The 288358-nt window shown below is 38.6% G+C and overlaps 1 protein-coding gene across 2 annotated transcripts; it reads left to right on the top strand.

Annotated features, from left to right (window-relative positions):
- The first annotated feature begins 75704 nt into the window (after positions 1–75704).
- Positions 75705–264025, top strand: GADL1 (glutamate decarboxylase like 1). 2 transcript variants are annotated; one of them, XM_053598934.1, is made up of 16 exons: positions 75705–75977; positions 116805–116977; positions 121533–121659; positions 124329–124419; positions 127915–128021; positions 128749–128864; positions 134597–134676; positions 134798–134852; positions 139830–139946; positions 146388–146452; positions 146764–146845; positions 181758–181957; positions 194147–194198; positions 203452–203541; positions 247765–247851; positions 262202–264025. In XM_053598934.1, exons 1-16 carry the CDS (start codon positions 75935–75937, stop codon positions 262373–262375), a joined length of 1659 nt encoding a protein of 552 aa, XP_053454909.1. In that variant the 5' UTR covers positions 75705–75934; the 3' UTR covers positions 262376–264025. The 2 variants fall into 2 exon arrangements, with proteins under 2 accessions (XP_053454909.1, XP_053454910.1); XM_053598935.1 differs by lacking the exon at positions 247765–247851.
- The last annotated feature ends 24333 nt before the right edge of the window (positions 264026–288358 follow it).

Raw genomic sequence — 288358 nt, 5'->3', positions numbered from 1 at the left:
CCAGCACAGGGCAATTATATAATTTATCATTCCAAACAGAACACTTTGGTAATCAAAAAGGAACCTCTTAGTAATTATGCTATGACAACATTCATAAACCAGGACTGTCCTGGAGAAATCAGACATATATTCAGTATAAAGTGGGTGAATTAGATTTTTATGTCAGTGACCTTCCATCATCTATTTGAAAAAGAAACAGTGTACGCGAACAGTGGGATTCGATTTGTTCTCAAATAAAGTAAGTCCAACTCACAACGAAGATGCTAAAATACATGTTCCTAGGCCCTGGCACCAAAGATTCAGATTCAACATGTCTGGGATAGAACCTAAAAATATACATTTTAATGAACTCCCCATGTGGTTCTAATGTGATGGTTTAAGGTTCCTAGTTTGAGAAACAGTGCACCTTGGGTTTAGGGCTGGGTGTGGATCTGAGCCCTTTCTTAACTGGCTGGGTAACCTTGGGAACGTGACCTTTCTCATTCTTAACCTCTTCAACTATAAAGTGGGCTTAATAATATCCACTTCATCAAGTACTTTATGGGTTAGAATAAATATTCACAAAGTACTTAACACTAAGACTGGTGAATTATAAGCACTAACAAAATTATGGATGTATTATACTGAAATACATAAAATTGCCATTTCTGTCATTAAAAATGAGTAGCAGTGATTTCATATGGTTCAACCTAATATGAGGAAATATTCTGAAGACTACTTGAAATTTGCTTCATAGGGTGTTAATCCTTGAGTATTCAAATAGATTATGCACATGACAGGTTCTTTGATGGAAGCGAAGAGAATTATAAACTGCAAAGAAGAATGATGCTTTTTGTTAAAGACCTCAGGCTGCTCCCCTGATCTATGGCAGCATTTTGCAAACTTTAATGCACACACAAATTACCTAAAGCCTTTGTTAAAATGCAGATTAAGACTCGGTGCATCTCAGCGAAACTTCTGCAGCTCTAACAGGCTCCCTGATGGTGTTGACACTGGTATTGCTGGTCCATGAACACCCATTTTGAGAAGTAAAGATCTAGGGAGATTATGGGAGATCAATTTATAAGGCTGTCCCCAGAGGTCTTGACTCTCCTGTGAATAAAAATGAAGTGCTAATCTTTCTAAAATGGATGGCATGGATGAATGTCTCTGGGGCATCATGATGCCCTTAAGTTAATTGCTTTTTCAAAAAAGTATTTTTTTTTAGCAAAATTAATGTTCATTTATTTTAACACAAATCCAGGAATTTGTATATATCTATATTCTGATGGATGATGAATCTTCCTATTTCTGTTTTTTTCTTTTTGCTGTGGTGAGAAGCATGAAGTTTTAGAGCTTAAGTGCATTTATTCATTCATTAGACATTTATTTAACATCAACCACCACATGCCCTGCATTCTGCTAGGTTACATGATTAAAAGAGAAAGGTAGAAAGGCACCTGAGAGAAGGTTCTTCAGCCTGTTAGGATGGAGCTGAGGCCAGATCACAGGATTCTGGACCCAACGTGTTTCTTCCCTCACACCAGGTCAGAGGTGGAAAAGTGTAATAGCAATCATTCTAGATGGTAGGGTTTGGAAAATAAAATTCTGCAAGTCTAAATTCTACTCCTTCCATTCTTTTTCAATGGATACATTGGAGAAATTCTCTATTCAGAATGAAATGACCAGAAATGATGTCATTTTACTCACAACATCAGTTCTCCCATATCTAAGATTAGAAATTGATTTAGGTAATTGCTAAGACCACTCCCAAATGCAAAATTCTACAATTCAAAGCATAGATGAGCATTTTTGTCTCAATCTACATTTCCTCTTTCAACCTTTGGGCCACGGTTTCAAGCTGGGACTTAACTCAACTTTTTTTGCTTTCCAGAATAACAGCACCATCCTCTCTCCAGGAAATTGAACACAAAGGCATAAAGAATAGCAAATTGTGGTCCTTCTGCTATGTTTCTCCAGAGAGGTTTTTAAGCTAAAGCCATGAATTCAGACTCCCCACGTGCCTAACTGTATCTAAATAGGGATTTCAATTCATGTATCTGCTCCTAGATTGACTTTTTTGTAACTGAGAGGTCCAGCACAGTGGCCACTCCATAGAGTATGGGGAAGGACCAGAGTCTAATTGCTTGCAGTGGACAGCCCAAGCCTGAGGACTGAGCATGACATGTCTCTTTGGGTGCAATATGAGGCTGCTGGCTTATTTGTCAAAGTGTGTTATTCCAGCTTTCTGGAAGATAAGTTTTATCAATTCCACCCATCTTTTTACCCCAAATACTTAATTTCCTCATTGGCCTGCTGCAAAATCTAGCCAGTGACCTTGTTCTTTTGATGGTCCAAGATAAGTTCTCCTTTTTTGATTCAGATTTGTATTTTCCCGTCACCAATTTTATCTCAACCTCTTGTCTCTGTGTTACCTTGTCTCAAGATATATAACTTTCCTGGAATTCTGAGTAGATTGACAAAAGAGAGAGAGATGAATGTAATTCAATTGGATTTTGCATTTATGTGCCGACCCTGGTTTGAACAATACCTTTACCAGGACTACAGCATACTCTGGCTCCGTGGTGCTGAGTTGTTCATCAGTCCTGGATTCTAACTATGAAATGAATCTTTTCAAAACTATATAGTGAGCTGATCTATAAGCCATGGAGCTGTGATTCCCTGCACATGCTTCATTCCACCCTGAAGGTGGCTTACAGGAGATTTTGCCAATTAGTTCTCAGAGGGCAGAAAGCATCTATTCTGTCAAGACTCACCTAATATTTAGAGAAACACCAGTAACCCCTTTGATTCAGAAATGCCTGGAGATTGACAATCATTTACTACATGACTCCTGGCACGGTGAGAATGGTCCCAGCTTTAGGACAGGGCTCCCCATCCATCCTACCCCACCTCCTCCACATCCTCCTCTCTCTGCCGTGTTCCAGGCCAAGCTGGCCTCCTCCAGCAGCACATTCTCCCCCTCTAGCACTCCCAGCACCCCAGCCGGCACAGGGAACGTGCTCTCATCACTGGGGGATGTGTTTTCCTGCACAGGTCCCCTCTGCATCCTTCACCTGCTCCTCTAAACCTTTAGCTCCAGATCTACTTTAGCTTTACTTATTTGATCCTCCCCGATGTCAAACTCTTGCTCAAACTGTCAACTTGAATGTCCATTTTTACATTCAGTAAAATGTTCTGCTACAGTCAGTAAACCTACCATCCCCACTCCTGTTGGGTTCCATGCTCTTTAAAAGTTTTTAAAAATTATAAAATTTTAACTTTGCCTAGTCTTCTTGCCATTCTGGTTCTCCTGAAGACTTCCTGCTGCAGCCCCAAGGTCAGTACCCATAGAAGATTAGTCCTGAATGCAGTCCTCAGGAGGGATCAGATACCTCAGTACATCAGCCCCTAGAAATGTTCTGTTTAGTAATTCAGCAGCAGAAAATCCACTCCACCTTAACAGAATTCAACATCTTTAAAACATTTTTCTTTATTGAACCCAATCTGTCCCCATTTTTCTTCTTTGCATAACCCGACCTAGCTTTACCTTTTCTGTCCACAAAGAAAAATTCTGGTCCCCTGCACCCTCCACCCCAAATATTCTTTGGCACATGCAGCAGAGTGTATTTTACAAAAATGGCTGCAATAACATTTCTGGTCCCATAAACTTTCTCGGAATCTTTTCCCACTGCTATCAAGAGGAGGAATCTTGTTCCTTCCCCTTGAAATGGGGTAGGCCTTTGTGACTTGAAAAAGAGAATACAAAAGCCACAGAATGTGAATCCTGCATTCTTTTTGAGCTACAGCTATAAGTGGATTCCATCTCTCACTTAGAACACATGCCTTTCAGCCATGAACCCATATATAATTTCTGGATCATTAAATCCAACAGCTTTTGAGATTATTCTAATGATGGGGTTCTGGTCATGCTAGTCCAAAATATGACATTTTGGCATTTGAGAAAATAGCAGAAGTAGGAAAATCACTCTCACTTTCTCCTCGCCCTTCTCTCCTGAAGGGGTTCATAAAATCCTCATTCAAAAGGTGGTCTTGGGGTGGAGACTGTGGCTCAAGGGGGTAGGGCGCTGGCCCCATATGCTGGAGGTGGTGGGTTCAAGCCCAGCCCCTGCCAAAAACTGAAAAAAAAAAAAAAAAAAAAAAGGTAGTCTCTCTGTACATGGAGGAAAGGGATGGCCTTACCTCTGAAGGCACAGAGAAGAATCTGAACAAACAGGCCTTGCTAAATCCCTCCCTCCCAACATATTGCAAAATACACACGTTTGCTTGTTTCTTTGGATCTTCATTTCCTTATGAAGGCTCCTAGGCTGTGAAAACCTTATATTAAATAAATTGGTATTCTTTTCTCTTGTTAATCTGTCTTTTGTTATATGGGCCCCAGCCAGAAACTACTGATGGGTGAGGAGAAGATGCTTGTTTCATCCCACACTACTTCCCATCACCATCTGACTGAACAACCTTGACAGACTAATGGAGAATCATCCAGCTAAGTCCAATTATCTCTTAGAACCATGAAAGATTACAAAAATAAATCACTGTTATTTTATTTTCCTTTTTTTTGAAGTACTTAAGCTTGCATTGAGGGTTGATTTTTTATGTACCAATAGATAACTAAAACAGCAGATACCATGAAACTCTTTTTTCAAGCGAAAGTCAGTCTTTTAGCAAATGTTTACTAAGCACCTGCTATGCCAGACTAAGTGGCTCATCTGTCATTCCACGAATGGGATCTCATATGATGTGCTTGTACTTTCACTGGCCAGACCAATGATACTGCCTTCCAGGTACAGGCTAAGTTTCTCTGAAGCTCTCTTTAAGCATGGAGACCAAAACTAAGCACTACACTTGGCATTTTGGGGGGCTAGCCCAGACAGTGTGAGAGTGAGCCTTGCTTTCCTAAGCTGCAGCAGTACCTAGAATGTTTCAGTCAAATCTCAGCTCTGGTGTGGCTTCAGCCAAGTCATTGAATTACTCTGGACTCCAGTTTCCTGATATAGGAAATGGAAAGGATTATGTGGCTGTTAAATGAGACAATGTGTATAAAATACTTGGCATACTGCCTCACCATAGTAAATGCTTAGTGAATAGTAGATACAATCATTGTTTTCATTCCCTCTTCTCTTCTGGAAAAGTAATTGTTTTAATGTACCTTAAAATCAAATTAGCATATCAAATTAGCTTCAGCAGCCAGTTACATTCTTGATTCACAAGGAATTTACTGTGTGAGAAAGTGTTTTAAGTTACAGCTTCCCAAATAGTAAAGGATGATGGCAAAATTAAATCAGGATACCAGTTATCTGTAGTTTACCAGGGCCCCAAGGCACTTGGTCTACAGATAAGTCTTCCGCTAACACGCTTGCTTTTCCTCATTTTGACTTTTCTGGCAGTTTGATAATAAACTCTATTAAATTATAACCTACTCACATTGGTTCTTAGTTGTAAAAGGTTGATATATCTTTAGATGATAATTCTCTCATCAAAGATATTCTGAGGTTGTCCTTTAGAACTTATGTCCCTTGTCAATTTCGCCAAAACATCTTGTGTATATTCATCTGTCATTGATCAAAAACTACAACATGTAGGACGGGAGTTCTTCAGTCATTCACTAAAAGGCTGCCTCTAGCCTGATGTTGGCTCCTAATCTGTCCCTCTTGGGGATGAATGTTCAACCAGTAATAAATCCACCTTGCCATGCTGTCATCTGAGCCACAATTTTCACCTTCTTTATAAAGATCATAAGAGACTTTGAAAAATGCTCTGCTGAATCTAGGGGTCTTAAATCTGTGCACTCTCTCGAACATGCCTGTCAAGGAGCCATAATAAAAAAGGAAGAGTCTTGAGCAACGTGTCCTGTAAAGAACCCAGGGATCTCAGCTTTCTTTATTTTTTTTTTTATCCCTTTCTTCTTTTTTTAAAATGTAACTTCCACCAGTTCAATAGTATGTCCTAGAATGAAAAATTGTCCCTGTATCGAAATTGGAATCACAAGTTATTTTCTGAACCTACCTTTTCTTTTGCTGAGAACTTGAATGAGAGACTGCCCTTTCTGAACATTTCTGTGTATATACAGAGTTGCCAAGAGAATGTGTACATGTTTTAAGAATAAAAAACTCTATTAAAATTATAATACTCAGTATATACCAAGAACACTTATAATCTTGTATGATATATTTATCTCTCGTAATTGCAGAAGTCAAACACAACTTGAATACTAAAATTTTAATATAGTATTTTCCTTTCTTAAAATGTGTATACATTTTGTATATCTCTTATTCTGTACGTATGTATCTCTTATTCCTTTCTCTCTCCTTATCTCTCCTTCCCTAATTCCTTTCTCTCCCCTCTTCCCTTCTTTCTTTGTATACATTTATTTTCAACCTTGAATTTGGAAAATCTTGAACACACAAAAAAGAAAAAAAAAAGCAGTATAACAACCACACACTCTTACCACCCAGAAGCTAATAAAAATAATTATTAGTGAATAGCTAATAATAATAATATTAGCTTCTGGCCAGCCTGTTTTATATCTGCCCTTGTCCACCCCTAACCCCAGATACCACTGAATGGTATCAGATCATTTCATTGTAAATAGTTCAGTATGTATCTCCAAAAAGAGGATTGTCATCAAAAATATAACAACCATACCATTTTATAATTAAGAATGATAACTTCTTAATCTACAAATATCTAGTTAGCAGTAAAACCCTCTAGAATTTTTTTTATAGTTTATTCTGATTTTTAAAAGTATCTTCTCTTTTGAAAACCTGAATGATGTTTTCTTTGTGTGTATATTTATGTTTCCATTTCTATTAATAATCTCTTATAGTTACATCTCTGACTTCTGACCACGCTTTAAGGCTTTACTTTCGGGTTGTATGTGTGGAATTTCCATCAGGACTTGTGATCTTATCTGAAGAATCCAGCTAAGTGCTCTAGATCCTTCCTACTCAAAGTGTGGTCCAGGGACCAGCAGCACTGTCATCTCCTAGGAATTTGATAGACCCCCAGACTCGATAGCCTCACTCATAACTTTGTAATCAAATTCTATGTTGTAATGAGATCCCTACATGATTCATAGACTTGCTGAGGTTTAGGAAACTCTGTACTAGAATGCCAGGCCCTTCCATATACATGTTTAAAAAGAGAGTTGAGTCCTTGAGGCTTCAGGAAACCTTGGTAGATTTTAGGGACGTGAGTGGGACCTATGTTCTATTGCAACATATCTCGATCATCTATGGAATGGAAAAGCTTATTACTTGTCTCATTTATTTTTCTTTACTCCTCCTTACTACTCTTCTTATTTAGTTTATTTTTATAAATTTCAAAGTATCATAGGGGTACAAATGTTTTGGTTACATGGATTGCTTTTGTACTATGTGAGTCCAAATGGTAAGTGTCCCCTCCTCATCACCCAGATCATGTACATTGTACCTGTTATGTATAATTTCACCTGTCCTCTCCTCCCCACTCCCACATGCTTGATTTCTAACAAAGTTTTTACTTCCATTTGTACACATGAGAGCTGTTCAGTTAGTTCTAATCTAATAGTGAGTACATGTGTTTTTTTTTTCATTCTTGTGATACTTCACTTAGGAGAATGGTCTCCACTTACACCCAGATGGTTCCAAAGGTTTTAATTAATTTTTTTTATGGCTGAGTAGTACTCCACGGTGTTTATGTGTGTGTGTGTATCTGTATCTGTATCTATATCACATTTTATTAATCTACTCATGAATCGGTGGGCACTTGGGTTGATTCTACATCTTTGCAATTGTGAATTGTGCTGCAATAAATATTCTACTGCAGGTGTCTTTTTGATAAAATGACTTTTTCCCTTTGGGCAAATACCTGGTGGTAGGACTGATGGATCAAATGGTAGGTCTGTTTTTAGTTCTTTGAGGAGTCTTCCTATTTCTTTCCATAAAGGCTATATTTGTTTGCAGTTCCAAACAGTGTTTAAGTGAGTCTTCTCTCTGCATCCACGCCAGCACCGATTGTTTTGAGGCTTTTCGATAAAAGCCATTCTCCTTGGGGTTAGGTGATATCTTACTGTGGTTTTGATTTGCATTTCTCTGATGATGTAAGATTTTGTATTAATGCTCTGCCACTCCTTCTTGAGTTTGAAATTCTCAATCCTTTTATCATAAGGACACTTGCACTAGACTGTTTATTGCAGCTCAATTTACAATCGCCAAAATGTGGAAACAGCCTAAATGCCCACCAACCCAGGAATGGATTAACAAGCTGTGGTATATGTATACCATGGAATACTATTCAGCCATTAAAAAAAATGGAGACTTTACATCCTTCGTATTAACCTGGATGGAAGTGGAAGACATTATTCTTAGTAAAGCATCACAGGAATGGAGAAGCATGAATCCTATGTACTCAATTTTGATATGAGGACAATTAATGATAATTAAGGTTATGGGGGGGGAAGCAGAAAGAGGGATGGACGGAGGGGGGTGGGGCCTTTGTGAGTGTCACACTTTATGGGGGCAAGACATGATTGCAAGAGGGACTTTACCTAACAATTGCAATCAGTGTAACCTGGCTTATTGTACCCTCAATGAATCCCCAACAATAAAAAAAAAAAAAAGAAAATTCTCAATCCAAGAGGTCTCAAAATTCTGAAACCCTATGAAAATAAAGATGCGCTTGGAAAAACTGTGCATGTTTTCAGTGCAGTATAGAGGAAATGGCACCTGTGTCAGGGGATGTAGATTCTAGTCCAGACTCTGCCTTTAAGGGTATGATGTTGAGAAAGTCAGGTCAGTTTCTTGAGTTTAGTTGGCCTCATCTATAGAAAGAAGGGATTGATGTAGGTAATATTTGAGGCACCTCTATGTTAATGGTAATGAGAGAAGCAACATGAAGAGATGTCAGAACATAGGCTTAAGAGCCACCACCAGCTGTGTGTATTCGGGTAAATTCTATAATACTTTATGCCTTAGCACTTCATGGGGAAAATGCGCATAAAGTTCACGCCTACTCTATATGGCTCTTAAAAGAATTAAATAGATTGTTTGTTAAGTGATCCGAGCACATAGAAAGTGCTACAATAACAAGTATATAGTATACGTATTTTATGTATAATGTACTTTAAATGGTACATATTATAAACAAATATGATATATAAAATTTAATATATACCTTAAAGGAAACATATAATTTATATAGATATGGGCTTTTAAAATTAACAAAATATATGTATGTAACATATATATTTGCCAATTTTTTTAAAAGCTAATTTTTTTTATGATCATTTGAGAATATTTCCTAGGAAGACAGCCCCAGGATTCCTGTCTGCTCAGCAGCAGATGCACAAAAGCGAGTCACAAGTATGTGAGTTGTCAAACCCTGGATTTACTCAGCAAATACTCGCTGAGGTCCTCCTGTGTGCCAGGTCCTGGTGAGCAAGCCGGACACGGTGTCTGTTCTCCTGAGCAAAACACCAGCACAGGAGGCAAGCGCTCCTCGTCTTCCACCTTTGCCCATTTTCCACCTGTGATACCCACATATCCTCTGGAATATTCACTGGTATCTGGTGTTTAGATGCCATGTATACGCCTCACATTTTGCATTTAGGCACTGTCTGTCTTACAGAGAGTTGTGAGCTCTCTCTTGAAGTGGCTCTAATTTCTGCTCCAGGGACACAGCCCTTGAGCCCCTAATAACTCAATTGGCACACAGCCAGGATGTCTCCACGCTCAGTTTTGGTTATCAAAACTTCCTCCCAATGACAGAATTGATTCTGAGATGGTATACTAGATAGCTATCATGCATTAAAAAAATCGCACACAAAAAATTTAGGGGCTTAGACAAGAGTCATCTGTTTACTTCCTGATTCTGTGGGTCAACGATTTAGGTGGGGCTCACCTGGGCAGTTCTAGTCTTGGCTGTGCTCCTTCATGTACCTGGGATTAGCTGCAGGCCAGGAAGACAGGCTAGCTGATGTTGACTAGGCATTTTATTTCTCTGCCTTTACCAGAGACAACTGAGTTAACTTGATCTGTTCTACATGGTCCTCCAACAAATTTGCTTGGGCTTGTTCACATGGCAGAGGCTGGGGCCAAGGAAATTAGTGGGGAGTATATGGCTTCTTGCAGCCCAAATTCACAGCCAGCAGAATAGCACTTCTGCTATATTCTATTGATTGAAGCAAGAACCTAAGACCCAAAGAGGCTGGCGCAATGACTCATCTCTGTAATCCTAGCCCTTTGCAAGACTGAGGCAGAAGGCAGGAGTCTGAGATGATCCTGGGAAGCACAGATCTCATCTCTATAAAAGGAAAAAAAAAAAACGACCTCAAAAGGAGATGAAATAAACTTTATCTCTGTTTTTTTTTTTTTTTTGACACATCTTATTTTATTCAGATAACAGTTTGATCACACATGGTCCACTCAAAGAATAAGTCAAATGTAATCAGATGTTAAAGTTTGGCCTTCAAACATTATAGCCAATGATGCCATGCTTGCCTGTGATCTCACTGATATAAAAGCACATCCACACCTCAGTGGCCACAAAACCATTCAGCACAGCTTCCTTAACTGTGAGCTGTTTGAAGCTACCAGTTTGAATACTATTGACTATTTTTTTTCAGGCTATCCAAAGCTCTAGGGATCTCAGCAGGAGTTGGAGAAACCAGCTCAACCTTGGCGTAGTACCAAGATGTAGCCAATCAAGGCTTCGAATAAGTCACAGCAGTGTTCACCAGTGCCGGTGCCTTCTTTGTGAGGTTACAGACAAATTGGGCCACGGTGCTAGGAAGGAAAGTCCATCGCCCCGAATAAACTTTGTCTCTTGATGGAAGAAGGTGCAAAACCCAAATACAAAGCCTGCGTACAGACAGGGATAAAGAATTGTGGTTATTTTTGCAAGCAATGTACCATGAATGGTTTTGGATAGTCCTATCTGAGGACAAGGCTGGAAGCCTGTGGTGTCCTGCTACCTTCTGCTGACCTCTAGGTAAATGACCTGGCAACAAATGACTGTCACTGAGAATAGGTCACTTGAGACTGGACCATTCTGAAATTTAGCACGTGCAGATCCAAGGAGAAGAGTTTCCCGCGATGAGGACTCAAAGCTGCAAATTCTCGCCAAGAGAATCCAGACAAGGTTTAGGGGAGAGATGCTGGACACGTTTCTTTGCATTGATCTTTGAATAATCTCAAGCAAGTCACAAAATCTTCAATATGCTCAGTCGCTAGGCGGCCCACATCCCTTTTTGTGTTATTTCCTTCTAACATAACATGCTTGTCAAAGCAGTGAGGTATTACAAAGAAATGAGCTGTGGAAATACATGTAAAATAGCATTTTATATTTTGATGCACTGGGAGTTAAAGTGAACATCATACAAACCATTTAATTTTCAAAGCAACTCTTGTGAAGCTCATTTCAGCTCAGTTCAAAATTCAATTGCCCTCTCTTTGAAACTGCCTTCTCCACCTGATGTTTTCCCCTCTTAGTATATCGGGGACTTGTGAGGTGGATGTTGTGCATTATGACCTGAGAGAAAAATATCTCCAGGGTTTTGGGGGATTGATTCTGCCCAGGAGCCTTATTATTATAATATTTACTACATGATAGTCTATCTGATGCCTCCCAGTTGAGTTCAATGGCCATTTTGTCATTTCAATTCAATGGAAAATTGTGCAAATTGTGCTATTAGCTGGTTCTACTTTTTGTGTTTCTGCATCCTTCCACCACCACCCAAATAAGCAGCCAGGTTTCATCACAAGGGTGACTTTCATTTTGTATTTATAAGGACATCTCATCATATGCTAACACATTTGGGTCTTGTAGATTTTTAAATACCTTTTGTTGATGAAGGTTTTAGGTCTCTCTCTTTAGAATCCACTCTGCTATCTTGTGTGCATTTCTGCGCATGAAAAAACACATCATTTCCTTACAGAAGCATTAGGGTGGGGTGGGGTGGTTATAAGTTTGGCTCATGGGTGTAACAGCCTGAGTTGGTATCCCCGTACTGCTATGTAGAAGCAGTGTGACCTTGGATCTCACTGACCTTGCATCTTTAAGCTTCAAACTCCGTGTATGGAAACAGGGACAGTATCCACTCTTTGGGCGATTATGGTGATTAATGAAATAGTGCACAGAAATGATTAGCATGGGGCCTGATACATAAGGAAAGTTCAATAACTGTTGACGGTGTTGATGTTATTTCTATTGTGGTGGTGACAATCAATGATAGTGAAGTTATTTTTTCTGTCTTTGAATGAGATCACTAGCTGGAACACAGGGGTCACCTGAAGCAGTTTTTCTGGAGATATTCTAAATTTCAGATAACAATCTAATTAATTCAGTTGATAATATATAATAAAATGGTCAAAGAGAGACAGAGAATATACTTCCCTTCCCCAGTACTTCATTCTTCCTAGCCTCTTTTCTTTCTTTTTCCCTTCCTTTCTCTCTCCCCAAATATTTATTAAGAAGCTTGCATGCAGCAGAGTGCTAGGCCCTGGATACGCAGACTAAAATAACACAATCCCTGCACTTTAGATGCTCACCGTTCCTAACATTCTAAGAACCAGCCACGGCTGTCCAGTTTTACACAGGGAAGACAGGGGGTTCATCTCCTTGAGTTCTCCTAATGTTCTACTTCAGCATCGGAATGTCAGGATGAGCTAATGCTAAAGTAGAACATGAAAAGTGAATAGCATTTAGTCAGGTATCTGGGGTAAAGGATGGGCCTTACAGGGAAAAGGAGGAGACACAAGAAAGGGAGACAAGATAGGTATTCTGGGAAGATATAACCAACATGGCTTAAAAGGCTATAGGAAGAGGCCAGCAGAGTTGCCTCTTGTAAGAGTTATGTCCTGCTTGTGGCTCATTGTAGATCAGAGCTGCCCCCAAATCTGAGTTCCTTCTTTGAGAAAGCCCCTGCCCACTCCCACCCGCTGCCTGGCTGCTGAAGCAGGCTCGGCAGGAGTGGTGATGGGTTACAGGACAGAATGTACGGAACCAGAAGTGGATCTGGAGATTGGCTGAAGAAGCTAAGATGGAACAGGGGAAAAGCTGAAGGTCAGAGGAGGGAAAAGCAGCCCCCGGAAGGAGCAGTATCCAAGGGGATAGGCTAAGATTGAGTCCTAAGATTCAGGGATCTAAAAGGAGAAGAAAAAGTAGGTAAATCAAATAGAGAGTGTTGGCAAGGCATGCAAGCAGGAGGGGACCCACCACAACTTTGGAGTTGTGCCAATCCTGGCACAGGCTTGTGAGGGAAGGTAAAGCTCCTTAAAGGGGTAAAAGTTCAATATGTGATCAAGGTCCAGTGGTTGAGAAAAGTGCTTTTAAAATAAAAACTCCTTGAAGGCAAGGGCTGTTTTTTTTCTTTTTCTTTTTCCTAGAATGAAACATAGCAGATACCTAACTAATGTTGGAGAATCGGTAAAGGTACTAATTTATCTAATGAAGAAAGATCTCAGTGGATTTTTACAAAACATTTATTTACTTGTTTATTTATTTATATTTCCATGGTCTCACTATGCTGCCCAAGCTGGAGTGCAGTGGCTACTCACAGTTGTGGTTGTAGCTCACTGCTGCCTTAAACTTCCAGCTCCAAGTGATTCTCCTGCCTCAGTCTCCTAACTAGCTGGAAATACAGCATGGACCATGGCTTCCACCCTGAAAGGTTTATTTTATGTCTACATCAGATATCATGGAAGACAAGAAGGAAGGTTTAGTTTAGATCCATACATGTGGGCTTGAATCTTAGCTATCCCACATACCAGCAGCGTGACTGCAGGTCAACTGTTCCACATCTCTGAGCCTCTGTTTCCTTATCTCTTCAACAGGAATGATGATGGTGGTCTTGCAGAGCTCTTCTGAGAATTAAATCCAATGTTTGTCTACAAGGTGCCAAGTACCAGGTAGATACTCCAAGAGTGACAGCATTGATTTTTTTTTTTTAATGTTTACCACATAAAAAGAACTGTCACTCTTAGAGTTGGCGACTTCTTTTGCCTGAAATTGAAAACCATTTAAAGAGTGCAAGAACAACTTTAGAAAAAGATATATGAAAGGCTTAGCCTATTTAAGTATCTTTTAAAAATAAACCTCTTCAAAGAACTCATGCATTAAGAAAACTGGCAATTTTTAAAATTTAGGTATTTTGCATTGCTTTGTCACTGTATTATACAGGGTCTTATTAGAAGAAAGAACAAGGAAAGTCTAATATAAAAGAAAAGTATTAACAGAGGAGTGGAGTAACAGGGAATTGGCTAAGAGGAAGGAATAAACAACTCTTCAGGATACCCTAGGTCTGAGGCTGGATACCCCAGGAAGGAACACGTTAGGGAGGGGAGCATCCTTCCTACCACTGTATTACCACCTTTTTGGCCAGGGTGTGGTTGAAATCCAATGAATGGCAGAGAAATTTGCTCTGTTCTGGCTGTTTGCAGTCACTGGAATAAGACTGAAGCTGGTAGGCAGAGAATCAATCACCTGCTGGGATGCCAAAAAAATTCACCAAGAAGCTGCCAAGGAGTGAAGAAGGTAGGAGCCATTACCATCTTAGAAAGCCACCTGGGGACCAGGTGAAATTTCTAAAAAGATTTCTGAAACCTGGCGGAGATACTGCTGATTCATTGGGAAGAGGCCATTATCAGATAATTACCAAGATAGAAGCCAAGTGCCCTTGAAAGTGCACTAAACTCCAGCATGAGCAGGTGATTTTGCTACTGGCCATGGGTCTGCAGTAACATAGCTATAGCCACAGAGAAACACACCAGACTAGAAAGATAAATCCCTTGCTTTTTTGGTGTCCCTCCAGTGCCCTCTACTTACAAGGCTAAAATGCTGACTATCAAAGGGAAATATCCCTTATCACAGAGCAAGAAAGGGGGTAACTTCGGAGCTGAGAGGATATATTGATAACTGGCACAGTTATATGGTGGGGGTAGATATATTAGAGAATTCAAAACCATTTGCTTTTTCTTCTTTGGAAAAGAAAGGATGGGTTTATAGAAAGATAATATGTCTTTATTTTCCTATGTCTCCAAAGATCTATCTCAGAAATTGTTTACCAAATTTCTATAACTTTAGTGCATAATTCTTGTGAAATGATGAAATTGAGAATGCTAGCACAGAGCACAACTCCAAATTGCTTGGACAATATTGAATTAAAATTCCTTACTTCATTTTAGCTATGGTTTATAGATGAATGTTAGAAAAGCTATGCATTTCGGCAAATGATTGCAATTGGATTTCTTAGACTTTGTGAACTGTAGCAAAATAGTACTTTCCAGAAATAACATTCTATTTTTTTAGAGAGGTCATTAAAAAAAACCCTCAAAAGTTGTTAATGAAGCAACCCAACTTGAAAGGCTTGTTCTTGAAAGGTTTTGTTCAGTTCACTTCCTTCAGCCCCACACATATTTATTACCTAATTGTCTCAAAATTGATCCCCTAGAAGTGTGCAGGTGATTTATTAAAGAAGTGGTCTCAGTGAAGACCAATAATGGAGGGGCAAGCAGGACAGGATAGGGTAGAAGACAAGCTGAGGGATGGTCTAAGGCAAAGTCCCACAGAGGGGAGCTTTAAGCTATTCCACAGGGAGCTTTGAATTACCAGCCATACCTCCTCCAACTGGTTACTTCCTGAGGCAAGGAGGGAGGAGGCATTCTCTTTTTACATCTTCAGCTCCCTAATTAGGTAAAGTGGGCTCCAGCAAGTTGAGGGAAGTCTTCAGAAACAAAACAGTTGAAAGTAAAATTACATCAACATCCCAGGGGTGTGTGTGTAGATGTGTATGCACATAAAAATAAATACATAAATGCCAAACAGCAGAGATTTGAGGAGATCTGGGCTGAATGATGACACTTCCTCTCCATCATTTTATTTTTGTTCTTTATTTCTTCTTAACTAGCCGTAGCATAAAATGGTCTATCTTGGGAAGCTGAGGGACTTGATAAGATTTTTTAATTCAATTCAATACAGGGAAATACATATAAATAAGGTAATAAAATTGGGTGAATCAATGAGAAATCAGGGAAGTCAATAAGATATGAACTGGAAATTATCTATTGTGTATAGGAGGTGAGCAGTAATGATCAACTTAGAGAAAACGTTTTCCATTGAGTGGTAGAAACCAGATAACAGTGATAGAGAAACTGAAACTAGTTATGTAGACTCCTACAGTAGAGATGAGTGTTTTTCTATCCAATATCCATTTTTCTTCTTTATAAGACAACCCTGGTATTGCTAAATAAAAATCCCAGATTTTAAAACCAAAAGCTTTTCAGTTTCTCTTGAATTTAGTTTTGGTGTAAGTTCTGCCCAATAAGGTACAAGAATTTGTGGGATGGTACTCTTAGGAAAGCTCCTTGACGAAAGGGCTGTCTCAGCTGGCATGGACATCTTGCCCCTTGCCAATCCATCCTCATCTTCTTTCCTCAAATCTGGAGGTGATACTAGAGCAGGTTCTGCCATTTTGGTACCGGGAGGTACCGGGATAGGCAAAGGACAGCTGATGAATGGTGGAGCTGCCTTATCAATCCAGGAATTCATAATTCCAAATTTATCTTGCTATAAGAAAAATAAAACCCTTAAGCTGTTTAAGAGCTCTATTCACTAGTTACAAAGTGCAATGACTTCGTATGATTATTAATTAGGAACCTTAACATGAAGAAGAGGAATGAAAGGGTGTGTGGGAAGTAGATGTGGACAGAGGGTTAAAGAAGCTTGTCTTGGTTTGGATCTTCCCAGAAGCTGACTTGGAGACATGGATTCAAGGGCAAGTAGCTTATTTTGGAGAAAATCCCAGCAAGTACTTCCAGAGAAGTAGTAAAGTAAGACAGGAAAAAGAAGCATTAAAAAAAAAAAAAAAAAAGAATTTATTTTGAAGTAAGTTACTATTTTGGGCAAATGGAGTTTAATTTCATTAGGAAACTCTTAGTGACAAATACAGAATATGTCCTTCTCACCTACTGGGTGAGAAAGCTGAGGTATTGACACACCAATTACCATTACCACCAGTGGAAGGCTATTCCTGAGGTAGGGGGACAGTTGACTAATCCCACAAAATTTCTCAGCTTGCAGAACGAAAGCAGAATGGGCTTTGGTGGACAGAGGAACCCTAGGGCAAAATGATGCAGATATCAGTAGTTTGAAGTCATGCCACTGTGCCCTGGAATGGAATAAGGATATGTGGGTGGCATCCTCACAGGATCTGTTACACAGAGGTGTATTCTGTCTTGGTTTTGAGGGTGAGAAGCTTGTACATGATTTTAAGTTGAAGGGAAAGGATTATTAGAGATGGAGTGTTGTAATCTCTAGGAAAGACAGGAATTGGTGCCTGTGGCAGGGACTCAGAAGAGAAGTGATATCTTGAGTTTGCATGGGAGGAGGGAACAGCTTTGGGATAGATGGCCCATGTTACGAGAGGAGGGGGAAAGAGAAAAGGAAGAAGGTAGACAGGCCTTTAGGTTGACAACTGGGGGGTTGAGGTCTACCTCATGCTATGATTTCAAATGATTAATACATGATTGAGTTAATGTTTTTAATGGTTGAGGAAATTGGTTACTTTGTTTAGGTAAATTGAGACTAGTTTTGAAGGTTTGGAATTACCAATGAGGGGGATGAGAAGGGATCCTGGCTGAAAGTACAGCTACACTGTACAAATCCAGGGGCACCATTTGTACAATGATGGGACAGTCTGCTAACCAATGATGCTTAAACAGTTTAAAAAGCAACACAGGCCACTTGAAACTGAAAATCAAGTTCTTACCGGCACTAAGATTTACAGTTACTCCAGCAGGGCTCAGACTTAAAAGTATGACTAGGAAATTTTCAAATAGAATGCAGTAAAAAGGATCAAGGAATGAAAAGAGTAATTGAAATAGTAATGGATCATGGAGTAAAGTCAGCTGGTAAGAAAGTGTCAAGGAATTGGGAGTGTTCCTGAGATTAAATAACAAGTCTGTGGGAGCAAGAACTGAAAAATATAGAAAAGGAGATTATAGACAAAGGTAGGAAAAAGGGGAATTTAGACACAGTTCAATTCTGAAAAATATGATCCAGGAAATGACCATGATATTGACATAATTGGGTAAAAATGAAGATAATGGTCAAAATGGAGAACAAGGACCCTGGGACATGCAGGACTGGGAAACGCCCAGCATATATATTAACATGCTCTCTCCTTGTACACAGCAGACATTACTAACCCACCCGCAGTGGCGCTGATGGCTTCAGGATCATTCTCAAACAGCATTTCACTTAGCCACCACTAATGGGTGTCTAGTTATCCCAGAGGCTGGGCATTTCATGCAGAAGGTGATAAACACTGACTTTTACTCTACATTGTGGTTTTGTACAAAATGTAATGTAAAAGAAAGTGCCTGGACTGAGTATTTGGAGCATTAAGTTCTTTCCGAGTCTTTTACTCGTGTTGTGACCTTGAGCAGGTGACTTAACCGATCAGCACACTTGTAAATTAGGGGTAATAACAGTGACTCTCCAGCTTCACTGGGAACTTATTAAGACTGCTTAATAAGAGAAAGTTGAAGATTCTATACAAATGATTATCATTAATACTACTAACCATGTAGAAACTATAAGAAGTGGTAGCATAATTGAAGAAATCCTCATAGACTCAAAATATAAGGTTAGATTTGTTTTTGTTTTTAATTGCCTCTTCCTGAGTATTTTTTAGTAGAAACTATAGCATTCATTCCAAGTGACTGCAATAGATATTAAAGGAAAAAAGAAAAACTCAGTTATTTAAAGAACTGTTTAAAAGAAGGTTTAAGGTTTGAGGGATTATAAAACTTTGCTCCACCATGCATAACTGGATTGCTAATGATTTTTCTTGCTTCTTATTTTGCCCGTAAGTTTCCTCTTTGCCAGAGACCCAGAAAGTCCTGTCCCATTGCTTCTGTGCTCATGGTCAAGTGTGAATTCGACCTGTTGAATTTTATGGTTTGGCCATTCCTATGTCAACCTGACATCTTGCTGTTATATTTTTCAAAGGAGAAAATAAATTGTTATTATTCATGTGGCTTCTGCCAGAACTCAGAAATAAGCAGAACTTCTCTATTAGATGCTGTGAAAGGATTCTAACACCATGCTGATGTTTCCCCCTGTGGTCAAAACAGAAACTTGTTTGTTTTCTCTCAAATGTATTTGGAAAGCATGTTGTTACAGTGATGCTGTTTGAATTATTATAGCTAACCTTTTCCTGTGTAGATGTCCAGAGGCATAATTGGATTCTCAAAATGATCTCTGTCAACAAGGGCTGCAGAAAGATTCTTCGGCTTGTTTATCCTTAAAATTAATGCTGGTTTCATTCTCTCTCTCTTCCTCTTACAAACATGTACTAAGTAAGCAGGAAATGGTACATCTGTTAGTTATTTACAAAAAAAAAAAAAAGAAACCCAAGGACTAGAAATATAAAACGATAACTGACCATAGCACCTACCCGTCTTTCCTTTTCCACTTTTGCATGCTTTTACGTGAATATGTTTAATCAGGCAAAAGAGGCCCCACACTTCTCGCTGCACTAGTGATCATTTAGAACCTCCCAGATAACATTTAGTGGTATCAAGGTCAAGGACCCACTTCTGCTCTTGGAGGGTCATTATTTTTACAAATTGTGCATCATTATGCTTGTATGAGAGGGCTGTTACATGTTGTAAATAGTACAAGCCCAGCATCTGTGGCCCCGCAGACCACAGTGAGGGCATAGCAGGCTAAGTGGACAAGAGAGTCAAGAGGAAACCAGCTCCTCGCCCTGACATATGTGCACACACCTGGCTGCCCAGGGCTGGTGCCTGTCACTTTGGGAGGCTGAGTATTTGGGTGAAAAAAAGACTATTTTGGAAGCCAAGCAGGTGTAGTTTGGATCCCAGCTCTGCCACTGGTGAGTGTGAGCACATGTAATTGAACTTTTTGAGCTCTAGAAGAGATAAAATTCTTTTTTTTTTGCAGTTTTTGGCTGGGGCTGGGTTTGAACCTGCCGCCTCCAGCATATGGGGCCGGCGCCCTACTCCTTTGAGCCACAGGGACCCCCTAGAAGAGATAAAATTCTAAAAGTCTTTAGAAGGGATAAAATTATTTCCTTACAGGTAATGTGAAGTGTTACAGCTATTTTGGAAGCCAAACCGACAGCATCCATTAAAAACAGAGATATTTGTATGGTTCAAACCAGAAACCCCATTTGGAATCCGTCCTGTGGAAATAAAAGTAGTGTTGCATGAGGGCATGTGCACAAGGGTGTTTATGCAGCACTATTTCTAGTGCTCACAGAACTATCAGAGGAACCGATGAATGACTGGCACGTCTACTCCATGGAATATCGTGCAGCCCTCAGAACAAATGAGTTAGCATTCTTCACGGAGATATTTTCAAGAGGCATGGTTGAATAAAAATTAAATAAAATGCAGAAAAGGGTGAATAGCACATGTTATTTTTGTACATGTTTAAAGCCCTTCTATATATGTATGTATGCATGGGTACAAATTTGTGTTTGTTTGTTTAAGATCATATGAATATGTAAAAGTAACCTAGAAATATGCATGCTAGAAATTACTCTGGGGAAGGGGAGACCTATGTGAGTATGTGGTAATGAAAAACAGAGTAAGCAGTTAAGAGAAAAAGGAGAAAGAAAGAAAAGGCCACACTAAAAAGCATTTGAAGTTTATGAGCCGACTTATATCCCTCCCAATTCAAGTGTTGAAATCCTGACCCCAGGTACCTCAAAATGTCACTGTACTTGGAGAGAAGGCCTTTAAATAGGTAATATGGTTGTGAGTGTGAGACCTATTCTAAAAGGGTGTCTTTTTAAGAAGAGGAATTAGGACACAGATATACATGGAGTGTAGACCATGCCAAGACATCACTGGAAGATGACCATCTACCAGCTAAGGAGAGAAGACTCACAAGCAATCAACCCTGGTGACATACTGAGCCTGGGCTTGTAGGCTCCAGAAGTGTGAGGAAATACTTGCTGTTGTTTAAACCACCCAGTGAGTGGTACTTTGTTCTGGTAGCCTTAGGAAACTAACACATGATCACACTCATACATTTATGTCTAATATTGTTTACATATAGGTATGTACATCACTAAATTAAGTACATGCAAAAATTGTTGTCCCACATATATGGAGTAAAAAATACTCAGTAAGTACCAACCATTATTACTATTAATGTCACGATTACTATCATTTTTATCACCTTCACTTACCACTGCCCAGTTAGTATTTTAATTATCATTATGTTACTTAAAATTTCTTAATTTTGAGGCTGGGCATGGTGGCTCATGCCTGTAATCCTAGCACTCTGGGAGGCCAAAGCGGGGATTGCCTGAGCTCACGAGTTTGAGACTAGCCTGAGCCAGAGTGAGACCCTGTCTGTAAAAATTGCTGGGTGTTGTGGCAGGTGCCTGTTGTCCCAACTACATGGGAGACTGTGGTAAGAGAATCGCTTGAGCCCAAGAGTTTGAGGTTGCTGTGAGGTATGACGCCATGGCATTCTACCAAGGGTGACACAGTGAGACTCTTGTCTCAAAAAAAAAAAATTAATAATAATGATTTCTTAATTTTGATTTGTATCATAATAATTTATTTTTATAGAGATTTTTCATTTTCAAGTCAGCTTTCTGTTTTTCTTATTGTTATTATTTATTTCTATCTTTATTGCAATGTGATCAGAGAATGCTTGGGTTCTATTTTTTTCTCCTTTATTGTGGTTTATTTGTAAATGAGCATCAGTTTTTTCATATGTGCTTATGAAGATGAATTTGCAATGATTGAGGTATAAAGCTTAATAAATATTCATATTATTTACATTAATATTCTGTTTTCTTACATCATCCTGACTTATGTTTTGTTCACTCAATGTAGTGTGCTATATATTTTGTGGACATTTACCCTTTGGTTATTGGTTTTTGCTTTTAAATTTGGGAGGGTATTTATAAAAACACATTTTGTTGTAGTATTTACCTATATATTAATATCTCTTATGATGCTCTTATTTTCCTTTTTTCTTACTTAAGAAGAAAGTTCTCTTGTTTGATTTGTTGTCTGTAATGATACCCTTTCATCTGCAGTCCCCAACCTTTTGTCATCAGGGACCAGTTTCACGGAAAACAACTTTTCTGTGGATGGGGGGAGATGGTTTGGGGATGATTCAAGCTCATTACATCTCGCCTTCAGGTCATCACGCACTGGATTCCCGTAAGGAGAGAGCAACCTAGATCCCTCACACGCGTGGTTTACAGTAGGGTTTTCTTCATTCAAAGGGAATCTATTGCCACCCAAGAGATGGAGCTCAGGTGGTGATGTGAGGGCTGGGGATGGGGATCAGCTGTAAATACAGATGAGGCTTCACTGATTTGCACCACTCATGTCCTACTGTGAGGCCTGGTTTCTAACAGGCCACGGATAGGGTACCATGGCCAGAGGTTGGCGACGGCAGCTTTATATGACAACCAATGGGCTTATTCCACTTTCTCTTCTTCTCTCCCTCCTCCTATTTTTTCAGTTTTACCGTTTCAACTTTATCAAAACATATAGCATTTACAAACTATTATTCCATTGTATACATATATTCAAGTTTTTGACATTTTTCCTATCATCTCTCGATTATCTTCTAGCAGATTTTTCAAGAACATACAAATACAGTATTTCTTCAGTTCTTAACATGTTTTAAATTGTTATTCAATAGCTTTTATTATAGAAGTTTGGGTGGATTTATAAAAAAAAATTCTTGGTTGGTTCTTGCTTTGAGTTTCAAGAAAATGTTGCTCCAATTTTTAAGAATTTGCATATTGCTATTGAGAAATCTGACGCAAACCTGATTTCCTACCTTTTGCAGATGACTTGGCCATTTTACTGGGAGGCCCAAGGTATTTCTCTTTTAAAGTCTAATGATTTTTCTAGCTTATAGCTTGAAGTTGAAAATTCCAGGCTCATGGTAAACCTTTTCAATATTTAAATTTCATAATTATTTTTCCTTTGGAGTGTTTTCTTGGGTTCTATTTTAAAATATTATTAATGGGTACATGCCTTTATTTCATGTTTCCATTTCATAGATTCTAATTATACTTATTCCAGTAATACTTATTCTTGGATACTTTATCTCATTTTCTTTCTCTTAACTGTTTTTACTAATCTCCACAATGTCCCTTAATTTATTTTTAATAAAGTTGATTTCCCCTTGGGGACTTTGAAATTAGATTAGGCATAGTTTTTTAAAATTTAAATGATTTTTTGAGTTTGACAATCTGTTTCACATATTTGTATTTTCTGCCCATTCTATTTTATATTTGTTATTTGAGGTGTTCTCTCATATTTGCAAATATTTATTAATGGCATATAATTCATGTTGTAATGTCGTGTTATAATTTTATTCTGTTTTTACTCTTTAAAGAGTATTTTCATCAGATAAAAACAATTGATTCCCATTTTTTGTTGTTGTTCTTGTTATAATATCTTTGGATGGATGTTGCCTGTGTCCTGTTTTTTGATGCCTGGGATTTAACCAGATTATCAACAAGACTTTTAGCAGGCAAAGGGTGTGGTTACTCACAGGTTTCTTAGTTTAGGAGTGCCCTCTTCTGTCAGGGTAGCGAGGAACATTTTTTTTAGTGCATGGCATCATTTTGGGAGGAGGGCTGATGTGCATTCTGATTCTGTTGCACTCTTCTGTTCTTGAAGTCTCTTAATTTTTGGCGCTTGTGTTCCTTCTTTCTTCTGAGACGCTTTTCTGTTCCAAATTGCCTTCCTTTTCCCCAAAAGGATACTTTATCAAGAGTGCCACCTCTAGTATCACTTCTATACTTCACCTTTTGATTTTCCATAGCTCATTACACCAGGTCAGAGATGTCCCGAGAGTGAGTTCACTTGTTATCTGCCAACATTAAAACCTGCAGCACTCTCCAGATTAGGAAGCACTAATGTCTCTATAATATTGATTGTTCTTAGAGGAAACAGGCAAATGACTGTGTGGCCACATATTGTTACCAAATCTTTTTCATACATACAGGATGATTTCTAGGCTCAAGAGGACTATGCGTGAGGGAATTTGGTTGTTCTGGTGATGGCTGAGCTTGTCACATTAGGAACAGTTGAGGAATGCAGTCTGTGACTAATCCTGGCCTGGTTCTGAGTAGTGTCTGGATGTGGGTTAAAAATTATTCCCATGTATTAGAACCTTGTCGGTGGGAGATGTGGCTTAAAGGGATTAATTATTCGTATTTGCTCTCTGGTTCCAGAGCAGAACATAAGTTCTTTATGGGCTCCTATTGGAGCAGGGATAACCTTCCCAGGGAAGGGCTTCTGATGTAGTAGATCCAACTCAGCTCAACCTCTCTCAATGCACATCCCCACCTCAACTCTAGCTTCTGGCAGTATATCATCTTGTCGAGTTGTCTTTTTCTGGTGACTAAGCCTCTTTGGCGGGTGTTTCAGCAAGACAACTCAAGCTTGGCTATGTTCACTGGCATTCCCTTCACTGTCACGTAACATTATTTGCTTCTAAGTAGTGAAAGGACAGTTTGCTAGTTGCTAACCTCCTCTCAGGTTTGTCATCTTTTTCTCCAACTATCTTTTTCAAATAGAAAACAAGGAAGGCAAAGAAATATCACCAAGTTTGCTACATAAGCAGAAATTAATTCTTGGAAGAAGCTATTGATTGTCCCTGCCTATGGCTGACTTTACTTTCTAATGGCGTATTGTTAGTTTATTGTCTACTTATTTGCCTCTCTAGTCCAAAGTTTCCTTCTTGGTTTAGATGAGCTTGGTACTGTGTGATCCTACCTACTAATTTTTAGAGGAATTTGCAAAATGTACAACTTGATTAAAAAAACAATTCTAAGTATCAAGCACCTTCTAGATGTCACAATAATTAGATAGGTTGGTTAAGCATTGATTAAATTACTCAGCTTGTTCTTGGCCATAATTTTTAGAAAGATTTTCCACCCTCCCTTTAGGTCTCTATCTTTCTCATCTTAGCATATTATTTGCACTTGTCTCCCCCGCATTTCTGCCTCTTCATTTAATACTGTGACTGTTCTTGTACTTCCTTGATTAGATGAATTTACAGGGTGCAAGCTACTGCTGACTTTTATAAAGCAGAATCATTTTTTTCATCAAATCAGACACTTCATTATTTGAAAATGTTAAGATGAGCACATAGCTCCTTTTATCTAAAGACTCTTGTAAAACAGCACCACAGATCATGAAATGTTAGGGGTAGAAGAGACATTAAGCCAGATGGATAAGCTTCCTGACAATTGATTATGTGGATTAAGCTTAAGTACTTTTAAGAAGTAATCCCAGAAAGCTTGCAAATTCCCACAGGGAACACTCAGGTGAGGATTATTGGGTGGGAGAGGTTTGTCCTTACATTAGTAATGGAAGTAATCAGTAGTCTGTAGGGATACTAAATAAATGACAATTGACTTAGCTTTCTGAAAAAGCTATGAGAAGTTGGTCTCTTTCTCCATTCAAATCCTTGCCTGACCCTCTCCTTCCCCCACACCTGCATGTGCATTCACACACTATTGGTACTGGAGACCATCGCTACACGAGGAAGACTGGACAGAAGGCTGGCTGCACTTGTCAGGGAAGGGTACAGTGGAAGGGTACAGGGAAGGGTACAGTGGAGCTGAGAAAGCTGAGTGGCTTAATCATTTTTCTGGAGGAATACTCCTACAGTGAGTGTTTCCTTACTATCTAAAATGTAACACTTTCATTTTTGAAAATCTGAGGCTGGTTTACCAAATTTAATCATAAGGTGACTTAATTCATTCAGGCTGCTTTATTTATATATAGCTAGGAGTTCCCAAACACAGGTGGTAGGAAATTCAGTGTCTGGTGAAGGCTCCTTCTCTGCTTCAAAGATGGTGCCTTCTTGCTATGTCCTCACACAGAGAAAAGGTAGAAGGGATCCTTCGTATCTCTTTTATATGGACACTAAACCCATTCCTGAGGGTAGAACTCACATGATCTAATCATCTTCCAAGGCCCTACCTCTTAATACTATCACCTTGGGGGCTACGTTTCACATAAATTTAAGGGAGATACAAACATTCAGGCCATATCAGAGGGGTAGGTAATACTTATTTCTAAGAGCAGGAACTTAATCTATTCCATGTACCTAGACTGAACTTTATCATTTTTTGCTATATGTATTATATTCACCTACATCTCATTTTTTTGAACTATTTTAAAGCAAAGTAAATCCCACTGTCATATAATTTCACATATATATATATTAATGTATTACTAGAAGATAAGAACTATTTTAAAAAGTAACTAAAAAACTGTTATTATACCTAAAAAGTGATAATATTTATATTTTGTTGGCATTATATGATGCCCAATCTATATTTAATTTTTCAAAGTTGTCTCAAACATTTTCCCCAAAATTGGTTTTAACATGGCTCTCATGTTTCATTTAGTTGACATGACAAAAATTGTAACCAAAATGTAGAAATTTTGTCTCAAGGTTTAGCCTATTATTTAGAATATGGCAGGTTTCTTTGAACTTGCATTTCATTTTCCAATGTATTACCTATAGCTTGCATGACCTAAATATTTGTAATCATGTGTCTGCATCCAAGTTATTGGTTAAAAAGAAAATGAAAAGTAAAGGATCAAATATGAATAATAAAAAGTTCTGTCTAGGCTGATTCTAATACATAAATTTTCTAATCATAATGTATCTACCTAATTATATATTAAGTAGCCTTCATTTTGGCCAGTAGGATATGGTAAGAGTCCTTGTTAAATTTATTACCAATTGCAAGTAGCTATTTTTTCACATATTTCTAATTTCTATACCTATAATTTTAGCAGAAGGAGTATGAACATCTTAAAGACCATAATGGGTTCTAGGAAGTATCACTTTTTTCCCTAGGTATCTGTTTAACCACCCATTCACATATGAACACACAATCAATGTAACACATTGAAAACCTAGAAATAAACCTAAATTGGAAATTATCATTTAATAGAGTTCCCTTTGCCCTTGGAATAAAAGTAAAAATAACAAATAATGCTTTCATTGCATATCCTTACTGTCTTTAAATAAAATATGCATTTGTTTTGTCTCCCACAGTTCCCTCATCATCCCTGATGTCTAGCTACATTGAACCATCTGAGTGCTTTCTCTGTATTCTAAATCTTTTTTACATACTGCTTTCTCCATATACGCTATAATTCTATTTCTTCTACCCTCTGACCCACCTTCTACCACCTTGCCAAATCTCCCTCATCCTTTAAGATGTTACATCCTCCCTTTAACATTTTTTGTTATTCTTTAACATTCCATTATACTGTGGAATATAGTGGGCTGTTTATATTTCTGTTTCTCAACTAAACAGAAATCTCCCTGGATAGGCATTCATTGTTTTATCCACTGCTTAATGCAGAATGAATGCTCAATAAATAAGTATTGATTAAAATAAAATGAATAAGAATCACTGAGGGACCAACTCCTTCCTAAAATTAAGGAAGGATTCATATCAAACTTGATAATATAAAATTTCTGAAATTGAAGTCATCATAGACACATACCCATACTTTTGTATATTATAAATAGTTAATGGCATTTGGGAAAGTTCTTATTCCATATATTTCCCCCCACATATATTTTCAAATAAAAATTCTACAATCATATCTGTAATTTCTGTCACATCCTTGCCTAGTTCTCTGAAAACTGAATTATCTCTTCATCAAATAGGAGTTTGTTTTTTAATTAATCATATTTGCTCCAACCTTTCCAGCTTAAAGCTCTTTCTTTTTAATGGAGTCAATGAAAGCACAAAAGGAAGGGAGTAGTTCTCCTGCCCTGCTGGCATAACACTATATGCCCCAAGCTTTGGCCTATCACTTCTCTTTCCTTGCTCAGAACATAAATGAAGAATAACAAAACAATACAAAAACTTTATATGATGACAAACAACACTGTTTATTGTCTTGATGGATTTTTCAAACCTCAATTTATTCTTTAACTTTCTGAACCTTACTCTCAAAGCCATGTCCCATTACTTCATCAATTCTTACTAATGATCTTCTACAATTTTTACCCATCTTTTAAAATTTGAACTTGTCATATGGTTGCCTGTTGGAAAACATTAGTTTTCTTATGTAATTAGAGTCTTTATAATGATTTGAAATTATTTAGGTTAGCATAATCAAGCTTTATTTTTTATTTTAGGATCTCTTATCTCTCTAAAGAATATCCTTCTTTAGTATTTTGGATGGTTTGAATATACATGTTATGACAGATCATTGCTTTGATCTCCAATTTGTTCTTGCTTCCCTATGTAGTCACATCTCAAGATGGGTCATGCCTCACATGTGTGCTTGGCCATGTGACTTCTTTTGGCCAATGAAACAATAGCAAATGTGACTCAAGCACACACTTGAAAGATGTTTGCATACTGGAGACTCTCTTTCTATAATTCTAAGACCACTATAACAACAAGCCCAGACTTCTTGATGAAGGTCAACAGACTATGTGAAGAGTAGCTACAATCATTCTAATCACCTAAGCTGAGACCATCACAAACCCCAGTGTCCCCTGACAGCTTTAGCTAACCCACCAGATGATTGATTGACATGTAAGTGAGACCAACTGAGACCAGCAAAAGAACTGCTTAGCTAAGCCCAAACTAAATCACCAGTTCACAGAACCATGAGCTAAATAATTATTTATTGCTTTAAGTCACAAAAATTTGGGTGGTTTTTTTACACAACAAGATAACCAATATCTCTATATCTCTAACAAAATGTGAAAGACTCTGTCTTTAAAACTCAGATACATTTAACTCAGCCCAATGTTGCCAAGATTTTCTGTTCTACACACAAATTACAAGGCAATATACTCTCCCAAGAGGATCTTTATTCTTTTTTTCCTTTATTAAATCATAACTGGGTACACTAATGCATTTATGGGGTACAATGTGCTGATTTGATATACAATGTGGAATGCTTACATCTAACTGATTAACATCTGTTATGGTAAGACATTTATACCATATTCTTAATAGTTTTGAAATGTACCATTTCATTAGGCACATTAGGTGAGGTCCTACCAAATACTCTCCCTCCTCCTGGCCTCTCCCCACCTCTCCCCTCTTCCTCCTTCTTTCTGGACTATAGTTATAAATTATCATTCATATGAATGTGTAGTGATTATATACTGATTTCATATTAGTATTGAGTATATTGGATACTCCCCCCCCCCCATTCTTGGGATACTTTACTAAGAAGAATATGTTCCAGCTCCATCCAGGTAAACATAAAAGATGTGAGGTCTTAATATATATAAGAAAAGAACAAATAACACCATTTCTATGTGGGCAGGAGAGTCAAACAGAAGCATCTTTGAAGAAAATAGGCGCATAGCCTACAAACACATGAAAAAATGCTCATCATCTTTTATCATCAGAGAAATGCAAATCAGAGAAAACCACTTTGAGATGTCATCTAACTCCAGTAAGATCAGCCCACATCACAAAATCCCCAAACCACAGATTTTGGCTTGGATGCCGAGAGAAGGGAACACTTCTACACTGCTGGTGGGAATGCAAGCTAATAATGGCCTTTTTGGAAAGAAGTTTGGAGAATCCTCAAGGAACTAAAAGTGGACCTACTGTTTGAATCTGCAATTTCTCTATCAGGTATAAACTCAGATGATCAAAAATCATTTTACAACAAAGACATTTGCACCAAAATATTTATTGCAGCCCAATTCGTAATTGCCAAGTCATGGAAGCAGCCCATCGACCCATGAACAGATTAACAAGTTATGGTTTATGTATATCATAGAATACTATGCAACCATAAAAGAGGACCTTTGGTACTGATTAGAACTTCTGGAACAAAGAATAAACACATTTTTATCTTCAGATGAAGTTTGGGAAACAACAGCAAGTGTTTAATGAATTAAAGAATAATTAAAATATAACTCCCCCTCTTTTGGACTATATTTATTACATGATTTTCTAAAAGTCAGATGTCATGATGAATTTTACATAGGGTTTTTTGACTCACACCCACAATTCCAGGACTCTGGGTGGCTGGACTGTGTGGGCCCATAAAGGTCAGGTGCTTCTTACCAACCAGGGGAATATCAAGATCCCACTTCTGCCAAATATAGAAAAAAATGAGCAGTATGTCATGGTAAGGACCTACCAATACTGTCTTTCTAAAGGCCAAAGCTAGAAGGACACCCTAGACCATGAACTGAAGGCTTCCTTGAGCCATACCAATGCCATGAGCCCAAGCCCCAGAGTGAGGTTCTGTCCCATAAATAAAAAACAAAATGGAATAGAATAAAGTAGATAAGTAAAAAGAAAAGAAATAATAAAAATATTCAAAGAAAATTTAAAATAAAATTATATGAGATGGAGAAAAGGGGATATCTTTGTTATTGTATGAGAAATTTATGTGGGATAGATGAGAAACATAGAAAAATCTCTACCAAAAGAGAAAAATAGAAAAGAAATAAAAAAGAAAGAGAATAAAAGGGGTTGAGAAACCATAGCAGAAATGTAGGAACGCTTTCTACCCAAGAAAGAAAAAATTAAAAAATAAAAATACAGCCAAATGAAGAAAACAAAATAGAAAACAACAATAACAACAAAAAACTAAGAAAAAAATTATTAAAAGAAGAAAAAAAGGAAAAAGTACATATTGCAATATATTGTCTGGACACCAGGTGTGACACACACACACACACATACACACACACACACACACACACACACACACACTTGTTTGTTTTAGCCCTAAGATGAGGGCTAGAAGCCACTATTTAGTTGCTGAGGGAACCTGGTCCCATCTTTTTGATTTATTGGCCTTCAATCAGGGCTTGGTCATTTTGTTAGCATTGAGTCTCTGTGGGATTGGGATCCTGAAGCTCTCACCAGATTTCTTAGAAGGCATGTCTTGACCTTCCAAATAGTACCCCCTGGCAACAAAGTGGCTTTTGTGGGGGCGCAGGAACCATTGAATTCACTACAAGGATGGCTGCCTGAGCTCAGCAGGCATGCCAGAGCCAGCCAGCACTGGAACCCTGCAGAATGTTCCTCCCAGGTGGTGCTCCCACCACGGCAGCACCCCCCCCACCCCAGTAGCCAAGCCAATGGGAGTGCCACTCCATTATTGGTTCCTTGAAAAGATAAATAAAATGGATAAACCTTTGGTCAGATTAACTAGAATCAGAAAGGTAAAATCTCTAATAACCTCAAGCAGAAATGAAAAAGGAGAAATAACAATGGATACCACAGAGATACAGGAGATTATCTTTGACTACTACAAGAAATCCTACTCCTAGAAATTTGACAATGTGAAGGAAATGGACCAATACCTGGAATCACACCATCTCCCTAGATTTACTCAGGAAGATATAGATCTCTTGAACAGACCAATATCAAGCAATATCAATTGCAGTAACAAAAAAGGTTCTGACAAAAAAAAAAAAAAAAAAGCCCAGGACCAGACAGCTTCACACCAAAATTCCATCAAACCTTCAAAGATGAGTTTGAATCTAATATTGCAGAAAGTATTCCAAAACATTGAGAAGGAAAGAACCTGCCCGAACATGTTCTAGGAAGCAAATATAACCCTGATGCCAAAACCAAGAAAGGGCCAAACTACAAAGGAGAACTATAGACCAATTGCACTAATGAATATTGATGTAAAAATACTTAATAAAATCTTAGTTAATAGATTACAGCTACACATTATAAAATATATACATCACAATCAAGTAGACTTCATCCCAGGAATACAAGGCTGGTTTAACACATGCAAATCCATACATGTAATTTACCATATCAATAGAAGCAAAAAAAAAAAAGCCATATTATCCTCTCAATAGATACAAAAAAAGTATTTGACAAAATTCAGCATTCTTTTCTAATAAGAAAACTCACAAAAAATAGGCATAGGTAGTACATTTCTTAAACTGACTGAAGCAATCTATGACAAACTCTAAGCTAATATCATACTTAATGGAGTAAAACTTAGAACTGAAACCAGACAAGGATGTCCTCTCTCACCACTACTATTCAAAATAGTGCTGGAAGTTCTAACCAAAGCAATCAAGCAAGGATATAAAGATCCAAATGGGAGCAGAGGGGGTCAAACTATTACTCTTTGCTGATGATATGATCTTATACTTAGAAAACCCCAGAAAGTCAACCACTAGACTCCTGGAAGTGATCGAGAAATCCAGTAGCATCTCAGGGTATAAAATCAATGTCCGCAAATCAGTAGCCTTTTGTATATGCCGATAACAGCCAAATTGAGAAGCTAATCAAGGACATAATTCCCTTCACAGTAGCTTCAAAGGAAATAAAATACCTAGGACTATACCTAACAAAAGAGGTGAAGGATATCTATGAAGAGAATGATGAAACCCTAAGAAAAGAAATAGCAGAAGACATTGACAAATGGAAGAACATATCATGCTCTTGGGTAGGAAGAATCAGCATTGTCAAAATGTCTATACTACCCAAAGCAATCTACAGATTCAATGCAGTGCCCATTAAAATACCAACATCATACTTTGAAGAACTGGAAACAATAGTACTTCATTTCATATGAAACCAGAAAAAACCCATATAGCCAAGGAAATTCTTAGTAATAAGAACAAAACCAGAGACATCACTCTACTAGACTTCAGTTTATATTACAAGTCCACAGTGATCAAAATAGCAAGCTATTGGCACAAAAATAGAGACATAGACATATGGAACCAAACATAAAACCAAGAGATGAAACCAGTTTCTTAGAGCCATGTGATCTTTGATAAACCAAAAAAAGCATACACTGTGGAAAAGTATCCCTATTCGATAAATGTTGCTGTGAGACTGGATAACCACATGTAAAAGATTGAAACTGGACCTGCACCTTTCACCACTTACAAAAATTGACTCAAGATGAATAAAAGATTTAAATGTAAGCCATGAAACAATAAAAAGTGGCTCAAAGGGGTAGGGCGCCAGCCCTATATGCTGGAGAACATTCTTCTTAGTAAAACCCAGAAGACCTAGCCCTGGCTAAAAACTGCAAAAAATAAAATAAAATAATAAAAAAACAAGTTTATATTAAAAATCCTAGAAGAAAGTGTGGAAAACACTCTTGAGGATGTCAGCCTAGGGGAAAGATTTTATGAAGAAGACTTCAGTGGCAATCAAAACAACAAAAATAAACCACCAGGATTTAATTAAACTGAAAAGTTCATGCACAACTAAGGACTCAACAATTAAAGAAAATAGACAACCTTCAGAATGGGAAAAGATATTTGCATATTATGAATCTACACTTAATCTTAGCCAAAAGGCCAAGAAGCAATGCATATTATGAATCTAACAAAGCATTGATAACTAGATTCTACAGAGCACTCAATGAATAAAAAAAGAGCTAACAATCCCATCTATCACTGGGTAAGTTACATGAACAGAACCTTCTCTGAGGCAGACAGACGAATGGCTAACAAATATATGAAAAAGTTGTCACTGTCCCTGATCATCAGAGAAATGCATATCAAAACCAACCTGAGACATCACCTAACCTCAGTGAGAATAGCCCACATCACAAAGTCCCAAAGTTGCAGATCCTGGCACGGATGTGGAAAGAAGGGAACACTTTTTACACTGTTGGTGGGACTGCAAACTAATACAGACTTTTTGGAAAGAAGTATGGGGAATCCTCATAGAACTCAAATTAACTTCCCATTTGATCCTGAAATCTCATTACTAGGAATCTACCCAGAATGAAAGAAATCATTTTATCATAAAGTCATTTGCACTAGATGGTTTATCGCAGCCAATTTATAATCACCAAGATGTCAAAACAACTAAATGCACATCAATCCAGGAATGGATTAACAAACTTTGGTATATGTAGCATGGAATACTATTCAGCCATAAAAAGATGAAGACTTTATATATCTTTTGTATCAACCTGGATGGAGTTGAAAACATTCTTCTTAGTAAAAGTATCACAAGAATGGAAAATCAAGTATCAAATGTACTCAACACTAATATGAAGCCAGTAGATGATCTAACACATGCCTACAAAGATAAAAACTCAATTCAATTCAAGTTGGGGGAAGGGGGAACGAGGGAGGAGGTATATGGCAATGTAAAGGTATATGGCATACTTAATGGGCAAAATATAAGGTTATATGGCACACCCTTTGGATACAGGAAACAATTACAAGAAAGACTCTGCCTAGCAAATAAAAACATTGTAGCCCAGTTTTTGTATCCTTACATTAACCTGAAATTAAAAAAAAAAGAATGATACATATATCATTCATGAATTACCCATAATTTAATAGAAAATAAACTTTTTCTACCTTGAGTTATCTGAAGAACAAGGGTCCATGGATATCTGACTCCTGGCTTGAGTCTCAACCCTCAAATATGGCAAATACATCTATATAGATGGTATGAAATGTCTTCACTTGAGAATAGATTATCTCGGGTGGCGCCTGTGGCTCAAGGAGTAGGGCGCCAGTCCCATATGCCGGAGGTGGTGGGTTCAAACCCAGCCCTGGCCAAAAACAAAAAAAAAAAAAAAAAAAAGAGAGAAAATAGATTATCTCAAGTCATAAAGACCATTAATGCCAATGAAGTAATCAGCGTGTTTAACTGTGTAGGTTCTGAAATCAGGTGAATCAAGTTTGGAATCTGGGCTCTATGGTTACTTATATGTGGATCTTGAGCAAATTTCTTACCTTTGCCAAGTCTTAATGACCTCACAAAGAAAAAAAAATTATTACATTATGGGGTTGTTTGAGGATTATATGAACTAGCACATTGAAGTATTTTGAATGCCAAGTAGAATACAGAAAAGCTCAGTAAATGAAACACATAAGGTTTCACTGGGTATTTGCTATCTATTACACTTGTAACATTCCTCTATATGTAAATTCTATAAAGTCTACCAAGGCATTGGTCCTAAGGATATGTGATAATCACATTTCAAAAAACCTGTGGCAATCAAAAAACCTATAAACCATGATTTTTTTCAATAAAAGTTAACTTTTTTTTTATTGTTAAATCATAGCTGTGTACATTAGTGCAATCAAGAGGTACAATGTGCTGGTTTCATATACAATCTGAAATAGTCTCATCAAACTGTTCAACGTAGCCTTCATGGCATTTCTTAGTTATTGTATATAGATATTTGTATTCTGCATGTAGTAGATTTCACCTGTACCCATTCTAAGATGCACCGTAGGTGTGGCCCCACCCATTACTCTCCCTCCACCCTAACCTACCCCCTTCTTTCCCCTTCCTTGGCCCTTTCCCCATGTTCTTGTGCTATAGTTGGGTTATAGCCTTCATGTGAAAGCTATAAATTGGCTTCATAGTAGAGCTGAGTACATTGGATACTTTTTCTTCCATTCTTGAGATACTTTGCTAAGAAGAATATGTTTCAGCTCCATCTATGTAAACATGAAAAAGGTAAAGTCTCCATCTTTCTTTAAGGCTGCATAATATTCCATGGTATACATGTACCACAATTTGCTAGTCCATTCATGGGATGATGGGCACTTGGGCTTCTTCCATGACTTAGCAATTATGAATTGGGCTGCAATAAAAATTCTGGTACAGATGTCTTTGTTATATTGTGATTTTTGGTCATCTGGGTATATACCTAGTAAAGGAATTATAGGATCGAATTGCAGGTCTCAGAAACAAAAACAAAGCAGGAGGAATCATGCCACCAGACTTGAGACTGTACTATAAATCGATAGTGATCAAAACACCATGGTACTGGCACAAAAACAGAGAAGTAGATGTCTGGAACAGAATAGAGAACCAAGAGATGAATCCAGCTACTTACCATTATTTGATCTTTGACAAACCAATTAAAAACTTTCAGTGGGGAAAAGATTCCCTATTTAACAAATGGTGCTGGGTGAACTGGCTGGCGATCTGTAAAAGACTGAAACTGGACCCACACCTTTCACCATTAACTAAGATAGACTCTCACTGGATAAAAGATTTAAACTTAAGACATGAAACTATAAAAATACTTGAAGAAAGTGCAGGGAAAACTCTTGAAGGAATTGGCCTGGGTGAATATTTTATGAGGACTCCCCAGGCAATTGAAGCAGTATCAAAAATACACTACTGGGACCTGATCAAACTAAAAAGCTTTTGCAGAGCCAAGAACATAGTAAGTAAAGCAAGCAGACAGCCCTCAGAATGGGAGAAAATATTTGCAGATTATACCTTCAATAAAGGTTTAATAACCAGAATCCACAGAGAACTCAAACTATTAGCAAGAAAAGAACAAGTGATCCCATCTCAGGGTGGGCAAAGGACTTGAAGAGAAACTTCTCTAAAGAAGACAGATGCATGATCTACAGACACGTGAAAAGAAGCTCATCATCCTTAATCATCAGAGAAATGCAAATCAAAACTACTTTGAGATATCATCTAACCCCAGTAAGAGTAGCCCACATAAGATAATCCCAAAACCAGAGATGCTGGCATGGATGTGGAAAAATGGGCACACTTCTACACTGCTGGTTGGAATGCACACTAATATATTCCTTTTGGAAGGATGTTTGGAGAATACTTAGAGATCTAAAAATAGACCTGCCATTTGAACCATGATTTTGACAAAAATTATAGTGAGTTATCAGATCAAATGTTTTTGCTTATGTGTTCAAGACGTCATATGGCCTGGTGTTTCAGAAAAATAAAGTAACAGAAATACTACATCCTTGAACATCTGAAAGAAGCCCTCTTGGGTGGCTAGAACCTTCTGGTTTGTCTCCATGGCTTATCTCTGGTGGAAATCTACTCAGGCCAACCATTACTCTAAGAATCCTGGTGGATGCATCAAATGAGCCCAAAGTCAGTTCTGAATGCCAGTTGTCTCATGATTCCTTGGCTTCCCACTACCTTTACTACCAAAGAGATCAAGCACTGAATATTTAATCTCTCTTTAGGACTAATATGTCTTATTGTCTTGTTTGATTCTTCAGTACAGATACTCGTTGACTTAAAATGGGGTGATAGCCTGATAAACCCATCACAAATTGAAAATATAGTTAAGTCAAAATCACCTGAAATACACTTAACCCACTAAATATCATAGCTTAGCCTAGCCTATCTCAAACATGCTCAGAACACTTTCATTAACCTACAGTGGGGCAAAATCATCTGGCAACCATAATCTTGGAGTGTCAGTTGTTTACTGGGTGATTGCATGGCTGACTGAGAGCCGCCCAGCATTTCAGGAGAGTATCCCACCATCTTTCACTGAATGCACATCACTTTCACATCATTGTAAAATTGAAAAATTGTAACTTGAACTATCATAAGTTGGGAAACCAAACTTTAAAATGAACTCAAAATATAAAAGATGTAAATTAGAATAACTTCTTACCCAGAGAAAATGTCAGGCCTACTACAGTGTGTAAAGTCTACTTCTTATGTAAAAGAACCCGAGGTTACCCTGTGAACCCCAAAGCTACAGGATGGGCATCTGAAAGTAAGAGCAAAACCAAGCTCAAAGAGGGGAGTGCTTGATTTATTTGTGCATTGTCTGAGCTGATGAATAGTAGGTGTGGACAAAAAGAGAGGTCTGGATTAATGAAAATATGGGGGAGAGGTAAGAGAGTCCAGATTATGAATAAGGCAGATGTGCTCAGTATTTTTTTTACTTTATGCATACCAAAGTGACTTAGGTTTAAGACAGCCTTAATATGACTTTATATCTAAAAGACTCTGTTACCTTTTGTGTAAAATGAGAATACTTATAGTTTCTACCTTGGTATTGTTAGTATTAGAAATACTGTATATGGGGCGGTGCCTGTGGCTCAGTGAGTACGGTGCCGGCCCCTGGAGGGTTCAAACCCAGCCCCGGCCAAACTGCAACAAAAAAAATAGCCGATGTTGTGGTGGGCGCCTGTAGTCCCAGCTGCTCCGGAGACTGAGGCAAGAGAATCGCGTAAGCCCAAGAGTTAGAGGTTGCTGTGAGCCGTGTGACGCCACGGCACTCTACCTGAGGGCGGTATAGTGAGACTCTGTCTCTACAAAAAAAAAAAAAAAGAAATACTGTATATGAAACACCAAGGCAGTGCCTGGTTTGAGTAGGTACTCAAGAAATATTGGTTATCTTGTCCCTAGAGAAAGGCTATTTTTTTTTTTTCAGGGGTAATGGGTAACTAGTACGAATTCCAAATGGACAGGTCAGAATCTGAGAGATGAGCAGAGGCAGTTAATGAAAACACATATCAGATCAGACTCTGAAGGAGCCTGAGGAGAGAAAATAAAGAGACACTGACTAGGATCTTTAGACAAGTTGAGCAAAGACTCACCTAGGGTACGTGGCTATAGAGACCAGATCCCAAGCACAGAGAAGCTTCTTGGACAGTCATTTCTAATACTGCATGGAGGTATTGTGCAGGCGGTATATATAATAAAGACCTCATCTTGCCATTTCTGAAGATACAGGAATGATACAGGTCTTCATTTTAGACCCAGTATTCTCCTATCCCTTCTCCACGTCAACCTGAGCTGGAGGATGTTATGTATTGTCAAACCCCACCCTCACTCTATCAGGTCAGAAAGGGTTTTGCTGAATCTTAGTGGCATAAACAATAGGGGATTGCCCAAAGAGTGGTTTTAAATTTTATGAAATGGCTCTGAAATGCTATTTAGGAGATTTTGTATGTGTATGCGGGTGTGTGTGTGTTTTACCCTTGACTCTTGAGACCAAATAAGGTTTTATAATTTTTTTTTCTTTTGGTCACCTTGTACTCACAAGATAGCTATTGCATCTCTGAGGTCCCAGTGTCCATGGAGACAACCAACAGGAACACATTTTTCTACTATAATGCCATCTGTCTTTATATTCAAAAAAAGAGAATTCCCCCAGCAGATGTCCTCTTACTTTTATTGGAACCCCTAGGATCTAGAACCTAGATATTGGAACCCCTAGAATCTAGAACCTAGATCAATCATTACCAACAATGATTAAGATCACCAAGAATTGTTCAGACCAGCTGTGATTCATCCCTGGGACTGCGGTCTGCTCTCCTTAGATGATGGTAATCTCCATTTGCAATCTGTAGTAATTGAGGTGAAAGAAAGCTTACAAGATCCAAAAGAAGAAAGATTCCAATATAGTCAGCCACCTTGAGAGTCAGCAGTGACTATCAAGGGACAGAGCCACCGTCAGATGACCTCAAGAAGAGAACATGGAGAATAAGAGTCCTCCTCCCTGCTTCCATGCTCCTGCCTGGGCTGATAAAACACAACAGAAAGAAAGATGGCTTGGAGACTGTTGATGTGATCTAAACAGGGCAGCCTCTGGGGGCAGAGCATGGTGAAGAGTGAAGAGGGGACCACAGGAGAAAGCAGAGGAAACAAAGCACACCTCTTCAACACAGCACACCTCTTGAACACAGATTCTGTTTGCAGGGGGAGAGGGAGTGTATGCACTTGGCTGATAAATTCTGCTGGATCAGGTACACCTCCCCCAGGTCTCCTGTTGGAAGGAAAATTAAATAAGTCTTGTTAGCTATTCTCAGTAATGCGACAAGAAACATTAGGGGTCCTTTACTACCCATATTTCCTCAATGCAAAGATACCATCAAATGTAAAATATGCTATCAATTTAATAACAGTCTCTTAGGGAAAGGAAGGAAGGAAGAAAAGGAGGGTTGGAGGGAGAGAAAGAGGGAGGGAGAGAGAGATAGAGGAAGGGGGAAAGGGAAAAGGGAAGGAGGGAAGATAGCAGGATGGGAGGTGTGGCAGGCAGCACATTACATTAACTGCAGCCATCAGTGGTACTTGAATGTCTCCATTACTGAGACATTAAAATGTGAAAAAGAAATGTCATGTGGATAATGAAGATTTGAGGGGAGCAGGGAAACTATACTGTATGATACTATAATGAGGAATACTTAACATTATACATTGTCAAAACCCATAGAATGTACAGTAAAAAAAGTAGATTCTAGGGCAGTGCCTGTGGCTCAAAGGTGTAGGGCGCCAGCCCCATATGCCGGAGGTAATGGGTTCAAACCCAGCCCCGGCCATAAACTATAAAAAAATTAAAAATAAAAAAAAAAAGTAGATCCTAATGTAAACCATGGCCTTTAGGTAATAATAATAACATACCAGTTTTGTCTCATTAATCATAACAAACATACTTGACCAATGCAAGATAATAATTAGGGATAAAGAGGGGGTTGTATGGTGAGAAAGTATATAGACACTCTCTGTTCAAAGTACTTTTTGCTTTTCTATAGACCTGAAACGACTCTATATAACTCAATTAATTGGAAAATTGTTCCTTTAAAGCAAATTGCATTAAACTTAAAATGCTATCCACACAGTCAGTGTTGGTGGATGTGATGAGAATAATACTAACCCAGGCAAACAGGAATTTACCTAGAACATAGGTGTCCCCATATTATTGCTCTGAAAAACATGGATTTCATTGCATTTTTATAGCTTCATTACTGCTGTCACAAAGTATATCATCTCCTGCTTACATAAAAACAGAGGCAGATATTTCTTTTTCTCCTTTAAGTCCTTAAATTCACTTTACAAATTACAATAGTAGTAGAAGAAACAATAAAGATTGGCCATACTGTTGAATATCTAGTTTTGCTGAATGTTAATCAGAGCCCCAGCAGGACCGTAATTAGCTATAGTGATGGCAAACACAAGGGCATCTGTGGGTCAGGGTCCTTCAGCCTGGAAAATTTCTGATGCAGTTTATTCTTTCGTTGGCAGCTCCCTGTGTCTTTCTGTGAATGGAATTCCATGAATAGAATGGATAAAATAATTTGACTACAAGATATAGCAATTCAACATCCTGTTAAGAAGCCAGGATTACACAGAGAGGGAAGAGGCACTCTTTAATTTACCTGCTTTAGTGGCGGCTAGTTTTCAAAGATGGACCCTAATGAACCAGGCCTTCCCTATCATGCCCTGGTGTCATCACCTCCCAGTGAGTCTAGCCTGGCCCTGTGATTCATTTTTGACTGCAGAATGTTGTGCAAGGTCAAAACTCTTGGGGCTTCCACCTGGAACTCTTGAAATGCTCACTCTGGACCCAGCCACCATCTAAGGCAGGGGTCCTCAAACTGTGGCCCGTGGGCCACATGAGTTGGTGTGATTGTATTTGTTCCCATTTTGTTTTTTTACTTCAAAATAAGATATGTGCAGAGTGCATAGGAATTTGTTCATAGTTTTGTTTTTTTTTTTAAACTATAGTCTGGCCCTCCAATGGTCTGAGGGACAGTGAATTGGCCCCTGTTTAAAAAGTTTGAGGACCCCTGAAAGGGGTTCAGCTACCCTGACACCTGCCTCAAGTGCTCCTTGCAGACAGACTTCAGAGTAGGAAGGCAAAATGTTGGATGGAGAGAACTGTTTTTGTTACATTACAGTTAGATATTGGTGGATGGTTCACTTCAAAACTTAGTGGTTTTAAACCATTTATTTTTCTTTATTGGGTCAATTTGCTGACTAGCCTCAGCTGGGCAGTTCTGGCTTAGAAGACCTCACAGTCAAATGCAAGCTCAGGCTGGAATCATATGAAGGTTCTACGGCATAAGATATCCTGATGGCATTCTCACTCACATGACTGGCACATCAGCCAGGATGGCCAGAAGAAGCATGGTCTGCTCACCACCTCTCCCCACCGTATTTCATGCCACCATTTTTGCTCTTTATTATGCTTTTGGTCAGTGGTTCTCAAACCTGGCTGCACATTACAATCCCTTGGGGAGCTTTTAAAAATCTTGATACTCAGACCAATGAAACCAGGCTCTCCGGGGTAGAATCAAGGCATCTGTATTGTATTATTTTGCCCAGTTCCAGGGGAATTTAATGTGAAGCTAAGAGGTTACCCATTGCTCTTGTCATCAAGAAAAAATTATTTTTCACCAAGAACACCAGGCTGTTTGATACTGCTATCCTTAGCTTTGTCACCCTTTTTGCTCAGCAAAGTTCACCTCATCTTTCAAAACTCAGAATAATATCCCCTATAAAAAGCCACTTTAACTTCATGCTGCCCTTCTTCCAGGACAGACCACACCTCCCACTGCACATATACCTCCATCGAAACAGCATTCCAAACACAGTATTTCTCTGGCTTACTTTCCTGGTCCCTTTTCCCTGTCAGTCACCATCACCAGGAATCATAGCCCCCTGAGCTCAGGGAACATATTTTACTCAATTCTTAGCACAGTGCCCAGCACATAGTATAATCTTAATAAATGTTTATTGACTGGTAAATGAAGGACTAAAGGAATGAATAAATGGGTTGAAGAATGAATAAACGAATGGATTTTAAAAGTTTCCCCTTGCAGTGCTGTGTTCTAGGACTGGGATTAGGAGCATACTTTTGTTCTTTGAGATTGTATGAAAAACGTCCAAACTGCTCTTTTGTGTATATTAGACACTGTTTCCTGACTTCAAAGATAAAAAAGAATCCTGGTTAAATCCCTCACTCCGCCTTGGAAAATTGTAAAGGCTGAATAATGGTAGGCTGAATAATGACCCCCACAGGTATTCATGAGCTAATCACTGGAACTTGTGAAATGTTTCTTTATGTGGAGAATGGAACTTTACTGATGTGACTGTGTTATAGATCCTGAGATGGGGAAATTGTCCTGCGTCATCTGGATGTATCTTCAATGTAATCACAGGGTCCTTGTGAGAGGACTAAGGGAGATTTGACTGCAGAGACAGAAGAAGGCGATCTGAGAACTGAGCCAGATACTGTGCTGCAAGCTTTGAAAATGGGGGAAGGAATGTGAGCCAAGGAATGAAACTAACACAGGATCAGAAACTGGAAAAGGCATGAAATGCGCTCTCCTCTGGACCCTCCACAGGGAGCATAGCTCTGCTAACAACTTGATTTTGGCCCAGTAAAACTGCATTTAAATGTCTGTCCTCCAGAACAGTGAGAGAAAAATGTGTGCTGCTTTAAGTCACTAAGTTTGCAATGATTTTGTAGTGGCTATGGGAAGCTAACACAGAAGACTGCTTTAAGTCACAAAGTTTGCAATGATTTTATAGTGGCTATGGGAAGCTAACACAGAAAGTTTGTGAGCATACAGTCCCGGGAAACCTCCTCAAAGTCTCTGGCAGGACAAATTTTTCTAGTTCCAGGCACTGTCCCAGAATGCGGGAAAGAGAGCAATTTTTAGGCGGCTATTCACCTGTTTCAGTATTTCCTGAAGAGAAGCCTTACCATAAAATAAGCATTGCTCGAGTAATGAGGTGGAAGTTCCAGCTTAAGTTCTAGGGGAGTGTTTCAGGAAGAATATTCAGTGGAATGTTCCAGAAAGATATTTCATAGATTCATTTAGGTGCAAAAGATGAGACTCAAGATATGGCTTGAAAGATGGAACAGAACAAAGAGATAATCAAAGTGCTGTATATAAAAAATGGAAATGAGAAGAGGGTTCAAGGAATGGGGAAAGAGGTAGCTTCTCCAGAAAGATGGCCAGGGAGAACTCCCCCAATGCCTTCATGTGAAAGAAATTGCTCTGCTACCCGTTTGACTTTCACTAAAGTCTGCTACATTTAAGTCCATTGCATGAGTGGCTGGGAGAAAAATAAAGAATAAGGAGATACTGACCACTCCTAGGTCCCTGCCAAAGCCAAGAAGAAGAGTTAGAGAGAGAAAGAGAGAGAGAGGGAATGAAAGTGACTAGAGAGAGACACATTCCCTGTCCTTTCCCTATCTTTCCAACCCCGGAGATTACACACAGGATGTCCATAAAGTTGGTGTGCAAACTATTTTAAATTTCACTTGAACTTTATGGACACCCTGTATTTGGGTTTTAAAACACAGCTGAAAATTTCTACAGAATTTAAAGTGAAGGAAAAGGATGGGTGGCCTTGGCTGACATCTAGGCTACATATACAGCATCACTTTTCCACTAGGGACACTTTACAAAAGATAAGTAAATAGGGGGTGTGCCATGCAGTGTGGCTCAAAGAAGACAGTTCAAGCCCTGTGCCTGGCCCTGGCTCTACCTCTTCATTTGCTCTTAATCAATAAATCCCTTGGATGGCAAATGAGGGAGAGGGTACAAAACAGTTCTAATTTACTATTATTTTTCTAAACTTCTGTTACTAACATATTGTATCAAACCCAATACATGCAAAAGATCCTAATCTCAATAAGAAAATCAATATTTACAGTGTTATTAGTGAGCTATTTTGCTGTTCTCTCCGTGGTAACTTTGAAATCCCACATACATTTTGCACTTCCAGCCACATGTCAATTGCTCAAGGGCTGTAGGGCCCGTGGCTGTGTAGTAGACAATGAACTCTATTCTTTCACTAACACTTTAGATCTCTCCTTCTGTATGGACTTTTCCTTTGCCTTAAATCCTGTAGAAATTTTCACTTACATGTGAAAACCCAAATACCTAAGCTCCAGGGGGCAACGGGGAAGGACAGGGAGTGTGCTCTTGGCCCAAGGCAGTGTGGAAGCATATGAACTGAGACAGGGCTTTTCTTAATACTTTGAGGTAATAGTAGACAGAGGTTCATGTCGATTAATGTTATTACTTTTTAAATTTTCACCATTCAACATCATTGAATATTTGATTCACTCATTACTTAATCTACTAGCACAACTCATTAAGCATTGAGCATATAATGATCGGCACAAAGCCAGTCACTTACCAATAAAGACATAGCTCAGGAAGTTTTGAATGCCCTGTAGTTCAACACAAGCAGGATGTCAGTGGGCATGGATGTTTTTTTTTTTTAAAGTAGAAGAGTTTATCAGTCGGGATCCTGGCAGGAAACCCATGGCATCTTGAAAATGAAACAGTTGAGAGTTTAATAAAGAGATTGCTGTCTGCCACATGGCTTTAGGGAAATCACTGAAGGGTGATTTGGTCTCCTGGGCTGGTGATGGTGGGATCCTTTGTCACCCCTTAACTCACCTGAAAAGCAAAGGGAGAAGAGCAGTTAGTGGCATTCAGAGAAGGAAGCTGCCTGGCAGGAGTCCTAAGAGATCTGTAGGGAGAAACAGACGAGCCGCAGCAGCTGCACAACCTCATCTTGTCACCCTGGTGTTATCTCCCACCAATACCCTTCACTCGTTGAATTTAACTGGACATAAGACATCTGGGAAGGCTGATAAGCTAGCCCACAGAGGCCAACCTCCAGGGGCCCAGAGCAGGTGGGGAAAGGTAGATCTGGGAAGACCCAGTGCAGTATGATGGGGCAGTCCTTGGGGACAAATGGAATTGTCTGGGTCTGTCACACAACTGATTCCTCATGACTATTCTTACTAGCAGTTTTTCAGGAGAGCAATCTTATCTTGAACTTTGTATTAACTTTCTTTTAAATACATACAAAATTGAGGATTTCTAAGGGCTTTTACCACTTGTAACCACAAGAGAAGAGGCAGGGAAATAAAAATAAATAAATAAATAAATAAAAGGAAAAGTTCCAAAGCTTCCAACTTACACTACACAGTGTAACAGAGAAAGTGTTCTGAAGTTTATAATGCATTCCAGACTTAGCCTTCCTCCCTTTCTTTCCTCAGTGGATTACTTCCCTTCTCAGGTTTTAAATTCCCTGGTGTGGGCTGTTGGGGCAGGAAGGAGCTACCTTTTAACTTTTTCTACTTTCCTGAAACACTTTCTTTTTTTTTTTTTTGACATTTGAACCAGAATGTTTATTTTTATTTTTTTATTGTTAAATCATAGCTGTGTACATTAGTGCAATCAAGGGGTACAATGTGCTGGTTTATATACAATCAGAAATAGCTCATCAAACTGTTCAACATAGCCGTCATGGCATTATCTTAGTTATTGTATGTAGACATTTGTATTACGCCTTTAGTAAGTTTCACCTGTACCCATTCTAAGATGCACCATAGGCGTGGCCCCACCCATTACCCTCCCTCCACCCTAACCTCCCTCCTTCCTTCCTTGGCCCTTTCCTCATAGTCTTGTGTTATAGTTGGGTTATAGCTTTCATGTGAAAGCTATAATTTAGCTTCATAGTAGGGCTGAGTACATTGGATACTTTTTCTTCCATTCTTGAGATACTTTGCTAAGAAGAATATGTTCTAGCTCCATCCATGTAAACATGAAAGAGGTAAAATCTCCATCTTTCTTTAAGGCTGCATAATATTCCATGGTATACATGCACCACAATTTGCTAGTACATTTGTGGGTCAATGGGCACTTGGGCTTCTTTCATGACTTAGCAATTATGAATTGGGCTGCAATAAACATTCTGGTATAGATGTCTTTATTATATTGTGATTTTTGGTCTTCTGGGTATAAACCTAGTAAAGGAATTATAGGATCAAATGGCAGGTCTGTTCTTAGGTCTCTAAGTATTCTCCAAACATCCTTCCAGAAGGAACATATTAGTGTGTGTTCCCACCAGCAGTGTAGAAGTGTGCCTTTTTCTCCACATCCCCGCCAACATCTCTGGTTTTGGGATTATCTTATGTGGGCTACTCTTACTGGGGTTAGATGATATCTCAAAGTAGTTTTGATTTGCATTTATCTGATGATTAAGGATGATGAGCTTTTTTTCATATGTTTGTAGATTGTGCATCTGCTTCTTTAGAGAAGTTTCTCTTCAAGTCCCTTGCCCACCCTGAGATGGGATCACTTGTTCTTTTCTTCCTAATACATTTGAGTTCTCTGTGGACTCTGGTTATTAGACCTTTATCGGAGGTATAATCTGCAAATATTTTCTCCCATTCTGAGGGATGTCTGCTTGCTTTACTTATGATGTTCTTGGCTGTGCAGAAGATTTTTAGTTTGATCAGGTCCCAGTAGTGTATTTTTGATACTGCTTCAATTGCCTGGGGAGTCCCCCTCATAAAATATTCACCCAGGCCAATTCCTTCAAGAGTTTTCCCTGCACTTTCTTCAAGTATTTTTATAGTTTCATGTCTTAAGTTTAAATCTTTTATCCAGTGAGAGTCTATCTTAGTTAATGGTGAAAGGTGTGGTCCAGTTTCAGTCTTCTACAGGTTGCCAGCCAGTTCACCCAGCACCATTTGTTAAATAGGGAATCTTTTCCCCACTGAATGTCTTTTTTATTTTTTTTATTGTTGGGGATTCATTGACGGTACAATAAGACAGGTTACAGTTACACTGATTGCAATTGTTAGGTAAAGTCTCTCTTGCAATCATGTCTTGTCCCCATAAAGTGTGACACACACCAAGGCCCCACCCCCTTCCCTCCGTCCCTCTTTCTGCTTCCCCCCCATAACCTTAATTGTCATTAATTGTCCTCATATCAAAATTGAGTACATAGGATTCAAGCTTCTCCATTCTTGTGATGCTTTACTAAGAATAATGTCTTCCACTTCCATCCAGGTTAATACAAAGGATGTAAAGTCTCCATTTTTTTAAATAGCTGAATAGTATTCCATGGTATACATATACCACAGCTTGTTAATCCATTCCTGGGTCTGTGGGCATTTAGGCTGTTTCCACATTTTGGCGATTGTAAATTGAGCTGCAATAAACAGTCTAGTACAAGTGTCCTTATGATAAAAGGATTTTTTTCCTTCTGGGTAGATGCCCACTAATGGGATTGCAGGATCAAATGGGAGGTTTAGCTTGAGTGCTTTGAGCTTTCTCCATACTTCCTTCCAGAAAGGTTGTACTAGTTTGCAGTCCCACCAGCCGTGTAAAAGTGTTCCCTTCTCTCCACATCCACGCCAGCATCTGCAGTTTTGAGATTTTGTGATGTGGGCCATTCTCACTGGGGTTAGATGATATATCAGGGTTGTTTTGATTTGCATTTCTCTAATATATAGAGATGATGAACATTTTTTCATGTGTTTGTTAGCCATTCATCTGTCATCTTTAGAGAAGGTTCTATTCATGTCTCTTGCCCATTGATATATGGGATTGTTGGCTTTTTTCATGTGGATTAATTTGAGTTCTCTATAGATCCTGGTTATCAAGCTTTTGTCTGATTGAAAATATGCAAATATCCTTTCCCATTGTGTAGGTTGTCTCTTTGCTTTGGTTATTGTCTCCTTAGCTGTACAGAAGCTTTTCAGTTTAATGAAGTCCCATTTGTTTATTTTTGTTGTTGTTGCAATTGCCATGGCAGTCTTCTTCATGAAGTCTTTCCCCAGGCCAATATCTTCCACTGTTTTTCCTATGCTTTCTTTGAGGATTTTTATTGTTTCATGCCTTAAATTTAAGTCCTTTATCCATCTTGCATCAATTTTTTGTGAGTGGGGAAAGGTGTGGGTCTAGTTTCAGTCTTTTACATGTAGACATCCAGTTCTCCCAACACCATTTATTGAATAGGGAGTCTTTCCCCCAAGGTATGTTCTTGTTTGGTTTATCGAAGATTAGGTGGTTGTAAGATGTTAGTTTCATTTCTTGGTTCTCAATTCAATTCCAAGTGTCTATGTCTCTGTTTTTGTGCCAGTACCGTGCTGTCTTGACCACTATGGCTTTGTAGTACAGAATAAAATCTGGTATGCTGATGCCCCCAGCTTTATTTTTGTTACTAAGAACTGCCTTAGCTATACGGGGTTTTTTCTGGTTCCATACAAAACGCAGGATCATTTTTTCCAAATCTTAAAAGTACGATGTTGGTATTTTGATAGGAATGGCATTGAATAGGTAGATTGCTTTGGGAAGTATAGACATTTTAACAATGTTGATTCTTCCCATCCATGAACATGGTATGTTCTTCCATTTGTTAATATCCTCTGCTATTTCCTTTCTGAGGATTTCATAGTTTTCTTTATAGAGGTCCTTCACCTCCTTCGTTAGGTATATTCCTAGGTATTTCATTTTCTTTGAGACTATGGTGAAGGGAGTTGTGTCCTTAATTAGCTTCTCATCTTGACTGTTATTGGTGTATACAAAGGCTACTGACTTGTGGACATTGATTTTATATCCTGAAACATTACTGTATTTTTTTATGAGTTCTAGGAGTCTTGTGGTTGAGTCTTTGGGGTTCTTTAAGTATAAGATCATGTCGTCAGCAAAGAGGGAGAGTTTGACCTCCTCTGCTCCCATTTGGATTCCCTTTATTTCCTTGTCTCGCCTAACCACTGAATGTTTTTAATTGGTTTGTCAAAGATCAAATAACGGTAAGTAGCTGGATTCATCACTTGGTTCTCTATTCTGTTCCAGACATCTACTTCTCTGTTTTTGTGCCAAAACCATGCTGTTTTGAGCACTATTGTGAGTGAGGGAAGGTGTGGGGAAAGGTTTTATAGTACAGTCTCAGGTCTGGTAGCATGATTCCTCCTGCTGTATTTTTATTGCTGAGTAATGTTTTGGCTATGTGATTTTTTTTCTGATTCCATATAAAATGAAGTATTATTTTTTTAAGATCTTTAAAATGTGACAATGGAGCTTTAATAGGAATTGCATTAAAATTATATATTGCTTTGGGTAGTATGGACATTTTAACAATGTTGATTCTTCCCAGCCATGAGCATGGTATGTTTTTCCATTTGTTAACATCTTCAGCTATTTCTTTTCTTAAAGTTTCATAGTTCTCTTTGTAGAGATCTTTCATGTCCTTTTTAGGTATGCTCCCAAATATTTCATCTTCTTTGGCACTACTGTGAAAGGAATAGAGTCCTTGACTGTTTTTTGGCTTGGTTATTCTTGGTATGTATACAGGCTACAGATTTATGGGTGTTGATTTTGTAGCCTGAGACATTGCTGTATTTCTTGATCACTTCTAAAAGTTTTGTAGTAGAATCCCTAGTGCTTTCAGATATACAAGCATATCATCTGCAAAGACTGAAAATTTGATCTCTTTTGACCCTATGTGGATACCCTTGATCGCCTTTTCTTCCCTAATTGCAATGGCTAAAACTTCCATTACAATGTTAAAGAGCAATGGAGACAATGGGCAACCTTGCCTGGTTCCTTATTTAAGTGGAAATGATTTCAATTTAACTCCATTCAATATGATATTGGCTGTGGGTTTGCTGTAGATGGCCTCTATTAGTTTAAAAAATGTCCCTTCTATACCAATTTTCTTAAGTGTTCTGATAATGAAGGGATGCTGGATATTATCAAAAGCTTTTTCTGCATCAGTTGAAAGAATCACATGGCCCTTATTTTTTAGTTTGTTCATGTGCTGAATTACATTTATAGATTTATGTATATTTAACCAGCCTTGAGACCCTGGGATAAATCCCACTTTGTCGTGGTGTATAATTTTTTGGATGTGTTGTTGGATTCTGTTTGTTAGGATCTTATTGAGTATTTTACCATCAATATTCATTAGTGATATTGGTCTACAATTTTCTTTTCTTGTTGGGTCTTTCCCTGGTTTGGGGATCAAGGTGATGTTTGCTTAGTAGAATGTGTTGGGTAATATTCCTTCTTCTTCTACATTTTGGAAGAGGTTTAGTAATATAGGTACTAGTTCTTCTTTAAAGGTTTGGTAGAATTCTGACGTAAAGCCATTTGGTCCTGGGCTTTTCTTTTTAGGGAGATTTTGTATGGTTGATGATATTTCAGAACTTGATATAGGCCTGTTCAAAATTTCCACTTCATTCTGGCTAAGTCTTGGTAGGTGGCGTACTTCCAGGTATTGGTCGATTTCTTTCAGATTTTCATATTTCTGAGAGTAGAGTTTCTTGTAGTATTTGTTAAGGATGTTTTGAACTTCTGAGGGGTCTGTTGTTATTTCATGGTTACCATTTCTGATTGATGAAATTAGAGATTTTACTCTTTTTTTCCTGGTTAGGTTGGCCAAAGTTTTATCTATTTTATTGATCTTTTCAAAAAACCAACTTTTGGATTTATTGATCTGTTGTATAATTCTTTTGTTTTCAATTTCATTTAATTCTGCTCTGATTTTGGTTATTTCTTTTCTTCTGCTGGGTTTGGGGTTGGAATGTTCCTCCTTCTCCAGTTGCTTGAGATGTCCCATTAAGTTATTAACTTCCTCTCTTTCCGTTTTCTTGAGGAAGGCTTGCAGTGCTATAAATTTCCCTGTTGGGACATCCTTTGCAGTATCCCAGAGGTTCTGGTAATTCGTGTCTTGATTGTTGTTTTTTTCCAAAAATGTGGTGATTTCCTTCTAAATCTCGTTTATAACCCATGTATCCTTCAGCATAAGGTTGTTTTGTATGGGTATGCAGATTCCTGCTGTCATTGAGTTCAACTTTTATTCCACGATGGTCTGAGAAGATGTAAGGAGTAATTTCTATTTTTTTTTAATTTGCCGAGTTTAGATTTGTGGCCTAGTATGTGGTCGATTTTGGAGTATGTTCCATGGGCTGATGAGAAGAATGTGTATTCAGTTTTGTTGGGATGAAATGTTCTGTAGATGTCTGTTAAATCCAGATGTTGAATGGTTAGGTTTAAATCTAAAATTTCTTTGCTTAGCTTCTTTTTGGAGGATCTATCCAGCACTGCTAAAGGGGTGTTAAAATCTCCAACTAATATGCAACTGTAGGAAATTGAGTTGCTCATGTCTGTTAGAGTTTCTCTTATAAATGAGGTGTGTTCCTGTTGGGTGCATAAATATTAATAATTTAAATCTCATCATATTGAGTATTACCTTTACCAAATATGAAGTGTCCATCCTTATCCTTCCTTATTTCGGTTGGTTTGCGAATAGGATTGCAACGCTTACTTTTTTCTGCTTTCCATTTGCCTGGAGTATAGATGACCATCCCTTCATCTTGAGTCTAAAATTGTCTTTTAATTTAAGATGCATTTCTTCTATGCAGCAGGTATCTGGCTTGAGTTTTTGCATCCAGTCAGCCAACCTGTGCCTCATTAGAGGACAATTTAAACCATTCACCTTAATTGAGAATATTGATAAGCCTTTTGAGAGTCCAGTGGACATTTTTAATCCTTTTGCGACTGTGGAAGTTGGAATTTGATCAAAATTTTCTGGGTGGGTTTACTTTTGTGGTGGAGGATTGCGCTGGTCTTTATGGAGGATAGGTCTGAGAATATCCTGGAGAGCTGGTTTAGTTATGGCAAATTTCTTCAACATGTGAATGTCATTGAAGTATTTAATTTCTCCGTCATAAATGAAACTCAGTTTAGCTGGGTACAGGATCCTGGGTTGAAAGATATTTTGTTTTAAGAGATTAAAAGTCCATGACCATCCTCTTCTAGCTTGAAAGGTTTCAGCAGAGAGATCTGCAGTTATTCTAATATTCTTCCCCTTGTAGGTGATGGTTTTCTTTTGTCTGGCTGCTTTCAGAATTTTCTCCTTCATAGTAACTTTAGTGAAATTGATTATGATGTTTCTGGGAGACGTCTTATTTGGGTTGAGTCGTGCTGGAGTTCTGAAACTGTCTGCTATCTAGATTTCAGAATCTCTTGGCATGTCTGGAAAATTCTCCTTCATAATCTCATGGAGAAGTGACTCTGTGCCTTGTGAAGCCACTTGGTCACTTTCGGGGATCCCTATAAGATGAATATTGGTTTTCTTCGAATTATCCCAGAGCTCTCTGAGAGAGTGATCTGTTTTTGCCCTCCATTTTTCTTCCTCTTTGAGAGTTTGGAAGCGTTCGAAAGCTTTGTCTTCGATGAAAGAAGTCCTTTCTTCTGCTTGCTCCATTCTATTACTGAGGGATTCTAGTGTGTTCCTCAGATCTTTGAGGGATGCAACTTCTTGTCTCAATGTGTCAAAATCTTTTGTCATTTGGTCTTTGAATTCATTGAATTCTTGAGATATCGTTTGGGTTACTGTTGGAATTCTAATTTGATCTTATTTGCTATCTGAACTCAATTTCTGACATCTCAGCTATTTGTTTGTGTATGGGATCTTGTGCTGTGTCTGCCCCATTGATCCTTGGGAGAGTTTATCTGCCCTGATTATTCATATTGACAGAGTTTTTCCATTGATTTCGCCTCATTATTGTTTTTCACCATTGCCTCTGGCCATCCTCAGAGTTGGGGAGGTGTCGCTGCAAGATTAGACCCCAGTGGGATCACTCTATTGTTGCTGGATCTTTGTAGGGAGTGACCCTGTGTAGTTCCTATGGGGCTGCCCCAGCCAGGGAATTCTGTTTATGGAAGCACCTCTGGAGTGTGACACACCTGGATCCAGCAACAGGGCGGGAGGTGGCGTGCACGGTTCTGGGCAATGCCTTGCGCCCAGTGACTTTGGCACCGAGAGCCCACAGCTCCAGTATTCTCTGGCCAGGTGAAGGGCTCTGCGCAGAGGCAGGGAGGGCTCCAGAGGGCATGCAGCTACCAGAGTCCCTGGGCAGATGAGCGGGCTGGTATGGAGGCAGGGAGGGTTGAGGAGGGATGACACAGGGTTGCGCAGCTTCTGCAGTTCCTGGTCAGGGCATGTGGAGGGCCGGCAGGCATGTGTCGCGTGTCAGGGGTCACGTGCAGCTCTTATGGAGGTCTGGGTGGTGCCAAGCCCAGGAGTTTGAGGTTGTTATGAGCTGTGATGCTATGGCACTCTACCCAAGGCAACAGCCCAAGGCTCCAGTGTGCCAAAATCAGTCTCGCTCTGCCCCTGAGGGTTGAGACTGTAAGGCAGCTCAGTCCCTGCCTTTAGGCTTCTCAGTCACTAGGTTACTAGCTCCCGCCTGATCCTTGCTCTGCGACCCTGTGAGCAGAGCTGGCCAGGGCAGTTCTCTCACAATGGCTCCCTGTGGCCCACAGCCAAACACTGTTAGCTCTGTCTGGCTCATTGGCTCAGTCTGGGGCCCCAGACAGTGCCCAAAGTTCCCTGCACTCCTGCTCAAGCTCTCCCCAAGGCAGTTCAACTGAGTGCCAAGTCCAAAAACACCGAAACAGTTCACAGGTAAGGCCTTTCCGGTTTGCATTCTCACTGCTGCTTGTACTTAATGGCTGCCAGTGGGATTAGGTTGATCGAACACACACAACCACTTGCCAGTTTTCCACTGTTTTTGTCCTCCTTTTGGGGTCCAGAAGTCCCTTGCTGACTCCCTGTATCCTCAAAGGGATGATTATAGGCAGATCCCACCAGCCAGAGATGACTGGAGTCTTATCTCCCCAGGCTCACCGTGCCCAGTTGCAGGGAAGCTGTTACTCAGCTGCCATCTTGGATTCGAACCTTTCCCAAAACATTTGTATCTACTCTCTTTTGTGTGGCATATAGCAAGTTTCGCAAAAATAAGTGCATGCAAGCTACGGGCCTAACAAGAATTTAAGCAAATTTGGCTGGGTGGAAGCTATGTCACTTATTAAATGCCAGGCACCAAGTGATTCACATACATCAGCTTCTTTGCTTACCACAGTGAATCTGTGAGAAAGGCATACTTACTATTTCAGAAGAGGAAACTGAGGGACAGAGATGTAAATGCAGAGAATACACTTCCTCTACCAAGGGAACAGCAGCTACTTGGCTCCAATTCATTATGATCATGCAGGAATATAGTTCATGACACTGCATTTTTTTGTGTGTGTGTGTTGCCATTGGCTTTATTTTGTGCATACACCATAGTGAATGGACAAATAACCTATAAAGTGTTTTTCAAATACCACTAAAATCACTGGAATATTGATTTGAAGAGTCTAGGATTTCTTCAGATCTCTTTCCCGCAAAGTAACTTTTTTTTTTAAACATAACATGGGAAGTAAGCATACTCACACAAAAAAAACCAAAAACAAACAAAAAGCAAATGACATCAACCTGTGCATTTATAATGTTTTCTAATACTAACTGAAAATGTTAAAGACGTGCAACATGAATTTCTAGTGAACCTGTTAGATAAAGTAGCTGCCAGTGCCTGAGGAATCTTGTACCAGTAACCCCTAGTATGCAGCACAAAGGAGGTCTCAAGGACCATGTGGACCTTAGCTCATGCCACAAGTACAAGTGCTTCATATAGCCGGAGACATTAAATTGTTTGCATTTCATTGTGAAAGAATTTTTGACTATCATCTTGAAATATTGTTTGTTTAAAAATTAGATTTGAAAACAATAGAAATTCTGTCCAATAAGGTGGTATCCTTCAACTTCTGAGACACTGTCAGAAATATGTTTTTGTAATCATTCCAACAAGGCACCCAGTAGAGTAACTCCTTACATATGAAACACAAGAGCACAGCGTATCATGAAGTATCTTTTTCACTTTGCCTACTTAATTTAAAGCACCTCCACCTTGTATTAGGTCATCTACTCCCTTCATATGAGAATTGAGTACATTGGATTCTTGCTTCCCCATTCTTGTGAGGCTTTACTAAGAAGAATGTGTTCCAACTCAATCCAGGTTAATACAAAAGATTAATACAAAAATTAATAAATAAAAAATAATACTATGGCTGCATAATATTGCATTTTTTAAAGAATATTGCATTTTTTAAAGAATTTAAAATCTGAATTTAATGTGAACTCTCCCAATTAAGGAAGGAAAAACTTTGGCAACTATTTAGAAATTAAAAAAAAAAAAAACACTGTATAAGCCAAAAAATGTATCTCTGTGGGCCAGGTGTGATGTGAACCATATTTGCAACCTCAGGTCAATGGTTCTAGAAGCATTTTAAACAGCAAAGATTAGATATCTTTAACAAAAAATAAATACAAATAAATTTAGTAAATTAATATGAATATGCTCTGGGTTGGAGGAAAACAAAAGCTGACTCCCTTGGCCATTGCTTTTCCTCAGAAGAAGGCCCCAGGAGAATGTCACAGTCCCCTGAGCAGGACCCCACTGCAACTGAAAGACAGCGCTCAGGGAGTAAACTAACACTGGGCCAGAAAAAGAACCCAACGAGAGAGATTCACTTTCATTGCACTCAGGAGGCAGACACTGCATTCTCCTTTCTGATTACCCTTCTTTACATAGAGTTTCCAAGAGGAATCTTATTTCATCTCCAGTCATTTTCTTTGTATTAGTTTATTTATGTAAACAACCATCTCTTGCACTGAATACTCAAGTTAAAAATGTGGAACCACTACCTAACTAGAAAAAAATAAATAAATAAAACAACTTTTGCTTTGCTGAGCCCATTCACATTTTAAGTTTTATTATTCTGGGTTATGGTGGTGTCAGGTTTGAAACCATAATGGTTCTGCTATCCATACATCACAAAAATTATTGCACTTGTCTCAGAAAGTTAGTTTCGACATACACACGCATCTCTTTTCAAATTGCCTTTCCCTCAAATAAAGCACCAGTAGAAATTAAGGATGACAAATGACTGATTTGGGTGAAAGTACGTTCAGAGTCAAGAGTTTTGCAAAGCAAAAGTTGTTTTGAAAAATTTTTCACAATTATGATAAAATGATTTTTTTTCCTTCTAGATGCCTAGTAATGTGATTGCAGGATCAAATGGATGTTTAATTTGAATTAAAAATTAGCTCAGATTGGAGGTCCTTTCTTTTCTCACTGCACACTCTCTGGATGGCTTCAAATGACCTTAGGGCCATCTTGACCCTCCCATAGAGGGTCAAGACCCTCCCATAGACACGGCTGGGAACAAGGGGACAGCCAGCCTGGTGGATGTGAGCCTACAGAACGATGACTCTGGAAGTGAGGGACTGTGCCCACTTGCACAAAAATTAACTGGGAAAAGGATGGGCTTGCTTAAAATGCAAATTTTTGAGCATACTTCAGAACAACTCCATCAGAATCTCTGGAGTTTCAGCTGTGGAATTTGGCATTTTAAGTAAGCTTCCCATGCAATTTGTGTGCATACTATAAATGTACAACCATTAGGACAGAAGGTGTGGAATAAAAACAATGTGTTCACATTTCTTGTGCATTTACTATATGTCAGGCATTATTGTAAGGACTTTCCATGTCCTAACCCAGTTACTCCTCACCAATACCTCTTGAGGTAGGAGCTTTCATGCTCATTTTTCAGAGGAGGGAACTGAGGGATGGAGAGATTTTCTACATTCCCCAAAATCATAGATTTGGTTAGTGGCAGAAAGGAGAGTTGAACCCAGGCAACTTGGCTTCAGAGCCACTCTGAGAGCCAGAGATTCTGATTGTGTGGGAGCCCAACAAGTCTGCTGGGGTTAGTGAGTATCCACAGCTGTCAGTGCCCTCGTGTCCCCGTGGCCAAACCTTGAGAAAAACTCGGCTTTTCCAGAGACATTCCCTCAAGTCAGTTTCCCTCCCATCCCTCCTAAGAACAAGTTTGTGGTCTTTCCCCTCAGTCCCAGACAATGAATGGCCTAAGTAAGAACATGGCCTAGACCCTTCTATCTGCTGACTTTTTGGCTTTCTCTTTTCATTGGGCCCTTCTCTCTCACTACAAATATACTCAGGACATCTCTAGTTTAAAAATAAGGCGTCTGTGGCTCAGTGAGCAGGGCGCCAGCCCCATATGCCAAGGGTGGTGGGTTCAAACCCAGCCCCGGCCAAACTGAAACAAAAAAATAGCCGGGTGTTGTGGCGGGTAGGCCTGTAGTACCAGCTGCTTGGGAGGCTGAGGCAAGAGAATCACGTAAGCCCAAGAGTTAGAGGTTGCTGTGAGCCGTGTGACGTCATGGCACTCTACAGAGGGCGGTACAGTGAGACACTGTCTCTACAAAAAAAATAATAATAATAAATAAATAAATAAATAAAATAAGACAAAGCTAAAACATCACAATTGTAGCCTATTTTCAAGCTTCTAACCAAACTCTCGTCTTAGCTTTAAATCAGACTTTTAAAATTAATGGGTTGCCTCTGCACCTCTGCTTCCACAAGTCTGAATTCACTCCTCAGCCCACTTCATTCTGGCTTCTGACCACATACCTCCCTCCCCACACTTACTGTGGCTCTAACTATGGTCTCTACTGCCTCCTAATTGCAGAATCCACTGCATAGTTTCCTGCACATCCCCTGCAGGGCACATCGAGATTGACTGCATCTTGAAACTCTCCTCTCCATTGGCTTCTGTGGCTCTAATTTTCAAATTCTTGCTTCTCTGAATGTCCTGTCTTTCTCCCTGCTCTGGAGCCTCTCCTGTGTGTGTCCCTGAAATTCAGGGCTTTGCTAAGGTTGAGTCCTGGATCTTCCTTTTCTCTTTCTGGCAGTTTCAGCCTTTCATGGGGCTTCTTTAGTCATCTATGAAATCTCTGTCCTAATATCTCTTTCTCATTCACTTTTTCTTTGAAATTCTAAGTACCCTATTTTTAAGTATTTCTTTATAAGTCTATTTGAAGGTCCACAGAGGCTTCAAACTAGTCCCAAACAACTCAATATTTACCCATCTCCTCAAACTTGGCTTTTGCTTCTCAGTTTTTTTGTTTCTGGTGATAGTTTCAACATCCATCCAGTCTCCCCAAGTCAGAAATCTGAGTCATCCATCCTCAACTCTGGCTTCTCTCCTGCCCTTATGTTTCATGTGAGTCTGTAACTTTCTAGAGAATGCCTTCCTAATGTCTTTGCCTTAGTTCAAGTTTGAAACAGCATCAAAACTGGCCTGTCTGGCTTTAGTTCTTCTTGCCAAATGTCTCTTTAACACACTACTAGACTTCACCTTCAAAGAAATAAAATTGATAATATCACATCCTTGTCAAATGTACTTATAACCTAGAAGCTGAAGTAAAGGTCACTTGAGGATACAACCTGATACCCAAGACACCTAACCCTTTCTTTCTTTCTTTCTTTTTTTTTATTGAATCATAGCTGTGTACATTGATATGATCATGGGGCATCATTCACTAGCTTCACAGACGGTTTACCAAGTTTCACTTATACCCTTGTAAGATGCACCGCTGGTGTAATCCCACCAATCCCCTTCCCTCTGCCCACCTCCCCTCTCCCTCCCCTCCCTTTCCCCCTTACCCCTATTCTTAGGTTGTAACTGGGTTATAGCTTTCATGTGAAAACCCTAAATTAGTCTCATAGTAGGGCTGAGTACATTGGGTACGTTCTCTTCCATTCTTGAGATACTTTACTTAGACGAATATGTTCCAGCTCCATCCATGTAAACATGAAAGAGGTAAAGTCTCCATCTTTCTTTAAGGCTGCATAATATTCCATGGTGTACATATACCACAGTTTATTAATCCATTCATGGATCGATGGGCACCTGGGCTTCTTCCATGACTTAGCAATTATGAATTGGGCTGCAATAAACATTCTGGTACAAATATCTTTGTTATGATGTGATTTTTGGTCTTCTGGGTATATGCCCAGCAAAGGAATTACAGGATTGAATGGCAGATCTATTTTTAGATCTCTAAGTGTTCTCCATTTCTCTTTCCAAAAGGAATGTATTAATTTGCATTCCCACCAGCAGTGCAAAAGTGTTCCCTTTTCTCCACATCCGCGCCAACATCTCTGGTCTTGGGATTTTGTGATATAATCTAGTCTCACTGGAGTTAGATGGTATCTCAAAGTAGTTTTGATTTGCATTTCTCTGATGATTAAAGATGATGAGCATTTTTTCATATGTCTGAAGGCCGTGCGCCTGTCTTCTTCAGAGAAGTTTCTCTTCAAATCCCTTGCCCAGCCTGTGATAGGATCCCTTGTTCTATTCTTGCTAATGCATTTGAGTTCTCTGTGAATTCTGGTTATTAAACCTTTGTCGGAGACATAACCTGCAAATAACTTCTCCCATTCTGAGGGCTGTTTGCTTGCTTTACTTACTGTGTTCTTGGCTGTGCAGAAGATTTTTAGTTTGATCAAGTCCCAGTAGTGTATTTTTGAAGCTGCTTCAATTGCCCGGGGGGTCCTCCTCATAAAATACTCGCCCATCCCAATTTCTTCAAGGGTTTTGCTGCACTCTCCTCTAGTATTTTTATAGTTTCATGTCTTGAGTTTAAATCTTTGATCCAGTGAGAGTCTATCTTAGTTAATGGTGAAAGGTGTGGGTCTACTTTCAGTCTTTTACAGGTTGCCAGCCAGTTCACCCAGCACCATTTGTTAAATAGGGAATCTTTTCCCCACTGAATGTTTTTAATTGGCTTGTCAAAGATTAAATAACGGTAAGTAGCTGGGTTCATCTCTTGGTTTTCTATTCTATTCCAGACATCTACCTTTCTGTTTTTGTGCCAATACCATGCTGTTTTGATCACTATTTATTTGTAGTATAGTCTGAGGTCTGGTAGCATAATTCCTCCTGCTTTGTTTTTATTTCTGAGTAATGTCTTGGCTATTTGAGGTTTTTTCTGATTCCATATAAAACGAAGTATTGTTTTTTCCAGATCTTTAAAGTATGACAGTGGAGCTTTAATAGGGATTGTGTTGAAATTATATATTGCTTTGGGTAGTATAGACATTTTAACTATGTTGATTCTTCCCAGCCATGAGCATGGTATGTTTTTCCATTTGTTAATATTTTCAGCTATTTCTTTTCTTAGAGTTTCATAGTTCTCTTTATAAAGATCTTTCACGTCCTTTGTTAGATAAATTCCCAAATATTTCATCTTCTTTGGCATTACTGTGAATGGGATAGAGTCCTTAACTGTTTTTTCAACTTGACTGTTGTTGGTATATATAAAGGTTACCGATTTATGAATGTTGATTTTGTAACCTGAGACGCTGCTGTATTCCTTGATCACTTCTAAGAGTTTTGTAGCAGAGTCCCTAGTGTTTTCCAGGTATACTATCATATCATCTGTGAAGAGTGAAAGTTTGATCTCTTCTGACCCTATATGGATACCCTTGATCGCCTTTTCTTTCCTAATTGCGGTGGCTAAAACTTCCATTACAATGTTAAAAAGCTATGGAGACAATAGGCAGCCTTGTCTGGTTCCTGATCTGAGTGGAAATGATTCCAATTTAACTCCCTTCAATATGATATTGGCTGTGGGTTTGCTGTAGATGGTCTCTATCAGTTTAAGAAATGTCCCTTCTATACCGATTTCCTTAAGTGTTCTGATCATGAAGGGATGCTGGATATTATCAAAAGCTTTTTCTACATCGATTGAGAGAATCATATGGTCTTTGTTTTTTAATTTGTTTATGTGCTGGATTACATTTATAGATTTACGTATATTGAACCAGCCTTGGGATCGTGGGATAAAACTGACTTGGTCATGATGTATAATTTGTTTGATGTGTTGCTGGATTCTGTTTGTTAGGATCTTGTTGAATATTTTTGCATCTATATTCATTAGTGATATTGGTCTATAATTTTCTTTTCTTGTTGGGTCTTTTCCTGGTTTGGGGATCAGGGTGATGTTTGCTTCATAGAACGTGTTGGGTAGTCTTCCTTCTTTTTCTACCTTTTGGAACAGGTTAAGTCATATAGGTACTAATTCCTCTTTAAAGGTTTGGTAGAATTCAGACGTGAAACCATCTGGTCCCGGGCTTTTCTTTTTAGCGAGGTTTTGTATGGTTGATTCTATTTCCGAACTTGATATGGGCCTGGTCAACATTTCCACTTGATTCTGGCTAAGTCTTGGAAGGTGACGTGCTTCCAAGTATTGGTCAATTTCCTTCAGATTTTCATATTTCTGAGAATAAAGTTTCTTGTAATATTCATTAAGGATTTTTTGGATTTCTGAGGAGTCTGTTGTTATTTAGTCTTTGTTGTTTCTGATTGATGAGATTAGAGATTTTACTCTCTTTTTCCTGATTAGGTTGGCCAAAGGTTTATCTATTTTATTGACCTTTTCGAAAAACCAGCTTTTTGATTTATTGATCTGTTGTATAATTCTTTTGTTTTCAATTTCATTTAATTCTGCTCTAATTTTGGTTATTTCTTTTCTTCTGCTGGGTTTGGGGTTGGAATATTCTTCCTTTTCCAGTTGCTTGAGATGTCCCATTACGTTGTTAACTTCCTCTCTTTCCGTTCTCTTGAGGAAGGCTTGCAGCGCTATAAATTTCTCTCTTAGAACTGCCTTTGCAGTGTCCCAGAGGTTCTGATAGTTTGTGTCTTCATTGTTGTTTTGTTCCAAAAAATTGGCGATTTCTTTCTTAATCTCATCTCTGACGCAGCTATCATTCAGCATAAGGTTATTTAACTTCCATGTTTTTGTATGAGTATGCAGATTCCTGTTGTTACTCAGCTCAAGTTTTATTCCATGGTGGTCCGAGAAGATGCATGGAATAATTTCTATTCCTTTAAATTTACTGAGGTTAGACTTGTGACCTAAGATGTGATCAATTTTGGAGTAAGTTCCGTGGGCTGATGAGAAGTATGTGTATTCAGTTTTGTTGGGATGAAATGTTCTATAGATGTCTGCTAAATCCAAATGTTGGATGGTTAGGTTTAAATCTAAGATTTCTTTGCTCAGCTTCTTGTTGGAGGATCGATCCAACACTGCCAAAGGAATGTTGAAATCTCCAACAATTATGGAGCTGGAGGAAATCAAGTTGCTCATGTCTGTTAGAGTTTCTCTTATAAATTCAGGTGCATTCTGGTTGGGTGCATAGATATTAATAATTGAGATCTCATCATATTGAGTATTACCCTTAACAAATATGAAGTGACCGTTCTTGTCCTTCCTTACTTTTGTTGGTTTAAAGCCTATTGTATCTGCAAATAAAATTGCAACACCTGCTTTTTTCTGATTACCATTTGCCTGAAATATGGACGACAATCCTTTCACCCTGAATCTGTATTTGTCTTTTAGGCTAAGATGTGACTCTTGTATGCAACAGATATCTGGCCTGAGTTTTTGTATCCAGTCAGCTAACCTATGCCTCTTTAGAGGACAGTTTAAGCCGTTCGCATTAATGGAGAATATTGATAAGTCTGGTGAAGTTTTGGGTATCGAGTTTTTCAAAAGTCCATTGGCCATTTTTAATCCTTTCACCAGTGTGGAAATTGGAGTTTGATCCGAAGTTTCTGAGTGAGTTTACTTTTGTGGTATAGGATTGGGTTGGTCATTATGGAGGATAGGTCTGAGAATATCCTGAAGTGCTGGTTTGGTTATGGCAAATTTCTTCAACATATGAATGTCATTAAAGTATTTAATGTCTCCATCATAAATGAAACTCAGTTTAGCTGGATACAAGATCCGGGGTTGAAAGTTATTTTGCTTGAGGAGATTAAAAGTCGGTGACCACCCTCTTCTGGCTTGAAAAGTTTCAGCAGAGAGATCTGCAGTCATTCTAATACTCTTGCTTTTGAAGGTAATGCTTTTCTTTCTCCTGGCAGCTTTGAGGATTTTCTCCTTCATATTAACTTTAGTGAAGTTAATTATGATATGCCTTGGGGATGTCTTATTGGGTTGAGTCGTGCTAGGGTTCTGAAGCTGTCCACTATGTGAATTTCATAATCTCTAGGCATGTCTGGAAAATTCTCTTTCATAATTTCATGCAGAAGGGCCTCTGTGCCCAGCAAGGCCACTTCATCTGTTTCTGGAACTCCTATGATTCGGATATTCGCCTTCTTCGAATTATCCCAGAGCTCTCTGAGTGAGTGATCCGTTTTTGCTCTCCATTTCTCTTCCTCTTTGAGAGTTTGGGAGCGTTCAAAGGCTTTATCTTCGATGTCAGAAATCCTTTCTTCTGCTAGCTCCATTCTGTTACTGAGGGATTCTACTGTATTTTTCATATCTTTGAGGGCTGCAAATTCTTGCTTCAGTGTGTCTAAGTCTTTGGTGTTTTTGTCTTTAAATTAGTTAAATTCTTGAGACAACTTTTGAATTTCTCCTTGAATTCCTAATTCCACTTTGTTAATGTTGTCTGCAATCCAAATTTTGAATTCGATTTCTGACATCTCAGCCAGTTGTTTATGAATGGGGTCTTCAATTGCATCTGCCATATCTTTCCTTGGGGGGGGGTTGATCTATTCTGGTTATTCATGTTACCAGAGTTTTTCCGCTGATTCCGTCCCATGGTTGTTTTACTCCCTCTGATTTTTTCCCCTGGGGCTTTGTCGAGAGCCCGTACAGTGTTGTGGCCTGAGAAACTGGGACCCTGTCTGGTGTGGTGGGGCTAAATGGTTCTGTCTTGTTTTCAGCTGGTTTCTGTTCCACCCTAGTGAAACAGATATTTTGGATTGAAGTCTCAGCTGTGGAGAAATATCAGCAATTAAGTCACCCCACCCACCACTGGCAAACAATTGGAAAAGAAAAATCAAACCTTCCTACCACTGTGCACCTAGGGTACCACCTGATTTCTCCTCAGGTGATTGGTTCAGTTCAAAAATGTCCAAATCAATTGTCTCAGTCTGCACCTGTCTCGGGTGAGAGAGTTTAAGAGATCTCTGGGAACTGGATCACAGGCGTCTGGTGACTACTCTGGTGTGGCTTGCTCCAGTGTTGCGTGGAGTCAGGAGAAGCCACCCAGCCTATAAATCAGTCTGGGAAGGTTGATACCTCCTTCCCACCTCGCACCACTTCACACCCAGTCACTAATAGCCCTGCAGTTGGCTGACCCAGTTGCCTGTAGTGAATCGGTACTCCAGGAGTTTGTACCTGCCTGAATCACAAGGAAGTCTACCAGGCCGCTGTGCTCTGCCTCTCTCCAGCAGGAGGAGGTGAGGCCTGACAACCTCGGGTGCTAGATGAAGCTTGAGGGGTTTTCACTCAGGTCCAGTCTCACCCCTGATTAATGTTACTGACAGAACAGAACAGAACAAGTCTGCGTTTCCCCTGCAGAAGAGAAGCTGAATTGAGTTCCAAATCAGCTTGTCTTTGCTGTTGTATTGTCTATAGGCTGACGATCCCCTGAGGGTCAGGTGCGTCTTAGGTTTAGTAAAGCAGACCTCTGGGTCAGCCCCGCCCTGGGAGTTTCCCTGATTTGCAAGTTTATGTTGCCTCAGGCAAACTCAGAGTCTCTGGTTGCCCATGGAGACAGGGGGTGTGGCTTCAGAATATTCTGTAGTGAGCCGTATTGCTAGCAAAAGAGGGCTGCTGCCTTATGGCTCAGGCAACCGTTGCTCCGGTGTAGCTCCCCTCCTGCCAATCGTCCTCTCTCCGCTCTGTACCCCAGAGTCTGCACCGACAGGCTGAAGCCCAGCACTGTCTACACCCTTCGAGCAATCGCCCAAGAGTCTGGACCCCTGGGGGACAGGCCTCCAGACCTTGGAGTGAGAGCAGAGGGGAGCAGGGGGAGCACTGGAAGCCTGGGGTTGCAGGCAGAGAACACACACAGCTTTACACAGTTTTATGCCTGGCCGTATTATCACCAAAAGACAGCTGTTGCACTGTGCCTCAGGGAACTGCCACTCTGGTGCAGTGCCCTCTCCGCCAACCAACCGGGACTGGCCTCCAGACACCAGCGTGAGTGAAGGAGAGCGCTGGGAGCTCAGAATTCCAGGTAGAGACCATATACAGTTTATACAGTTTTATGCCTGGCAGGAGGACTCCATGGCACCCCAGTAGGGGCGGTAGGTCCAGTTTTTAGAGGGTCTCTCCCGTGGAGTGTAGTGGGAGGAACTTTGAACTCTGCCCGGTTGTTTGTGGGGCACTCTGAGCCGTTCTCATGGGGGAGGGGACTCCCGTCCGCTTGGTGATGGATTTTGTACCTTCCTTGTGGTCGCAGCTTGCCTCAGCGGGGTTGATGTGAGTTCTACAACCTTCTCTCTTAGTGCAGCTCAAATCCACCAGGTTACTTGCTGAATTTTTGTCCTTTAACTCTCCGTCTGAACGGGAGCCTCTGTGGAAAGCTGGCTTCAGTCAGCCATCTTGTCTCCTCCCCCCTAACCCTTTCTCAGGTCCCTCCTACTCTGCTCACTCAGCTCTACTCTTGGCACATTGAACTGCTGCTCATTCCATTGAGGCTCCAGCCTTCTGTATTTGCACAAGCTGATTTATTTGGCTACAGTGCCTTTTTTTCTCCTTTTTTTTTCATCTAGTAAATGCCATCTAATCTTCTAAGTCCAGCTGATATGTCACTTCTTCCAAGAATCCTCCATTTCTCTAAGCAGAAACTATTTCACTTGTGTTGGTTACCCCAGAGTTTGGTTCACTCTCTGAAATACCTTTTGCCCAGTGGGTCCTAATTACCCTTTTCACGTGGCTGTGTCCATCCCTCAGCTCAAAGCATCACAGGGCAAGGAGCACTGATTTGCTTGATCTGTGTTTAGAGCCTCAAAACCTGCACACAGTGGCTATTCTTTTAGTGGCTTTCTAACAGAAGGCAATTGCTCCCTGGCACTCAGGGTGCAATGAATGCCACAGTTACTTATTTTCCTAAGGTCCTTTAAATTTGGTTTGAATGCTCACTTGATAGCTTGGTTAGGTGTTCTCCAGTAGTGGAAACTGGGAGCCTCCTCAAGTCTTGCAAGATCAAGTAATTGGAGATGAGAGAGGACCCTGCATGCTAGTTAGTAAAGGTCGTCACTGCCCAAATAGACTAGTCTAATGGCTCAACTTCCAATGAAACAGTCAAGAAGAGCAAGCTGTCAACCTGCACCTGTCTCTAGAGATACCCATATTGCCAGTCCACCTGAATTCAACCTACCTCCAGGGCCCAGGATCCAAAGTGGAAAATGAGATAAAAAGACATACACACTGCAAGCCCCTATTTTATTTTTAGATGATTAGATTCAACAGACATACAATTACTCTATCAAATTGCTATAAAGTGGTGGTTCTCACCTGGGGCAGTTTGTCTTGTGGAAACATTTGACAATGTTTGGGGATGTATTTGGTTTGTCAAAACTGGTAGGACAGTGATACTAGTGCTGGTGGGTAGATGTCAGCCATAGTGCTAAACATCCTACAGCACAGGTGGCCCCCAAACATCAGGTCCAAGATGTCAGTAGCACAAAGCATATTTCTAAATGCTTACTATAAATTTTTGTTCTTACCTTTGATGAGCCAGTTATGAGTGCTTTCCAGATGAGCACTGGTCTGCAGACCACACTCCAAGAAAAAACAGCATCAAAAGTTTTTGCTACTGCTTTTCTGTCAGCCCAGAGGCCTGATTCTAAGAATGGAGACTTTCAAAAGAACTTTTGTATTATTCAAGGGTAGTACTATCAAATGAAGCCATGTGGCTTATAATATACACTTTTTAAAAATGACACAACTAACCATACACTATTTCCTACAGTACAAAACTATGAATGCCCAGAACACCTCTAAATAGCACCGAAGAAAGAATGGATCTCGGATGCAGCTTTGTACCTCACTGACACACCCAATACCTTTGTCCTTTCTGACTAATAATATTTTAATCAATTTAGCATGTTTTACCAAATTAATCTTAGTTTCTTACCCTTGATCAACAGTTCTTTTTTAAAAGTAAAGATTTCAAGGTCCCTTCCAAGACACAGGGATTGAGGTGAGGGGGCTCCCAAGGAATCTGTATTTTTAGTAAGTGCCCTGGGCTACTTTAATAAGAAGTCTGGACAACACCCAAAGAAGGGGTACCCTATTAGACATTCCCCTACCATTTCTAAAACATGAGTCCCATTGATGCCTTCACTGAGGAACCTTTATGCACTGCCTAACACTGATCTGGATTTGGGGCCTTCAGTGGTGGGAAAGGCAGCAGGAGGCCCCTGTCCACCCGCAGCTCTGACATGCTTCCTGTGTACTATTTCCTGTCTGTCCCATCTCGGGTTTTACTTCCCTACCTTGTGGGGAGCACTTACCACCTCTCACTTGGATTATCACAAAGACTGGTCTCCTCTTCCACTTTCACCCTGTCCCCGCCTGTGCCCTGGCCATTTGCCATAATGATACTACCTCTATCCATCTGTCTCCAGATTAAAACTCTCACTGGGTTTCCATTGTGTATAGGAGAAAGCCCAAGCTTCTAAACAAGGTCTACAAGTCCTTCAGGACCGGGGCCCTGTTTACTTCCCCATTCTCAACTCTAGACACTCACATCTCCCCACTTTGGCCCTTCCAAGAAATGCTGATCCAATTAATTGATGTTGCACCAGAAACCAGATGTCAACACTGCCTGTGCTGGTCCTTCTGCCTGGAAAACTGGCATTCTACCTTATTTTCTGAGTGGCATTAACATGGAAAACTTGCATTCATTTTTTTAAAATTCAGCCCAAATATTAACCTCTTTATGTTAATAATTGTTAATATTTGAGTGCTTAGTAAATGAAAATACTACACGTATGTACTGTAGGCACTCTGCGAAGCGTTTCATTTATTCTCTGCAGTAACTCAATGAAGAAGGTACTATTTTCATGTCTCATGTACTATTGCGATAACAGAGGCTTGGCTAATTTTGGTAACTTTCTAGGGGTAAGGCAATAAGTAGTAGAACAGCTGGATTTAAACCTTCCATCTAACCGCTTCACATTTCTCCCCTCTGGGGAAGCCTTTCTTGTTGCACCCCCTCCCAGATGGTTAGTGTGGTGGACACATTCTTGTTTACAAACTCAGTGCTGACTATATGCCTGTTTACAAATACTCACTGCCTTTCCCACGGGAGAAATTACTGTTCCCCTTTACTGGTGGTGTCAGCTTTGGCCATGTGACTTGCTTTGCTCAATGAAGTATAAGAAGAAGTAATGGGTGTTTTTCCTAGACAGACAGCATGTGATCCAGGGCATGGTTTACCGTGCACTTTATCTCTCCTACATGAGCTTGTTCATGTTCCAGAAAGAAGTTGCTCCACATCCTGAGTTTTGGTTAAGCAATGCGGTGCAGAAGACAAGTAATGAACATTTAGTAGGAGTGAGAAATAAATTTTATTTGATTTGAGGGTTTATTTGTTGCTGAGAATAACCCAAACCATAATGACACTGTTAGTAGCTATCTGTACAGCCCTACTTTTGTATGCTCTTGTCTTTCTTTCTTTTTTTTTTTTGAAGATAAGATCTCTCTGTGGGTTAGGGTTCAGTGGTATCATCAGAGCTCGCTACATCCTTAAACTCCTGGGCACAAGCAATTCTTCTACCTTAGCCTCCTGTTAAACTTGGGACTACAGGTGTACACCATCACACTGGCTAACTTTAAAAAATATTTTTATAGAGACAAGGTCTTGCTAGTTGTTCAAGTCGGTCTCAAACTCTTGGCTTCAAGCAATTCTCCTATTTTGTCCTTTCAAAATGTTGGAATTACTGGTGTGAGCCATGCCTATGCCCTCCCATTCTTCTGTGTATCTAAATTGTTGTATAACATAACACCTTGTGATTTAACTATTCACACATTTATCTACCCTTCCAAGCAATGTTCTTTCCTGAATTATTCATGTCCCACATTTAGCTCAGTCGTTATCACATCAAAGCTTGATAAGAGTTATTTGAACGAATGCTTGATACTGGACAAATAACTATCAAGGGTCCACATTGTCTGCTAGCTATAAGAACCATGTTCAATGTCAAATGGCTTTGAATATCTCAATGTCATCCCCCAAATCTCTTAATCCTAGACTCAGCAAGGCAGATATTTTCTTATAATATAAAATACAGGTAAAATAAAATAGGGAAATTATATCACATCTTGCAAAAAATAAGAGCTCTTGCAATCCATGATCCTATGTGTTCTTAGAAAAATGGCTATTTTAAAATTTATAAAATGATAGTAATGTAAGTTGCTTCTCATGCTGCGTGCTTAACATAGCATGGCTCATTAGGATATTTTGGTTGATTTTGTAATATTTTTCAGCTGCCCTGCATCCAATTCTTCTTCTCATGTGTGTGTGGGCCCCCTGTTTGAGTATAGTACTTCTGGGGACACTATACTACCTGAGGAAGCCAAAGGTAGGAGATTCATCCTATCTCTACCCTCGGATTTAGGCCTGGCTAATGAGGCTTACACAGCTGATTGATATATTGAATGGTGAAAAGGTAAGAAATAGATGCTTTCTGGGCACTTGAGTAGTATCTGACGGTAGCAAGGGGGTTTTCTTGCAGCAGCGGGAGGGAGAGGAGCATCCTTGGCCAGACTTACCCTATTAGAAAAGTCCTTGTTACACTTCCTACTTTTTTAACTTCTAAAGCTGGCTTGGTTCTTGCTTGACTTCCAAGTCTGGTTTTCCAGTCTTTATGGTCTTGATATTCTCCTAATAAATTGCTGGTCAAAACATTTCTTAAGATAGCTAGATGTGATTTTAGCTGTGTGCAAGCAAGAAATGTTAGATTCCTTTTTATTTTTTTCTCCCCATTTTTGTTTCTATGAATTGCTGTAGTATTTTTCCCTTCTGATCTAGAGTTATTCCATGAAGTATCTAAATTGTGTTCCTATTCAGGATTATAATCTAAATGATGTTTCCTGGTAGCTTTGAGCTCAGCTTGAAATTAATAAAATGAATGAAAGTTCTGTTTTTTTTCCACAAAAAATATTTACCTGACTTGAACTCTTCTTCACACTCTTGCTCAACTTGAACAATAACAGACACAACACACACCCACCAGTCATATTATCATTTGTTTGCTGGAGATCTCTTTGATTCTCTAACACAACTACTTCTTTTTTTTTCTTTTGAGTACTTACTCTGTGCCAGGCACTGTGTCAAGGAGGTTTCTAACCATGGCAGGGATTTCTGGCTGCCTACCCAATCTACCCAAAATCCATTCTCTAATTATTTGCTAGCAGAACCCTTGAAGTGTCAACATTAAGTCTCTCTCTCTCTCTCTCACACACACACACACACACACACACACACACACACACTCTCTCTCTCTCTCTCTCTCCTTCACATCCCCACTGACTCCCCCCACCCACACCCCCACACACACTTCTAAGCATCTCTTGCAGAAGAAAGGTCTACTGAATTTTAAATGGATGCTGTTGGGCAAGGCTTCCAGAAAAGTTATTTGAAGGGCTCCAACTCAGCTGCCAGGTGCTGCTTTTGCCATTTCCCCCTTCCTTCTTTTTTCTGCTTAGGAGGCTGACAGGAGGCAGTTGGAGTCCTGGCGGTCATTTAATGGCCATGAGGGGCTTCTGAGGCTAGAAGCCTGCATTAAAGGAGCTGAAGAAGAAAACTAGAAGGTCCCTGATGAAAACATGGAACTGCAAAACCAATCCCAGACTGAATCTCAAAGCTTCATGTTAAATGGGGTGGGAGTGAGATTTACTTAAATCATCGCTAATTTAGATCTACCACTAGCAAGTGAAAACACTTCGTTAGATATCACACAAAATGTATAGATAATCACACAAAAATCCCATGAGATTTGTACTGTTAATCTCATTTTACAAGTGTGTAGTCTTTTTTTTTTTTTTTTTTTGTACAGACAGAGTCTCACTGTACCGCCCTCGGTAGAGTGCCGTGGCGTCACACGGCTCACAGCAACCTCTAACTCTTGGGCTTACGCAATTCTCTTGCCTCAGCCTCCCGAGCAGCTGGGACTACAGGCACCCGCCAAAACGCCCGGCTATTTTTTTGTTGCTGCAGTTTGGCAGGGGCTGGGTTTGAACCCGCCACCCTCGGCATATGGGGCCGGCGCCCTACTCACTGAGCCACAGGAGTCTTAAACTAGTTGTATAACTTGCCCAACCTCCTCATTCATTGGGTAGTATTGAATTGACCCAGTACTGAGTCATCTTTGACCAGATGGGCCCACATTTGAATGTAGTGTTGTCTGGCGGTGAAGACTGGATTCTTAATAACTGCATTTTGCTGCCTCTTCATTGAGTATTTTGCCGTCTCTCCTCTAGATTTCCATAACCACACAATTTGTGGGTATTCTTGGGTAAGTGTTACTGGTGGAGATTTTCTCATTGGAATAGAATATCAGCATATTCCTTCTTCTCTTTTACTTCCTATCTAGCAAAAGGCACATTTTTCAGTTTCAAGCAAATTGGTCCAGTAGTCGTCCCTGCATGGAGTTACCATTCCCTTTTCTTTCTCTGCATGTAAATTCCTAATTCCTTGGAGCATTTCCAGGGAAATCTGTTCTTGGGGTGAAACTGGCTTTTATAAATAGTATGTGTCATAGAGTACATGACCAACAATGGTGAACAAATTTGTGAATTACAGAGTACTGTTCTCCCAGTAGTTCCACCTTGTTATGAAAAGTAGAAGGTCCTCTGGGAAGAAACTGCGTAGGTGCTGTCATAGTTCCTCCAACACAAAGTGGTCCATCTTTGCACTTTCAGATGACTCATTTTCTGAAAGGTTTAGATGAAAAGCTTTTACACTACAAAGATTGTAGAAAGTATCTTCGCCAATCAGTGCCGTTCAAGGTAGCGATAGAAAACAGGCTTTGTAATTACAGAGAGATGCATTCCAACCCTAATTCTGAAACTTCTCACCACTGGGTTCTCAAGCAAGTTGCTTAATCTGAGCCTCACTTTTACCATCTGTAAGATGGAGGCAATTATCCTGTTCTTATAGGGATTATAAGAGGGAACATCTGAAAAGCCTTTGGCAGAGTGTCTAAATCATAGTTTAGAATAGCCACCATCATTAGTAAAATTTTCTGAGTATTTCAAAGCGGTTACTTCTCTTGGAAGCATTTCTGAATCCCCCAAGCAGAATTAGCCCTCCCCTCAGCTTGACTACATAACGCCCTCTATCTTCTAGAATATAGAACACCTAAGAATATAGAACATCTTAGACGGTTTTAAGCCTGTCTTTCCCAATTACACAAAACTACTCTGTGAGCAGGATTTGTTTTCTTAATACTTACTGTCTGGCCCAGGGGAATTGTCTAGTAATTAAAGAGTAAAAGCAAGAAAGCCTGTAATATAATGCCTTTGTTACAGGAATAAATGTGATAGTTGAGATAAGCCAGTAAGAGGTGAGTTACAGGGCAGTTTCTGTGGTTTTTGGCCGGGGCTGGGTTTGAACCTGCCACTTCCAGCGTATGGGACCGGCGCCCTACTCCTTGAGCCACAGGCGCTGCCCTACAGGGCAGTTTCAATCTAAGAAATTTTAAATGACATATTCTCAGCTTGGGGGGTCTTTGTCCAGGTCTGTAAATTGACATTTCTATAATCCACTGCAGCCCCCAAAGACCCCGGTTTGTCTCACACAGTCAGTTATGCAATTTAGCAGCAGTTGACAATAGTCACTGTTCTGGGCTGAAGTGGATAGGGTTTATTATTTTAGTATTATAATTTATTATAATTGTAAATTAGAATAAAAAATGAAAAAGTGAAAGTATATATAGTAATATGTTACTTAATGACATTTCAGTCAACTATGGACCACATACGTGACAGTGGTCCTATAAGATTATAATGGGGCTGAAGAATTCCTGTTGCCTAGTGATGCTGTAGTTGTGGTAATGTTGTGGTGTAACACATTGCTCATATGTTTGTGGTGATGCTGGTGTAAGCAAACCTACGGTGCTGCCATTTGTACAAAAGTATAGCACATACAAGTATGTACAGACATAATACTTTGTAATGATATTAAACAATTTATTGGTTTATGCATTTTACTATACTATACTTTTCATTGTTATTTTAGTTTACTCCATATGTATATGGAGTTCAACTTTAACATATAAAGTTAATAATAATAGAGTCTCAGGCAGGTCCTGCAGCAAGAATTCCAAAAGAAGTCACTATTATAGAAAGTGACAGCTCAACGGGTGTGATCACCCCTAAAGACTTTCTAGTGGGACAAGACATGAAGGTGGGAGACAGTGATACTGATGATCCTCACCCTATATAGCCTGAGGCTAATGTGTGTTTTTGTGTCTTAGTTTTTAACAAAATAGTTTGAAAGTTAAAAAATTTTAAATCAAAGAAAGCTTTTAGAATAAGGACATAAAGAAAGAAAATATTTTTGTATAGCTGTACATTGTGTTTCTGTTTTTTTTTTTTGGCTAAGTGTCATTTACAAAAGAGTCAAGAAGTTCAAAAAAGTTAAAAAGCTCATAAAGAAAAAGTTACAATAAGCTAAGATTTGTTTACTGTGGCAGAAAGGAAAAATTATAAATGTAATGTAGTCTAAGCGTACAGTGTTTACGAAACCTCCAGTACCATGCAGAATGTCTGAGGCCTTCACATTCACTCACCTACTCACCAGAACAACTTCTAGTCCTACAGGCTTCATTTATAGTAAGCGCTCTATATAGGTATACCACATTTTTCCCTCTTTATCTTTTATGCCATATTTTTTACAGTACCTTTTCTATGTTTAGGTACACAAATACTATTGTGTTACAATTGCCTCTAGTATTCAGTAAAGTAACATGCTGTACAGGTTTGTAGCCTAGCAGCAAGAGGGTATATCATATGTAGCCTGTGTGTGTGCAATATGCCATGTCATCTAGGTTTGTGTAAGTACGCTGTATGATGTTTGCACAACAAAATTTTCTAATAATGCTGTTATTAATTGACACATGACTGTACTTTTTTTTTTGTAGAGACAAGATCTTGCTCTTATGCCTACATTGGAGTACAGTGGTGTGGTCATAGCCGAGTGTAGCCTCAAACTTCTGGGCTCCACTGATCCTCCTGCACCTGAGGAGCACCTGAGACCATAGGTACATACCACCATGCCCAGCTAATTATTACTATTATTTTAGATGGAAAGTCTCACTGTGTTGCCAAGCTGGTCTTAAACTCCTAGTCTCAAGTGACCTACCCACCTTGGCTTCTCAAAGTGCTGGGAATACTGGCCTGAGCCATCACTCCTGGCCCTTTCAGTGTATTTTTTTACTAGTTACCAAAAGTTAAGTCCTGAAGTTCTTAATTATACTTTTATCATTAGATCTCAATTTATCCAGTAAGACTGGATACAAAAGAGTAGTTGAGTGTGGTCTCAGAAACTTATACAGTCTTTATGAATTTTGTCTTCAAGATCTTGACTTTAACATTTCTGATAACTCTGGTTGTAGGGGGTGTAGGCATATTCGAAATAATCTATTATTATTATTTTTTTTAAACAGATTCTTACTCTGTTGCCTGGGCGGGAGTGCCATGGCCTCAGCTCAGCTCACAGCAACTTCAAACTCCTGGGCTCAAGCAATCCTCCTGTCTTAGCCTCCCAAGTAGCTGGGACTACAGCATCCACCACAAAGTCCAGCTCAGTTCTCTGTTTCAGTGGAGATGATGTCCGGCTGTTGCTCAGGCTGGTCTCCAACTCCTGAGCTCAAACAATACTCAGGCCTGGGTCTCCCAGATTACAGGCATAAGCCACTGTGCTTGGCCAATATAATCCATTCTTACTTGGAAGAAAGGTCTGCACTCTCTTCACTGGCAAACGTAAGCTTGCCAGAGAACATAATTCACCTGCTAAGAAAAGACAGTAGACCCTGAGCAAAAGTAAAACAGGATTATTTTTAGCTCGTTGAAGAATCACGATTACAAATAGAGTTCCATAATGTAGTTGTCATAAATGTGCTTTGAAATGGTATTAACTGATTGTTTCTATCACATCAACAGCCTCAGTTAAAAGCTCCTAAGGGAATTTAAACATAAAGCCTGTTGGAGGAATGACAAAAAAGCAGCGCTCACTGATTACATTTAAACTTACACTAGGAACACGGTTGCAAGGACACTTACAGGGGCTTGCTGGAGCAAATACAACATGGAGAAAATTTTAGTCTGAAGACCCAGTCTCGAGCCTGGTACCGAGTCACCTCCTTTAGCTCGTTACCACCCTGTAACAACATGCTCACCCCATTTCCTTCTCCAAACTTAGAATTCTGCAGAGGCAAAAGGCTGAAATCAGATCTGGGGAACAGTGATCAGCTTGTAAAACTCTTAAATGTCAGGGCAGTGCTGAATGAATGGGTATCGGATCCTGTTCACCACCACGGCCCTAAAATAGGTTCCCTAAGCTGACTGCCTGGAGCGGGCGTCACATTTAACTTGGGCCTCTTCTGGCCAGATCAGACCCTGAGACGGGGTTGGTTACTTCAAAGAGCTGGACACTGGCACGGTTACTAGGCCAAGAGCCACTCACCTGCCTTGCTCTGCCTCTACCACAAGGAGAGTTAGTAGGCATGCGAGAGTCTTTTCCTCCCCAGACAAGTCACCCACTCTCCCACACGATGCTTTCAACCCTTTCCCCTCCAGGGCGGAGGGAGCCTGTCCCTGGGTCAACTGTGGTCATGCAGCCAACCGCGCTAGCTCCAAATATGAATAGAGAGCGGCGGGCTGCGGAGGTTGGCACTGGCGCCGGGATGGCGAAGTGAAAGCAGCTCGCGGCGCGCGTCCCAGTCTGTCCCTCCGCGTTGGCGAACGCCTGAGAGGCTGCCGGGTGCACCTGCGGGTCCCCCGGGGGGCGCTGCCGCGGCAACCACCGCCGCCGCCCAGACTGCGGGAGCCGCGCCCTGGGCAGCCCGGAGTGGGGGAGCGGAGATGAGCCGCGACTCGGACCACCAGCGCCCCGCGGACGCCGACGGTAACCACTCGCCTCGGCGCGGCTGTTTTAGTCCTTAACCATCCCCAATTGGGGTTTTAATCTCAGTGTCGATTTGGGGGACTAGGGGGCTGGTTATTTTCTCTTAAAGCTTCTGGGATGGGTAGAAAGTCCCCGTTTTCGTGGATTTTTGCACAATTTTCTGCACCTGTTGAGGTTATTTGTTAGAGTTAAACGAGTTCACTTTTATAAAACACAGGGAACCGCGCCTGACACGTCACAGGGTTTTCTTAAATACAGCACACAGGAAGTTTCAGCGCTTGGTTGAAGATGAATTTTACTTCTACTTTGGGGCAAGGACAGCATCATCTGGTACTCCATAATCAGGAGTTAAAAGAGGCTTCTTGGATCTGTGAGCGATGCCCTAATATTTTTTGGACTGAAGCCGGGGGTCGGGGAAGCAGGATCTTAGTTATTTAAAGAAGACGTGGCAGCGGAATTCTCCTAACTTCACTATAACTCGGTGTGATTTAGTTCTATTTCTGTAAAATAATGGTTATCAACTTCTGCCAGGGAAGGATCTCGGATTGCTTTGGACATATGATGAAACCTATTCCCATGAAAATTCACCTACGGGTACATGTTTGGAATTCTGTAGGCGGTTTAGAGCGAGACCTCTTAACTCCGTGCAGTCACAGGTTAAGAATCTCTTCTTTGAAAGGTTATTCATATTGCAATTGAGCGATTCTCACTCCCTAGTTACTTCTTGACCTTTTAAGAGACACATTCCTCCAGGAATAACTCCTCTTTGTATCAGTAACCTTTTCTGAATGGTCCTAAACAGCTTAATGAAGCCTTGTTGAAGCTGAAACTCTCTGAGGCTTCTGCTCTACAGGTAGGTCTTGGTAACTCAGCTGGGTTCCCTGTGGAAATAATTTTCAGGGCTGGGAATTTTGCACAGTAGTTGCCAAGGCAAGAACCTTTGTGCTGAAAGACTCCTTCATTCATTTATTGTCCCAAAAAGAATTTCCAGCATAATTGCCCCAGATGCTCTTTTAAAAAATAATTTTTAAAAGTAAAGATATTATTTTCTTTATGTGGCATAAAAACTGGCACTTTGAAGTAGAGAGTAGAATAGTGCTTGCCAGAGGCTGGGGAGGACAGGGGTTGTGGAGAGGTTGGTCAATGGATACAAAGTTCCAGTTACATCAGCAAATTTCTGGTGTTATATTGGACAGTAGGGTACTATAGTTAACACTAATATATTTCCAAATAGTTAGTAGAGAGGGTAGGAATGTTCTCATCCCAAAGAAATGACAAGTGTTTAAGGTGAGTGATGTGCCGAGTACCTTGATTTGATCATTATACAATGTATACATGTATCAAAACATGAACCCCATAATATGTACAATTATCATGTCAGTTAAAAACAAAAATTAAACTTAAAAAAAAATGAAAGAAACCTGGCACTTTAACCTATTGGAGCTTTTTCTTAGACTTTTGTGTTTCTAGGGTCAGCACCTACTGTGTCTCGTAATTTAAGACATCTGGCTATTTGAGAACTGATGGAGAAGTATAAATTAGATTGTTGATTTAAAAAAAAAAGAATCTTTCTAATTGTGTGAAGCAAGATAGGCAGAATAATTGTAGCTGACCTCCTTAGCCCTGTGTTTTGTTTTCAACCTTTTAAACTTCATTACTATTTTAAAGCTTTTTAGGCTTTTAGCCTTTTAAACTTAATTCCTGTTTTAAAGCCACACAGTCTTTAGAAATCAGATAGACATGTTAAAAAAAAAAAAAGTATCCACTCTTCCTAAATTAAGCATGCGTCCTTCTCCCCAGGCATGTCTGTAGCTTGTAGTGACTTCAGTAGCTGAAATATGTGATATCAGAATAGCGAATTTCAACATTTAGCCTTAAATCTGAACTTCTAAGAACACCAGAAGGTTTAGCTTATTGTCTGTTTATCCTTGAGCGGGTGACCTAATTGTCCCAAATGCTTGTTGTGACAGCTTAAAAGAGTGCAGGCTATACACCAGTCAGGCTTAGAAATTTCTGAGCACTTATGATGAGACCCTGTACGATGATATTGGATGAGTATGTTAAATGGTAAGTTTGTCTAATATCTTCATAGTTGAATATCTTTTAAAGATCTACACATTATGGAGGAACTTCATAGAGAATCTTGTGGCAGATAAAGAATTCTTATTCTACTCTTTTATGGTCTTGTCCCAGTACGTTCAAGAGACGTTTAGGCAATCCATTAATTGCACCATATTCAAATTTTCATTACATTAAGCATACACGATTCTTTGAACTCAGATAATATTTTCCCCTGTCATTTGAAATAACAGCACAATCTTCTTCCTGAATAGCTTTGATTCTTGTCGACAACACTTCAGAAGTAGAAGTAGAATTCCAGTGTTCATGGGGAGGGAGAACAGAAAATTTTTTTGACTTTCATAGGCTGTTATAAGACCAGTATGCTTTTATTGAAATTATGACATTCAGGAAGAAAATCTATGTGTTTTTATTTTTTTGTCTCTAATGTTTTCTTTTTCTGAATTACTTTTTCTCGTAATACTCCATATCATCATTCAAATGAAACAAACCACCACAGGAAAAATTTATCACCTAGTATATGATCTCTGCTATTGCTATGCTGAATTATAAATGCTCTTATCTAACTCTCATTAATAAATCAGTGGGAGGGGGGTACTGTATTTTTTGTTTGTTTTAGAAAATTGAAGCTTGGGGAGGATAAATATCAGCTCTGAGTGTTCTACCCAGGGCTCTAATGCCAGAGTCCCCAATGCTGACACCTAATCCCTGGCCCTGGCCCATGTTGCCTCCTATTGGGCCACAGTTTTGACTATGGGGAAGTGACCTGGAGTAGCATCCTTTGCCTGCTTCTGCAGGCACTGCGGGAAGAATGCTGGAGAAGAGTCTGGGGTGCGCCTTTCAGCTCACTGAAATGACAGCAGCATTCTTTCCTCGTTCTTTCCAGTGGGAAGGATGGGAGAAAGGCTCTTGGTGTTCAAAGGTCTGCACTAAAGGCAGGGCTGGACTTGGCAATCCTGTGGAGGCAGCTCACTTCCCTTCCCATCAGGGCAGGGATGTGTGTTCTGCCCCCAGGGTGAACCTTCTGGTTGCTAAGAATCAAAGCAATTTGGCTCTGAGGCAAGAGGGCAGCATCCCATGGGACCTACTCTCTAATGTTCCTTCTCTCAGGGCTGGTTTATGGAGCTTCTCTCTCTCAGACCAGGACAGATGTGTCCATTTCACAAGGCAGTGCCCTGGGAGCAGGCAAACTCACCAGGGACCAAAGCTGTTCTCTTGGAAGTAACTACAGGAATGGAGAAAGGAGAAGAACGCAAAGTAAATACACTGGCCTATAGCCTGGTCAGACTGTGTCTATCTGGGTATGTGGTTTAACTTCTGTGAACCTCAGGGTCTTAATCTGGAAGGTAGGGTAAAAACATTCACTGTTTGAAATTATTGTGAAGATTAGGAAAAATGTGCAGAGTGCATGTAAGGTTGTCCATTCTACATAAATAGAATGTTCAGAAAATTGTATGTAGAGGTTAATGAGGTAGTTAAAAAGTGTTTGTATCATGCAGTTTTATAGAAAAATAGCCCATGGTGACATTCACTTAACTCCCCAAGGCTGCTGAGCACATTTTAATGCTTATGTATTGATGCAAAGTGTCCATCAGCTGTGGATTGCCCCACATTCTATGTTTGGGCTCCTTCTGGGTCTTTGTAATTTGAGCTTTCAGTTGAAAGACAGGAGAAGTTAATTTACACATTAAGAGAGTAGACTGAATTAAAAGTCCAGGTGATTCCGGAGAAAGTAATTTTCAGGAGCAATTTGGTCAATGGTATAATTAAGTTACTGCCACAAATGGCTTCAAAGATTTTTATCTCTGCCCATTGTTTTCTCTAGTGTAGGTAATTTGATAAGGCCAGTATTGTCCATATCATAACTCTTTTCAAAATATCTGTAACTGTTAATATTTTGGGTTCTTGCCTAAAGTCTATCAGAGCATGAACGCCATCTGGCTATTAGCAACAGCCCAGCACCTAGCAAAGTGCCTGGCGCAGAGTAGGAACATACGTTCATGACTTTTATGCAACAAATTCATGCATGAATGCATAAGAGAGTTATGGAAGCATTTTGGCAATAACACATAATGCTGGGAAATCCTAGAGTCCTTTTCATCTTTGTATTTAAATTGTGAATTCATATCCCTTCATTCCTTCTTAGAGCTGTTTATAGTAATGAAAATCTGTAAGTATTATACATCAAACAAAAGGGCATTATTTAGACTACCTAAATATCTAACAGCTGGATGGATTAAATAAATTATGGTAGAGGATGAAATGCTGTATGAATGCACTCTATTTTTGGAAAATGGGTATCTATTGCAAGAGAATCTAGGTGCATAGATAGCACAGGATTAATAGGGGTTGTCTCTGGATGGGTGTATTGTGGGTATTCCTTAAATTCTTTTGCTTGTCTTTCTTTTTCTTAATCTTATGTAATGAATTTGTTTTGCCTTTGTAAGGAAGAAACTCAGTCAAGAAATAGTATATACTGTACATTATAAATCACTTATCACTGTCATTAGGCATTCAGGTTGTCTTCTCAGCTAATTTTCTAAATTTGCTTTTCTAACTCATTTTGAACATTTAACTCATTTTCTACTTCTCAGCGTTACAAAATAGCATAATTGATTTAAAAGAAAGCAGCAATTGAAAAAGAAACTCAAAGAACAAAAACGCTAACTCAAAGCCAGTACTAAGGATATTAATTTTTCAACATGGTGCCTGTTAAATCCATTGATCTGCTGTAAGTTATAGTTATGCCGACGTTTGGTCTCCCCTCTGCCCTTGGCTTTCCCCCCTTTATTATGAAAAATTTTATGAAGGTTCTTTCATACCTCATTTAGAAGTGTTCCCTAATTGTTCTGCACCTACGCTTGGTGTTTTCAAGGTGACCTCGTGGAGTATTTCCCTTTGTCTGCAAGGCTGGCTCCAAAACCCAGAAACTTTGTAAAGTCATGTGGCTGCTGCTTCTCTTTTTATTTAGAAATCAGCATTCTTTAGGAGTAGAAGTACGAATGAGTAACTTTTAATATTCCCTATTGATGTATTTTTTGGTGGAAATGATACTGTTACTGCTGCATAGTCCCTGGTGGCATCACGGTATTTTCTTTTAATGTCTTGTGGCTTCATCTGCTCTCTGATGGAGAAGTGGAATGAAGGCTCCACTTTTTCAGGATCCACAGCAGCCATGTTTTTTTCTGCCCTGTGGAGAACTCTTCAGTTTTAAAGGAAAAGCCCTACCTCATTTTTTTTTTTTTTTTATCTCCCCTCACAGGTCCTATCCTAAGTTCCCTGAGTGCCTTCGAGCCCTCATCCAGCCCTAGAGTACTCCTCTCTGTAAGTCCTAAGTTTGATTTAAGGGCAATATCCCTATTCCATGAGTGTGGAAAGGGAAAAATACCTGAAGGAAATATCTCAAAAATGGGATCCCTCCCCATAAAATCTGCTCTGAACTCTCCTGTATTCTGGCACAGCTCTCCCCTCTCCCTTTCCCATTTCCTCTTCGCCATGAGCTTCTGAGGATTCCTGAGAGACTGAGGACTCCTTGATGGTGGCTTCTGTTTTCTGTTCATTAAACTTTTTGTGGATTATGAGGATGCACAAGCATAACACTGAAATATCATTTTATACACTTGTAATCACCACCCAGATGAAGAAATACAATTTTGTCATCGTCTCAGAAGCTCCTTTTATGTGCCCTATTTTAATCATAGTGACCTTCCTTGTAAGTGACCATTGCCCTGATTTTGATCATGTAGTCTACCCTTGAATCCACAGGTTTCACACCCACAGAGTCATCAACTGCACATAGAAAAATAATAAAGTATAAATAAATAAATTAAAAAGTAATGCAACAATAAAAGCAATTCAAATAAAAACTACACAGTACAATAAATATTTACATAGCATTTACATTTTATTAGGTATTATGAATAAACCAAAGATGATTTAAAGTATGTTGGACAATGTGCCTAGATTACATGCAAATACTAAGCCATTTTATATAAGGAACTTGAACATTCTTAGATTTTGATATCCATGGGGGACCTGGAACCAATTCGCCATACATACCAAGGGATAGCCCTAATTACTTTCTTGCATTTTTTAATAGTTGTCCCATCCTTGGTGTGTATTTCTAGACATAACAATTTAGTTGTATCCATTTTTAAAACTATGATGTTTCTTTTTAATTTATAGATTTCCTCTCCTATCCTTCTCTATTTTTAAAATTTACCTGTTGAAAAATCTGGGCCATTTGGCCTGTGGAACTCCTCATAACCTGGGTTTCACTGCCTGTGTGCTTCTGGTTCAACATTTTTCTTGAAGATCGCCATCTGTCTTAGTCCATTTTCTGTTGCTTATAACAAAGCACCTGAAACTGGGTGATATATAAAGAAAAGGAATTTATTTCTTACAGTTATGGAGGCTGGAAAGTCCATGGTCAATCAAGTGTGTTTAGGGAGATCTTCCTTCTAGTAGGGATTGTTTTCAGCACCCGAAGGCAGGGTAGGGCATTACATGGGGAAGGGGCTGAGTGTGTAACTTGCAAGCTTAGGTCTCTCTTCCTCTTCTTTTAAAGCCACCAATACCCTCCCTGTGATAACTCATTAATCCATTGAACTATTAATCTATGAACAGATTAATCCACTCATGACAGCAGAGCCCTCATGGCCTAGTCACCTTTTAGAGGGCCCATCCCTGATACCAGCCACCTTGGGGATTAAGTGTCAACATGAATTTTGGAAATTATATTCAAGCCACAGCATCATATTTCGAGCTACAATTTATACTATCCAGGGGTGGGGAACCTGAGGTGCAGCCCTTCAACTAAATCTAAACTTCATGGAACAAATTCCTTTATTAAAAGGATTTGTTCTGCAAAATTTAGATTCAGTCAAAAGGCGACACTCAAAGATCCAGAAGGCCACATGTGGCCCAAAGGCTGCAGGTTTCTCCACCATGTTGGAGCCCAAGCTCCACCAGTTACTGTTACTAAACTGTATCCTAAACTGTATTTGCTGCCCAAATTCTGTGCTCCAGCTTCCTTGTTTGTAACTAATAACAGAACCTGCCTTTCAGAGTAATGGTGAGGATTAAATGAGATGATGCCTGTGAACACTCAGCACTGGTTCCTTCATGTTAAGTGGTCTCTCTAGATTAACAACTGTTGCTATGATTATCATTAGTAGGTGGAAAGGAGTGGTGGATAACATTCCTCACTGAAGCTCCAACGTCCCATATCAACTCTCTTGTCCCTATTTTTGTTCCCTGTCTGCCTTATTTCACCTGCCAGGGGCTCTAGGCTATATAGATTGAGACCCAGAAGCTCCATTCAGGCTGGATGCCCCAAAGGTATCAGAATCACCTAGTCGTCTTTATGTAACATGGCTGTGATGTGCACAGGTGTTGCAACATAAATTACTGGCATGAAGGTAACCCCCATGGTGAGAAGTTTATATATGTTCTACTTCACCAGGCAGCTCTCACAGCTTTCTTTGGGACATAAAGGCTCCCTCCTTAAAGGAAGCCCCTTCTCAGGCATCCTTAATCCACCCTGCTCCCATCCTCTGCCCTTGCTCGCTCCCCTTTTCTCCAGCCCCTTTGCTCTCATTCCGCCCACATTTTGCTCTTCATAATGCAAAACTGCAAAGTTACTCTCAGGGGAGAGTCTCATCTAGGTCTGCAGAACCTTTTGGATACTGTCCTTAGTGAGGAGAAATTAGTCCCTTATCTTTTAGTTTACAGACATATCCCTTTATTGCTACTCCCTGTGGACATATCTAGTCCTCTTGACTAAGTTACATTCCTTGATAAAATCCTTAAATTTTAGAAACAAGCATGTGATCCTATTTTCTATGGAGCGTCTCATTCTTAGGCAATCCAGCCTTTTCTTGAGCTTCTCATATGCAGTTCCTCAATTCTTACAGTAAATTCATAAAGCATTATAATGAGTTGGTTAACATTAATGTTCTCATTTACTAATTAGTTTTGCAAACTTTTATATGTTAACCCTTTTGTTGATCTGTATTCAGAATTTTTCACATTTTCTTCTATTTTATTTTTGATAACTTTATTAATTTTCTTTTCTTTTTTTTTTTTTGGTTGGGACTGAGATTGGAGCCTGCCACCTCTGGCATATGGGGCCGGCACCCTACTCCTTTGAGCCACAGGCGCTGCCTAACTTTATTAATTTTCAAGCAATTATTTCTTCTATCCACCATCAATAACAGTAAAATGTTGTAGTGCAGGGTATATTTAGAAATAGCTCTTGGCTTAAAAAAATGTAAATGCAGAGTTATTTAAATTATAGTAGATTAAAAAATAGTGTTTGTAGAAAAAGTTCATTTTGTTAAAAGTCAATAATCTGTTTAGACATATGAAACTGGAACTGAAATAATATATACCAAGGGATTGAAAATAGTTATGCATGATTGGGTGGATAATGGAATTTTTCTTAGGTTCATCCACTCATCTGTATTTTCTGTAGTAAGTCTGCATTGCTTCTGTCAAGAAGAAAAAAATATTAATTTGGGAGGAAATAGGCTTGAGGGTGTCGTGTTTGTTTTGCTTAAATGCTTTCCTCATTCACTTGAGGTCAGACTTTGTAGCTTTACTGTCTGGTTTGTTTTGCTGCTTTGTACACAGACATGAATGTCATTTCTATTGTTCAGAAACTCCTTACAATGGAATCTAAATTGTCTTTTAACTAATCTCCTGTTGCTGAAGATTTAGGTTGTTTTTAACTATTTTAAAATCACAAACAAGACAGAGGAAAAACTAATTGACTACTAATTAGCTAAAAATACAGAAACAAAAAAGAAGGACACTACAATTCTAGAAAAAAGGTTCAGACTGTTTTAAGAGGTAGTACAACATATAAAGTTGAACATTTTGTCCAGGAGTGCATCAGAATTTTTAACTTTGGAAAACCAGTGGTTGGAAATTATTTTTTGATAAATGCCCATCTTGACCAATTTGTACTGAGTCAAATAGATATGGACAAACAATGGGTTGCTGTCAGGGCAGCGATGGGGAAGGACAAGGTTTGAGACTTGCTGTCCTGTAGACTGAGCTTCAGTTTCTGAGTCTAATGGCAGTCAGGCTCCTTTCTGAGCATCGGTTTACTTCTTAGTACAGTGGAGGTCATAAGAGATAATAGTATTTACCTTTTGAGGGTTGATGGAGAACATATGTAAAGTGCCTGGCACATTAAAGAAAAGTATTTTCTACCTTCCCAATATATATTTATCATGTTGAATTTTATGTATAAACAGGCATGGAGCTTCTTAAGGAATATGTTTTTAAATAAGGTTTAGTTTAAATATATCTTCCAAACCAAATAACAATTTCACTATACAATAAGGAAGGAATATCTTTGACTTTTATCATTCTTAATAGAGTAATTGAAAAAGGGCAATGTTTTTTAGATTCTTTTTACTTGGAACTGAAATGGCACAGAGGAAGAATACAATAGAAAAACATGATAGGGGAAATAGAATCGGGTTTTTTGCTATTGATTAAATTATGATGGTTGAAGTAGACATCTCCCTGTACTTGTGCTCAGATTCTATTCCTGGTGGATTTAGGCAACTGAATGAACCCGGCCATGCTTCTGTTGCCACCACTGTTTAAAGGACTGTCTCTTTGACAGGTGTTGCAGACTTGCAAGGGAAATGAATCATAGAGAACTCTGATATGGGTTATTGTATGATGCTCATTTTATGAACAGTATATCACAAATTCCCGTACGATGGCATTATCTTAGGGGCAAGCATTCCTCTGCCACATCTGGCTTCATCCCAGATCCCAGGTGTGGTTTCAACATTTTACTTAAAGTTGTCTAATCTGTCACTACTGTGGCTATGGCCCCTCAAAATGGGTCCCAGCAAGTGTGGTCCTCAGATCTGCCCCCACGACCCAAACACCTCCCACCAATCCCCCCTTCTAATATTGAGGGTCATATTTCAATATGCGACTTGGTGGGTCAAACAGGCCACTTCCAAATCATAGCTGTGAGAAAATAGGATATTTAGAGCTGAAGGATTTAGACCACTGCGAAACCAGCTGTCTGTTCCAAAGCTGACAGTTTCACTTCTAATCTCTTTAAAGCCAAACGCTTAAAAATTTTATTGACAAAACTTAAAGATTCACAATAGCATCAAAAAGAATAGTTAGCAATAAATCTAACCTCAGGGATTAAAGACTTGTATAGTGAAAACTACAAAATATTGCTAAAAGAAATTGAAGGATAAATAAATGGAAAGATACCCTAAATTCATAAATTGAAGGACAATATTGTTAAGATGTCCATACTACCAAAGCAATCGACAGATTTATCACAATCTTTATCAAAATCAAATCCAAATGGCTTTTCTTTCAGAAATATAAAAATTTATCCTAAAATTCAAATAGTATCTCAAGGGACCCTGAACAGCAAAGACAAAGTTGAAAAAGAATAACAAAGTTGGAGGACTCTCATTTTCTGATTTCAAAATATATTACTAAACTACAGTAATCAAGGTAGTGTGTACTGGCATAAAGACAGATATATAAATAAATGGAATAGAGAACCCAGAAATATATAGTCAAATGATCTTTGATAATGGTGACAAGACCACTCCACGGGGAAAGGACAGTTGTTTCAACAAATGTTGGGAAAACTGATTATCCACATGCAAAAGAGTAAAAGCTGGACATTTATCTTACACCAGAGTCAGAAATTAACTCAAAATTGATTAAAGACTTAAAAGCAAGATCTCAAATTGCAAAATTTCTGGAAGAAAAATACAAAGAGAAATCTTTATGACATTGGATTTGGCAATGATTTCCTGAAAATGACACCAAAGCATAGGCAAAAAATCAAATGAGACTACATCAAACATAAAACCTTTTGTGCATGAAAAGACGCAATCAACCAAATGAAAGGCAACCTACAGAATAGGAGAAAATATTTGGAAATCATATTCATGATAATATTCAGAATATGTAAAGGACTTCTACAACTCAACAACAAAGAAATCAGGCATGGTGTAGCCAATTTAAAAATGGGTAACTGAGTTGAATGGACATTTCTCCAAAGATGATGACCAAGAAGTATAGGCAAAGATTCTCAACATCACAAACCATCAGAAAAATGCAAGTCAAAACCACAGTGAGATAACACTTCATATCTGTTAAGGTGGGTACTACATTTAAAAAAATGAAAAACATTAGAAAATAACAAGTGTTGATGAGGATGTGGGCAAATTGAAACTCTTGTGGACTGTTGTAAAATAGTGCAGTGTCTATGGAAAACATTAATAAAAATGGAAAAATGCAAAAATTGGAAACAGAACTACCATGTGATCCAGGAATTTTACACAAAAGAATTGAAAACAGAGTGTCAAATTGATACTTGCACATCCTTGTTCATAGCAGAACTATTTACAAGAGCCATGAGGTAAAAGCAACCCAATGTCGTCAATGGGTGTGTGGACAAATAAAATGTAATATATATTTATAATGGAATATTATTCAATCTTTAAAAAGAAAGGAGATTATGTCCCATGCTACAATGAATAAACCTTGATGATATTATGCTTCGTGGAATAAGCCAGTTACAAAAAGACAAATACTATATTACTGAAATTATAAGAAGGATCTAAAGTAATAAAATTCAGAGAAACAAAAAGTAGAATGGTGGTTTCCATTGGCTTAGGGTAGGGGACTTGTTTAATGGGCATAGAGTTTCAGGTTTATGGAATGAAAATGTTCTGGAGAGCTGTTTCACAACCATGTGAAACATTGTTATGTGCATGCAAATAAACAGTGTGAATATACTTAACACTTCTGAGCTGTATACTTAAAAATAGTTAAGTTGGTAAATTTTATGTTATTCATATTTACCACAACAAAAAATAATACCCAATTCAAAAGCAACCAACCAAATAAACAAACTTTTAAGGATAGAAAAGTTTGTGAACTGGGCGGCGCCTGTGGCTCAGTGAGTAGGGCGCCGGCCCCATATGCCGAGGGTGGCGGGTTCAAACCCAGCCCCGGCCAAACTGCAACAAAAAAATAGCCGGGCATTGTGGCGGGCGCCTGTAGTCCCAGCTGCTCGGGAGGCTGAGGCAAGAGAATCGCGTAAGCCCAAGAGTTAGAGGATGCTGTGAGCCGTGTGATGCCACGGCACTCTACCCGAGGGCGGTACAGTGAGACTCTGTCTCTACAAAAAAAAAAAAAAGAAAAGTTTGTGAACTAATTTAGAAACTTGCTTTTCTCTCTATCTTAGTTTGTTTTGTGGTTCTGTAAGAAAACACCATGGAAGGAGTAACTGAAAACAAACTGAAATTCATTGGCTTACAGTTCTGGAGGCTGAGAAGTCCAAGGTCAAGTGCCTGGCATCTGAAGAGGGCCTTCTTTCTGTATCATCCTGTGGAGGACAGCAAGAGGGCAAGGAGGGCAACAGGGGCCAAACTCAGCCGCCATTGACTTAGTCACTTTCTAACGGTCCTTTTTAATAAGATTAAAATGTCAGTTAAATTTCAATGAGTGCTTTGGAGGGGACAATCCAAGTTTAACCGTTTTTTGTGTACCTTGCCACTGCTGTTGTGAGCATTGACCGTATTGTATTACAGTAAGTTGACCACCCAAGGGACTGTAACAAACAGGTCAACTTACCCAGGTGGTCACTGTAAGGAACTAGGCCTGCTGTACTGATACATGCAATGTCTGCCTTATAACAATTAGGTCTCGCTGTCTGGAAATGACTGAGAAATTTTCACCTATAGTATCTTCAACTCGAGTGTCCATGCTTTGGGGAGTCTCTTCTTCTCCTTCAGGGATACCTACAATTCATATTGTTGTACACTTTGCATAGTCCCGTATCTCTCTAAGAGATTGCTTTTGCTGTCTTCTTCCACTTTAAATGATTGGGTAGCTTAGCTCGAAAGGTCTTGTCTTTGAATTCTGAGATTCTTTCTCCTTCATGGTTCACTCTACTGTTGAAACTCTCTGTGGTGTTTTGAAACTCCATGAATGCCTCTTCAATTCTTTAAGCTCCATTATATCCTTCCTAATTATATCCAAATCCTTGATAACTTTGTCTTTAATTTTGTTGGTTTCTTGAGACCATTTTTGGGCTTCTTTTTACTGGTTTCCACTCTATCTTTAATTTCCTTCATCTTATTTTTCATACATACTCTGAATTCCATTTCTGTAACCTCAACAATGGTTGAAATTTTCTGCAGTAGCTCCATTGTGATCCCTTGGTGGATTTGATCTGTTCTGGTTTTTTATGTTGTCAGAGTCGTTTTTGTTGGTTCCTCTTCATGTGTGCTTTCTTTCTACTTTTCTATTTCCCTTCCTACTCTATCTTTTCTCACCTGAACGCAAGGCTATTGGGTTGAGGGATAAAAAGGGATAGTAGAGAAAAAAGAAGACAAAGAGAAGAAAGAGAAAAAATAATTTCAACTGTTATTGCTAAACTTCTCTTTCTTGCTTTTGAAAATAAATAGAAAGAAAAAGAAAGGAAAGAAGAAAAGAAAAGAAAAATATTTAACTGTAATTATTAAAATAAATAGAATGAAAAAGAAAAGGAAAGAAGAAAAGAAAAGAAAAATATTTGACTGTAATTATTAAAACTTTTGCCTTGGAAAAACAAAAAATAGGAAAAGAAAAAAGCGAGCTGTAATTATGAAAATATTTGTTGCCTTGGAAAAAGAGGAAAAAAATCTAAAAAATAAAATAACTTGGACTGTAATTATTAAAATCCACTTTATTGCCTTGGAAAAGAAATAGGTAGAAAAAAAGGAAAAAATGATCAGTTAGTGGTGCTCTCAGATTACAAATAACAGCAGCTGTTGGATGCTGTGATCTGCTGAGTTCTGTTCTCTAGTGTTTTCAACAGCCTGTCAAAATGATGTTTGCAGCAGTTTCCTGCTCTGCTATAAAAGGGGAGATTCTGGGATGGGTCCATGGGCCAATGACAGAAGTGAAGATCCAGCGGGTGGTGGATACAACCTTTCTGGAAGGAAGTATAGAGAATGTTCAAAGAACTCAAATTAGTCATCCCATTTTATCCTGCAATTCCATTACTAGGCATCTATTCAGAAGACAAAATATCATTTTATCATAAGGACATTTGCACTAGATGGTTCACTGCAGCTCAATTTACTATCTCCAAAACATGGAAGCAACCTAAATGCCCATCAACCCAGAAATGGATTAAGAAGCTGTGGTATATGTATACCATGGACTACTATTCAGCCTTAAAAAGATGGAGACTTTACATTTTTTGTATTAACCTGAATGAAGATGGAACAGATTCTTCTTAGTAAAGCACCATGAGAATGGAGAAGCAAGAATCCAATGTACTGGGTGGTGCCTGTGGCTCAGTGAGTAAGGCGCTGGTCCCATATACTGAGGGTGGTGGGTTCGAACCCAGCCTTAGCCAAACTGCAACAAAAAAATAGCCGGTTGTTGTGGCAGGCACCTGTAGTCCCAGCTACTCAGGAGGTTGAGGCACGAGAATTGCCTAAGCCCAGGAGCTGGAGGTTGTTGTGGGCTGTGATGCCACAGCACTCTACCGAGGGTGACAAAGTGAAACTCTGTCTCTTAAAAAAAAAAAAAATCCGATGTACTCAATTCTAATTTGAAGGCAGTGGATCATCTAACACAAGGACACAAGGGGTGGGGTGGGGAATGAGAGATCAGGAGAGGGGAGGAGGGAGGGAGATGGGAGGTCACAGTGTGTGGCACACCTCTTGGGGGTGGGACACAATTACAAGAGGGACTTTACCTAACAACTGCATCAGTATAACCTAAATCTTTGTTCCCTCAATGAATTGCAAACAGTAAAAACAAAAACAAACAAAAAAACCCAGTGCAGTGCACTTGATAGCCGGAGTGGGGTGGTGCTTGCTGCTGTTGCTCATTCCTCTCTGTGGTCACCCTCTGATGGGGCTCATCTGCTCAGGGATTCCGTCTGTCCTGGACCGCCGTGGCAGGGCTGGGGGATGTAGGGGATGTTGCTGGGCTCCCAGCAGCCAACACCACACAGCGATCCCATGTAGAGACTCTGCTTTTATGTCTCTCACCTCCCCTTCACCTGTTTTCCCCGATGACCTCCCTTCCTGTCTCATCTCTTCTCCTGGTGTCCAGTCCTGTGCAATTGTTCCCTGCCTTCACAGTGCTGTCTTTAGGTGGGTCAGTCTGAACAGCGGTGCCTGCACACATTTCTCCCCACTTCTGTTGAAAAAGGCTGCATAGGTGCTGCCACTAGACAGCCTCTTGGCTCCCTCTGTGTGTGCTTTAAAAATGTTCAGTTTGCAGTTGGTTACAGTCACAAATACAGAACCCCAAAATGTGAAGGGCTGCGCACAATATTAAAAAAATTCTGTGCTTTCTTCTGCTGCCATCTGAGTACTTGTTCCTCTAAACACCTGGGAGAGGTGATGATCTCTGTAGGAAGAATGGAAAGGGAAAGGTTACCGTTTAGATCCTAACAGCCAAAATAGGAGTTTCAAAGCACAATAATTGTTTTATAAGCCAGGCTATTGCCTTGAAGTAGAGATGTCTAAGTTCTTTTATTTTCCTTGTAACATGACTTGCTAGGCCTACATGACAAAATTGTGGGCTTTTGTTTGTAGCACAGAGAAGATACTCTTGTGCATTTTTCAGTTATCCATGAGGCTAAGGTCAAGAAAAATGAATATTTAATGTATGAAAAATTAACAGGTGTGAGGTGATACTGGGAGAGAAAGAAAGATTGAAGCAAGAAATGCCAACACTGAGATGTATGTTCTTTATTTCCTATTACTTGAGGTCAAAGCCAGAATGGAAGGACAAGGGCTAGTTAATATGGTGGTTTATGAAAACATGGCAGGCAACAGCAGAGATCTTTACCACCTCCTTGCAGACTTGTCAAAGCCAAAGCGATGGCTCACTGAAGGTGAATGGAGAGGGAGAGCCTGCATTGAGCTCTTCAAGGGGCAGTAATTCAGGAAGACCCTCTTGTCCTCAGAAGAAGGTAGAGGAATTAAGGACCCCTTGTCCTCCAAAGGAATTTTCTCTGATGATAAAGACAGAAACCATGTAATAGACTTATATTACTGGGGGGCTAAATGTTTCATAACTATCACCAAGAGCCACAATGAGGCCCCCTATCTAAGGAGCACCCCCATCGCTGACTGAGATGAGAAAGAAGGGGCTGTTAGTGTGCCCTGTAACTGCCAGAAGGGAAAGGAGAGAAGATATAGATAAATGAGATTGCTGGGGATCAAAATGCCCGTGCACATGGCACTGATCAAAGGACTTCACCACTGTTCCTCCACCTTGAAGTTGAGTGAGACATGCATTTCTCCCCATGCACCTAGAAGCCAGCAAGTGGAGTATTAGAGCTGGGAACAGTGGCTCATACCTATAATCCTAACACTGGGAGGCTGAGGTCAGAGGCTCACTTAATTAAGCTCAGGAGTTTGAGACCATCCTGAGCAAGACACCATATCTACTAAAAATAGAAAAATTAGCCAGGCATTGTGGTGGGTGCCTGTCGTCCTAGCTACTCAAGAGGCTGAGGCAGGAGGATCGCTCGAGCCCAGAAGTTTGAGGTTGATGTGAACTAGGCTGACACCACCAGCATTGTAGCCTGGGTAATAGAGTGAGACTCTGTCTCAAAAACAAACAAATAAATAAAAAATTCAAAAAAGAGAGGAAGAAGAAGAGTATTAGGAGAGAAAGGACTGAAAATCCGAGATATGAAATATAGCATTACCTAAAAAGACTATTTAATTATATCTGATCACATTTTAACCATATTGGATTAAATAAAATAAATTCTGTTACTTCTTTTTAGTAATGGGGGCTCATGAGGAAGACAGATTAATTAGAGACTAAAATAAAGATACTATATGTTCTCTGTATACTTGAGTTTCCTAAAAGTAATGGCACCACACATAGCCTTTAAAAAAAAACAATGGAATCGGCTGCTTTAGCCAGGGCCATTTTCAATGGCCTTTTCTTTGGAGAGTGCACCTGCCAAAGGTAAGTACATGCAAAGCTGGGCCTCAGGTCTGTGGATGAAGTGTCCCATGGTAAATAAGGCTTAGTAAGTAAGTTCTCCATTTTTTAAAAAGGGAAAAGAACAGAGTATCAAATGTCTGTCAGTCACACTGTAATTTTTGGCAGATGTAATTTATGCATTAATTTCCACCTACAGACACCTTGTTTAAGCAAAATAATGAGATGCTTGATATAAAATAGCATTTCTATGCCTAAAATAGGCTCAAGGGGCCTAAAGACCACCCAGTAACCTTCTCTGTCACTTCTTTCCCTGAGCCATCTCTGTGAAGGTCCTAAAATATTTTAGAAACTCAGGATTGTGCAGAGCGTTGATGAGGAGCACTTTTAGAAAGGGTAAGATGTGGTTTTGTTAATTATGTGAATAATAAGTTTATTGAAAAAAAAGGGCTTTAGCCATAGAATCGTTGTTTAAGTGACAAGGTATTTCATAGAGTATCATTTAACTAAGAGCATCATTTAACCAGAGATGGTAAATTATTTGCAGTGACAGAGCCACTTCGAACCAGAGTCAGGGATGGACTATTCCAAAAAGAGTGTATGGGGGGAGGGAGATTGTGCATATTGCCAGAGCAGGTAATGAGAAGTTAGAAACCAACTGTGCAAATACTGATCAGATCAGAGCTGGAATTTATATTTCTTTCCAGTAGCATCTGAGATTTCTTTGCAGTGTGAAGCATTTCAGCATTTGCACCTTTTAAATCCCAAATATTGCAGATAAACTATCTAAATTACTTGATGTCAGTAAGCCACTGTTAAATATTGAATTCTATTTTGGTGATTTTAGCCCCAGCACTAACACATTTTAAATTTTCAGACTTCAAGTTTTGCCTATTAAACCTAGGCAAAAGTCAAAGTCAATGTCTTCCCTTTGTTTGAGGTTTTAAGCTGATAAGAACTCTTCCTAATTCAGCATTCTGAATGTTGTGTTTGATCTCCTAATACTTTGTACTGACTTACTACATCAATCAAGACTTGGTTGTTGTTTTATACCATATCTGTTTTTTGGAGATGCTATGTGGGCTAAAAAATATACGCAAGTAGTGTATTTTCTTCATAAGTATTCTGGTATATTCTGTCATGACATCCACTCAATTTTATTTCAGCACCTAATTCATATGAAACCATAATAGAGTAGAAAGAAAACCTATGAAAAATTGAATTTCCTAATATTAGTCAGTGGGCTTATTTTTCAAGTTGATGGCACAACAAAAGAGAATTTTAGAAAGCAATTGTGGAACATAAGTATGATGACAGTTTTGCCCAGAAGTGTTCATTACAATACGTCATCTTAGCACTTAATTGTTCTTTTATTGTTTCATGTGTGTAAGTCCAATCTCCCTGGTGAGAGCTGCTGCATAGTTCAGTGAAAAGAGAAGAGACGTTGCAATCGATTGCAGTTTGAAGATTACCTGTTATTGATCATTCCAGCTAAGTGACCTCTGTAGAGTTTATTAACTTCTCTGATCCTCATTTCCATATTGCAGAATTGGGTGCACAGGGTGCACCTTGCCTCATAGGGTGTTATCAAGATTGGTGCCAAAACATGGAACCTAAGTGCCTAGTACAGGGTCTGTCTGGTCCACTGGCATACATAGTGGTAGCTGCTTGGTAGGTTTTCCAGAAAGAGACTCTGAATCAAGGATTAGATTGCAAGGAGTTAGCTTGTAAGGTGATCTTGGGGAGACAGCTAATAGAATATGCATTTTAAAGTACGTTGTTACTGTGGGTAACTAAAGCCCTCTGGGTGATGCTGAGGACAACCTCAGTGTTGCCCCATATGAAGAATATGAAAGCTGGGTAGTATTTATACATTACTTTCTTATCATTTATAAGTTGAGGAATGCGGAGCTATAGGTATTTGTTTTTCTAGATTTATACTTGCCGTGTCAGTGGGCAGAGCAGGTTCTGACCAAAATAGAAAGGCTGCAGGCAAAGATATGGAGATGTTAACACATGGAAATTTGGTAGACAGCTGACACATGGATGAGACACCTGAAGAAACACACTACCCATTTTTGTTAACTATTTGTATATTTTCTTATTGGTGAGCTTTTGTTTTCTTAGCTTCTCACGCAGAGATGTGTTGAAACCACCCTCATGTATTGGTTTGTGAGAATATTAAATATTTAGAAATATCGTAAACCAGTTTTAAAATTGTTGGTACGATGAAATTAGCCAAGATGAGTGTCTTTAGACCACAGAAACAGGCAAATGCTATCAGAGTCTTTCTTCTTTAGAAATCAGTTTATTGGATGGCGCCTGGGACAAATTGCAACAAAAAATAGCTGGGCGTTGTGGTGGGCACCTGTGGTCCCAAGTACTTGGGAGGCCGAGGCAAGAGAATCGCCTAAGCCCAAGAGCTGGAGGTTGCTGTGAGCTGTGATGCCACAACACTCTACCAAGGGCGACAAAGTGAGACTCTGTCTCTAAAATAAAAAAAAAGAAATCAGGGGTGGTGCCTGTGGCTCAACGGAGTAGGGTGCTGGTCCCATATGCCGGAGGTGGTGGGTTCAAACCCAGCCCTGGCCAAAAACTGCAAAAAAAAAAAAAAAAAGAAATCAGTTTATCAGTATATCATAGTATCCTGTTTCTTTCCATAAATGGAAAATGGAAGTTACAAGATAGGCTGGAGTATCAGACCTAAGTTTAAATTTGAACTCTGAAACCTATTCGCTGTGTAGCATGGGGCAAGTTACCTGACATCTCTGAGTTTGAGTTTGAGTGCCCTCATCTGTAAAATGGAGATGTTAGTATGCAACTAGTACAGCTGTCATGAAAATTCGATACAGTCACATATCGTATGTGAAGGGCATTATGGAGTAAGACATTTATCCTAGAAATTAGATCTTACATGATTGTTGGAAAAACTGCGGAAGAAAAATCCATAAGAGAGAATTGGAAATCAGAGAAAAGTCACTAACCAGCCATTCTAAGATGACAAGAATGATCAACTTGGAGCTCATAGGAAAATCCGGGGATCTTGGCATGTCTAGTTGTCAAAATATGACTGGAAAAGGCTGGAGAAAGATCCTGTTTCCTCTGTGTAGCTGACATCTCTGGGATCAATAATCAAGCTTCTAGACGAGAGGAAAAGAGAGTGAGGACAGCTACTCATCATGTCATTTGCCCTCACAGAGTGGCTGGGCCTGGCCTCACTTCTGCCAGAATGGAGAACCACAGAGAACAGAGAACTGTGAAGCCACTCCAGAGGGCGGACTTAGAGCTTGTTCAATTTAAGCAATAGGTGTGTCCTGCTGGATTTCTGAACTTCTGAACCACTGATTGCCCTGTGCCTCCTGGGAGTGTCTGTGGAAGTTATCCTACCCTGTATCAGGACAGGATGCTGCAGGTGGCACTTGATAACTTGTGTTTTTAGTTGATGGGTCTCTGGACCAAAAGCAGCTGTTTATGTCTGTAGATCTAATACCAATCATGAGATCCTGGACTTCAAGCCTAAGTCTATAATGGTATAAGATTTTAGGAGGTCCTGGGATGAGAATGAGCATATTTTGTGGATGGAGAGAATATGAATAATTTATGGTCGGAAGTTGGACTATGATAAGTTGTAAAATGGTTTCCAATTCCTTCCTTCCTGGTGTGCACAACACTTTGCAATGTTAGGACGCTGTTGCTGTCATCAAGAGGTGAGATTTCTTTTCTATATGCTTGAATCTGACTGTCCTTGTGACTTGCTTTGACCAATAGATGTGATGGTATGTGACATCTAATCTGAGACTTCAAGAGTCTCTATACCTTTTGCCTTTGCTGTCTTCAAACCTGCCATAACTTTGTGAGGAAGATCAGTCTAATCTCTTTGGTAATGAAAGCCCATATAGAGAGAGATCCAGCTACCTCAGTCTTCCCAGCTAAGTTTAGCTCTCAGACAATGAACAAGTTGGATGCAATTGTGTGAGTGAGCCCAGGCAAGAACAGCAGAATTATCCATCCAAGCCAAGCAATTATGACAAAGAATCATTGTTCTTTTTAGTTCCTAAATTTTGGCTTATTTTTTTTTTACAACTATGGATAACTGATATACCCTCCCAGTAAATTATTTTTCTGCTTAACATATATATATATATATATTGAGACAGAGTCCCACTCTGTCACCCTGGGTAAAATGCTGTGGCATCATAGCTCATAGCAACCTCAAACTCCTGGGTTTAAGTGATCCTCTTTTCTTAGTCTCTCTAGTAGCTGAGACTACAGGTGCCCACCAGAACATCTGTTTTTAGTAGAGACAGGTCTCACTCTTGCTCAGGCTGATCTTGAACTCCTGAATTCAAGCAATCCACCCTCCTCAGCCTCCTAGAGTGCTGAGATTATAGGTGTGAGCCATATGCCCAGCCTTTTCTGCTTAACTTAACTAGGGTGAATTTAATTGTTTATATCTTCAGAGGGTTGTTGCGTTGCACAAATGTGGTACTGCTTACGAAGAACTTTCCAAATATCTGGCATATAGCAAGTGATAAATAAATGCTAGTTATGATTATATGACATAGATTCTAGGTGCTCATGGAGGTGGACTGTGCACAACCCTTAGCAGATCTGACAAGCCCATAGAAAGGCTTACACAAGTATTCACCAAACATTTGTATAACATTAAGCCTCATTTATCTCAAATTCAAAATGAGGACATTTGCTAAATGATCTATAAGTGCTTATAAATCTCTAATATACCATAATCTTATACATAATTGGCCCCAAACATCTTTGGCATATAATCTAGATGATTCTAAACCCATATCTCCATCCCAGGGTTTTTATGATCTGGTATGCAGTGTTCTGTGAGTATTTCATTTCTCATCGTGAGAGTAAACTTGGTGCAGTGGCTCACAGCTGGAATCCCAGAATGCTGGGGTGCCTGGGCAGGTGAATCACCTAAGCCCAGGAGTTGAAGAACAGCCTGAGCAAGAGCGAGACTCACGTCTCTAGTAAAAATAGAAAAACCAGCCAGGCGTTGTGGTGGGTACCTGTAGTCTCAGCTACTTCGGAGGCTGAGACAACAGGATATCTTTCAGCCCAAGGGTTTGAGGTTGCTGTGAGTTATGTCACCAGGGCACTCTCCTCAAGGTGACATATTGAGACTTTGTCTCAAAACAAAACAACAAAACAAACAAAACCCCTGTGAGGCTAGCACTGAGATGTGTGGGCATCCCCCAGGGCTCCTGCATATGACAGTTCAGGGGTACCATCTATATGTAATTTATGTGACTATTGTGACTCCCAGGAAGATTAAAAGTTTTAGAATATTTGCTCCAGTAGTATACAGACGAGAAGTTGATTCTGGATAGTATAAAGGATGAGAAGGAAGATGCTGGTGGCAGCCTCACTCCCTTCTCTATTTCAGTAAACCATTCAGCTCTGCACCCAAATTTGCATACCCTACTCAGCCATGCATTTTCTATGCAGGTTAACGAAGCCCTCCTTAGAAGGCAGTTTAGGCCATTGGTTTTTGTTTCAGTATGGACCCTGGCCAGATCTTATTGCCATACCAAGCAGATTCTCAGTATATTTTTTTCCAGTCACATTTAGTAACTCCATAAAGGAATTTTGGTAAGTACAACTTTCTGCATCTGAGGGTGGACACATGTGAATGTCACAACATGTGTATTGAGGTACGAGAAAGCAGAGAATAATTGCTCTCTACTCACCTAGAAGATAATTTGTCAAAGCCTTAGTCAGGAAGCAGAACCCTGGATACAGATAAGCCCCATATCAAAGTTAATCAACAGATCATGCAAATGAGGCACCCATTTATAGCATTTATTTAAATTTTCATTTAAATTGCTGGTTAAATGGAATACATTCAAAATCCTAAAGTCAACACTTGAGCAAATTGGTTTTAAACTATATATTAAATTGCAGCACATTGCAAGTTAATATGTATTCCAAGATAATTGCTTATTGCTTTAGGAGTACAAAATACATGTCCAAATAGTTTAGTGTGGTTGATGAGACACAGAAAGCAGTATTTCCTTGCTTGCACTTTTTTTTGTGGGTGGAGGAGAATGTGGTAATTGTTTTCTTTTTCTTTCTTTTTTTTTTTGATGTGGAGTTTCATTTTGTTGCCCTCGGTAGAGTGCCGAGGTGTCACCGCTCACAGCAACCTCAGACTCTTGGACTTAAGCGATTCTCTTGCCTCAGCCTCCCAAGCAGCTGGGACTACAGGTGCCTGTCACAATGCCTGGCTATTTTTTGAATGGGGTCTTGCTCTGGCTTATGCTGGTCTTGAACTTGTGAGCTCAGACAATCTACCTGCATTGGCCTCCCAGAGTGCTGGGATTACAGGTGTGAGCCACTGCACCTGGCTGAGAACATGGTAATTGTTAACCTGGTGTCTGAACTCAGGCTGCCTGGCTTTGATAGCTGGCTCTAACACTTACTAGCTGTATGACTTGGGCAATTCTCTCCATTACTCTGGTTTCAGTTTCTCTATCTGTAAAATGGAGTGCATGAAGATACCTTCATCATAAACTTGTTAACCTTTGTTGTGAAGATTAAATGAAATAACCCATATAAAGTATGTATGAAGTATGCTCAGTACATGGTCCATTGTACGTATCCATTAAATGTCAATTATTATTATTATTATTATCATTACACCTTAAGTGCAGTTACATTTTGGCTTCTTTTATGTCACATTACAATTAGAAAAGCTACTAGAAAAGATAAGGTTATGCAGCTGGCTTGCAGTCTGTGGATTGTGTTATATTTCCTTTCAGCAATAGTGTCCTGGATTCCTTTTGCTAATACCCATTGACCTCAAGCATCCAAAATTGTACATAGGCAAAATGTTAAGAGAATAAAACACTATATTTATTTTCTAATGGTAACTGAGTAACCTCCAAGTTTTGGAGAACAATATAGACTCTGATAATTTAATAAGGTATATTGGCTAGGTGTGGTGTTTCATACCTGTAATCCTAGCATTCTGGGAGGCTGAGGCAGGAGGATCACTTGAGGTCAGGAATTTGAGACCAACCTGAGCAAGAGTGAGATCCCATCTCTACTAAAATTACAAAATGTTAGCTGGACATTATAGCAGGCACTTGTAGTCTCAGCTACTTAGGAGACTGAGGCAGGAGGATCACCTGAACCCAGGAGTTTGAGGTTGCTGTGAGTTGGCCTGGGCAACACAGTGCCAGACTCTCTCTAAACAAAACAAACAAACAAACAAAAAAACCCCAAAAAAACACCAAGGCATGCCTCTTTGGTTTTAACTTTCCTTAATGATTACAGAACACAAGTTACTCAGAATTCATGCTGGTTCTGTAGTTTGACAGAACATAAAATGACTCTTGTTCATTAAAAGGAGTAGTTTATTGGGAACATCTTAGGAAGTTCACAGAGTTGGAGAGAAATGTAAATAATTAGGTCTTGACAATACAGGAAGAAAAGCCACTCTGGAGATCTGAAATACTTAGGACTTGAAGGTACTCACAGAAGGGGTCTTAACTTAGAGTCGTATGAAGACTGTGTTCTAGGGGAAGTGGGTTAGGCCGAAAATGCCTCTGACTAAACAAGCAAATTAAAAAGAGCATTCTTTGTCTCTATTCAGCCTTAAATCCCAGAAAACACAGGAGTTACTGATAAAGCAATGAGTCAAACCTGGTGTTTCACAAATTAGATGATCATAGACAAGAAGTAAGATGAAGAAGAAGAAAGGACAAACAGCCAAGAGGTCAGAGGCAGAAAGGGCCCACAGGCACTGTGACTGCCAGGGTGGCAGTGACTGATGAAGTGGAGAGGGAAGATGCAGGGAGAACAGCAGGATCCCTGGGGATCCTGCTGCATCACTGTAGGCGCCAGTAGTAGCGTCTGGATGATCAGCAATGTTCTCCAGCCTGAGGCTGAAGGACAGGGCTAGGATGTACTGAATGGGAATGCCAAGTCCAGGTTGCCCACAATGCCCATTTGTAGGGGACAGTAAAATAAATGCAAACTTACCATCCTGTCTACTATTTAGTTCCACATCCACCCTCTCCCTGCCTGAGATGATTGCCATCCTATCTCCTACCATTAATTCTTGATTTCCCATCTGAGGTCTCCACCAGTACCGACTTCATCTTTCTAAAGACTCTTCTTACCCAGAGAAATTCCCAGTGGCTTCATGTGGCCTACTCAATAACGTCTAAACCTCTCAGTTCCTATTTAAGTCTCTGCAAGATCAATGTTCTTGCCTCCGTCTCAATAGCATCTTCCCCCATTTACAGACCCTGCCCTTTGGAAAAATAGAAGTTCTTGAGTTTTCTGGAAACACACACAGGTTTTCCTGCCTTAGTTCATATTGCGCTTTCCGTCATGAACATCATTGACATGACTTTTGTTTCTACCCTGTTATGAGGAATTCCTATGAATCGGCAAAGAATCGTAATTTTCCCATGCCACGAACACACACTTTCTGCCTTGCCTTTTCCCAGCATTCTTCTATCATTTATCTATCACCATTCCCCAGACCTCCTGACGTAGACCCCAAACCTAAGACTTACTTTTCAGAGGTGTCCAAACTTTTGGATTCTCTGGGCCACATCGGAAGATAAAGAGTTATCTTGGGCCACAGGTTAAATACACAAACACCTACAAAAGCTGATTGAGCAAAAAGAAAAAAGAAAAAAGAAAGGCTGTGCATAATTTTCATGATATACATTATTGCCACCACAGATAAGCAAAAAAGGCTTCATAAAATAATTTTGCAGGGGCCTGTACAGACAATCTTTTTAAATCGTCAGGTAGGACCCAAGTTTGTGATCACTAATATAAAAAATAAAAAATGTAGACATCTAAGTAATAAAACATCTTTGGGCTTTTTTTGATATTTTTTATTATGAAAGTAAAAGTAGGCACAATAATACAAGCTAGATATTTAACATTTTATTTGAGAAACCGATGCATCAGTATCAGGGTCCATGAAAATAGTTGCCATTCTCAGTGAGTTCTTGAGGTGCTTGGTAGGTATTTTGGTTCTAATTTTACTCTTAATGTGCTTCATTTTTGAAAATATTTGCTTACAAATGTGCATGCAGCCAAAAAGTGATAACACGAATAAGGCATGATTGTGAAGCGAGGGATATTTGTCTGTGGGAAGACATGACTTATGAAAGTCCAGTAAAGAGACATGATCAAATGTTAAGTTGAATGCCAGGTTACAGCTCTATTCATTCCATTTGAAAACTGGCAGGTAACATATTTATGTTGACTGAAAATAGAGTTACAAATACACAAAAATAATTGATTATTTCCTAGAAATCTTGAAATAAGTTTTCAAATTCTTGTATCAAATCAAAAATCAAGGCTGCGAATTTTTTGCTGTTCACAGGACTGTTAATTGTTTGCCTTAATTTGAGCTGGTCACTATTTCAGTTTCATTCGGAATGTTTTGGTTTGAAACATTGCATTGATAAGTTGTTTTTCACCTTGAAGACACATGTTTAACTCATTTAATGAGCAATAGTTAAATCTACCCAAAATGCTTAATATGTAAGGCTGTTTTCATCATCAAGTTATGGCACAAATTTGGTTTTGGATACTGTGAACAACTTGATAATATGTTGCAAATCATAAAACCTTTTCAACATTTGGCTTTGATTTAGCCATATTATTTCTGAAAAGTAAATAATGTCACCATAGTCACCATTACTAGTGCTTTTAAGGAATTCCTGGAATTCCTTGGCCCGTATGAAAATCATAGTCTTGATAATTTGCATGACCTTATCCATTTTTAAAGTTTTTGTACATAAATTTTCTTCATGTACTATGCAATATACTTCATCAAATGGGAGTTTGATGTGGCAATGCATTGTCTTTTATAAGTTTTTCAAGTCCCTCTCTTTTACCTACCATCACTGGGGGCCCATCAATAATGATACTAAATATGTTGATAACAGACAAAGTCATTTTAGCACATTGTTTATTGCTTTGTATAAATTTTTTGATTTTGTTGTGTCTTTTAATGGCACTACGAAGCCACTTTTTCAGTGACATTATATTTGTCATCAATACCTCTAATAAAAACAGCAAATTATCCGCATTTGTAGTATCATTACTGTCATCCATCGCCAAAGCATCAAATTTAAAATTATCAGCTTTATTCACCTAGCTTCTTTTGATAGATTTTCCAATTTTTTTCAATTTGCCTGGCTATAGTGTGGTGAGACAACCTGATTTTAGAAACATTTCCCTTTCTTAGGGCAAATTATCTCTGCTATGCTTTCCACATATTGCTTAATAAACTCACCTGTTTTATTATTATTATTATTTTTTTGCTGTTAAATAGGCTACCATATAACTAGCTTTTACAATGGAATCTGTATGAGTTGTAACTTAAAATTTTTTATTTCAAATTAATATGAGGGTACAAATTTTTAGGTTACATTGTTCTCACTTCCAAGGTAAAATTCAAGTTGTAGAAGAGCCTTTCACCCAGGACAAGAGACTTGATCAGAAACGTCTCTGAAGATGACAGAGGAATGGTCAAGAAACACATGAAAAAAATTTTTGTTGAGAAGACAGATTTTTTTTCAGTTCTGCTATTTTGTCCTGAGGGCACGATCCTTCATACATGCATTGAATTTGGCAGCATGTTTTTGCATATAATGCCTTCTCAAATTTTAGCCTTTGAAAACTTCCACAAATTCCTTAGTAATGAAGCAGAGTGCCTTACTATTTGCCTCAACAAAAATGTAGTCATCTCTCTACTTGTCATTGAATAATCTTCCTTTTCCTGTAATTTTTCTTCTTGGGGACTCTGTTTTTTTTTTCTGGGATTAAAAATAATAGATAAGGGGGCGGCGCCTGTGGCTCAGTCGGTAAGGCGCTGGCCCCATATACCAAGGGTGGCGGGTTCAAACCCGACCCCGGCCAAACTGCAACCAAAAAATAGCCAGGCATTGTGGCGGGCGCCTGTAGTCCCAGCTACTCGGGAGGCTGAGGCAAGAGAATCGCTTAAGCCCAGGAGTTGGAGGTTGCTGTGAGCTGTGTAAGGCCACGGCACTCTACCGAAGGCCATAAAGTGAGACTCTGTCTCTACAAAAAATAAATAAATAAATAATAGATAAGGGACTATATATTTACTTTTATGATGAAAATTAGCTGACAGGAAAATAGAAAGCAAGGTTTGAGCCCTTCCAGCTTATGGTGCAGAGAGAGATGGACAGCTGATGAAAAGCATAGCAGACGAGGTGCAGGGTGCTACCAAGGTGTGTTAAGAAAACTTAATATCAAATGCTCACTGATTTTAAATAACATTTAATGCATAATGTTGCAATGGTAGATTGAAATATTATTGATAATCGCTGCCTTGCTAAGTCACCACAAGCACATAATGTCTGATGGTATCAATTCAAATGCCTGCGCTTGGAAGATTGCACACTAGAAGCTGTGCACCAGTGTAAAACTGAAGCCATGCATGGATACAAATAGCGAGAGCATACCGATATTCATTTTATGTGATGCTGTGACACAATATTGTTGTCTATAAAGGTCACACTTGAGAACTGTCCAATTGAATTCCACCAAAATAAAAGCAAAACTGCATGGGAATATTTTAAACAAGTTTACAGTTTCGCGTTGAGCCACATTCATAGCTTTCCTGGGCTGCATGAGGCCCTCAGGTTATAGGTTGGACACCCTGGCTTAGATCCTTTTGCTGTCTTGAACCCTATATCTAATTTATCAGCAAGTTCTTTCAGCTTTACCATCAAAATATCCCTCATGTTGCACTGCTCACTTCATCACCACTGTCACCTTTCAGACCAAATTTCCCATTGCCTGTTGCCTGGACTTCTGTATTGGTAGCAGAGGCAATCCTCTATCTGTACCCCTGTCCTTTTGCAGTCCTTTCTCTACATATTTAGAACAATCATTTATAATGTGAACCAGATCGAGTCACTTCTCTGTTTAAACACCTTAAGTGGCTTCCTATTGCCTTTAGAGTAAAACACAACCTCACTTGATCTGCTCCCAACCTATGTTTCTAAACCTCATTTTGTTCCTTTCTTGCCCTTGCCCTCATGCTTAGGCCAAGCTGATCTCATTCTGTTTCTTAATGAGACAAATTTATTGATGATTTATTGATGATTTGCATATTCTGTACTTCTTCTTTCTACTTCTTTTCCTGTCTGGGTCCTTCTCCTTTACATCTCAATTCAAATATCTCCCCTCCAGAAATGCTTCCTTCTTACTTAATCTAAAAGAGCTCATAGTCATTATTCTATCAAGTCATTCAGGTAATTTCCTTTATAGAGTTTATCAGAGTTTGCAATTATCTTAATTATTTAACTGTTTGTCTCTTGTATCTACCCCAAATGAAAATTACCTGTCTGCTTGTTCATTACTCAAATTCAAATGTCTGACACAGTGTTTTTGTTGTGCACAAGGGGCACTAAACAAGTCATTGCTGAGTGGCTGAATGAAGGTTCATTTCAAAGGCCATCATCCAAAAGTACTGAAATTAAGTCTTTTTAATACAGGCATTTGTTCTGTGAAGTTTGAATTTGGTGGAGGGGCTGCATTTGGGAGTTGGAGGGCCACATGTAGCCTTGAAGCCTCAGATCACCCCACCCCTCCAGTATTCCAATGTCTTGCAAGTAGTAGGAATTCGGTAAAATATTTTATGAAAGTATAAATAAAGGAAGTATTTACTCATTGTGGATTTCAGCTGCAAAGCCACAACTAGAGAAATGATTAAAATTTCCTTTTCTTCTCTCTTTCTCCCTCTCTTGTTTATTTATCTGCATTTGGGTCCTCATTGTCAGCTGCCTAAAGTTGTAAGCATAGTTTTGTGCTTTATTCCTTCGACTTGATATTTGCAGGTTGTACTCTGGAAATTGTTCAATCCCTAGGCAGGTGCTGTGATTCTACCAAATCACAATGCTAGATCCAGATGTTAAGTTGTTGCATTTGTTGCCATTATTCAAATCTTCAGAGCTTCTGTGCCCACTGCCTGGCTTACTGTTATGTCTTAATATTTATTCCCTGTAGGAAAATAAAACCATTCTTCCTTGTAAGTTGTTCATAGTTACCCTCTTATCGGCATGTTGTTTTATAAAAAGCTGAAATGGCTTAAAAACAGTTGTGAAATTCAAAAAGGGTGCACACAATCTATGAAGCTGGCAGTACCAGGTGTATCAACTAAATTGGGCATCCACTCTTTTGAGCTCAGAAAATCCAGAGCAGAAGAGTCTCTTCTCCCCAATGTGTCTTTTATTTATTAATCTCAATTTTCCTTTGCCCTGGCTCCCAGTAATCCTCTTTCTAGACTTTTAACAACTTGAGAACAGAGAGTCTGTGTTGTTTACTTCTATACCCCTAGCATAAGGGTGGGTAGTAGGCTTTTTATTAATTTACTAACTAATACGATCCTATCTCTTTCCCCAGACTTTGCTTCTCACCCTTTCTTGGACTGGCTTACTGTGCTGTATAGGTCCTGACCTTCTGGCTTCCCTTGGCCCCCAATGTCATCGCACTGGTTTCATGAAGAGTTCCTTGGCCCCTTAACCAAATGGCTGGATTCGGTTTCTATCCATTGTTTTTCATTTCTGTCCTTTGAAAGCAAATATTGTTTTCCTACAGCTAATTCTCTCAACAATGAAAGAGCTGTGGATGGGAACTTGGCTCTTACTGGCAGACTTTCTGACAAAAGCCTAAGACTGCTAATTAAAACTTCTACCTGAGCCAACAGAGCAATGTGAGTGCCAAAAGAGAGTTCATATAGACTCAGCCACGTTAATAGTTACCATTTATTGAGTTCTTTACACTGTCCCTGGCACTTTGCTCAGTACCACCTTCAACCCTCTCAGTGACTCAATGCAGTAGGAGCAGCTGTTTCCCCACTTGCCAAATAAGAAAATAGATCAAGTAAAAGTCAAGTGATGTGGATAAGGTCATATCAGCAGAGTTAGAATCTGAGCCAGGACTTGCCTAGTGTCAAAACTCAAGCTTTGGAATCCACCAGCGTGTTAATATAAGCTTTATTAATGGAAACATGGCAACCAGGAGATGAGAAATAGGAGATCACCAGGAGACCACACCTGCAGTTTTGTGCTATTTCTTATTCTATAAGATGAAAGTAAACAGATGCAGACTAGGGACTGTGGGTATTAGAAACCATTGAAAAAACTGGAGAAGTTTCAACTGGAAAAATAAAAGGTGAGAGTTGATAAAAATCTTCATAAATTTAGACTTCAGTACTATGGTAAAAAATAGATTTACTTTGTTCATTTACTACAAAAGTCTAGAAATGACACCAATGCATATTTGGAGTCACTCTCAGAAGTTTTGTGACCCATTCCAGATATCTGTCAATGGAGTCACCTCTTCAAGAAGTTATGAAGTTTTAAAGTTATTATTATTATCACTGCATATTTTCTTTTTTTTTTTTTTTTGTAGAAACAGAGTCTCACTTTACTGCCCTCGGTAGAGTGCCGTGGCGTCACACAGCTCACAGCAACCTCCAGCTCTTGGCTTATGTGGTTCTCTTGCCTCAGCCTCCCGAGTAGCTGGGACTACAGGCGCCCGCCACAACACCCGGATATTTTTTTGTTGCAGTTTGGCAGGGGCTGGGTTTGAACCTGCCACCCTCGGCATATGGGGCTGGCACCCTACTCACTGAGCCACAGGCGCCGCCCTATCACTGCATATTTTCAAAGAGAAGACAAATCTTCTAATTCATAAGTCTTCCCTTCGTTCAGTGGTTCTCAACCTGTGGGTCACGACCCTTTTGGGGGTCAAATGACCCTTTCACAGGGGTCGCCTAAATACATCCTGCACATCAGATATTTCCATTACAATTCATAACAGTAGCAAAATTATAGTTATGAAGAAGCAATGAAAATAATTTTATGGTTGGTGGTCACTGCAACATGAGGAACGGTATTAAAGGGTCACAACATTAGGAAGGTTGAGAACCACTGCCTCAGTTAATTAGCTTGCCTTCTTCCATAACCCCAAACCTTAACCCTAATGGTTTACATTTTATTGGTTTCTTTCCCTTGGCCCTTGATACCTATTGTCTTCTATTGCAGTTACTTAATATCCTTCAAGGCTCTCAGTTACTGAGGACAGAACTGAGTCTAATTTATGTGGCTGTCGTTTTTAACTCCCTAATATTACCTTGCAAGCTGTAGACATGCATAAAGCAGAATCTCATTGCTCCTAATAGAACTTCAGTAAGTATTTAGTATTCGTCCCGTAAATATCTACCTTGGTTTCACTATACCCTAGTTCCGAGACTATGAGCAAGTCAATTAAGCCCAATTCAACCTCTGTGCCTCAGTTTTCTCATCTGTAAAACTGACCAACTGGAGTTCATGTTACAACTAAATTAATTAAATCTGTGAAATTTTTAGAGCAGGTCCTGGCACATAGTAAGCACTATATAATGTATTGTTGTAACTTTTTGAGACTGTGTTTCTTTGGGGAAGATCCAATTCAAGTTTTTGTCCTTTAATAAGATGTATGGCACATGGTGTGTGGCTGATCCATGTTTGTTGAAATACATAATTATTAAAGGATGAGAGACAGACTAGACAGCCAGAGATGCAAGGTTTTTGAAGGACTTTAGAAGTCACCCAGAATAGAGATCCCCAAACCCACTACATGTTAGAGTATTTAAGTACTACAGCAAATTCCGGCTATCTAGAACTCAAGCAACTGGTATGTGACCCAAACAAAACAAAACAAAAATCAGAGTTTGAACTTGGTGTGCTGTTCCATCAGCTGATGATGCTGCATGCATTACTTCCGTGGCAACTTTGGGTTCTAAGCATCCTCCCAAACCTCCATGGTTAGGACCTTTACTGCCTTCCTGGCTAGTCAGAACGGGGTATGGACTTTCTACTGCTGCCTTTATACCGTCGTGTGTTTTTTGCGGAACATTTTAATTACACAGTAGCGCTATACTGATCTGATGTGGATTTCTAACTGGTCCTACTCTACCTATACTGTACCTTATTGCTACTGGGCCTCTGATGATACAGGGTTCAATAATGGAGTGTGTCGGGGTGCTGTGGTCGCCGGCACTGCACGCAGGCAACAGCCAGTACTCAGGTGGAACACACAGTTGCAAGAGATGAGGCTCCCCATAGGTGCAGGAGAGCCTGGAGCTACCTCTGCAGTAGCTATTTAACGAGACACTATACAACAGGTGTGTTGAGCCCTACGTACAAGGACCACAGGCATAATGATCACTACGTGCTTTTTCCCCACAGGCTCGACTCCCACCCTGATGCATTACAAATGTTCAAAGTCCAACACCTGCTTGCTAAGGAAGGACCAATCTTATCTTGTTAGAGCACTCAGTTGCTTGAGGCTTGTCTCCATGCCGGCCAGGAGATTGTCCCGTTCCCTCCCTCAAGAACCGGTGACCATTCCTATAAGCATGGTGCTCAGTCTCCTACAGGACTGTATCACTGAACTGCATATACAGTACTGGGATAGGGTTCACTGGGACTTGTATTCTCACAAACTTGGTAGTGTCCTAGACCCAGTTATGTGAATTATGTCTGCTTAATGCTGTGAGATTGCCTAATGTTCGAGACTTTATTTCTGTGTACGCACTGGTGCATACCCTGCGTACACATTGCTGTAATAGAGTAAAACTGTGGAACAGTAAGTGAAGTTTGCCTTTGTCTTCATTTGCTTTTAATGAGTGTGCTTCAATATCAGTATCAAGTCAGTATAGAGTTTATGGTGTGCCCTGGTATGTTATAGTAATGAGGCATAGAATTAGGCCTATTTTTTGTTAATTATTTAAGACCTTTATTAACAAGTGATTGCAGTTTGTGGACTTTTTTGAAAAGATCAAGATGTAAACTTCTATTACAAATTAAAAATGAAGTTCTAAAAATCTCAGCTTGACCAGATATGGAACAGTTTAAAAATCTTTGAAGGCGTATCGAGAAAAAGCAGGCTTTTAAAAAGAAACACGTTTGTTATTACCAAAAAAGAGGTCTTTAGGTAAAAATAATAAAACCCCATGCTGCATGGATAAGGCAGATAGTTCTAGTTATCTGATCAATGGGCAAAAAGCAAGCACTTGAGGCCTCCAGCTGCAATCTTTTGTTCATTTCTTATTGCTGGAATTTCATACTCATTTCTTCACGTTGGATGACTAAACCGGATGATGTTGGGGTGGTGAGCTGGAGTTTACTCACCCACACGCTGCTCAGCCGCGGGAGCCCAGGAACTCTTGGCTGGTGGGTCCGCTGCTTTGGCATCTGATCTCTTTGCCATCTTGGGGTTTAGGGTTTTCTGGGAGTCTGCATTGGTAACGGAAGTTGCGACGGTTCTGACGTTGAGGCGGATGCTGACCTTGGGTCTCTCGCCTCCTTGATCCTCTTCATTGCCATAGTCTTCTCTGGGCTGTCTGTGGCGAGGACGGCCCCTGCAGAACCATATTCTCTTACTGGCCTACCTTGTCAACAGCTGCATCCCTTCTCCCTGCGCAGGAGGGTTGGAACCTGGTGGTCCGCGCCGTGAGGTCTCCGCGTGTGGTAAGGCGGGAACCTTCGCCCGCAGCAGGGCGGGTGTTGTCCAGGCGGCCTTCAGGAGCTCTCTCCGATCTTGCTGCTTCTCCGCCCTCATATTCTGCTGGTAATTTCGTGGAGGCCCCTGCGACGTGGATGGCCCCTGTAATGGTTGAGGCCTGCCGGCTGTTTACCGCCTTGAACTGGAACTGCACCGGGCCTGTAACATTGGCTGCCTCCGCACCCTTTTCTCCTTCAACAGCATCAAACTCCAGTCTCCCCAGGTCCTACTGCCCATGGACTTCCTGGGTTCCTCTTTACGGCAGCCTGGTGTATAAACACACAGTCCTTGGTGCCACGCCTGTGGATGACACCATAGCTGTTTCTTACATTGAACCGTTTTACTGTCCCCCAAACCTTCACCTCCTGTGTTGACCTTCTTGTTCCTACCAGAGGCGCTGCGGATGTAAGGCCACCAGGGCCACCGCTCCCTGCGCCGCTGCCCGCAGTGCCCGGCTGAGCGTCCGCAGGGCTGAGGTCAGGGGCCGTGGCAGAGGGGCGACTGGCAGCCGCTGGGGCTCAGTTCGTGGTGATGGTGACTGGGCGGGGCTGGTTTGGGCAGCTGTGGCTTCTCCCGGAGTGATGGTAATAGGTCGGTGGTGGGGCTGCTCAGGGCTCTCTCAGGTTCACTCTCTGCTCCTGCTATGATGGAACTCAGGCCTATGTTTAATGGTAACTCTTGGGAAATCAGAAACTACTTTTATCTGCAGTCTAATCTCCGTGGGTGCCAGCTAATGGGGGAGATTACTGTATTAGTGTAAATTAGAATTGTTAAAATTTCAGTTCCTGGGTTCTCCCCAAGAGCAGAATCTTTTTGTGTAGGAATCCAGGAATCTGAGTCTTCCTTAATTTTACCAGGAATTTTCTGGTAGCTGGCCTTGCAGTTTCCTTGCTGGACTCTCATTTTATAGAGGACTAAACTGGGACACAGGTTGTATGATTCCAGGTTCAGAGAGCTTGGGAGTGGCTAAGCATGGCTAGAGCCAGGACCTCCTAGCATCTAGGCCACTGTGTTGTGGAGGGAATTTTGAATTATACAAAAACGCTATCTAAGATAACTGCCAAGGTTACTATCGAGTCAGCCAGTCAGTCCTCAGAGAGCTGTTGAAAGCCAGTTGTCGAGCTCTGTTTTCTAGAGTGTTCAGCAAAATGGCTCCTTTCTCTATCTCTCTCTTTTTTTTTTTGAGACTACGTAGCCCTCAGTAGAGTGTGATGGTATCACAGCTCACAGCAACCTCAAACTCTGGGGCTTAAGCAATTCTTTTGCCTCACCCTCCCAAGTAGGTGGGACTATAGGCACCCGCTACAATGCCTGGCTATTTTTTTGTTGCAGTTGTCATTGTTGTTTAACTGGCCCCGGCTGGGTTCAAACCCTTCACCCTTGGTATATGTGGCTGGCACCATAACCACTGTGCTACAGGCCCCGTGTCGGCTCCTTTTATTCTTTCTGTAAATGTTTACAATCTGGTACAAGAAATAAAACCTCTACGCAGTGAACCACAGTGCAATGTAGAAAATGATAAAGTGGGAGGTCTGGACAGCTGCCTATCCCATGTGGGCTGAGTTACCTGGCTGCCATCTTGAGTCCTGGACACCGTGGAGAAGTGGGAGGGTGGGAGCCCTGCCATTGTGGCCCTCCCCTTCTCCTCTTCCAGAGGGGATGATTCTCCAGCCACTTGATCTAGATTTATTATCCTGATCATTCGAACATTCTAAGACCTGCCTTTCTACATAACTTAACATCGCATACAGATTTCTCTTATGCATTTGTGTATTTAATAATTATTATTGTTGCCTATTACTGTTAGCTAGCATTTATTGCATGCCCATAGTATACCAGGCACTGTTTTAAGCCTTTATCTGTATTAATTCATTTCATCCTGTGTCAGAGGAAAAGGCAATTTCTCAAAATCTGAAACAACATTTGAAGCTGAATTTACTGTTCATTAAGCAAGTGAGAGCTGTACATATGTCTGAACAAGGCAAAAGTTGAGCTTCCATAGAGTCTGGGGAGGTAGAGAGGTAAGGGATTGGTGAAAATACGTCAGAGTGTGTATGATTGACTGGATTTCAAGTTTGGAGATGTGACTGGATGATGGATGTACTTTCAGAAGAAAAATGACTCAGGACAGGAAGAGGGGAACTGCAGCAAAGAGAATAGAGAGCAGAGGAAAGTGAGAGCCTTTCAGCCGTGATTGGCAGTAACAAGCCACAAACCTCACACCCGTGTTTGCCTAGCTGACTCTGTGCCCGGGGCTCTCCTCTCAGCCTAAGGTTCTTCTGTCACCTCCTGTTTTACTGATTGGGTTCTGTGCCTTCCCTGTCCCCAGCCAGAGGCATGTCCTGCTTGGTCAGGCCTAGGCTCCTTGCTGTGCTATCAAGTCCGAATGGCACACAGGCAACCTTAATGGTGACTCAGAGGAGGGCGGCATTATCACTGCATGCTTGAAGGAACCAGGGAGAATTCTTTCATTTAATAACAAAAGTTTATCAAATACCTAAAAACCACCAGGCCCTTTCTAGGTGCTGCAGAAACAACAGTGAAGCCAGCAGACTCAAACTTATGCTTTCATAGAGTTCACCTCCTATTAGAGAGATAGCAAATTAAGTGGATATATTAATTTATACAGGTATTCTATGTCACATGGTGGTCACTATTCTGGAGTCAAAGCATGGAATGAAGGTGTTGGAGAATGATGGTTCCAGCTTCATGTAGGGTAGTCAAGGAAGGCCTCCAGGAGAAACTAATATTTAAGGAAAAAAAATCAAGGACTTATGAAGATACCAGAGATGACAGCTGGGATCTTCTCTGGAGGACAGTAATAAAAGAGGTCTGAGGTCTGTGCAATAATAGGGCAAGGGGCTTAGCCTTAGAGGTCAGTATCAGGACTTTGACTTTTAGTTTGATGAGATGAGAAGTCATTGAATGGTTGAAGGAGAGGAGTCAGGTATGATCTGACTAACCTTTCAAAGGATCATGGAAGATACCTCCAATTGAGATTTCTTTAATACTCCCACAAAATCCAGTAGTTAGAAGGAAAATTCTGGATATCCATGCTCAGAAGAACACAGATTGACCTTGTATAGAATCTCCAAAGAGTCTTTCAACTTGGGTAAATGCAAGGGAGCAAGAGACACATTATCACATCTGGCCATAGAAATAAAATGTATCTGTCAGGCAAAGAAGCATAATCTAGACCCAATTTTTATAATTTGTATAGTACTTTTTCTAGGTAATTGTATAAATTATAGGGATTTCTTCAATTAGTTTATGTGAAGACAGTGACAATTTAAATTTCAGTGCTATTCTGGTTGCAAGTGGGTGTTTGACATTTTTAATGTTATCGTGTGCATGTGTGTGTGTCTCTCATACTCACATACAGAGAGAGAGAGAGCAGAAGAGAGGAGAGAAAGGGAATGAGAAAGAAAATCGGCAGGAGGAGAGAGAGAAAGAGAAACAGCTCTGATCTGCAACAGAGCTGCTGCTATTCCCTGGGCGATAAAAACCTGAAATCTTGCTAATGAGGTTAAAACAATTTAACTTTTTCTGTGTGCTTAATAATAGCATTGCCTACTGACATAACCAGGGTTCCTAAAATAATTTCCCTCTTTCACACTTAATTTTTAAGACCTAGAAATTGGGGGAGGAAGAAAAATACCATCAGGTGAAGAACGTTTCCATCTAAAAGCTCAATTCTAGTGCCTCAACATTTGGCCCTAAACCATGTTAATTGCATCCTTTTAAGTGAAAATGAAGGATGGAACTAAAATATATCATTGCAGCTCTGGGTGGTTTCTCTTTCAGTGAGAGGAGAAAGATTGATCTTTCATTGCAGATCCCAGCTTTCCCAAACTGGGGAACTTCCTGTGACATTTTTATTTTGTACCTTCATAAATATCATTTGTGTTTGCCAGTAATAGAATAAAAGGGTTTATAAAGCCAAAGAGTTTTACCAGAACATTTAACTTTGAAGAGAAGACCACATCTCTGCTATGATAAATATTGATACTGTTAGAGCCCTCATTAAGAATAGAAATGTTTGAAATACATGTGCACACACAGGAGAACCCCTGTGAGTTGACCACCCAAGGAACTGCAGAAAACTAGTCAACATATGGAAGTGGTCAACATAGGAATTTCTGTTGAACATGCGTTGTGCATATCCAGAAAATTAGTTCAACGTAAGGAGGTGGTCAATGTGGGAGGGTGATCATCGTTGGAGGTTCTATTGTATTTAGAAAGCTTTTTAATAGACCATCAGCATCTGTGTGGTGGATTTAAAATGAAAGGTACTTTGCAAGAGCAGTGCTGAAAAGTACTTTTAAAACTTGTTCCTGTAAATTTCTGTCACTAAATGAACATGTACATTAAAAGAAAGAGAGAGATACTGGTTAGGAAAAGAGAAAGCAATCCAATCAAAACTTGCAGTGGCAGATATTGGTCGAATATCTGGAGTAAGTTGCCAGAATTATTTTTGTGGAGGGCTATTTTGGGTAGGCAGAAACCTTTCTTCTCATATATAGATTTCCATGTTGACTTTTAACCTTTTGTCCCTGGTCTGCAATTGTATAGTCCTGAACATGTCCTGAACCATCCTTCATGTTTAAACTGCAAGTTTGAAAAGTTTAAAGGCATTAAAAATGGATTTATACAAACCATCATGTTACTCCTTTTCTTTTATCATCCTTTCTGAAGGAAATTGCTGAGACAGTAGAGAGGGGCTCTCAGGAACAAAGCAGTGTCTGTAATACGGAGGGGTCATTTAAACATAGGCTTAAAATGGAAAATTAAGATTAGTGCCATGTTTATATTGCTTACCTTTCCTTAGGAATGGTTTATTAAAAGGGAAGATAGGGTTATCCCTAAAAATTACAAGAGCGTGTGTACAGAAAATAGACATGTGCTTGTGTTTACAAAGATCTTTTTGTACCATAAATCCATTTTTAATGCCTTTAAACTTTTCAAACTTGCAGTTTGAAGGGCATTTCCACAACTAATGTGGGTTGCATTTACATTTCTTGAGCTTCTTTGCACTCCATGGTGATAAGATGCTGGAGAAACGGAAAAGAGAACTTTCTTCCTATTTAGACTTTGTAATCTAGTTCATGGAGAAATTGACCAAACACTACGTGCATCTGAAGGAGGAGGGTGGGTACATTTAGAGAAACATGCTCACATGTGTCAGTCTTTTATGAAGAAAGCAGCCAGCTCTGCCTTTGATGATTCCAACATTTTGTTTGTTGAAAGTGACCAGATGATCCTTCACAGCCCCTTCCATAATTCAGATGCATCAAATATATGATGGATCTTTATGAAATTCTATTTGGTATTCTAATGTGGAAATGTATTATCAGTTCCTTGAAGGAAATAATTTGTGTATGGCCAGCTGCCACTTTCTTTATCTCTGCACAGAACTTCATCCTAGAGCTCAGAAATGCTAAGTGGATTTGCGGAGGGAAATATCAGTTATATGATTTATCTACTTAATGAACCAGATTCTGAAGTTAAAACAACTATTATATAATTTGTGTTTTAAGGGGATATTTACAACACAGAGGAATGTTAATCCAGGTAAAATTTGAAGGGCTTTACCCCCGTTCTTTCCCCCCCATGCCTCATTTCCCTCAACTACCCTACCTTGCACTCTGCTGTGGTGGAGTGAGGATGTCTCTAGGGAAAGTATTTGTTGGCAATCATTTAATTATTTGTACATGTGTGGAAGTGCCAGTGACTGTTTTACTCCCTCTTTGGGATGGTTGCTGTGTAAGTCATCTCTCTGATTGTGGAAAGCATTATTTTTTCAACTTCAAACACTATCCAGCATGGGAATTAATAAATGCAAATGGTGCCTTTCCTGATTAGACCTGAAATTATACTGAATAGATAGTTAACACTTTATGTACTAACTCAGCCCAATACAGAAGAACATATATATTAAGATTGATTTACATAACCTATAATTTGTGGGCTTTCTGAAATTTTCCTTAACTGTACCATGCCATTGAGTATTCAAATAGTCAGCTCAATCTCCCAAAGGATGCATTTTTATATTAGAAGAAGGTTTGTCATTGGGAGCTTGGATTGTGATCCATTTCCCACTCTCCCCCCACCGGTGTGTTTTGGTGTGATATAATATATTATCTCAAAAAATGCATTTTGTTTGTGTGGTTCCAGGAGATAATGATCAACAAGACATGGTTCCAAATAAGAAGAATGCTGTTCTTGTGGATGGGATTGTACTGAATGGCCCTACAACAGACGCAAAAGCAGGAGAAAAATTTGTTGAAGAGGCCTGTCGGCTAATAATGGAAGAGGTGGTTTTGAAGGCTACAGATGTCAGTGAGAAGGTAAAGATAAAAACCTATAGGAAATTCCAAGAATGGGAAAGATAGTTTTTTTTCTCCATATCTGTGTGTCTTGGATGTCAGAAAGATGGGAAGAACAAGCTTCATTTCCTCTCTGCCTTTGCCCAGAGGAATGTTCAGATACCCAAACTTGGGCCTTCCCTCACCCAGTCTGCTTTCCTTATGGGGCTGACTCCTTACTCCTCCAGCATTATTTGTGGGAAGATTAGCTGAGACCCTAGACCTTTATCAGATAAAACTGTGAAGCCCAGTGATAAAGTTTCCTGCTCTAGATAATCATATAGATTATGAACAACCTGCTGATCTGATTTATACACCTTCTAAAACATGTTTGCTCTCCATTTTCTTGTGCATATTCTCCGTGTTGCTAGTGAAAATCAAGCAGAAGCCAGAAAAGTGTGTGGAAAGTTTATTACCCTGTTTCCCTGAAAATAAGACATCCTCCGAAAATAAGACCTACTTACAGGAAAGATAAGATGTCCCCTGAAAATAAGACTTAGCGCATCTTTGGGAGCACACCTTAAAATAAGACACTGTCTTATTTTCCGGGAAACAGGGTATTATTATTATTATTATTATTGTCTTAGTAATCCGGAGCTCATCTGAGTTTAGACTATAAATCTTGGGTTGTTAAGTCTGACTCTTGACTGGTACCCATTACTGGGTCTAGGTTACAAATTCACATTCAGATTAATATCAGAACTACTACTAAGGACATCTGTCGTGATGAGTACTTACTATGTGCTTAGAACTGACCTAAGGATTACTCCATATGTAATTGTGTGTTTAATCCTTACAAACCCCGTAAGAGGCAGGTTCTATTAATTGTCATCATTTTAGTGATAAGGAAGAAATACAGGCACAAAGAGATCAAATATCTTGCCCCAAATTACACACTAGTGAATTTCGGAGCTGTGACTTACATCCAGGCATTCTGACTTAGGAATTAGCGCCTTGAATTATGCCTTCACGTGCCCCTTAAAATTGCTGAATTTTTCTTTATGACCCTGATCACTTTTCATGCTGAAAATGGATCACTGAATGGATGTGTGAAAAAGATATTTACCTCAATTTCATTAATCAGAAATAAATAATATTTTGAAAAGCTTTTGATTGTGAACTGTATTTTTTTTTATTTTTGATGACATACATTTGAGACAACTAATAGGAAAATAGATTGACCTGACCCATGAACATGGAATAGTTATGTTTGAGGCAGAATCGCTGATGCTTCTTATTTATCCAGATTGCATATTTACAATTACATATTTTCTTGTGTTCTCTGTACTTGTGAAATACGTTAGGCATGCTTTCCTTTGGAGCACAGCACTCCTTTGGCAGGATTTTTTTAATTGGCCTTTATTCAGTCATTAAATATTAACTGAGTTTTAGCTATGAGTAAGGCATTATATTCAGCCCTGGAGGATATAAAGAAAAATACAATAAAGGCCTAGCTTTGAACAGAATTTGTAATCTAATTGAAAGGATAAGTTTTCAGTAGAAAAGAGAACAGGGGGCCCCACTGAGAATGTGATAAATGCTAGGAGGTTGGAGCAGACTTTTGGGATTACACAGAGGATGGGCACTTTGAGCTTGGATGTGAAGTGTAAAGGTTACAAGATGTCTTTGACATAGCAAAGGGACTGTTTTCCCTGGAAAGAGCTCACATAGGGAATCAATGAGATATTAGATGAGAGGAGGAGGCTTAAAATCCCGAGTTATCCTAAGTTACCAGTTGAGGAACTACAAGTCCACAGCAGCCTAGTAGATGTGCAGGCTATCCATGTGAAGGTGGACTGAAAACTATGCTGGGGTTGAGGGCAGGAGGTGAAGTGTTTATACCACTAAACATTGTCTACTTTGACTCAGATGTAGCAGGACACCATTAAAAGGTGACCTGTGGAAGTATATCCATGATTAGCGAGATGATGACTTCTAATGCCCTCTCCAGCAGATTCTTCATCAGCATTTTTTTAAAATTATATATAATTTACGTTCAGTAAAATTTACCCCTTTTGGTTTTAAAGTCTGGGAGTTTTGACAAGTCATTTGTATATCACCACAATCAAGACATAGAACAGTTCCATCACCCCCCAAATTTCCCTCTGCCCTTCTTTAATAAACCCCTGCCCTCCTCTCTGGTCCCTAGAAATCACTCCTCTGTTTTGTTTCTCTATAGTTTTTGCCTTTCCAGATGGTCATGTAGATGGAATCATAATGCAAGTAGCTGTTTGAGTCTTGCTCTTTCCCCTCAGCAGACGCATTTGAGATTTATCCGTGCTGTTGAGTGCATCAGTCATCAGCTGTTCCTTTCGGTTGTCTCAGGAGATGTTGATTTATCTCTGCCTGTCACAGGTAGAGAATCAGAGCTTAGCTTTATACCACTTGCACAACTTGACACTTCCTCCCACTTCCCCCGACATCCACCTCCAAGTCTTCTCACTCCCTGACTCCTTCCCCATCCCTCTCCTCTCCTCTGCAGCCAAACTTTTAAAGATTATCTACACTTCCTCCCTCCTTCCATTTCTTCACCTCCTACATCCTCACTTCAAGGCAATCTGGCCTCCGCCCCCACCTTCCTAAGTCAAACTGCTCCTGCCAAGAACACTCCTTGTTGGTGAATCCATGAGCACTTCAGCCTTCATCTGATTTGGCATCTCAGCAGTGTTTTGACAATGGTGACCATCTTCTCCTCCTTAAAACTTCTTTTTTCTTGGTTTTAGTAACACTAGACTCTTCTAGGATTCCCCCTTCCTCTCTGGGCTGTCCTCCATAGCATTGCTGAGCTCCTCTCTCGTCGCTCACTCCTTAAGTGTTGGTTTAGCCTAGGGGAGATCCCACATTGCTTCTCTTTGCTGTAGGTTCTCCCTGAACCATACACATATTGTACGTTTACTGTTATGTTTTTGTAGTTATTGTCTGGAACTCTGTCCATGATCTTTCACAAGAGCCCCAGATCCACTACTATAGGCCCCTTTTGGACATTCTAAAGGTGCCTTGTACTAAATATGCTCAAAACTCATCATCTCTGACCCACCCTCAACCAGATCCATCTCCCGCTATTCCCTTTGCCAGTCTAAACCTTCTGTCCAAGCTAGAAACCTCAGGATTATTCTTGGTTCATCCCTTTCTCTCTCCTTGAACATCTAATTGATTTCCAAAGTCTATGGATTCTGCATTTTAATTACTCTAGAAACCACAGGCTCCATTCCCACAGCACAGCTGTCATCCAGAGCACCACCTTCTCTTGCCTGGCTTTCTACAGTTACCTCTTATTTCCAGTTTTACTTGGAATCTCCACATAGCAACTAAAAATGCTGACCCAAACACAAATGGGATCATTTCATTTCCCATTCTGAACATTTCAGTGGCTTCCTTAGAGCCAAGTTCAAACTCTGTGACATGCCACAAAAAGCACATCATGATTTGCATGAGCCTCGTTTGTCTCTCTGATTGTTCATTAATTTATTCAACATATCTTTATGAACACCTATTTTTGTGTAGGCTCTGTGCTAGTTAATTTTTGAAAAGTGAGCAAACCAAGGTCTCTTTTCTTATGGAGATTATGTGGGACATAAAAAAGAAATGAATAGCAGTATGAAAGAGTAAAAAGGATTGATAGAGATGGGGTAATGGGCAGATTGTAATTTTAAGTAAGAGGATCAAGATTGCTGTTATTGAGAAAGTGACCTTTCAGCAAAGCTTGGAAAAAGTGAAGGAATCAGGGATAAGCCTGTTTGGAGGGGGAGCGTTCTAGGTAGGGGACACAAACCGCACAAAGACGTAAGATGGGAACATGCTTGGTGTATTCAAGGAACAGTAGAAGGGCCAGGCTGGCAGGGGCACAGTCAGCCAGGAGGACAGTAGTGAGAGAGGAAGGACAGCCAGGGGAAGCAGATCACTTGGGGTCATTTTATGTCTTTGTAAGGATTTCAGCTTTTGCTTTGAAGGAACTAGGGGGCTGTTGTATATATCTGATGAGAGGAGTGACCACAGCTTAGGTTTAAGAGGATCACTGGCTGCTAGGTGATAGTAGAGTGTCCAGGACAGAGTACTAGCAGAGAGAAAACTTAGGAAGCAACTTCAGTATTCCGGTTTTATATATTGCATTTCTCTTTCCTAAAAATCCATGGGTTAGCCACACCAAACTCACTTATCTATCTAATTATCCCTAGATATGCTAAAAGATCCCTTATTTTTCACCTTTGTTCTTTCTGTTACTTTCATCTAGAAAGCTCCCTGTATTACTCAATGCCCTAACCTTTGTATGAGTCGCTCTACTCTTATTTATATAACCACTTAGATATTGGTTTCTCTAGGAAATCTTCTTTGACCTTGTAAATGCGAGGTGGAGCCCCTCATTTGTCCCATGATATCTGTATTACCATCTTAACTTTTCATGCTGAACTCTAGTGGCGGGTTTAAACCTCCCCCTTGCCTGGAAGCTTCATAAAGGTGGAATCCATCAACTCACATCCTCTCCATACCTGGCTCTGGTGGGTCGTGGAGTAATTGTTTGTTGTCACTGAATCTCCAGGTGTGTGAATGGCGGCCTCCTGAGCAGCTGAAAGAACTTCTTGATTTGGAGATGAGAGACACAGGCGAGTCTCCCCACAGGCTGCTGGGACTCTGCCAGGATGTGATACGCTACAGTGTCAAAACTAGTAAGAACTTAAATTTACTTTCTCTCTCTTTTTTTTTTTTTTTGTAGAGACAGAGTCTCACTGTACTGCCCTTGGTAGAGTGCCGTGGCATCACACGGCTCACAGCAACCTCTAACTCTTGGGCTTGACTGCTAACGCAATTCTCTTGCCTCAGCCTCCCGAGTAGCTGGGACTACAGGCGTACTTTCTCTCTTTTAAAAGCATGATTTGTCTCTCAGTAAAGTGGAGTATAACGATGTTTATGGGATGAGAAACCTGGATTAAAAAAAAAAGTGGTTTTGATGTTTTTATAATCGTCTGTTTAATCTCTAATCTGAATTTATTGTCCAAAGTCCAAGATCAGTTGATAGGAAAGCTGTTGGTGTTAGTATTTATATATAAATATCATCTTCACCTTGCCAATCCCCATTCTCCATTTACAATCAAGACCATCCATATAATTGCAACTTGTCTCATGTTGGCCCAAGATGGCAAATTATATTACATAAATTTGTTAAGAGATTTTAAATCTTGAATATGCCAAAAAAAAAAAAAAGTTCAAGAGGGCATCTTTAATAAACAGGAATAGATTTATTTGGAAGAAACTGAAGAACCTTTGGCAACTGATAAATTATAAATTACTTCATCAATCAGCAGAATCAAAAATATAAACACCTCTAAGCAGATATAAGAAAAATGAGTATGTGGTAAAGTTTTTGCTAGGATTTTTTTACAAAGATGTCATAGCCACTGCAGTCCAGTCTTTTTTAAATGTAGTGATGTGACATTGTCTGTCTTACCCTGAGGTACTATTCCAACTTGACTGCTAACATTCTGTTCACTTAGTGAACAAGTTTCAAAAATGGGGGAATAACTTCCCAAAATTTGCATCTCTCAGTGTGATGTAAAGGTAATCTAGTGCTTAATACCATATAAGCATTATGCCTTGTGAATTCTGACACTAGATTAAATTTAGTGGAAAGAACGTAATAAAATTCTGGCTAAAAATAACTGGATTATATTCCCTCGAGAAAGTCTGGTGTATGTATCAAAAACTCAGTTAGCATTTCTAAAGCAGAGATACATATCTTATTATTATGGTGCATGTTAGAAGTGTTGAATGACATTTAATGCAGCAGATTTTTCAGTTAACTGGATATTTTCCATAATGTTACCATGGAAATCAATCATAAATTAACACAGAACTAAAAAGAAAAAATGGTATTAAAACTTGTAGCAATGCATGTTTTTTCCCCCCCGGATCAGAAGAACTTTTCCATGTTTCAGTTGAAAAGACATTTTCTTTTGAGATTTTTGGTTTTTATTGAACCTCTAGTTTAAAAAAGAAACAAAACTAAGACCAAATGCTGTGAGTTGTAATGAGAGGTCACCAAATAAAATGGTTCCTAAATGTAGAAATAGACCTCTTGCCTTTTTCTCTGTGATGCTGGGCTTTCTGAGATTGCAAATTTTAATTCAGTTTAGCCTAGTGTCTGGTGTGAATATTTACACTGTGGAAAGCCAAGAACCTTTATGAGACCTTTTATCTGAGAAGGAAAAAATTTAAAGCTGGAACTAGAAGTTATTTAAGTCTTTAGGGTGACTGTGTTTGAAGTAAGCTGAACCAGAAAGTTTATAAAGCTATATGATGACTCACATGGTATCCATCTACAACATGCTGATTGCCCTGGTCCAATCTGAAAAATGAAAAGGCCACTCATTACCCATAGCCTGAGGTGAACCTGTGGGTCAGTAAAATTCATTTGGAGAGAGGAAAGTTACTACAGATATTTTCTTTTTTTTTTTCCACTTTTTTTTTTATTATTAAATCATAGCTGTGTACATCAATATGATCATGGGGCACCATACACTTGGTTCATAGACCATTTGACACATTTTCATCACATTAGTTGACGTAGCCCTCCTGGCGTTTTCTTAGTTACTTTGCTAAGACATTTACATTCCACATTTACTAAGCCTCACATATACCCTTGTAAGATGCACCACAGGTGTGATCCTTTCAATTCCCCTCCCTCTACCCATCTCCCCCCCTCCCTCCCCACCCTTTCCCCCTTCCCCTTATTCTTAGGTTGTAACTGGGTTATAGCTTCCATATATTTTCAGAAATAAAGGCCACAAGCAGACTGTTCAATAATCCATTTCTCACACTCTGGTTTGGGTGTGGCTTGTAGAAAAGAGGAGCAGGAAAATCACAACTATTAAAAGAATGCTCAAGTTTTACTTAGAAACATTTTTTCAGTAGAAAGGGCTGTGGTATGGGCATTCAATATTTTTTATTCGTATATAATCATGGTTTGAATAATTTTTAATTGAGGGATAATTTATATTCAAAGAGGTGAACAAATCTTAAGTATAGATTTGAATTTGTACCTATCTGTACATAGGGAGCCATCACCCAGACAGAGACACAGATCATTTCTAGGACTCCAAAGGCTGCCTCTATCCCCTTCCCTACTGAGAATTCTTTCTGCAAAGTACCTAGAATTCTTACCTCTAGCTCCATGGGCAGCTTTGCTGATTATCAATGTCATGTAAGTGGAATCATGCTTTATATACTCAATTGTGTCTGGCTACTTTCATTATCTGAGAGATTCATTTATGTTATTGCTGTATCAATATTTTTTCTTAATTATTATTGTGTAGATAAATACACTGTTTTAAATTTACAGACCACCCAAGATTTTTCAACCAGTTGTACGCTGGACTTGATTATTACTCCTTGGTGGCCCGATTTATGACAGAAGCATTGAACCCAAGCGTGTAAGTGCCATGCTACTAGAATTTCACACCAAACGTGGATTTGAGATATTTTTAAATGAATTAAGTTTTATTCTATACATTTCAATTTAATGGTTTCTTTTGCACAGTGTCATCATAAATAATGGAATAGTCTTATGACATGTAACAGTATGTAAAGAGGTGTTTGATTTGTACAGTGGTACTGTGAGATGGGTGAGATAGGCATTGTTACCTCCATTTAACAGCAGAGAAAATTGATGAAGCCACTTTTTATTAGTTCTTGCATTGAAAAGCCTTTATCTGTGCTACATGTTGGAGAAACATTTTGAATAAAAACAAAGTTCGATTCTGCCCTCATGGTGACTAAAATCTGGAGAGGGAAAGATAGATGCTAATAGAAATTATCCATACAAATTAATGTGATATGCAAAGTCTCAGATGAAGAAAAAGTGCATCGTGTTATAAGTATAAATGAGGCATTTTTCCCTAGTGGGAGAAATGTGTACTAGGAAAAAGTGGCAGAAAGAACTGAAGAATGAGTAAATGGTAACTAGGTGAAAAGGGGAGGAATGAGTTGCAAGTAAAGAGAACAGCACCTGTAAAGGCCCTGTGGCAAGAGGCAGCATAGCATACTCTAGGGCATAACTGAGGGAGCTATAGAGATGGCAGTGGAGAAGGAGACTGGGAAGATAGACAGCAGCCAGACATTCAGGGCCTAAGCAACCATGTTTATGAGTGCCATGGAAAGTCGTGGCAAGGTTCAAAAATCACTGGGTTCCATTTGCTTATTGAAAAGATGTCTGGAAATATGGAGAGCTGATTGGAAGGGACCAGTTAGAAGGACATTACCTTAGTCTAGTGAGAGATTGAACATAGACATTAGAAGTATTAATAGAGTGGGAAAAAATGTATTTAGATGATAAAACAGAAAGGACTGGGTAATATTACACCTTGGAAGTGAAGATAAGAGGGAGAATGTTTTGGCACGAGGCTTGAGTTTCTGGCCTTCTATAGCAGGGGTCAGGGGGTCATGTCATTCATTGACATAACAAGCACATGGGGAGAGGACCAGTTTCCAAGTCCTTGGTGGAAGAACCAAGATCAGGAATTCAGTTTTCAGTTGTGGGAATTGGAGTTTGCAGTAACTCCAAAATATCCAAGAATATATATGAACTAAGCTGAGAGATATATGGGTCTAGAATTCTGATTTTGATATGATAGGCATAAATTTCAGTGAAATGACAGCAATGGAGTAGTGGGCATGGATGAGATTCCCTAAATCAGTGATTCTCAGCCCTGACTGCTCATTACAATCAACTGGGAAATTTTTAAATAAAGCTATCGATACCTTTTACTGGGTACATCCCATGAATTGATATATTTACGAAGCTCAATAAAGTGATTTTAATGAACAGCCATGATGAAGAATCATCCAGGGGACCAGGGTGTAGAATGAAGAGAGAACAGGGCTTAGGACTGGGCCTTGAGGAGTCCACCATTTAATGGTTAGGAAGAGGAGAGTCAACCTACAATGGAGAGAGAAGAAGCAGAAAATAAAGGGGGAGAGCATGTCTAGTGTCACGTGTTGCTAGGTATTCAATTAAGACAATGAATAAAATAAAATATGTCCAGCAACGTGAACACCATTGGTGACCTTAGAAATGTTTTGGTGAAGTGACAAGAGTGTGTTCCAGGTTACAGTGGGTAGAAGTGGAAGTGGTAGGTAAATCAGAAGATACAGTCAAGTTTCACAACTCTTTGAACATATTTTTGCATATCCTGGATTTTTTAACTCCTTGTTTAGATTCCTTAATCTGAAATATTTAGGTTTTGGAACAACTAAATTACTACTAATCTGAACCATTCATTCAAAGTGTAGCCAACCCATGAGTTCATTCCATATTGTCCTCTCTTCTGCCTTCATGTCTATTCGCAGGTTTACAGTTGGGCTAGCTTTCAAAGGCAAGTTTAATACTGACTTTTCTATTACATAAAAAAGAATGATTAATTTTTATTGGTAGGTAGACATAAACATGTATACATTTCTCATACTTTTGATGTGTATAAACTGGTTTCACAGTATGTTTGAAAACAGAACCCATCTTATTTTAAAATGACATGGTGTCTGTAGAGTGCTTGACACAAAAATAGGTGATATACAGCAAGATCTTCAACATTTTTTGCCTCCATCCAAAGGCTTTCCCTTTTGGATGTTAAAATAATTGTGATTAAATTCTATAACTATAAATTGAAATGTGTCTGCTTAGTTTATGTATTTAGAGTACATGTTTATTGAGCTAGAACTTAATGTAATCTCTTACTGAGTAGGAGATTATAGATATTTAGTCATTCTCAGGTTATCTGGGAAGAAGAGACTCAAACAAATCATGGTAACTTTTGTAATTAGTGTTCCCTGGGAAGTCACTCTAGCTGGGATTTGTGAGCAGGACATTTATTAAGGAGTATCCTGGGGATCAGCCTAGGTGACCTGAGGAGTTGGGGAGGAGCATGTGCAAAGGTGGGGTCAGTAGTTAAGCTGCCATGCTGGCTCATGGCTATCTGAGCTAACCTTTGGCGATCTCTGGAGAGACATTTTTCCTGAAAAGTGGCCCAGAAATTGTCTGGGCCTCTATACCTCCAGCTTTAGCAGTTGTCAGGTGTGGACTGCCACCAGAAAGGGTGTGGCCTTGGGGGAGGTAGAGCCATGCTGTTGAGGCAACGCCTAGAGGGGTTAACACAGCAATGCTCTTTGAAAATGTTTCAACCTGGGCCAACAAATCCTTCATCAATAGGGGATCTGGATATATTCACAGTAAAATCATCATGTAATAAGAGATGTCCCATAGAGCACTTCCTGTTTCTATAAACACCGTGTAGTAGTGGAAGGTCTGGCTCAGAAGGGGTAGTTTTATGGCAGTGTCCAACCTTTTCTCTTCTCTGCAGCACATAGGAAGAAGAGTTGGCTTGGGCTGCACATTAAATATGCAAACACTAACAAAAGTTGATGAACAAAAAGTTAATTCATATTTTAACTATCTCTGATGCCACAGATAAGCAAATTGGTCCTCACATAATCTGCATGCAGCCCAGGGCACCCCTGTTAGAATATCTAGGGCTGACTGCTAGCACACTCACAGTAGTAACCTCATAAAACCCAGTTACCATGCCAATAGACTTACTTGACCAGTATCATCAGCCAACACAGTAACCAAAGCACCCAAGAGAGAAATAGCCCTTGCTCATGGCTAATGCAAAGAACTCAGATGCATTGCCTTCATCTCTCCTCATGGCATTGAAGTTTTCCTCCAAATTAAGACTTCTGGAACAGATCGCATATCCCTAAATCCACCAGCTATTGGCATGTATCTAACCCCGAGTAGTACTATCACCAATGGAGAAAGTCCAAAGACTTCAGCAGTCACTTGGTTTAATAAAACTCTATGTGCATTTCCTGGGACACCAAAGGGATGTTTTGACTCTAGTCATAGAAGTGAAGTGTTTTTTATATCTATCTAGTTATACGTATGAGGTGTCCCCAGTGTTTCTGTTAGTGGAAGAAGCGGTTCTGAAGAAAATGATTGAATTTATTGGCTGGAAAGAAGGGGATGGAATATTTAACCCAGGTGAGTAAAATTAGTTATTGCCATCACCCTTCCACTATGAGCATCTAAAAATGTATTCATGTGAAGAACAACTCCTTATGCTTTTACACATTACAAAAAGTTGGATATTAATAGTGCTGTCTGGGGAGAAGATAGCTTGTGCCTTTGTCCAGAGTGATAATATTTTATATTAATGCTACATACTTAACAAATGAGATGTCTACAATTTAGGATTCATATCTAACACAAATGAATTTATCTGCTATTGGGAGTTGGAAAGGACTAAATGATAAGTCTTCCAAGTTATTAAATTGACTTTACCTTAGAAAATTCCCGACTCATATTTGTTAATCCTACAGTCCTTTTCTGGAACCAGAGATGAACGTGTATTGTCATTTGAATTTTATCGATCAAGCTACAGACAGAAACAATATTAACTATGGAGACTTGGGTAGTGACCCTAAATCCAGAGCTAATAGATTGAAACTTTTGGTTTGAAAAAACCCTGAAATGAGAGAATAGATCAAAATTTCTCTCTTTGCTGAGACTGAAAGTTATGGAATTAAAGATTATGGAGTGTGTAAATGGAATAGCCAGAATATTGGATGGAGGTTGTGTTTGCTGCTTTTCCTAGTGATTTGTCCTTAGGCTAGAGCAGCCATGGCCTTTCATGCTTTCCTCTGTACTTGGCACTTAGTGAGCTATAACTTCATGATATAAATCTGTCATTTTAATTTTGTTTTTGCAGGTGGTTCAGTGTCTAATATGTATGCAATGAATTTAGCTAGATACAAATATTGTCCTGATATTAAGGAAAAGGGACTGTCTGGGTTGCCAAGATTGATGCTTTTCACATCTGCAGAGGTAAAAATTTATTCTCATTATCAGATACGGATTTTCTGAAAATGCATATTTAAGAGGGCTTGTTTGTTTGCGGATTCCTGATGCAATTTTATCCTATCCATGTGTGACTAATGCTGAAATGTAATGTAGTATTTTATTCCAAAGGAGATTCTGATGCCTGCCTACCCAATTTTATATATCACCTTTATTTAAAATTTATAGTCCATAACATTTTCCTTAAGAAAAAAGGAATATTTAATTTGAAAGTGCTGTCCCTTTCTCTCAATCTCTTTACTTATTAAAACTTACACCATCACTATTGATCTTGACTCTGTCTTCTACTCACATTTCCTTATAAAATTGATGACTTTGATTGACTAACATAAGGGCCTTGTACATTTCTTTTCAAGGGGAAAGGGAGTTGTTTAATAACCATGCCCACAATCCAACACCCAGGTGAACACACACACAGTGAGATGTTGCCACAGTTTCCTGAGTCTCTTATTTTACTCTCCACTGAAGTAGGAGGTCAGACTATGGATAAGTGCATTGCCTTTGAGTTAGGCTGCCTGGATTCAATTCCTCTTTCCATCCTTTACTACATAATTGACTTTGAGTAGGTCAGTTAACATCTCTGTGCCTCAGTTTTCTGATTTATAAAAATAAGTGTGTTAGCCTTTGTAACTAAGTAATTATCCCCAAACCCAGTAGCATGGAACTATATAATATATAATATTTTACAAAATATATATAACTATATGATATATATAATATATAATAACCCTAACCCTTATATATAATATTATATATCATATAGTTATATGTAACATATAATAGTGATATGGCATGTTATATTATAGTTATATATATGTACATATGTATTTTATATATATATATATATATATAAAGACTTTCAAGTCTTGAGCTATCTGGGTAGTTCTGCCACTGTTGGCTGGGGACCCTTCCATCATCTGCGAGTTGGCTGACTGATGGCTGATGCAGAAGTGATTCAGCTGGATGTCTCCAGTGATTCCTCTCTGCCCTGTGTGTCTTTCATCCTCAGTAGTGTAGAGGTGTCCTCCTTGCAATTGTGTGTGTAAACAACAGCACCTAAACACATCCTATCTCTTGAGACCTAGTTTCAGAACAGGCCATTATCACTTCTGCCTCAGTTCCTTGTCAAAGTAAGTCATACCTGTGGACCCAGATCCAAAATGTGGTAAAATAGAATCTGCTTGCGGAGCTGACCTGCTGCACAGTCCTCTGGCAAAGGATGTGGATACGAGACTCAGTGGACAATTGGGGCTATTAAAGCGATCCAGCAACCACATAGTGGTCATTGAATAGTGAGTTGTTGCTACTTCTTCAATGGATTATTACATGTAAAGTGGTATCTGGCATAGAATAGTCAAAATTATTAACTCTACTCATTACTAAGAGAAGAACGATCCAGCTATGACAAAGAGGTTAGAAGTAGACATTATACCGTAAGCGCTGTCTTTGTAGGGAAGAGATCCTTTTTTCCATTTTCTATTTTTGTGTGATTCATGTGGGTGCCTCTGTCCAGTCTGTCACCACATCTTTCCCAGGTCCCTGGCAGGAAGAGTTAGTTCAGCTTCTTTACCTCCTGTGGTAATACGTGTGGAAGGTCTCCATAAAAAACATGAGGTACCCTGTTTCCCTGAAAATAAGACAGTGTCTTATTTTAAGGTGTGCTCCCAAAGACGCGCTAGGTCTTATTTTCAGGGGACGTCTTATCTTTCCCGTAAGTAGGTCTTATTTTCGGAGGATGTCTTATTTTGGGGGAAACAGGGTAGGCAAAATCCAAAAGTTCTTTATTTCCAGCTAGGCTTGCCTCTATCTATCATTTTCTTCCACAAGCAAAAGTTACTTTATTATAGCAAAGGGAAAAATTTTGTGCTGATTTCTCTTAGTGGAAGAAAACCTGACCCCCACCATGCTGTCCTCTCGCCCTCTCTGACCATCGCTTGGGCTAGTTCAGTGCCAAAGAGAAAGTGAGAGATGAGTGATGGGAGGCACCGAGAAGCTCTTCTTCGTAAGACATTCTTTCTGTGGCAAGAGAAGAATGTCTGTAATGTAGACAGCTGGGAGAAGTACTTGGTTAATTGGGATTATTTTGGGATAGAGTTTCTCTCTGAGTTCCGGCCGTGGATATTTCAGCCGATCGGAGATACAAAATTCCTCCAGTGTTTGGACTGCTATTTCCAAATTTGGGAAAGCTGTTTAAATAGGGCCCCAGTCATCAGCTCAATATTTTTCAATTTTTTTTTTTTCATTATTCATGTGGTTTAAACCTTGCTGGAGTTCTTGTTTTTTGAATATGGAAAGTGGAAGCCTGGAATGAGGGTAATGCTTGGGAAAAATCTATAACACAGGTGGGGGGAGTGAAAAACATTGAAACTTCATGTAGTTGTAAAACCAGTACTAAGTGATTTTTTTTAATTTCCAAAAAGAGGCAACATAGCTTGGCTAACATGCCAGCTGAAGTGGAAGCCAGAAAAAGCAAGAACTAGATGCGAATGCCACAGAAAAATGTTGTCACTTTGACCACAATGTTTACTTGAATGTACATCTTTCCACACCCATCAGAGTCCACTTCACTTTGCAGCTCCTTCCTTTCCATGCTCTGCCGAAGACATTCAGGTCACAGCATTTACATTATTTTAATTCATATTTTATCGACCACTTTCACTGCTTATTACAACAAATCAATACATTTAGTGAAAAACGAATTAAAGAAGGTGGTATTTACTAAACAGTCAATCCTATCTTTTTGTTTTTGTTACACCTTCCTCATTTTCTTCCAGGTGTTTGGTCTGTGGCCCAGTCATTATTTTCCTGTACTGTTTTATTAAGTGGTCTTTGCCCGTTTTTGTACTTCCTCAAATTACTCCATCTCTATCTTACATTGTCAAATGCAGAATATGTGCAACCACCCCAAGGCGTTTCTGCATAATTCAGGGTTTGATTGTAGTTCTACTATTGATAGAGACCTACCAGATCATGAGAGAGACCCCTGTGCTGTCAGTATAACCAAAGTATCCTCTCCAGTGCTGAGTGTGAATGAAAAGAAATGGTCTTTTTGGAGGAAAATAATAAAAGCAATAGATCTATGGCTTAATTATCACTTAGGTATGAATTCTGCATTTGTAGAGTTCTTGGATAATTCAAATCACTTTTGGGATCAGCATAAAGTAGTCATCATTGTTTGCCACTAAAAAGTGAGGGTGAAAAAGATAGTCCTACCTCCTAGGTGAGCGGGTGAGGCTGGGGAGAGGCAAGTGGGTGCTTCATTCTCTTCATTCTGCTCTCTAGGTAAGACTAAGCTGGGTTGGTGTGCTGTTTCAGGCCTTCTCATGGGCCGGCAGGTGCTTCTTACAATATCCAGCAGGGTATGAAGCTGAATTCGGTCTATCTGGATTCTGTCCCTGGCCTCTTTGGGAATTAAAGCAGCTGTGTGTTTTTGGAGAAGTCCTCTGGTCATTCTTTTTCTTCAGTCTCTAAGACATAGTATTTACATACCCCATTCTTCCTACCAACTAATTGGAGCATTAAATCAGTCAGCATAACAAGGCATCCACGTGTTTAGGGCAGCAAACATGTTGAGGAGAGGACAGCAGCTTATTGAGAAGCCCAAGGTCACAGAAAAAGAATCCTTGTGGAACCAGAAAGTAAAACTTCAGCTCAATGCCATCTTTCATGTAGGCATTTGCTATTTTATCTTTATAGAAATGAACACCCGCTGAGTTTTTTTCATCTTGTGTAGATTTATGAAACCTGTGGGGAGGTTGGGTCTTAGAACAACTGACTTATCTTTTGCCAGTGACAGGAACAGCCACTTGTTTCTAAATGCAGTTGTTACTTTTGAATTCTAGCCTTCTGGATTTTTTTCTTGAAACTACTCAGCATGTCTGAAGCATCGCCCTCTTGGCGTTTTTTTCTCCTTCCAGGGCTCTTTTCCTTCTCTGATGCTTTCAAATGTTTAGACTTCAGTTTTACAGACTTTTAAAAAAAAATCTATCCCTATCCATTTAAGATTGACATTGGGCCATACTTTGCCCTGAGGTACTTAAAGATAGCTCTCTGAAGGAAGCTGTTATTATTCTGATGATAAGTTTTTTATTCTGTATGTCCGTTGGCTGCAGGTACTTGCCATCTCTCAGGGGGAGAGCACAGTGATTTTCCATATAGTCAGAAGTTGGCAGGGTAGGAGAGCATTTATCACTAGGAAATCAATAGTTGTTTGTTTTCCAGAGACTAAATCTCTGGTGAGAAACAATTGAACTTAGCTATGTCAGCTTAGCTATGACAGTCATCTTATCTCCCATCAGCCTAGGCTGATGTAGCAAGTAGAAAAATTAAGTACATTTTCATGTACATTATTACTCTTCAATATGCACGTGCTCTTGTAACAACCTGAAATAAATGCATCCTATAGGCATTGTGGATGTGTCACGTTTGAGATTTGGAAATTGATTATTTAGGATGGCTTCATTTTTCTTGGTGGTATTACTTCTGCATTTATTTTTACAGAGTTAAAAAAAAAAGAGCTCTCAATAAAACTCTCTTGACAAAAGAAGGAAAAATATTACCACATTTGAGGGAATATATCAAGTTAAGTGTGAAGCCATGACTACTCTTTTAATGTATTCATACCTACAAATTAAATTATGAAGAGGTTTTTTTTTGGTACAATAATGTCTTTTCGCACCTTTATTTTTCTGGCATGAAAAAGAATTAATTGACCACCTGTCCTCACTAATGTGTAAAGAGAGACATCTTCAATGTTTGAATGTTAATTATTCTATGGTAGAGAAAAAGGCCTAATGATCTAATGCATTTACTACTACTTGTCAATGAGAAATAGGCCAGACCTAATCCAGAATTATCTGTTAGCTTCATGCATGCCGTAACTGAGTAGTTTGTCTACAAATAATTATTACTTTATTCTTAACAATTTTAGCCACATTCCTGCATGTCTGATTTCAGTCTTGTGTTCAATATTGAAGATTGGTCACTTGACTGATCAGCACTTACAACTCATTGTTTGCTCTTGGAAATAATTAGATTCTTCTCTGTTGTGTGGTTGCAATCCTTGAGAAAGAGTCTTGCTCTCTCCTTTGAGGGTTTTGAGTCAGCAGTGGATTAGATTATAAGTTTCCATTAATATCGAAGCTCATTAGTAGCATCAAGAGAAACTTTTCTCAACATTATGGAAAACAGTAACCTCCGGTGACCTACTTTGTGCCAGACTCTGTGCTAAACCTCTTACATATCTTTTTTTTTTTTTTTGGTTTTTTGGCCGGGGCTGGGTTTGAACCCGCCACCTCCGGCATATGGGACCGGCGCCCTACTCCTTGAGCCACAGGCGCCGCCCACCTCTTACATATCTTAACACATTTCATTCTATAACATGCAGATGGAGCAGGCACTATTGACATGACCTCTTTACAGATTAGCAAACTGAGGCTTAGAGATGTACATTATTTGTTCAAGATTCTCTAACTGTAACTGGAACAAATTAAAGCTCAAGTTTCTCTGACCCCAAAGTCAAAGTTCTTAACCACTATACTGAGGAGCTCAATTAAATTACTTTTCTTCTTTTTCTTTTATGCAATAACATCTCAAAGTTGTGCTCAGCTGTAATGACTTACACCACTTGGCTAATAAGCCATGTTTTTTAATGCTATATATTGATGTTTCTCCCTTTCCCCCTTCTCCCTTTAATTCAGTGTCATTACTCCATGAAGAAGGCAGCCTCCTTTCTTGGGATTGGCACTGAGAACGTTTGCTTTGTGGAAACAGATGGAAGGTAATGGGGACAGGATCCAGAGCTGTGTGGGTGGAGGTGAAAACTCATACTGTTTAAAAAGCAGCACCATTGACTGTCACCTACTTAACACAACTGAAAGTCTCAAATCTATGTCTCTTAGAGGTAAAATGATACCTGAGGAACTGGAGAAGCAAGTCTGGCAAGCCAGAAAAGAGGTGAGAGGAGGGAAGGAAAGAGGGAGAGAAAATGTGTGTGTGTGTGTGTGTGTGAGAGAGAGAGAAAGAAAGAACAGGAAGAGAATGCAAGCAGTCAAAACCATTTCTATGCATGGGAGAGAGAAGACAACACATTGGAGTTAAAATAGGGAAACGTAATAATTGTTCCATTTCCAGGGCTTGGCTCTGCATGTTCTGTGGTTTCTTAGATGCTCTCAGTCCCAGGTGACCAGAGCCTATTAAAACATTGATATCTCCGTATTCAGGATTCTTGGCTAGAATAAGCCTCTAGGATAAACTCAGCCTCACCATCAGGGTCCCATAGTCTACTCTCCTTATAAATCCTCCCTCTGAGAAATCCACAGGCCAAACCAACCTTCTCTGGGTCACATTCAATATAATTCCTGATTTCTCGATCAACCTATCTTTCTAGGTTACATCTAACCTACCTGATGTTGAGAATGGGACTAGTATTTCAGTGGCAGAATTTCTTTTCTTCCTGAAGTACTATTAATAGAATATATTACAACTGAAATGATAGAGAAAGCAAAGCATGGGCCTAGTTGCATGCTGTGCTGCAGCTAAGGCTGGCCCTGATGCCTGGTTTTTAAAAAGGTATGTCATTATTTTAGTGCCAGACATTTTGCTTTTTGGACCACAACCCTGTTGGATTTGGGAAATCTACTTTTCTGCTTCCGTGCCATCCCACTGGCACACCTACTGCTAAGGGAGCTTCAGAGAAGTCTTCAATAACTTTCTAGTAGGTCGCAACAAAGTCAGACATGACCGCCAAAAAATGAATAGCCCAGCTTCTGAGCTGGGATGGAAGTATATGGATCCCTATAGGAATTCAAAAACCTAGAAGGATTTTTCTTTACATTTTCATATTATATTTTTGTTGTCGTAGTCTTTTATTCATATTTTCATAAAAAGCACCATATGTGGAGATGTGCTAGACCACCTTATGCTGAGCCATACTAGGTTTGAACTTCTGTATTTAAAATTCCTGCCATTATTACAGATGTCTTACAAATACGTGAGGTCTAGAGTCCTCTCTCTTTTTTCTTAACCTTCTAATGACAAGTGGATTTGATACCATCTGATGGTTGAGGCAGCAGATTTCCTTACTCTTCTGTAGCATTCTGCTTAATGGTGAGGAGTTTCTACTATGAATTACAGATATTGTTTGCTAGTTTTAATTTCATCTTTTTTCTACACAAGTTCCCATCAAAACTTATTTTCATTATGTCATTAATGTTTGTTGGTGGAGAATAGGATTGTCTTTACTGTATAGTTCGTATGATTCCTTCTTTCCTTCTTTCTCTCCCCTACCATGAATTTTATACTTTTTGTTATGGAAAATTTCAAACATACAAAAATAATATCATACATCTCTGTCCATCCATCCCAGAACCTCACCCATCATTAGTTCATACGCCTTTCTACGCTGTCCTTGTCCCATCTCCTCTCACTAGATCAGTTTGTGGCAAATGTTAAACGTCACACCATTCCATCTAGCAATAGTTGAGTGTATCTGTAAAAGATACGTACTCACTTTAAGAAAAAAACATAATACCACAATTATATCTGAGATATAGGATTTTATTTATTTATTTTTGGGAGACACTCTGTTGCCCTGGCTAGAGTGCCATGCCTTAAGCCTACCTCATAGCATCCTGAAATGCCTGGGTTCAAGTGGTCCTCTTGCCTTAGCCTCTTGAGTATCTGGGACTTCAGGTGCCCCAAAACCTGAGCTCAAAGGATCCTCTTGCCTTGGCTTGGCAGAGTGTCAGGCTTACAGGCGTAAGCCACTGAACCCCAGGCGAAAATAGAATTTTTAATACGACCAAATAGTCAGTCTACATTAAAATTTCTCCCACTGCGTTTATATCACGTAAATCTTTTTGATCTATAGCTTCCTTTTCTCTACAATTTATTTGTTGAGGTCCTTTGTCCTGTGGAGTTTGCCACATTACTAATTTTGTAGATTCAATCAAGAACTTAAGACTGTGAGTGCTCCCCTCCTCCACAGCACTCGTCTGTTGTCCATATTCCCTGTAATTTGGCAGTTAGATTTTGAGACCCGATGAGATTGAAATCAGACGTTGTTTTAACCAGGAAGGCTTCATGGGTGGCTTTTTGTCCTGACATCAGAAGACATCCTGTGTCTCTTTTTGTAATAGCATTGACTTTGGTATTGCCAGTCCATCCATCATAAAAATCTTTGTCAGCCTCTTAGCCCATGCATTCCACTGCCATGATGATTATTCTCTAACCCCGTTATTTCATGAAGTAATAGTCTAATTCATTCTCTCATTCTTTCTTTATTTATTAACAGGCATTATATTATAAAGAAAAATATCCCTCATCCTTATGTAGTTTCCCTAAAGAAATAGTTTACGTAGACAAGACAGGATGAATGTTTTAGTTTTCTCCTTTATTTATCAGTGTTTTAAATCATAAGCTTGTTGCGTCCCTTAACAACAAGCCCTTATTTTTTTAGTATCATTAAGAATTCATGTTTCTCGCGTAGAGGGTTTTATTCCACAGCAGTCATTGGTATTTTTGTTGCTCAAATTTTTGTTTGTTTTGACAATGAAAGTACATGAACCTGACATAATGCTAAAGTTAAGACCTTGAGGAAAAATTGCTTTGGGCACATTTAAAAGTGGGCAATGGGGTTAGAGTTGGTATGTCTCCTCAGTTTTCTTTTAAGTCAGTTAGTACTGGCGCCTGAATTCACCAAGTACAAACTTTGCATCCATTGTGAGATAATAGTATGTGATGACTACCCTGTTTCCCTGAAAATAAGACAGTGTCTTATTTTAAGGTGTGCTCCCAAAGATGCGCTAGGTCTTATTTTCAGGGGATGTCTTATCTTTCCTGTAAGTAGGTCTTATTTTCAGAGGATGTCTTATTTTCGGGGAAATGGGGTAGTTTATTTTTCTTGGTAGCTTCAAATCTAGTTGTTTCATTATTAGCCTTTTACTTATGTGTTTCAGATATAAGGAATTAATGCATTAACTTTTTTTCTGCTTGGATTTAACTCCCTGGACTATGACCATCTATTAAAAAATGCTTAGAAAGTGACCTTTACTTGATGCTATTACAAAAATGGTGTAAAACACACAGCATTAGTAGTTCTAAAGTACTTACTGACAAGTTCAGACTAGAATGACAACTGAGTATGCAGAGGTGTTTTTGTGTATGAGTGTCTGAAATGACACATTTTCTTAGGGAACACAGCTAATCGGCACCATGCAATCAGTACTGTCTCTACTGAATTTTCTCATCAACAGCATGTGATGAGGGGAAGAAAAAAAGTTTAAATTCAGATCTCAAAAAGTTTAATTTCTGAGCCTGATATTTATGGCAAGATATCTTTAAAGGTGAGGAAAGCTCATTAATAGGCTATAATAGCTTGCATAGGCATTTTCTCATGACTGTCAGGATGTCATACAGTTTATAAGGAAAAGCCCAACCATTCAAGACACCTTAAACAGTTTTAGTGAATTACTTTTTTCTATTGCTTTTAATGATTGATGTAAATCTGGTCTCATTTCTGTTAGGTCACTGACACAATAAAGCCATAATCTGTTGGTAATTGAGTATAGGGAAGAATTTCCGAAGCTCGTGGTTTCCTGGAGGCTCTATGCCCTCCTGGCCTGGCTCTCAGAGGTTTGGGCTGACTGGATTCTATGCATCATAACTGTTTTTCAATAAGACACCATCACATTGATTTCTGTGCATCCCAACATGGAGATGGAGACCAAGTGTTCTTGTTATGGTACATTTTCTGTTGAGAAATAACATCTTGCTATCAAAAGTCAATTAATTGGAATAAGTTTGGTTCAAACACAGCCACCCTGGCATTGAAGGCCATAAAAAGTATATTGCAGTAACGATGAAATTTATGATAAAACTGAGGTTAAAAAATGGTTACGTGCTAAATGGAGATGAAAATGACCTTTTTAGGACATAAACACTTTTGTCACTTACTCCTCGGTGTTCTAGAATCTTAAAATTCTAGTTGCCCCTCCCCTCATTTGCCTGCAAGTTTTCCTTCAGGACACTTCCACCTGAACAACATAATTCTGCCTCCATACTGAGATAAATCATTTGGAGACAACCTTGTGTGCTCTTCCTCTACCTGGTCTGTACAGATGCCCTTACTGGGGCCAAGGTGTCTGGCTACCTTGACTAGACTTACCACCCATCTCTGTGTGCTCCCACATTCTCTTCTTCCTCTCCCACTTTTCACTGGTGCCTGTTCACTTTACCAGATATGGCCATCAGCTATGTGAGGAGAGGTAATCATGGTAGGAGGGATGCAAGTTTTCTTTTCCAGAAGATTCCAACAAATTCTTCTGTTGCAACATCTGTTTTAGAGAATGTATCTCAGTGTGATTGCCTTATCTCCTTCTGATGCTGAATTTGTGCCTGAGCGCATTCTCTGTTTTGTAACTGCACTTGCTTTACAAGGAGACAAGCAGACAGGCCTGCATTACCCCTGGAACTAGGTATTTGTCTTTGTCTTCTAATCCTGTTTTTTTTTTTTTTTTTTTTGAGGTTACAATGCCAGCATTAGGAAGGTCCAATATATTCCTTTGGTAATAAATCAGGAATCATACTGAATGTCAATTTGCCATTGAGGTTTAGGTTGTTCACTTTTTATCTGGCCATCTGTACAACAGAAAATACTACAGGAAGCAAATGACAGTAATAATAATGAGGATGATTACTGAACTGGGACAAAAGACTACTATTGTCATAGGATTTTCTCAGTTTTCCAACCTGTTTATAATGATGAGAGGCCACATAATGAAGAAGTTTTAAGATATCCATTGAATGAATGATTATTTCCAAAGAAACCAAATGACTCTCAGGATGCATAACACTTCATGTTTACCAACCTATTACAGGATCAGTTTAGTGGTGAAGGTAACAATTCTCTTTGTGTGTGGATCCTTCTCACAGGGGGCAGCACCATTTCTTGTCTGTGCCACCTCTGGTACAACTGTGTTGGGAGCCTTCGATCCTCTGGATGAAATAGCTGACATCTGTGAGAGGCATGGCCTCTGGCTTCATGTGGATGTAAGTTCATCTGTGTGTACACATCTGTTTAATGCTGTAGTCTTTCTGCCGCCTTGATATGAAACTTTTTAGATTCTCAGAATCTAGATATGAAGCTGCTTCTACTTTTGTCTGTGTATATTTCCTATTAGTGGAAGTATTTCTCTAAGGTATAAAGAAAATCTCAAGAGCTCATGTAAATTTTCTTTTAGTTTTCTGGATTCCATGTTATTTTCTCCTCTCTTCTGAACCAAATTCTTTGGTCCCTGAATCTACTCTCATTGAAGCAGTGTGTATAGGACACATTTTGGACTAAGGAGCAAAGAGACCTTGATTTTGGATTCTAATCTTCTTCTTCATTGTGACCTAAGCCCTTGGACTTCAGTTTTTTCATTTGTAAAGAGAGGGATGGTGGATATCATTTGTAAACTATCTTCTATTAATGTCACTAAAATGATGTGCTTCCAATCAGCTGGAAAATGCAAAAAGTTACATGAACTAATTGTGTGCTATAATTGCAGCAAGTTTTATCTGGATTTGTCAGATAAGTATTTAACAGGGATTGAGATAGCATATTCTTCAGAATTTTCTAACTTAAATAATTCCCTGGAGTTCTTCATAGGAAATTTCTTTCTTAAAGGTAATTTTTAAAATTCTGCTTATCCAGGATTAAAAGTTGAATTCATCCAGTTATGAATGCTTGGTGAGTTTTGTAGTTTTCTTTTCTCTCTTCCCTCCCTCCCTTTCTCCCTTCCTTCTTTCCTTCCTTCCTTTTTTTGTGAAAGCAGGAGAAAATTAGGTCCAATCTAACCAAGAAAAGTGATGAACATGCTGTTTAGGGAAATTTCCTCTGGTAGGCAAGTGGTTCAAATCCTCCTTATCATAAGAAATATTTTTTGACTTGTTGAATAGAAGGCAACTGAGCTTTTGAGGGATATACCTACACACAATTTTGTAGTTTGTATTTTTTTGTGCTTCCAAAGTGTCACTGATATGATTCAAGGTTTACATTAAATGTATGCTAATATTTGGTAAAATCAACTGTGGTACAAAGCCCACTAGACTTACTGGCTCTATTTGTACGCCAATGGCAATACTTCAAGTAGATTATTTGTGACTTTTTAAAATGGAATTTTAATATTTGCATCTGCTCACATTTCAAGTTCTATCTCATTGATTTTTAGGAGCATAATAATATATTATATCCTAAAAGATAATATGAAGTGAGTACTTTTGTAGCTGTAGAAATAAGAGGAAAAATCAAATACATCAGCAGATACACTTAAATATTCTACTCTCATAAAAGAAACATCAGATGTGGATTATATGTTTATGTAAAACAGAGAAAACTAAATAGTTTATGTAAAACAGAGTAACTGCAGTAATTTTTAAATTGGGAATGATTAAGAGATTTATGAAACTTAGACTTAGAGAGAATTGTGATTTATAAATATAAATAATAAGATCTCTAGGTGTTTTTTATTTTAATTTTTTTGGGATAATCTCATTCTGTTGCCCAGGTTAGATTGCGTGTGTGTCAGCCTAGTTCACAGCAGCCTCAAACTATTGTTTTCAACCAATCCTCCTGCCTCAGCCTCCCAAGTAGGTGAGACTACAGGTACTTGCCATGATACCTAGGCTAATTATTCTATTTTTAGTAGAAATGGGTTCTGGTTCTTGCTCAGGCTGTTCTCGAACATCTAAGCTCAAGCAACCCTCCTGTCTTGACCTTCCAGAGTGCTAGGATTATAAGCATGAGCTACTGTGCCCTGCCAGTTTTCTAAAAAAACTAAAGGCTGAATTTTTAAAATTACTTCTTCCATTTTTTTTTTTAAATTTTGGATTGATATGGTTAGGCTACATTGTTTACATTTGCAAGGTAAAGTCCAAAGAAAACACCCAGCCCCGGCTGAACTGCAACCAAAAAATAGCCGGGCGTAGTAGTGGGTGCCTGTAGTCCCAGCTGCTCAGGAGGCTGAGGCAGTAGAATCGTGGAAACCCAAGAGCTAGAGGTTGCTGTGAGCCGTGTGACATCATGGCACTCTACCGAAGGCAGTAAAGTGAGACTCTGTCTCTACCAAAAAAAAAAAAAAAAAAATATATATATATATATATATATATTTAGGCTACACCAAATCATTCTATGTATACATAGTAGGCATCTGGAAAATGCCTACAGTATTAGATTAAACTTGACAATAGTCTATCTGACCTATTAAAGATAGTATTCACTCATCTGTAGTTTTGCGTCAAATTGATAAAATTTTATTACAAGGAGCATGTAGCTTATCTTAAAGAAACTTCTTATACCACAAGTAGTTTGTTACTTTAAAAATAAAACATTAAGGGGCAGCGCCTGTAGCTCAGTGGGTAGGATGCCGGCCACATACACCAAGGCTGGCAGGTTTGAACCCAGCAGGGCCAGCTGAAAAAACAATAATGACAACTGCAACAACAACAACAAAAATAGCTGGGCGTTGTAATGGGCACCTGTAATCCCAGTGACTTTGGAGGCTGAGGCAAGAGAATTGCTTAAGCTCAAAAGTTTGAGGTTGCTGTGAGCTGTGACACCACAGCACTCTACCCAGGGCGACAGCTTGAGACTTTTATCTCAAAAAAAAAAAAAAAAAGTAAAGAAAAGAAAAAGAAAAAGAAAACATTAAAAATACTGCAGTAATTACATGTAGATGAACTTTTTGGAAATATTCTAAAGGAATGTTCTTTAAAGACCTTTTAAAATATTAAAAACACTTTAAAATGAAATTATGATTACTTATTCTTCTAGGTTTTTCATAAAACCAAGTTGCCCTCCATACATGCCAAATTTTATTAATTCTAAGATGCACATTTAAAAAATATTTTTTAACATCTGTGAAATAGGTATTTTATGTCATTTCTTTTTCTTTCTTAGTGGTATACAAAAATGCTAAATCTTACATTTGATGATGTCTTAAAGTTGGTTAATTATAATGTATTTTTAAACGACTGAATAAGAAAGACTTTAGTTTTGTTAGAACCTTTGGTCTTCAGTGTCATTCTTCCTCTGTGAGAGCAAATGGCATTTGAGCCTCTGCCTCAGACCAGGATGTCAGGTCCAGTCCAGTTACTCTTTGAAGCAGAGACTGTGGCTGCTGCAAAGCCTCACCTTCTTTTTTTTTTTTTTTTTTTGTAGAGACAGAGTCTCACTGTACCGCCCTCGGTAGAGTGCTGTGGCGTCACACGGCTCACAGCAACCTCTAACTCTTGGGCTTACAGGATTCTCTTGCCTCAGCCTCCTGAGCAGCTGGGACTACAGGCGCCCGCCACAACGCCCGGCTATTTTTCTGTTGCAGTTTGGCCGGGGCTGGGTCCGAACCCGCTACCCTCGGCATATGGGGCTGGCTTCCTACTCACTGAGCCACAGGAGCCTCACCTTCTTAGCAAAGCTTCCTGGTCTCTCACCCACTCTTTATCCCAAGCCCCAGAGCAGGCAGTAACATTGTATTTAAAAATCACTGGCTCTTCATAAAAAAGAATGAAATCTTATCATTTGCAACAACATGGATGGAACTGGAGAACATTGTGTTAAGTGAAATAAGCTAAGTACAGAAAGGCAATCTTTCATATGTGGGAGCTACACATTAAAAACAACTGATCTCATGGAGATGGAAAATAGGATGATGGTTACTAGAGACTGAGAAGTGCAGAGGGAGCCGGGGATAAAGTGGAGATGGTTCATGGGTGCAAAAAATCTCATTAGATAATTAGATAGAAAGAAAAATATTTGGTAGCACAGCAAAGTTGTACGTATAATCAACAGTAAACTTTAAAATATCTAAATAGTAAGCTTTAAAATAACTAAAAGAGTAGAATTGGAATATTCTTAATATAAAGAAATGATTAATGCTTGAGGCAATCAATACCCCCAATTTCTCTGTTTTGATTACACATTGTATGCCTGTATCAAAACATCACATGTAGCCTATGAAGATGTACAACTATGTAACCCAAATAAAATCGTTTATAAAAAGAAAGACAAATAAAGCAAAATCATGGGATTTACAGGCTGCCAAATCTCACTGCCACTTCTGCCCCTACCTCCCCTCAGAATTGATTCTCCTATTAATTTATTATATAATTAATTAAAGAGAAGGAATATGTCAAATGATTTACCATGATGCCTAGCTTATAATAATGATAGTCCTTACTGAGATTGAAAATCAAGTTTCTTCATCATTTATGTAATTGGTTTAATATTTTTGAAAGTTCTAGATTTAGGAACTTAGAAAGTAAATGAAATTGAAGTAAGGCATTGGCATCGGGGGTGTTATGGTTTTTCTGTTTGAGTAATAAATTTGTGGGTAAGCTATTTCTAACCCTGGCAAATCACTTTGCAAACCAGTGAACTAACGTCTTGAAAGAGTTCGTGTAATTTTAAAACTGAAACTCAGCTCACTAGGAGTGGAAGGATATGATTTACTTTTTCTGAGAGGAAGTGGGGCAGAGGGTAGAGTGAGGGGACATGAAGGGTAGAAGGCAGGGTCTGGGGCAGGTGGAAGGGACAGGAGAGTAAATGGGTGTGGCCGAGTCCTACTAACTAGTTGTTGCTGATAAGTTATCAATGAGGTTGGAGATCAAAGAATTGAGAAGGTAGAAAACTTAGTATTCATAGTGTGTGTAATGAAAGTAAAAAAAAAGAAAATGGAAGTCATCTTAATGTTTGAGAGGATTAAGATCTCAAAATCCAGATCTGTGATTCTCAGGCATTAAGTCTAGACCAAAATTTTCTTCAATGCTGAAGGCAGTGGCCTTTGCCTTCTACCCTTACTTGCACGTGGTGTGCTGTGAATCCCAGCGGGAGAGAGAGTTCGCCAAGAAGGGAAATTGACTGGCAACTCCAAGTCATCAGTCCTATACCCCACCTCTGCGATTTGCTCACACACCACCCTTGAAAGACATCAGAGCTCTCAAGCCCTTGTGGATCCCAGGGAGACTCTAGTCTAGTCCACGGAATCAAGGCTGGGGCTAAGGTGAGGCACCTGGGGTTCTGAGGGCTTATATGTAAAGAAGCACTCACTTTTGGGGCCATGGAAGAGTTTACTTTGAGAGCGACCTCCTCCTTAAATTGTGTACCTCAGTGACTCATTCACCTTGGCATAGTCCCAGTTCCTAATGACAAGAGTTATTTTTAAGTGAGATGTAAGGCTACAATGTGGCTTGTGCTGTACTATCTCTTTATTAGTACCAGTGTGCCCAGTTTTTGTAATATTCTGAGGATGATGAAGCTGTCTCATTTCCTTTGTCTTCCACATCCTTGGAGCATACAATGTCCCACTTCTTTCTACATGATATTGGAATCTACCTATCTTTTAAAATTATACAACCTAAAATAGGATAGCCTTTGTCTGTATCTTAGGCACCTCCTGAACTCACCTACTGCATGAAACATTTCCATCACCTTGAATTTTCTGTGCTGCATTTTCTAATTTGGCCAAATTGATACCTTCCTTAAGTCATGATATTAGGAGAAAAGAATGGGCTTTGGGTCTCAAGTCTAATTTTTATTATTTATGAGACCCTGGGAAATTTGCCTAACAACCTTAGGTTATCTATTAAAAATAGAAGTGAAAATGACTCCATTTTCACTGATGTTGTGAGGTTAACACAGACATAGAGAACTTTTAATATAGCTCAAGCTAGTCCCCTCAGAGTCTCTCAGGGCAGATCTCCTTCATAGTCCCACAAATTAAAACTTAGAAATTTGCTCAATTTTTTTCAAGGAACAAACTGACTTTTGTATTTCTTACACTGATTTCTGTTCTTTTCCCTCCAAACTTGCTGAATATGAGATTTCCTTTCATCTCAACTTCCCTCTCCTGTACTCCTAAAATGTTTCTCTCCAGTGAATAGCTTCCTTCTATCCCAAGCGTCTTCTCTCCCTCTCTTCTATGTTTGATTTGCAAATATTTCTGAAAAGTATTTGGCAAAAAGGATCTAATTTTTCATTCACAGGAGATTTTTCTAGCTAGCCCATCCTAGTTGGCCTTCTACCCAACTTGACAGTAATATGCCTAATTCATTATATAGAATGCCAGCCCTTAGTCCATGTCTCTTCACACAGTGTGGGTGGCAAAATGTCGACATGGTGAAGATGTCTGTTTTAGGTTCTAAGCTTTAATAGGACATGGACTGTTGTTAACCTATTTTCATCCATACACAGTTCAACTGGTTAATATTCCAATTTCTTTATTACGTATAAATTTAAATTCTAAGGATCATGGTGGGGGAAGGCTCCATCTATTGTGATGAAATTCCAGTTGCCTGAGTTGAATCACTGATCAAAATTTCCTAGAGTAAAAATCAGATAACATGACATAGAAATAACACAGATTAAGATTGTCACTGAGGGTTTTCTATGACAACCTGCTGGAAGACAAATAGCATTGGAATAACACTGTTTTGGTTATATAACTATCTCAACAGGCCTCTTGGGGTGGCTCAGCTCTAATGTCAAGGAAGCACCGCAAGCTTCTGCATGGCATCCACAGGTAAATGTAGTTCCCAGTTTACAGCTGACTTTTATTTAGGCAAAGGAATCTCTTGGGATTTTGCTCACCCAAGTGACATTTGGAAAATAGGCAAAAGCAAAGTCATTGTTTTGCTTAACCAAACAAACAACCACACACACACAAACAAACACAGTCACAACAACAACAAAATCCCTCCAAATTCACCAAAACCACTCAGACAAGTAAATGTGTAGAATGGTGACTTGTAAGTAATGAATGTGGACGCTGCTAATGGAAGCATTCTTTTTGTAGAAACTAACTGAGTTTATCTCCCTATTCTGTTCCTTTAGGGCCAACTCTGTGGCCTGGAACCCACACAAGATGCTAATGGCTGGAATCCAGTGCTGTGCTCTTCTGGTGAAAGACAAATCTGTGAGTTTTCTTCTGAATGGTTTTTGGGCATGGAGAGGGTTAAATCATCGTGTTTGCAGAGGGTTCCTGTTTTGCTTATCCTTTGGGGACTTGGGCCAGGTGTTCATGCAGGTCTTTGGGAAATGTTGACGGTCTCCAAATGAAAGATGAATAAACCCAGATAAAAGATTTAGTGTCTCTGCTCAGGTAATGTTGTGGAATTGATTTAGGTATTACATAATCTCGTTAGTTACAGCAAAATGCTCTCTCTCGCTCTCATTTGGATTACATGTTAAAACTCAGTTTTAAACGTTGCCAAGAATTTTTTCTCCTTGATTAAGTCTGGGATTTAAGTTATCTTGAAACTTCTGCTCTTTGAGAAAGTAGAACAGATGTGTGTCATATATTAAATTGAATGCTAATATGCTTAGCTAGAGTTTAACAGCCATTTATATGGGACGATATTAGTTCAGGGCCCATCATTGAACTCTGATTTGTGAAGGGATTGTTTGTCTCAAGTGGTTGGTACTTAGCTTCTTTTGGAACATTAGAGAGAATTGGAAACTAGTTTGGATCATTATGAAGCAAGAGGGAAAAAAGTTGTTAAGGTTCCTTTGGCCAGAAGTATAAACTCTGTGTTTTCCATGGGTTAAATAAGGATCCCCGTGGGAAGAGGCTCAGGCTGGAAAGTGCTACTTCATTCTTAGAAATGCCTCCTCAAGATCTGTGTTCAGCATGTGGGTGATCATTCTCAGCCATCTGTTTACAATTTTTTTTTCCTTAGGGGACTCCCTTTGCCAATGCTAAAGTCATTTTCTGTTTTTAAGGAATTTTATTTCAAAGGAAAACCATATTTAAAACTTGAAACATAGTTTTACATGTGTACATATTTACAACTTTTCTTTATAAAAAATTTGTAATATTTATATGGTAGTTCTGTGTGTGTTGCCATGGTCAAACAGAATATCCATCAGAAAGTAGAAACAAATTTCACATCTGTTGAAACAGAAACGCTCAGCAACATGAATCAGTTCCTTAGTGTTTTGTTAGGTTGGCTAGAGTTGAATGTATTCAATGCCATTTGACTTTTTAATTTAAATTTTAAAATTGTGGTGTGCCTGTACTTACAGCTGAAAAGTGTTTACAGTTACTATATCATTTGTGAACCTAAGAACATAATTTATTGGCCCATAAGGTCCATATTTTGGCCATGACAGAGATAGGAGTCAAATTAAAGAGAGTTTGGGTCTAAATATTGGAACAAAAATGCATCCAGCATCCTCTATCTGCCAGGCATTTTGCATTTTGTTTTTCTAATCAGCCAACCTGAATTACAAACTTATCCATTGGGTGAAGCTCTCAAAAGTGTAAAAGTTAGACCAAAAATGTTGTGACTACTCTGCTAAATAACTTCTTAGCTTTTATTTACTTTTTCTTGTTGAAAAATGTTGGAGTGACTTAGCCGAGAATTGACTTACATTTATGTACTTGAGGCAATTTAAAATTTTCTGGATCAGATAACTCCTTAACAGGGGTTAAAATTTTATGTTTTTAAAAGAATTTATTCCTGGATCTCAATGACAGCAGTAATACCCATGTCTGTTCTCATGGCAGGAATTAAGAAGTTAGGAGGATTGCATTCACTGTGCAAACAAGTGTGCCCTTTCAAAAAAATGTCTAATATTTTGGATGAAAAGACTGTTTTCAATTTAGATGGAACAGGAAGCTGAACCATGAGGAATGAGATATGTCAATCAGTTTGAGAGATTTTGCATTGGCAGTTTCCTATCTCTTTTGTACCTATTTTCTGCATCTATTGTTCTCTTTCATAGTGGTTTGTTCATTCTTTCAATCAACACTAACTGATCTATGTAGGCCAGGCACTGTGCTGAGTCTAGGCTTATAGCAGAGAGCAGGACAGACATACTCCCCATGGTTGAAGAGTTTATAATCTACAGAGAAGACAATGAACAAAATGTACGTGTGTAATACTTTACTTGGTGCACCTAAGCATGATGTACCAAAGACTGTCAGACTTTATTGATTTTAAAATCAACCACAATTTCACCTTTCTTCTCTTCCTGCCCAGTTCCCAATACTCACTTACCCTGCCTCCCTGTGGTCACTGCATGGCACAGATCTGGTGAATGTGATGTAGGAGAAAAGCAATGAGGACTTGGAGAAAGATTTTACTATCTGAATCGGGCGATATACACTAGAGGAGAGTGTTATTCCTTTATTGTTATGTCTTTTTATTTCATTTTATTTTTTCCATTTATTAAGTCATATACACATAGATCATGAATACATTTATGCATTTGTGGGGTACAATGTATTGATTTTTTATACAATTGGAGTGGTTACATCAAACTAATTAATATAACTTCCACTTCATTTACTTGATTATTGTATTAAGACATTTATGTTCTATACTTGATCGATTTGACTTGTACCCTTGCACTATGCTCCATAGGTGTGGTCCCATTGTTTACCCTCCCTCTATCAAACCTCACCCCTTACCTCCCTGCCCTCTCCATTTCTCTCCTTCATCCTGAGCTATAGTTGTGATCTTTCATAAAAAAGTGTGAGTAAATATAAATTGGTTTCATAAAAGTACTGAGTACATTGGATACTTTTTCTTCCATTCTTGAGATACTTTACTAAGAAGAGTATGTTCCAGCTCCATCCATGTAAACATAAAAGAGGTAAAGTCTCCATCTTTTTTTAAGGCTGCATAGAGGATCCCCCCTCCCCAGGCAGTAAAGCAATACCAAAAATACATACTGGGATCTGATCAAACTAAAAAGCTTCTGCACAGCCAAGAACACAGTAAATAAAGCAAGTGGACAGCCCTCAGAATGGGAGAGGATATTTGCAGGTTGTTTCTGACAAATGTTTAATAATCAGAATCCACAGAGAACTCAAACTCTTTTAAGAAAAGAAAAGAACAAGTGATCCCATTTCCTTGTGGGCAAGAGACTTGAACAGAAGCTTCTCTGAAGAAGACAGGCGCATGGTCTATAGACACATGAAAAAATGCTCATCATCCTTAATCATCAGAGAAATGCAAATCAAAACCACTTTGAGATATCATCTAACTCCAGTAAGAGTAGCCCACATAACAAAATCCCCAAACCAGAGATGTTGGCGTGGACGTGGACAAAAGGGAACACTTCTGCACTGCTCGTGGGAATGCAAGCTAATATGTTCCTTTTGGAAAGAAGTTTGGAGAACACTCAGGGATCTAAAAATAGACCTGCTGTTTGATCCTGCAATTCCTCTACTAGGAGTATATAAAAAAGACCAGAAATCACTTTGCAACAAAGATATTTGCACAGATTATTCATTGTAGTTCAATTCATAATTGCCAAGTCATGGAACACATTTTTTTATGTCTTGAATGCAGTTGTGTCACAACAGGATGCCTGGGTCTCTGACACCTAACTTGTTGCCATAAGGGGGTGACCTTAAATTTAAAAGTGAGCATACACACAATTGGAAAAACAGAAAAGGTAAAGTCTTGGTCTTGGATAATGATTTTGAAAGGTTACCTCAACCCTCTAAGTACCTAATTCTGGACTTTTTTGTGATACGAGGTAATTAAAATTCAATGTCTTTATTGCTGGGTAATCTATTCCCTGCAGCCAAATGCACCTTTATCTGATACAGAGACGAATATGGTACTTTGAGAATAGGTAGCAGGAAAACCTAAGATGTCCCAGGTGAAAGGAACAGAATGCGAAAATTCTCTAGAAATAGAAGGTCCTTTTTTCTTAAATTTTAGAAACTGAAAAAAAGTCTATTGCAGTTGAGGCACAGAGAATAATGTGAAAACTAACATACGATAAAACTAAAAGATTAAGCAGGGGCTAGATCATGCAGGATCTTAGAGGCCATCATGGTAATGTTAGGCTTGGTCTTCAGAACAATGGAAGAACTTTAAAACTAGGGAATACTGTGAAAATATTTTCATTTAAGACAATGAGTTGGAGGAGAAAAAGAATAGACACAAGATTAAGCAAAGGCTTGTAGTATCTCAGCAAGAATTGATGGCAAGGGAGATGAGAAACTGTGGTGAAATTGAAGCTATAGTTTTGCTACCAACTAGACAGGGCTGAATTACTGATTGTCTGTGGGAGATAAAAGTAAGTGTTGTGGTTAATTTTCTAATTTCTGATACAGCAACTGAGTCAATGGTCTTATTTAGGAGAGTGATCTATATCACTGGAGGTGGAGAAGACATGAGGATGATGTATCTTTATTTTAGCATGGCATTTACTAACTTCAATATCCTTATGAGATATTCAGGGAAGGTGTCATGTAGGCTGTTGACATACGGATCCAAATCTGGGAGAAGAGGTCTGGGCTAGAAAAGTCCAGGAATTTTTGACATATTGATGATATCTTAAGTCATAGGAATACATTGGATGGCCTGGGAGGAACTTTGGGGTTAAAAGAAAAGAGGGCGTGGAACTGAAGTCCTGAAGAACTTCAGATTCGAAGGAGTGGATAGAAGGAAGAGGTGGAATTCCTTGTGAGGCTGAGTCAGAATAGCCTGCAAAGTCATGGGAAGACCAGAAAAGAATGAATTCAACCAAATTGAGAAAAGGGCATGTAGGGGGAAAAGCAATCTATTTTGACCCATGACAAGGGTCATAGCTGACATTAGTATTTCAAAAGACAGATTAACAAGAAAAAAGCATAACACATTTATTAACCTAAGTTTTTGTGTGACATGGCAACCTCCAAAAATGTAGGCTCAAAAACCCAAGGAAAACCGTGTTTTTGCGGACAGTCTTGCAGAAGTGTGATTGGAGGACAAAGGAGTGTGATTGAATGTCAATAAACTCTGATAGTGCTCAGCAAGGCTTGTTTGTTCTTCTTCTTCTCAGACTCTGGGAAGAAGTCCCCATTGGGCAGCCCCTCTGGAATCACCTACTTTTAGGGGAGGTAGTTCAGATAATTTTTTATGAGTGTATTTCAGGAGAGGAAAGTGAAAGAAAGTCAGACATGCCGTATTTTGGGATAGCGTGTTCTCAGCGCCACAGGACTGAGGCGTGAAAATGACTTTCATTTTAACAATTTAAAAGTCACCTCCTCAAGGAGGAGTTCCTGGACTTACCAAGTAAGCTGGGACCTTCCCATAATTCTTTCTCAGACCCCTTCAAAGTATTTATAATTACATTACTTGTAATTATAATTTCTCATGTAACTAACATCATTCTCTCCCAGGGAATGAAGAATGTAAGCTGTATGAAGAGAGAGACTATGTCATTATATTCACCATTTAGTTCCCAGTATCTACCAAGTATGTATTGAAAAAGGAAAAAGAAGCCTAGTATACGTTTAAAAACTTAATGATTGATTAAATACATTAAAAATCCTCAGAAATACCTGCTTTCATGTCACAGCAATAACTAAGAGTTTTCAATTGTTTCCCCTCACTTCACATTATCCCTTTGAGAACTCCGAGTACAATGATTAAAATAATAGTTGAGCCCTATTGCCTGGGTCCTGACACAGAGCTTATAATTGATGAATAGTGATTTTAATTTGGACTTACTTCTCCTGTTGATATAAAACTCTAGTTCGAAGAAAACAGATTACTTAGTAAATAGTACTGCTGTTAAGGAAAAAACTGATTCCCTAATTTGTACCTTCAAAGCCCTGACATTCACAATGCTACTTTTCTGATGGACTGGCATTTTTGATTTCCTTTATTAGTAAAGAGGACTGCTTCAGAAACAAAGGATGCCAGTTCCTTTGGAACTTGTACTGTCACTAACCCTCTTTGCATCATAGGGAGACAAAGAAAAGCAGGGATTTAAAAAAAAAACCCTGTGATTATAAATAGATTGACTTCAGAGGTAAATTCTGGATCTACAGGGCTCTTTTGGATCAAAGACTGTTTTGATGCTTTGATGGATTATAAAGGGCAGTGTAGTCTAAGAATCAGTTGTATACAAGGAGAAAAATTGAGGACCAGCTTTTTTATTTTTGTGTTTTTAGTGTTTATTAGAAGGGTTTTTAAAAGTTATTTTTTAAATAGATAAGTGAGAACATGAAATATGCTAATTAGAAGACTTTTAAAGCATAGATTATTTCTCCCTGTTTTTACCTATCATTATCCCATTTCAACTCATAAGCCTTCCTGTTGAACCCAGAAGCTATACAGAATTAAAGTAAAATATAGTTTTCCTTTTATTTTTTAGGTAGACCATGTCGATGTCATGGACCTTTAAAAAATCATGTGTGTTTTTATATTTTTATTTCAGAAGTAATTCATATTCATTATAAATGAATCATAAAATGCATAAATTCATATAAAGAGAAAGATGAAAAAAAGAACATGGAATACTAATACTCGAAGAAGCACTTTGTGTATTTCCCTATGCAAACAAACATATAAAGGTATACATAAGGCGACATTTGCAATGTTTGCAATACATTTTGCACAACATTTGCAATACATTTTGCTTTTAGCATGTATTTTCTATTTAACAAAATTGGGAACAGTTTTCTCCTCAATATGCATTCTACACAATTGTTAATAGCTGCATAATGGCTTATTGTGATTCAGTATAATTAATGTAGCCAATCCCTTATTACTGGCCAATTAGATGATTTTAATTTTTGGCCATTTACAAATTTGGTTGCCATCTTTTGGGCTAAATTTTGTTCCCATCCTTTAGTCCTCCTTTAGGATAAACCCCCCAACATAGTCTCACTAGTCTCATTAGGGGAGGGAGAGAGAGAGAGAGAGAGAGAGAGTGTTTTAGCCTTTGATATCACAAAGATATTTAGTCTTGTCATTTGCACATCTACAAATATAGATGCAAACATTTTCTCTCTAATTTTATCTATTAACATTTTATAGCTTTTTTTTAGGGATCTTCTTTGACTTGAGCTATCGACATGCAATTCCAGGCTACCTAGGTTTTAAATATGAAGCCTTGGAAATACGCTTTTTTTTTTTTTTTTTGCATTTTTGGCTGGGGCCAGGCTTGAACCCCCCACCCCCAGTATATGGGGCCGGCACCCTACTCCTTGAGTCATAGGTACTACCCGGAAATAAGTTTTTAATTTTTTTCTTTTCATGTTTTCTCTAGAAGAGGCTCAGAATGTAGATCTAATTTTTCTCTAGGACGAGTAGCAGGAAGAAGGGAAGTAGGATATTCATTCAGTACATAGTCATTAAGGATGTGCTATGGGCTGTAATCTGAGATGCAAAGACAAAGAAAAAGAACCTAATTTCATGTCCCATTGTGGTCCCCTAGGAGAAGGCAGAGAATTTTTACTGGAATACTATGCCTGAGAAAGGAGTTCTTCTCAGTCCCATTTTCATTTCTATTTTGAATGATAATTGATATTGCAAATAACAACTGTTATATGCCATTTAAAAAATTGTGCAAGAAAGGAAGGAAGATAAAATACACACACACACACATATATATATATATATTTTTTTTTTTACCAGAGAAATCAGAAAAAACTGTACCTGCTTCTGTGAGGATGTATTTTTCAGTTTTTGCTTTTCCTCGTAGAGTTCCTATGGAAGTGCTATGAGGTGGTTTGAAAATACTGAACAATCTGATCATCAAACAAATATTTTTCATTCATGCTGGAGAACACTCACACTTTTTATATACATGCACATTATAAATTTCTTTAGAATGATAGCCTCCTACCTAATGTGGCAGAAAAGGGGAAAGGTGGGTGTTTAAAATTGATTGGAAAAGAGAAGCATTTGACTTGTAGGAAAGATATCAATCTCTTACGCTTGGTGCTACCAAAATCATTCTCCATATCTTGAGTGTTCTTGCTTGAGCTGAGAAAATTCTTCTCAGGCCTTTGAGTAAGGTTGAGAGTTGCATCAAACTGGCAGAACTCACTAAATTCATGATTAGTCAATAGCCTTTTTCTTTTTTTATTCCTGTGTTGTTAAAATTATAAGCAGCAGGTAATTTTATTTTCATGAGGCTTTTGAAAATTTTGTGCATATGCACGTATACATGAATGCATGACATTAAGAAAATGATGTTGTCAGTAGTAACAAACACCTTTGTCATATCTGGTTTTATTTTCAATGGCGTAAAGGAATATAATAATGTTAGTATTCATATATTTGAAATCCATTATGTCTTTCTCCATAAAACAAACCAATAAAATTTGGTGTGAGGATTCATATGTTAGCCAGAGAATTTGTACTTTGTTTTAGATCCATATAGCCTAACATATTAATTAATTAATTCCATTGCAGCTTACAGCTCTAAGAGATGTGTTATGATGCAATTATTATGGTACCACCTGGTTTCCATTATTAATTGCCATCTAGTTGTAAATGTGCCCTAATGTAGGGCTGTAGCAGGCAAGGATCCATTCTACAGTTCTTGGTAGACTGTGAGCTGCTCATGGACAGGATGGTCTTATTTACCACTATAACCCCACTACGGAGGACAGGCAGTCCCCAGATTATGAATGAGATAGGTTCTGTGTATTTGTTCTCCAGTTGAATTTGCATATAAGGAATAGGCACATTTACCTATCACCTGTAATATCTTCCATTCATAAGTATAAATCAAACATCAGTCAGATATTCACAACTTGGGGACTTATTGTAATAGCCCCCGTTTGTGAGTTACATGCAAGTCAGATGTTTGTAACTCAGAGACTGCCTGTACAAACTCTGGGACTCAAAAAACGCTTCCTGAAGGAACTAAATTTGTATCTCTTTACAATACTACCAAATAGTAATGCGTTTTAAGTTTGTTTCCCATAGTGGAAGTATATCCTCTATCATGCATTCTGATTTTTCAAGTCTCAAAAAGTGTCCCTTCTTGCAAGTAGACAGGGATTTTTTCGATTGGGTATAAAAATGATTGTTTGCCTTATCCATATGGTTTACACATCCATTACCTCCTTGCATCTCATCTCATGCTGGCACTTAAAATATCTTTACTCTAGCCTGTGCCAGCATTCGGCCTTTTATCTACATGCCTCAGAGACCCATAATAAATCAGTGACTCATGTTTTCCTTTTCCAGAAACCATATTGTCTTTCCCCTAGGAAGTTATTTTTGTTTTAGTGTCTAATGATGCTGTTCTTTATTGGAGAGTAGACAGGCAGAAGACATACGTGCTTTTCTAAGGTTCCCTGGGTCCTCTCTTGACCCCTTCTAATGAACAGAATGACATTCACAATCTGCCAGTTTCCTGGCAATGGCCTTTAGTAATGTTGCATCCAGCATCTTGGCCAACGGTTTCCCAATTTCATCCTTGACTTCCTTCAAAACCCTTGGGTGACTGCCACCTGGTCCTACTGATTAAGCTACATTTACTTCATCAGTTTGGCTTAGATGAGTCAGGTTTTTGCTCACTATTGGATTTTATATTTTCTGCCTATTTCTGGAGAACCCTGAGGATGTGGGGAATCTCTAATGCCTTTCCAGGGAAAGAATTTACCCAAACTTGGCAGTCAGCCCATTTTGGTATGGAATTTCAACCTTGCGTCTCTGCCAGTCATCACAAAAGACTTCAGATTTTCTAAGAAATGCCCAGTAAGAAAAAAAAATGTAATTCTACCTTTGTGTCCTTTTGTCATCTTTGGTTTGATATAATCCAGCAGTTGAAAAATATCCTAGGGAGAGGATTATATTTATAGACTGAATTTTTTCCACCTTGCCTTGTAACAAAACTGATTAGGGTCCCATGATATAGGAAGATTATACAAATTAAAATCTAAGAAAAAAAGAAACATAAGGGTAAGGGCATAAAAATAAACCTGGAAAGAATGTAATGGAAAAAATTATGCCATAATTAGCGTGCTGCACCTGTCTCAGTGGCTGGGCTAAAATTTAGTTTCAGCATTTTTAAAGGATTCCAAGCAGCTGCCTATTTGCCCTTTTATTTTACTATTAACTCATGGCAGCAAAGCCTTCTCTTCTATTACTATTCCATGATATAATACTTGAGGCCTTGTGACTTCTAGGAGTATATCATTCCATTTGTTTTTCTTTGCGTAATTCTAATTATCATACTGGTTGTTCCCAAAGAAGATTTCTAAAAGCATACCTAATACTCTCCTAATACTCTTAATTAGGCTTTCTAGCTTTTGAATTTCTGGGCAAAAAGATTCCAGGAAGTCAATTTTTTCTGGAGTTTTTCTTCCATGGTGATTCAAAGCATTCAACACAAGTGCATGTGAATAAAAGAAGTGTCTAATTTTCTAAATACTCCAGAGGTGGTAAATGTAAATTTATTTTATACAGGCTTCTAGTAATTAGTGTACTTAAACCCTAATTTGTACAGAAATTGTTGGTGGCACATAATAAAAGAAATTAATTGTGATCTAATAGAGAAATAATCTATAAAAGAGCAACCTTATCTTTTATGTAGGCATCTCAATACCTACAGAGGAAATATCAGAAAATAAAAGTGTCCCCTGATCTTGAAACTCTTGATTCTAAGATGTAAAGTTGAGTAAAATTTACACAAACAAGCACATGTGCTTATATTCTTAGCACACATCCTTGTCTTTAGGTCATTATAATGCTGATGGAAAATCATAATTCAAAGAATTTTGTTAATTGCAAAGAAAACTCAATATATTCTCTAGTAATTCATCCTAAAGGCTGCTTAGGAGTTTGGAAGTTGGCCTTTCTTTAAAATTGAAAATTATTATTAAATATAATTTGCCATGAAAGCACACATAAAATGTAAATGAACAGCTTAATTTGAACATAGCCAGAAACCAAAACATACCCCAATTGTTCCTTTCTGATATTGGATTTCTTGCTTTTCTTATTAGTTTTGCTCTGTGGTTACACATTCCCAATAATGTAATTTATTTTTGCCTTTTTGAATCTTATGTAAATGGTATTATACAGCCTGTATTTTCTTATGTTTGGGTTTTTGTTATTGTTTTTGTTCGTGCTTATTCTGCATCTTTAAGATTTATCATGCTATGGCATAATCTGACAATTATTTATTTTCATTCTTTCATACTTTCCAAATGAATATATCACAATATGATTATTCATTCTATTATTGGTGGGCATTTGAGTTATTCTAATTTTGGGCTTTTATCAAAATGTGCTGTGAAAATTTTTATGCACATATCTTTTTTTTTTTTTGTAGAGACAGAGTCTCACTTTATGGCCCGCGGTAGAGTGCCGTGGCCTCACACAGCTCACAGCAACCTCCAACTCCTGGGCTTAAGCGATTCTCTTGCCTCAACCTCCTGAGTAGCTGGGACTACAGGCGCCCGCCCCAACGCCCGGCTATTTTTTAGTTGCAGTTTGGCCAGGGCCGGGTTTGAACCCGCCACCCTCGGTATATGGGGCCAGCGCCTTACCGACTGAGCCACAGGCGCCGCCCCGCACATATCTTTATTGCTTACTATATCTCTAAAGTTCTACCTGAAGAAATTTTCCTTCTTGAAGACCATATTTGGAATTTCTTAGTGGACCAAATGTAGCATAATCTGATTTTACATCTTTGAAAGTGTAGAATTCTTTCAGTAATTTGCTTTCAGTACTTTGATGATATAGTTCCATTTTCATTTTTTAAATTTTTATTATTCATTTATTTATTCTACTTTTTGATGTTGTGTTTAAAATGTTGGCTAATGAAATGTCACTTCTTTGATGGGAAAATGACCTGGCTTCTTTTAGAATTTCCAAGCTTTCTTTAACTTTTTGCAGTTTGACTATTACGTTGCAAATAGGAATTTTGTTGAGTTTTCCTCGCTTTAACTTCAATGGGCTTCTTAAGTCTGTGGATTGATATGCTTTACCTTTTGAAAATTATTTGCTTAATTATTGCCTCTGCTTCCATTTATCTCTTTATCTGGAATTCCACTAATTCTTGTCTCTTTTTCTAGAATTCTACTAATTAATAAAAATATGTTAGAATTTCTTTCTTTCTTTTTCCTCTTACTCTCTATTTTATATGTTCCATAATTTTTTCTTTCATGTTTCATTGTGTACAATTTCTTCTGACTCATCTTTAAATTCACTAATTTTCTCTTTAGTTCTATCTAATCTGCTGTTAAATCCATCCTTTGAGTTCTTATTTTGTTAATGTCTTTACAGTTTTATAATTTCGAATGGATTTTTTCACCTATGTAATATCTCTAGGTTCTCATTGATATTTTTAAGATTAATTTTTATCACCCTGAACACTGTAAACATAGATTTACAATCTACCTCTGTTAACGCCAATATGTAGACAACCTTTGGTGCTGTTACTATGGTTTTGGATCTGTGATTCCTGCCTCTCATATTGTTTAGAGAGACACTTTATCATCTCTGATGTTTTACTGAATATTTTATATGAAAATTTACCTTTATAGGGATCATTTGAGATAAGACAACCTGAAGTGAAATTATGTTTCTGTGGGCAGGATTTTATTTTCATTCTTCTGGGCATCTGGGGGAATTAGTAGTTCAGTAGTTCAGTAGTTCAATGCTTGAAGTTTTTCTGGCTCTCCATGATGTAGCCTGCAGCTCCAGGCCTCAAACAAGGGAATGGATTGATTTACCAGCTGTGATGACTCTGAACACCTCTAAAGTCTGTTCCCTGACATCCCTAGTATATCTGCTGGTAAGAAGTAATGATACACCAGGTGTCTATACTTGGTTACCATGGAATCTCAGTCTTTCTTTCCTCACCTCTCATTCTGGTTCTTGTCTTGACCGTCTGCCCTCGGCCCGCAGATGTTCTGGAGTAGAAATATCTATAGCTGACCTGTCTTGGACTCTGTTTCTCTACTTGTACCTTCCAGTCGTTTATCCCTGTCTTGTGTAGGCTGCTATGATTTTTATTAAGGGGAGTTTTATAGTTTGTTCTAGCATTTTTTGTTGTCTTCTTCAGGAGGGTTTTCAATTTACCAAGTTCCTTAGAATTAGAATCAATATGTGCCAGAGTTTGGATTTTTAATAATCAACTACTGTTCAGTACTGCCAGTGGGGATAAGCATTTGTTAATTTATTCATCCTTGTATGCAACTTGCAAATTTATAGTGTCTACTGTGTATTCAATGAGTGAGACATAATCCTTACCCTAAGTTAACTCAAAAAACTGATGAAACATATTTTAAGCAAACATTAACATGCACTTGTTACATGTGTGTAATAGAGTAAAAAGCAGGTGTTTGAGGAATGTGCATCAGGTAAGATAACACTGTTAAAGAGGCTGGTCAAGAAAATTTAGTTGTGGCAGAGGTGACCTTTCAAATATCTGTTATTGGTCTTTTCTTTCCATGTTTATAAAGCAATAAATGACAATAGAAAACAGTCAAGCATAATGAAAAACATAAAAATTACTTAAAACCCACCAGTCAACATTAAGTCATTTAAAATTGCCTTGATAGATGCATATTAATATACCCCAATGTCTGTATCTATGTTGAGATATATAGGGGATGTATTTTGCTTCTGTAGCCAGCCTCTTGCTTTCTACCACTCTTACCTCTTCTTATGAACTGGGACAGGGGTGTCTAGCATTTTCGTTTCTCTGGGCCACATTGGAAGAAGTTGTCTGAGGTCACACATCAAATACGCAAACACTGACAAAAACTAATGACCAAAAGAAATGGTCTGTACATAACTTTAGTGATAGCCACCACCACAGATAACTAAAAAGTCCTCACATAATAGTCCTAATTATGCAGTATCCCATTTAGAGAGTCTTTTAAATGAGCAGGTCTAAAGTTTGTGATCATATAGAAAATGTATGTGCCTAAGTAATAAAACATCTTTGGGGTTTTAAAAAAATTTTTTTGTTATGGAAGTAAAAGTGGACAGAATAAAACTAGTGGGCTATTTGATGTTGTATTTGAGAAACTTATGTACCAATATTTATTCCAATGAAAGTAGTTGTAATTCTCAGTGAGTTCTCAAGGTATTCATCATATATTTTGTTTCCAATTTTACTCTTAATGTGTTTCATTATTGAAAATAGTTGCTCTCAATTGCAGGTGCTGCCAAAAAGTGATGATGTGGGGGATATTTGTCTCAGGGAAGATAGGACCTATGAAAGTCCAGTAAAAAGACACAATGAAAATTTTCTTTAAGTTGAATGTCGGATTGCAGCTCTATGCATGCCATTTGAAAATTGGCAGGTAACATTTTTATGTCGACTGAAAATGGAGTCATAAATACACCAAAATATTATTTTCCCATAAATCTTGAAATATATTTTCAAATCCTTGTATGAAATAGAAAAGCAAGGCTGCATATTTTCTGTCGTTCATAGGTTGTATATAGCAAATGTGTTAAAATGCATAAAATTGTTTGCTGTAATTTGAGTTTACCATGATTTCAGTTTCATTTGGAGCAATGGTATGGTTTGAAACGTTACATGGATAAGTCAGTTTTCACCTTGAAGATGCATGTTTAATTCAATTAAATGAGGGGTTAAATCCACTAAAAATGTTAAATCTCTAAGGTAGTTTCATTAAGTTCTGGCACAAATTTGGTTTTTGATACTATAAATGACTTAACAACATGTTGCAAATCATAAAATCTTTTTAACGTTTGGCCTAGAATTAGCCATCTTGTTTCTGAAAAGTAAATGATGTCGCCACAGTCAGCATCAATACTTTTAAGGAATTCCCAGAATTCCTTGGCTCTTATGAAATTCACAGTCTTGATGATGATTTGCATGACCTTATCCATTTTTAAAGCTTTTCTGCATAATTTTTTTATGTACCGTGCAATGATACTTTACCAAACGTGAATTTGGGTTGGCAACTGCATCATCTTCTATTAATTTTACAACTCCATTTCTTTTGCCTACCATCGCCAGAGCACCATTAGTAACCATACTAGGTATGTTGACATAGGCAGAGAAAATCACTTTAACACATTTTTTACTGCTTTGTATAAATCTCTTGATTTAGTTGTATCTTTTAATGGCACAAAAGAAGCCATTTTTCCAGTGACATTATATTTTTCATCAATGCCACTAATAAAAATAGCAAGTTGAGCCATTTTTTCCAGTACTGTCATCCATCACCAAAGCACGAAATTTAAAATGATCAGTTTTACTCTCCTTTTTTGACAGATTTTCTATTTCTTCAATTCACCTGTTTTCTAGTGAGACAAACAGATTTTAGAAATATCTCCCTTTTTTTCAGGGCAAATTATATCTGCTATGCTTTCCATACATTGCTTAATAAACTCACCGTCAATAAATGCTTTTCATTTGTTTTCTATTAAATGTGTTACTACATAACTAGGCTTTTACAATGGAATTAATCTGAGTTCTAACCTTTAAACACATTTTTGTTGAGAATATAGACCTTTTCTCAGTTCTGATATTTTGTCCTTAGGACACACTCCTGCATTGAATTTAGTAGCATGTTTTTGCATATAATGCCTTTTCAAATTACGGACTTTAAGAACTTGCACAAATTTCCTAGAAATTAGCAGAGTGCCTTAGTATTTGCCTTGAAAAATACTAGTAGTCATCTGTCTACTTTTCCCCAAACAGTCTTCCTTCATCCCCAATTTTTTTTTGGGGGGGGAGGGGTTTGTTTTCTTTTGAGACATTGTTGAAGCCATGCTGGGATTAAAAAGATAATAATAGACAAGGGATTGTATTTACTTTTATTATGAAAATTAATTGACAGGAAAATAGAAAGCAAGGGTTGGTCACTCCCACGTCTCAGGCTGCGGATGCAGCATAAGGCAGAGGGCCAATTGTAAAGCATGGCAGCCAATGTATGAGGCGCTCCAAGGTTTGGAAGTACCCTTAACAATCAAATAAGAATGCTTACCTAACTTCTAAATAGCATTAAACACCTAATGGTGCAGTGGTAGGTTGAAATACTGATAATTGCTGGCTTGCTAAGTCACCACAAGAGCATGGAACATCTGGTGATGTCCATTTGACTGTCTGCACTTGGAAGATACCACACTGGAAGCCATACACCACTATAAAACCGAGGCCACGCATGCAAGCAATAAGATCGTGTTTATTTTACATGACATTGCTACATGATCTTGTTGTCTGCAAAGTTCAGACTTCAGAAATGCACAGTTGCATTGAACCAAAAATCACCACAAAATCTCATGTTTTAAGTAAGTTTATGATTTTGTGTTGGGCCACGTTCATAGCCATCCTATGCCATATGCGGCCTGCAGGCCACAAGTTAGACAATCCTGATCTAGAAAACAGGTTACTTGGGATTACATCTCAAAATTCTAATAGTGCATAAACTGGGAGCTAAAAGGAACAGAATGTATATTTAGGAACAGAAGATTCAGTAAGACAGGATGTAACTTGATATTCCATTTCTAAAATAACTCTGTTCACTGGATCAAACTCCTGTTGATTGTGTTGGCAAGTCCACATTGCTATAATTATTAGAGCTTCAGAATGTGTTTCATCTAGCAGGGTAAGTCTTTGCTATTGTAAAATGGTTTATTCTCATCTATTTATCTTCCAGACAGTTTTCAAAAAACTTCTTTTTTTTTAAGTTTAAAAAACTGTCATTGGGGTTTTTGTTTATGATTATATTAAACCTATGAATTAATTTAAGATTTAACATCTTTGTATTATGTCAGCCTTCTCATCTAGAAATTTTTATTCAGATCTCTCTGGTTTTATATTTATTTATTTATTTATTTATTTTTGGAGATAGTCTCACTCTGTTGCCCTGGGTAGAGTGCTGGGGCATCATTGCTTACAGCAACCTCAAACTCTGGTTCGAAGCAATCCTCTTGCTTCAGCCTCCAGAATAGCTGGGATTACAGGTTCCCACCATAATGGCATGCTCATTTTCTACTTTTTGTAGAGACCAGGTGTCTCTCTTGCTCTGGCTGGTCTCTAACTCCTGATCTCAAGCAATCCACCTGCCTCATCCTCCCAGAAAGCAAGGATTACAGGTGTGAGCCACTGTGCCAGGCCTATTCAGATCTCTTTCATTTCATACAAAACTTCTTTTTAACTCTTTGTTAAGGGAAATTTCAAACACAGACCAAGGTGGAGATCAACTCTCTCCCATGAACCCATCACTTGTCTTCAATAAGGATCAAGTCATGGTCAGTCCAGTTTGACATTTACTCCTTCTGCCTCTTCCCTATACAACTAAAAACAGAAAGAAACACAAGCATTATTTTACCTGTATATTTAAGTTCCCAAGAGTTTTAATGATTTTTTCCAGAAGACCTAAATATACCATTTGCTAGGGTTATATGAATCTATATTTATACATATATATGTATTTATATTTGTTGGTATAATTATGTATAGTGATTTTTTATTCTGAAACTTCTGTTATTTCTGGCATGGAAAAAACCTTTTGAAGTACTTACTTGTATTCAACCACCAATTTCTTATTAGTTCTGAGAGATTTAAGTTTATTCTCTTCCATTTTCTAAGAATATAATTATATCAGTATAAATTGTTAATTTTGTTTTCTTTCTATTATCTAAGCTTCATATCAATTATAACGCACTGATAGAATTTCCAAAACCATGTTCAGTAATAATAGTCAATAGGAAACATTTTTGTCTTTGTGATTTTATTGAAGTTGCCTGGAGGCATACATTCTTTATAAATCCTCCTGAGAAATGATGGAGGAATGAGTATTGAATTTACCGTATTCCTTTCTATTATCTAGTAAGGCAATTCTATCATTTTGCTTCTTGAACAAAGTTAAATATATGTTAATAGATTTTCTTCACTACTGATTAACCTCATTTTATTGCAGTAAATGTTGTTTTAATGTATTGACAGATGTGCATATTTAGATTTCTGTCTCTGTGTGCACATGATTGATCCACTTTATGTGTCTGTGTGTTTTATCTTCGTTGGATTGTATTTTGCGTACCAGCTTAACAACATCTTCTTTGTTTTAAAATAATTACTACTGTATAGGAGTCATCAGTTCTTGGAAATGCTCAAGAAATTTAATCATAAAACTTTCTTTTCAGAAACTTAAGGGGAGATGATTTTTTGATTGTGTTCATTTTTCACATTTTTATTGAACTATTAAGAATTTCCTGTTCTACTTGAGTAAATTTTAATAACATGTTCTCTCAAATATTTCATACATTTCACATGTACTAAGATTTTCAAACATATTCGCATATTATCTGCTTTTTCCTTGCTATTTTAATCTCATTTTGTCCTATATTCCTGCCTTAAAATGTTACTTTTTTAACTTATGTTCTGTTTTCCTGAGTTAGTTTGCTTACCATTTTCTCTTCATGAGGACTCATTTCTTGCATTCATTTTTTAATTCATATCCTTGTTAAGCTTACTCAATTTTTATTTTCTCCTGCTCTCTTTATGTTTTGGTTCTTTAAGAATGCTATTTTATATCTGAAGGTAGTTTTGGCACAGCTGCCTGAGTTTCATTGTGGAGCATTCTTGTTTAAATTATTTTCCAATTAATCTATAATAACAGCATTGATTTACTCTTTGAGCAAAGAGATTTTGATCTTTCAAGAGCTTAAGATATGAAGTTCTGGTTTGTTTTATTGTAGTCAGATAATGATCAGAAGGAAACCAGAGATAAAAAATGAGAAATTTTTACCTTCTAAACTCCAAAGCTACTTTTAGAAGGGTATCTTATCATCCAGAATCCATTTTCTGTTTGCACTCTCTTTCTTAAGTAGATAAATAGTCCTCACCATTGGGGAGGGGGAAAAAGAGTGTCTGAAGAAGAAGCAAGTGTTAAGTATAAATGTATAAACTAGAGGGATCAAGAAAAAATAGAACCTCCCTGCAAGGTCAAGGCTGCATCGTTTCTTCTCTCTCTTGACTCAAGTCACAGGTGAGAGTCACAGTAGTGGGAAGCCTCCTCTTCCCCCTCCCTTGTCAATATGGTAAAATAGAAATTCTGTGTAAATAGAGTTGGCAGGGGTATATCTGGGCATGAAAGTGTCCAAGATAGCCACCAGTTTTCTATGAAGGCCCCAGATTGCTGTTGGAGGGGTCATCCAAAGTTACTGAAAATGAACAAGAAGACACAAGGAACCTGAAAATGAGAGCAGAAAGCAAGGATCATGTGATCTGAAAATCAAAGACAGATCTTCAGACATAAGCAGGAAGATGGAAAAATCATCTTGGGACGAGGGAGGAGTGAGGGATGGAGCAGGTGGCCAGCCTTGGACAGTAGTGTCCACACTGGAGAAGGAGATTTTACTTCCCGTTATAGAGTTGCCAGATCCGACAAATAAAAATATAGGCGGCCCAAGTAAACAACTTAAAATATTTTAGTATAAGTATATCCTAAATATTGCATTGAACACACTTACACTAGTGTTTTTATGAATTTATATGAAATCAAATCTAATGATATATTTTGTATTTTAACTAATATTAATTCTCAATACCATTTGCACAATTCAGAATAATATTAAAGACAGAGCAAGAGAAAAAGAATTCCTTAGAAGAAAAATCTTGATCCATCAGGGTTCATGTCTGAATGATCTAAAAAGTCACTCAATTTGAGTTTTGGGGGGAAATAGCCAGATTAAATATGAATTAGAAATAATGGTGACTCCAAATCCTAAACGTTTTTAGTTAAAAAAAATACAGTGTCATTTTTGCATTCCTGAAGTGATATGCTTTTGAAACTTATGACAATTATGTTTGCTGTAAAGTTCCCATGGCTGGCAAAATGTAGCACCTTGCAGTATGTTTACATCTCTGCTGTAGAGACCAGCACAAGCTAAATTACAATCTGTCAGTGTTAATTCTAAATTTCTAATATTCTCTATCTATGGCCTAGTTGACTGGAGCCAGGGAACAGAGTTGGGGAATGGTTCCCTGTGATGAGAAGGGATGTAAGGGTTATTGGGAACTGGCAGAGAGCTTACTTTGAGTCTATTATGAACATCTTCCATCTCCTGCTGTGACAACCTACTAATGGATTGCTGATATTTTAAACCCAGGCCAGAAGCTGGAAAGGAATGAGGAAGATGGGCTGTTACCGTCCTCATTTCTAGTTCCATAGTGTTTGTCAGAAAGAAGTTCGTGGCTGCTTTTTTAGAAGGCTACTTGCTTCCTAGTACATTTTGTTATGCTCTTGTCAGGAGGTAGAACATGTCACTATCGTATGTCCTCTGGATCTTATCTTGACATATTATTCCTCTGTTTCATTATCAGTTTTTGACAGCACTATAGTGCAGATTAAACCCTCAACATCTACTTGTAGAAATACCGAGGCATTCATTTAGAGTACTGTCAGAATCTTTGTGCCTTTTCAATATCCAACTTGCCAGAGATGTAGTGAAACGCAATGAAACGCCTCGCTGTTTTCTGAGCCAGTGAGAACCAATAATTTGTGTATAATAAAAGAAAGACCGCTTTCTGTCTGTGAGATAGCAACATCAAGGGTTAGAGAGTTAGCCACACTCACAGCTTTCATGCCCCAATTTTGAAAATTATAGGGCCCCTTCACTTAAAGGGTTCAGTTGAAATCCAAGAGGAATATCTCCAGAGTAGGAGAGGTCTTCCAATGTCTCTTTTGTTTAAAAAGACTGTGATTGAGAAAATGACTCACCCGTGATTGGTAGTGAGATTAATTTCATGGAGCTAGAGTCCTAAGTATATTTTACAGTCTGATATTGGCTTTATGGTAGAATATAAAAATAAATTAATATGAACCCATGAGGTTTAATTTTCTCTGTATGGGGATTTTTTTCTTCTCAGTGCCTCCTTGGCTTTAGGAATTATTAGGAAAGGTTGTCACTTACATTCAAGGCATTTATCATAATTATTTAGAACAAAAATGTCAGATATCAGTGCCAGGCTAAATGAGGTCATAAAGAAGATGTGTTGTTTCTCATCAATGGAATAGTTCCATGGAATTTGCGAGGCGAGAGAGAAGGAAGACGTCTATGGCTCATTTAGGTCACTGTGGGGATGGGGCACTGTATCTGTCCGCATACGATGGTATTTTAGCGGGGATGCTGAACAGTGATAGGTTCGGAGACTGTGTTAGTGACTGGATACAGAGCAGGCATGGGGTATAGTAGCCTTCAGCCTATGATGCTATGAAGTAGAGTTACTCCCTGATTTTTGACAAATGATAAACAGAAATTGGGAATTGTGGGCTGTCTGTCGGGGAGGAAAGGTTATGTTCAGGTGTCTGGGACTGCTGCGAGATGTGCCTAAGGAGGAATTTCAGGTCGTACATTGAGGGCTTTTAACATCATGTTCAGAGCATCTTCATTTTCCTATAGGCAAGTTGCTCCCTCTGTGTGGAAAACTGGGCACTTTCTTCTTTGCCTAGCTGAGTCATACCTTTTTCTCTTACAAAGTTCAGCTCAAGCATCTACTCTACCAGGGACCTTTTTCCTCCTCCAGTATGCTCGAGAGTCCTCTTCTCTAGCTGAGCATTTGTACAGCACAAATCACAAAGTCTCCTAATGGTGCAGCCATTAACCTGTCATCTAGAGGTTCCTTAGCTGTTCTCATGTCCAGTGTAGACCCGGAAAGCTCAGAAGACAGATCAATGAGAGGATAAATACAGTAAATTATTTAACACACATATATATCCCATCAGGTAAGGATTATTACTCTGCCCACCATACAGATTGAGGAACCTGAATACAAAAATATATAAATAACATGCCTAACGCCACAAAGCTAGTAATGTATGGGACTGAGATTCAGAACTAGTCAGCTTCACTCTGCAATCCATGCTTTTAATCACGTGGCTCATACGTTCCTAATTCAAGACATCGGGCAATGGCTCAACTCATTTCCTGCCTCAAACTATGAATTTTAAAGCTGCAGTGATGTACAGAAATAGAAAATGTTGATTTAGAAAGATAAAACCTGATTGTTCGATCCCTTTAGAACCTATACAAAATAAAATAGGAATGTAATGATTTTGCTAATTCTAACTCATTTTCACATTCTCAGCCAGACTGGTTAAACTGCCAGCTGTTTAAGCTCTTCATCTCCTCCTAACTTGATTTGACCCGCAGACTCTCATCTGTAGGTTTTTCTTCTTATCCTTTCCCTCTTTCTATCAAGAACATACAGAAATCCTGTAGCTATAGCCACTCTACCCCAGGATTTGCAGTCATGGTTGTTGTAAACGCATCCAGCACTCCTGTCTGTTTGGGACACTTGTAGTTTGCCAAACAAGGGTTTTCTTGTTTTGTTTGGAAACTGTAATTCTCATGCCTCAAGATCTATTGGGCCAGAGAATCCTAGAAGTCATCTCACGTCCCTGCTCCCCAGCTCACCAGCGAGACTTCCTAGGTCTGCCATCCCTCCTTCTCTCCTTCCCTCCCTCCCTCTTTTTCTGCTCTTTTAACACTAGTAGCTTCACCTTGCTGTTTGCATATAATGAGCTTTCAGTGTGAGATTCTTAGTCCTTCCTGCCACATTATTTCAGCAAAGATCCATTCCAAATGAGAAAATACAACCTTAGAATAAAATGGAAAAGGGATCCAGATTTAACCAGGTGCATCCCCGAATAATTTTTTTTCTTCTTGGGATATTAGGGGAACAATGGAAATTAGGAATTATAAACCATCATGTGTCTGGATTATCAAACACCATTTTCTATGGAAATTGTATAAAGTGTTTCTCAAAACCAAAAAAGGAAAGTAAATTATGGCAATTTTATTTTTCAAATTTAGGTATCTTTGTTGGGAGCTATATACAGTAGAACCTCCATAGTTGCCCAGCTCCACACATTGAATTTTCATAAACTGGACATCACATGTGCATATCACCACAGTAGCCCAGTTCCTTATATTAAGTGCCTCTGTATGTTGACCAGTTGGTTACAGTCCCTTGGAGGGTCAACTGACAGAGGTCCTATTGTTTTTACTGTGTAAAGGGAATTAAAAACTTGCCTTAAAGAAAATGGAAGACAATTTCTTCTTCTTTTTTTTTTAATCTGAAAAAATGTCTCTGGTTTTGGAGCCTTTATGTAAATGTTTAGCTTTTTCTACCTCTACAAATTTGGAAATGTTTGTCTTATTGGGTGTGTCTTAAAACAGGTATCTAAAACATATAGCCTTTGGGTTAAACTAGCCTGCCATCTGTTTTTGTAAATTAAATTTTATTGGATCACAGCCATGCCCATTCATTTAAATAACTTTCTTGGCTGCTTAGGTGCCAAAAGCACAGAGTTGAATAGTTGTGACAGAGATCATAAGGCTTGCAGAACTTCAAGTACAGTAGAGTCTCTGTAAGTTGACCACCCATGGGACTGGGACACGCTGGTCAACATTACAGAGGTGGTCAACATAAGGAACCAAGTTGACTACACTTATATGTGTTTGTGGTACATGTCCATTCTATGAAAAATAAGTCAATTTAAGGAGGCGGTCAAGTAGAGAACTGATCAACTGTGGAGTTTCTACTGTACTAACCATCTTGCCCTTTACAGAAGTTGCTTGCCCATCCCTTTTTCAGAACATCTAGAGGAGACAGCATTGCTTGCCCCAGTCTGTAGGAATCTAAGAGATTCTGGGATTAAATATGATTTCTCAGTGGGTAAACTTATCAATGGATCTTGAAATTCATGAAGATCTGTGTTCAAATATTATGCCTCTGTTTGGGACTGCCCTTCATGACTTGCACAGGCTACTTCATCTTTCTTAACCTCAACTCTTTTATCTGTAAAACAGAGACACTGCCTATTTTGAAAAACTACCACACATTAAATGAGCTCATGTTCAGAATATGCAGTGCATTGCCAGGCCTGTAGTGAGCATTCAATGAATACAATTTCTTTTTTCCTTGTTATGTTCAAATGAAGGAGTCAGCCTCATGTAAACACACATATTCTTCTACCTGAACAAATGTCCGTTAGTATAATGGAAAAATTCTTTGTCATTTGAGCAGAGTTCTGCATTTTTATCACGAATCTTTGAAGAACAATCCCATGGTCCACTATAACCTTGGTTCTATCCAAAGATTTAGTCAAGTGCTTCCTGAATTTTACATTATTCTTTAGTGATAGTTTTAAGTAGGATTGCTACCATGGTGATGATAATATCAACAATTTCCTACAGCTCTTCAATGGATTTATTCAATGAAAAGCAAGAAACTCATGTTTCAGAGATCGCCTTCTTGCATAGAATTTTTCCTGTTATAAAATCAATCTCCTGCCTATACTCCAGGCCTCAGAGGCCAGACCTCTGGAGGATGTTCAAACACTAAGAAATGTAGGCCAGAGGCCAGTTGCTGGATGTATAAACTTCCATTTGAGAAGAAACTAGACCTTAGTTGACAGCATCACAAAGCTGGAGACATAGACAGATTTTGTTAATATTGTGCTGTTGGGGTAGAGTTGCTCTCCCAGCCTCAGTCCAAAGCAACACACTCGCTCTGTGCCTGTTTTGTCCAATTTGAAGGACAGCATTTCTATACATGTCTGTCTGCCTGTTTTGTAGAGGTGCAATTAATCCATCTAGACTGAAGTAATAGTCTTATGTTAATATTTTTCCCACAGGCATTTAGTTAGATGTTATGCCACAAATAATAGAGCTATCCCCAGGAGGGGGCTGCAGTGTGATATGTTTGTCCTCAGTTTACAGATGACTGAAAATGTGGTTTGATGGAGCAAAGTGATGCTGCTGACAGTCACATAGTAAATGCATAGCATTCAGAAGCAGCAAAGGGATGCTGGTTGCCTTTGCTATGTGATAGTTACCAGGTGTGCCAAAAGATTGACAAATACTGTTTCCTGTCTCCTTTAATCCCTTTCTGCTGTGCCCTTTGTGTGCAGATGTCGGGCTTCCCGGCATTTCCTCTTGGCTTTGACCTCTTCTCTTCTGCTCCAGGCTTCCTCTTCCTTTTTTTTTCTCACCCTTCTCTATCTCTCCCTCCCTCACCTCCCTTACCCCTTCATCTCTTTCTCTCCTCTCCTTCCTTTTTTCCTCTCCTAATCCCACCCTATTTTAAGCTACTTTAATTTTGGTTTTGCAACAAGGTAGGATATAAATAAATATATATCAAGTAGAATCCCAGAGACTCAGAGTTTGAAATGATGGAGGAAGATCAAGGGTACAGTTCTTCCCATCATAGTTAAGTGAGCAAAGTTTTCTCAAATCTATGTTGATATGACTAGCTTTGGAGAACAAAGATTTTTTTCTACCTATGACAAAGATATAGCAAATCAAATGTTCAGCAGATGAAGGTTGGTGGTCTGGTTTGCACATTACATACATGCTGTAACCTATGGACATAGATTTCATAGCTTGGAGTTTTTCTTTTTCCCTCTGATTACAACTCTAGCATGATCCACATCCAACCTTCATTGTCTTTATTTGAGTGCATGGGATAAAGTCATTCTTCGTTTGCATTCACACACAAATACAACTCTGATAATGGGCACTGACAGCACCCATGAAAAGCCAGATAATCACCCTGGTTTATGTGTTCTCATAAAAATTCACCTTCAGGGCGGCGCCTGTGGCTCAAAGGAGTAGGGTGCTGGCCTCATATGCCGAAGGTGCTGGGTCCAAAGCCAGCCCTGGCCAGAAACTGCAAAAAAAAACAAAAAAACAAAAAACTCACCTTCAGATTTTTCTAACAGCAACGTGAATGTGATGCTGATGAAAACATCCAGATCAGGCTTTTTAAATGTGTAGTTAAGACCCATCAAAGCATTATACATTAGTAAGGACCACTGCTATCACCTTGCTTCACCTGTGAGCTTTAGCAAGCAAAACCAAAAACATCTTTCTTTCTCTGCATCAGAAAGTTTGATGTTTTATGTTTCTGGGTTTTTTTTTCTTGTTTGTTTTTGTTTTTGTTTTTTTGGTCTGGAGGAAGAATCCTTCATTATTTTTCTGGAAATAAATTCTTCCGGCCAGGCACAGTGGCTCACACCTGTAGTCCTAGCGCTCTGAGTGGTGGCCAAGGTAGGCGGATTGCTTGAGCTCAGGAGTTTGAGACTAGCCTGAGCAAAAATGAGACCCCATCTCTACCAAAAATAGAAAACTAGCCAGGGCTAGTGGCATACCTCTGTAGTCCCAGCTACTTGGGAGGCTGAGGCAAAAGGATTGCTCAAGCCCAACAGAGTTTGAGGTTGCTGTGAGCTGTGACATCCTGAGACTCTACCCAGAGTAACAGAGTGAGACTGTGTCTCACAAAAGAAAGAAAAAGAAAGAAGAAAAAGAAATAATTCTTGAGCACTATTATCCAGGGTTAAGAACCACTGTACTAATTGGTGTTTAGTTATGCAGCTGACTTCAAGTCACACTAGCTTTCTGTCTACACCGCCGCCCCCCCCACCTTTAACAAAGGGAAAAGAATATAATGGGATAGAAAATCTCAGCACACATTCCATGCAGTAATGGAGTGCAGTATTCCATGAAACTTTGCAGTTTCATGTATGTTAGGGCAGATATTGTGTCACTATTTAAAAGTACTTTCTTTCTGTAGGTTGTAGTCAAAGTTTGAAAAACATTTCTTTAGATTATCTTTAACAGAGAAGATATGCTGATCAGGTTGCCTAGGGAAAATCTTCATCTTCCAATTGTACTATTTTTAAATGATTGTGGGGCATGCAGAGGTATTGGCAAGTGATCTCTGTACTATTAAATGTAATGTTGCTGACCTATTTATAGAAGCAATTACACATTCTCTAGGAAACTGAGCCCAACTTTTGTCTCTTTTCCTACCGTCGACAGTGTCACAGCTTAAAATCATTAAATTGCATTTCTTAAAAATATCTTTTAGCTCAATCTCTTCATTTTCAAATCAGTTCATTCTGACCCTTAGTTAGGGGTATTTAAGGAAGATGTACCCTTCAGGAGAAAAGGTAGGATGTCAGGTTTTACACTGAAATGCTCTATCGATTCTCTGAAAATTCCTATCATCGGATTGTCAGGCTTGGAACTTAACAAAATTTCCTGGAATCTTGCAGGAGGCTCTCTGGGAGAAGGGAAGGGGGTAGGCAGTGTTTGATATTTGCGGGTAGTCTGTGGTGTTTAGAAGTATCATATTGATTCAGTATCAATGATCTCTTAGCCATTCATATGCTGGTAGTGTATAAATGACTGTCTAGAAAGCTGGTGTGTTCCTAGGCCTTGCTAACTGGCCCTTGGAGCACTCAGTGTGGAGCTCTCGTCCCCCTTTCATTTAGTGCTCAAGGCTGTTGTTTCCTCTAGACATTTTGCTGCGAAGCTGCAAATAGCTAGTTTTACAAGTGGAGAGGGAGGTGAGCCAGAGATGTCTGTGGCTGAGCGCGGACTGGACGTTCCTTACCCAGGGACCTGGGAGTGGGGCCTGCAGCATGTACAGTGCCACTTCCTACCTCTTCTGCCCCCGGCTGGGCACAGAACTGTAGGATCTAGTTGATAAATTAAAACAATATACACAGTGGGAAAGCGATGACTTTGAAAAATACCTCAAGTAAGGCTCAGTACCTGTAGCTCAGCGGCTAGGGCACCAGCCACATACACCAAAGCTGATGGGTTTGAATTCAGCCCTGGACTGCCAAACAGCAATGACAACAACCAAAAAATGAAAAAATAGCCGGGCATTGTGGCAGGTGCCTATAGTCTCAGCTACTTAGGAGGCTGAGGCAAGAGAATCGATAAGCCCAAGAGTTTGAGGTTGCTGTGAGCTGTGATGCCATGGCACTCTACCAAGGATGACAAAGTGAGACTCTGTCTCAAAAAAAAGAAAAAGAAAAAGAAAAAAGAAAGAAAGAGAAAAGAAAAGGAAAAGAGAAAAATACCTGAAGTGCATTAAGGAACAGAGAGACTGAACTCAGCTGTGCAAAGCAACTTAAGAGCTGTTAACAAATATTAACCTGAAGGCCAAAGGCGGAAGACAAATACAAGGACTCTTCATTCATACCATCATGAATGCAATGACAACATTTTTCTCAAAGAATATACCTTCATGGGAAGTTAAAAACATATGTCAATTAATTGCAACAGGAGAGGAAATCACATTTTGATACAAACCTAGCACATAGTACCCCCAAACTTTCTAGAAACAGCTTGAATCAGGCAGACTGTTGAGCCAGTTCGGGGAGAGAGTTGACAGCACATCGATTTTTGAGAAACTGAAGACTGACATAAACTTTATGAACAAAGATTTCAAAATGGCAGGACATCAAGCTCAAATATGTCACTGGATGGCAGAAGAGAGCAGGGGGAATGGTTCACCAGTTCTTCAGAAGTTCAGTTGCAGGCACCATACCTTCTGTATCTAGCATCTTCTAGAAAACACAAGCAATAAGGTGAAGGAGGGGAGACTTGGAGAACTAGTGAAAGATACGACAGAGTCTTATCTGTAGGTAATGCTGGTGACTGAGAAATGCTTGAATGGAATGGGAAAAAGAGTTGAGTCAATGGAATTAAAAAAAAAAAAAGACTTATATCTGATACTAGAAGCAAGCCTCATATGAGGATTTGAACTTCCTGCAGACATTGAAACATGCATTGGAGCACAAGGTGTCTGAAATTAGCTTTCAGATTACAGAGAAGGCAAATAAGAACTCAGATTTGGTGGCAAATATGAAAGAAATATTATGGCCATTTTCCAAACCAATAAGTCTTTTCTTCAAGCTAGATGTCACACCAGATGATTTCAAACAACTTTCTGCTCCGATGGAGAATGAAAAAGTTATGACAGAAAGAAAATGAATTAAATAAATAAACCCCAAAAGAATGGATTAAAGAAATGCCTTAGGAAAAATAAAAGATTTCTATTTAAATAAACTGCAAGTCAAAGAATACCTGCTTTGGATTACAGGGGACCATAAATAAGGCAAAATGTAGGAATACTGTGAGTAGAGGCTCCGGAAAATGAGATCTGGTTGCTTAACAGGGAAGGCAGAAAACCTGTAATAAGTGAATTGATCTTGTGGTAGAGTTGCACGTGTGAGACACGCACTTCACCATCAGCTGATAGCTGTGCATGGGTCTAGGAAGGCCCAATGGAAGCTACCCTGAAGAACAGAGAGAGACGAGAGTGAGGTGAAGATAAATGCCAAGGTTGGGACGTTACAAATGATTTCAGCTCTTAGTCCTTCCTACCTTATACTCATAAAGTGTTGTGTACCTTTGAAAGCCAGAAAGTGGGACTATTTGTGACACTAAGGGAAAAATACAGAGAAAGACAAAGGTAGTGGACATGCGTTTAGATAATGAAGACGGAAGGTTGTAGTCCCAGTTTCCCACTTTATACGTCATGTCTATTTAGATAAGAATGGAAAAATATGTCTAAAGATGACGTACTGATGCAAGAATCTCTGCTACACCTGTGCTATAGCAGATGAAATCTGACTTGAGAGTGATATTTCCACATTGTTCATTCTTTGTTTCTCCTTTGCTTCTCTCTTCCTCTCCTTCCCTTCCTTCCTTCTCACTTTCCATTCTTCCTTCATTCTCAGATTATTCATGGCTCAGCCCAATCCACTGACCTTTTCCCTGGTTCAGTCTGATTTGCTTCTTTGGGGGGGAAATACGGAGTAGGTTCAGTGTTATTGTCCTCTACTCACTCCTTTCCCTCTGCCCTGCATCATCTTCTCAGAAGTCCGTCAACATCACCATGTTCCTTTTCTGAAAAAGGCAGCTGAAAGCAACTGGACAAGTTACAACTGTCCATTTTACGGTTCCTTGGCCCTCTGCCCTCCCAGTGTCCATCCCAGGCCACTCTCATTTCACATGATGGAGGCCATTAGTGTCTCCATGTAAGCCCGGCTGAGACATGGAAAGGCCCCAGCATCTAAAAAAGGTCAGATCAGGTCAGTTTGGAGGACGAAGACTGTGAATAACTCCCCCTACTGCTTTAAGATGTCGCGTACCAGCCGTGATGGGCTCTGTTAACTTGGTCTATCTCTATAAGTCTGTAACTGGCAAATATATCCCTTTAAAAGAAAGGTGGGTGTGGGTTGTAATTTGCTCATTTCATAAAGTAAGGGAGTCTAGAGCTGATATTCTGTTCTACATCTTGCCTGTAGAAATAAGAAAACCACAGGAAGAATGGGCAGTGCCAACAGGGAGGGGTTAGGGGTGCAGCAGTGCGCAGGGGAAAGGAGCAGTAGGTAGGACTTTGATCAAAGATGACGAGTGCTCCTAATTAGGATTAATTAGTTCATTAAATTTTCTCAGTATTCATGTACGGTGAGCAGAGTGAGTAACATCATTTCCATTGGTTGATGAGAAAGATGAAGCCCAAGATATTAAGGGACATAGTTTGAGCTTTGACAACACGCAACTACGTCAAAAGCAGAATCCATATCTGCTGCTTCTCACTATAGTGAGGTTTAAGTTGCAATATCTGTATAAGCCTGTGAAGACTAATCATTCCTATCATGGCGTTTAACATTGTTGGTGACTTGGCAACTTTTTACCTTTTCTGCTGGTACTCTCCAGCTGTGCCCTACTTTACTCACTGCCTTCACATGCACTGAATTAATTCTATCCTCACACCTCCTAGTCAGCTGCCCCTCAAGTTTTAGATCTCAGCTGACGTATTTCTCCTTCTGATAAGCCCTATCTATGATCTCTAAGGTGGTGAAGGCTGACCCTCCTTTGTGCTCTGTTGCTCCTGCTTTATGCTATTCTAGCCCTGGACAGTAACTGCCTGTTTTATGTCCCCAACCCCATATGAAACGTCTTCAAGATAATGGCTTTCAGAGTTACCATTACATCACCAGTGCGTAACACAGCTTTTTGTATACTCGGTATGTTTGTTCGATAAGTAAATAAAATCAGTATCAGATGGCATAATAACTTCTTTATTTTGTGTTAATATGAGGGTATATAAGAGTAGGTTGCATTGTTTGCATGGTGAGGTACAGTCTGAGTTGTAGGCCGGTCCATCGCCCAGGAGGTGCGCCATATAACCCTACATTGTATCTGTTAGGTGGGAGCTTACTGAACTCTCCTTCCTGCCTCCCTCTCCCCTTCTTGAATTTCATTATGTTTTTCTCTTATGTGGACCTGTATTTGTTAATGTGCTAGTTTCAAATTATTATTGAGTACACGTTTGTATTCTTGATTACAACTTAATCTTTCTTCTGTTCACAGCCTAAATTTGGTTTTGCACATTCAGCCAACAAATATTAGCCTAGATAATTATGACCTCTATGTGGTTGTATGTTCAGGCCTTTGGCATCACGGTTCTTATAATATAATAGGTTATCAATGCATAATTTTGAAGTGAATTAATTAGTACAAAGGTGATTGATTAATACAAAGATGATTAGTACAAAGATGATTATATTTTTGCATGTAAATGATGGTGACATAGGACAGAATATAGGAGGAGCCACGGGGATAGAGTATTTGGTAGTTTTTGTTTGGTAAGCTGAAAAATATTATTGTAAAGAGCAGGCAATTATAAAGGTCCTAGTGGAGTGTAGAATTCTGACTTCAAGTAGGCCCATGTGTTCATCGATACCTGGAAAAGAGACTACAGAACTTGATTTGGCTAGTTGAACTCAAAGACAGGTTAACCTTAACAAGGAGAGTATGCCACCTACTGATTCGTTATGTGTTTTTAATGGTATCTTTAAATACCACAAGATTTATAAGTATTTAGGAAAATCTCAAAATGCTTTATAAATAAGATATTACTATTAATAAGACTAGGAGTCATATTGATAGGAAGAAAGTAAGGATTTGAAATAGAATCTTTGTGATGAACTGTGGTTCAATGTGCTCTCTCCTGCCATTTTCTTTTTCCTCAACCTCCCAAGGACTCTTAAGGAGTATTTATGGGGCACACTCTTTCACATGTATTTAAGTATTCATCAGATTAGAGTTCAAACTCTGAATCCAAGCATGTTTAGTCTGTAACCAAGTCCTACCACCTAGTAGGTACACCACCTTAGGCATAATTAACTCAGTGTTTATAAACACGTACAATGGAGTTGACAAAAATAATAGAATTTATCTCATTGGGTTGTTGTGAGATTCAAATAAGTTTACATACAGAAGCACGTACACACATGTGCGCACACACATGTATATGTGTATGTGTATCTGTATATGTATATACAGTGCTTGGAAAAAATAGTAAGAACTCAGAGAATGTCAGCACTGCTCATTATGTGCAGTTGGATGTTATGAATGCAAAGGCTGAAAAGGAAAATTGTGGTTTTTTGCTCATGTACAGTGTGCTTCTTATTTGCCTGGCTTTCTTTACTATATAACCATTCTTTGACTTCCTATGCTTTGCTCTACAAAGGAGCCAGATTCCTAAAAGCCATCTTTTCCATGCTCCTTTGCCATTGGCTTCCTGCTAGGTTTGGCCAGCAGAAAATTCAGATAAGAAACTGAGTTTGGGAGGCAATGAGTCTTTCTCTGCTTGGGTAGTGTTAAAGAAAATCAGAGGTAGACAGAAGTTAAGGTGGTCATAGCTTAATTTATTCAGGAACCATTATAACAGGGGAAAAGAGACCTCAGTATACCCACTGGGCTCAATTCTGAATACAGCATAAATAAGTAGGGATTTATAGGCAACGAGCAGGTTGGGGATTAGTGGGTAGAAAATTGGATCCAAGGTCTTTTTATTAATTTTTTTTCAAATTTCAGATTAATACGAGGGGACAAATATTTAAGTTACATTGTTTCCATTTCTAAGGTAAAGCTGGAGTTGTAGTTGAGCTCTTCACCTGGGGGTGTGCTGTATACCACCCTCACATTGGGCACATTGGGTGAGAACTTGCCAATCTCCTTCCCTCTTCTCCCTTCTCTTTTCCCTCCTCCTCCATCTCCCTTGCTTTAATATACTTGTGTTTTTCTTTCGGGTGGGCATGTAGTTGTTTATATATTGGTTTCCTATTAGTCTGGAGATACAGGTTAAACAGACCTTACAGATTCTTGCTGAAGGCAAGCCAGGATGATCGGATACTAAGGGTGAGGAATGAATAATTTGGTGAGATATCAAAGGTGATCAGATATTGAGATGGAGGGAGGCAGGTGCCTTTCTAAACTAATTCAGCAAGATTCTTACTACAGTGGGACAATACAGCACCTTCAAATATAGATCCAAGGTGAAGGCCTAGGGGGCTTAGAGTTGCTTAACTAAAGCTTAGTCAAGGAGAAGATGTATGTTAGCAGCATCAGCAGCAGAAGCTAACTCTTCTCCACTTCCTGGGTCTCTCCAAACAGAGCCTCTCTACATGCCCACAGCTTCCACTTAGAAACCCCAGTTGCCAGATGTCCTGCTGGCTTTCTGTTTAGGGGGTAAGGCTAATACAGAATACAACAGATACAACAGTACCTCTAAGGGGAGGTACGTGGTGCACCAGGATACTCAAGAAGAGTAGAACAAGAAGAAAAGACAGATTCCTGATGGTGGATATTATTTAATCCTTGATTTATCTGTGCCTGAAGATTATATATGACTAGGTTTTTAAATATATGAGTGTAAAAATACCCCCCTTTGCTTAAGCTTCTTTCACTTGCTACTGTGCAAGTGCTAATAATGTCTACTAATCCCTGAGAACGTTTTGAGTTAATATTACAATATAAAGCAATTTGTATTCTCATTGAATATTTGCCTCTAGAATTCATATAACTTGCATTTATTGTCCTGCCAAGATTATGAGTAGGAAGATGAGCAATATAAGTATGGCCCTTCTCTTTGATAGCATAATAGTAACTAATTAAATGTTTTCAACAATGTTAACTTTTATTTTATTTATTTATTTATTTATTTATTTATTTATTTATTTATTGTTGGGGATTCATTGAGGGTACAATAAGCCAGGTTACACTGGTTGCATTTGGTAGGTAAAGTCCCTCTTGCAATCATGTCTTGTACCCAGAAGGTGTGGGATGCACCAAGGCCCTGCCCCCCTCCCTCCTTATTCCAAAATGTGATTTTTCTCTGGAGAGCTGAGCATCTTCTCCTAGTTGATGTAAATCTTAAAACTAAAGGACATCTTATTCATTTTAGCACAAGAATATAAACTAAAATGCAAAGCAGAAACTTTGGGAGGAAAGTTCATTTATTTTTGATAGAGTAAATCCCAAGCCCCCAGTTGTTGTTTATGAAACCTTCCCAAGGCAGGAAGATTTTTCAGTGGAATGACATTAACCGTGTCATCTCTACAAGACAATTGCTGACTCTGCTACGTGCTTTCCTGGCTCTCTTCTATTTCCTTATGATGATACAATTTATCTTCTGATAATGGATGGGCTTCCTCTCCTTTTTAATCACTACCATAAGCCTCTGAAACTTGCTCAAGATATGTTCAAAGTTCATTTGCTTTGGGGATCTTTTTAATCTTTCATGGTTGATGAAAGTAAATTTATAATCATCATACAAATGCATATGTGTCTGCTCTGTCCTTAAGATATGCTGTGGCCTTTTAATGTTATGATATATGGTCAGGCTGTAGTTGCTATGGAAACCAATAACCGAATTTCTTGACCTTGGAGGGTAGGGAGATGCAGTGGTTGAAGCTGCCTTCAGAGTAGTGAGATCTAAGATTTAAGAAAAGGAGGCTTTTTCGACTTCCGTGTTCAGTTTGGAGCAATCTACTCTTCCCTTGCTTGTCTCTACCAGGAATATCCAGCTGAAGTTATACTAGTATTTTTTGATTATATTTTAGAATCATGTTCTTGTTTAACTCTTCCAGAGCTCTTTCCTTCAGCTGTTTGCCCTGGGTTCCTAACATATCTGGCCTTTTCAAATGGAGAATAGTTGAGAAACTGGTCCACCTTGATGTAGAGAGATAATGGCATGGTCCTCTCAGCTTCTCAATTCTCATCACTGAAATTCTGAAGATAGATTCTAGCATTGTCAGCTCTGAAAGGTTTTTTGTTAAAACACAAAAATGGTAATCCATATCTCAAAGTGAATGTATACCAATTGTGTCTAATGTGGGCCAGTCAGAAAGTGAGATATACCCTTGGTACAAGCAGTAGAATATCATACCGATTTTTTTTTTGTGTGTGTATGTGTTTTCAAAATCAAGTTCATTTTAAAAATATACAATAATCTTTATTTTTACTCTCTTCAAGGGCCTTCTTACTAAATGCTACTCTGCCAAGGCATCATACCTCTTCCAGCAGGATAAATTCTATGATGTCAGCTACGATACTGGGGACAAGTCGATTCAGTGCAGCAGGAGGCCAGATGCATTCAAGTTCTGGATGACCTGGAAGGCCCTGGGTACTCTAGGCCTTGAAGAAAGAGTTAATCGTGCTCTTGCCTTGTCTAGGTACTTGCCTCTGCGTGTGTGTGTTTGTGTATGTCCATGTATGCCTGTGACGGAAAGACCCAATGAATACAACATTTGCAAGGTCTGCACCTGTTCTCTTATTTGTGCATTCTTTTTCCAACCAGTAAACATTTTCTCAGTACCTACTATGTGTTAGGAATTGTGACTAGAGTATTCATATCACTTGCCCTCCAAGCTACTCCTCTATTGAGAGAAATATTTAAGTGAGAAAGCAGATAAAACAAGTGACCCTCCTTTTTGGAAGGGGAGGTATATGGTGTACCAAAGTACTTAGAAGGGTTCCCTGGTGTGTTCTGGAGGGGGCACCAGCAGAGGCTTCTTTCAGGAAAAGATATTCAATGGAGATTTAAGGAAGAGAAGGGGAAAAGAATTATCTAAGAAGAGAGAGCCCCATGTCCAAATCTCAGTGACTTTTAAGACTGAAGAGCAGCTCTGTGAGAATGTGGGGACAGCAAAAAGTTTGAATGGGAATGTAACATGGAAGCAGACCTTGTGGTAATATTAGAAGCAAAGCTGTTGTCACCACTTTCAAAGACGTTAGAAAAGCTCTTGAAATACAGGTGCCAGATATTTGCCACCTGAATGGAACTGAACTGCTAAACTTAGATACGTGAGTGCAATTAGGCCCCCACAGCCAGGTTAAGTTTTCAGGGGGTTTTGTTCGGCTTGTACTGCACAGGGTTAACTTTCTTGGTTGTTAAATATTCAAACATTTGAATATTTAAAATATACTTTTTAAAAGGGAGATTACTCCAAAACTTGGATTTTTGGCTTTTCTCAAAAGATTGAGAAATGCAGAAGAAGGCTCAGAGTCCCACATGGCACGGTCAGCTGCACAGGATGCTGCCTGCCTCCCTGGAGAGCTGCAGTCTTCATCACTGCCTACTTTTAAAAAGCTCTAGCCTATTTCATTATAGCACAGATGTGCAGATAACCTGGCGTCAAGACAGAGTGATTATGTTTACAAGTGATGTGACCTGAGCAAGTTTTTAAACATCTCTGCACCTCATTTCAATCCCAGGGCACTGGAGATGATGACGGCAGCTACGTCAAGCAGTTACTGTGAAGATTAAAGTAACTGACATATGCAAAACACTTGGAAGAGTGGCTGGCCCATGCTACGTGCTGTACGAGTCGTAGTTCTCTTACTTCTTCAGCCGCTGTAGGCCTATCAGAGTTTGTGATTTGTGGTTTGGACAGTATTTATATATCTTTACTTCCCATTCACATTTTATTTGCATACACCTAAAGGCTCTCCTTAAAGATTCATAACAATTCCCTCTTTTTATACGGGGAGTGGTATAGGTGCTTTAAGCAACAAACTATCTGAAAACTAAGGTCTTAACATAACAATTATCTATTCCAAGAGGTCTACAGGTTGGCTAGCATGGTTTTACCTCACATTATAGTGGCTGGAGGGATTGGGTCTCCTTTCTATTTCTTTAATCTTCCTTGGACCAGAAGGCTAGCCAAGTCATAGCTCTGTGATGGCTATGGCAGAAGCCCAAGAAAGCAAGCCCAGTCATTCAAGCCTACTTTAAACTCCTGATTGCATTATGCCTATACCTGACTGCACTAAATTCCAATGGTCAAGGCAGATCACATGGCCAAACCCAATGTTTAGAGGCAGGAAGTTCCCTCTGCCTTTTTGCAGGGAGAACTATTGAGTTACACGTTAAGGCCTTGAATGTACAGACAGGTAAAGGTATGGCTTTGATACTTTCAGAAGACTTTAAGAAGTTAGCAATTATGGTTATTATAGTTTAAGAAGTAGTTTGAAAAATATGGGACTATTTTATCAGGACTCTTGGATAATAAGTGATAGAAACCTTAATTCAAAGTATTTTAAACAAAGGTAATATATTATTACCTCATGGCATTATATAATAAGGAAAGTATAGTAATGACTTTGGAAATGGCTTCATCTAGACCCTTAAATAATACCATTAGTCCTCAGCTTTGTTTTACTTCATGTTGGGTTTATTCCTGTGTAGGACAGTGGCTGCCAGGAGTGTCAGATTTATATTCTCCCAGGTTTAAGTGCAAGTTCAAAAGGAGAGAGTGAGTACTTCTTTCTCAACAATCCCAAGGAAAGTTTAATCATCTGTGAGTGAGGCAAATGTCCATCTCTGAATCAGTTACTGTTTCCAAGGTAATATGATGCTTAGACTGGTCATGCTGAGTTACATGCTCTCTCGGCACTGGGGAGAGCGTTGATTCCTCTTATAGAATATGTACCGAAACTGGATGAGGAACTTGCCTTTATTAGAAGTTGGGTTAAAGTGCCTCCACTGGAAGTGGGAAAACAAAAACCCAATGGTGAAAAAATGAAACTGTTTACCATAAATGTTCATAGTTTACACTAAATTAAAAGTCCAGGAAGCTCTGTATCCTTTCTTTGGATTTTCTTGTGCTGTGTAAGTATGGTAGAATCTCTGTATCATTTTGTCTGAGCTTCGAAGTAATTCAATGACAGGTGTCTTGAAATAAGGCTACTTATAAATATTTTATGATGGTATTTATTATGAACTTAACATTCATCTCAGGGTAGAATTTATTTTATAGTCTAAGAATACCTTCTAATTTTTACAAAGAAATATCACAGGAGGATAAATGTTAGCATTTCAATTCCATTCAACAAACACTTATTGTTTGTAAATGTTTGTCAAGTTGAATTGAATTAACATTTCAGTCAGCATCACTGAAGACTCTGTGACCTATATTTAAATATTTGAAAAATAATCCCTCCTCTCTCCTGCTGTTACTCATAATAGTATTCTTGCCATAACTTTCCAGACTCTTGATATACAGCAGTCTATTTCTGAGTGGGCAAAAGTCATCCTGTTCTTTTACCCCCAAATCCAAGAACAGAGAAGAATCCTTTTCTGCATGTTACTTGGTTTAAATATGAAATTAAAGATTGGGAAAGAGTTTCTCTAGGATTAAAAAGTGTGTAAATTAGCCAACGAAAGGGCTTTATTTTCGTGATTTGTTTCTTTTCAAATTCACTGATTGATTTGTGGTTCTGCTCTTTAGGAAAGATGGGCTGTTTCCTCAATTCTGTAGTCTATTCTGTTTGTTTGAGCCTACATGCACTGGCGTGCTGGCAAATTGGCTCCAAGGAGGAAAAACAAGGCTCCAGTTTGTAGTGTCCACCAATTTCCATGATGTTAAGTATTCCTGTTACGGAAAATCATAAGCTACCAATGGTCACAATCTGCAAAATTCCTGAATATTTAACAATGGGCTTTCATTACCCACTAGAAACTAGTTCTAGAACACCACCAATTACGTGAGCCAACATGATCAATTCAAACCACTGACTGCAATAGTTGATATACCATCTCCCATCAAACCCACTGATCCCTGGTAACTTGTTTTGGAGTTTGCCAAACAAAAAAATTCCCAACTATGATCAGAAAGCTCTACCTGGTATAATTTATAATTCAGAGTAACATTGTTTTGTTTCCAAGAGGTACTGCACATGTGATGATTGTGTTACTATATGGGGAGCACATATATTATTGGCAGGCTATTGTAGCTAAAATATCCATTTCCTTAGGCCCTAGGTCAGGTCTTTAAAATACTAGAAAAACTGTGCAACTCTTTTCCCCTGACACATTACAGTAGGAACTGTAATATGCACCGATATCACTAATTCCATAGAAACTATATGTCCATGTTCCTGAATATAAATGGAACTTGATTTTGAAATTTGCATGTTGACCATAAGATTTAAGGACCACATATTAATAAACCAGTGGTCACTACCCACTACCCTAAACAGATAGCGCTCTCCCTTTTCCCCTGAGAAAGGAAGGGTAGATAATTTTTTAAAATTTATTATTAAATCATAGCTGTGTACATTAATGCAATCATGGGGCACCATATACTGGTTTTATATGCCATTTGACATATTTTCATCACACTGGTTAACACAGTCTTCCTGGCATTTTCTTAGTTATTGTGTTAAGACATTTATATTCTACATTTAGTAAGTTTCTCATGTACCCTTGTAAGATGCACCGTAGGTGTGATCCCACCAATCACCCTCCCTCCACCGATCCTCCCCCCTCCCCTCCCCTCCCTCACCCCCTTCCCCATATTCTTAAGGACAATGATTCTGATTTTATGGGTTGTCAGAAATCTATCAAGAAGAAAAAAAATAGTGCGTAAAGATGCCAAAGCTTTTCCTAATTTCCACTTGCCCATGTCATTTCAATTGAAAAGAGGAAATTTCTATCAGGAAATATTAATGACTAAAATGCTTTATTTTATTTATTTATTTATTTTTTTAAATTAGTGACATTGAGAGCCCAAAGTAACACGCAATTATTAAGCATAATTGAAACCCAGAGGATTGCACTTTAAAACCAGCACTTCTGGTACAAAGCTGGTGACTGTGCATTTCTGATATCTGCTTAGGGAAGTTGAAAATGTTTTACTAGACTCGGGGTTACCTGCTGCTGGGGGCACCTCCTAGGCCTTTGTTACAGCATCCAGGTTAAATGAATATCCACTAAGGGGTAAAAATTTGAAAAGATCCTGCGTATAAGTCTTTTCAACAACAACAAACAGCTCAGGAACTCCCATTTCGGTACTACGTTTGGTCTCCAGTGTACCATTTATCTATTCCCTTGACACACGATCTCTGCAATCTCTTAGATGGAGTTCATTTCACAGACTTGCAGGAATACTGTGGGGGTTATTGTGATCAGTCTGGAGAAGGTGAGCAGTTATACGATGGTGCTTTTGTGCTAGTTTATTTCCATAGGTGACAGAAGGAACGGAATCCAGAAGACTATCAGTCAACATTTTTAATTTTTTTCTTTAGATTGGTAATTAAAAAATATCCCCATTGCAGTCCGTGGATGTCTGTGATGAGTTACACAAGCAATGTGATATGCTCTGATATAAGCAGAACATACAGAAAGCAGGTGGGAAAATCTCCGGAGTTCTGGGAGGCTCAGTGAATCAGAGGAAATTTCAAATGAGATCATGAGACTGGGAGAGAAACTTGGTCCAGAGGGGTTCAGGGAGACTTTAAGTGGCTAGTGAAGTAAGGAAGGGACTGGAAAGGCTATTTTCAGAAAGGAAAGAATGTCTTACAAAAAGACAAGTGAATTCCAGGTAAATTAAATGGACTTATATGACAAATCTGAGATCTCTAGGGTTGGAAGCATATGTGTCAGTAAAGGAAGAAAAACTGTTTCAGAACAAGTTTATCATTAATGTATACTTCGTGATCAAGCCAGAATATTACTGTTTCTACCCCAATAGAATTAGGGTAGAAATAATAAAATAAAACAATAAAACGCTCGTTGGTACGTATTTTTTCTCTCCTTTCTTTTATGCCAAGCTTAGTAGAAAGGACAATGATGGGGTTTACAAAGTTATTATTTTTTGAGTCCACTTACCTGGATGTCTTTTGATAGACGTAGTCTAGGGTGTATGCATTATGTTCTGCAATTGAATGTACGTCTTTTTTTCTGCATTCCATCATATATGAACACTTTTAAAAGTGTATTTTAATTTTAAGCTATTTCTATTTATTGAAAAAAGAGTTGTGAAGTATAAATTGTACCCAGGATAGGCAGAGGTAGGTGATCCAAAATTTACTTGGATTTCCTCTTAACAACTCATTTCATTTAAGCATTTATTTAGGAAGAGGGTAAGGTGCTCTATTGAAGAAGCACTTCTAAACTAGCATTTATGAAAGTATGCTCTGTGGAATAATAGAATTTCAGAAGATCTTAATAGATGATCTTTTGAAAAACAGGTCCAGGGTCAAATATGTTTAGGAAATGCTAACAACCATATTATTCCTCACTTAGAAATTCAAAGTGCACATTGGGACATTAAAGGCTTTGAGAAGGCCTGTAACATAGAAACATTTTTAAATTTACTTTAACCAGTAGGCAGACAGCATCAATTTCTCACCTAAGAACCATTCTTTCTTCTTCCTTGCCCACAGAAACTTGGTTTTGTTTAGGTAGTAATGTTACAGGTGGGAATATTGGTTTAGGCAATTCCCTCCCTCAGCAATTGGTTTAGGGGAGGGTATATGACTCAGTCAATAAGATACAAAAAGGATTTTATGCAGACGTCTAAAATTAATACTCTTAACTAGAGAGGGGTGTGTATCTGAAGAGAAAGTGCTTTTGCTCTGGTCCCCTCTGATTCTTCTTGGACCCTATTATGGAAGGATGTGATATATGAATATGATAGGCATCTTGTAAGTAAGAGCAGAGCGGTCAGTAATACTCTGAACATGACGAGCTGAAATGACAGTTCTTGGTACATTGTTGAACAATCTAATCAGTTTAATTAACGGCCTGATGGATGAAGCCAAGTGTACTTCTAAGTATCGGCAAAATCAATCCAATTGGTATGCTTAGTAGTGCTACTGCTTTTATATGGAAAGCCTGTTAACAGGGTGTACCATGCAGCATGGTTTGAAAACTCTGGTGTTAGACTTTTGTTATTATAGTCATAGCAGCTTCCTCTCTTCTTTTAAATCACCTCTACCCTCAACTCAATTGGAGTGTTGTCTGGTGTTTGACAGTATCTGAGAGTGAATATGGTAGAAATGTTGGCCCCACCACAAAGCCCAGGTCTACAGGTTAGCACAAAGCAAAGTTTTAATTCAAATAATTCAGCTCTGTTTTAGGAAGCCTTTCCCCCAAGATCAGCTTTAGTCAATTTGACAGAAATATTTTAAATTGAGACTATGGGTAGTATATGGAAAATTTCATACAGTTGTAATCTGATGGATTTTTGCCAGTTTTGTTCCACATCTCCATTACATGCGTGAGGAAACTAAGGTGGGCTAAGGGCGGCTGAGTAATTTGCCTAGACCCACAAAGTTATTTAGCTGCACAATTAGAACCTTCTAACCTAGAGTCAATCCCAAGATGTATGGGGATACAAAGCCTTTCTATAGCCTCAGGTGCTCCGGATGAGCTTTCTTGTTAGTAGATTGCCAATTTGTGCCTGAGAAGGTAAGGAGAGGGGCATTCAGAAAACTTTCCTCACAATTGAATATGCCAATTTGTCTTCTTCTGTGCTTTATGCTTTTTCTTTCGTTAGGTTCCTTTTCAAAAATTACACAAGTAACCACACCTATGAAACTTTGAAAACAGATGTAAAAAGAGAGTTAATATCCCCTAATCCCACTGCATCCTGTTTCCCCCTCCCTCAGGAGTAAACATCGACAATTTATGATGTGTCCTTTCAGGGCTAGAGATTACTTTTGCTTTCCTTTTTTAAATTTATTTACAAAATGGAATCTTACTACCCACATTTCTCAATATCTCACTTTTATCTCTTAATACAGTCTGAGCATCCCTGTACATTAATTGAAATAGATATAACCCATTCATTTTAACAGCTGCACCACATTACGTTGTGTTGCTATATTACATTTTAATTTACCATTCACTAACTTTTAGATACTAGCTTTGGTTCTGGTTATTTTGTATGAAATGGTTGTGCACACACACACTCACACCACGAGCTTTACATAGAACAGCATGTATGTGCAGGCGTACTTATATATTCACATATATATCTATCTTTCCCTAGTATTGAGTTTTTTTTTTTTTCTGGTATACCAGCATTTCAAAAGTGGTTTGCTTGACCAGAAAATATGGGTATTATTAATTGTGAAAGGTTCACAGCAGTTTCCTACCACATTTTCACTAGCACTGGGTATTGTCACTCTTCAAAATTTCCAGTATCATTCAGGGCATATGGTTTAATACAGGCATACCTGGTTTTACTGTGCTTCAGTTTATTGCACTTCAGAGAGACTGTGTTCTTGAAAAACAATAGCTTTGTGCAACCCAATAGGTAAGCAAGCCTATCAGTGCATTTATTCACTTCATGACTCTGTGTCACGTTTTGGTAATTGTCACAATATTTCAAACCTTTAAAATTATTATTATATCTGATTTGTGATCAGTGGTCTTTGATGTTACCATTATGATCATCTGGGGACTCTGAAAAGTGTACCCACAGAAGATGGCAATCAAATGTTGAGTGTGTTCTGACTGCTCCACCAGCCATTCCTGTATCTCTCTCCTCTTCAGATAGCCCTACATTCTGAGAAAGATGAATATCAAAATTAGGCCAGTTAATAGCCTCTAAAGCATTCAAGTGAAAGGTGGAGTCACACATCTCTCACTTTAAATCAAAAGCTAGAAATGACTACGCTTAGTGAGGATGGTATGTCGAAAGCTAAGATAGGCCGAAAACTAGGCCTCTTGTGTCAGTTAGGATGGGCTTGCAAAGCAAAAGTTATTGAAGGAAATTAAAATTTCTACTCCAGGGAACAAAATAAATAAGAAATCCTTATTGCCAACATGGAGAAAGCTTTACAGATCTAGATGGAAGATCAAACCAGCCACAACATTCCCTAAAGCCAAAGCTTCTTAACATAACGTGACATAACATAATAACAACATAACGCAAAATAACATGTCATCATAACATGACAAAACAGTTCAAGGTGAAGCAGTATGTGCTGATATAGAAACTGCAGCAAGTCCTTTAGAAGATCTAGCTAAGGCAATTGATGGAGGTGCCTACAGATTTTCAATGTAGACAAAACCGCCTTCTATGGAAAGAAAATGTCATCTAGGACTTTCCCAGCTAGGGAAGAGACATTAATTGCTGGTTTCAAAGAATCAAAGGACAGGCTGATCTCCTGTTAGGGGCTAAGGAAGCTGGTGACTTTAAGTTGAAGCCAGTGCTCATTTACCATTCTGAGAATCCTAAGACCCTTAAAATACACGCTAAAGTTACTCTGCCTATGCTCTGTGCATGAAACAACAAAGACTAGATGACAGCACATCTGTTTATAGCGTGGTTTATTGAATATTTGGAAGCCACTGTTGAGACCTGCTGCTCAGAAATAAATATTCCTTTCACAATATTACTGCTCACTGATAATGCACCTGTTCACCTAAGAGTTCTGACGAGGTACACAAAAAAATTAATCTTGTTTTCACGCCTGCTAATACAACATTCATTCTGCAGCACGTGAATCAAGAGGTCATTTTGACTTTCAGGTCTTATGATTTAAGAAATATATTTTGTAAAGCAATGGCTGTCTTGGCTAGTGACTCCCCTGGTAGGTCTGGTCAATGTAAATTAAAATCCTTTTGGAAAGGATTCACTATTCTAGATACCATTAAGAACATTTGTGGTTCATGGGAGGAGGTCAACATATCAGCATTAACAAGATTTGGAAGAAGTTGATTCCGACCCTCTTGGAAGACTTTGAGGGGTCAAGACTTCAGTGGAGGAAGTCATTGGAGTTGTGGTGCAGATCAAGAGAACTAGAATCAGAAGTGGAGCCTGAAGACTTGACTGAATTGCTGCTGTCAAGTTGTAACATAATGTAACGTAACTAAACATAACAATGCAAGGCCCAGCAGCAAGTAGAAACCATAGCAAGTCATCTAGAAGATCTAGCTATGACAACTGATTAAGGAACCTACAGAAAACAGATTTTCAATGTAGACAAAATAGCCTTTTATAGGAAGAATATGACATCTATGGCTTTCATAGCTAGGGAGGAGAAGTCAACCACTGACTTCAAAAGTTTTATGATAAAACTTTAACTGATGAGGGGTTGCTTATTATAAATGAATGAAGAAAACAATTTCTTAAGACGGATTCTATTCCTGGTGAAGATGCTATGAACATTGTTGGAATGACAAAAGATTTAGATTATTACATAGGCTAGCAAGGTTTGAAAAGATTGACTCATTTTGAAAGAAGTTCTGCTATAGTCAAAGCGATAAAGCAGGGTCACATGCTACTGAGAAATCTTTGATGAAAGGAAGAGTCAGTTGATGGGGGCAAACTTCATTGCTGTCTTATTTTAAGAAATTTCCACAGACCCACTACCTTCAGCAACCACCATCCTGATCAGTCAGCAGCCACCAACATTGAGGCAAGACCTTCCGACAGCAAAAAGATTAACAACTCACTGAAGGCTCCATTGATTGTTAGCATTTTTCAGCAATAAAGCATTTTTTATTGATATGTACATTGTTTTGTTTTTCAGATGTAATACTATTGCACATGTAATAGAACACAGTATTGTGTAAACATAACCTTTATATTCACTGGGAAACCAAGAAATTTGCATGACTTGCTTTATTGCTATGTTTACTTTATTGTGATTGTCTGGAACTGAACCTGCAATATCTCTGAGGTGTGCCTGAATTATTGTTTTAATTTACACTTCTTTGATTACCAGTGATTTTGAGCACCCTTTCCCATGCTTATTGAGCAATGGAATTGCTTTTTTGGAAAATTAGGCAGTGGGTTAAAGGTTTGAAAACTTTATAGCTATATGTGTGTGTGTGTGTGTGTGTGTAGCATCTCCTGAAAAAATATTCAGAGAAAGGAGTATGTAGAATAACAAATAGAGAAAGAGAGAGTATGATCACAACATTATGGCTCAAAATAAAGAAACCATATTGCTAATTAATATTGATAGAATTTTTTTTTTTTTTGAGACAGAGTCTCACTCTGTCGCCCTGGGTAAAGTGCCATGGCATCATTGTAGCTCAAAGCAACCTCAAACTTTTCCACTTGAGCAATCCTCTTGCCTCAGCCTCCCAAGTATCTAGGACTACAGGAGTGCACCACTATGCCCAGCTAGTTTTTCTATTTTTAGTAGAGTCAAAGGTGTCAATCTTGCTCAGGCTGGTCTCAAACTCTTGAGTTCAAGCAATCCACCTGCCTTAGCCTCTCAGAATGCTATGCTTATAGGTGTAAGCCAACATGACTGGCCTTTATAGAATTTTTATAAAATTTTGTCTATTTCAAAGATGATATAACATATATGCAAACACCAGTATCTAAACTTATGTGAAAAGCTGTATAAATAAATTTAGAAGAAAGAACTACATCTTGCAAAGTAGTGTGTTCCAAATACACATTATAGAGTTCCCTTTAGCAAATGATGTAATGATCCTAACCTCTTCTTTCCAGTTTATAATTTTTCTGTGTTTATGATTTTGTTTAATATTTTTTACAAGAACTTTTTCAGACTGGAAAAGCACATCATGGTAAAACAGTTTTATGGGTGAGGGACTTGAGGCCTGAGAGTAGTCTTTTTTGTGTCCTTACATATTAATCGAATATATATGATTTAGTGATATGATTATGGTACTTTAACTCCATGACTAGCATATAATTTTCAAATGCAGTTCTTATGTTGGATGTGATTTTTCTTTCTCCTTTTGTTTCTATTTTCTTTTTTTATGTCACATATAACATTACAATAATTGCTTTGGCAAACACATTTCTGTCAGCCCCTTGTATCATTTCCTTACAATTGATACCCAACTATGAAATACTCGGTCAAGTGTTGTCAACTTTTTAAGGGTCATAGTTAAATCACTAGTTTTCAAGGCCAATCATTTCAGATGTATCTTTTTATGTAGACCAAAACCAAGCTGAGGGGAGAGGAGTCAGTGTTATCACTCCATAGAGTACTATGTAGTCCATGTTATTTTAGCCTTTTCTAAATCATATTCCATATCTCATACATCTAGGCACTTTGATTATATGTAATAATTCTCTTTCCCCCGACATTCCAGATGACTTCATAGGGACTCTAGCCTATCAATGGCTACAGCCCACTTTGAACATGATACTGATGATCTATCCTCCTTTCTCTGTGCCAACCATAGAAGATATATTGTTGATCTTTGATCTTAAATGAATTTACAAGCAGGATGACACACCAAAAACTCTTTCCTCCAAGCCAGCTAGGGAATTTAAGTGTCTATGCTAAATTCTCATTCATGAATATGGATGTGAAACCCACATGTTCAGAGTTGTACGTGTCCAATTATACTAAGCCCAATCTACTTTATTTGGCTTATCACGCTGAGGTTAAAGTTTGATGCTAACATGTGAGACACAATCTCATCAAAAAGATGCATTTTTTTTTGCTCAGGCCCAAGAGATTGCAGTACATCAGGAGTATCTATTTGAATCTCCCTTTATTTGTACCCTTCTTTCTATCTTCCTTATTTCTAAGTCTTGTCTCTGTGTCAGAAATAACAGCTTTGTCATACATTAGTCATGTTCCTGGCACTTTAGATTGCAGATTATAAATATTATTGTGACTTTTAATTTTAGGTACCTAGTAGACGAAATCAAGAAAAGAGAAGGATTCAAGTTACTAATGGAAGTAAGTGATTACAGAATTGTGCTTGTGATTTTGTCAGTCAACAGTGATGAAGGTGGTAATTTTCTTATCTGTTATATTTCATTGGTTTTTTTGCTGCAGACTTAGAAACAAGTGATTAGCTTAATTCATGGAGTCCATTATGGTAATTTACTCTATTAGTGAGCATTTTTCCTTTGTTGGATTCACAGAGAATACACTTGCCTTTCAGTATTGAAAATTAAAATGCTCAATAATAATTACTAGAGATAATACTGAATAAATTATGACCTCTCTCTTGATATATAAATTTCATAATGATTATACTGCAAATGTTCAACTATACTGTAGTGCAAATGTTCAACTATACTGTAGTGGTGCCTGCATGCGAAAAATCAATTAAGTGAATATATAATAATGTGTGCAGTTTTATCTTTTTATAAAATAATGAGAGCATATTAGCTTTGGGACAATGGGAAAATAAGTCATTTTGTTGTTGATGTTGTGGGATTGTTTGCTATATGTAAGAAGTAAGGTGGTTACAAAAGTGAAGATTATTATTTTCTTAAAACATATGAGTGGAAAATATTATATAAAAATATTGTTTAATTCTGATTTTTAAGAGATATGAAGTGGGAAGTTACCTTAGATCTTACTATAGTATATATGTTATGGTGGTTTTTAACCTAATGTAAAAGTCACCTAGAGATTATACTGTAGGAATCTGTACTATGTACAATATAAGCAGTCTAGCTAATTTTGCTATAGATTTATTCAGTAAGATGTATTGAACAATCGCAATGTATTAGGCCCAGTTCTAACCATTGGAGATACAAAACAGGAAAGGTCACTCCTGGTGCTTTTGTGCAAATGGAAAGTGAAAGGTAATTAACAAACAAATAAATACACAGGAAACATCAGGTAGTGAGAATTCTTAAGAAAACAAATTCATTACGTAATTGAGTATACAAATAAACAAGACAATTATAAATAATGAGACAAATAACGAGACATGAAAAATGATAAAATGCTGAAAAGGGAGTGAGAAAGGTTGTTTGGTGCAGGTGGTCTGGGTCGGGGATTTTAAGGTATCAATGAGCTGAGACTTGCTATGTGAGAGGGAAGGGTGTTCTAGGCAGAATTATTTAAAAACTATAGTTTTTAAATAATAAAATTAGATTATTATTAATAAAAATAGCTGAGCTGATTAAAAAGTTGTTCACATATTCTTCTTGTAGGCTTAAAGGTAAAAAGAGTTCTTTGTGTTTGAGCAGCCAAAAGAAGATGTGTTAACCTAGGGGAGAGGTGCAGCAGGTGATAGGGTTGGAGAGGAGAAGGCAGAGAATAGAACAGGTGGAGTTCAAGTAGATCAGGGTAAGACATTGAGTTTTTATGCCAGGTGTACTTATTAGAGCTGTTTTAATAAGACAGCAGTCTGACTTCTGTTTTTTAAAGATTATTTCACTATCATGATAAAAGAGGACTAGGGCAGGGCTGGTGGAGAGGAGAAGACAAGAAAAGAATAAATGAGGCAGATTTGGAGACTGTTGCAGTAGCCCAAGTGACGTGTGATGACGTTCCTCAGGCAAGCCTGGGAAATACCGCTCCAGGCAGTCCGGACCATGGCTTCCACTGCTGTTCATGAAAGAAGCGTCAGATCAGAAAGTTCTGAAATTCAAAAGTTCCTGAAAAACAGAGATGTAAAGGAGCTTGCACACATACCAAAATAATCCACATTTAAATTACTTTTTTGTAACGCTATCAAGAAGCAAGAAGACAAATTTAGAATGTGGGAAATTATATAGGACAGCTGACTTGGTTTCTTCAACAGGTTAATGACATGGAGAAAAACAAGGAGGAAGTTAGACTGAAAGAGACTGAAGAGGCGTAACAACCAAGTGTAGCATATGGACCTGGTTGGAATCCTAATTTGAAAGAGCCAACTGTAAAAAGTAATTTTTGAAACAGAGAGTTTTGAATATAAACTGGTTATTAGATGATGTCAAGGAATTACTGATCAATTTTTTAGACATGATGATAGTGTTGTAACTATGTAAGAAATTACCTATAATTTTTAGAAGTGCCTATCTAAGCATGCAGAGGAGGAAACCACAGTTACATGAGGGCTGGATTGGGGTTTGAGTCACTTTTTTACATTTTCTTGAGTTGGAATTCTCTATTTTCTCAAATCTGAGTTGCCTTCTTTTCTCTGGCGGTTGGAGGTGTGGTGCTTATGGAAAGTCCTGCACACCTTCGCACTGCACAGTCTTCTGACAGAACTGAGAGAAAAAGTGATGAGAAAAAAATAGATGAGCTGATTAAAAAGTTGTTTACATATTCTTCCTGTAGGCTTAGGAGACTGAAGGCGGAACCTCTTGCCATCACCTTTAGGGAGCTGCAAACATTCACCTCCTTGTAATGAAAGCTAAGGTGGGCTTTAATCACAAGGCCATCTCTGCCCCTGGGTATTTCACCTGTGAAAGCCAGCTGGCCCATGAGCAGGGAAGGTGGCTTCCTAAATCTTCTTCTAGAATTCCTCCTATAAGGATTTTTGTATGTCATCTTGATTTGCCTCTTTTCTTTTTATTTTGTCACAAGAAATAGAATAGAATGAGACCTTGAGTGTCACATGTAAATATCACATTGATTCATCTCCTTTGGCTGATATATATACATATTTGATATATATATATATTTCTGAGAGGGAGAGACAAAGAGAGAGTTTCACTGTTGTTTAGCAGATAATAATGGAAATGTTAAGTGGAACACCAAAGACAGTAAATGAACATAATTAAAGAGTACTCAGTACTTGAATACCTTTTCTTGAAAAGAGCAAAAATAGTGCCTATTTTCTTGAAGACAATTGAAAGTTATCATTTCAAATGAATTCTGCATTATTCATAGACCCCTGAAAATCGTATCTCTATTTTTCTATGTTGGATCTAAGATCTAATAGGTGTTTTCCTTAGAGGTATATTCATTCTTATAATGTCATTCACATATTTTATTTTGATCTCTTGGGAGATTCCTAATGGTTCAACATTTTTGTTTTTCTTGTCTTGATTCCTACATTAGGAAGAGTTATTTATGTTTCATAAACTTTTAGAGTTATAAAAGATTTTCAAGGACGTATAGTCAACCTCCTGCAGGAAACCTCTGCTGACAGCACCTGTAACAGGTGGTCAACCTCTGCTGGAACACTTCCTTTTGTGGGTAATTCACTAGTTCATTCCTCTTCCAGGTAACTCTGATTACACATGTCCTAATAGTTATTGAACCTTACTATTAATGTGTATCAACCACCTTGTGATTTATCTTACACTGTTACCTTGTTAAACAGTTTTATTAGATAACAACAAGCTCCTAATTGCTAAATCCAATGCACAGTGTTTAACTTTCATCTTGTTGAACTTCTGCATGATTTTACACTGCTGTCCACTCCATTGCTCTTACAATTGTCTCTGTTTTGAATTCTGTGATTTCATTTCTAAGTTTTTCTCCTTCCCATGTGAAGGAAAAGTCTATGATGATCTATTCATCTGGGTACTCCTGAAATGTCTCCTGCACACTTACATCTTTGGCCTTTTATTCTGTCCACATACTCTCCCTGAAGCATTTTCTCCACATCCATAGCTTTACTTTCGGTAGCCTTAACATACGTCTTAATCTTTGCTGTGTCTCCTAAAATCCACTCCTTTATATATAGATACCTTATGAAATTATCACCTAGACTCTATAGACACTTCAAACTCAACATTTCTGAAGCTGAAATGTAGCCACTTTCCTTTCTGGCATTCTACACTCTTCTTTGTGTGCTTAGAGCTGTGATCCCACCCAAGAAAAATCTTGATGCTGTCTTGATTATCTCCCTTTTCTTTCCCCCAAATTGGTACTTAGCCTTCTCCACTCTCAAAGCCACTGTCTTCACTCAGGGTCCCCTTGCCCCTCAGCCTAGCACTGCCTTTCACCTTGTCTCCCACCTCTGACCTTAGAGCCCTCCAGCCCATCCTCTAGCGCTGCTGGAGTAGCCTTTCTGAAATGAATCTCATCCCTAGAATAAAGGTTTATAGTGACTCCACATCACTTCTGTGATCAAGCCCAAACTCCCAAACAGGGCCTGTGAGGAGTTCCTTCATAAAGTGACACGCATCTCCACTTCCAACTTCCATGTCTTTGATACACCCTGTCCTGTGTTTATTCCAAGTATAGTCAGCCCTCCCTATCTGCAGATTCTGATTCTACAGGTACAAGCAACTATGGATCAAAAATATTTTTAAAACAATAAAAACTATATGACAATGAAAAGTAATACAAATTTTAAAATCAATATAACAAGTATTTACATAGTATTTACATTGCCCTAGATGTTATAAGTAATCTAGAGATGATTTAGCATATACAGGAGCATAGATGCAAATACTCATACTATATCATTTTATGGGAGTTTTTAAAGGAAAATCCCTCATATAAGATGACATAGTATTTGCATATATCCTCTGTACATCCCTCCCTATACTTTTATTTATTAGTTTATTTTTGAGACAGTGTCTCACTTTGTCACCATTGGTAGAGCGCTGTGGCGTCATAGCTCACAGCAACCTCAAACTCCTGGGCTTAAGTAATTCTTTTGCCTCAGCCTCCCAAGTAGCTGGGACTGTAGGTACCTGCCACAATGCCTGGCTATTTTTAGAGATGAGGTCTTGGTCTGGCTCAGGCTGGTCTCGAACCTGTGAGCTCAGGCAATCCACCCACCTCAGCCTCCCAAGTGCTGAGATTACAGGAGTGAGCCACCGTGTCCAGCCCTTTCCCTATTCTTTTAGTTAGATTACTTATGATAGCTAATAAAATGTAAATGCCATGTAAATAGTTTTTATAATGTATGATTGTTCAGAGCATAATAACAAGAAAAGAAGTCTTACATGTTAAGTACAGAAGTAGCCATTCTTTCCCTGCCCCCCAAATGTTTATCAGTTGGTTGAATCTGCACATGTGGAACCTACGGATATGGAGGGCTGCAGCAATATGTGCGGGAAACACTGGCTTCTACATGTGTAGTATAGACACATTCCTTTTGCTCAAAATACTTTTTGGATTATAAGAAATTTCTTCTTTTTTAATTCTCATTCCACTGTGGTTAACTGGCTGTATCTAACTCTATTACTAACTAGTCTCTGAGTTGTGGAAGGCAAGTATGTAGTGTAAGACATTTTCTTATCCCAATGCCTAGTGCAATATATGTAGGACAGTCTGTAACTTTTTAATGTTATCTTTCAAATACAGTGCCCCCAAATTAACACAGAGATGAGTCTCTTTAGTATGGATTTTAATGGATCTATTCATTCATTTGAAAAGGATATCTCTTTCTACCACTATATTTCCAAATAATAGTCACTAACTTTAATAGAGCGCTTTCTGTGTGCCAGGAATGGTATTGAATATTTGAAATAAATTATCTCATTACTCATCAAACCAACCTTCTGGAACAGACAATATCATCTCCATTTTGTAGTTTAAGAAGCAGAAACTTAGAAAGTTTGACATTTATCCAAAGATCTGATGAAGTGGGAATTCAAATTTTGAACTCACAACTTTGTGACTCCAAAATCCAGAATGTTTTTGCCATCCAGTCCTGCCCTTGAAAATTTTCTAGAGTCTTATTTTACATTGAAAACCTCTAAGCTTGAAGTCAACTTAAATTAACCATGCCAGACTATGCCTTATTCTGTATTTGCATGACTAATTATCTAAATCTGTATGCTGGATTCTGCATTTATACTTATTAAAATCTATGGTGGTAGCATTGGTTTTTATTTCTATTATTCTTATTCTAATCACATTGTAAGCAAAGGAGATGAATTTCTTTTGATATGACTCAGCGTTAGAGGATGTGAGCTGCCACCTCTGAGTGACCACTAATTTTTTCCCCAAGTGGTGTCATATCATTTGCTCAATAATTCTTCCTGAAATTTATATCAAAGCAACTTAGAATATTTCTTCTTTTTATTTTAAAACCAGGGGAGAATGTCTCCATCTTTTCATTAATAAGATGTTTCTCCTTCTTCATGAAATTAAAGATAATGCAGCGCACTTGTTGCTACAAAATTTGTATACCTTTCATTAGACGTTAGGATTCCATTTTATGCCTTCCCAATGTTATGGTTTTTAGAGAATAGAATAACTTGTTCACGAGGCACCCAAGAAGTCAGGCTTTCATGTATGTAGGGAATTAAAATTAGGTGGTATAGGACAGCGCCTGTGGCTCAAAGGAATAGGGCGCTGGCCCCATATGCCAGAGGCCAGAGGTGGCAGGTTCAAATCCTGCCCTGGCCAAAAACTGCAAAAAAAAAAAAAAAAAATTAGGTGGTATGTGAATGGCTCTACTTTGAAAATTGCTTGTTAGTGGTCTGAAGCCCCTCGAAAACGTCATTATATAAAAGATGCAGAGACAGTTAAAACTCAAGTATTTTTTAATGAACATTCAAAGACATGTTTTTTTAACTCAATAATTTTAAAAATCACTAAAATTATGGTATTTCACAAAATGGAGCATCTAATTTCCTCCAATGAAATGAAATGTTGACAGGGCTTTACAGGTTTCAAATGTTATAATACTAAAACCATTCCATTCTAAAACAGAGTCTTTGGGCAAAAGGAATCCCAGATATATCACTATTAAAATATCTAAACAGAAACTTATTAAAGAAAACAAACTTAAAAGTTGTAGGTTCTAACTTGTAGAATATAGAGCCTCTAATTATTAGAGTAGATAAAGCTCTTGTAAAGTGTTTTATAATGTTCTTGTGCAAAGGAAAAGGCATAATGGATTTGATGATGTATTGGGGTCCATTTAGAAAACAAAAGCTACACAATACTTTAAAGTGAAAATGTGTAATATAAAGAATTATTCCAGGGAATTGGAGTCATGTGGGATTGCCTTGTAGGAGAGAAAGAGAAGCCCCAAAATACACGGGAATAGCACATACAGAGAGTGGCCACCACCTCTCCAGCTGAGATAGAGCACTACCCAAGGAAAGGCTACCCCTTCCCGGGGCTGAGATCCCCACCTCTTTGGAGAGAGAATGACCTTGGCTCACAGGATGGCAGAGAAATTCATGGAGATGTCACACTGGGGGGACTCACTAGAAGACCCCCCCCCTCTGGAGTGCTGAGAAGAGCACCCACAGGGCTGGGCCACACCTTGGAGACAGCTACAAGCTACCCTCAAGGGCTGCCTGAGAAGCCACTCAAAGCCAGGTGCTAGCTGGCGTCACTCCCCTATGAAACCACTGGAGGGGAGTGTGCCAGGACAAGCTATGTGTGGCCCCCACCTGCGGGCAGCCTGTTGGGATGCCACCTGAGGGGCTGTGCTAGGGGAAGCTGCCAGGGGGCCGCTTGCCATGTGGCACCAGTGCTGCTAAAAATAGCCGAAGGTTCTGTAGGAGACCCATGAGGTGAGCACACAAACTTGCAAAAGTGATCCCTTCCTTCTCCAGGGTCCCTCCAGCACCCTCTGCGGATAAAGCCTAAGACTGGACCAGGTGACAAGGGAGAAAGATTTGCAGAGTCCACTTCCATTATTGCAGGACTCCAAGCAAGGGTGGTTTTGGAGCTGAGAGATATGAAATTGATAATTGTCATAAATGGTATCTGGAAAAAAAAATCATCTTTGATAAAAAGACACACATTATCCATCTAGTGATGGATAATTACTCCATTTTCTCCTACTTTCTAGTCAGTCTTAGTTACTTTTTTTGAAAGGAAAATCACATTATATGCTCTAAGAATTTGTAAGACAGTTTGTTCTATCCTAGAGAAAGCAAACAATTATAAATCAGAGATCCAAGTATGAATTGTATAGATTAGTAAATGTGATCATAGTCTCATGATAAATGTTTGTGGAAATTGACTTGAATTACACAGTACTTCATTCTTAACTACTCTGTTTTGAAGATTTGTAGCTCTTTTCTTGTCAAATCCAATAAGAATGTTCAAAATTTCAAAGACGAAAGGATGATCATATCAAGAACTTGTCTCATTGAGCTGGGAATGTTTCTGGGCATTCGCTTATGATTTAAAAGCCATTAACATCAGACATATATATAGTACAAATCTTGATTTTAAGATATAAGATGATAGCTCTTTCCTCTTTCTGAAATAGTTTAAAACTTTATACTGACACTGGAGGATAATTCTGATGGTTATTGAGGACTATAATAACATCAGTTATTACCTACAAACTGTGTTTCTGGTGGTAAATGAAAGGCATTGCAAATTCCATCAGTACTAAGCATCAAACGAGGAAGGCAGGTGATAGAATTAGAATTGTCTGACGTACTTTATAAAATGCCAATTCTTTAGACATTTCCAGGATGGACTTAACAATACTGTGGGCATTCTGAGAGCAGGAACTGAGAATCTACATTTTGAACAGTCCCCCTAGCTGATTCACATTTTTACTGATGTTTGAGAGCCAGAAGTTAAGATGATGCTTTTCTCCCCCTCCCCTGCCCCCAGAGCAGTATTGGCTAGACAGGCATCCTCAAACTGCGGCCCGCGGGCCACATGAAGCAGTATGAATTGTATTTGTTCCCATTTTGTTTTTTACGTCAAAATAAAATATGTGCAGTGTGCATAGGAATTTGTTCATATTTCTTTTTTTAAACTATAGTCTGGCCCTCCAACGGTCTGAGGGACAGTGAATTGGCCCCCTGTTTAAAAAGTTTGAGGATGCCTGGGCTAGGATCATAGCAGTGCTGGCTGATCATAGGCCATGCTGCTGGCAGCTCCCAGGTAACTACTGATTTTGCATATGTCTGGTGTAGCTGGTAATAGCAGCCAACTTTGGTTGCCTTAACAGAGAAAAGATCATTGGAAGCAGATGGTGCTGTAAGAAATAACTTAAGAATTAGGGTTGAAGAGGAAGGAACCAGGGCATCTATAAGCATATGGACGGCAAGAGCTAACTGACAGTCAAAGCTGCATCAAGTCAGCTTCAATGCTTATTATATTTTTTCTTGACATTTGCTCATTCTTGATCTAGAGTGAAGAGTGCCCTCTAGGTGTATACAATGGAGAAGAAAACTTTCCAACAGGCTATTATCAGAAGTAAGGTAGAATGGATGTCTACCCTATATCTATTCTGATGTGTTACCAAAGTTATATACACAAGATAACTGTCAAAGAAACTAGCCAAGTATTTAAGAAGTATTTGTTTCATTGTCTTCTAAGAAAAATCCTGGGTTAACAAAATAACTTTCAATTTTTTTTTAATCCTTAGCCTGAATATGCCAATATTTGCTTTTGGTACATTCCACCAAGCCTCAGAGCGATGGAAGAAGGACCTGAGTTCTGGGAAAAACTTAATTTGGTAAGGAATAAGTAAATCGTTTTTTTTCTTTTTGATGAAACAGATCCAATGTGTCCATTGATTCTATAAAATTTCTATACTTCTTAGCACCTCTTGAATTCATCTAAAGAGGTGGTTCCCAGTACATTAAAAAGTAATGACATGCCATACAGTTGGAAACATTGTTTACATTTAACAAATTAACACACTTTACACATGCACACAAATTTCAAACAGTTGTGCTGTTTGCAAGATAATTATAGAATTTATTAGAAGTTCTGATTGACAGTGCACTTCAGAAAGTGCCATCTGGTTACTGGACGCAAGATTAAAGTTGTCTGATGAGTGACAACTTCTTTCAACTCTGCTCCTGCGTTTCTGTGACCGATGTCACCTGACATGGAAATAATGTTAAAAGTCTAACTCTGATACCCTTTGTGAATGTGAGACCTTCTGTCCTCTTCACCAACCAAGACTCTGCATCTTAAACCCAAGGGGATTTCATGATAAAAGAGAAAACAGATGTTACCAATGGGTTTCAGCTGATCTTAGAATAAAATGTCCTTAGAAGTGTCTTCACACACAGCTGTTGAGGACTGATTATCCAGAGTAAGAAGCCCCATGCTCCAGGGACTGCTTGTGTGTTGGTTACACCTCACCTAGGACAGCCCAGCTGTTTATAATCCTGAGCACAATCCAGATTTCCAAGAACTATGGAGTCTCATGAGTCACATGGCTTGATCCCATTCCCCCGCTATATGAATATAATATAATATTGAACATGAACCCAAGCAGTTCCCCTGAGGATTATATGGCAGGAACGTGTAGAGTGCAAGTTCTCTCTTGGATTCCCATCCAAGCTAGGCAATCTCCTACCCGTGGCATCTTCCTTCTCAAGTGCAGCTGACTTTGTGACCCTTAGCTCTGACTTGTAAAGCCTGCCCTACCATCAGTGAGGAAACAATGGTTCTTTTAACAGCTTTCATGGTCCATAGATCGTCTCCTTACCCTTTAGAAGACAGAAATAGCTTCCAATCAGGCAAGCAACCAACATTTACTGAGTACTCACTGTGCACTGGAGGTACAAGCAACACAAGGACTTGGTCCCTGCCCTCAGGAGGCTCACTCCCCTGGAGACAAGGAATCAGGAGTCAAGGGGACCAGCAGTGTGTGATACCGGAGCCAGGTTTTGAACAGTAAGGAGCTGCTGGCCAGAGGACTGTTGCAAAGAAGTGGATTCGAGAAAGAATCACAGTGTGAAGCTGAAGAGGGGAGAGTTGACTCGAAGTATGCAGTGATGCGAAGGGGCAGTGGTGGGAGGTGAGATGAGAGTGACAGCCATGGGGAGGGTCATGGGGCCTTGTCATCCATGCCAAACAGCTCAGAATTGTTGCCAATATCTAACTAAGAGGAGCATGGCCTCTTATCTAACTAAGAGAGCAGAGCATGGCCTCTAAGCTAAGCCCATTGATAGCTTCCTCTGGCCCCCGGTCCTTTTAGCCTCGGGTCATTTTAGGTTTATTCAATAAACCTCTTGCACTGTAACATAACAGATGACCAATATATAAATAGTCTCCCTCTTATCAAATCAGAAACCAGGGAGCAAAGATGAGGAAAGATGAATGGCGTCAAGTGCACCCTTGTCCAGACAAACCTTTCATCACCCATTTCAGGCAGTTCACGTAGACCTTTGGGTCTATGTTGGATTTTTGTCACACAACACAAATAGCAAAGTGCTCAGGAATGCATTCCAGATGGTAAATAACCCGTAAAAAGAAGCAGGAACTGGACAATGATGAGGTTTGGAGGAACATTTTTCACTGATGGAATTTAATTGACTTTTTTTGGTTGGGTAGGGAAAGAAATTATTTCAGGTTGAGAAAGATATGGTTGCTATTTTTCTTCTTATATAAGATATCCTTTTTTTTTTTTTTGCAGTTTTTGGCTGGGGCTGGGTTTGAACCCACCACCTCCAGCATATGGGGCCAGCGCCCTACTCCTTTGAGCCACAGGCACCGCCCGACATCCCTTTTTGTTGAGAAAAGCCACCACGAATGTGATATTTGTATACTGACTCAATTCCGTGGCATAGACAGGGATCATGATAACTGGGCAGTCTCATTATTTGGGGGGATATTTTTGCCTTACTTTTTGTTCACTTTTTATTCTCAGAACATTTGAAATTATAGATGGATATATATTATATGTATATAATCTAAATTCAGATAATACAGACTATAATATTCTTTTCATTTTAACTGAAAAATTGAACATGAATTGGGACACTTTCTTTTGTCTTCAATATTTGCAAACATTGATTCTCTTAATGGTTAATATCCATGGCTCCCTATCCCTTCATTTTGGATTATTTTTGGCCATTTAAAACTATGGTTCCCCTTGCTTGATCTAGTATCATACAACTTTAATCATTCTGTTTGCTTCTGATTAGTAAACATGTATGCTGCAGACAAACCGTAATTGGTCCTGAGGTTCTTAGTTTCCTGTGATTCTGTGTGTGTATGGGGGGTGGTGGTGTATGTGTGAATTGGCAAGTGGGGGAGGGAGCCATGTACATGTATATTTGTGCAGTTTTATACACCTGGAGTGTACTTAAAGCACACTAGAGATTTATTTCAGGGTTTATGTTGGACAGAAAATTGCCAACAAATAAATACACCAAATAAGGCTTTGCCCCTCTGATTCAGACTAGCGTCAGGTTGAACTGTCAGATTTCCGAATCAGTGCTGTGATGATTCTTCCTTTGGTGGCAGAAGGGGAGAGGGATTATTGGGTAATGAATCTGAGTGCTGGAGGATGTGAGTGTGCTGGCTAGCATGTGTGCACATGTATGAGACTGCTTTTGAAGACACCATCACTCTGTGGCCTAACAACACGGTGACACTCTCTTAGCAAGACTCTGCTCAACCAGTGAATCCCAGGGACTTCTCTTGTAAAGATGTCCTTTGTAAAACGCTCCCCTGTTGGATTCTTTCAGCCATTACGGCATCCTAGATCTTCCAGCCTAGATTATATTTGCCTTTTCCATGGTCTCTTTGCCTCCTGCTTCTCCTCTTCCAGTTGCTTTTCTTGGCGCTCTGCACCTTCATACCACCAGCTCTGCCTCATTCTGCCACTCCTCTGCTGAAAGCCACTACAGTGGCAAATTTCAACCTTGTCAGACCCCATGATCACTGTTTATAATAGATATTATAGAATAATTAGAATACTCAAGTGAATAGTTTATCCTTTACTCTCCCAAAATGAAACCAGTAGAAAATAGGACCTATCCTATACACACAATCTCATAAAAGGCAACACAAGGGCTTAACATGTACTATGAAGGAGAAATTAGTTTATAATAAAAACACATGTTTCATTATAAAAATTCCTGGGCATAACAATCTTGAAAGACATGAAGCAGTGATAAGATTCTTGGTCAGACTCTTAGAAATACAGAGAATGTGAACCATATATAAATGCAGACTATTGGAAGGAGGTGACGTCCGTGACTGGGACAACAGGAACGGTGAGAAATGAGTGATGCAATTTTTAAAAGTGGTGTACAATTTTTGGTAATGCTCTAAAGAAAATAGTTTCCCCAGCTTTACATGGTAGTAGATAATTTCATGTTTATTAAAAATGGGCTCCCAGCATTTGGCATTGCTATGTAAAACAGAGTTAGGTTCTGGGCGTGAATAACCACAAACAGGCTTTTTACCCCATACATTTCCGCTAGGACATCTGAAACCTGTGCAGGACACAGGACCAACCTTCACTGCTCAGAACTGCTTTGCCATTGCAGGTGGTGGGCACCTCTGGTCCCCACCGACTGCCAGTAGTGACCTCCTCAAGTCATGAAAACATCTGCCCACATTTCCAAAATATTCTCTTGTATGTAGAAGCATTCCCCTGGAGAACCACTGGCCTGCAGCATAAAATCTATGCTTGTCTATCTGGCGTCCAAAGCTCCCCATGTCTGATGCGAAGGCACTTTTCTGGCTTAGTCTATTGTGACTTGCAGTGTTAAGAGCCCTGTGTGGAGTATTCACAGTTCCCTGCTACTTAGGAAACATGTTAGACACCAGGTAATGGACACCTTTCACTAATCAAATTGGAATAATCACTGTTGCTTTTAAAGTTGATGCCTAGGGATGGTGAGTGTATCGGAGGATTCCTAAAGCTGCTTATGGGCACAGAAATTTACATTTTTCTGAAGTGCACCTCAGAAAACATACCAAATATCTGAATTTTACATTATTTGCTTCCAGCAATTCTACTTCTAAAAAAATGTATGCTTTAGAAATAGTTGTAGAATTATGGGGAGAGAAAAACTACTCAGAATTTCACAGTCATTATGTAAAACAGCAACAATTTTAGAATAAATTAAATATTCAAATGTAAGGAATTGGTTAAATTTTATGTATATAAACTATTTACAAATTTATAGTGTGCAGACAATGAAAATTTCTGTTCCAGAATAGCATGTTTATTATTAATTCTTAAAAATGGCCACTAGAGTATGATACCAATTTTGAAAAATTATGTTTCTACATGCAGAAGCTTAGATACTTATAAAATAATGTGTATATACTTACATAAGGGGCAGATAATTAAAGATGATTTTTCTTTTATATTTATTTACAGTTTATTAGGTTTGTACAATAAATATATATTGCTTCTGTGAAAATAACACCAACTCTAATAAATCATATAAATATAATAAAATAATAAAAAAATAGAGTTAACTGACACTGTGCAACTATAGATAACCTTGAGTGCTTATCTAGACAGAGGATCATCCGGGTTTTAACTGTGTACTTCTAACAGGTTTTCAAAAATGAAACATTCACCTCAATACCATCGGGGAGGTTTTCTTTGTTTTTAAAGTAGCCAGGAGCATTACTTTATAAATATACAATGCACATTCAAAAATGCACATGGTAAATTTTGAAGGGTGAATTTTAAATTTTTAAATATTAAGACATGTTTTAATCTTTTTGTACCACTCTTTGGAGACTATGATTATACAATATTCAATTAATTAGTTTGCAGACTATTTTCTCTTATGACATGTTCCCAGATATGGCATATAAATTGTCAACTCCTCCCATCTCTCTCTCTCTCTCTTCCCTTCCTCTCTCTCTCTCCTTGCTAAAATATTCACAGTACCTGCACTGGTTTTAAATTTAGAAGCGTTGTTTCTGGTGGTCATAGTGAGAGCTTCAACAGGCTTCCTGGTTTTCCCTGAAAGCTTCCAGCCTTGTGTAGAATTACACTTTGCTTTCTAAAGCAACTATCTGAAGTAAGTTCACGTGTGTTTGTTTCTTCTGAAGCTGCTCCACAGTGATCAGATATTGAGAACAAGAAAGCCAGGAATAGAAGGCAAAGATAAACCCGGAAACATAAGACCCAGGTCATGGAACTGAAAATGTCACTGGCTCGTTTGCCCAATCATTTCTAAATGTTCTGATGTAGATTTCCTCTTTTGTCCCGTATTTCATAAATGATTTCACATCATGCCACATTTACATTCTTAAAAGTAATTATCAAGCTGTCTTTTTGCACTCAGGCATGGTCATTTCAGCTTTTGAAAATTTGCTGAACTGCAGATTTGCGACTAATGTTATTTATAACTTTCTCCTCAGAAGTAGAGGAGGGATAAATCTCTTAGAATCTATTTGTTGGGCTTTTTGTTTTATTGCTCATCTGGTGATATGACTTGATATGATATCCCAGATATGTTTAGAAAGAATTTAGTGTTCTGGCTGACAGGTGTCTGAGTAACAGCCCTTGAAGATGAGACTGGATGATCTGGGTAGGGTAATGGGATCCTGGGGAAGCATCACAGTGAACAAACCAGACCAGGCCGCTCCTTGAGATTTGAAGCAGGGTTTCAGTGTCCCTTGCTTCGCCTCCCTGATTTCCTGAATGCTCTTTTTCATGTCTAACATCTGGACTCACTTATAGCCATTCTAACAGCAGTTTTGTATAGAACATCTTCTGGCTTTTTAGGAGGGGGAGTGTGTCCGTGTGTGTCTGCACATCCGTGTGCATCAGCTCATACAAATATTGGGAGCTTCTATTTTTGAGAATTCTAATTCTGATTTTCTTTTGATCACCATCCATGACATTAATATATCCAATCACTCATTTTTGAGTTACGAATTTAAAATACCTGTTTCTTTAAAGGTGCAGCAGGTTTTTTAAAAAAATCATTAGATTCTTTTTTAACCGTCTCCTACAGAATCTATAATATAATTAGTAACAGGAAACAGGATTTTTCCTGCTTCCTAGTAGATATCACTCATTTTTGAGCTTTACTTTCTTTAAAATTTTTATTTAAAGGAGCCTAATGTAGAAGTGCCTTTTCTAGAAAGTATTTCTAAATGTGACTTGAGAGGCCTCCCCCCCCATTCTGCTAGTGGTTGGATGAAGATTTCAAAAATGCTTAGCTAATGAATTTCCAATATTTTGTATGTTCTCTTCCCAAATGATTCAGACCTGGGATAAAATTTTCTTTTAAGACAGTATTCTCTCAGGTAGAGATATAATTACATACAATTTGTCAGACTTTCTAGTTGTAATTAGCTTTGTTCTTGAGTCATTCTGCAATTAAGGGTCAAAGAGCCACTTAGGGACTTGCAATGTGAGTATGTCCTTGTTCAGAAATCAGCTGAAGATGCTGGAGTCCTGTGGCTGAGGGGCAGGGGGTGCCCTGAATGTTTTACCATTTTGATGTTTATCTCTCTTCTCAAGTTATTCAGTCATCTTTCAAAATAACCATACTCCATTAGATTTATAAAATTTCAACCAACAAAAGGGTCCAACAAAATTCTTGTTGGATGTGTATATATAATAAGGAAGGTCACAGTTTTCCTTCATATTTAATAGCACCTTTCAATACATAGACAAAATAAAATTTTAAAGTGTTGTTATTAATTACTTTACTTATTTACTCACTTATCTTGTTTTTGATCTTTAAACATTTTCAAACTCACAAAGAGGAATTTTTCATGGATAGTAACTCCAAGTCCCTGGGAAAGCCAGACTAGTACAGATGTCCTTATAAAAAAAAAATTGTTTCTTTCTTTGTTTTTTTCTGAGTTTAACAATGTCCTCTCTTAATGCTGTTGGACTGTTCTAATTTACTGGAGAAGAAGTTCTGAATTTCCCCTATCTGGTAAAAATTAAAATGCAGCACAATGAAGCTGGTACGTCTGCAGGCTGAGGCTGAACTCAAGGACCTGAGATCAGGGTAAGACCAGTCTTTGAAAAGGAATTTCCAGTTCCTGCAGCTCACTCACAGCAGCAAACACTTGTTCAATTGTGACAGCCTAATCCATCAGACACCCTTGGTGATAGTCCTGGAAAATGAGGCCAGGGCACGCAGGTAAACCTGCATTTCACAAACATCTTATTGTGGTTGGGTCTGTGATTCTGAACACATGCCCGAGGCACGAGTGTACTCCACTCTGTGTGGGGTCCGCGAACCCTCTCAATAACATTCACATGTGAGCCACAGTTATCCATTAAATCAGCCCAATTTCTTTAGCCTCTGCTCACATAAAGGCCAACTAAAATAATTCTTAATTTCCCAATATGTTAAGGTAAGTATTGAGGAAAGGCAAACGCTTAATTAATGCTTATGAACCACTTACCACTGTGTTTCTGAGTATAATCTTATGTAATTTACTCGGTCAGGGAATGCAAATCCAAATACCTATAGAAGTTAGTAAGTAGCAGATATGAGAGAAGTAGACTGGGCGTAACACAACAGGGAGTGGTGGGGACCATGGTAAACTGGAAAGCACTGGCCCCAGCTAAAGGGAGCAGCCTCTGCGCAGCTCCTAATGAACACTGCCCGGTAGGAATTCAGGTCTGCGTTGCCTGGGCTGCTGCTTATTTAAGAGAAGCCGGATATGCAGGTGCTTATGTGAATTGTCCTTTGTTTTTGATGTTTTCAAAACTGGCAAATGATTGAAAAACTTGTAACATACACTCCTCAGGGGGATCTGGCCTTCAGGCATCTAGTTTGCAATTCTTACCTAAATCCATCTATCCTTGATCACCTGTGTCTGTGTGTCACTGGGAGCTCCTGGAGATGGGAGTGTGCCCCGTCTTTGTCTTTGCTCCTCCATGGCAGAGCGGTCATCCCTGGCCCATCAGCAACTTTGAGGGACGCTGGAGCACTGTGCTATCTACCAGAAAAGGAAAACTCATGCTATCAGATCTGTAAAACCACGTGATGTAAGGGCTATATATGCAGAGAGGTAAACACAGGGGAGAGAGGAAAAATTTATCTCAAGCCAAAGGAGGAGTGCAGGAGTGAAATCACACTCAGCTTCCCTGCCTTGGGTGCCCTAGGGTATGAGAGTGTGTGTGTGTGTGTGTGTGCACGTGTGCGCGTATTCCAGACATGGGAACTTCTGCCCATATTCCTACAGGTAAGGTCACACACATCACAGTCACCGTGTACCAAGAAATCATGTTGGGTCAGATCATAAGTAGGGACAAGGATGGACCAAGGACCTGAAAATTGCCATTAGCTTAGACCCCACATTACCTCAGGACCTGGGGCTGTGTGAACTGTAATAATGACTGAGACTGACTTTCAACCTGGTCTACTAGGAAGGTGGCTGGAGGTTGGATTTAATTTTATTTAAAGAAAAGTACAGTGCTGTGATATTTCATGCACACCTGAGCTTATGGAGCAAAATTCATACCCACAACACAACCATTAAGGAAACTGTTCTGGACTCAATGCAGTATTTCTTGTTGCAAAGCAAAGAATGGACCCTGTGCTAGAAGAAAAAAGGATTTCTTTTTTTTTTTTTCTTCGTATCTTTGAAGTTTCTTTGCCAGTACCAAACCTGCCCCCTGGTGGCACCTTTGCTCATTTTTCCTGTCATAGCTTGGGAACGACACACTAAATGCTGACTGAACAAAAGCTGTTAAAGGTCATAGAATTACAGCATCACAGGTGTCAGGAATGCACGATTCTGCCAGGTTAAGAAAGGCTCGCCTGAATAAGAAAGTCTAGAGGATCATATTGTTCTTTCTCTTCACTTCAAACATGTTTCTGTTTCTCTTTCTTCATCTTCACTTCAGAGACAGTCACTCACGTGTCTTGTCTGCACAGCAAACTTCTCTCCGTTTGCTTTTGAGGCTCCTTTTCTGCCTGGGACATCATTCCACCTGCAACCTCACCAATCCCTCCTTTCTCCTCCCTTCCCAGGATCTCCTCTCCGCTCTGCTCTTTTATCTCTCTCTCCTTCTAAAATTTTCATTCAATTAAAGGGGGCCAAATACTAGAGGGAAAGAGAATGGCCAGGCTTTGACAAAGGAAAAAATGACATTATTTTCTTTTACTATTGTTTTTCCCTCAAGCTACTTCAGTGTCTCTTTCTCCATCTCTTTGGAATAAACTCTTGAAAATAAAAGATTAAAGTATCTCGCCCTGTATAATAAACAGTCCATGTTATAGTTTGTAAAACCATTCACTCATAATTCTGGGGGGGTGTTGTTTCCAGTATTTTGGCATTGTAAACAACCACGGCTGAATGTTGTCTTGCTCACATTTGCTTCTGTTATTTTCAGAAGATAAAGCGTTCAAAATGTAAGTGCTGATTATTAAAAATCAATGCAACTTTTGAGTTTGATTAGCTATATATTACTAAATTTTAAGAAGTTTGTATTCATTTACAATGTGATCAGTAAGAAATGAGTGCATAGGGTTCCATCTAACTGTGGCAGCACTGGGAGAAATTTCACTCAAGCCAAAGGAGGGGTGTAGAATCAGTTAGAAAGGTAAAAATCCTATTTTGTTTGACTTACTTCAAATTGTTTTATATATATATGATCTATACTTATGCAAACATATTATTATTTAACACACTGATATTTCTTTGTCTCATAGAATGCAAGTATTGCCCTCAGCATAATGCCCTTTTTATTTTAGTCTTGCTGGTTTTTCCATTGTACAGAAGTTTTAAATTTTTTATGTATTCAGGGGCAGTGCCTGTGGCTCAACGGAGTAGGCTCAAACCCAGCCCCAGCCAAAAAAACTGCAAAAAAAAAAAAAAAATTTTTTTTATGTATTTAAATCTGTCAATCTTTTCCTTCATGATTTATTCCACTGCTTCAAAGCTGAAGTTACTGTTTTTTGTTTTTTGTTTAACAAATCAGATAAATGTTCTATTCTATCTCCTGCTGGTTGTTCTGTCATGCAGTTTTTTTATTTTTTTTTTTTGTATTTAACTCCTCAATCCATGTGGAGGTTATTTTGTGTACAGTATAAAGCAGCGGTTCTCAACTGGGTCGTGACCCACAGGAACTGTATTAAAGGGCCACAGCTTTAGGAAGTTTGAGAACCACTGGTATTAAGTATGGATCTATCATTTTTCTAAATTAGTATCTAGTTATTCTGATTTGATTTATTAAGTAATTCTTCCTAACACTTTCATTATGGGAAGCTTGTGTTATCATGCTATGTTTTAAAAAATTATTGTATTTCTGCATTTTCCAATCTGTTCTATTCATCTTTATTTCTGTTTTTGTGCCAGGAACCAGAGAATTTAAGTAGTATTGCTTTATAATGCATTCCTAAATTTACTAGAACTCTACCCTCCTGGCTCCTTTGTAAAATAGCATTAATATTTTAATGTTTTATTTATTTTTTTAAATCAAGGAAAAGAGGTTTTACTTTTTTCTAAAATTCACACCGATGTAAAGCAAAGCTCTGGTTGATCCGGGCGTGTCGTGTAGGTATTAGCCGTACTGTCCTCACTACGCTCTCCTTGGACGTAGTATAACCCCAAGAAAAGGATGGTTAGCATACATTAATATTATGTTTTTAATTTTTTGCCTGTTGTTTAAGAACCTGGTTTTTTTTTAGTTAAAAAGACATTGTTATGATATTTTCTTTTTTTTATTAAATCATAGCTGTGTACATTAATGTGTAAACAATGTGCTGATTTTATATACAATTTGAAATGTTTTCATCAACCTGGTTAACATAGCCTTCATGGCATTTTCTTAGTTATTGTGTTAAGACATTTATATTCTACATTTAGTAAGTTTCACACATACCCTTGTAAGATGCACCATAGGTGTTGTGATTTTTATTGGCATTTAAATCGCTGGTTCTAGAGTTAAATGCCCCTGCCACTCTGCTTCTGTGACCGTGGAAAACTTCCCTCACTTGGGTTTTTTCATCAATAACATGGGAATATTAAACAGTATCTGCTTTGTAGGATCTTGATGGGGATTGAATGAAATAATTCATGTAAACTGCCTAATACAGTGCCTGGCACAGAGTAAATGCTTGATAAACAGAGGCTTTAATTATCACTAATCCTGTTACCTCATGTTTGAAGCATTGTACTACAGATGAGCTCCAGATATCTTCCTCACACCTCTCTGTCTGTCCCTACTTTATGTACTATGACAACAATAGACTTCCTAAAATTCAACCCTGATGACGTTATCCTCCACATTTCCCCTTGTACCCTAAGAAAGAGTCTGTAATCCTTCAGGGGCTGCAATGATCTGATTTAACCTTCCCATTCATGTCCTCTGCATTCAAGCCAACTCAGCCACCTGCTCCTGTCTTTACTTGGAAAGCCAGCCCACCCCTGTCATTGAATACACTGGCTTGGCAGTCAGCAAATCCCAGGTTCAAGTTCTGGCTTTGTTACCTCTTTGTTGTGTGCCCTTTGGTAAGTATGGTACCACCCCACACCTATTTCCTCATCTATAAAATTACAAGAATATGAGAAACTATGGATTTTTAGGGACTAAATGAAATAGTACTTAGGACGTGTAAACCACCTGAGTAGGACTGGTTACATAATTTGCAGAGCCCAATGTAAAATAAAACAATATGAGGTTCCTACCTCCTGAAATCATCAAAAATTTGAAGATAGCATCAGTAGAGCATGAGTAAGCTTGGGGTCCTTGTCGGCGTGGGATCGTGTGTGACTGCACAGGCTGCATGCCGCTAAGGCCAGGCCAGCTGACAGCATGGTGGATGTTAGCCTTCCTATCTCCTTGCATTTCCCCTGGTGTCCTGCTCCTGTGTCCTCTACCTCTTCCTTCTCCAAGGCTCACCTCATGTGCCACCTCCTCATGTATATACTGGTTTCCTCCTCTGAAGATCTATAGCAGTGATCCAACTTTTTCTAAGCCATTTACATCTTTTAACTTCATATATAGGGATCTTTTATGTTTGACTTTGCCTTAAAATTAGACTGGCAGTCCTTTGGCTTGCCAAGGAAGCATTTCCTGATACTCAGGTGTGAGTACCCCTTCCATATGTTCCTATGACACCTTTTCTTCCCCTGCAGTAGTCACCGTAATCTAACAGCATTGTGAAGGGAAAGAAAAGATGGGGTCAAGCCAGGGGTGAGTGAAGCAGACAATAAGAAAGTACCACAAGAGGAAATCACTGATAAATCTTCGCACAGGGATGAGGCCTTGGAATGCCCCTGTTATCCATAAAGGTTCACTCCTTTGTATTAGGTTGCTGTTGAGGGAACGGGAAATGGAGATAGTGTAGCAATGTGTCACACTGTTTACTTAGGTTTGAACTGCAATTTTCCAAGCCTGGCTAGTAGACAGCCTACTGCCAAATAAAAATGTGAGGCCCCTTGTTCCCGAATTATCCAGACTTTTAAGATGGTGACAGCAGAGCATTAAACCATAGATGCTCTTCTGAGGGCAGGATCCTCTACAAACACTCAGGTTACACCCCATGAAGCCGGTGCTGGTATTGCTTAATAATGAGGTTGATTGTTCCTATTCTTCTTTCTATGTATTTTCTCGTATTGTTACTATCACATACTAGATACACAATGAATGTTTTCTGAATGAATCAATCAATGAATTAAGACATTAAAACTTAAATGTACCCTTTGGGTGACTTGCTTAAATGCTGATAGTGGTTTCCTACAGACCCTGTGGTTTTTATGTTCTTTGCCTATCATCTCCCCTATAGGAGTTCTGACTTGCTTATTCTGAGGGTGGGGTTAAATGAGTCTGTAGGAGGACCTGGGATCATCTTCCTGTCTGGCTTCTGATGTTTAGGAAGTCCTGAGAGACATTACTTCTTATGAATGGTGGCCTGTGGGGAGGAGTTTTCAGGACAAGAGTAGCTTAATAAAAGATATTTTAAGAAGCTGAACATTTTAACGGCTCTTTTAATATTGATATGAAGGGGAGTACCTTTTCTATTTTGCAATATTGTAGCAGAGCTGGCACTGTACGTTGCTGTCTACTTGTGGTTCTGCTGGCTAAATCATCGCCAGTTCAGAATGCAGTGGGTAGGGCAGGTAAGAGCTATCATGTTTAAGTATGACTTCAGATGACTAAACCTCCTGCTGCTTTGGTTCAGACTTTTCCTACTATCTGTACTTTTTTCTTTTTTCTTTTTTTTTAAGACAGAGTCTCACGTTGTCACCCTTGGTATAATGCTGTGGCATCACAGCTCACAGCAACCTCAAACTCTTGGGCTCAAGTGATTCTCTTGCCTCCCAGGTAGCTGGGACTACAGGTGCCTATTCTCTGTTTCTTAAGAAAGTGTCCCCCTATAGAGGATGTCCTAGAAATGGTGGTGTCTTTCTGTGTTAGGGGGGAGGGATAATTCAAATGCTGGCAGCACCACCGCAGAGTCTGCTTTAGTCAGCTGTAATATCAGCTGCCCAAATCAGAAGCGAGGGAAAGAAGCTTACCAAAAATCTACTCCCACAAAAGAACTTGGCTGGTGAAGGGCTAAAATACACCAAGCAGTATAAACATGTATAACCCCAGGTTCCTGCAGTTAATTGAATATGAAGTGTGTGTATGCCACTGAGACTGGGTGCCTGGAAGAAGCCTTAGCCACTTGCTCTGTCAATAAACCCCACCTATATTTGGTAAACTTAGTTGTTTTTCCCACCTGGAATTTACCAAATTCTCTCTGCGTCGATGTTATCTCAGCAGCTCTGTAAGGAGCCCCGACAGGCTCTAGCTGTCTCTTCTTTGGAGACTTTTCTCAGATTTCCCGTTCCTATCTTTGATGGAACATCTCTCAGTAACATGCAGTGTGAGAAAAACACAGCCAGATTTAGGAGAAAACTCATTTTTGATGAGTCAATAAAGCGTACAATATGAGATTTATACACAGGGCCTCTTCAGAGGTGCTACATTAAATGCCTATATGAGAGCTGATAGTTATACCTGTTTTTAATAGAAAAAGAACTCTGATAGCAAAACATTTTTGTGGGCAGTGTTCTGCATGGTAAATTTTAATCCCTGTTTTGCTCATTTGAGTTAATATTGCTTACCTTTTTATATTCACAATTGATTTTTGAGTAGAACAGCAGAGGTTATCTGCGTTTAATTGTGTGAATCAAAGTGGAATTGGCCACAGTCTGTCCCGAGCTTCTCTTGAACTTCTGTCTTCCAGCAAATGACTTTTTTTTTTGTAAATCTTTTTTATAAGTATAGATGAGACTCCACCTTCTGTCCATTATCACCCTGTCCTCAGTTCAGGAAAAATATTTAGAGTAAAAGTTCTGAAATTAGAGAATGCATTCAGACAAAAATCACATTACCAAGTCACTTTTTGTTTCATAAAAATAATTCTAAATAGTATTCCCAGCCACTAGAACCTTCTATAACCTAATTAATGCCTGTGGAGTTCTTATTAAGGCCACAACCATTTAATCTGCAAGGCCTTGGGAAGCTATAAAATTTGGAGTGTGGATTGGTGAGAGAAAGAGTTTTTGAGACAGAGTCTCACTTTGTCACCCTCGGGAGGGTGTTTTGAGACAGAGTCTCACTTTGTCACCCTCGGGAGAGTGCCATGGTGTCATAACTCACACCAACCTCAAACTCTTGGGCTCCAGTGACTCTCTTGCCTCAGCCTCCCAAGTAGCTGGGACTATGGGTGCCCACTATAACACCCAACTATTTTTTTATTATTATTTTTTATTAAATAATAGCTGTGTACATTAATGCAGTCATGGGGTAACATGTGCTGGTTTTATATACAATTGGAAATATTTTCATCACACTGTTTAACATAGCCTTTCTGGCTTTTTCTTAGTTATTGTGTCAAAACATTTAGATTCTAAATGTTTTATATTTATCGAGACGAGGTCTCATGCTTGCTCAGGCTAGTCTCAAACTTGCGAGCTCAGGCAATCCACCCAAAGTGCTAGGATTACAGGTGTGAGCCGCTGTGCCCCACCTAACTTTTTTTTTTTTTAAACTGAGATTTTATGTATGGGTGGCCTGGAAGATGGTAAATGAAAAGAAGAGAAAACAGAAGGATAAGTTTGAAGATGTTGCTGCACACGGTTAGGGGAGTTTTGTGTAAGAGAGTAGGAGGGGCGCCAGGTAGAGACAATGTGTTGGTAATTAGAACTCAGTGCCTGTGACTTAAGAAAAAGTTCAGGGCTTGGGGGAAAGTTTGGGAGTTTACCACAGAGATAAAAGTTCTTAACAATGATTCTTACAGGAGAGAAGAAAGCTTAATAAAGAAAAGCAAAATTCTGGAATACCGTCTACTGATAGGGCACAAAGAGTCTTCAGGTAATGTTAGAAAGTCCCTGGGGTGATAACAATGTATGTTGCTACACAAATGAAGGAGATGAATCCACCCAAGGAGGAAGATGGGTGTGAAGGGAAGGGAACATGTTAGAGGAAAGGATTGAACTTCTAAGACATTCAGTTTTCTTTGAAAGAGAGAATTTCCCCTCTTATGTTTCCAGAAACATGACTGAAACATGACTTACTGCCACAATGATACTGTGGAACAATCACAGATATTTAGTGATATCAAACAGTAAATAGTGACTGTTCAAGCATCTGTAGGGCAGGGAGAGGTGCTGGGGGGCTAGTTGAGGCTGGGGGTGGCTCAGTTCCATGAATTTCTAATCATCTTCCTTGAATCAATGGACCATCTAAGGCAGTGGTTCTCAACCTTCCTAATGTTGCGTTGTATTTTCATTGTTACAAAGGGGTGGCGACCCACAGGTTGAGAACTGCTGATCTAAGGCATGTTCTTCTGACAGTGACAGAGGCACGAAAGCACAAGTGGAATGGGACAAGAGCATTTCAAGAACTTCATCATTTCGTGTCCACTAACATCTGATTGGCTAAAATAAATCATAACTGAGCCCAACGTTAAAATATGGAGGAGAGAGGGAGATTGATGTGCTCCTACTTTATGGGCACAATGTAAAGGTGCATGGCACACCTCTTGGGTGTGGGACACAACTACAAGAAGGTCACTCCCTAACAAATGTAAACATTATAACCTAGTTGTTTGTACCCTCACATTAACCTGAAATATAAACAAAATACAGTAGAAGCTATCCCCCACCATAGTGTTAGCTAAATCTAGCCAAGTGGACAAACAAAATGTCAACAGTACAAGGAAATATGTTACTCCCATGGAAGTGAAAAAGTGGGGACAAATATTTCTGAAGAGTAGCCTAAACTATCACAAATAAAGGTGGTCACTTTTAAAACTAGAAATTTAGGAATGATTTAACAAGGTATAAAATAGAGAATAATAAAACCTAGCGATAATTCAAAAGCAAAGCTTCAGCCTGCCACCGTGGCACTGTGGGAACCTGTCTGGGTTATATTCAGCAAGTGCTTTTTATCAAGCACTGTGCCAAACACATGGTAAAATCAAAAATGAAAATGATATACTATCTTCCATTAAGCTTCCAACTTGAGGAAAAAATAAATGTACGTAAAAGCTACCATAAAAAAAAAAGTCAAGGGTATAAGAATTGTGGGTAGGAACAAAGGACTGTAGTATAGAGATAAAGACAAGAATTCCTCTTCCAAGTAATTTCTTAGACATCCAGTACAGAGAATAGCTAACTTAAGAGGAAAGAGATTTATAGAGAATTAAAGATTTCCATAATCATTGAGAAGGCTAAAGAGACACATGTCTTAAAGTCATGCCCCAGCCCTGAGAGCTGCAGTCCCTGCCCAATCTGAAGTCACCTGTTGAATGGTGAACCTGTCACAGGGAAGGCCAGCAATCTATCCAGCCCCCTCTGTTGTGATCTTCCCTGGTAAAAATGGATTCCTATCATTATGCCTCTTTTCCCACTTGACTCAATTTGAAATTATTGCTAAGCAGGTGCATGTGGCTAAATCTCAATCGCATCAGAACCCTTAACTGTAAGAGTTTTGGAAATGTGTAAGCCTTGGCAGTAAAGGAAGGGACTTTAAAAGGAGGTTGGGTAGATGCTGAATCAATTCCTAATGTCTTCCTCTAGAAGCCCAGAAAAGACTTCATCAAAATAGTGACAGTTGTACCAGGTCATACAAGGTAAGGATTCTGTTTTGAATGTATTTTAGAAATTGTGAAGCAGCAAATATAAAGAAGATTCACTTATGGGAACACAGTGGAGTCCTCTTGAGCGGGGTCACCATGAAGAATTTTGAACAATAAGAGGAATCCAGGAATAGTTTTAACTTTCTCCTTCCACCAAATCTATGAAGGCTACATTTATTTTGTAACATTTTGGGGGCATTTACTACTCTGTTTCCCCGAAAATAAAGACTTATTTTAAGGTGTGCTCCCAAAGATGCTCTAGGTCTTATTTTCAGGGGATGTCTTATCTTTCCTGTAAGTAGGTCTTATTTTCAGAGGATGTCTTATTTTAGGGGAAACGGGGTATGTTATCTTACACTTTGGTGAGATCATTACATACATAATTTCATTTAGTCCCCTCAACCACCCTCTATGAAGTAGATTCTGTTTATTACCCTCAAAGAGGATAAGTTAGCATTTCATGTTAGTCAAGAAGTAGCAGAGCCAATCTGATCCTAAAGTTCTCCAGCTCAGTCACTGTGGTTCTTTGCTGAGGGGAAGGGGTAAGGAGGAAAAAAAACAAAAGGCAATATGAAGTAATGTCTAACTCTGGAGATCTGACAGAATACAGAACTGGGAGAGACTGCAGAGAGTGGCCTGGAGAGAGATCATCAGCTAAGGAGGAGCTCCTCCTGGGAGCTGGGTGCTCCATCAAGCTCTGACAAAACAAGGGATCCATGAAGAGAGAGAAAACACTTGGTTCATGCAACTGTGTATATGATAATACTCGGCGGATTATAACATCTTGTATAAACCTTGATTTGAGAGGCAAAGAACGTTGGATGGAGCCAATGTGTGAGGTTCAGATCGTTGTGGAGAGAGACGTTCTTTGGTATTATACTGCATAGTTTTGTTTTTGGCTCTGAAAATAACTCACTGTGAAACTTTTGGGGGCAAGTTACTGCATCTTGCCAAGTCTTATCTATAAAACAGGTTTAATAATACCTAATTCATGGAATTGTTGAGAAGATAAATTTGAGGTAAAGAATGAACACGGTGATGCTCAGTACATACCAGTGTACTTCATCAATGCTTTCTACACTCATTGGGTGCTGGTACTGGCCTTCCTATCTTAAGCTCAGGCATCCTTTTTTATTTTTGCTGATATGCTGATACTCTGAGTGGCTTTGCTGCTGGTGTATTCCTGTGAGAAAGAAGAGGAAAGTCTTGGCAGCCAGAAGTTACAGTCTAGAAAGAGAATTATTTGAGTAAAGTGGGAATATTTTTGTGGAAGTTGTGGAACACCTTCAATTTCTTGTAATTTTGTGACTCTGATATGCTAACCATGAGAAATATTTGGATGTTTGGAGTGCTAGGTCCTCATCCTCTGTTTATGAATACTCTATGGGAGAGATTATGCCCTGAGAAATAAGCAAAAGGCAGACATAAGGCAGAAATCCACTGCCATTTCATTTAGTCCTCTCAACCACCCTCTATGAAGTAGATTCATATGGACCCACAAGTCCATTAATTGTCCTCCGAGTATTATGTTAGGCTTGGCTATAAATGGCCAGAGTTCTATGAGCAAGGATATACTTACTCATACAAAAGACTTTGACAGGACACATTCATCTCCTTTTTAATTACCTTTCCACTTTCTATGCAAGTTTTCCTGAGCATGTATTGTTTTTAGGTTCTGTTGATCTCGCCTCTTATCTATTCCCTTTTCCACTTTTGCTAACTTATCCCTTCCTGCATTCTTATATCAGCTGATTTTTAAATGTCAAACTGACATTTAAAAGGTTGATTTCAGAAGCTATATTTAAAAAGAGATCTGCTTGCACATTTGACTCCTTATTGAGGCAGCATAGTTTAAGAGAGATTTGATAGGTTCTAGGAGGCCATTTCTTATTTTCTTTTTAGATCACATCTTGGAAGCAAAGCTACATCTGTTCACGTACTTTCCGCTGAAATCTTTCCACTGAGATCAGAAACTCTCAGGCTTAGTCCTGAAATCAGCCAAAAGTCCTAGCTAAAATCCCCCTGGAAAGGCTGAAGGAAGCTGAGGGTAAAGGTAAAATGCAGTTGGTATTGATTCTTAATAACCCTACATTTTCTACCCATGTTACCCTTCCTTTCTGGACATGTTCCCAGGGAGTCTGGTTGAAGTCTATAATGTTGTATCAGTTAGCTAATTGCTGCATAACAAGCTACTCCAAAACTCACTGGCTTAACACAGTAAGCTTTTATTATTCCTGATGAATCTACCAATGAGGTGGTTGGCTCTAGTGGTCTTGACTGGTCTCACTTTTATTCCTGCAGTCAACCATGGGTCAGGTAGAGCACTCGGCTGATTTCTGCTATGTTTGCTTCTGTAGGCTGGAGTAGGATAGCCTCAGCTGGAACAACTACAATCTCCTCCACATCATCTCTAATCCTCCATCATGCTAATCCAGGCTTATTCTCCTGGAAGTGGTAGTTCTGAGAGGGCAAGCAAATATATGCAAGAGCAAATACCTTGAGGCCTTAGCTCAGAACTAGCATGTGGTCACTTCTTGCTTTTTCTCTAGACCAAAGAAAATTTTAGGACCAGCCTAGATTGGAGAGAAGTTGAGGTGGAGAAAAAATATTTCACCTTTTGATGGGAGAAACTTCAAACTCACGTTGCCAAAAGTTGTAGAGGGATAATCAGTATGATGTTTGCAATCATTCTACCACAAAGGCACTTTTCTTTATAACTTTATAGAATGTTTTATGCTTGACAAGTGTTTCCATGTCCACAATCTCATTTGACCTGCCTAAACGTCCTAGGAGGTCAACTCATTTTTATTATCATTCTCATTGTACGTATGAAGAAATCATGGGTGTCCAAAGAATCATTTTATTTCTGAGCTACAGTTTCCCCACTGCCTACGCATTTTGTGAAACTCCCTCCATCTCAGCGAGTATGGGGGCATGTGTCTCCTGTACAGTCCTACATCTCTCCTAACTTGTGTGGATGATCAAGAAGTTGAGGTCTTTACACACACACACATGATACATAGAAGAAGGCTTGTAGAATTCTACCAGTGACAGAGTGTATCACACAAAGGAACCAGCCATTTAAACTGACTTGGGACTATGTATATTAACCTTGTTTATACAGATGATTAACTCTCAGTCTCTTTTAGTAGGAAAAAGGAGAGCATGTTGGCACATGTTTAAATCCTTTTCTATCATGATGCAAATTTCTGGACATTTACCTTTTATTTCATTCACTCATTCATTTAACAAATACTTATTGGGAATTTCCAATGTGTCAAATGCTGTTCTAGGAGGGCTCCCTGCCCTCAAAGAGCTTATCGTCTAATGGGGGATACAGACAAACAAAAAATATATAAATAACAGCAACTTTGCCACAATTCAGTGTGTCTAAGTAGTATATTATCTGTAACTACCACACCCTAAGGAAAAAAATGGATAATTTCATGTTTTGATGGTATTTCAAAGGAGATAGCCTTCCTAGGACAGGCCCAAGAAATTACCTAAGGGGAAGGATAGTCTTCACCTGTCCTACAGGTTACTGTATTATATCCTTAGTCTGTGAATAGTCATCTTTGTATATATCCCACTGGTAGCTTAGAGAAATTTTTTGTTTATTACAAATGTATACTCTGATTTTTTAATGCTATCTTCTAAGAACTAGCTTGGAATTATTTTCTTTTATTTTTGCTATTTAATAATAAGAAAAAGAATCCAGATTCTTTATTAAATCAGGCTGGTAGTTTTGTCATGTAAACATCTCTACATATATCTTTAAGTCAATAAAGAATTATCTCTTGTTGTATATAGGGCACAAATAGTTGAGATATAATTTACAGTAAAGTTTAGTTTTTGGTTCAGTTGCTAATCGTGTGATTATCTTGCTAGATCAAACAGTATTCTATGTCTAAAATCCTTTTCAAACATGCTTTCATGCTGAAGTGCTTCCTTTCTGATCTGCTTTTTCAGTGAAATCTCTTGTTTTTTTGATATTTGACTATTTTATGTTACTGACATTTAAAAAAAAATTCTTCCCAAGTGCATGAGAGCTTATTTTTCAGAAAGAGGGTTTAAAAAAAAGAAAGAAAAATAAACCAGTTCCCTGCAGTTGTTGCCCCTCATAGCAGAGTTAAAATTCATTTTTAGAAAAACATGCTGGGTAATTACATATTTTACATTTGCCAGTTTATCTCTGTTAAACATAGTAAACATCTCACGGCTTAATTTGCTCTGTCAGCTACAGCTTTTAAAAAACCGGAGCTCTCAGGCAGTTGAGATTTTTATGCCTGCAGTATAATTTCACAGGCAGTTTTTTCCTTTTTTTTAGTTTTGAATTCTTGGTTCATTTACAATCAAAAATCTTCTACTCCATGAAGCTTAAGTATTTAGCCATTGAAGTAAATACAGTCTCTGTCATCTGTGAGCTTAACTGTAGAATCTGGACTTCATAGTCTCCATGTTCCCAGGATCCTGCAGATTCAGGAGTCTGTCATTGGCATTCCTGTGAAGCTAACCTTTTTCATATCTCTTTAGGATTAGGCTTTATAATGTTTATCATCATAACTGAATATCCTCTCAAAATGTATCCCAACATCCTCCCTCTTCCTTTCCTGAAGTAATCCACAAGATAGTATTACTTGATCACTTTTATTTCATCAGTTTGACAGTATTATAGTTCATTCCTCAAAGTGCTTGCACACGGGTCCTTTTATACATGTTGGTAAATATAAAATGACAGACTTCCTGCCCCCTACCCTACACTGGACTTGTAACCCAAGGAGAAAGCAAAAAAGCATAGAACCATATTTCAAAAATCAAGCCATTATACATTCTTTTCTGTTTTTTATTAAAAGTTTTTTTTGTTTTTTTTTTTGAGACAGAGTCTCACTGTGTCACCCTTGGTAGAGTGCCATGGCATCATAGCTCACAGCAACCTCTAATTCATGGGCTGAAGTAGCTGGGTGCTGATTACAGGTGCCTGCCACAATACCTGGCTATTTTTAGAGGTGGGGGGTCTCACTGTGGCTGAGGCTGGTTTCAGGCAATCCACCTGCCTTGGCCTCCCAGAGTGCTAGGATAACAGGTGTGAGCTACTGCACCTAGCTTATTAAAAGGATTTTTACTAACCAGCAGGTCACGTTAGCAATCAGATGCTCTTTCAGAGAAACCTGTACGTCACTGGGTGAATTTATCACTTTTGAAGATGGAAAATACAGAATACAATTGGCAAGCTTTGCGCAGGATCATAGCCAATGAGGTTTGTCCGAGGCGCGATTATTGCTCATAGATTACAATTGGTAATGCAAGTGACCCTTAGTCCTCCTTGTGAAATTCTGTAGGTGGCTGTGATTTTTGGTGTGCTCCTAATGGAATAGTGATGTCATTTTAAGTACTTTGCTTCCTCATCTCTGATCAGTCAGTGTTCTAGTTACCTTATTCACAGACCACAGTAAGACAAAGGCATTGTATGAGACATTTCATAAGGGGGTTTAAATGTAAGAGAAAGCTGGTCCATTTTCTTGCAATTTATGGACTAAAGTTTACATAGGCATACCTTTAGAGGTTTAACAGTTAGGGAGCCAATGGGGTTTTCATTGTTTTTTTATGTTAGTTTATATTTGGGATTCACATGCTTTCATCATGTTATTATCCAACATGTCAGTTGGAATCCCCCATAAACCTCCTCCCTCAAGTAAACACAGAGTTAAAAGAGTGAATTCAAGTATTGCTTGGGAGAAGTGCTAGTAAGTTCTCCTTTAAGTTGGTTGTTTTGTTGGAAGAACTCAATGGTGAGTGGGGAAAAGGTTTTCCATTAACCATTAGCCTACCAAAGATCATCCTCCCTTCATGGAAGTAATTCTGTTTTTGTCCTAGAATGAAAAATGTACTATATTAGATAGCATAGTATTCTGTTTTCCCTAAAAATTAAAATTAAGAAAATTTTAAAATAAGCAGAAACAAAAACCCCAATCAACCAAAATAAATGAGCAGAATGCAAACCTGTCAAGGGCATTTTTAAAGGTGCACGTGGAACTATGATTCAAATACATCTTTTGAGGAAGGATTTCTGAAATAAAGGAATAATATCAGAGAAAAACGAAGTTATGCATATGAAGCATGTTATGTAAATTAGAACTGCCTCTCTTCACATAATCTGAAGGGAATTTCTTTCCACTTGCCTACAGACGTGGGTGTGGTCTTTGGAGTGTGGTTAATATTTTATAAGGCTACTGAGAAGATTGAAATCACAGTGGCCCTAAATAACTGTCTCACCGATGAGAGAAAGTGTTGTATTTGTTTATTAGCAGTGACAGTATTTTGTTTTTAAAGAGAAGTTGGTTTAAGAAGATGCCTATTCTGACTCTAATTCAGGAATCTGAATATACTCCACATTTAGTACTTGAGTATTACTCAGGGTGTACAGTTCAAAACTGATTGAAGGTGAGGAGGAAGGTTGTCTGCTCTCAGCAGAGTTCAGGAGTCCCAACTTTTGTCATCATCCTTTCTTACTGCTTTGACTTTCAGCCACACTTTTTAAGCAGTTATTTTTTGAGAACTTGAGAAATAATTGCCCTATTAACTTTTTTTAATTTTTTAATTTTTTATTTTTTTATTAAATCATAGCTGTGTGCATTGATATATTCATGGAGCATCATTCACTAGCTTCACAGACCGTTTACCAAGTTTCACATAACCCTTGTAAGATGCACCGCAGGTGTAATCCCACCAATCTCCCTCCCTCTACCCACCTCCCCCACCTCCCCTCCCTTTCCCCCTTCCCCCTATTCTGAGGTTATAACTGGGTTATAGCTTTCATGTGAAAACCCTAAATTAGTTTCATAGTAGGGCTGAGTACATTGGGTATTTTTCTTCCATTCTTGAGATACTTTACTAAGAAGAATATGTTCCAGCTCCATCCATGTAAACATGAAAGAGGTAAAGTCTCCATCTTTATTTAAGGCTGCATAATATTCCATGGTGTACATATACCACAATTTATTAATCCATTCGTGGATCGATGGGCACTTGGGCTTCTTCCATGACTTAGCAATTATGAATTGGGCTGCAGTAAACATTCTGGTACAAATATCTTTGTTATGATGTGATTTTTGGTCTTCTGGGTAGAATCCCCCAGTAGAGGGATTACAGGATGGAATGGCAGATCTATTTTTAGATATCTAAGTGTTCTCCATTTCTCTTTCCAAAAGGAATGTATTAATTTGCATTCCCACCAGCAGTGCAAAAGTGTTCCCTTTTCTCCACATCCACGCCAACATCTCTGGTCTTGGGATTTTGTGATATAGGCTAGTCTCACTGGAGTTAGACGATATCTCAAAGTAGTTTTGATTTGCATTTCTCTGATGATTAAAGATGATGAGCATTTTTCATATGTCTGAAGGCCGCACGCCTGTCTTCTTCAGAGAAGTTTCTCTTCAAATCCCTTGCCCAGCCTGCGATGGGATCCCTTGTTCTATTCTTGCTAATGCGTTTGAGTTCTCTGTGGATTCTGGTTATTAAACCTTTGTCGGAGACATAACCTGCAAATATCTTCTCCCATTCTGAGGGCTGTTTGCTTGCTTTACTTACTGTGTTCTTGGCTGTGCAGAAGCTTTTTAGTTTGATCAAGTCCCAGTAGTGTATTTTTGAAGCTGCTTCAATTGCCTGGGGGGTCCTCCTCATAAAATACTCGCCCAGACCGATTTTTTCAAGGGTTTTCCCTGCACTCTCCTCTAGTATCTTTATAGTTTCATGTCTTAAGTTTAAATCTTTGATCCAGAGAGTCTATCTTAGTTAATGGTGAAAGGTGTGGGTCCAGTTTCAGTCTTCTACAGGTTGCCAGCCAGTTCACCCAGCACCATTTGTTAAATAGGGAATCTTTTCCCCACTGAATGTTTTTAATTGTCTTGTCAAAGATTAAATAACGGTAAGTAGCTGGGTTCATCTCTTGGTTTTCTATTCTGTTCCAGACATCTACTTCTCTGTTTTTGTGCCAATACCATGCTGTTTTGATCACTATCGATTTGTAGTATAGTCTGAGGTCTGGTAGCATAATACCTCCTGCTTTGTTTTTATTTCTAAGTAATGTCTTGGCTATTTGAGGTTTTGTCTGATTCCATATAAAACAAAGTATTGTTTTTTCAAGATCTTTAAAGTATAACAGTGGAGATTTAATAGGGATTGCATTGAAATTATATATTGCTTTGGGTAGTATGGACATTTTAACAATGTTGATTCTTCCCAGCCATGAGCATGGTATGTTTTTCCATTTGTTAATATTTTCAGCTATTTCTTTTCTTAGAGTTTCATAGTTCTCTTTATAGAGATCTTTCACGTCCTTTGTTAGATAAATTCCCAAATATTTCATCTTCTTTGACACTACTGTGAATGGGATAGAGTCCTTAACTGTTTTTTCAACTTGACTATTGTTGGTATATATAAAGGCTACCGATTTACGAATGTTGATTTTGTAACCTGAGATGCTGCTGTATTCCTTGATCACTTCTAAGAGTTTTGTAGCAGAGTCCCTAGTGTTTTCCAGATATACAATCATGTCATCTGCGAAGAGCAAGAGTTTGATCTCTTCTGACCCTATATGGATACCCTTGATCACCTTTTCTTCCCTAATTGCGGTGGCTAAAACTTCCATTACAATGTTAAAAAGCAATGGAGAGAATGGGCAGCCTTGTCTGGTTCCTGATCTGAGTGGAAATGATTTCCATTTAACTCCATTCAATATGATATTGGCTGTGGGTTTGCTGTAGATGGTCTCTATCAGTTTAAGAAATGTCCCTTCTATACCGATTTTCTTAAGTGTTCTGATCATGAAGGGACGCTGGCTATTATCAAAAGCTTTTTCTGCATCGATTGAGAGAATCATATGGTCTTTGTTTTTTAATTTGTTTATGTGCTGGATTACATTTATAGATTTATGTATATTGAACCAGCCTTGAGACCCTGGGATAAAACCAACTTGGTCATGATGTATAATTTGTTTGATGTGTTGCTGGATTCTGTTTGTTAGGATCTTGTTGAATATTTTTGCATCTATATTCATTAGTGATATTGGTCTATAATTTTCTTTTCTTGTTGGGTCTTTTCCTGGTTTGGGGATCAGGGTGATGTTTGCTTCATAGACTGTGTTGGGTAGTCTTCCTTCTTTTTCTACCTTTTGGAACAGGTTGAGTAATATAGGTACTAATTCCTCTTTAAAAGTTTGGTAGAATTCTGACGTGAAACCATCTGGTCCTGGGCTTTTCTTTTTAGGGAGGTTTTGTATGGTTGATGCTATTTCAGAACTTGATATGGGCCTGTTCAACATTTCCACTTGATTCTGGCTAAGTCTTGGAAGGTGACGTGCTTCCAGGTATCGGTCAATTTCCTTCAGATTTTCATATTTCTGAGAATACAGTTGTTTGTAATATTCATTAAGGATTTGTTGGATTTCTGAGGAGTCTGTTGTTATTTCGTCTTTGTCGTTTCTGATTGATGAGATTAGAAATTTTACTCTTTTTTTTTCCTGATTAGGTTGGCCAAAGGTTTATCTATTTTATTGACTTTTTTGAAAGACCAGCTTTTTGATTTATTGATCTGTTGTATTATTCTTTTAATTTCAATTTTCAATTTCATTTAATTCTGCTCAAATTTTGGTTATTTCTTTTCTTCTACTGGGTTTGGGGTTGGAATGTTCTTCCTTTTCCAATTGCTTGAGATGTCCCATGAAGTTGTTAACTTCCTCTCTTTCCGTTCTCTTGAGGAAGGCTTGCAGTGCTATAAATTTCCCTCTTAGAACTGCCTTTGCGGTGTCCCAGAGGTTCTGATAGTTCATGTCTTCATTGTTGTTTTGTTCCAAAAAGTTGGCGATTTCTTTCTTAATCTCATCTCTGACCCAGCTATCATTCATCATAAGGTTATTTAACTTCCATGTTTTTTGTATGAGTATTCAGATTCCTGTTGTTACTCAATTCAAGTTTTATTCCATGGTGGTCCGAGAAGATGCATGGAATAATTTCTATTCCTTTAAATTTACTAAGGTTAGACTTGTGACCTAAGATGAGATCGATTTTGGAGTAAGTTCCATGGGCTGATGAGAAGTATGTGTATTCATTTTTGTTGGGATGAAATGTTTTGTAGATGTCTGCTAAATCCAAATGTTGGATGGTTAGGTTTAAATCTAAGATTTCTTTGCTCAGCTTCTTGTTGGAGGATCCATCCAACACTGCCAAAGTAGGGTTGAAATCTCCAACTATTATGGAGCTGGAGGAAATCAAGTTGCTCATGTCTGTTAGAGTTTCTCTTATAAATTGAGGTGCATTCTGGTTGGGTGCATAGATATTAACAATTGAGATCTCATCATATTGAGTATTACCCTTAACAAATATGAAGTGACCATTCTTGTCCTTCCTTACTTTTGTTGGTTTAAAGCCTATTGTATCTGCAAATAAAATTGCAACACCTGCTTTTTTATGATTACCATTTGCCTAAAATATGGATGACCATCCTTTCACCCTGAGTCTGTATTTGTCTTTTAAGTTAAGATGTGACTCTTGTATGCAACAGATATCTGGCCTGAGTTTTTGTATCCAGTCAGCTAACCTGTGCCTCTTTAGAGGACGGTTTAAGCTGTTCACATTAATGGAGAATATTGATAAGTCTGGTGAAGTTTTGGGTATCAAGTTTTTCAAAAGTCCAGTGGGCATTTTTAATCTTTTTGCCAGTGTGGAAATTGGAGTTTGATCCAAAGTTTCTGAATGAGTTTACTTTTGTGGTATAGGATTGGGTTGGTCATTATGAAGGATAGGTCTGAGAATATCCCGAAGAGCTGGTTTGGTTATGGCAAAATTCTTTATATGAATGTCATTAAAGTATTTAATTTCTCCATCATAAATGAAACTCAGTTTAGCTGGATACAAGATCCGGGGTTGAAAGTTATTTTGCTTGAGGAGATTAAAAGTCGGTGACTACCCTCTTCTGGCTTGAAAAGTTTCAGCAGAGAGATCTGCAGTCATTCTAATATTCTTCCCTTTGAAGGTAATGGTTTTCTTTCTCCTGGCAGCTTTGAGGATTTTCTCCTTCATATTAACTTTAGTGAAGTTAATTATGATATGCCTGGGGGATGTCTTATTGGGGTTGAGTCGTGCTGGGGTTCTGAAGCTGTCTGCTATCTGAATTTCAGAATCTCTAGGCATGTCTGGAAAATTCTCTTTCATAATTTCATGCAGAAGGGCCTCTGTGCCCAGCGAGGCCACTTCATTTGTTTCTGGAACTCCTATGATTCAGATATTTGCCTTCTTCGAATTATCCCAGAACTCTCTGAGAGAATGATCTGTTTTTGCTCTCCATTTCTCTTCCTCTTTGAGAGTTTGGGAGTGTTCAAAGGCTTTATTTTGATGTCAGAAACCCTTTCTTCTGCTTGCTCCATTCTGTTGCTGAGGGATTCTACTGTATTTTTCATATCTTTGAGGGCTGCAAATTCTTGCTTCAGTGTGTCTAAGTCTTTGGTGGTTTTGTCTTTAAATTCATTAAATTCTTGAGACAACTTTTGAATTTCTCCTCGAATTCCTACTTCCACTTTGTTAATCTTGTCTGCAATCCAAATTCTGAATTCGATTTCTTACATCTCAGCCAGTTGTTTATGAATGGGATCTTCAATTGCATCTGCCATATCTTTCCTTGGGGGGGTTGATCTATTCTGGTTATTCATGTTACCAGAGTTTTTCCACTGATTCCGTCCTATGGTTGTTTTACTCCTTCTGATTTTTTCCCCTGGGGCTTTGTTGAGGGCAGGTACAGTGTTGTGGCCTGAGAAACTGGGGCCCTGTCTGGTGTGGTGGGGCTAGTGGTTCTGTCTTGTTTTCAGCTGGTTTCTGTTCCACCCTAGTGAAACAGATACTCTGGATTGAAGTCTCAGCTCTGGAGAAATATCAGCAATTAAGTCACCCTACCCCCCACCGGCAAACAATTGGAAAAGAAAAATCAAACTTTCCTACCATTGTGCACCCAGGGCACCACCTGATTTGTCCTCAGGCGATTGGTTCAGTTCAAAAAGTCCAAATCAGTTGTCTCAGTCTGCACCTGTCTCAGGTGAGAGAGTTTAAGAGGTCTCTGGGAAGTGGATCACAGGGGTGTGGTGACTAGTCTGGTGTGGCTTGCTCCAGTGCTGCGTGGAGTCAGGAGGAGCCACCCAGCCAATAGATCAGTCTGGGAAGGTTGATGCCTCCTTCTCCACCTTGCACCGCTGTCACGCCCAGTCACTGATAGCCCTGCAGTTGGCTGACCCAGTTGCCTGTAGTGAATCGGTACTCCAGGAGTTTGCACCTGCCTGAATCACAAGGAAGTCTGCCAGGCCACTGCACTCTGCCTCTCTCTAGCAGGAGGAGGTGAGGCCTGACAACCTCGGGCGCTTGATGAAGGTTGGGGGGTTTTCACTCAGGTCCAGTCTTGCCCCTGATTAATGTTACCGACAGAACAGAACAGAACAACTCTGCGGTTCCCCTGCAGAAGAGAAGGTGAATTGAGTTCCAAATCAGCTTGTCTTTGCTCTTGTATTGTCTATAGGCTGACGATCCCCTGAGGGCCAGGTGTGTCTTAGGTTTAGTAATGTGGATCTCTGGGTCAGCCCCACCCTGGGAGTTTCCCCAGTTTGCAAGTTGGAGTAACCTCAGGCAAATCCTATACTCAGAGTCTCTGGTTGCCCAGGGAGACAGGGGGTGTGGCTTCAGAATATTCGGTAGTAAGCCTTATTGCTAGCAAAAGAGGGCTGCTGTTTTATGGCTCAGGCAATCGCTGCTCCCGTGTAGCTTCCTTCTGGCCAACCGTCCTCTCTCCACTCCCGTACTCCAGAGTCTGCACCGACTGGCTGCAGCCCAGCACTGTCTACACCTCTTGAGCAATCATCCAAGGGTCTGGACCCCTGGGGGACAGGCCTCCAGACCTTGGAGCAAGAGCAGAGGGGAGCGTGGGTAGCACTGGGAGCCTGGGGTTGTGGGCAGAGAACACACACAGCTTTACACAGTTTTATCCTGGCCGTATTGTCACCAAAAGACGGCTGTCGCACTGTGCCTCAGGGAACTGCCACTCTGGTGCGGTCCCCTCTCCGCTGACCGGGACTGGCCTCCACACGTCAGTGTGAGTAAAGGAGAGCACTGGGAGCTCAGAATTCCAGGTGGAGACTATATACAGTTTATACAGTTTTATGCCTGGCAGGAGGACGCCGTGGCACCCTAGTAGGGAAGATAGGTCCAGTTCTTAGAGGGTCTCTCCCGTGGAGTATAGTGGGAGGACCTTTGAACTCTGCCCTATTGTTTGTGGGGCACTCTGAGCCGTTCTCATGGGGGAGGGGACTCCCGTCCGCTTGGTGATGGATTTTGTACCTTTTGTTTGTATCCTTGTGGTCGCAGCTCACCTCAGCGGGGTTAACGTGTGTTCTTCAACCTTCTCTCTTAGTGAAGCTCAAATCCACCAGGTTACTTGCTGAATTTTTGTCCTTTAACTCTGCTACTGGACGGGAGCCTCTGTGGGAAGCTGGCTTCAGTCAGCCATCTTGTCTCCTCCCCCCCATTAACTTAACTAAAACAAATATTTTAATGTTTTCTAGCAGTTCACATTGTTTTAACAGGTAGACTGCTAGAAATGCTAACAAACACATTTTGGAACCATCACTTTCTAAATACTCACCATGAAACTAAGAGATGGGAAAGATCTTCTAAAACAGTCATCTGGCCCCTTCTGCTGCTGTCCTGGTGCTGTGGAGTGTACTGCCATGACTATTTTCTTGTAGCTGTCGGATGTTAAAAGGGACAGGTAAAGAGAGAAAGGACAGAGGAAGATACACTTTTGAGTCCATGAGACTGGAGTTTTGAGTAGTTCTGGTGATTTAAAGAGCAAACAATGTCCCGCAGCATCGTCATCTCCAGGACTACCATCAATGGATAGCAACCATGGTTAACTGTTAGACGCAGGTCACTATCTAAAGCTGAGACGGGCTGTGGCAAAGACTCTGCGTATTGCTATCATCTTTTATGATACGCTTCTACATGTCCATGCAAAATGCACCACTTAAATGGATTTTTTTACTTAAACTGTGCCTTGTAACTGTCAGCGAGGCAGAGATAGGCCCTATAGCATCTGAAATGAAAGTTCAGCTGTCTTTTCTGCCAGGCTCTGCCAGTACTTGGTTTGTAAAGCTTGCCTTTCTTAAATCTGAAAGAAGAAAAGCTGTTGGTAATGACCCTGAAGTTATCTGAGGAAACCTGATGGGCAGCATGACACCAGCACTGCAGCTTTTACTCCCGTCTTTCAGGAAGGTGCTCAGTCAGGTGCCTCTTTGTGTGTGGAGTGAGAAGCCACAGCCAGGCTTTAATGAAATAGGTTTCAGCAGATGGCCCAGGGTGGCCTTTGGAGTGTTCTGCCTGCTGAGTTTAATTTCAGAATCTTGTCCTGTCTTGTTCAGACAGCCATCAGCAAGTCTTTTATTATTATTGCCATTATTATTCTTTTCAACCTTCACCTCATTACCCTTTACCATTCACTTATTGGGGAGAGAGGGGAACAAAATTGGTTGGGGTGGGGGTGGTGGTGAATAGAGAAGGGAAGCTAGATTTAGCTTTGCCATTTAAACCCGCTTCTGTGTCACCAAAACCTGTGAAAAGGTTTCCAAATAGCTTTCCTCTAAAACTATGCACTGTTAAATAGTAAGACCATTGGGGGGCGCCAGTGCAACAGAAATCTAATTCAATTTCTTTCTCAATGCATATATCTTACCATCCATGGGACATGACTGTTTCCAAACTAGATGGAGGGACAGGTGTATGGAGATTATCTCTCATATCATTTGTCTTCAAATTTTCTTTTCTTTTTATGTCAAAATACTAAGGGGGTGTTGCTGTCCACTGGCCTAGTCAGAGACACGGAGGTAGACACTGCAGATGAAATGAATGATTTATTAAGGGATGGCTGGTGCTTGCTCAGGCATGGCAGCAAATGGCCGTTCTTATTCACATTCTTATATACCCAAAATCATTAGATAGAAATAATCCAAGAACAAAGAAGACAAAAGGTAAAGATACCTTATTAGAGTTAATCCAGTAAAGTACGTACACACCTTTCTAAAAAAGAATATCTTGTTTAGAGATAAACAACAATGGAGATGAATCACAACGGGCAGGGTTGTCTGTTCTGTATGCCTACTTCTCTATATGATTAACTGAAAGTTTTTGTGAAAACAGAGATAGGGGATTAAGTGCAACGGTCCATTGCCCGAAGCAGATGCTCTGTCTCCAGCTACAACCTGGCGAGAGCCCTCCAGGATATTCTTTCCTTAAAGGCGTGACTGCCTGCATTTTTCAGCAAAGCTGCTTATGTGAGCTGGGGGAGAATATCCCCCAAAACTCACATCTAGCCCAAGTACTGGAAATGTCCCTTCTCAGGGTCTCGTAACTTCAACGAGCACAAATGAGACTGATTCACCCACGAGGGTGCAGTGGACTATGCCCCTTCAAGGGGGTATGATTTTTTTTCTTTACTTGGCTTGAGTTAGGTCTGTAAGTGTGATCATCACCTAAATAGGTAGGTAGGGTTTTTGTCCCTCCCCTCCCACGTTCCCTGCTTGATTTTCAATGACATTTACTTCTTCTGTGCACGTGTGTGCCTATCAGTTAGTTCCAATTCATTAGGGTGTTCGTGTTGTGTGTGTTTTTCCATTCTTGAGACACTTTGCTTAGGATAATTTTCATGTTAGCCTATCTTCCACAGATACCACCACTCAAACTCTGGAGGGCTTTTTTTTTTCTGCTGGATATTCAGTTCATCTATGAAATAGCTCTACATGTATTTCTTTCTTTCAAAGCACTTCCTTTTACATTTACAACAAAGATTGACCTTGGGTTCAGATAATGTCCTGTGTCTTCCAAAAATATGTAAAGTACATAATGCTCTATTATAGGAGCTACCTAATATCCCTTGTAAATAAAAAATGAGCTAAGTCAGGCAAAAGAACTAGCAACTTGAGTCAAGCAGAAAATAAATTAGTTTGAAGAAGATATAAATTTAAATCAAGTAATATGAAAACAGAGAATGAATTACACATACGTATGTGCACATTTTATGTATGTGTGTATGTGTTTTGCCAACGTTGGCCATCAGTTATAGTAGTTATGTTAAAAGGGTGGCTGCAAGGGGCTTTTTCCATCATTTGAAAACATCAATTGGTACTCTCTCCATGGCCACGATGACATTTCACACAGCCTTCCCTTTGGACTGTTGTTTGGGCATCACACTAGACCTGGCATTTTGAAACCCTAAGCACAGGGAGTCGGACAGCAATCGCAGGACCAGTGATGCTGACAGTGCTTCCCGCCCACCTGTGCCACCCTGTAAACTGTTGCAACATTCATATGATGTGTTGTTGGCATATGGCTGGTGACTAGACAATGTATCGCCCAACTCAGGACACTTTTGAACCCTAAGAGGATACTATTAATCATCACACCAGAATGATATACAGAAATCAGGTCTCTTCTAAGCAAATCAGCATTTCTCATAATGTGCTCTTCTGATTGTAAGGTTAGCCCCTTCATTCTCATTCATGAAAACACTTCAGAGCCAGAATGAGAGGGATATTATGAGGGGATAATCTGAAAAATTCTCCAAATTACTACTCCGAAGAAGAAGGAGGGAGAGGAGTACTTGCAAATTCCTGTACTTTAACTTGACTGATATCAACTTGCCTACACAGCACACATCTGAGTGCCAGCAAAATCTCCTGACCTTTGTCTAAAGTACAAAATATCCTGCTCAAAGCACTCTTTGCTATTAGTACTGATTGATGCCTCCAGAATACCTTGTCTCAAATCTTCATCACACTTTGTTCTTCAGTTATGATAACTGGCCCATTTCATTTCATATTATAGTTCCTTTCCTGTTTTTCTGCCCCTCCTGAAGCAGTGAAGTGTTACTTCTTTTTTTTTTAATTTTTATTTTATTTATTTATTTATTTATTTTTTATTGTTGGGGATTCATTGAGGGTACAATAAGCCAGGTTACACTGATTGCAATTGTTAGGTAAAGTCCCTCTTGCAATCAAGTCTTGCCCCCATAAAGTGTGACACACACCAAGGCCCCACCCCCCTCCCTCCATCCCTCTTTCTGCTTTTCCTCCCCCCCATAACCTTAATTGTCATTAATTGTCCTCATATCAAAATTGAGTACATAGGATTCATGCTTCTCCATTCTTGTGATGCTTTACTAAGTAGAATAATGTCTTCCACTTCCATCCAGGTTAATACGAAGGATGTAAAGTCTCCATTTTTTTTAATAGCTGAATAGTATTCCATGGTATACATATACCACAGCTTGTTAATCCATTCCTGGGTTGGTGGGCATTTAGGCTGTTTCCACATTTTGGCGATTGTAAATTGAGCTGCAATAAACAGTTTAGTACAAGTGTCCTTGTGATAGAAGGATTTTTTTCCTTCTGGGTAGATGCCCAGTAATGGGATTGCAGGATCAAATGGGAGGTCTAGCTTGAGTGCTTTGAGGTTTCTCCATACTTCCTTCCAGAAAGGTTGTACTAGTTTGCAGTCCCACCAGCCGTGTAAAAGTGTTCCCTTCTCTCCACATCCACGCCAGCATCTGCAGTTTTGAGATTTTGTGATGTGGGCCATTCTCACTGGGGTTAGATGATATCTCAGGGTTGTTTTGATTTGCATTTCTCTAATATATAGAGATGATGAACATTTTTTCATGTGTTTGTTAGTCATTCGTCTGTCATCTTTAGAGAAGGTTCTATTCATGTCTCTTGCCCATTGATATATGGGATCGTTGGCTTTTTTCATGTGGATTAATTTGAGTTCTCTATAGATCCTAGTTATCAAGCTTTTGTCTGATTGAAAATATGCAAATATCCTTTCCCATTGTGTAGGTTGTCTCTTTGCTTTGGTTATTGTCTCCTTAGCTGTACAGAAGCTTTTCAGTTTAATGAAGTCCCATTTGTTTATTTTTGTTGTCGTTGCAGTTGCCATGGCCGTCTTCTTCATGAAGTCTTTCCCCAGGCCAATATCTTCCAGTGTTTTTCCTATGCTTTCTTTGAGGATTTTTATTGTTTCATGCCTTAAATTTAAGTCCTTTATCCATCTTGAATCAATTTTTGTGAGTGGGGAAAGGTGTGGGTCCAGTTTCAGTCTTTTACATGTAGGCATCCAGTTCTCCCAACTCCATTTATTGAATAGGGAGTCTTTCCCCCAAGGTATGTTCTTGTTTGGTTTATCAAAGATTAGGTGATTGTAAGAAGTGTTACTTCTAATCACTCCTCACTAGAGTGCCTCAGAGGCATGTGTGTGCTTGGTGCTGAGCTGGAACCATGACTGTTACGCAGGCATTCTGCTGGCTTGTGGGTGCTTCCAAGGTTTTTGTTGCCTAGCAGATTGAGAATTTATTGCCAGGTAAAGCCTTTCTTCCCTATCAGTTAAGAATCAGAAAGAAATACAAAGTTTCCCAAAAGTCGCCCCTAAAGTCTCCTTAGAGAGGGAAAAGGGGAAATTGTAACCAAATATTTATAAAATATTCATTACAGAAGTTTACAGAATATTCTTTTCATGTTGGACTCTTCTTTGTAAAGTTTTGTAATTAATATTTTGTAAATAAAGGTACATTTGGCTCCAATTTCCCCTTTTCCTTATGTATGGAGACTTCAGGGTTGATTTTGTGGACACCCTGTATAAGGACAGCACTGTCGAAATGTTTGACAAGTCTTCTGTTCTCTAAGTTCAAAGTAGGTCTAATTGGTCTAAAGTGATGGCTTCTTAAAAAAAAAATGCTCAAAGATTCACCTGTTAAAAATCGGCCTGGGTTAGTCTGTGAATTGATGGATTAAAGATAGTGACAGCTAATTAGTCATTGGTCAAACAATGGAGGAGACGGAAGGAGAAAGTGACAGAGATGTTAAGCCTTCAGGTCAGCCAATTCTTTTGATTAGAGGGAGAAGACCAAGGGCATGACAGGTGGTCCCTGTCCTTCCCGTGTCCTCTAATTAATGCTTTGTGACCTGTTAGAGGTTTTCTTGCTTCCCCCAAAAGGAACATCTAACAACCTAAGCAAAATAAACACAGCATTTACTGCCATTTAATACCAGCTAGAATCAGTCACTCTAGGGACGATGACACCTCAAATGGCAGCCTGACCGTGGCACTTGAGAGCAACAGCTAGAAAAGATAAAGGAAACTTATAGTCAGCAATCATGAAGTGAGGTTTTCTGAAAGCCAGAATAAGAGGAATGCAGGCAAGATTAGTTAGGCACGATTGATAATTAATCCTGTAAAAAGTGTCATGATACTGAGTTTCTGGGTTTGGTTGTTTTGTTTTGCCTCACCCCCACTTTGCTAAGTTCAGAGGCAGACGTCTACCAATTTATTCAATGCTAGGAGCACATAGGTCAATCTGCCAAGGGGTGTGACCTTGAGATATGGAGTTGAGAATTTCAAAAAATATATATAAATATATTGAAGACACAGTTTTATACGGAAGAATTCAAAATGTGATGGTTGAATTATATTCAGTTTTCTCCCTGGGTTAAAAATTCTAACTGCCCCCTCTAGTTCCTGAACAAGGTTATATTCATTGAGTGCTTTCTGTGTGCTGCACACTGTGAAGTAGGCGCTGTGGATACTGATTTTCTAGTGATAAATGCTATCAAGTTCTAGAAAATTTTTATTGTATTTTAATTTTTGATAGCCAATGTCTCTTTACTGTTTAACTGAAAAACACCCCAGTTGATGGATCTACTGCCCTGGCATCATTCTTCTCAAGTCCTTTGATGCCATTCTGGTTACTGACGTTCTGGCTGAAGGAAATGATTGATTACACTCACCCCACGGGGCCTTTCTTACACTCTGACTGTAGTCTATGGGAAAGTGCTAAGAGAGGAGGCTGACCGTTCATTCTATACCAAGAGACAGGCGGGACCATTAACTGACACTGATCTATGCTGAAGTACACATTAGTCGATCTGTTTTGCTTTTCCCATAACATTACAAAGATCACCATTATTTATTTCAGAACCTTTTAAAATAGTCTGCAGGGAAGTGTGAAACCAATTGAATCAGGATTGACTTGGGATTTTTCATGCTACCTTCATGCACTTCCTCAAATCCTTCACTAGATGGTGTTCCAAATCAATCCATAGTCACCGCGCCACAGATTTGGCTCTGGGGGAAAGCGGAAATACACAAAGGCATCCCTCTCTGACCAACCTAAAACTTCCTGCCTCTGGCTTCAAGAATAACTGCGCTTTTCACCACTATCCGATGAATAATTAAGTCTGCATGCTGTTGACATTCTTTTACTTGTAAATATTTGGGGAGTAGTTCTGACAGGAAGCATTTTTAAGCCTTTAGATGTTCCATGTGATTGGCAGGGAGCTTTGCTAAACCTGTCAGTAGGGTCCTAGTGATTTAGTTTATGCTGTGAATTGAGAACAAATTCATTTGAATTCGCTGGTGAAGACAGTCAGCTCAAACCACAAGCCACAATCCTGACAGGAACTGGAGTCAGGTTTGGAGATTAAGGGGAACAGATGGATAATAAAAAATATTTACAAAATAAAATAAAACAGTAAAAATACACAAGCCCTGACTTTCCTGTTTAAATCTTCAGTTCACATTCTCTTAGACAGGGCTATATCTAGGGTCTCCATTTCAAAGAAAATGATAAATTAGTTTTTTAAAAAAATATGGAAAAATTTATTTGATTCAGAAAATGTATTGGAAACTTTTTTCAAAAGTAATTGAATTCGAGGATTCTGCAAAAATGTCCAAAGAGATGTGTGAATAGACATGAATTTATCCTTTACAAGAATTACTAAGTGTGTGTGGTTTCAGACTCTATTCAATCTTACATTTCTCTCACTCTTTCCTGTCCTCCCTGAGCTATTATTCACATAGTCAAATACACATTATTTTGACAGATATATATGCGGTTGATTCATTATTGTCCATAGCCAAGGAGACCAGTTTTTTCCCTGGTGGATTTGAGATCTGGAGGCAGCTTCATGGAAAGAATGGTCAGACAACCCAAGAAGCTGGATGCTAAAATCTCTGGGAGGAAACGATGGCCTGGTTATCCTTGGTTTATTTTAAAATTGTTTTGATGGTTAATTATTGTTGACCATTATTTAAATCTCAGCTTATTTGCTTTCATCCCCAACTCATATGTCATTTTTCAGTGTTGGCATGTCTGTATCAGTAAGTCTGCAGCAAGTGGTGCCTTAAAGTCTATAATTTTAATAGGTATGTCTAGTCGATGCCAAGACAACTTGTGCATCTTCTGGAAACACTAGGGAGGGTGATTGGAGGCCTGCAGCAGATGCTTCTGTCTTCCCCCAACACTATATGTGAAGTGTGTTAACATCAGGATTAAAGGCATTTTAAGTCATTTCCCAATTCTATTCTCCCTTCCCCACATGTTTCGTCAAGCACGTAACTTCCAAGCAATTTAGCTTACCTTAAAAGTTTCTCCTGTGAATAAGGTAAAACTCTTCTTAAGCATATGCCCAGGTTTTACAGAATATTCTTCTGTAAAAAACTTTGTTTTTACACCAGGTCAGGAAGGAGGTGCTCACACCCGGCCTGGTGTCTTGCAAGCTGACTGTGATGACTTTGATGCATGTCACTTGTAGACAGCACAGACACCGTGATATTGTTAATGTTGATCATTCTGAAGGCTGAAGCAGGAGGATCCCTTGAGCCCAAGAGTCTGAGGTTGCAGTGAGCTGTCATGACGCCACTGCATTGTAGCCAGGGTGACAGTGTGAGACTCTGTCTCAAAAATAAATAAATCATAATGTTGGTCATTATTTGGACAATAGAGGAAATAGAAAGCATAGGGGGAGGCAATTTTAGTATTTTGGGACAGGGCCAACTCCCAGAGGAGGCCTGGGAAAATAAATGTAAGATGTTAGATCAGGCAGAAAACATATTAGAAAAATAAATACACTTTTCTGTGGTGAGATGAAGATTTAGAGAGAAAGAGGTGGTTCAACTGTCTCAATAATTGTCACTATGACCTTTGCACCAAAGATGGTGGATATGGGCCAAGGGCTCCTGAGCGCATTTCACCCTAATTATTTATGACAGAAGATGTTTAACAGAACATAGTATAACATACTGAGATTTACTGCTGTTTGAAAGAAAATTTGACCTCCTAGTCTGAGTACAAGAAATAACAAAATTGACATCCATTTAATTGAGCAGCCTTTTAATATAGCAAATAGCTCAGGGGGTTATTTTCTCACCATTGTCTCTGCAGAACAGAGCTTGAATTGGGGGATTTTGTGATCTTTGTGTAGAACATAGATTATGTTTTATTATTCCAAATTATACCCCAGCATGGAAAATAAAGTATTTCCATGTCAGATCAATATAATTAGGGATATAAATAATGAACATGTAAAGCATGACGTATAATAGTATTTATTCTTCATTCCATAAGTTTGTCTTATCAGATCAGTTGCTCAGCAAATGTTGATTTATAGGATTTCCTGCTTTACTTCATTTCTGTTGATCTCCTTCATGGAGAATTGACTCTATCTGCGTATATTGAAAAATCTACTCTATTTGCATATTGTATAGTAGGACAGAGAAAACTGAAAAGAACTTAAATTCATTGAGTATGTGCTTACTTACTGCCTCATTCTATTTCATTTTAATTAATTACTACAAAAATCTTATGAAGTAACTGTGCCTATCTCTATTTTTAATTTGGAAAAAAACAAAACAAAACAAGGACTTATCCATGCTCTGTGGTGGCTATCGAGGTAGTTGTTAATGTTAAAACAATATTAAATGTGGTTGTAGAACATTCAACATTGCCCATTAGCCTTGTTCTTCTTTCTTTCTTTTTCTTTGGTGGGGGGATTTGTTTTTTTTTTTTGCTTGTTCGTTGTTTTTGCTGTTGGTGTTTATTATGGGACAGTCTGCAGGCTAAATCCATTCCATTGCCTATTTTTATAAATAATGTTTTATTGGAACACAGCCAGTATCATGCGTTTTCTATTACTTATGGCCGCTTTTACCTGAGTAGTTGCTACACACACTGTTTGGCTACAAGGCCTAAAATATTTACTATCTGGCTGTTTACAGAAATGTTTGCCAGCGCCTGGATTATAGATTGATACTATGTTGCTCTAAAACACTTTTATGATGGCAAATACTCATCCAATTGTTGCCTGGACTTTGCCTATGGAAGTCAAAGTGCCTGGTATTCCCAGGGCGCCGGGCTTCAGTCTCTTGTGTCTAATGCAGAGAAAATTAATGACAGCCAATTTCAAACAGGAGTTGCCTAGATTTCCTCTAAAGTAGGACTGACTTAGCTCCACACCTGACTTTAAGTCACAAAAATGAGGTTTCAGTTATAAAATTAACTGTTTCACTGCAACAGTTATGTTGCAGCAACACGTGAGCCCCCCTCCACTCAGTCCTCTCTCCCAGCCAAATCTCAATGGTTTCTAATTCAAAATTGTATCTCTTGATCATGTTTCAAGTCCTGAGGGTCAGTGGTAACTCTGCAGTGCTCCACGGTCCTCATGCCAACATCCAACCTAAAGGAGGAGACCCTGCCTCAGACGTGCCATTCTTGTGGCAAAGGGGCAGGAGAAAGAGGCTGGCAGAAACACGCGCTGACTCTTAGAGTTTTAGCTCAGTCACGTGACAGCTGCCTGGTGGTACGTGGTCCTCCTACAAGAGATGCTGCAGATTCTAGGGCAAAGGCAAGGAGGACGTTTGAGTAGTGAACAGTAGTGGAATCTACCAGGGGCCATAGCAGTCAGACTCCCATTTGTCAAACAGAAAACATCCACCCTCCTAACCATCCACTTAGTGGCTCAGAGTGTGTCATAAAATCTCAGAGTAACTGTTCTCTCAGAGTACCCCGTGATCCCTCTCCTCCTCAGGGTGGGTCATTTCTCTGTGTTTTGTCCTCGCAATCTAGACTTACCTCATCTCCTGCACATGTGTTTCTGCTTTGTTCTCTGCGATGAATGCCTACGACTTGACCAATAATCCACGGTGAGGCAAAAGCAGGTCTAGCTAACAGCTTTTGCTTCGCTTCCATCAATAGATGCACACTTTTCTGAGGCACTTCGGTTAGTCCAGATCTCTGCTTTCTATTTGCTAAGGTTATACAATAGAAAGTAAAATCATCTAAAATGCTGCCTGGTGATGTCAGGTTCAATTTCCTTTTTAGAGAAAGCCAACCCCTTTGTGAGCCCGAAGATCAAAGTTGCCTGTTAAACGCAGATATTTCTGGCTATTCTGCCTGGAGGTCAGTGAAGTAGAACAAGATATTAAGGATCCTCTCCCAAACTGGGTCAGAACTGGGTTAAAAGATGAGAGGATTATTTCGGGAAGCCACACAATAATCCACTCACACAAGTTGAAAAAAAGTTTATGTAGCATTTTGGACTCTGAAAAACTGTCTGAGGAGTTGGATTAGTCAGCTGGTACAGTGCACGGCATCATCCATTGGGCCTGTTTTTATCACTTCATTCAGCACAACTCCATTATTTCAAAAGCTAAGCAAAAGCAGGCTTTAAAAAGCAATTTCATTATTTGCTACATATCTCTGAGCAAGTAAATCAGAAAAGCAATTCAGTAAAGAACTGTGGATTCAATAAATACTTTGAGTCTATAGATGACTAAAAAAAAAAAGAGAATCCAGAATTACTTCTACCACTTAAATGAAGCAAAAAAGGAAAAACTAAAAAAAAATAATAATAATTACTTATAAGTTTACTAAAATACTAAAATTTTCAAATGACCTTCAAAATTAATCTTAAGGCTGTGAGGTTATCCCATGGTTATATTATTTTGTTTTCTTTCTTTCTTTTTTTTTTTTTTTTGCAGTTTTTTTTTGGCCAGGGCTGGATTTGAACCCGCCACCTTTGGCTTATGGGGCCGGCACCCTACTCCTTTGAGCCACAGGTGCTGCCCTATTTTGTTTTCTTATAGTATGTATCACACTAATATATATTAAACATGAAAACCCTTACCACTAAACTCGGTAACAGATTTGGAATATGTACCTTCACTGCTGTGAGTTAATGTTATTCTCAGAGTGCTAACCAACACAATGACCAGAGAAGACATGGATTTTAATATATTTAAAGGGAGAAGACCCAAATGTATCCATTTTAGATTGTGTGGTTATGTATCTATATAGAGCTAAAGACATCAAACAAAATATTTTTCTAAATTTAATACACAGATATAGAGTTGGAAACTAGGGGCTAGAATATTGAAATTTATTTCAAAAGGTGGCTTTGTAGTCAGAATAACTTTATCATTCATATAATTCTATTCATATGAATTACAGGAGTTTTGGGTTTTTTTAACTTATCGAGGTGTTTTTAGATATTATCTAAGAGACTAACTGGTAATAATAGTCAAGATCTTTTTGAGAGAGTAAGTCTAAAAGGGGAGTTTTCTTCTCAAGCAACTTACATATTATAGAATGATAATAAATAAAATTGCTTGGATTATTCTAAGAATAGAACAATCTTATATAGAAAAATCAGGCAGTGCCTGTGGCTCAGTGAGTAGGGCGCCGGCCCCATATGCCGAGGGTGGCGGGTTCGGACCCAGCCCCGGCCAAACTGCAACAAAAAAATAGCCGGGCGTTGTGGCGGGCGCCTGTAGTTCCAGCTGCTCGGGAGGCTGAGGCAGGAGAATCACGTAAGCCCAAGAGCTGGAGGTTGCTGTGAGCCGTGTGACGCCACGGCACTCTACCCGAGGGCAGTACAGTGAGACTCTATCTCTACAAAAAAAAAAAAAAAAGAATAGAAAAATCAGGCCCAAATATTTATAGGAATTGTATATGTTCCCAATATATACAGAGGAAAGGCAGGCTTATTTCATCAGTGATGTTAAGATTTTTGACTACTGGTTAAATGTAGAGGTATAGGGAATGTATCTAATTTATGCAAGATACAAATGAAATGTTCAAACAGACTAAAAGTTTAAGTGACAAAATCAAGTCAGAAAAGAACAAATTTTTATTTAATTTTGATATGGATGGAACTTTTTATGTATAACACCAATGTTGGAATATATACAGGGTGGACAACATTTGTATGCAATTTTAAAAACTATTTAAAATTGCATATGAACTTTATGTCCACCCTGTATATGCATTTATGTGTGTGTATGCATTTGATAGTTTTTTTTATATAAATATAAAAGCAATTCAGTGGGTGGTTCCTGTGGCTCAGTGAGTAGGGCGCTGGCCCCATATACCGAGGGTGGCCAGCAAAACTGCAACAACAACAAAAAATAGCCAGGTGTTATGGCAGGTGCTTGTTGTCCCAGCTACTCGGGAGACTAAGGCAAGAGAATTGCCTAAGCCCAAGAGCTGGAGGTTGCTGTGAGGGTGACAGAGTGAAACTGTCTCTAAAAAAAAAAAAAAAAACAACTATTCAGGAAATAACTAAAAACTAAGTTAAAGGCAGACAAATGACTTGTAATATCTAAAGCAGATAGTTAATGTTCTTAATAATAATGGGTTCCTCTAAATCAGTAAGAAAAAGATGATCACCAAGAATTAAAATGGGCAAAGAACATGAACGAGCACTTCACAAAAAGGCAAGTTAGTAGATAAATTAAAACGCTAGGCATACAGATGGGGGAATCAGATAGCAAGAGCTGAACAGTGACCGTCTGTGAGAAGCTAAAGAGCCCCTCGATTGGAAGACGACAGTGCTTTGTCAGGCAGCCGCCTTCAGGCCTTTCAGTTATGCGAAATCACCATTTATCACTGTCATTACTCGAATACAACTTGACAGTGTACAACTGCATAAACTCTGAAGCAAAAGAAGCTTGGTTTTAGCAAAGCAACATATTTCTCTATGACCTTTCTCACAGTGTCCCCAACTTGGAAAGGGCCACTCCCTCCCCATGGACTTGGCATGGAGGAAGAATTCCCTCAGCATCTTGAGGGCTATTTTCCAGGTATTCCAAACTAAAGATCTTAAATAGTAACAATAAATACATTATCAATCTATTTCAAATTTTGTCTTTTTAAATAGCAGAGCCTTTTTGCCAAACTCTCACACAGAACTCCAATGTGTAAAACGGGTAAAGCAGAGCTTGGCTGGGTAGACAAAGGCCCTGCCTGCTTTGCTTTGCAAGGACGAGGAACTTGTGGCGTGCTGATTTCAAGATTGTTCTTCTTTAAGTACCAAAGGTGGCAAGGAAAGCTTCATCTTCCTCTGCTGCACCCTTTTAATAAAAAGATTTGTTCTGTAAAATTTGGATTCGATCAAAAGGCCACACGCAAGGATCCAGAAGGCCACAGGTTCCTCACCCCTGTCTGGAACACAAGAAAAATACTATGCCTTAGAGGAAGGAGTAATTTCCAAATTTAAACACTAGTCTCAGGAGTGTTGAGTGAGCTCCATAAGGGAGAACGCAAAATGCACTGTCATTAATTTTCTAAAAATGTGCAAACTTAAAGCATTTTGTTACTTAAGTAAACTAACTGGATTGCTGTTGCTTAATATTTATAACATCAATGTTAAGTATCCTTTATTAGCATGTATAAAGAGTTAAGCAGGAATGCCTAATGCTTAACATTTTCTCAATATTTTTATGAGTAATACAAGAACAATAATTATTTTGAAATATGCACATGGCACCTCTCATGATGCAGCAACAGAGGTAAAGTCAGATACACAAAACACACGTGACTTTAAAAGTTCAGGATTTGCTCCTGAGGTCGAAATGCCAGGATGTTTTGGGATGCAGTGGAGCGGAATAAAGAAGTGCGGTTACACAAATGAAAACAAACTATAGCGATGCAGAGAGAAGGTGTAAGGGGAGGCAGGAGCACATCCTATGTGTGCAACTAACTTTGGGCAGATAATGAACACCTGTATTCAACCAGGTAAAAACAGGCCAAAAAGACAATTTAGATGTCAGTTTATTCCCGAAGCAAATAGGTACTGGGAAAAAAGACTATAAATAAAATAAGGGTATAGGTGCATAGCTAAGGTGGGCACAGGCAGGCAGGGGCCAGCAGGGAAGGGCAGTTAGAAGAAGTGAGGGAAGGAGGGTGCAGCTGGTGGACATAGGAATCTGACTGAGGCATAATTGCAATATCTTGGCAGCCTGTTCAGAGCGAGGTATCTCTCGGGTTATATCAGCATAGCACTATGGGTTCATTTTCTTTTTCACCCCCTGCCTTGTCAGGCCCTAGAATCTACTATAAAAACCAATGATTTTGCAACTCTGAATGAAGCCTCTCAAGTCTAATATGCACATTTGACACGTTAAAATTATTGCAGTGCCAACACTGGGACTGCTTCTCACATCTGTGCCTACCCTGCTAGGTAGGGGTTTTGCTTTTATGCCCTAAGGAGGCTCACTGGCTACCAGAAGCTTATTAGCACAGAATAAATCAAAAGACAAAATTTCAGCTGCTTATTTCCAAAAGCCAAATACTGAAAGGGAATAGTATTCTTTTTTTCTCCAGTTTTTTGCCGGGGCTGGGTTTGAACCCACCACCTCCAGCATATGGAGCTGGTGCCCTACTCCTTTGAGCCACAGATGCCACCCAGGAATAGTATTCTTAAGAAAACTTACCCTGAGAACACCTGTGAGAAAATGAACCCGAATTTTCATCTGCGGAAGAGTTCATTTCAGGTGCTGCACATCTCACGTAGTGCGGGGTGAGGTGTGAGTACAGCATCCACGTGGCTAAAAGCTTGTGCATCTGACCCACTTACTGTAGTGGGCTGTAGTGCTGGGCCTAAAGCATTATGTCCTCACTAAAATGTCCAGCTGCAGTATGCAGAAATACTGGATCACTGCCTATAGGATCTAGAGAGAAATCTGGGACTGTACTCATCTTCTCTCAGACAGAGGGATGCTCTTTTGAGTATATTAAGAATCTTTGGAAAACATTATGGAAAATCCTTTTAAAACTTAGGATTCCATTTACTGTGCTTTGGGCCAAAGCAAGGTTAATGACTCCTGAGAGAAACCAAAATGACACCGAGGTATCAAGACAAAATGTAGAGGTTTCGATGGAGACCCTGAGGTTCCTGAAAATTGTTTCTCAACAGGGAGACTATTGGAATTTGGGGCAATGTAATTCTTCCCATTGCAGGTTCATTTCAAGCATTGTGAGGGTTTTGGCACCCTTGACCTTGGGCCACAAAGAACAAGTAGCACCCCACAGTCTCTGCAACAATCCAAAATGCTTTAAAGGTATTTCCAAATGCCCTTAGGGAGTAGGTTTCACCTCTGGCTGGGAGCCACTGAATAAGTCCATTTAGGGAGCAATATAGGGGTCTCTCAACCTATCCTAAAATTTTGGAGTTGGCCCACATCTGTTACTCAGGAACTGTTAGCTCAGATGGCTGCTGGGACACTATTGGGTGTTAAGCTTTTGCTTTATAGAGTGTGTAAAATGTTTACTGTGTCCATTCTTCAGCTAAAGCTTTCAGTTCAGTTTGGTTTGTTTTTATGACCGTTCATTTCAGCCGCCTTGAATATATGACTGACATTAGGTTTATTGGAATTGCTGTCATCGTCGTTTCTATGTTGTAAACACCAACTGTGAAGCTCACTGTGTTCTTCAGGCTTCTGGGGATTCTAAACACTTGGATCCCATGGCTTTGCTCATCTGTATCGGAACGAGCATGAATGGGGCAGTTCTTTTATTCTGTGCATGTCTAATTTGCAGATATACTCCGGCGGAAAATAAGGCATGCCCAAAGTGTGGCTTATTTCTCCAAGTTCTGTCAAGCCGAAGTGATCTCTTAGATGCATATGATTCCATGAGCTACAAACCGCCAATTTTATATACCTTAAGCTTGAGAGACTTATGTAATTGAGAGACTAACGTATCTCACCTCTAAATTATGGGGAAGAGACATCAGGGGAAATGAGTAAGTGTTGTGTAAAGGAGTAAGAGTTACAAGGTAAGGAATGGGAGAATATATTGAATATATTGAAAGAGGAAAATGGATTCTTGGGTGGCGCCTGTGGCTCATAGGTAGGGCACCTGCCCCATATTTTGAGAGTGGTGAGTTCGAACCCAGCCCCAGCCATCTAAAACAACAACAACAACAACAAAAAAGATTCTTAAAGCATCAAAACTAAATGCCTTATCATTTGGGATGTGGTTTATTGTTTTGAAGACACTACTGGGTTGTGCATTTAGCAAAAATTTTAGCTAACAACTTCTTTGATGTCACTGGTTTATTTTGTTGCTAAATTGACACAGACAGTGTAAGAAGAGGAGAGTCCCGAGTTCCTTTCCTATTCTTTGTCAAAATTGTTTGTCCTGTCCAGAACACGTCTCACCTCCTGCCTACACACTGTTCTTCCAAAGTCCTAGTTAAAGGACCATCATACTTTTTATTTCCCAAATGTACATCATAATAAGAAGCATTTGAGTTGCCTGGTAAATACACAGACCACCAGGCCTATCCTGCTGAAATTCAAATTCAGCTGCTCTGATGGGGGCCTGAATCCAGGTGATTTCCATCTTCAGATACGTTTGGGAAACACCAAAGGCTGCTCTTTAACTTTTCTTTGGCAAAAACATAAATATCAGGACAGCATAAGGAGACTGCAGGATTGTGGAAACAAGCTCATTAATTTTAAGCATATAGGATTTTCATGTGTCCAAAGAAAAAGTAACTTTTTTACTTACAAAATATTTCTGTTTTCTGACAACTTACACAACAGAAATTTCTAGAATACAATAGAAACTCATTCCCTGCCCACAACAAATTTCAACAGAAAGTTCCCTCCCCTGCAAAAAAAAATTAGCCAAGATGATCAATGACTGTCTTACTCTTTAAAGCAGGCGTCCTCAAACTGCGGCCCGCGGGCCCCATGAAGCAGTATGATTATATTTGTTCCTGTTTTGTTTTTTTACTTCAAAATAAGATATGCAGTGTGCATAGGAATTTGTTCATAGTTTTGTGTTTTTTTTTAAACTATAGTCCGGCCCTCCAACGGTCTGAGGGATAGTGAATTGGCCCCCTGTTTAAAAAGTTTGAGGATGCCTGCTTTAAAGGAAAAAAAAAATGACTTTTTCAATTTGAAAAAAAAAATCCTAGAACTTAAATAAGATATTAACTTCAGGTGCAAGATTTAATTTCTAAAACTACTAACTCATGACATCTCTTAGAAATATTTAAATGCAGTTTGGATGCTTTAGGGAGAAAGAATAAATTACAAATCATGTTTTTCACAGTACTTTCAAATGCTCATATCATAAGATATAATAATGAGAGTATAATAAAAGAACTGGTGTGAGTGTAAATTGATTAAAAACAAATTCATTTTAAGAAATAAATATGAGTTCCTTTTACTGAGATGCCAAGCACTGTTGTACACTGTTAAGCATGTTCATACAATATTTTGCTTAGTCTATATAACAATCCTGCAAAAGATGAGCAGTTCTTGAAAGAAAAAAATATAATTCCCAGATGGGTCAAATATTTGCCCAAAGTCACAATCACAAGCATTTCAGGATAGTCCCACGTCAGTTTAAAGTAGTTTTTTAGTCTAAGGAAGATTGGTCTAATCCATACAACTTTTCCCTTCAACTAGGATGCTTATGAAAGTGAAAAGGGGTGTTATTTATAATTACATGGAAATAAGTATAAACTGGGTCTGTCCTAAGGAAAGTGGATATTTGGTCACAAGCATGTGAACAGAGCTGGCTTATTTAACCATCAGGCAAAATAAACATTGGGGGGGGCATGGGAATTCAATAGGGGCATACAAAAAATGGCTCTAAAACATAAAAGGAAAACTGATAAATCGAACATAGCAAAAGATGATGTTAACTTAGTCAACCACAACTTAACTGGAATCTGTAATTATATGTGCATTGTATTTAAGAAGTTTAGTGGGTATCTTTGTATATGTTTGCTCTGACATGTGGTAGAGTCCCCCAAAGACTTAAGCCACACAGTTTTCATTATTTTACTCTGCCCATTGTAAAAACTCCAATTTTCACTGTGTCCAAAATACCTTTTTTTTTTGTACTGATGAGTGGTTGACATGCCCTTTCTCATTTTTAGACCCTCAGGGAAATTAAGCTCCTTGCTTAAGGGCATGCAGTTAGTGGCAGACATGGAACAAAACATCCTGATTCAGCTTCATTTCCTTCCTGCACCTTGTGCTCTAGATTCTTCTTGGAAAAGAATGCTAATCTCCATCGTGTGCTGCCCGTTTGTCCATAGCATTGCACACTTCACTCATAGTATCCCATTTCATCTTTAATCCATCCTAGGAAGAGGCACTGTGCTAGCATTATGATATCTTGCCTACAGATAAGGAAACTTAGACCCCGAGAGCTTAAGCTGTTGCCTGACCTCATGTAGCTCCATGTCCTCTCAGAACATCTTTTGTTTTTGTAAATTAATTCATTTATTATCTTTTAATTTGCTTACAGATCAAAGTCACCTTTTTAAAGTTGTACAGTTCTATGAGTTTTGCCATGTGCATAGTGTTAGCCACTCGTAAGGTACTATATTAGTCTCTGAGTGATATAAAGGAAAATGGGTAAAGATCCAGCTTGGAACAGAATTTATAGACCCATGATATATATGTACTCACTACTTTAGTACCATGTAGGACAATTCCATAAGTTCCCCAAATTCTGTAGGACTGCCATTTAGCAATCAACTTTCTCATTCCAAGGCCCTGGCAACTACTCATCTATTCTCCATCATGTGACTTTTGCCTTTTCCAGGATGTCATACAAATCGAATCATATAGTAAGTGGCCTTTTGAGTCCAGCTTCTTTCACTTACCATTATCCTTTGGAGACTCGTCCAGGTTATTCCCTTTTACTGCTGCGTAATATTCCATTATATAGGCATACCACAGATTATTTATCCATTCTGTAGTTGATGTATATTTATATTGCTTTGAATAAAGTTCCTGTAAACATTTACATACATTATTATTAAGGTTATATAGCCAAAATGCCTATTTAAACACATTGACTGCTTCGTGAGTTATATTTGACTCACCTAGTATTGAGCCTGGAGCTTGATTTTTTTTTTTATAGCAATCAATGTGGTAAAGAAGAAGGAGAAACAATATATTCCATAATTTTATTTGATTTAGGACTTTGAAGAAAAATGTCTTGAATTCTTCATTGACAGACAATTTCTCCAGAAGGTTCAATTGTATAGTACAATCTCTTCTGAATAGTGCAATGAGAAAATCAGCTTTCTGTATTAAATTGACCAAGCAGTTATCAATAAAAAATGGCAATTTTTTGCTATTTTATTTTCCAAAAGGAAAAAGTGTAACTTGATAAAATGGCAGGAAACAGGTTCATTTTATCTATGACTAAATGATAAAAATAAATAAATAAATAGAGAAGTTTAGATGGTACCTGGACACCTGGAGGTCATAGGTTTTCCTGCTTTGAATTGTCAAATGCTCTAAAAAATGAGTGGATGTTATAGCACTTGTTCTGGAAAGTACTGGTTTGTTCCTTGATGGAAGTGGAAAGTGTCTAGATGAGGAAGCATAACCTAAACTTCTCTACTAGGGTTTGGACAGAAACCAGCTGTAATGGGAGGGCAAATGTGTCATACATAGCATGCCTCATTTGGGACAAGAGACAAATTACTCAGACATATTTGGAAATCCAAAAGAAAAGCTTCTAGATGAGGAAGCCTAACCCAAACTTCTCTACTAGGGTTTGGGCAGAAACCAGCTGTAATGGGAGGGCAAATGTGTCATACATAGGATGCCTCATTTGGGACAAGAGACATATTTGGAAATACAAAAGAAAAGCTTCTATATTGTGAGTTAGTGATTTTTTTTTTTCTTTTACCATCAGGTGAGACATTCAATTTACCTACATTTTAAAGATATAAAACTAATCGTTATCGTTACCACAAAGAACTTTTTATATAAGACTTTAAAAAATCAGTTTCTCCTTTTCACAGTAAAGGAGAAAGAAGAAAGTATTTAGACCATTGGAAATGTTTTGTTTCAACAGCTGTTCATTTAATAACCACTATCATGGGTAACAGGGAGGTTACAAACTAGAGGATATATATTTAACAGAATTCAAAACCCATTTCATCTCTATACATTGTGAGTTGTATGTATAAGGAAAATTTAGTTCATATTTATGCTGAGAAAAAAACAGATATGTAATTCAAAGATTATTCGTTTATGTTTTAGGAAGTTCTTGTATGAGACATTTTGTTTAGCTCTTCCATCATCAGAAACAAATGGAATCCACTTTTCCACTGAAGAATATACTATTTTTTAAATTGAAGCTAAAAGGAAAAATAGAGATGTAAGTCTATGTTGAGACACTGGGATCCAATCTGGTTCTTCTGACCTCAGATTCACTGGTTCATGAAAGAGCGACATAATGCTTTAGTTATGGAGATAAAACCCAGAGAAGTTAGTAAACAAATACGGGAGTCTCAGATTTTCTCACATGTCTAACATTCCATGTCTGCATACCCGGGCATTCAAGACTGACAGGGTAATCTCTCTAGGGCTGACTTTTCTCAGAGGGTTCATTAGCCTTCAAGGACTACTCAAGTCTACTCTCTCCTCAGCACAATGAGGCAGGGACAACTTTGCTTCCTACGCTGCCACTGCACTGGGGCCTGCACTCTTCCTGAGGGAGGAAGGCATGTGCAGTCCATCAGAGTCTCTGGCTTGTTTCAGCAGACTAATTCTTCCCTTGGACTGGAATTCTTCCACTTAAGTTCTGCTCCCTGATGCTGGGATGCTGTTCATTCCCTGAATTCTGGCCCCTGTCACTTCCACAGTGCACATGAACCTGGCCTCAGGAAATCTGAGATGACTCTGAACTGTAGAGAAAAAAAGAAAAAGAAAAAAGGTGGCTTAACAGGGGAAGGACTTATGTAAGTCCCAGAAACAGTTTTGGGTTGGGTGCCAGGTATAAAGTGTGAATATTTCATGTTTTTTTCCATGAACATTTTAAAGTCCTACTCAGGAGAACCCTCCTTAAGTTAACAAAAGGATGGGAGATATTTGGAGCCTAGATTGTAAGTACAAAGCATGTTACTTTCTGTGATTGTTCCAGAAAAATTGCTAGAAACCAGCCACAGTGGCAATCCCTACCTATCAGAGTTATCAGTCTGCAGTAAGGAAACTATGGAACTCCGAAGTTGCAATTTAGAAACTTCTAGCAGCTGAACTGACTAACTTTACTCTTGAATTTAAAAATAAAAGACAAAATAGAGTTTGCATTTTTGTGGCTTTTATTTCATTTTTCTAGTAATTTTTATTGTATTTCACAGAAGAAATAGTCTGTAATACATTGGAAAACATAAAATTGGTCCTTCCTTACAAATAGTTTGAAAAATACTTTGTATATTAAAAGGAACCGTGTTTTATTGACATTATGCATATAATAAATTCTTAAAAAGAAATGTCATTTTACAGATACTACTATTTTATTTTAATCAATGGCTATGATAGTGCCTGGTTGGTTGCTCTTTATCAAATTGCTATATTTGGCCAGAGAGGGTGGCCCCTGTGGCTCAAGGAGTAGGGCGCTGGTCCCATATGCCAGAGGTGGTGGGTTCAAACCCAGCCCCGGCCAAAAACCACCAAAAAAAAAAAAAAAAAAAGACTATATTTGGCCAGAGAGAGTCATTTTTGATATTTTTTTTTCCCTTGGGTTTAAGCAACTTTTAAATAGGAAATACTGTTTTATGTTGCCATGGTGTGACATGAAAATTCTGTTTCAATAACTAAATCATTGCTGGAACATAATTTAGGGAGAAGAGACAGAAATCCTATAGAAACATGGAGATTAAGTCTTTGTGCAACCAAATAGAAATGTCAGGATCTTCCTCCACTTAAGATGCAGGGATCAGAGCACTAAAGCACAAGAAAGAAATCTGATTTACAATTTGAAGGAAAACCAACAGTAAGGTAATTGAGAGCTGGAAAGCAATCTCACTCCTGCCAAATTGCTTTCCTCAATGCGTGCTCTATTTAAGGTTGATATTTGGATACTTACATTTAGTTTGTGCATATTTTCTTTCCCCGTACCTATTCCATCCTGTCAGATTAGAGCTGTTTGTCTGCTGTGATTGGCAACAATGAATATCCAAATTATGCAGCATTGGATTATGCCTGGAGCTTTATAAATAAAAGGCAGTTGATATTTTAAGTGCTAAGGTGACAAGCTCACTGTTAATTAGGCCATTCTTGGGTCCTAAATTTTGCCAAAACAAGGGTTGCTTTCAAATAAGCTTTAATTTGAGTTTATGGGAATCGTACATGTGAAAGAACATCGCAAATTACAAAGGTAAAACATCTGTTTGTTTGTTTTTGCAGTTTTTGGCCAGGGCTGGGCCTGAACCCACTGCCTCGGGTGTATGGGGCTGGCGCCATTTGTTAAGAATAAGAACAATAGCTACTATTACTACAATAATAATTTGTGATAGAGGTTTGATGAATATCAGCCTAGGTATTGCTTCATTCCCCGTGAAGTGTTCATAGACAAAGGAGCTATTCCTTTTTTGCCTAGTAGCGACTGCATCTGGAATTACTGTTATAGTTCATGGATACGTAACTAAAATGTCGCTTGTACTGTCAAACCCTTGTTAGCTAGTTCTCTGGGTCACATATTTAGTCATTTCTTTATAGTTGTGAACAATTGGGGAAAAATTTAGCTTAGAAGTTTGGTCCTTATGCCTTGTGTTTTGCCCATGAAAGCACATTCTTGTGCCTTGCACAAGAACAAGAATTTGAACATCCAAAGGATCTTTATTAAAACATCCAACATGCCCTCTTACTTTTACCTTTCTTGCTTATATTAGGAAGTATTTCTGGTTTTCTCACAAGCAGTGCAAACCTGACAAATTCATTTTAATGATTGCGTCATTTGAGTCTCTGACATGTTATGAGTTGGAATCAAAATTATAATGCTCTCCGAAGATAAGGCAGAAAATACAATTGGGGGGGGAGGGGAAATAGAGGTATTGAAAAGTAAACAGGAAGAGACTCTGCAAATTAGACCTGAGCCAAGAACTTGCCTGTTTTAAATTTAAGATTGGCTATCGGCTAGAGAGCCAGTTATACCCAGGGTACCTGGAGGACAATGCAGGTGAATATAAAGGGAATTTTGATTTCAAAAACAGTATCATCAGAACCATAGGTGTAAATTCTACAATCGGTAGTCTGTGCCTCCTCAGGCTGACATTTGGCTCACGTGAACTGAGTCTTCCTAATATTGATTAACACAGCCTCATCGTGATTTCTTTCTCATGGCTTCAGTTTGCATGTGAGAGGCCAGTTATTCTTTGAATTAAAGATAAATGTGCCTTTGTCATCAGCCTAAGGCAGACTATTTCCCTGTGACCAAATAGGGAGATTTTAAGAGCAGTAAATGACATATGGTGGGTTCAAGGTTTAAATTGCTTGAGAGTGGGCACATTCACATGTGCACATACACACATGTGCATATATACAAGTACACACACACGCTCACAGACCCATTTAAATCCACATATGCACCAAAATTTCTCCTACCTAATGTGATGAGGATTTGCCAGTTAAAGCAAATAATCCTAGAAAAAATGCAGTGCATTCATAACCTAAATATTTTTACGTTTAACATCTATATTTTTACACTTAGATATTTTCACATCACATTTTACATCCACCTGCATTTATTTCCCCATCTTTTAATGTAAACATCTTTTTCCATTAAGTAAGGATTTTCAAATACTTTTTCCAAAAGCAAGTGAGGCTTTTCTTCAATGGAGACCTGATGATTAGAGGGCCCTCCACTGTCTCACATAAGCGACAATCTTCATGAACTACATGTCATATCCAGCTTAGATTTCTTCAGATGAGTGAGTTCCTCGACACCTGGGTAACAGTCTGAGTGCAGAATCAGTCTGGACTCTCAAGATTCTGTTTTAAAAGCATTTACACATCAAAAACTGCTGATCATTAGAGAAACGCAAATCAAAACCACTCTGAGATATCACCTAACCTCAGTGAGAATAGCCCACATCACAAATCCCAAAGCTGCAGATGTTGGCATGGATGTGGAGAGAAGGGAACATTTTTACCCTGCTGGTGGGATTACAAACTAATGCAGCCTCTGTGAAAAGAAGTATGAAGAATCTTCAAAGAGCCAAAAGTAGACCCTCCATTTGATCCTGCAATTCCATTACTAGGTTTCTACCCAGAAGAAAAAAAAATCATTTTATCACAAGGATGTGTGTACTAGAATGATTATTGCAGCTCAATTCAGAGTTACTGATAAGTGGAATCAACCCAAGCAGCAGTCAACCCATGACTGGATTAATCAACTTTGGTACATGTACACCAGGAAATACTATTCAGCCATAAAAAAGATGGAGACTTTACATCTTTAGTATGTACCTGAGTGGAGTTGAATCACATTCTTCTTAGTAAAGTATCACAAGAATGGAAAAACAAAGTATCCAATGTATTCAATACTAACATGAAACCAAGAGGTAAACAACTACATGCCCACGTAAGAGAAAAACCCATTATATTGCAGTGGGGGCAGGGAAGGAGAAGGAGGAGCATTGGTAAGCTCTCCCTGATGAGCACGATGTAGGGGTGAACAGCACACCCCCTGGGTGAAGGGCTCAACTACAACATGAACTTTACCTCATAAATGCAAACCACGTAGCCTAATCATTTTTTCCCTCACATAAATATGAATTTTTTTAAAAAGCATTTACAGTCTCTCATTACAGTTATGGTGTTGAGCCAACCTGCTTTATTTAGTTTTTCCAAAGGAGTCAACTTAGTTTCTAGGAGAACAACTCTTTTTGGCACTTCCCTCTCATTGGCTTACAAATTATTTTACAAGATTTTATAATTCTAGTAATAAATGCTACTTCCATGGACAGCCTTGGAAGAAAACTCGGCTGATCCATAAGAATTCAAGGGTTTCAGGCAGATCTGTGTAAGTGCAGTAGAGAGTTACTTACTACCTTCCCCTTTCTGCATCCACTGGACATTGTCACTGATTTCTACAAAAAGAGTGCAAGGTATTACTTAGTCCTATTTTTCTTATAGATAGAAATCTCAGAATAAAATATATGACACATCTTCAGAAATTTATAGAACTTGATAGTCCACATTTTTTCACTGGCTTGACCTCTTATTTCTATTTACTTTTTCTACAGTTTTTTTACATTCATAGGTTTTCTTTTACCATTTTGTTTTACAGAAAGACCCCCAATCTTTTGCTAGGCTGCCAATGTAATGCAGCTGAATAGGTGTCTCTTTTTGCTGTTGCTTGCGTGGTGTAGTCCACCTTTTGCAAGACTTGGCTTCTAAAATTAGCACATGTGGAAAAAAAGTATTTAGATAAAATTGCCCTTGAACATCCCTTGAGAAGGCTCTGTGGTTAAGTTCAACACATTATATCTCCAGAAGTCTACAACACCCAATTTTTCCATCAGCTTTGGAGCAGATCAAGATTGTGCTGAGTGTCAGATGAAGTAGTTTGGCTTGCCTTCAGGGGTTAACTGACAAAATGTAAACATGTACAAAACCTAGAGTGGTATGAAATGGTCACACTACAAGAGAGAGGCTCCAGGGAACTGTGATTAATGCCCCTCACCTAAGGAGTTTCAAAGCACATTCTGCACAGTAACTGAGATAACGCCGGAAAGGCTATGTTAACCACTGTGATAAAAATGTGTCAAATGGTTTATGAAGTGAGTGTATGATGCCCCATAATCATATCATTGTATACAGTTATGATTTAATAAAAAAATTAAAAAAAAAAAAAAGCACATTCTGCTTGCTGTTATTTACATACGAATTCTTTCCTTCTAGATGAGCTAAATCTCACCTTCCTGAGAAGACAAGGATAGAAACTCATTATATTCCTTTTTCACATATTCATATAGGACATACGAAAAATTTCTCAGAGTTTTCTTGTATTTCTAAGCTAGTAAGAGTGCATTCTTAATTTTTTATCGTGGTGTTTCAAAACTTAACTTTACTATTTTGAACGTTTACACCCTAGCTCTCGGTCACACTACTGATTTGAAAATGGACCAATTTTCCATGTGCTTTTTAAATTGAACTAATTTCTTGAAAATTTATCTTTTAAAAAAGATTTGCATTTGGATTATCAGGGCCTGTATTTCTTATGTCAGCTATAAATCCTTAAAATATGGGCTTTCTAATTTTATTAACACTTTTATACCTCTTAATCAAGACAGTTTACATTTCATATATGAGAATAATATCAAACTTTCACTTTTTTCCAGGGCCATATGTTTTCAAAGCATGGCTGAAAAATACATGTTCCTATTAATAAACTAACAGTTAATCTTTAAAATAGAATTGCATATAATATCCATATTAGTTTTTCCTTGGTAGACAATTGCAAGGTTTTCTGTTTTTATATCTATGGCTGATTTTCTTGATTCAAGATATCTGAACTAAGAGTGAAAAAGAGTGCTTGTTAGGGAAGATAAATTCGTGGATATAGGGCTGGGCATGGTGGCTTACGCCTGTAGTCCTACCAGTTTGGGAGGCTGAGGTGAGAAGATCATTTGGGCTCAGGAGACCAGCCTGAACAAAAGCAAGACCTCATCTCTATTAAAAATAGAAAAAATTAGCCAAGTGTTGTGGCAAGTGCCTGAAGCCCCAGCTGCCCAGGAGACTGAGGCAGGAGGATCATTTGAATCCAGGAGTTTGAGGTTGGTATGAGCTTGGCATCAACCATGGCATGCTAGCCTGGGGCAACAGAGTGAAACTGTCTCAAAAATAAAAAATTTAAAAAGAAGAAGGGGGAATCTAACATTTGATACATTTGAGACTCTGACCCCTGTGCAGCCTTGATGTGTTTTTAATGAGGCAGCATTGCATAATGACTTAGACTTCAGAGTATGGACTTGGGGAGAGACATTCATTTTTCTTTTTTTTGGCTGGGGCTGGGTTTGAACCCACCACCTCTGGCATATGGGACCGGCGCCCTACTCCTTGAGCCACAGGTGCCGCCCGAGAGACATTCATTTAATCTCCATATGGCTCAAGTTCTTCATCAATAAGTAGACATATCAGTAGTTTCTCCTTCATGGGGTTATTATGATGATAAATAAATTAATAAATCTAAAACACCTGTGCCCATAGTCATATGCCACAAGATCACAATAAATTATTATTATTGTCAATCTTGTGTATGTGAGACTAAGGATCTACACCAGAGGATGCCCAGGTAAATATCAAGTGGAGAACTGAAATGGAGTCAAAATGCCTCAGTGTTCTGGACTTTCACCTCCCTCCTTTTCTCCCCATGCAGGTGGCCCCAGCCATTAAGGAGAGGATGATGAAGAAGGGTAGCCTGATGCTGGGCTACCAGCCCCACCGCGGGAAGGTCAACTTCTTCCGCCAGGTGGTGATCAGCCCTCAAGTGAGCCGGGAGGACATGGACTTCCTCCTGGATGAGATAGACTTACTGGGTAGAGACATGTAGCTGTGGCTTTTGGTTCCCCAGAAACACAGATCCTGTCCTGGGGAGAGTCATAGATCTAAGGACATCTGGAGATACATAATAGATTGCAGGCTTTCTGTTGAGAAATAGGAAATACTCCCAGTCCAGGCCCAGCAAAGCCAAAAAGCTAAACAAGTAGTATTAAGTACTCTTTAGCTGTCTGGTCACTGTTATTGCTACAGAGGAGGAGGCAAAAAAAAGAAAAAAAAAAAAAAGAAAGAAAATTGATTTTCTTGAGGACTGTCACTGGAACACGACCTTGAAGAGAGTTTAGTAAATACCATGTGAGTTCTGGATTCTAAGGTTATATTGCTCTTTAAATACAAAACCTATCAGATTAAAGCAGTGGTTCTCAAAGTATGGCCCCCAAACTAGCAGTATCAGCATCAGCTGGGAACTTATTTAAAATGCCGATTCTCAGGTCCCACTCCAGACCAACTGAATCAGAAACTGGAGCACAGTATTCTGTGTTTTAGCGAACTCTCTCAGTGATTCTGATGCGGGATAAAAACTGACAAGCACTGGTTGTAATGACTGAGCACTCACTTTGAAGTTTTCCCAGGAGTGGAAATATCTAATATTTCAGTAGCCCCTGAGCCAGTCTTTGAAAAATGTAACTATGGCGTCTGTTGCACAAATATTTAAGGGCATCAGAAACAGATCAAAGCTATTTTTAAAAAGAGAAGCTATATAAAATGTTTACTTTATAAAGATGTATATTTTATGCAGGGTGAATATTTATATCAAAGTTAAAATTAACCATTATCTATCTATTGTAATTTATACAGAGATTAAGATAAAAGGCAAACACTTTGTAGTGTGTCCTTTTCAATCAATTAGTAATAGTCCTCTTTCACTTCCTAAGGTTATTTGTGTCATTAGTTAAGAGCGAACATGTATGTGTGTATGTTTGTGTCTGTGTATCTACATACACATGCATATATGTTTTTGTGTTCCTCTTTTTGCTTGAGGGCCCATTTCTCATCTTGTTTTCTGCCTCATAGGGAATATCTAAAATGAAGTCCTGGGTTGTGCAACATTCCCTTTCCCAAGCTTTGAAATGTCAGTGCTTTATATTAGGCAGAGAATCTGGGAATCAGAGACTTTTCAGAGGAAGCATTTCCTCCATTTCTCCTTGGAGTGGATGATTATAATTCTACCTCTGATTCTGGTCCTACATTTCTAAGAGAGTTATATTTGACTAAGAAATTGGCAGAATTCAGAGGTGTGGGTATAGAGTTCCACAAGATAAGATTACAAATGTAATTAAAGCTCTGCTTTAAAAGGTGACTGAGTGAAGAATGTTCAAGTATTAGCATATTCACTAGCCTTTTTGTACTCCATTGTTAACTCATGTAATTTAAATATTGAAGAGTAAAAAGTAGATGTATGCTATTTGCTTTTATTGCATATTTTCACTTTAGTTGCTTGGTTTCTCATTATCTTCAATTGGTCAAAGAATATCTAAATCTTTTTCTGAATTTCTTCTAATTCTCTGGTGATAGCTATTTGTGGCTATGTGTGTGTATTTTGCATTGTTGCCTTTTTGTTTTAATATGTACATAAAATATTACTAAAATTGATGTTTTCAATAATTTGGGTTTCATGAAATAAAAAGTAACATTAGTAATACTTAGCATTGCTGCCTTTTCTTTTCCTGTTCATCCCTCTTTCCTGAATTGTACCAATATATTTTAGCAGTGAACTGTATTTGGTTGGCATTTTGGCTTAATGATTGAGGAAGTAGGTGAAAGCTGACTGTTTCTTAGTAAACACCTGGAATAAAATAGAAAAAGCACTTATATCTAAGTGTAAACTTGTGTTTTGTTTAGTCTTTCTTCATTTACTGGGCAAGCCATGGGAAGCTCACTACCCCCACCTTAGCTCCTGTTGTACTTTTTTAATGAAAGATGGCAGCTCCTTGGTCAATAAAACAAATAAATAAAGTAAAATAAAATAAAAAATTTTCTTTAAAAAAATGCTACAAGATATTTGGGAAATTTCATTCTTTTTTCTTGCAATGTTCAATATATACTCAACCAGGTCTTTCACTGAATGGTCAAATTAATTTGACAAAAGGATGCTCATAATGCACTCATTCGTTTATTAAAATATGTATAATGTGCCTACTATGTTCTAGGCAATATTTTAGGTATTAAAGATATGCAGTGCATAAAATAGATGAAGTCTTCGCTCTTCTAAAGTTTTCATTCTAGTAGAGACAGACAATCAGCACATAAGTATATAACAAGTCAGGTGGCAGTAAGTATTCTGAAGAGAATTATAATAAGAAGAATAAAGGGATAGAGTGGGAAAGTGGAGTGAGCTGTGCTATTGTAGAAAAGTTGGTTAACTAAGGCCCCTGTTAGGTGACGTTTGAGTGGAGACTTTAAGGAAGTGAGGGAGAGAGGTATGTGGGTAGCTAGGGAAAGGATGTTCCAGATAGAGGATATGGTAAGTAGTCTGAGGCCTCAACAGTTGCATTCATGGTATGTCTGAGGACCAACATGGAGGTAAGTGTGGCTGGAGCAGAGTTAGTGCTGAATGAAGAAGTCAAAAAAGTGTCTGGGAATCAATTGCACAGGTACTATAGGTGGGGACTTAAGAGTTAGATGAGAACACATTAGAAAATTTGAATAGGGTATTGATGTAATTCAACTTATATTTGAATAAGAATCGTGCTAATTATAATTTAGAGAAATGGGTGTACATGGGGCAAGAGTAAACTCAGAAAGACCAAACAGGAGTCAACCCTAACATTTCAAGGAAGACATTATGATTATGGTAATTTATACTATAGTTGTAATAGAGGAAGTAGTGGAAAGAAATCTGATTCTGGAGGCATTTAAAATTAGAGTTGAGAAAGTTGGCTGATAGAGTGGAGTGTTGAAAGAGAAATAAAGAATTAAGGCTAGTCCTATACACTTTTGGCCTGGGCAACTATTAGAAAGCAGTTGCCATTTATTGAGTTGAGTATAAGAAAAATGGTTTTACGTGGTTTGGGCCATGTAAAATTTGAGCTATTAGCCAGCCATAGATGATATATAAGAACTCAATTATGAATTTCAACTTTGAGGGGGATATTACAGCTAAAGATATAAATAGAAGATCCCTTGGCATAGGGATATTATTTCAAATTATTAATGGTATCATGTAGAAAGTATTTTTAGATAAAAAGGAGAAGGCCAAGGATTTAGTCTTGGGACACGAGCTCAAGAAGTGGAGAGATCAGCAAAGGAGCCTGAAAAAGAGCAGCCCATGAGGCAGAGAAAAACTCAGACGAGAATAATTGCCCAAAGGCCATTTAAAGAGACATTTTTTCAGTAGGAAGTGAAGATAAATTTTATCAAATGCTGTGGATGAGTAAAAGAAGAACTGACATTTGCTAAAGTTGGCAATGTAGAGGCTATTTTTTATATTCTAAATGCTATCATTTAGAATATAGTTTTAAATATTTCTTTTAGCAGTCACCAGACTATTAAATCAAAAGCCTGTTGAATTCCTCTTCTGGCTTCTTGATTTTTTATAATTCTTCTTTGCTAGAAAAAGGTCTAGTAACCATAAAGAGATTTAAGCTTAGGAAATTATCACATTACTAATTGGATCCAGTGAAGTAGGATGAGGTTTGAGAGCATATAAGAGAATACTCAAATAACTGTGGTTTAATAAAGGTGCTTATTGTTCTTTATTTAAAAGAAGTCTCAAGATAGACAACCTAGAGATTGTGTCTTACATTTGGTTACCCCATAAGCAGACATAAGACAAGGATTTGAAAGCAAGTGGCCTATTTTTTTGGTTCGACCAGGAAACACTATTTAGAGAGCGGTGAAGTGAGACAGGGAGAAAAGAAAGCCAGTAGAGTGATTATTAGTGAGCAAACTAGCGTCATGAGTAACTGAGGCTCAGTCCTGTTCTTGGCATCTGGGAAAGGGATGTACCTTAGAGATGTCCCATCTGAGGGCTAACGAAGATGGAGTGTTCATCCATTGGTGGTTAAATTGAGTGATGACTGATCCCAAGGGAATTAACTCCCTGGCAATCCTGACCATATTTCCATGGCCCTAGGAAGCCTCTGGGCAGAGAGTACAGGTATTTGTAACTAAAGCCGTCAGTAGAATCAGTGGGTGCCAAAATTTGGGAGAGGTACTGACAGCTTTTGAAAGAATGGATGGCGCCTATGCCATGTAATCAGGGACTCAGGACCCCTCTATATTTTTGTACTGCCATCCTTAGAGATGGATGAAATTGTCAAATTTTACTCATGGTTGCAACTCTGTGGTTCCAGCCATCTCTTCCACATTGCAGGCAACAGGAAATAAAAAGGAATTCACATGCCCCACTCCAGCCTCCCCCTACCCCATTTGTCATATTTCTCTTCAAGAATGACTAGAAAATGTGGGGGTTTTGTTTGTTTGTTGTTTTGTTTTAGCTACATACAGTGATGCCCAAAACCATAAAATAGGTCTCTTAGTAATAAAGAAAATATGAGAATGAAATACTAGCAGGCAATTCATAATCTTTGCTACCCTGACATAAGCATTGGGTGACAACAGTTTTGAAGCAGTATTTTGTTTTCCAGACAGCTCATAAATTAACCTAGATGGGTAAAGTTTGATTCCAATTTAACTGTATAGAATCTGTTCTGTCTTGTTCAAGCTGATCAGAGCCAGCTTACCTGGTTCAGAGTTATCTTATCCAGCTGGAAATGGATTGATAGAACTCGAAATATCTTAATCCCCTTGACTCAATGAGAGCCAATATTTTTTTCTCTTTTAGGAGGATGTGTGGAGGGATTTACAGTTTATCAGTTAGAGTTACTATGGGGCATCCAGAAACCTTCCTTCTCCCTTCTGACAGTTGTTCTAGAAGGATTTCATTTCTTCTTCCCTGTTTTTTCTTATTTATTTCCAGTGGCCAAGAAGGAGAGTGAAATTTTACAAGTTCATAATATAATCTTTTTTTAAATTTCAAATTAGTATGAAGGTACAAATGCCAACATTGAACTGAAAAAAAATTAAATCAAATTAAATCAAAAGCCTGTTGAATTACTCTTCTGGCTTCTTGATTCAATTTAAACTCTCTAGGACCAGTTTGATTCCTCTTAATTTAAACTCATGTGAACTAGTCTAATATAATTTGAGCCAGCCTAATTCCAGTTTGAAGTAATTTTATGTCTCTCTGTTTTGATCACATGCCTTTTGAGCTAGCTTGATCTTGTAGAAATTCATTTCAACTAGAACTTGTTTGATTTGTTCTAATTTGTAGAGAATGTGTTTTATACAGTTTAACCAAAGAAAAATTGGATTAAATTACTTAATCCAACTGGCTTTAGAAAGAAATCCCCTTTTCATGAAATTCTTGGCTTTAGTACCAGCAGTGAAATAAAGGGACTCTTGACCAGTTCATCAGAAAAAACATATCTAACAGTATGAAGATAGCCTAGGTTGAATTAGAGTCATGAGCAGAGAAGAGGGAGACATCTCAGTCTTCCTTCTTTTTCCCACATCCTCTTTACTGGCATAAGATTAATCAAACAAAGCACTGGATAGCCAAACCCTTAAAGTAAATACCCATAGTATTGGAGGTGGGTTCAGGTGGGGGTGTGGGGTACAACAGCCAACAGTAGAAAAATAGTATTCACTTCCTGTTTCTTTAACCCTTTAATTCGGCAGATATGGCAATTTCTCATGAAATTGCACAAGCCTGAGAATTATTTAATGCAGAAATCCTAGAATCCCAGAAATCCCCCAGTAGCTAAGGATGATTTATTGAGTCCATACTATATACCAATACTATACTAGGGGCTTTACTGGACTTATTTCTCATAAAAGTCTATGAGGCGATAGTTATCATTCACGTCAATTTACAGTTGAAGAACCCAGGCTCCATTTAAGAACACTTCTCAAGATTATCAAGCTAAGTAGTGGTGGATTCAAGAGTCGAATTGAAATCTACCTCATCCCAGAGCCCAGGTCTCTAACTTCTTCAATTGATTGCAGCTATATGGACGGGAAAGACCACTTCTAGAAATCTTACTGTGTCTGGCTCTAATAGTTACTTAGAAACAGAAGCTTCAAGAACTAAGTTGGTCTCATCCTGCCATGACAACTCTCAAAGCAGAACACAGGCATTTTCCTTTCTGGCTTTTGCCACTAACATTGGAGGATAGCAGTATAAAGGACCTTTTGAGTTGAAATATTAAGAAATTTAAACAGGAATGATAGCGGAGATGAGAATAAACATTTTATGAGTATTCAGCCATGACTTTGTTTCTCAGAACTTTCCTGAGTTTTGTGATCATATATCTAAGTGCTTAGTTGACAGTGTCACATGACTATCTCAAAGAACACCTCAAACTCATCTGTGGTTCAGTGAGTAGGGCACCGGCCCCATATACCGAGGGTGGTAGGTTTGAATCCAGCCTCGGAAAAACTATAACAACAACAACAAAAATAGCCAGGCGTTGTGTTGGGCCCCTGTAGTCCTAGCTACTTGGAAGGCAAGAGAATCGCCTTAGCCCAAGAGCTGGAGATTGCTGTGAGCTGTGTCGCCACAGCACTCTGCCAAGGGCAACAAATGAGACTGTATCTCTAAAAAAAAAAAAAAAAACTCATCATGTCCAAGCCTGGCTCATGATTTCCTACCTCTAACCTCGTAACCTTGCACTCCTCAAATATTCCTTTTTCTATGCTTTCCATCTCAATGAATGATACCATTTCTGTCTAGTTTGGCAAACTAAAAATTCATAAATTTAACACCTCTATCTTCCTCTTCTTCACTATTGGCAGGCCTTGTTGGAATTACCAACAACACACATTTCTAATCCATTCATTTATCTCCATCTCCATTGCTATGTTCAAGTTCCAAGTGTCTAATACCTCATCCTGAATTATAGCAATTATAGCAATAGCTACCTTATGACAAACACGCATTGATTCTGTGTTTTGTTCAATCTACTCAACAAACTGCAACCAGATTAAAACACAAAATTCATCCTATCTTGTATCTTAAAAACCTTTAATGACTTTTTGTTTGCTCTTTGAATTGGCTTCTGCTAACTCTGCCAAAGACCACCAGAAAACCTGTTGGTTAAGCAAAGGTGAGTCCATTAATTTTACTATATTAAGAGAGAAGACCACCAAGAATGAGTCTTACTGGTGCCTCAGAAGGGGGAAAGTAGCATATTTATAGGACCCCTTTGGGTCTGAGCAAAAGTGGTTAAGGCAGGTCTTTTAGGACAAACTGATTGGGACACAGTTTATCATGTAATAAGACTGGTGAGCACAGGAAGGTGAAAGTTTTGATGTGAGTCTTGATAAGCAGACTGCTGTTTGATAAGCCAGCTGTTTTCTCAGGCATTTATTCTTCAGTCCTCCGTGGAAGAGATGAGTCAAGTGTTTGCTTGGATAAATTGGTTGGCAGGAATTTCCTAAAGCAAACACTAAAGTTATTCATTGATTTATAACCTTAACTTTCTTAGCAAGAATTTTCTGAAATAAACAGTTCAATCACGTTGGCATAAGTGATCTCTGCTCTCATTCCTGGTGGTTAAACTATATAGAGGTATGTGATTCCAATTCTCAGGATAAAGATCAAATTCTGCAAGTGGCTGCCAAGGCTCTGCATCCTTTCAACTCCCATGTCAGTTTTATGTTTCCCTGCCTGCCTCATGCTGAGGTCCAGAAAATTCAGTCTTCTTTCAAATCCCACCTATCTTCCTTCCCCTACATATCAAAACCTTTGGATGTAGGGTGGTGCCTGTGGCTCAAAGGGCACTGGCCCCATATCCTGGAGGTGGTGGGTTCAAACTTGACTTTGGCCAAAAAAACAAAAACAAACGAACAAAACCTTTGGATGTAGTATGTACACTCATTTCCTCAAACGCTATTTCCCCCTTCTCTCCCTTAACCTAACTAATTACATTTATGCTTACAGTTTAGATTTCACCTTCATCCCATTCCTTAAAGATCGCTCTGTACCTGTCCTCCACCGACCTAAAGGGTATCTGCACAAATACAAGTTCACCATATTTCTAAAATAGATCTATTACTATTTGTAATCATGTTTTAAGTTAGACTATACTACTCATAGGGGACTTGGCACAAAGTAATTAATTGCTCAAAAAATAATTGGTAAGGAAGATTGGCAGATGGGTAAATTAATTTGCACTTGGAAGTAACTTTTTTACTGGATGAGACATTTAGGTACATAAATGTAAACTGTCTTAGAGAAAACTCTGAAGTCACCTTTAATTTTAAAACACATATTACAAACTGAGACATCAAGTGTTCTGCTTGGTAAATGTGTCCCTACAGAAAAAGAGAGAAGTTTATACCTAAAAAGTGAATTCAGACTTGACATAGCTCAGAAAATTTTTCTTCCTGGGCTAAACATGATTTTCATTTCTAAATATTTTCTCACAAGGCAGCATAAGACTGTAGTCTCTTCATCTTAAGACACTGCAGGTCATGATTGGATTGGTTAACATTTCAGTAACATGGCATAGTACAGACTTACATTTGAAATATTCTACTGTTTGTAATTCTAACTGATAGTTGATAACAATGTAGTACAAAACTACATTTTGGGGTACAATAAGCCAGGTTACACTGGTGAGTCACAAACAATTTTTATTCTGTTATTTGAAGGCTTTGAGATTTATCTGGGTGGGTGAAGATCTGCCTGAGAGCAAGAGATGAAAAGATTGCTAAACCATAATAGAAATACACCTATTTGCTCTACGGGTGTTATCCCTTTCTGCTGGTGAGCTGGGTAGGGAGGAGGATGGCCAATGGATGCTTGGTTAAATTTTATTATCTACTCAACTCCCTGCTCTTGAGACACATTTACAAATTCATACTGAATCTAAAAGGTTGCTTACATATCATGTACAAATGAACATGTAGTTGAACTTGCAGTTGAATGATGTATTTTGAGAACTTTTCATTATCTCCATTCTCAGGATGTGGGTATAGCTGCGTAATAAAGCCTAGGTGGTAATGTCTGTATCACTTCTAATGTCAACAATCAAGGGGTGAAGATGGACCCTAGAAATTACCCATAAATTGATTACATAGCTCCCAGGCCTGCTCCACCTCTACTGCAGCTAACTAAACCACTGAAGTCCTGCATGTTTATGTTGTAGCATATGTCCCTTACCTGTATTGGTCTGTGTTCTAAGATCCTGGAAATGAAAACTTAATGGATGTACATTTGAGACATTCGCCCTACATCTAGCCTATGAAATATGTATGTAGTTATAGGTTTGGGACTGAATTACAGGTTGAAAGTTGGTTGTAAGGCCATCCATCACTTGATGAGGATGTGGACAAGTGTTAATAACAGGTCTGGCTTCTCTGAAGCCAGAAAAAGAGTAGAAGATTTCTACCTGGAATGCAGTGATTCAGCAGCACCACTATGATTTATACCTAGGAAATAAATGCTATAAAGGCCAAGTCTAAATACAACATCCAGTTAACAAAGATGAGGAGTGAGGCAGAGTTAAGGAGATTGATAGTCAGAGCTGCAAAAACTTGCCTTTTAAATGAGATCTAATCAGGTACCATGGTCACAGACATGATCACTACTTAATATTTGAGTTCCACCTTTTCAAGTCAGCAGTTTATTACATATGATATATATGAATTTCCTTATTCTAAAAGACCAAGACAATGGTGCTCCATTGTGAGTAAAGATGTTTATGAAAGATTGAGGCAAGATTGTGGATAAATGGGGAAAAAACTGGTTGCCATTACCATGGAAATTTGGAAGGGAGATAGTTTAATAGAGAAGAAGATGAATGAATTTGCGTGAGTATGTAACTTGCAATAAGAGGGACATAATACAATTCAGAAAACTGAAACGTGCCAACAACCATAAATTATCATTGTATATGAAAACCAAAGAAAAATTAGGTCATTAGTCACTGTGACAATTGCTGTCTTATAAAAAAGTGCTTGGTAATTAGAAATCAGTGGTTGACATTTGTGCTGCTGCTGAGTGTTTCTCAGTGAGTGATGCTGAGTGTCTTAGAGTCCTAGGCCTAAATGGATTGACCTTGTTCCTTATTTTCAAAATTTAAAAAGACCCAATAAATATTCATCAAAGGGTTTGCTGAATTAAAAGCAGTAGCTAGATGTTTGGATGACTTTGGACCCCATTGTGAGTTTGATTGCTTACTGATGATTTTCTTAATTTTAAGAGTAATTGCCCCTGAAACACCTTCTCCCTCCTTTCCATGCAAATAGCCATTAAGTCCTAAAAATGAGGGAAAAACTTACTCAGCAACAGTTACTCTGGATCACAGGGGCTAAGCATATTTTAGGTTCTACCATAAGTTTCTTTCTGGTAGAGAGTTGACCTGAGAGTGTGACAATGGTGAAGTGGGGTGTCAAAATCAATTAGGTTAAGATACTATGGGCTCCTCAAAAACTTAAAGGCCAGAACTGAAAGAGTGGAAAAGAAATAGAAGCATCCATAAAAATGTCCATTAACCATTCATAAAAATATTTAAAAAGTAAAGAAAGAGATTAAAGTGGATGCTTATCCAGATATTACTTTATTGATTTTTACAATAACCCAGAAAAAGAAATTGGTATTTTATCAATTCATTCATTTAATCATACATTCTATCTATTCTCACTGTGCATCTACAATTCAACTCTGTAACAGTAACAGCATATGTTAATATTGATATTTTAATATTTACATCATATATACATAAATATAAAACACTTAGATGTTTAGGATGGCACCTGTGGCTCAGTGAGTAGGGTGCTGGCCACATATACTGAGGGTGGTGGGTTTGAACCTGGCCCCAGCCAAAATGCAAAAACACTTAGATGTTTAGATGAATCAAGCATAAAACTTACTTGAGAAATTGACTGCCATAAGTGAAATAAGCAACTGTAGAGCCCAAAAGATTCTATAATAAAATAATAGACATGAAAGATAGAAGAACTAAAACAGCAGTTTTCCACTGCTGTCTGATATGGAGTAGTAGGAGCCATATTTATTTTTTCACATGAAAGAAGAAAACAACCGGATGAAATTCTAGGTTTTATAATTAAGTTCACAAACTTGCCACCATGCACTTACATTGGCAACACTGTACAAACAACTTGGTAAGGTTTCATAACCTTGGTGTATTTGTGTCTCACAGTTGTGTTCACGTCAACATGTGGTGGTGTCTTGCTGAGAAGCATTCATTGTTGTTGCATGTTTTTGTGTGCTATCAAGAGAATGTCAGAACTTGAATTAGAGCAATGAACAAATATTAAATTTCTTGTTAAACTTGACAAGAGTAGAAGTGAAACCAGGGTCAGGTTAGTCCAAGTTTATGAGGATAATGCAATAAAGAAAATGGCAGTGTACAAATGGATTAAATGTTTTTCTGAAGGGAGAGAAAATGTCACTGATGAAGAGAGGTTGAGCGGCCAATAATGAGCAGAACTAATGAAAACATTCCAAAAATTTGTCAAATTATTCATCAAAATCATCAGTTGATTATGAAAAACATAGCAAACCAAGTAAACATTGATAGAGAAAGAATTAGGAAAATCTTAACTGAAAATCTTGGCATGAGAAAGGTGTGAGCAAAAATGGTCTCAAACGAGTTCAGCAATGAACAAAAGCAAAAGAGAGTCAGAATTTGCCACCACCTTTTGGAGAGTCAAGATGATCTTTTGGGGCTGTGTTGTTACTGGTGCTAAAACATGAGTGTACCAATATGACCCTGAAACAAAATGCCAAAGTGCACAATGGAAGTCAGCCAATTTTTCATAATCCAAAATGTTCTGTCAATCCAAACCAAGAGTCAAAACGACATTGCTAACATTTTTGATAGTAGAAGGATTATTCATTATGAATAAACCAGACAGACAGATAACCAAGTTTACTATTTGGAAATACTGAAAAGGCCATGTAAAAAAGTTAGATAAAAATGACTTGAACTTTCTGCCAACAACTTATGGCTTTTGCATCATAACAATGCAGCAGCTCACATGGCACTCTTTGTGAGGGGGATTTAGTCAGTAAACAAAGAACTATATTGGAGCACCCTCCTGACTCACCTGATCTGGCCCCCACTGACTTTTTCCCTTACCCAAAGATAAAGAAAATATTGAAAAGAATACATTTGGGTGAGATTTAGGACATCAAGGTAATATGATGACAGCTCTAATGGCCATTCCAGAAAAAGAGTTCTAAAATTGCTTGGAAGGGTGGAATAAACACAGGAGTCAGGGCATAGCTTCCCGAGGAAAATACTTCGAAGGTGACCATGTGATATATTCAGCTATAAGGTAAGTAGCACTTATTCTAGGATGAGTTCATGAAATTAGTTGTTAGATCTCATATATGAAACAAGAGCTTTTAAGACATTAGATATCAGGCAATGCAGGGCAGTAAACCCTGAGGGATAAGAGGTTAATGAAAACACAGTGATTTCTGCAGCTTGTTGAATGAGAGAGTTTTTAGGAGTATAGCACTAGGCGAGCCCAGGTGGAGCTCAGCAGTCTCCCTGAGTTAAGGAGACAGATTTGGGAGTCTGTGGAGATCATGTAGTTAGAGGGTGTGGAACAGATTGAAGAGAAGGGAGCTGCATTGAAAGAAAATTCTGGAGATCCACACCAGGCTTCCTTGAGTCTTCAGCAGAATACTGATTATCACATGCAAGTAAGAAAACTACCTCAGGTTAGTGAAAAAACTCCCTTAAAGGATTAGAGGAACAATATTCAGTGTTCATACAGGATCTGAAATATTGCCTCCTCTTACCAGCCAGACTATAAAACCTCATGATTCACGGGACATTACGTAGAATACATAGAAGGACCTTGCCTGAGTAGCGGAACAAAATTAGCCCTAGACTAAGATGTTTGCCTTGTGTCCAGTCTTATTACTGGTGATATTTACATTGAGCACTTGGTTAAGGTGGTGCTTGCTGGGGTTCTCCATTGTGAAGTAACAATTTTTTTCTTTTCTATTTATAATTAAAGTAATTACTGAGAAAGAAACACTTCATTTTGCTCTTTGATTTCTATGTGCCTTATAGCATTTTTTGTCCCTTATTTCCTTCATTATTGTCTTTTGTTTCTTTAGTTGATTTTTTTGTAGGGATATGTTTAAATTTCTTTCTCATTTTCTTTTGTCTATATTTTATAGCTATTTTCTCTATGGATACATTTAACATTCTAAAGTTATAACACTGTAATTTGAATTTATACCAGCTTAACTTCAATGGAATACAAAAATCCTGCCCCTTTACTGCCCTGTCACCACCCCTTCACTTACTGACATAACAAAACTGTATCTTTGTACATTGTGTGTCCAAAAACATAAATTAATAATTCTTTTAAATGTATTAGTCTTTTGAATTATGTGGGAAACAAAACATGCAGAAAATAAAAAATGAAGCAACAAATGAAAGTTACAATAATACTCAATTTTATCATTTCCCAAGGGTTTACTTTTGATGAAATCTTTATTTCTTCATACAGATTTAAGTTGCTGTGTATTGTTCTTTCATTTCAACCAACAGGACTTCCATTAGCATGTCTTATAGGGCAAGTCTAGCAGTTATAACTTCAGCTCTTATTTATCTGGAAATGTCTTTATTTTGCTTTTGTAGATCTTTATATCACTGTAGTGTCTTTTATATCACTTTTGTAGTGTCTTTATATCACTTTTATAGATATAGAATTCTTAGTTGACGGTTTTTTTTTTTTTATTTTAGTACTTTGACTGTATCATTCCACTGTTTTCTGGCCTCCAAAGTTTCTGATGAGAAATCTCCTGATAATCTTATTTAGGAGCTCTTGTATGTGACAAGTTACTTCTTCCTTTCTCCTTCAAGATTCTTTCCCTCTGACTTGTGACTGTTTGATTATAATGTATTTTGATTTGAGTCTCATTCAGGTCATCTTACTTGGAGTTTATTAACCTCCTCAGTTATTCGTTTTTTATCAAATTTAGGAAATTTTCAGCTGTTATTTCTTCAAATATTTTCTTTACCTATTTCTCTCTTCTCCCTCTCCACATACTCTGCAATATGTATATTGATCCACTTATCATGGGTTGCTTAGGCTTTGTTCAGTTTCCTTAAATCCTTTTTTCTTTCTATTCCTCATCCACAGCAATTTTCATTGTCCATTTCAAGTTTTCTGATTCTCTCTTTTGGCTACTTAAATATACCTTTGAATCCCTATAATGCATTTCTCATTTCAGTTATTGTAACTTTTAGCTGAAGAATTTCCTTTTTATTTTCTTTTTTAGGTTTCATATCTTGTTATTAATATTTTAGTTTTACCATATATCATCTTCCTGGCTTTCTCAATACCTTCCTTTAGTTTTCTGAATATCTTTAAGACAGTTTTTTAAAATCCTTTTTCTAGTATATCCCATCTTTTTCTTTTTCAAGGACAATTTCTGTTGGTTTAGTTTTTTCTGTTGCATGAGCCATTCTTTTCTTTTCCTTTATATGCCTTGTGATTTTCTTTGTTGAAAACCAGACATTTATATCTAATAATGTGGTAAACCTAGATGCCAGATTTTCTCCCTTTCCTGGGAACTTACTTTTTTGTTATTGTTATTTTGTTGTAACTATTGTTATAGGCTGTCTCTGTGCCAAGAATCAGCCTCTGGTGTGACCTTAAGGTCTTCTCAGATCTTTTCTGATCATGTACCTTTTCCTGGGTATGCATGGTGACTTTCTATTTACCTTTTACATGCTGTTGCTTTTGAATATCTTAGTCTTTAATTTTTGGCTCCCAAAGAAGAAAAGAGAGAAAAATGAAGAAGGGGCACTCACCCTTTAAGTCCTCTGGAAGTCACCTCAGCTGGAGGGAAAGGAGCTTGCAACAATGGGAGAAGGTACAATGACAAAGTTACTATCTCTTTGTCTGCTCCTCTGTAATTAGAAGCAGAAATCAGCAGCAATCAGAGCACAGATGCCCAAAATTTGGAAGGTATGGCTCATTTTTCCCTGGTTCCCATAACCTGTGTGCAACTTGTTTCTGGAACATGTGCATAGCTGCTTGCCATGGATTGAGGTAGAAGATGAAAGCTACCACTATTGAAATAGCTGAAATGACTGAAATAACCAAAATGTACCATCTAAGCCTTCTCTGAGAAGTTAAAAGCCTTTAATAGTTTCCAGAGTTCCAAACTAGTTAGCATAAGACAGATTTTGCCATTGCAATTGTCTGTTGAGGAGTTGTATTTCTGGTGGTTGATACTCTACCATCCTCCATGAATCTTCTTCCTACTTGTGCTTTCAATATATATTTCCCAAATGATGATAATGTTGATATTGTTTTTACATGTTTATTTGCCATTGTACATTTTATTTTGTTAGGTTCCTCTTCAATTTTTGCCCATTTGTTAAAGTGGGGTTTTTATTTTATTGTTGAGTTTTAAGTACTCTTTACGTATTCTGGATAAAAGTCTTCTATTGATATATGATTTACAAATATTTTTCCCAATCTATAGTTTATCTTATTCTCTTATCAGTGTCTTTCACAAAACAAAAGATTAATTTTGACCAACCAAAATTCATCAAGATTTTTTTTGGTGTTATATCTTAAAATTTTTTTAAAAACTGATTGCTAAAAGCAAGATCACATAGATTTTTTTCTTCTATGGTTTCTTGTATAAGTTTTATAATTTTACATTTTCTCATTTATTTTAATAACTTATTTGAACTAATTTTTGTATAAGATGTATGGTATGTGTTGATGTTTATTTTCTTTGCAGATTAATATCTAATTTTTCTAATACCATTTATTGAAAGGATTATTCTTTATCCATTAAATTGTCTTTGTACATTGTGTAATAGTGAATACAAATCTTAAAAATATAATTTCCCCTCATGCCAAAATGAAAGAGAACTTCTCTCCACTTCTTTTCTCTTTAGCAGTTCCTTTAGAAATATGAGATTCTAAATAATTTCTCTTTTGAGATGTATTTAACTCTTTTTAAATGCTAAGTCTCTTGCCAGTTTTCTATTTTAGATTTCTGGGGATATTTGGGTCTTTTTTTTTTTTTTTTTGAGACAGAGCCTCAAGCTGTCACCCTGGGTAGAGTGCTATGGCTTCACAGCTCACATCAACCTTCAACTCCTGGGCTCAAGCAATTCTCCTGCCTCAGCCTCCCAAACAGCTGGGACCACAGGCACCTGCCACAATGCCTGGCTGTTTTTTGATTGCAGCCATCGTTGTTGTTTGGCGGGCCCAGGCTGGATTCAAACCCACCAGCCCAGGTGTATGTGGCTGGTGTCTTAGCTGCTTGAGCCATAGGCGCTGAGCCTGGGTCATCTTTTTGAAATGCAATTGATACCAAACCAGGCTCATTTGCCCATCTCACAGTGTGTTAATTTCTGAAATGATGAGTGTAGGATAATATTTAGAAATAAACATATCCTATATCAAGCACACAAAGTGAACTCAGTGTGAGTTTAAAATGACTTGTTTTCCTTCCAGAGGCTTAAGGGACCTGGGCCCCCCTGGGACACACACAGAGTTGGCTTGCCTGGAGTTAAAAATTCCACAAGCCCATTCTCTGAAGCTGTGCACCTCGTGAAGCCTGAGATCAAAGGGCATGCTGCCCTTCCTCAGAGATACGGGCCAGAGGGTTGACGTATGTTAACAACATATTGTCAGAGGTCTATATGTACTCTGCCCTGAGGGAAAGACACAGCCGTTACTTCATATTGAGTAAACTGAGTGAACGCTTGAAGATATTCTTCCATTAACTCTGTTCCCCTGTGGCTACTTTCTTCTTTGTGATCTTTATTTAGATACCTGCCCAGAGATTAGTCAGTGTTTAGAAGAAGAGGTTTACTGCAAAAGTGATTGTATTGATATGATAACAAAATATTTCCTTTCAAGTTAATTTCAGATAGGTAAAATAAGATAATGATGGAACTAACAGATAGATTAAGTGTATACATGACTAGAAAAGTATAAAATCTAAATCCTGAATAAAGAATTTCGCTACACACACCATCCCATTTTGTGTAGTCTGTTTCTTGACTTAATAATTACAGGAGCGAGTTTACACCCACGGCAAAGCTGCTGTTCATTCGCGTCTCCGGTCACGCAACAATGAGTTTTGGATCAGAGAAAAGGTGTATTCACAAGGAAGACAAGTGAGGATATGGGAGAACTAATCTCAAATCTCTTTTTTAGAGGACAGGATTTATGGCTCTTCCTAGGATAACATGTTCAGAAAATGGCAACATTAGTATAACCTGAGGATGGAGTTTTGGGGCCTCTGAAATCAAAAGATCGCCCATTGGACACTCACATAGACCCAGTTGAAGGGTTATTAGTGTGGGGAAAATTATTCCCTGACCTTGGTCATAGGTTGTCTTTTTGCTTGAGAGACCTAAAGAGTCATGAGAATGGTATGTAAGTTGTGTACCTGCAAGAGAGCAGAAAACTGACCTCCAAGAGAGAATGTACAGGTGAGATATGGCAATAAAGCTTCTCTGGATTCCAAAGGTCTCTTGACACTGGAGGCAAAGGTCATGCTCTAAGTCTGTGGTTTTGTAAAAACAAGGTGTAGATGTTGTGTAGAGAAATAGAAAAAAACTAGAATAGCCCAAACAATTCAGAAGAAGAATCTTCTGATCTTCTACATGTCCTCCCTATCAGTGCTGATGTCTGATAAGCAGATTTTATCTACTTCTTCCTGTTTTATGATAACTATGGACCCAAGGTTTGTTTGGGAGGACTCCTCCCTGAGCAACTCAGTCCCCAGGCACAGACTCTGTGTCAAGCCTCTTCATTTCTCCCACCAAAACCCCTTCAAGTGATTTAAACCATCTTGAAGTGAACATAAGCTAAGTACAGGAATTTAGGCAGCCACTACTATAGTGACCTACACATCACAGATTCTGTTTATAAGAAAGTTAGTATTTTAGTTGTATATTGCTTACATATGTGACTTTTAACTATATGGGTTTTTAAATCAAGAAAAAACGAGTGGCCGGTTCACTTTGGTGGGCCTAACCTAGTTACCCCTCAGTTTCACAAGCATTCAGAAGGATGAGTCTTGTCCTCTTAACTCTATGGGAATTTCAGCCTAGGTCCTTGGCTCCAAGTTGTAACCTCCTACTTGTCACAAAGATATGAAAAAAAATTATTTCTCTTTTTAATAAAGATAATTAACAAAAATGTAATAGATTGTTATCTGCTTTGCTATATAAAATGGTGTGCTTTCTTTCCATATTTACAGTCCCCTTAGTTGATTGCCTGTGGCACAGCTGAAATTCAGTTTTAATGCCTTTTTTTTTTTTTTGAGACAGGGTCTCTATCTGTCACTGAGGGTACAGTACAATGGTGTCATCATAGCTCATTGCAACTGTAAATTCCTGGGCTCAAATGATCCGGCTTCAGTCTTCCAAGTAGCTGGGACTACAGGCACATGCCACCACACTGAGTTAATTTTTATACATTTTGTTGACACAGGATTTCACTCTTGCTCAGGCTGATATCAAATGCCTGGTGTAATGTGATCCTCCTGCCTCAGCCTCCCAAAGTTATGGGATGACAGGTGTGGGCCACTGCACCTAGCCCAAAAGCTTATTGAATAGTAAAAATGTTTTCTTTCTCTTCTACCTTTGTGGAGAGAGAAGTTTTAAGAATTAATAAGCTGTTTTATTTTATGCCTTTCATTTAATTTCCCCAACAATTACCCAAACTTAGTTACCTATATTTGTATTGTGTATTTCTGGGCTCTTTGTTCTGATGACTGTAACTTTGATAGTGTGAACTGACTTAATTCTTCTAAATTGTTTGGGCTATTCTAGTTTTCTTCTATTTCTCTACACATAAATTTTAGAACATGCCTGCTAGAATTTTGATTGCATTACATGAATCTATAGAGAAAATTGGGGAAAATTGATGTCTTAATATTAAGTCTCAGAATTTAACAGTCTATTCATCTTTGTCTTTTATATTTATTTCATCATTTTATTATAGCTCTCAGCATGCAGGCCCTGAAATTATTTTGTTACATCTTAAACTGGCAGATCTATTCTCAATTTTAAGGTGATAAGCTGTTTTCTAGTCCTTACGCTATCTGTTTCTTCACTAGGTATATTCATCTTTTCTTTTCAATGAGTTTAAAATCTAAATTGTTTTATTTCTGTTAATTCATTTTGATATTTTATATTCTAAGAAATTAGATCAATTCTGTCTACTTTGTCATTTTGAAAAACAAATAACTCACTATCTTTGAGTAAAGTGAATATGAAAATTTATATTCATGTAATATTCATGTGACAAACATTACATAGCAATTATGAATAGATTGTGTTGAAATGCATCAACATAGATAGATTTCTAAAATATAATATCAAATGTTTTAAAAAGTGGTAGAGGCAATATATTCATAATTTCATTTATATAAATTTAAAAGAACACATGCAAAAAATAATACTCAGATTGTAGATACATGTATGGATGGGAAAGATCCATACTTAAGCTATAAAGGGACTGGGCTCTGGAGGGTCAAAAGAGACAGGGCTAGGATGGACAGTTGCTTAGATGTAGGTGATATATTTGTAATATTTTGTTGCTTTTTAAATGAAAGGCTAATTTCTGAATCAAACATGATAAAACACATTTATTAATTCTGTATATATGTTATAGGCCTGAGTATTTACTGACTTAAAAATTTTTTTCTTAATAAAGTAACTTAGGATAACACAAAAAAGCATGAACAAACAAAAACAGAAGCAGTCACAATATTTACAAAATTGGAAATACAAAAACAAACATTAATTAGAAATAACATTATCTACAGCAGACTTGAACTGAAATCTGTATAATGGAGCAAAATAGCCCAGAAAAAATTTCTGTTGTAAGGACAAATATATTGCCTTCTTAAGAAGCAACACAAGTTGATGACAAAAGAAAAATTTCACTCTCATGTCTACATTTAATGAGGTGAGGGCATCTGCTTAGCAATTAGAGACATGTAAATAATCTTCCATCAAGGCCACATGACATACCTGAATAAACCCTGGTAATAATAAATAATTAATTATATTAAATGATGTTATAGAAAATCTTTGAGAAAATAGAATTGAATATTCATTAGAATTTTCAACAGATAATTCTCTTTTAAATATGAATGTAACAGGAGAATTCATGAGGAAATAGAATGAGTGATTTCACTCCATACATATTTTAAAATCTGAATGTTTTATGTAAACTCTAAGAATATTAAAAGGCAAATAAAAGTCTATTGATGGGACTCAGAATGTGCTACCCTGCAAATATTGAGAAAATAGCAGAAGCAGGAAGGCCACTCTCACCTTCCACTTGCCCTTCTTCCCAGAAGCAAGTCACATGAAATGCAGAGATGAACCCTTCGTCTACCCAGAGAAAAAGAACAACCTTATCTCTAAAGACAGGGGCACAGAGAGTACCTTACACACAAACAGGCCTTACAAAGTCCCCCTCAGTTTATTAACATTAGTTCATTCCCCCTTCATCTAGTCATATTTTCGTACAACTGTTCAATCTTCATCAAGCCTAAGCCTAAAAATGCAAAGGTTTCCTTATTTCTTTGGGTCTTCATTTCTGGAGGCTCTTATGACATGTAGAATCTATAAGTAAGTAAATATGCATGCTTTCTTCTTGTTAATCTTTTATTAGAGGGGCCTCAGCTGTAAACCTAGCAATGAAGGAGAAAAGAAATCTTTCCCCCATACACAGGGAAAGTGTGGAAAATTATCATAACTGATAAAATCATTTGATTGTCATACTCATATGTAAAGGGCTCAGAACACAATAACACAAAACATGGCATCTTGGCACACTGAGTATTTTAAGCTGAAGGAAGTTGACAAAACCGCAGAAGTAGGAATTCTCTCTCTGACCTCCCACCTTTCTCCTTTGAAGGAGGCCATAAAAGAATTCCCTGACCTATCTCCCCTAAAGTAGGCCATAAGACCTTTATTTCAGAGGGATCCTGGCCTGTCCCTGGAGGCCAAGAAGACTGAAGAAACAGGTTTTGCTAAACTCCTCCTCAATTTATTTCCTTTGGATTATACCCCTTTGTCCTTTAATCACACTTCTGCACAACTGTCCATGAAAATTCAGTTTTCTCTCTGTCTTTGAGTATTAATTTCTCAAGGCTGTCATGTTATATAAAGCTTACATTAAATAAACATGTTATGCCTTTCTCTTGTAAATTTGTTTTTGTCACAAGGATCCCAACTAGGAACCTTGCAATGAATGAGTAAAAAGACACTACCCTTTCCCCCTACAGGACAAGAGAGAGAATTCTAAGCAGCAAAAGTATAATTTCTAAATAAACAGATGAAAAAAAATGTTCAACTTGCTATGGATAAAAGATATGTAAGTAATAATAATGATGCATAATTGTAGAATATTTAATTAACAGAAAATTATAATATGCAAAGCTATTCTGTAAAATACATGTTTTCATGTATTGATGGTGGAAATGAAAATAAACACAATGATTTTGAGAAATACTTTGGCCAGAGACTATAAGAGCCTATAAATTCTCATAACTTTTTCCAGTTGATCTTTCTTAAGGAAATGACAAAAAAACATGAAAATACAAACTAATATAAAGATATTCTTTGCATTGTTAGTCATACTTCTGGAAAAGTGAAGCAATTTAACAAATAGCAATGCAAAAATGATAAATTAATGGCATATGTAAGTGGGGGAAATTATTATACCTTTACTAATCCATCATACGGGTCATAGCTGATACCCGTATTACAAAAGGTAGGTTAGCAAGATAAATGCATAACAGATTTACTTGATCAAAGTTTTATGGGACACAGGAGTCTTGAGACTAAAGACCCAAAGGCACAAGAGAAGTCATGTGATTTTATACTTAGGTTCAGTGAAGTATAGTTCAACTGATGGGATTGAGGGGGAAGCCAGCAAAGCCTATCTTCTCAGATTTTTCTTGGCTTCTCTGTACAGTGTTCCTTTCTGCAACCACTGGGCAGAACCCTCCCTGGAATGGGAATCTTACAATCTATATTGAAACAGAGTAAGTTACAGAATTTCTCCTTCCTTCCTTCCTTCCTTCCTTCCTTCCTTCCTTCCTTCCTTCCTTCCCTCTCTATCTCTCTCTCTTTCTCTCTTTCATTCCTAAGACACAGCCTAGGTCTATTGCCCTGGGTAGAGTACCAAGAGAATCTCTTGACCCAGCCTCCCAAGTAGCTGGGACTATAGGTGTGCATCACCAATGCCATACCCAGCTAATTTTTCTATTTTTAATAGACAACAAGTCTCACTCTTGCTCAGGCTGGTCTCAAACTCCAGCACTCAAGCCTTCTAGAGTGCCAGGATTATAGGTATGAGTCACTGCACACATCTGAGAATTTCTTTAAGGTCATTTCTTATACAAAAAGGTGGGGAAAAAGTAGAGTAATAATTTTAAACTTTATGGCTGGCTTTGAGAAAAGGGGGTTCTAGTTTCTATGACCTACCTTGGTATTCTAGTCTCTGGCTTACCTCAGAGGAGAAAGAGGCTAAGAGACAGGAGAGCAGGAGAAGGTCAAAGAGAAACTTTCTTTCTAAGGCTGTTTCTGATACCTTCACTTTGGTATATCATTTTATGAAACCCAGAATATACATGTGTTAGGCATATTTTTTTTTTAAAAAAAAACAGGGTAAAAATTATATCTTTCAAATGATGCTTTTCAACTTAACATTATATCATGCAGAGCAGTCTGTATAATTTTTCTATATGTTTAGCCCCAGACTATAATTTACTTAATCCTTTCTGTATTATTGCCTGTTAAAAATTTGAGCGCTCAATGTCTAAATTTTAACTAGCATTTTAAGAAATCACATTTAGTATCTATTAGTAAAGATTTATAACATGTAAATGATTTGATTTCTTACCACAATACTTGTATATGAATGACTTAAATTCCTAAGACAATATCCATTTTGTTAATACAAGGCATGGCCTACACTAACAGGTTTTTCTAGTATCATTGTGCCAACAACAGAGACATTCCTTTCTGAGTAATGACTCATCGCAGTCCATAGGGGAGCTATAGTGAAAAGGCATTTCAACAAATCTAGTTCTGTTCTAAAAGTAAGATTTGTTCACTGACTGAGAGGAGCTGGAGAAAACATATTGTTTCCCTGGTTTTGAAAGAAATTTTCATCTGATTCTATCCAGTTCCAGACAAGTTCAAGTGTGAAAGTTGAGAAGCGGGGAAATTTCATATATATTCTGCCACCTTTCTTCTAGGTATCCAGTGCTTCATCTCCAAATGAAGGACTGACTCCTGAGTGCTCTGGGAAATTGAAAAGGGAGTTATCCACAAAAGACCTTAGAGAGTGAATTATAGCCTATAATTTACTTTCAAATAATTTAGCATATACATTTGATATAAATGTGCATATATGATAGCTTTATTATACATTCCTAGGATGGATGGCTTCTTTAATCTCAAAAAATACTCCAGAGAATGTTAGTTAGTATATTTTTAAAAGTCACACTTCAGAGACTGTGACTACAAGCATTTTATCTACTTTATTTATGAGTAAAAGGGGTTTTGTTAGTTATCATAATGATTTACAGAAGGATGCTTATTGATGAAATTACTAGCGTTTGAGAAAAGTGTCTTAGTCCATTTTTGTTGCTATAAAGGAATTCCTGAGGCTTGGTAACTTATAAATAAAAGAGGTTTATTTGGTTCACAGTTCTGTACAGGAAGCATGGTGTTAGTATCTGCTTCTGGTGAGGGTATTAGCTGCTTTCTCTTATGGCAAAGGGGAGCTGGTGTGTGCAGAGATCACATGGTAAGAAGGGAAGCAAGCCATTCATGAGGGCTTGCCGTGATGACCCAACACCTGCTATGCCCTCCAACACTGGGGATCAAATATCAACATGACTTATGGAGGACAAACATCCAAACTACAGTAATATATAAAAGGGCTAGAAATAGTATGAAGATGCTTTCCATCTTCATGCATACAGAATCCAGCTATCCTAGAAGTCTGGATCTTTTATAATGGTATTTGGGGTCTTTATAGACTCAGTTCTTGATCAGGCTCAGAAACTGAAACCAAAAATGTGATATTTTGACTTGCTGAATTGAAAAAGTTTCAAGGTTCCTTTGAACTTTTCCCAGACCCTGAGTCTCTGCCGAAGCACAGGGTAAAGTTATTCTCTGAAGTTCCTTTATCTGTGTAAAGTCTGGGCCCACTAAGGAGAACAATTGTTTTTTCTTCTCTTTTCTGTTATCAAATTATTAACATGTATTGCAGAAGAGAAGAACAAGAATATTACCACATCTAAACAGACTCTATTGCAAGATAATGTTTGTCTTTCTTATTCATTAACATTCCAAAGAGAACTATTTAACTATTTACCATTTAATCTCTGTTCCCCATCCATTCATTCTACCTAGTAAACGTTTATTGCCCCACAGCACAGTTCCTCTTTGCTCCCTTCCCATAACCTGTTTTGGGCCATACTTGGAGTGGAGCCCACATTCTTTCTGTAATTTCAAGATTATAATTCATTGGGGTGTTGGTCTTCATTCTGGACTCTGCTGTGTTTACACGTTAAATCAATTTGTATGCTTTTTCTCCAATTATTCCACCTTTTGTGAGCTTATTTTTTCAGTAAAACATCAGGGGAAATTTCCCTTGGGACCCACATTATGAAATAGCGCTCAGGGACAGATTTACTAAATTTTAGTTGTCAGATATCATCTGTAAATTTGCTGCATCCCCACTTCTAAAATATTGTTGCTTTTGTCTCAAGTGTGATTCCTTGAAATATAACATAAAAAGAGAGAATGAGACTTCTTTGAGGTTATGGAATAGGATGCATAACTACTCTTTTGCAATCTGAGATCATTTTCTTTTTTGCGGGGGGAAGGGAGGGACGGACTCCCACTATGTCGTACTCGGTAGAGTGCTGTGTTGTCACAGCTCACAGCAACCTCAAACACTTGGGCTTAAGCAATTCTCTTGCTTCAGCCTCCCAAATAGCTGGGACTACGGGCACCCACCACAACACCCAGCTATTTTTTGGTTGCAGTTCTCATTGTTGTTTAGAAGGCCCAGGCTGGGTGCAAACCCAAAAGCCTGGGTGTATGTGGCTGGCACATAACCACTGTACTATAGGCGCTGAGCCAAAAGATAATTTTCACTGAAGCCTGCTGGTGAGATTTTTGAGGAAAACACCTAACCTACAGCCTTTATCTACTTCTAAGTATTGGAAACTACTGATACATGAAAAAATTTAATACTTGTGACTGTCAAATAACATTCATAGTAACATTTAATTTATGAGGCCTGAGAAAAATTTTGGGTCACCAGTGCACTACTTGTAAACATTACATTCAATAGGATGCTATTGATGGGTGCTTCTTACCAAATGCCAGTGTAAGAGACTATTGCTGTCATCCCATGGCACAAGGGAAATATGATTCTCACTTGAATGGATCCAGGAACTTCTAGTTTCTCACTTGGTATCCATGCTTCTCTGAAGAGCTGTCAATATGTGTATAAAATGTCACTGTAATGGGGGTTGGGTGTTCCCTGCACTATGACTTAACTTCAATCTGCATGGTTCCTCTAGGTCTATAGCACATTGGTTCCCAGTCTCAGGAACATCTTATCTCATCACAGTCCCTTTGTCTCCCTTTGACTTGGAGATTTTACCTAGACCTGATGATGGGGAAAAAGACGTCTTATTCTAATGCTTCTTGTCGTCCTCCTTGCTTTGAGTCTCCTTATGGAGTGCCTTGTGATATTCAGAAGCACAGGCTTTTGAAATTTAAAAAGGCCTTTCCTGGTTTTCTATTTTAACAAATCTGCACTAAAATCATCATGCCCTATGATTTAGTCTGAATAGTGCAGGAGACCAGAATATGCCAGTCCAAAATATAGGACGCCAGAATACACCATCCCAAAATATGCCTCATTAGCATAAGCATGA

This window comes from Nycticebus coucang, chromosome 8 (genome assembly GCF_027406575.1).
Source record: "Nycticebus coucang isolate mNycCou1 chromosome 8, mNycCou1.pri, whole genome shotgun sequence".
NCBI classification, from domain to species: Eukaryota; Metazoa; Chordata; class Mammalia; order Primates; family Lorisidae; genus Nycticebus; species Nycticebus coucang.
This window is presented reverse-complemented; position numbering and strand designations above follow the sequence as displayed.

What these genes read in the sequence shown, in the direction of transcription:
- GADL1 (XM_053598934.1), top strand. Translation starts at nt 75,935, where the DNA reads ATGAGCCGCGACTCGGACCACCAGCGCCCCGCGGACGCCGACG. An exon ending in TCTGGCAAGCCAGAAAAGAG is followed by an intron (nt 134,853 to 139,829) that starts GTGAGAGGAGGG and finishes TCCTTCTCACAG; the next exon opens with GGGGCAGCACCATTTCTTGT. An exon ending in TTCTGGTGAAAGACAAATCT is followed by an intron (nt 146,846 to 181,757) that starts GTGAGTTTTCTT and finishes ACTCTCTTCAAG; the next exon opens with GGCCTTCTTACTAAATGCTA.